The sequence below is a fragment of the Ovis aries genome, chromosome 6, assembly GCF_016772045.2.
Source record: "Ovis aries strain OAR_USU_Benz2616 breed Rambouillet chromosome 6, ARS-UI_Ramb_v3.0, whole genome shotgun sequence".
Taxonomy (NCBI): Eukaryota; Metazoa; Chordata; class Mammalia; order Artiodactyla; family Bovidae; genus Ovis; species Ovis aries.
In genome coordinates this window covers 37,986,048-38,274,405 of record NC_056059.1, presented here as the reverse complement: position 1 = coordinate 38,274,405, position 288,358 = coordinate 37,986,048, and the positions used below count along the sequence as shown (strand labels likewise).

Genomic DNA, 288,358 nt, shown 5'->3' with positions numbered 1-288,358 from the left:
CTTCTCTTGCTTTTTCTAACTCCTCTTAAAGACACCGTTTTTATTCTCTCAGTGTTATCAGTCAAGGTTGCACAAGCAAAATGGAACCAAAAGTATATATATTTAGAGGTTTAGTATATATATTTAGAAAAGTATATATATTTAGAGGTTTATGTTTTATATAAAATACTATTTATGTATATATAATTATATATATTTATATATATATTGGAGAAGGAAATGGCAACCCACTTCAGTACTCTTGCCTAGAGAATCCCGTGGACAGAGGAACCTGATGGGGTGCTATCCATTGTGTCACATGGATTTGGACACGACTGAAGCAACTTAGCATGCATCGATGCATTGGAGAAGGAAATGGCAACCCACTCCAGTATCGTTGCCTGCGGAATCCCAGGGACAGAGGAGCCTGGTGGGCTGCCATCTATGGGGTTGCACAGAGTCAGACATGACTGACGTGACTTAGCAGCAGCAGCAAATATATCTATATTGATATATATAGATAAAAAGAAAGAGACAGAAATTGACTGAAAGGAATTGGCTTACACAATTGTAGGAGGTGGCTAAGCTAGATATTTGAGTTCAGTCACTCAGTCTTGTCTGAGTTTTTGCACCCCCATGAACCTCAGCACACCAGGCCTCCGTGTCCATCACCAACTCCCAGAGTTTACGCAAACTTGTGTCCATTGAGTCGGTGATGCCATCCAATCATCTGATTCTCTATTGTCCCCTTCTCCTCCTGCCCTCAATCTTTCTAGCATCAAGGTCTTTTAAAATGTGTCAGCTCTTTGCATCAGGTGGCCAAAGTATTGGAGTTTCAGCTTCAACATCAGTCTTTCCAATGAACACCCAGGACTGATCTCCTTTAGGATGGACTGGAAGGACCTCCTTGCAATCCAAGGGACTCTCAAGAGCCTTTTCCAACACCACTGTTCAAAAGCATCAATTCTTTGGCACTCAGCTTTCTTTATAGTCCAAGCCTCACATCCATACATGACTACTGGAAAAACGATAGCCTTGACTAGATGGACCTTTGTTGACAAAGTAATGTCTCTGCTTTTTAATATACTGTCTAGATTGACCATAACTTTACTTCCAAGGAGTAGGCATTTTTTAATTTCATGGCTGCAATCACTATTTGCAGTGACTTTGGAACCCAAAAAAATAAAGTCAGCCACTGTTTCCACTGTTTCACCATCTATTTGCCATGAAGTGATGGAACTGGATGACATGATCTTAGTTTTCTGAATGTTGAGTTTTAAGCCAACTTTTTCACTCTCCTCTTTCACTTTCATCAAGAGGCTCTTTAGTTCTTCTTCACTTTCCACAATTCTATGAAGACCTACCTGAACTTTTAGAACTAACACCCAAAAAAGATGTCCTTTTCATTATAGGGGACTGGAATGCAAAAGTAGGATGGCAAGAAACACCTGGAGTAACAGGCAAATTTGGCCTTGGAGTACAGAATGAAGCAGGGCAAAGGCTAATAGAGTTTTGCTAAGGGAACGCACTGGTCATACCAAACACCCTTTTCCAGCAACACAATGGAAGACTCTATACATGGACATCACCAGATGGTCAACACTGAAATCAGATTGATTATATTCTTTGCAGCCAAGGATGGAGAAGCTCTATATAGTCAGCAAAAACAAGATCAGGAGCTGATGTGGCTCAGATCATGAACTCCTTATTGCCAAATTCAGACTTAAATTGAAGAAACTGGGGGAAACCACTAGACCATTCAGGTATGACCTAAATCAAATCCCTTATGATTATACAGTGGAGGTGAGCAAGAGATTTAAGGGACTAGATCTGACAGGAGACAGGGATCAAGACCATCCCCAAGAAAAAGAAATGCAAAAAAGCAAAGTGGCTGTCTGAGGAGACCTTACAAATAGCTGTGAAATGAAGAGAAGTGAAAAGCAAAGGAGAAAAGGAAAGATATACCCATCTGAATGTGGAGTTCCAAAAAATAGCAAGGAGAGATAATAAAATCTTCCTCAGTGATCAGTGCAAAGAAATAGAGGAAAACAATAGAATGGGAAAGACTAGAGATCTCTTCAAGAAAATTAGAGATACCAAGGGAACATTTCATGCAAAGATGGGCTCAATAAAGGACAGAAATGGCATGGACCTAAAAGAAACAGAAGATATTAAGAAGTGGCAAGAATACACAGAAGTAAGTAAGCAAGTAAAGTCGCTCAGTCGTGTCTGACTCTTTGCAACCCCGTGGACTATAGCCCACCAGGCTCCTCCATCCATGGGATTCTCCATGCAAGAATACTGGAGTAGGTTGCCATTTCCTTCTCCAGGGGATCTTCCCGACCCAGGGATCGAACCCAGGCCTCCCGCATTGCAGGCAGACGCTTTAACCTCTGAGCCACCAGGGAAGCCCACAGAAGAACTGTACAAAAACGATCTTCAGGACCAAGATAATCACGATGGTGTGATCAGTCACCTAGACCCAGATATCCTGGAAGTGAAGTCAAGTGGGCCTTGGGAAACATCACTATGAACAAAGCTAGTGAAGGTGATGGAATTTCAGTGGAGCTATTTCAAATCCTAAATGATGATGCTGTGAAAGCGCTGCACTCAATATGCCAGCACATTTGGAAAACTCAGCAGTGGCCACAGGACTGGAAAAGGTCAGTTTTCATTCCAATCCCAAAGAAGGGCAATGTCAAAGAATGCTCAAACTACTGCACAATTGCACTCATCTCACATGCTAGTAAAGTAATTCTCAAAATTCTCCAAGCCAGGCTTCAGCAATATGTGAACCATGAATTTCCAGATGTTCAAGTTGGTTTTAGAAAAGGCAGAAGAACCAGAGATCAAATTGCCAACATCCACTGGATCATGGAAAAAGCAAGAGAGTTGCAGAAAAACATCTATTTCTGCTGTATTGACTATGCCAAAGCCTTTGACTGTGTGGATCACAATAAACTGTGGAAAATTCTGAAAGAGATGGGCATACCAGACCACCTGACCTGCCTCTTGAGAAACCTATATGCAGGTCAGGAAGCAACAGTTAGAACTGGACATGGAACAACAGACTCATTCCAAATAGAAAAGGAGTATGTCAAGGCTGTGTATTGTCACCCTGCTTATTTAACTTATATGCAGAATACATCATGAGAAACACTGGGCTGGAAGAAGCACAAGCTGGAATCAAGATTGCCGGGAGAAATATCAATAACCTCAGATATGCAGATGACACCACCCTTATGGCAGAAAGTGAAGAACTAAAGAGCCTCTTGATGAAAGTGAAAGAGGCTAGATATATCAATATCTATATTGATATATACATTTTTATATATGTATTATGTTTATATATTGTATTATACTTATTTTTATATATCAATATAATAATATAATGATTATATTATATAAAATAATAAAATTATTTATGTGTATATAATTATATATTTTTATATATCTATATAGATAGATATATAGACATATCTATATTGATATATATAAATAAAAAGAAAGAGACAGAGACTGACTGCACAGAATTGGCTTACACCATTGTAGCAGGTGGCTAGACAGGTCTCAAATCCTAAGGGCAGGCTGCCAGGAAGGGCAGGCTGGAAACTCTCCCACAGGAGCTGACACTGCAGTCCACAGGTGAACTTTCTTCTTCCTCAGGGAGACTTCAATTCTGTTCTCAAAGCCTTTCAACTGATTGGATCTGGCCCACCCAGATTTTTCAGGGTAATCTCCTTTTACTTAGAGACCCGATTTTTCAGGATAATCTCCTCTTACTAGAGATTGTCAATGTTAAACAGATCTATAAATTGCCTTCACAGCAATACCTACATGAATATTTGATTGATTAACTGGGGGATTACAGCCTAACCAAGCGGACACATACAGCTGACCACAGCACTCACCCACCTCTTTCTGCCACCTGCCCTCAGCGCACCATTCACATGAGATCACAATGAGATTAATTCTTCCAGGACTTGTACAATGCAGTAGCCCTGCTTCCTCACTGATTCCCCTGTCTCCTGGCCCACCACACCTGACCACTCAAAGCTTTTGCCTAGACTCGGGCCTGGCTACAGCTGTGTGTCTGGGTGTGCCCAGTGCACAGATCATACTGAACATTTCCTGGGCGAACAAACAGGACGATTGCAATACAGGTGAAAGGGGAAAGGATGCCACGTAACTGTTTAGAAAAATGGTATGTAAGGCAGAACCATTTAGAAATTAATGAAAGTTGAAAATATGAGAGTTTGGGACCCTAGGAAAAAAACTTCTATTCCTAAACCTGCCTTCCTTTCTCCTTTAAGTGTACAAAACAGAAATTAAGTACTCAAGCCGCAAAATCAACTGGATTTGAAATCTAGATTATATAACCTATTTGAAATCTAGCGGAAGTTTCATAACCACTGTGAACCTCAGTTTCTTCATCTTTGGCATGGGAAAATAATAAACCTTACGTCAGAAAGTTGTTATGAGGATGAAATGAGAAAATACATCAACACTTAGCACAAAGACAAGCATCCTATAGAGTTTTAAAAGTAGCTATTATTATCATTTTGCTGTTTGCTGTTTAGTCACTAAGTCATGTCTGACTTCTTTGCAACCCCATGGAGTGTGGCCATGCCAGGTTCCTCTCTCCACAGGGTTTCCCAAGCAAGACTATTGGAGCAGGTTGCCATTTCCTTCTCCAGGGACTCTTCCCAACCTAGGGATAAAACCTGTGTCTCCTGCATTGACAGGCGGATTCTTTACCATGGAGCCTCAGGGAATATTATCAGTAAGTACCTACTATGTGCCAGGCACAGTAAGGGATAATGAGATAAGTAAGAAGCTTGAAAGTCCATTGAGGAATGTCAGACATTTCAATACAATACATAAATTCAACAGGAGAGGGAGAAGCACATAAAGCAATTTAAGTTTCCCAGCCTAGGGATCAGGAAGACTTCACAGTGGGAATTCCACATGAATTGAGCTTCCAAGGACCAGTGGTGCCTTCCTGAGCACAAAAATGGCAAAGGGCATTACAAGCATGAGGAACAGCATGTGTCAATGCAGAGGCATAGAAGAGCATAGTGTGTCTAGAGGAGAGCTGAAGTCCAGTGTCAATGGAGCATAGGTGTTGTGAGGTAGGGGGAGAGGATGGGGGAAGATGGAGGACGTGGAGAGTAGGAGGATGGCAAGGAATATAAAGACATCTGATGAAGGCTGATATGGCATGCTAAGGAGTTTGGCCTCTATCCTGAAGGCAGTTGGAGGCAGACTTCCAATTCTGCTTTTGGCCACAGAGCAATTGCACTGTAAATTGATAAAGCAGCATTTGTATTTACTTGTCTACAAGCCAGACATAGCAAATGCACACATCCCCATGGAAATGTTCCTCGCCAGGATCATCAGTAATCTGGGCAGAAGAGGGACAGGGGGATTACACACACCAAAAACAAGTCAACCATGGCGCCCAACCCAGTCCATTGCCTTACATCACCACATGGCTGGACTTACAGAGAATTTGGGGAGGAAGAAAACTTTCTTAGTTGAAACAAAAGGACATAGCCACAGATATATTTCTCTCTTCTCTCCCTTTTGCACACCCCGGTTCTGAACCATTTTACACACTTGAGTGTTCCCTCCTCCTTTCAGCACTTGCTTCTCTTGGCTTCTAGGACATCCTCATTCTCCTGAGTGTCTTTCTACCTCACAGGTTGCCCCTTCTCAGTCTCCTTCACTGGTTCCTAATGTTGGAGCCCGAGATTTCAGTCTTTGGATGTGTCCCTTATCTTCCCTCACTCCCTAGCTCCTTTCATGCAGATGTATTACTTTAAATATGATCAATGTGCTAACAATTTCCAAATTTATATTATCGGCTCAGACCTCTCCTTTGAATTCCAAACTCTACATTCAACTGCCTGCTCCATCTTTCTAGTCGGTGTGTCAGGCATCTCAGACTTCAGATAGAGAAAACTAAACTTTTGGTCTTCCAAGCCAAATCTGTTCAATAAATATAAATCACAAGATTATTTTAAAACATAGATTATCACCTCACTTCACTGCTCAAAATTGTCCGGCATCTCCTTGTTTCCTTCACAGTAAAAACCAAAGTCCTACAAAATCCCAGCTATTGAATTCCCTCCCCTTTGCCTGTCTGACACTGATCTTCTACCGCTCTCCACCATGGCCACTCCACGCTGATCACACTAGCTTCTTCCTTTTCCTCATATACACAAGACCACAGGTGCCTCGGAGCCTTTACACTTCCTCCCCTTCCTGAGGATGCTCTTCCCCCAGAATACTGTAGATTACATGTCACTTTCTCAGTTAAATCTTCCCTAAGCAGCTTATTTAAGATATTAACTCGACCACTGTCAACACCTCTTCCAGGATACCATTATCTCCTTCTCTGCTTCATTTTCTCCTTAGTACCAGTCACCATCTAATCAGGCATCTCATATACTTTTTATTTGTCACTTTGTTGTAGTTTTTCTCTCTTGCCACCACCCCTAGAATATGCCAAAACATGAGGACTTTTTTCGTTTTATTCAACATTGTATACCCTCCTGCAAAAAAAAAAAAAAAAAAGGAACCTGACACATAGCAACTACTCAAAAAACATTTTAAAATTAATTAATCAATCTATGAAAAAAACACTGCACTTAGAGTTTGAAGATTTGGGGTTGAATTCAAACTGTGACTTATTCCTTTGTACCTTTGGTCAAATGATTTATCTTCTTTGGCCTCAGCTTTCTCCTTTGAAAATTGAGGATAGTAATCTCTGTTTAGCATGTAGCAATGATTAACTAGGATTATAAAACACGATACAGTGGGCACTCAACAAATGATTATATACTCATTTATCTTATTTAATGTTTCTGGCAAATAAAAAAGTCAATCCTGTAATAGAATAAGAGCTTCTTCCACTGCCAGCAGTTCTTAGACAAAATATGATTTGTAAAAACCAAGTTTAAACATCTACACTTTGAAGCATTATTATTTCCATACTCCATATTAACTCCTCAAACTTCAGCAGGAATTTAGGGTTCAGATATGTTTTGTTAAGTTAAACACAAAACAAAATGACAGCTTGCCTGTTTTATGTCAGATATGCATTCACAAAGTTATTTATTTAACAAACATTTATTAGGTACCCACTATTTGCCAAACACTGTTCTAGGTTCTGAAGATAAATCAGTGAACAAGACAAAGTTTCTGCTTTCATGGTGTTCATACTGTAGTGGAGAAAGACATGAATGAATACCTTATGGCAGTAATGATTTACAAAGAAAAAGCAGTATAAAGGACCAGAGAGAGTTGCTATTTTTTACAGGATAGACTGATAAAGTAAAATTAGATCAGAAGCCTGAATGAAATCATGGATAAAGCCATGGGAATATTTGGTAAGATAATGTTCCATAAATATAAAAGAGAGAAAAAAAGAAAGAAAAAAGGCCCTGAAGTTTGATGTGCTAAAAGAATAAAAAAGAAGAGGTCAGTTTGGCTGTAGCTGAGAGAGCAAGGAAGAAAATATTCTGAAATCTGTAGTAACAGATTACCTAGGGACCATAGCATGTAAGAAGTTACAGGCACTGGCTTAACCACTAGCCACTAACCTTCAAATAATAGGACATGTATTTTTAAATTACATGACTAATGTTTGATAAATAAACATTTTGGCATATCCATCACGTTTTTTCCTAATAATTTAGTAATGCTTTCTTTTGCACATTTTATGATCATACCATAAATACAGTCTTAAATCTTGCCTTTTATACTTAATATATTGCATGCACTTTGCATAGACTTCAGCATTCTTTAAGCATATATATTTAATGGCTGTATGATGTATCACTATGTTGGTGTACTGCAGATTAATTAACAATTCTCATTTTAGTTATTTCTTACATTTCACTATTATACATAGTTCTCAGACTTGAATTAAGATGGGGAACTAGGCCAATTTCTTCTCCTATCTGCTGCAACCTCTAGAAATGACAGAAGAAATATGTAAGAAGCAGAGAGTAAAAGGAAGATGAGAAGGTGGGGATAAAGAAGAGGAGAAAGATGAAATGGGAAAATAAAAATAAATAAAAGATACCCAGGCTGGAAAAAAAGAAGTGAATTTATCTCTATTCGTGGATGACATGGTCTCAAGTATAGAAAGTCCTAAGGAATACACATGCACACACACAAACTATTAGAACTAATAAGCATATTCAGCAAGGTTGCCAAGACACAATGGTGTATAAAATTCACTTATATTCTAACCTGCGTGAAATGCAGGAGACACAAGAGACTCGGGTTCAGTCCCTGGGTTCGGAAGATCCCCTGGAGAAGGAAATGACAACCCACTCGAATATTCTCGGAATACATGGAAAATCCCATGGAGAGAGGAGCCTGGTGGGCTATAATCCATGGGGTCACAAAAGGATCAGACACGACTTAGCAACTAAACCACAATCAGCAATGAACAATTCAAAAATGAAATTAAGAAAATAATCCCATTTATAAAAGAATTCAAACAAGCAGAATACTTAAATTTAACAAAAATAATGTAAAATGTATATACTTAAGACCATAAAATATCACTGAAAGCAATTAAAGAAGATCTAAACAAATGGAAAGACATCCCAGATTCATGGACCTGAAAGCCTCGGTATTGCTAACATTGCAATACACCTTACGTTGATTACAGATTCAATACAATTTCTATCAAAATCCCACCAGTCATTTTTGCAAAAATTGACAAGTTGATTCTAAATTCATAGGGAAATGCAAGGGACCCAGAAAAGTCAAATCAATCTTGAAAAAGAACAAAGTTGGAGACCTTGCTGAATTAAAAATTTAATATAAAGCTACAATAATCAAGGCAGTGCAATATTGACATAAAACTAGACATATAGATCAGTGGAGTAAAATTGACATTTCAGAAAGAAACCCTTGCATTTATAGAGAACTGATTTTCAACAAGGCAAGAGAATCCAATGTGGAAACAATAATCCTTTTAACAAATGGATTGCTTGTTTGTTACTTAAACAACTTGATACCCACATGCAAAAGAATGAGTTTGTACCCTATCCCTCATACTGTATATAAAAATTAACTCAAAATGAATATATTTGTAAGTTTTTCTCTAAAATTCAACTCATGGATTGAATTGTATAATGGACATGACTGCAGATAAATATTTGAGTTAGAAATCTAAGCCAGCCTATGCTCCCAGGACACAGTAGGAAAGGACAATGTGTTAAACGTCTAAAAGCAACTTAAAAAAAGATGTCATCTAGCTTCAGATATTTAGAACTCAATAAGATTTCTGTAGTAATAGAGAGACTGGAGGAAGACAGAACCAATGAAATAACCAATAAAGAAAATTTCCCAGAACTGTAGAAAGATATAAATGTTTCCATTTTAAAAGTCCAAATGCATATGAATTTTCATTTTTCCAAGGAAAAGAAAAAAATTCTACAAGCTTTCAAAGAAGGCACAGAGGGGAGGAATTAACAGGTACACTACAGAGGACTGAAATTTAGATTGGCATCACAATTTTTATCAATTTTAGATGTCAGAGATAATAGAGCAATGTTTTCCAAGTTCCAGAGGGAAACAGTTATGAGTCTATTCAAGCAAGCAATCATATTACTCTAAAATGTTCACCTGTACAAAATTAGTATACCACAAATCAGAGTAAGACAACTGGGATTCCTTTAAAAATTAAGGGAAATCGGTTGTTCACCATATATATTGAGCTCCTCATGCCAGGCAGCATTGTAGTTAGCCGTGACATAAAGGTGAACAGTATACAGTACATTCTCATCATTCGCGTGTCCTGTATTTGCCTCCTCACTAACCCTTACTCTTTGCTCTTTTGTAGGCTTGCACAGATTGGAAGATTGAGTTGCCTTGCTTGCACGTCCTTACTGAGGTCAAACAAGGAGAAGCTCTGCCTTCTTATGTCAGCTCTCATACTGTAAACAAGTGTCAATGTTTCAAGATCTATTTCACATTTTTCTCATTTTTCTGCCCTTGTTTGGAAAGGAGATTTCACTATTTAAAGTGATCCTCAAGCATAATGGAGTAGTGCTGTCTAGGCACAAGAAGGCCTTGTGGAGAAAATACATGTGTTAGATAAACTTGGTTCAGCCATGAGTTATAGTACCACTGGGCATGAGTTCAATGTTAATGAATCAACAGCATATATTAAATAAGGTGTATTTAAATAGAAACAAGATTGCATACTGATCAGCTGATAAAAATGTTGTGACCAGAGGTTCACTAACTTGACTCTATATTTGCCCTGGGAGTGGAGATTCAATATTCAGCACTAATTCATTAATTCAGTGTTTCTATCACAGTGACGTGATAGAAAGAATCACCATGAATAATGGGAGTTGGCTAACAAATTGCAAGTAGAGCAAAAAATTTTTAAAAATATGTAATCTTGCATAAATAAAAACAACTTAAACCATCTAAAGCCTGAAAAAAAATTCCAACCATATTCTTTAAAATTTATGAGCTGCCTTCTCTCTCCTTATAATATCAAAAAGCTTCTAAACATAACCTTCTAGTACTAGTCTCCTTAAATTCCTGGAAAGATGATAAGAATATTTATATGACTACATCAGTCATCTTTTCTGGGTATTAAAGCACATTGTGTGTGTGTGTGTTTTAAATAACCATGAGTTATTTTCTTGAATTTCTTGGAAATATTTTCTTTCAGAATTTCTGTAGGAGTCTAAGCACATCATCCACGTTAGGAGGGGGAGAAATCTGCTTTTTTAATCTTTAAAATAGTCAACTAGTATCATCTTTTCTAAAATAAATTAGCCAATTAATCGGTAGGAAGTGGCAACACACAAACAAATCAAATGGAACAAAAAGTAGAATACAAGAAATGGTGAACTGAATGAGGCAAAATGCGAAAATATGTTAAAAACTTTGAAATTTTATATTCATATTAATTCTTAGAAAAAACATCTTTTTGGATTGAATTTCTCTTTTACTTCCTTAAAAAATAGAACACATTCATTTTTAAGTAGAAATATTGAAATTACTCTCCTTTATTTGCATATTTGGCAAGACTTGCTTCTATCAACCACTTAGTAGTACTAAGATTTATGAAAGAACTAAAATACAAGATTAATGGGAGTATTACTCAAATATACTTCGAAGAGAAATTTATTCTTGCTTTCTTTGAATAATAAAGCAACTAAGTTTGCATACCACTTTGTTGAACAGGGAGTCGAAGATCAAGTGTGAGAGAGTAGAAATTCTAAAATTTTTCAAATGTTTCAAGACATACTTTACTAAAGCTGATTCCTACTTGTTTGGCTCCATTGCGATAAGCAAACAGACCCTGATTCCCAGCTGGTAGGGGCAGACTTTTTGTCCAGTACTTAACTGCATGATTATTAATATCATTTCCTTTCACCATCAGAAGTGTTCAAGCAACGAGGGACATATGGAGAGGGGGATTGAAAGAGCGAGCTGACATGATTCTCTTTCCTATTTCATTATTCCCTCAGGCAATTTTCTTTTCTGTGGTCTGCCTTTGTCCTTTTCCAGGTCTAAGAAAACACTTTTTTTTTTAAATTCCAATTTAAAAGCTCCTTCTTTTAATTGAGGACTTAATTGGAAAGATTTTATCATTTCATATAACAATAGCAGAACCAGTTTTTTATTTTGTTTATAATATGATATAAAATCAGAAGATAATTTTTTTGTTGTTTCCAGGGCCACCTAATTATAACTATTTTAAGAATATCTCATGAGATTTTAAGAGGAATTGCTAAACTAAAGTTAGTAAACAGGCTTCTGTATCCTGTCTCATCAATAGCTTGGTTAAGAGGAATATTTGACCATGTGGGTCAATATGAGAATTCCAGGCCTTTGGGTACAGACTAAAAATAGCACTTTGGACTACAAAGAAACCACAGGCTTCCAAAGCATTGACCAGTAGGAATTTTTTTTTTTTTTTCAAAAAAAGAAAAGGAAGGAAGAAAAGAAGAGGAAAGGAAGAAAAAGCTTTCTCTGCAATGTTGTTTTCAATTGCTTGATTTGCATTTTATTTAAATAGTTGATAATTTTTCTTCTAGAGGAGTAGGCATCAGGGATTCCTTTTCCATGTTATTAGTAATAATAATAAATGCTCATATTGTGATAGTTGAAGAAAATGCATAACAACAAAAAAGTATGAATTAATTACATTCTTCATGAATCTTATCATCTTATCATCTCTGGGAGTTGGTGATGGACAGGGAAGCCTGGCGTGCTGCAGTCCATGGAGTTGCAAAGTGTCAAATATGACTGAGCGACTGAACTGAACTGAACTGATCATCTTAATTACATGGAGAGCATAGTCTTTAGACTATAGTTAATTTTTGATATATATTTGAATTCACTAATCTTTTGGATAAATTTGAAGCTTGTCTAAGACTCTGAAGCCTGAAGGCTGGGAAACCACAGTCTGTAAGAAAGAATGTAGAAATTGGAACCAGTTAACTGTGGTTTTTTTTCCAACTCTACCTCAGTTGCTAGACTTGGGTAAATCACTGAATGATCTTGAACCTCAGTTTCCTCATCTGACGAAAGGAAGTCCTAGTACCAGGGAACACTGCTTAATGTTATGTTGCAGCCTGGATAGGAGGGGAGTTTAGGGAAGAATGATTACATGTACGTGTATGGATGAGCCCCTTTGCTGTCCACCTGAAACTATCATAACACTGTTAATTTGCTATACTCCAATATAAAATAAAAAGTTTGAAACAAAATTTTTTAACTTTTAATTTAGAAAAAGAAGTGCTAGTGTCTTTCATACAACATCTAATTGTTATAAGGAACACATGAGAAAATAGAGGTAAAGAGGTTGATGCTTAGAAACTACTATGCAATTTATTCAAATTGTTTATGAGTAAAAATAGCATTATCTGTTTAACTAACGCCTAATTTTAACAAATAAAAACAAAACTTGCTAGAAACAGGCAAGTAGAAATATGTGTGATTTTTATGTGTCTGGCAACAAAGTATTCTTTCTTAAAAATTAGATTCAGTATGATACAGTCCTCAGATGCAAATGAGAGCCTCTTATTATATCCAAGGAAGGAAATTGTAAACTGAAAATATAGGGGTGAATAGTGCTATATAACCTCTCATGATCCTTATTCATTTCCTACCTATGTCATGGGTAAAAGTACATTCCTTATCTCCCATTCAAATTATAAGGTATTTGAGGATAAAGTTCCTGTTTGTTTCATCTTTGTTGCCTTCACAGAGCCTTTGCACGTAATTGAGAGCGTAATTATTATGTCACAGGCACCTAATAAGAAATGAAGAAGCTCAGTTTCAAATCCAGTTCTTTCTAACAGTGAAAGCCTTCTCCTTTCCAGATACCATCTCAGTGCTATAAACTAGTTATTTTGTAAAACAATGCTGAGAGTCCCATGGACAGCAGGTGTTACATATTTATATGTAAAATCATATATATAAGTATAAGATCTGCTGTCCATGGAACCCTCAACACTTTTGCAATGTGACCAGTTTATAGTACTGATTAGAAATGACTTTAGGTCCCCAACTTGTGCTCCTTATTCGTGTCCTTATCCACTCACCACCTTTGCTCTCACTATCTCAAACCTTTACCTCCTTGGTTCCTTTCCACAAAGAAAAGCTATCCAGAGCTCTTTAATTCTCTGAGCACAAAGTAACCTCTTGGAGGCATCTCCCCACCACTAGGCAGGAAAGAAGGTAATATACCCTCTGATTAGAATTCAAATTGATATTTTGAAAAATTCAAAAATAAATGTTGTCTATCAGCATCCCTCTTGATATTAAACCATTGAAAAATTTCACTACTTCAAAATACTTGAGTCCCAACCTCAGTGGTTGGGTGCACTTAGGGAATCTAAGTGTGTAAAGTCTTCAGTTAGGTCTCCTTCATTGCTTGCATCTCCTGGCCTTGTTCTCCAGCTTCTGGACCTCTTAGGGAAAAGTCATATCAAGGCAATCTAATAGTAAATGCAGCCCTACGTTTTCTCAAAGCATGCCCCTCAGAAAGACAGTCCCTAGATGCTCCACCAAAAAAAAAGAAAAGAAAAGATTCTCCTGGTTAAAAAAGCAAAAGAGAAACTGTGTGCCATACATTTGCTTGCAGAATGACAGGAAATTCTCACCAGCCCTTACTTTACTAACGGCAAGCCTCTACTATGCCCCCAGTGCTTACAGTGTCTGGCCCTGGAAGGTGTTGAACAAGTATTTGTCAATCAAAAAATTAAATGCATTTCCAATACTAAATACTCTTAGAAGAATTACAATTTAAAGCATCTTTTTCAGTTTTATTTCACTCAGAGTTACCCAAAATACACCTGAACAAAGAATCCTTTTCTCAAAGAAATTGTAGGAATAGTTTATAGGCACAGTAAATCAAACCAAAGAAAACCTATTTTGCTCTAAAGATTAGAGAATACTTTGTTTTAATTCTCTAGAATCTTGACTAGCCCTAAAAATACTCATACTCTTATCCAGTGGTCTGAATAATTCCCATTAGAGAGTGGAGTTTGTAGAGAACTTAGAATTTTTTTTAATTTGCTTAGTTTCCTATCATTATGGGAAAATTGAACAGTTCAGTTGTAGGAGATGGGCTAGTTCTGGATTCTCTAATGGTTTGCTTACCTCAAACTGTGTAAACACTAGTTTACTATCTTTATCAGATTTTTTTAGATAAAAATACAACTCTATCCCAATGTCAACATAATTTCTTAAAGGTTAAGAGCAAAAAGAAATCTTACGTATTAATTGATCTAGTTCTACAAGAATAGAAAGAAATATTATTCCCAAATAATGCTAAATTCAAATGTCTGAGTTAAATATTTTTTGAAAACTTTCTGAAAAAAATTTTAAATGAATTTTACTCTTTCAAAAATGTTGATAACTTCCCCTTGAACTTCTCTCCTTCTTTGACCTGTATGATTGAACTGCATTGTCTTTCCATCCAACTCTCTGATTGCTGCAACTTATTTCTTTCTTCTCTTATTCTCTCGCTGTTGTATAGTCCAAAGATTTGCCCTGGACATTCTTTTCTCTCTTCATACTTTCTCTCCCCAACAAATCCATCCACTGTCATAACTGCCTTAACTACATCTGGGTAGATAACAACCAACTCTACCTCCATTATTGACTCCTTGCACGCACTCCTTGCCCTTATCCAGCTGAGTCCAAACATTTCTGTATGATTGTCACACTATTTGTTTTCACTCATCATAACTAAAATGCCAGTCATTGTCATCCCTGCTGTGGCCTCTGTACATCAACATCCATCTTTCCGAACAAAAAGAACAATCTCTCCCCTTAAGTAGAAAATGAATTGTTTTGGTAGTCTATAAGGACTGTCTCACAAGATCGATGGAAGAGGCTGGAGAACCAGCCTCAAAAATAAGCAGAAACCAACACACAGCTACACCCCACCATACATGCAGTCTGCTGAGGATACTGCCTTTATGTCATCACCACTTAATTATCTTGTGCTACTGGACTCGCAACTGTGCCACAAGAGGGAAAAAAAAAAACAAACAAATCTGACCATCTACTGCCTTATTTCATTACTCCCTCAAGAACTTTAAGCTCCAGATGGGTGTATCTGATGTTTCCAGCCTAGGTGACATTCCTACACTTAAGTTACTGTATGAAGAAGCTTGGAGGGAGATTATCTGCTCTTGCACATAAACTTTTGGTTCCCATGATAGAAGGTAGGATTCTGCCTTCTTACTTTGCAATCCTTCCAAAGTATGTAGAATGTTTAGATACTGGGCAATGAAAAAAGTACAAGTGTTTCTATACCTTCCTATAAAACCAGCTTTCCCTCCTGATCACACTGCTTTTGTTATCACCTTCAAGTCATTATGAGCAAATCCCACCTGATCATCAATCAATTTGGCAGTAGCATCAAACTTTCTTCATAGGACTCCTTCACCCCAGTCCATTATTTCATCACCTCATATGGTGCTTTTGAAATGATCTTCTCATTGGATCCCTGCCTCTAGCTTCTTTCCTTATATATTTGCTGTGGACATTTGTTCTTTAGTAGCAGTGCTCCAGTTTTCTTTTGGATAATTACCTCTCTTTCATTGTATCTCGGACTGTTAAGCAAGGTGACTTGACCTACAACTCCTAATAGCAGATGTGTGACCCAGGGTAGACCATGAATACAAATATTGACCTGATATAATACAAAGCTTATTTAACTTATATGCAGAGTACATCATGAGAAACACTGGGCTGGAAGAAGCACAAGCTGGAATCAAGATTGCCGGGAGAAATATCAATAACCTCAGATATGCAGATGAGACCACCCTTATGGCAGAAAGTGAAGAGGAACTAAAGAGCCTCTTGATGAGTGACAGAGGAGAGTGAAAAAGTTGGCTTAACATTCAGAAAAAGAAGATCATGGCATTTGGTCCTATCACTTCATGGGAAATAGATGGAGAAACAGTAGAAACAGTGTCAGACTTTATTTTGGGGGGCTCCAAAATGACTGCAGATGGTGACTGCACCCATGAAATTAAAAGACGCTTACTCCTTGGAAGGAAAGTTATGACCAACCTAGATAGCATATTCAAAAGCAGAGACATTACTTTGCCAACTAAGGTCCATCTAGTCAAGGCTATGGTTTTTCCAGTAGTCATGTACGGATGTGAGAATTGGACTGTGAAGAAAGCTGAGCACCGAAGAAGAACTTTTGAACTGTGGTGTTGGAGAAGACTCTTGAGAGTCCCTTGGACTTCAAGGAGATCCAACCAGTCCATTCTAAAGGAGATCAGTTCTGGGTGTTCTTTGGAGGGAATGATGCTAAAGCTGAAACTCCAGTACTTTGGCCACCTCATGCGAAGAGTTGACTCATTGGAAAAGACTCTGATGCTGGGAGGGATTGGGGGCAGGAGGAGAAGGGGACGACAAAGGATGAGATGGCTGGATGGCATCACCAACTCGATGGACGTGAGTGAGTGAACTCCTGGAGTTGGTGATGGACAGGGAGACCTGGTGCACTGCAATTCATGGGCTCACAAAGAATCGGACATGACTGAGTGACTGAACTGAACTGAACTGATAATACAAAGACTGAAAATGGTCAGATCTAATTTATTTCAGTCAAGGCATCATGACAGTGTCATAGAGCAGTTCCTTCTAAGCTGACCCTTGAAGTAAACTTGGTCCTAAGTTTTTTCAAGTCTAATTCTCTAGGTTTCCCATCTGTGAGTTCCCATACAATGTCCCACCCATAAAATGACTTTTTGAGCTTAAGTTAATTTTCAACCATAACTCTGTTAAAACATTGCAGTCAAATCAGTTTTTTCAGAAATACCTCTGTAATCATAGTACTGCTCTGTTCATAAACGTCAAAAGCTTCCCACAGGACGAATGTGATGCCTTTTCAAATGCTCTCCAAGACCTTTCACATTGTGGTTTCAAGCTATCCGATTTAGGTTGAATTATGTCCCCCTCAAAATTCACACATTGAAGTCCTAACCAGTCTCCAACCTAGGACTTCAGAATGTGACCTTATTTGGAAATAGGGTCATTGTGATGTCATTAGTTAAGATGAGGTTATACTGGAGTAGGGTAGGCCTCTGATATTGTCCTTAAGAAAAGAATATCATGTGAAGAAAGACATGCATAGATGATGTGAGGAAGCAGGGAGAACACTATCCACAACGAGTGCAAAAGATTGCCAGCAACCAGGAGCTAGGAGAAAGGCATGGAGCCGACTGCCTTCAGAGGGACAGCCCTACAAGCACCTTGAGCTCAGACACCTCGCCTCCAGGTCTTCGAGGCAATTTATTTCTGTTGTTTAAGCCACCCAAGTTCGTGGTACTTTGTTTCAGCAGCCCTAGTAATTTAATATACCATCTTACATCATGAGAAATGCTGGGCTGGAAGAAGCACAAGCTGGAATCAAGACTGCCGGGAGAATATCAATAACCTCAGATATGCAGATGACACCACCCTTATGGCAGAAAGTGAAGAGGAACTAAAAAGCCTCCTGATGAGTGACAGAGGAGAGTGAAAAAGTTGGCTTAAAGCTCAACATTCAGAAAACGAAGATCATGGCATCCGGTCCCATCACTTCATGGGAAATAGATGAGGAAACAGTGGAAACAGTGTCAGACTTTGTTTTTTTGGGCTCCAAAATCACTGCAGATGGTGATTGCAGCCATGAAATTAAAAAACGCTTACTCCTTGGAAGGAAAGTTATGACCAACCTAGATAGCATATTCAAAAGCAGAGACAATACTTTGCCAACAAAGGTCTTTCTAGTCAAGGCTATAGTTTTCCAGTGGTCATGTATGGATGTGAGAGTTGGACTGTGAAGAAAGCTGAGTGCCGAAGAATTGATGCTTTTGAACTGTGGTGCTGGAGAAGACTCTTGAGAGTCCCTTGGACTGCAAGGAGATCCAACCAGTCCATTCTGAAGGAGATCAGCCCTGGGATTTCTTTGGAAGGAATGATGCTGAAGCTGAAACTCCAATACTTTGGCCACCTCATGCGAAGGGTTGACTCATTGAAAAAGACTCTGATGCTGGGAGGGATTGGGGGCAGGAGGAGAAGGGGACGACCGAGGATGAGATGGCTGGATGGCATCACTGACTCGATGGACATGAGTCTGAGTGAACTCTGGGAGATGGTGATGGACAGGGAGGCCTGGTGTGCTGCGATTCATGGGGTCGCAAAGAGTCAGACATGACTGAGCGACTGAACTGAACTTACTTCTGGATTTAACTGCCGTGCAGCTGCTGCTGCTGCTGCTAAGTCGCCTCAGTCTTGCCCAACTCTGTATGACCCCATAGACAGCAGCCCTCCGGGCTCCCCCATCCCTGGGATTCTCCAGTCAAGAACACTGGAGTGGGTTGCCATTTCCTTCTCCAATGCATGAAAGTGAAAAGTCAAAGTGAAGTCACTCAGTTGTGCCCGACTCTTAGCGACCCCATGGACTGCAGCCTACCAGGCTCCTCCGTCCATGGGATTTTCCAGGCAAGAGTACTGGAGTGGGGTGCCATTGCCTTCTCCATTAACTGCCATACTACCTCACAAAAATGATTTTCTCACATGAAATAATGAATCATTATAGCATTCTCCTTATTTTTATATACACTTGAAATTTTTGTGACAAAAAGTTTTTTTTCTAAATCCCAACAGATTTCTCCTAGGAACAACAAACTGATTTTAAAATTTACATGGCCAAACAAAGATCTAAACTGCCTGGAAAATAAAATAAAATGTAGGAAATCACCCTATCAGATATCAGACTTACTATGAATTTATTTTAATTAATATAGCATCTTCTAAACACAGAGATAAAGGAATTAACCAATTACACTGCCAAAAAAAGAGAGTTACATATTACAACATCTTGATCCCTAGCAGAGACAACTCTATAGGTAACTAGGAGAAAAACAACTTATTTAAATGATGCTGAAACAACCGACTATCCACATGGAAAAAAAAAAGTAAATTGAAATCACAACTTATGTCATACATAAAAAATAAATTCTAATGGATTACAAAACAAAACGTGATGGTAAAACTGTAAAATTTTCAGAACGAAATCTAAAAAACTATCCTATGGCCTTGGGATAGCAAAGTATTTCTTGCTGCTACTGCTGCTGCTAAGTCACTTCAGTCGTGTCCAACTCTGTGTGACCCCATCGACAGGAGCCCACCAGGCTCCCCCGTCCCTGGGATTCTCCAGGCAAGAACATTGGAGTGGGTTGCCATTTCCTTCTCCAATGCATGAAAGTGAAAAGTGACAGGGAAGTTGCTCTGTCCTGTCCGACCCTTAGCAACCCCATGGACTGCAGCCTACTAGGTTCCTCCATCCACAGAATTTTCCAGGCAAGAGTACTGGAGTAGGGTGCCATTGCCTTCTCCAAAAGTATTTCTTAGATGAGATCTATTACAGAAAAGACATAAATTCTACTGTAATAAGATTAAAGACTTCTTTTTATCAAAAGACACCATAATGAAAGTGAAAAGACAAGCCAGAAACTATTAAGAAAAACTGCAACAAAATGAGTGACAAAGAATTAGTTTCCAGAATACACTAAGAACTTCTGTGAATCAATAATAAAACGTCAAATAACAGCAGGAAAATGCCCAAAAGATGTGGACGATAATTGCATTAAAAATAAAGCAAACAGCCCAATAAACATGAAAATGCCCTCAGTTCCATTAATAACATAGAAATGTAAACTAGGCACATGAAATAGCCACTAGATTGGCAGAGATTAGGAAATATAACAATAATAAATATTGACAAGACCACTGCTAGTAATATTATCAGTTCAGTCGCTCAGTCGTGTCCAACTCTTTGCAACCCCATGAATCGCAGCACGTCAGGCCTCCCTGTCCATCACCAACTTCCGGAGTTCACTCAGACTCACGTCCATCGAGTTGGTGATGCCATCCAGCCATCTCATCCTCGGTCGTCCCCTTTTCCTCCTGCCCCCAATCCCTCCCAGCATCAGAGTCTTTTTCAATGAGTCAACCCTTCGCATGAGGTGGCCAAAGTATTGGAGTTTCAGCTTCAGCATCATTCCTTCCAAAGAAATCCCAGGGCTGATCTCCTTCAGAATGGACTGGTTGGATCTCCTTGCAGTCCAAGGGACTCTCAAGAGTCTTCTCCAACACCACAGTTCAAAAGCATCAATTCCTCAGTGCTCAGCCTTCTTCACAGTCCAACTCTCACATCCATACATGACCACTGGAAAACCATAGCCTTGACTGCTGCTGCTGCTGCTAAGTCACTTCAGTCGGACCTTAGTCGGCAAAGTAATAGCTTGATACAATTACTTTAGGAAAGAATTTGGCACTATCTTCTGAAGTTGAAAATGTACACAGTTAGAATCCAACAATATAACTCCTAAGTATACATCCCACAGAAACCAAGAAACATGCTAAAGAATAGTCATGATTCTAATAGCAAAAATAAAGAGTATAACCAAAATATACAATAACAGGAGGTTGAATAAATTATAATATGTTGATATATTGGGTTATTACTGAATGAACCAAAACCATATGCAACAATAGGAATAAATAGTAATAATATAACCATGAGCAGAAAAAATACAGGCCATAGAGGACTACATTGAGTATGATATTTTATAAAGCTCTTAAACAAGACTGGATAATACATTGTCTAAGGATATATACATATATTGAATTTATTGCTAATTTGAACACAAGCAAAGGAACGATAAATATAAATTTCAAGATAGTTTTATCTGGTTGGAATAGAGAAGGGGAGACCCAGAAAAAGAAGGGAAGAATCCTAACATAACACCAATAGCTTCATCAGCATTGGTAATATTCTATTTCTTAAATTGAATGGTGGGCTCAAAGACGTCCACTCTAGAATTATACATCAAATCTCATATATATAGTGCATGTATCCTTTTCTGCACCTAGTATTACATAATTAAAAATTGAGGAATATGTCACACTATGAGATAGGTTTGTTTTATGTTTCGTTGTTTCATTCCTTTCATTGAAAGCATTAATACTTACAGGGTTTATTGTGACGTATTATGAAGAGGTGATTCTCTCTGTTTATTTACCTCACCCCAATAAGGTAAATAATGAGTTTTCTATTGATGTATAACACTTTACAACAAACTTAGCAGCCTAAAGCAATGTCAGTTTATTAGCTCGTAGTCCTGTAGGCCAGAAGTTCAGTTATGACATGACTGAGGTCTCTGCTCAGGGGCTCATGGAGCTGAAAAATCAAGGTATTGGCTGAGCTCTCTTTCTGTAAAGTATGGGGAAGAATCTGCTTCCAAGTTCATTCCAATTATTGGCTGAATTGCAGCCCTTGTGACTGCGGAACTGAGGTGCACATGAACTGTCAGGGTGACTAAGCTCTTCCAGAGACTTCCCACATATTCAAAGTCAGTAAAGGAGACTCTTTCTCATATGGAATCTTTCTCACACTTCACATCTCCTTCCAGAAAGAGCTTATCCTTTTTAAGGGTTCATCTGATAAGAGGATCCATCTGGCTCTTCTCTGTATTTTTAAGGATCAGTGATCTGGGACCTTAATTATATCTGCAAAATTCCTTCACAGAAATACATAGGAGTATATGTGTCTGCACCAGGAGCCATACATCTTGGGGGTCATTTTAGAATTATACTCATCACAATTATCAAGCTTGAGTTCATAATTTCTCCCATTGCCAGTTAGTTCTTTTATGCCACTTGTATCATATTAAAAATGTTTGTACTATATATTAGACAAGATCCTGTTTTCAGGTTATCTATATTTTAATATTGATTAGTTCATCTATTCTGATAGTATTTCCATGCAATAATCTTTAATTACAATATTTATAAAGTATTTTAATATTTTACATGACAAGTTTTCCCCCATTATTGTTCTTCTCCATATTTTGGTCTGGTTTTATATCGCATGTTACCCCAAATTTTTAAAAGTTAAAAATAAAGTGAAACAAATAATTCCTTTGGAAATTTTATCACAGTTAAATACTTTGTAGACTTTGGGACTTAAATCTGACAAAACTGGAAATTTGATTGGAACTGTATTTGAGAACAATTGACATTTGCATTCATCTGAACTCTTACCATTGCTGGTAAAAGAAAGTCAGTGTAAACTGTCAATATTTGTAAATCATATTAAACAGGATCTGACATAAAGTCAAAGTGTCAGTTAAATACATAAACAAACTATTATTTTGTTTTCAGCTTAAATATTTTCTCATCAGAAAGGCTTTTCCTGGCATTCCACAATAAAGTAGTCCTTCCACCATTTTCCATTCCATCCATTAAAATTTTGCAAATTGTAAAGTTCAGGTGACTGTAAAGAAATTAAACTTACTTTCTAAAACAAACATTCAAGAACTTATACTTTAAATATATGGACTTTCCTCATAGCTCAGTCGGTAAAGAATCTGCCTGCAATGCAGGAGACCTGAGTTCGATTCCTGGGTTGGGAAGATCCCCTGGAGAAGGAAATGGCAATCCACTTCAGCATTCTTGCCTGGAAAATCCCATGGACAGAGGAGCCTGGTGGGCTACATTCCATGGGGTCTCAAGAGTCAGACACGACTTAGCAACTAAACCACCACCATACTTTAAATAAGTGGACTATCTCCCTCGAGGTTGTAACCTTGAAATTTATAGAAAACACCTCTGGGACATATTCCCCGTTTCTGCTTCCCTTATCTGAGGACTTCCCCAGGTAGATCAAATGGTAAAGAATCTGCCTGCAATGCAGTAGATCTAGGTTTGATCCCTGGGCACAGGGAGATCCCCTGGAGAAGGAAATGGCAACCCATTCCTGTATTTTTGCCTGGAGAATCCCATGGACAGAGGAGCCTGGTGGGCTATAGTCCATGGGGTCGCAAGAGTCAGACACGACTTAGCAACCAACACTTTGAGGACTTCTCCCAAGCCCATGTCACTTTGCCCAAGGTCTTAAGCCTTTGTATTGGGTCAGTTCTGTTGCCCAACCACAGTCAAATAGGCACTGAGACAACTTGGACTACTGAGCTCTCTCTACTGGGAATTTGTAAATGAGAACTTGAGATACAACAACCTTACGCAAATGCTAAGTTTGTGTATAAGAGATCAGTCATCTTCTGCCCTCCTCCCTGTCGCCATGTGCACAGAAAAATGGAAAAACTAAAGAGGGAGGAGGAATGATAATTAATTATACAGATATGCAAATTTTAATGGACCTTGTGGCTTTACAGGAAGAAAGATAAAGAAAAAGTAGATTTTGATTACTTGTCAAATCCCACTTTTAGCTATATAAAACATGGTACTATTTCTTGTATTTGGATTTCTCCAGAATATCCTTTCTTCAGATAAGTTGCCCCTTATGCTAAGCTGTTTTGTGTGGGCTTCTGCTACTTGCAAATAAAGAAACTCCAATTAAGAAAAGTTACTATATCCCTTTCTAATTATTCTTTGAAATGCAAGGCACGTTTGAAACATTACTCTAGAATTGCCTTCTGAACCTGGATCATTATCTTTCATTTGATGACATATCTTAATCTTTAAAAAAAACAATTTAACAATCAAAAATCTTTCAAAGACACACAGCTTAAAAATGTGAAGAACACTCACTGAAAATTCATGTTTTAAATAATTGGCTTAATTGTTTTACAGTAACAAATTTTTCCTGCAGAGTTAGAATGTGATTGAGGCTAAGATGATAGGTTCAGGAATTAGATTTCCTTGGTTCAAATTCTGGCTCTGTCACTTATTAACTGAGTAAGTGAGAAAGTTACAGGGTTACAATGAGATACACATAAGACATCCATAAAACACATAAAACAGTGTCATGTAGTAAGTGTTCAATAAATATTAGCTAATATTACTACTATTCTTATTATGTGCAATATGCAAAGCAATGTAATATATACTACAGAGGAATGCCAACTGAATATTAGAAGGAATTTCTACCCTCATGAATAAACAACCTATAAATAATAGCTTGAACTCAAGAGAACTAGAGGTATAGTATCCTTAATGGTTTCAGTTCAGTTGCTCAGTCATGTCTGACTCTTTGTGACGCCATGAACCACAGCATGCCAGGCCTCCCTGTCCATCACCAACTCTCAGAGTCCACCCAAACCCATATCCATCAAGTCAGTGATGCCATCCAACTTTCTCATCTTCTGTCGTCTCCTTCTCCTTCTGCCCTCAATCTTTCCCAGCATCAGGGTCTTTTCCAAAAGGCTTAGTTGTGTGAATTCATACACAACAATGTTTTAAATGAATTAGTTAAATATAAATTACATACATAATGTGATAGCTTTCATAGAAGAAGCATTTAATGCTAAAAACATTTGACCACCTTTGAGTAAATAAGTTTTTAGTGCTTTTGTCAGTAGAAATGTTTCTCTATACCTGAATTTCATTCATTCCTACACATTCTCAAATATTTATTATGTATTTACTGTATGCTGTTTTAAGTGCTATGGATACAGCTGTGAAGAAGAGAAGATCTAGCTGGAATTTTACAGTATGAAGTCAGGCAATAAGCAAATAATTAATGTAGTGACTTTAGATATTGATAAATGCTGTGAAGGAAAGGAAACAGGAGAGTGATTGGGATGACATGGTACTCGGTGAGTTCCAGGTCTCTGGGGAAGGGACACCAAGAGAAGCTTATACAGCTACAGTACCCACCTAGAGATGGACCCACCTAGAGTACCATATGCATTTCTCAGCCATGAAATTCCTTTTGGCCATAAAGGACCAAAGTTTATGTTTAATTCTTTATTTTTGTATTGCTGATATTTCAGATCCAATTTTTTTGAGAACAGAAAAAAAATCTAAATATGTAAAGCTTGTGACTAGTTTAACCTGACTATTTTAAAAGAAGTCTATTTTCCTTGTTCTACTTTAAACCTCACATGTAATGGTACAGAACTGGAAGGAACTGGTGATCAGAAAATGCAAATTTCATTTAAACTATTTCAGTACCCAGTATCCTTCCTAGAATGACTGGACCTGTCTGGATGCCCAAGATGTAGGGAACTTTGTATGAACATTTCAAGCACAAATCCATCTTCAGTTTTGCTTTCAGAGATTTTGGCAGCTGATCCCAGTTCTGGGAGAATTGTTGGGCCTCATAGGAAACCTGGATGGCTCCAGTTCTGTGAGGAAATAAAATTCTTGGATAATAACACATACATTTCACAATTGCTGCAAATTTTGAACAACTGATAAAATTGAGTTGTATTTACAAAATTATTTCCAATGGGAGAGTACAAAAATCTCTCAACAAAATAATGAATTCTATCAATAATAGAAAAGATAAGTAAAAAGGCTAAATTGAAAAAGATACCAAGATCTAAAATCAGCAAGACCAAGAATTTTTAGGTTAGGTATCTTATCTCTCATCCCACTAGATCCAGCTTTAACCAATGTCACCCTTAAGTCTTATCCGTTAGGTCTAAATATCTTTTTAATGTGTTGTTTTCTGATCACTCTATCCGAAAAAGGTTATCTACTCTATTCCTCTATTTTCTTCTCTCATTATATGCTCTTTATTTTTTTCAGAACACTTTCCATGATTTATGATAATGTGCTTGCTGTTTGCTTATTCATTATTTGCCTACACTAGATAGATAATGTAAGTTCTTAAGGGCAGAGAAGAGGACTCCTCCATTCTGTTCTGTGCTACATATCAGACACCACCAGAGCACCTAGCATGAAGTAGATACTCCATAAACACGGGTGAGGTCAGACATTGAACGCCATCCACCCTCCCTACTTTGTTCCATCTCCATCAAAATATTCCATTTTCATCAACTTGTTCTTGTCAACATTCTTGCTATCAACACGTTATCATCATCTGCTTCAAGTCTCAGGATCATGTTAGTTTGGGCTGTTGGTGCTCTATACAAAGACACTATGCTGATGGGATAAGAGGGGCTGAAATCCAGCTTGTGCTCTCTCTCCAGCTGTGAGCCCTGGCGTGGTGACTGCATCCACCCTGAGGGACCATTTTTCCTAATTCATACAGTCTCCATTACAGGCTAACAGCGGTCCCTTTCTGACTATTCACTTCAGAGTCTGAGTTCTCTCTCTGCTTTATATTCTGTGATGGGTTGATTTATGCCCTCCACAAAAACAAACAAACAAAAAAATATGTTGAAGTCCTAACCCCAAGCTACTCCAGAATGTGACTGTATTTGGAACTAGGGTCATTGCAGATGTGAATAGTCGAGTTAAAGTGAAGTCATACTGAAGTAGGGTGGGCCTATAATCCAGAATGACTGGTATCCTTATAAGGCAGACATGTGAAGACAGAGACACACAGGGAGAACATCAAGAGTCAATAATGGCAGAGATTGGAGCGATGCAGCTGCAAGCGAGAACCTCCAAAGATTTCCAACAAATCATCAGAAGCTAGGAAGAGGCAAAGGAGAATTCTCCTACCGGTTCCAGGGAAAAGTGGCCTTATCAAGACCTTGATTTCTGACTTTTGGCCTCCAGAACTGTGTGATGATACACTTAGTTTGTTTTAAGCCACTCAGTTTGTGGTGTTTTTTACAACAGCCCTAGAAAACTGATATGCATCCCTATATCTTTTCACTTTGTTAGGCTGATTAAATATAGACACACACACCCCAACACACACACACACACACACACACACACACACACACACACACACAATAAATACCCTGCTTACTGAGGACTTAGCAGATTCTTTACCCCCTGTTTCATTCTTTTTGAACCCTAGCTGGATAGAAGCCTATTAGACCGAGGTAGAAGCTGTAGTGAATTTAAGGAGATCTTCTTTACACAACCAGCAATAGATGACTTGGCACCTAAACTTGCACAAAAAAATCATAGATTGTGGAAACATTTTTCTAAGCTTAGAAATTTGACTTTGCAGTTTCCTTGCTACCTACTCTTATTTATTTTGAAACTTGCCTTTTCAAAATAAATTCAGAGATTAGACACTAATAGCTGTCACTAACATGATTTGCAAGCTGTGAATAGAAAGCTTGTTCCTGAGATTTAAACTCTCAAGAATAGAAGCTTCCTAAACCTGAAACATTCCATGACAACAAAAACTTTCTTCACACATCTGTATGATCTTTCTGCATCTCTATCATAGGCACTCTGGGAGGAAAAACACCTGGTTGAAATACAAAGATATTAATGGTCAAGGGGACAATGAGGTATATTCAGACCAAGATGTGAGTATAGATCTCATTAATAGTCTTCAATAATAGTCTCTCATCTGCAGGCAGAGCAAAGTTTTTAAGTAAATAAACAATATGGTAAAGTCAAACTGTGCACTTTAGAACAGATATGCTACCACCAATACAAACTTGCATTCCATTAACATTACAGAGATTACTAAATTACCAGATTCTCTACTTTCAAAAGAAATCAGACCTAGGTTACCAGAGAAGCCATTCAATTGGCCTCATTTCATGAATAAAATCCATGGTGTTGATCCAAATAGCTTTTTTATTTTTTATCTTTGCAAAAGAGCTTGATTAGATATTTTAAACAAAACTTACCAGTTAGTAATAATTATTTTAAAACTTTTTAGAGAAGAAAATCATTGTGAGAAAACTTTCTAATTCATGAATGTTTGCAAATCCAGGCTTAAATTGAAGCTAAATGTAGTCCCACAAAACAGGAAAAAGTCACCCTTGTGGCTGAACTTTTTCATATATTTCAGGCCAATTCATTTACTTTTAAAGTGAGGTAGTTGATAAAAATTGTTTAGAAACTTAACAATATGAAATATTTTCCATTTAAATTCTAAAGCAGCTACACTATGAAATCCTAAATTTTTCAAGTAAATTATCCTTCAGGGTAGATATTGTTAATGCAACAAAAAATTAAAATTAGCCTTGTATGTATTTTAAGGATGAAAATTAAATATAGTCACTGAACCACTTCGGTTAACAGGAGAACAAACCCAGGACAGATAAGTACATTTTCATGTATAACTCTGAAACTGTCTCAATTATCTGGAAGAAAAATAGACATTTTTGAAACTTTCTGATCTGAATAATCCATTTTGAAAAACTAGTTTCTTTTTATTCACACATTCATTTACTTTGTTTAATCAAATATTTACTGAGTGTTTGCTTTGTATAAGGTCCTGCTAAATATTATCACTTTACTATTCTATCACATGGACTTTTTTCTTAAATGTATGTGATCTCAACAAAAGTCAGGTATTTGTCTGAAAAACAAACAAAAGCAAATAATTTAGGGAAAATAACAGTGGTTTTCAGTAACCATTGGAACCTGTGGTAGATACTGTGACGGGTTTACAATTCATTCTCCCCCTTCCCCACAGTCTTGTTGTGGTTCATCGTGTCCAAAATATATATCCCTTCCATTGACATTGGACTTAACTGTGTGACTCGATTTAACCAATGGAATGGCAGCTAATGTGATATGAAGAAAGGCTTTAAATGTTTCGTGTTGTCTTGCTTACCCTCATGGCTATCTGTCATCTTATGATAAGAGCATGCCCTGAGTAGCCAGATCCCAAAATAAGGCATGGGCATAAAAATTTGACCCACAACCTGGAACTAAACCTACCCAAACCCAGATAGCCCACAGACTCATCAAATTGAGGAGGGGGGCAGAGTGAAAAAAAAAAAAAACTTCAGAAAATGAAAATTAAATTGCTTGGTTGTTGAGGAAAGAGTCATAGCACGTAGACAACATTTACATGCACACCAGCTCAGTCATGTCCAACTCTGTGACCCCATGGGCCATAGCCCCCTGCGCTGTTCAGTCCATGTGATGTTTCAGGCAAGAATATTGGAATGAGTTGCCATATCCTACTCAGGGGACCTTCATGACCCTAGGATCAAACCTGGGTCTCTTTCATTTCCTGCATTGGCAGGTGGATTCTTTACCACTGAGCCACCTGGGAAGACATTTACTGATGATCAATTTTTAGGATCAACCCAGAGACGAAACATATAACACTTAAATATGGTTGCAGAGTAGATTGTAAATATTATCAAACTTGATGCAAAACTGCAGATGATGAAAAGTGAAAACTGAAAGGGAAAGAGAGCAAATGGAAAGGTAAGGGTGCTAAAAACCTTCAACTGGAAAAGTGGAGAATCAAATACACTGGCTACTGTTGATGAAACAAGCAATAACAATATACTAAATAATTTAAGTTTTTTTATTTTATTCATTATTAGTTGCTATGGCTGCCCTAGGAAAATACAACAGACTGTGTGGCTTAGCAATACATTTATTTTCTTATATTTCTGGAGGTTGGAAGTCTGATCAAGGTGGCTTACAAATGGCTGCCTTCTTGTGTCCTCACATGATCATTTCTCTGTGTACACATTCCTGGTGTCTCTTTGTGTCCAAATTTCCTCTTCTTGTAAGCGTACCAGTCAGAATGAATTAGTATCTGACCTTATCATCTCATTTTAACTTAATCACCTTTTTTTAGGGTCCTGTCTCCAAATGCTGTCACTGTCTGAAGTAGTGTGGGTAGGGTTTCAATATATGAATTTTCATCCAACATATCCAAGCATATAGCAAGCACCCACATGTTTAAAAACGTGTATTCAAGACTTATCTGGTGGTCCAGTGGATAAGAATCTGATTGTCAGTGCAAGGGATGTGGGTTCGATCCCTGGTCTGGAAGATCCCATATGCCTCAGAGTAACTAAGGCTGTGTGCTGCAACTACTGAACCCCAGATGTTGCAACTACTAAAGCCCATGTGCCTAGAGCATGTGCTCCGCAACAAGAGAAGCTACCACAGTGAGAAGCCTGCTCGCCACAAGAAAGAAGAGCCCCCACTTGCTATAACAAGAGAAAGCTCACACAACGAAGACGCAGTACAGCCAAAAAGAAACAAAATTAATTTTTTTTAATGTGACGGGCTAAATACATCTATTAAAACACTAAAATTGTCGTTAAAATATATTCAAATAGTGATTCAACTATATTGAAAGGTAGGAAAAAGGAAAATAGATTGATAAGGTCAAAAATTGAAGTCAAGAACTAGCTGTAAACACATACTATTCAAAGATATGGAGCTATTTTAGGGCTGCCACATTTGTACAACTGAATACAGAGGTTCTGAGCAACCACAAGAATAAATTTCAACATAAACAATTAAGAAGTTAAAATAGTTAGCTGTGGAGAACAGGACTGGATTGAGGAAGGGCAAGTCAGACATGTGTTTTCATTAAAAATCACTCAGTACTGGTTTATTCTTAAATCATGTGTACATGTTAGTTTGATTTAAAATTTTAACTCTAATAAAATTAATGAATTAATGAACTAATATTTCATTACTTCTTTGCCTTTTCTCCACCACTCCTCTATTTCCAAACGTTATTAACTCTTGAATGGACTATGGTAAAGTCTTCTAAATGTTTTCCTTGCCTTTAGTACCCTCCAACCCATCCTGCAATGCCTCTAGAGGGTTCTGTCTCAAATAAAAGCATGATTATGCCGCCTTAAAAAACTGATTCTAAATCAAGGAAACTATATGGGAAAAAATTCTAGAAATGTTCTTGTTGCCATTGTCATATAAGAATATACTTCTAGAGTATTGAATCATATGTAAATTTTTATAAGTCAGACACATTGAAATATCAGCAGTTTTGTATAGTTCAATACAATAGATCAGAGATTGAATTTGATATGGTGCAAATGACTGTCTTCCATGAGTTCACAATCCGTGTATGTGTGTGCTAAGTCGCTTCAGTCATGTCCAACTCTTTGCAACCCTATGAAATGTAGCCCACCAGGCTCCTCTGTCCATGGGATTCTCCAGGCAAGAATACTGAAGTGGGTTGCCATGACCTTCTCCAAGGGATCTTCCCAACCCACAGGCAGAACCTGTGTCTCTTATGTCTCCTGGCAGGCAGGTTCTTTACCACAAGCACTACCTGGGAAGCCCAAGTTCACAATCTAACACTTGTTAAAATGTGTCCTCACATATTCAATTTCTTATTGCAGCTTTTTTTCTAATTCATTGAGTGCTTGCTTAAATAAAGCACTCTTTAAATGATTTTTACAAAACCAATATGACCATGTCACTCCTCTGCTTAAAATACGTTAGTGATCCTGCCATCCTCTGTGTAATGGTCCTTAACCTTGAGGACAAGATCTTTGATTAATTCCTTGTCTCTTTCTCTGGTCTTTTCTCTGATCATTCTATTATTGTCATTTTATATTTTCTCAAAACTGCTGCTCAGTCGCTTCAGTCGTGTCCGACTCTGTGCAACCCCATAGACGGCAGCCCACCAGGCTCCCCTGTCCCTGGGATTCTCCAGGCAAGAACACTGGAGTGGGTTGCCATTTCCTTCTCCAACGAGTGAACGTGAAAAGTGAAAGTGAAGTCCCTCAGTCGTGTTGTCCAACTCTTAGCGACCCCATGGACGGAAGCCTACCAGGCTCCTCCATTCATAAGATGGAGTCAATTCCATAGGAAGCAGATAAACAGAGAACAGGAGAGGACATGGTCCTTAGGGGAAAATTAACATCTATTTTCTAAAACGAAGGTCTACAAACTGTGTAAAAAACACTAAAGGCATATGCCGTGATCAACAGAATAAATTTTGTGAAACTTACCCTTCATGTCCAGTGTTGCACTTGAAAAATATTAAATGGCAAAATGCTTATTGAATTTTTATGTGCAGAGTACTGTTTTCTGGCTAAAAGGTAGATTTTTATGATAAAGTATGTATCTTAAGTAATGACATTTTAAAATTAACTCACTCATATACAAATGCAAGTTGTTTAAGATATTTCTGTGAAAATGAACAGTATTTTATAGCAGCATATAAATTCTAATCATATTAAATTTGCAGAATAAAATTCTGTCACATGCTTATATATACTGCAGTTTTGTTTGAATTGAGAAAATAAGACAAAATTCATCCCAAGGTAGTTGACATTTTGGAGGGCTTTTTATTTTATTTTTCATCTTTCTTAAAGAGTCCTTAAAAACCAACTCTTTAAAAGAAAATGCTGCTTCAGCAATAAGTTCTACATAATCCTCAAGGTGCCAAAATAAACCCTTGGATCAAGGGATTCATAACAGAAAAAGAGCCTGCTTTTTAAACGCACAAAAAAGTACATGTGAAGATTTATCCCCAAAAGCATGAGCAAAGCAGACTTCTTTAAGGAAGAAAGGTGCACTAGCAGACATTCTACCTTAGCAGGTGAGATTCCCCCAACAACATGGTGCAATTATTTCATTAGCTGTGTGGGGGTAATTTGATTCTTCTCACTCTTTGTATTCCTTGTAGAACCTATCTGGGCAGCTATTTAATAGTACCAGGCCAAATTCCTTCATTTTTTTCCTGCCAAGTAGTACCATAATTGTCATCAAGATGTGATCATCTGTTTCCCATTGCTTTAACTCATGCTGAATAAAAGCACCAGAGTGATTTGCCATTTTATTTCAGCTCTCATTCCTGAAAAGTATAAAATATGTGAACATTTCTTTTTATCCCTTCTTCAACATCGTAAGACTGTGAATTAGTTAACATTGTCCTATTTGATTAGAGGGAAAAAGATGATGAGAATGGAAATAGAAGTTTTTTTAAGAGAGGAAATTGGTTGGGAGGTGGGTAAGGATAAAGCCTTCACTTAATAGAATATAAAAGCTTTCACAGTCCATAAATGCTTTGTCCAATATGGTAGTCTTCATCCATATGTGGCTAATCTGCATTGAAATGTGCTGCAAGTGTAAAATACATACACATGGAATTTCAAAGAATATAGAAAAAGTAATATAAAATAGTTCATTGAAACTTATTTTACATTGATTATATGTTGAAGTGGTAATGTTTTAAATGTATTGGATTAAATAAAATATATTTTAAAAATGAATTTCACTTTTACTTTTTAAATATGACTACTAGAAAATTTAAAATTGGAAATGTGGCTTACATTTATGTCTCACATTATACTTCTATTGAACAGAGCTGGTGTACCATCTACGTGTCGAGAAGTTAGAAAGACTGGAGATGAGATATAAGAAGATATAGAAGTCATATTTAACAAGAAATCTCAAATGCTATTTTCTGTTTTAAAAGACTTATTTGGAGGAATATGCATGTCTCTAATAGAGGTCAGGGTAAACTAAGTGATTTTTTTTCAGTAAAGTGCTATTTGGCGTTGCCTGTCTAGATATCTACATTTCCTTTTTCTGGTAATAGTGCCCTTTGAGGATCTCTCTGATTTTGAGTCTATCTGGTTTGGATGAGGCTGACCCACAGGTCTAGGGTTGGTCGTGTGACCCAGGCCTACCTAATCAGAATATTCTATTCCCCTGGCCAAAATAATTAGCTCAAGAAGTCAATAAAAGTTGATCAACTTTTAATAAGCTGTATATGTTGGAGCAGATAATAAAAAAGAGGTGTTGTTAATCTTGGGGAGGGGCTCGTAACAACCTAGAGGGGTGGGATGGGGAAGGAGATGGGACATATGTATACCTATGACTAATTCAGGTTGATGTTTAGCAGAAACCAACAAAATTCTAAATAAAGCAATTACCCTTCAACTAAAAAATAAATAAATTTAATTTAAAATAAAGGATTAAGTCTATAACTACTAATTGTTACTTTGGCCAAGCACTTGTGGAGATCTGACCTAAGAATCAACCTCTTAGAAACAACCAAGAAGAAAGCAATGGTAGGAGACAGAGAAACAGATTACTTTTGAGTACCTGGATTCTTTCAATGACTAAAGGTTACCACCTGGAATTTTTCAGAATCTTAATAAATTTCCTACTTTAAACAAATTTAAATTTAATTTCTGTTTTTCAAAACTAAGAAATCTGATTAAGTAAACAATATGCAATCACAAAATTCAATAAACATTCACAGAGTTTTGTCTATGTACAAGAAACTGTCAGGTGGAGGAAGGCACAAAGTCATTATTATTATTATTACATTATTAATTCATCCATTCATTTACCCATCCATTTATTCACACAGTAAACACTCACCGAGATCCTTTTCCACTCCAGGCACTATCACAGATACTGGAGGAGCAAAGATAAAAACTCAAAATCACGTACACTGAAGGATCATTCATTTTCTAGGTTATCTATGTACCTATTACTAGTTCTTTTTGCTCTCGCCAACATTCTTTAAATTTTCAGTTTTGCACAGGTCAAGTTCAGTTCAGTTCAGTTGCTCAGTCAAGTCCAAATCTTTGGACCCCATGGATTGCAGCACGCCTGACTTCCCCGTTCATCACCAACTCCTGGAGCATACTCAAACTCATGTCCATAGAGTCGGTGATACCATCCAACCATCTTATCCTCCATTGTCCCCTTCTCCTCCTGCCTTCAATCTTTCCCAGCATCAGGGTCTTTTCAAATGAGTCAGTTCTTCACATCAGGTGGCCAAAGTACTGGAGTTTCAGCTTCAACATATTCCACTGAATATTCAGTACTGATTTTCTTTAGGATGGACTGGTTGGATCTCCTTGCAGTCCAAGGGATTCTTAAGAGTCTTCTCCAATACCACAGTTCAAAAGCATCTTCTTCAGTGCCCAGCTTTCTTTATAGTCCAACTCTCACACCCACACATGACCACTGGAAAAACCATAGCTTTGACTAGACAGAACTTTGTTGGTAAAATAATGTCTCCACTTTTTAATATGCTGTCTAGGTTGGTCATAGCTTTTCTTCCAAGGAGCACGCTTTTTTTAATTTCATGGCTACAGTCACCATCTGCAGTGATTTTGGAGCCCCCCAAAATAAAGCCTGTCACTGTTTCCATTGTCTCCCCATCTATTTGTCATGAAGTGATGGGACTGGATGCCATGATCTTAATTTTCTGAATGTTGAGCTTCAAGCCAACTTTTTCACTCTCCTCCTTCACTTTCATCAAGAGGCTCTTTAGTTCTTCACTTTCTGCCATAAGGGTGGTGTCATCTGCGTGTCTGAGTTTATTGATATTTATCCTAGCAATCTTGATTTCAGCTTGTGCTTCATCCAGCCCAGCATTTTGTATGATATGCACTCTGCATAGAAGTTAAATAAGCAGGGTGAAAATATTCAGTCTTGACATTCCTTTCCCAATTTGTAACCAGTCTGTTGTTCCATGTCCAGTTCTAACTGTTACTTCTTGAACTGAATACAGATTTCTCAGGAGGCAGGTAAGGTGGTCTGGTATTCCCATCTTTTTAAGATTTTTGCACAGTTTGTTGTGATTCACACAGTCAAAGGCTTTGGTGTAGCCAATAAAGCAGAAGTAGATGCTTTTCTGATGATCCAACAAATGTCGGCATTTTGATCTCTGGTTCCTCTGCCTTTTCTAAATCCAGCTTGAACATCTGGAATTTCTTAGTGTATGTACTGTTGAAGCCTTGCTTGGAGAATTTTGAGCATTACTTTGCCTGCATGTGAGATGAGTGCAATTGTGCAGTAGTTTGAGTATTCTTTGGCATTGCTCTTCTTTAGGATTGGAATGAAAACGGACCTTTTTCAGTCTTGCGGCCACTGCTGAGTTTTCCAAATTTTCTAGCATATTGAGTGCAGCACTTTCACAGCATCATCTTTTAAGACTTGAAATAGCTCAGCTAGAATTCCATCACCTAGACTAGCTTTGTTCGTAGTGCTCCTTCCTAAGGCCCACATGATTTTGGAATCCAGGATGTCTGGCTCTAGGTGAGTAACCAAACCATCGTGGTTATCTGGGTCATAAAGATGTTTTTTTGTATAGTTCTTCTGTGTATTCTTGCCATTTTTTCTTAATATCTTCTGCTTCTCTTAGATCCATACTGTTTCTGTCCTTTATTGTGCCTGTTGTTGCATGAATTGTTCCCTTGGTATCTCTAATTTTCTTGAAGAGATCTCTAGTCTTTCCCATTCTATTACCCATCTGAATGCAGAGTTCCAAAGAATGTCAAGAAGAGATAAGAAAGCCTTCCCAGTGAATAATGCAAAGAAATAGAGGAAAATACGAGTCAAAATTGTGTATAATTTCTGTTTCATTTTGTCCCAAGAAACTCTTGGATTCTTCCACCATCCTACTTGCATTTGGACTTGCTTTTGAAATCTTCTGCTAAATCTCTTTTATAAGTGCCCTCTACTTCCTCATCTTAAGAATCCCTCTGATCTCTTTTATGGTGGATTCCCGGTTTCCGTGATTACTTCTCTCCTTACTTATAATAAAAGCACATTCTCCAGTAGCATATGAAAAAAAAATACGTGGGAAGTAGATGTTTTGAGACTTTGCAAGCCAGAAAATATATACTCTGGTCCCATAATTGACTGATAGATTGAAAATCATTCTAATTTTAATTCTGAAGATGTTTTCCATAGTCCTCTGCTGAGAAATCTGATACTATTCTGACTCTATTCACTGTATACATGGTCTACCTTTTCTGTCTAGAAGTTTTTAGAATTGTCTCATTGTTCCTGGGATTGTGAAATTTCATGATTGTATGACTTGGAGTGAAGCCACTTAATCTAGAGGTTCATTTCCCCAGGTTCTGGGAATTTATATTATTTCTTTGAAAACCTTCCCCTCAGTTTGTCTATAATCTCTTTTTGGAACTCAGGTTGGTCAGATATTGGACTCCCCAGATTGATCTTGAAATTTTCACATCTTCTATTGTCTGTCTCTACATCTTTTTGGTTTTTTGATGCTACTTCAAAGAAATTTTCTGTCTTAATCTCTCAACATTTCTATGGAATTTTGTCTTTAATTTCCAAGAGATCTTTTTTGATTCCTTGTTGTTCTCTGCTCTCACAGCATCTTGTTTCAAAGTATTTTATTTTAATGATGCAGTATCTTCTTTTACCTCCCTGAAGATTCTAATTATAATTACTTGGAAGCTTTCTTGTATTCCCTGCATTGTCTCTGTTTTAATTTGGATTACATTTATCTGTTTGTTTTGTTTCTGTCTTTCAAATTGGATATTTTACTCATATGTCTAAGGACTCTTAGCAGCCAATGCACATTTATGAGTGAAACCCTTAAACACTGTTTGGATGCTCTGTGTAAATGGTGGACCTTATGACTGGTGGGCTTTACTGAAGTGTGATAAAGCAGAAGACCAGCTTTTTGTTAACGAGATATTCAAATATCAGCATCTATAAGTCTTTTCTATAGCATATATAGGTCTTCCTTGTAGCTCAAATGGTAAGGAATCTGCCTGCAATGCAGGAGACCCAGGTTCGATCCACAGGTCAGGAAGATCCCTTGGAGAAGGAAATTGCAACCCACTCCAGTATTCTTGCCTGGGAAATCCCATGGACAGAGAAGCCTGGCAGGCAATAGTCTATGGGGATGCAAAGAGCCATACGTGACTGAACGATTAACTCTGTAAGTCTTTTCTGTGAGACTTATGAGTTTCTCTTAAGAAAGATCTCCAATTTCCTGTTGAATTGGAAGAAAGTAATGAGATATAACTCTGGTTATGTGTATTCTAGGAGCAAGTTGGGGGAAATTTACCAAACTTTTACTTAATAATCTGTGTTCAGTCTGCAACTTTAGCCCCGCCCCATGCAATACTTGGTGTCCTCAAATTCATAATCTCTCCAGTTCAATTTCTCCAAAGAGTGAATATCCAGTCTCTTGTAGGAGTCAGGATAAAAAGGCCTGGCTGAACATACATGGTCAAGAAGGAGTCTGGAGGAGGAGGTGATTCTCAGCTCTTTGTACACATCCTTTAAACTTCTCCCTTCTACCTTCTGTCTTAGGACTTTTGTATTTCCTGAGAACAATGGAGAAACAGAGATTCAGGGAAACCAATGATATTCAAAAGAGTTGCTGAGTTTTATATTTAGATCTCTTTTTCTTTCAAGTTTCTGGTTTAGAGCTTAAGAGCTTAATGACTTTAGAGTATATTAATAAGATTAGGTGATTTCACCTACTAAATCTGAAAATCTACAATAGAGTAATACGCTACTCTTTACCTTCTACTTTGCATTAGTGATTGTTAATTATAATTTAAATCTTATTATAGTTTACATCATCAGATGTTATATAACTTTGAGATATTGACTATTAAGTTAAAAGTTACTAAAGTTACATCAAATTTATTTTCATTCATATCCCTTCTTTATATGGGTAAACAATAGTAAAATTTAATTGCTTTTTTCTTTTCTGTATTTTACAGGTATTCTCTAGATGGTGTTAATATGCACCACTACCATATTTCACTGGTTAAATAAACATTTTTATAGCAATATTTAAAAATATACATTCAATCCACTAGATTTTACTTCAGAGTTTTATTGCTGAGACTGTTTACCATGAAATGTTAATATTCTGTACAATTTTGTATTAAAATACATAAATATTTTCTATATGTTGAGACTGAGGACCCAATCCTAGCTATTGTCAACAGCATGGAAAAAAATTTTCAAATTCATAAATTTTTCCTATTTCTGTTCCCTAAGTCATTTTAGTAGGTAAAGAGATTTGCTTTATTCATACAAGACATTGTGGTTTATTTTGTACGAGGAATTTCAACATGCTGAAAGGCCAATGACTATTTTTTGGTTTGAAATATAACCTCTGTAAAATGCAAATATGCCACTTCCTTTTGTCACTGTCTTGACATCAAGGATGAGAAATGAATTTGGATTTATGAGTAGGTTTGAGAACATTGGTGGGGGTTGGAGTGAAAGAATCCTATATTTTTCATGTTTTCTTTTAAAAATCTCCATTTGTTACCTTTTTGCTTGAACTTAACAAAAGTTCCATTGGTATCAACTAGACTCTACACATGGACATCACCAGATGGTCAACACCGAAATCAGATTGATTATATTCTTTGCAGCCAAAGATGGACAAGCTTTATACAGTCAGCAAAAACAAGACCAGGAGCTGACTGTGACTCAGATCATGAGCTCCTTATTGCCAAATTCAGACTTAAATTGAAGAAAGTAGGGAAAAGCACTAGACCATTGAGGTGTGACCTAAATCAAATCTCCTATGATTATACAGTGGAAGTGAAAATAGATTTAAGGGACTAGATCTGACGGACAGAGTGCCTGATGAACTATGGAATGAGGTTTGTGACATTGTACAGGAGACAGGGATCAAGACCATCCCCATGGAAAAGAAATGCATAAAAGCAAAACGGCTGTCTGAGGAGGCCTTACAAATAGCTGTGAAAAGAAGACAAGTGAAAAGCAAAGGAGAAAAGGAAACATATAAGTATCTGAATGCAGAGTTCCAAAGAATTGCAAGAAGAGATAAGAAAGCCTTCTTCAGGGATCAATGCAAAGAAATAGAGGAAAACGACAGAATGATCTCTTCAAGAAAATCAGAGATACCAAGGGAACATTTCATGCAAAGATGGGCTCGATTAAGGACAGAAATGGTATGGACCTAACAGAAGCAGAAGATATTAAGAGGAGGTGACAAGAATATACAGAAGAACTATATAAAAAAGATCTTCACAACCAAGATAATCACGATGGTATGATCACTCACTTAGAGCCAGATATCCTAGAAGGTGAAGTCAAATGGGCTTTAGGAAGCATCACTACAAACAAAGTTAGTGGAGGTGATGGAATTCCAGTGGAGCTATTTCAAATCATAATGATGATGCTGTGAAAGTGCTGCACTCAATATGCCAGCAAGTTTGGAAAACTCAGCAGTGGCCACAGGACTGGAAAAGGTCAGTTTTCATTCCAATTCCAAAGAAAGGCAATGCCAAAGAATGCTCAAACGACCGCACAATTGCACTCATCTCACACGCTAGTAAAGTCATGCTCAACATTCTCCAAGCCAGGCTTCAGCAATACGTGAACCGTGAACTCCCTGATGTTCAAGCTGGTTTTAGAAAAGGCAGAGGAACCAGAGATCAAATTGCCAACATCAGCTGGATCATGGAAAAAGGAAGAGAGTTCAAATAAAACACCTATTTCTGCTTTACTGACTATGCCAAAGCCTTTGATGTGTGGATCACAATGAACTGTGGACAATTCTGAAAGAGATAGGAATACCAGACCACCTGACTTGCCTCTTGAGAAATCTGTATGCAGGTCAGGAAGCAACAGTTAGAACTGGACATGGAACAACAGACTGGTTCCAAATAGGAAAAGGAGTATGTCAAGCCTGTATATTGTTACCCTGCTTATTTAACTCATATGCAGAGTACATCATGAGAAACGCTGGGCTGGAAGAAGCACAAGCTGGAATCAAGATTGCCGCGAGAAATATCAATAACCTCAGATATGCAGATGACACCACCCTTATGGCAGAAAGTGAAGAGAAACTAAAAAGCTTCTTGATGAAAGTGAAAGAGAAGAGTGAACAAGTTGGCTTAAAGCTCAACATTCAGGAAACTAAGATCATGGCATCTGGTCCCATCACTTCATGGGAAATAGATGGGGAAACAGTGGAAACAGTGTCAGACTTTATTTTTTGGGGCTCCAAAATCACTGCAGATGGTGACTGCAGCCATGAAATTAAAAGATGCTTACTCCTTGGAAGGAAAGTTATGACCAACCTAGATAACATATTCAAAAGCAGAGACATTACTTTGCCAACAAAGGCCCGTCTAGTCAAGGGTGTGGTTTTTCCTGTGGTCATGTATGGATGTGAGAGTTGGACTAAGAAAGCTGAGTGCCGAAGAATTGATGCTTTTGAACTGTGGTGTTGGAGAAGAGTCTTGAGATTTCCTTGGACTGCAAGGAAATCCAACCAGTCTATCCTAAAGGAAATCAGTCCTGAATATTCATTGGAAGGAGCTGAAACTCTGATACTTTGGCCCCCTGATGCAAAGAGCTGACTCATTTGAAAAGCCCCTGATGCTGGAAAAGATTGAAGGCGGGAGGAGAGGATGAGATGGTTGGATGGCATCACCGACTCAATGGACATGAGTTCGAGTAAACTCCAGAAGTTGGTGATGGACAGGGAGGCCTGGTATGCTGCAGTCCATGGGGCTGCAAAGAGTTGGACACGACTGAGCGACTGAACTGAATGAACTGAACTGATACATTCTCAACAAATCATGGCTATTATTAAACTAAAGAAAGTCAAGACTAGGAAACAGGAAATCTGATCTTTAGCTTGTATACTGCTGCTTATAAGCTGTGTAACCTACATAAATTGCTTATTCTCTCTTGGTCTCAATATGCCCATCTGAAAAAGTAAGGGATTGACCTAGACAACCCATACTCTCGCTAAACTGTAATAGTCTAGGTGCTATAGATGACATTTTTATTTGACTTTGATACTGAACTATGCAATTGGATTAAATTGGATGAAATTGCCATCATTAAGCTATAATACATTGAAATTTTAATAAAAGGCTGAAAATGAAAGTGATGATAATGAGTTAGGCTGGGGAAGTAATTTCAAGTGCACACACAAAAAAGTAGTGATAGATCAGATCCTATCAACATCTATCTGGATGTAAGAGAAAATAGATGGTAAATTTATTCCATTCAGATGCCAAGCTCAAAAGTGTGTGATTTTGTAAAAAGGAAAAAAAGAGAGAGAACAAGAAAAGAAAACATGCTCACCCTAATTTCAGTATTGGTTATCCTTCCAGTTTAGGGCCTGAAATCCTCCTAATACAGCAAAGCTTGTATCTAACTATAAGATAGTTAATATGAAGAGGTTACAGGTTATAACAGCAATCTTTTAAAAATGGTTGAACTAAACAGAGAACATTGAGAACAAAAATCTGAGATACGCCCCTGAGATGAGTGACAATACTGAATAAACTATTATGCCCATTTTAAGGTACACTGATTTTTGGAATAGGAAATAGACATTGTACTCTAAGAAAGGAAATCCATGATCATTATTTTTCTGCTTCTTCAATTTTTAGTCCATCCTTTGAAATCTTATCATTATTCCCTACAAAATGTACAAAAAAGATGTTGACAATATTTAGAAATATATCAAGAAGATAAAACTGGTCATCTACTTAACTAATTATTTAACTACAGTATTGAAATTAAATGCATCAGCGTGTGTATCTGAAGCAAGTGTCCTTAGAGTCCAAACTCCCAGAATAAAAAAAATACTGAAAATCTTTGGCTCATAAACCTGGATGAATCTAAGATGCTTGCATAACATTTAGCATAATATGGTTGTGTGGCTGATTAGAAATATTTTGTAAGGGGCTATGTCCATGTCCTAATAATTCATTGATCAAATTTGTCTTTGATTTTTATCTTTCTGATCAAGGCATTATAGCTCAGAACTAAATGAAATATATAGTAAAGTATGATATTTTTAAAGCAGTTAATAAAGTTTACTTAAAAAAATGGCTTCTCAGAATTATGAGCAATTTTATAGTTAATTAAGGCATCTAATGCCTTATACTTCCAAAATCTAATTCACACAAAAATATTTATATTTTATTAAATTATAAAATGTATGTTATTTTATATTTCATGTTGATAATTCATAATTAAATAGGCATTTTATACTCATATTTGTATACTGGGTTGTTTATTTTTGTTGCATAATAAAAGAATAGCTTTCACTTTTGGTTAGTATATCAAAAAACATCTCTTGTCATGTACCTCTGTAATTTCATATTTCTCATCTATGGAAACATGGGTATTTCAAACTACTCCAATTTATTTGTATGTCATATTATAAAATGTACCCCAGCTTAAGAATTGACCAGCAAATGATCACATAAATCAAGAAATGCGATTTTTCTAGCAGTTCATATGTATACTTGATACTCTATGGATTGTTCATAAGATTTAGGTGGATAATCGTGAGCTTGGATAGATATTTATGGTGGTTTGATTAAAGTAATTTGTTGATCTTTTCTGAATCCATGCCATTTATTAGTTCTCTTGCTCTCAGATGTTGAGCTTGGTCATATGATTTGCCTTGTTTAATAGAACAGCAAGCAAATATGATGCAAGCGAAGACTTGAAAAGCACTTACGCTGCTTACCCTCTTATTGTGCTTTATATCCTGCAACTAAATAAATAAGCTTTAGCTCAGTTCAGTTCAGTCTCTCAGTCGTGTCCAACTCTTTGCGATCCCATGGACTATAGCACACCAGGCCTCCCTGTCCATAGTCAACTCCCGGAGTTTACTCAAACTCATGTCCATAGAGTCCATGCTGCCAACCAACCATCTCATCCTCTGTCGTCCCCTTCTCCTTCGGCCTTCAATCTTTTGCAGCATCAGGGTCTTTTCCAATGAGACAGTTCTTTGCATCAGGTGGCCAAGGTATTGGAGCTCTAGCTAGTCTCTCAATAATGAGATGCTTGGCTCAGTCATTCCTTTTACTGCAGCAAATGGGGAGCCAAACTCCAGACCAGAGAGAGGCCACTGTAGATCAAGCAGCTTCTAGCATTAGCAGTCCCAGTCAAAACCAGCAGTGCTCACCAGGTAAGCAGAACCACCGATTTAATCTGTAGACTTTTCGCGTGATAACAAATGGTTATTCTTTTTCAGTTCAGTTCAGTTCAGTCGCTCAGTCGTGTCTGACTCTTTGCGACCTCATGAATTGCAAAACGCCAGGCCTCCCTGTCCGTCACCAACTCCCGGAGTTCACTCAGACTCACGTCCATCGAGTCCGTGATGCCATCCAGCCATCTCATCCTTGGTCGTCCCCTTCTCCTCTTGCCCCCAATCCCTTCCAGCATCAGAGTCTTTTCCAATGAGTCAACTCTTTGCATGAGGTGGCCAAAGTACTGGAGCTTCAGCTTTAGCATCATTCTTCCAAAGAAATCCCAGGGTTGATCTCCTTCAGAATGGACTGGTTGGATCTCCTTGCAGTTCAAGGGACTCTCAAGAGCCTTCTCCAACACCACAGTTCAAAAGCATCAATTCTTCGGCACTCAGCTTTCTTCACAGTCCAACTCTCACATCCATACATGACCACAGGAAAAACCATAGCCTTGACTAGACAGACCTTAGTTGGCAAAGTAATGTCTCTGTTTTTGAATATACTATCTAGGTTGGTCATAACTTTTCTTCCAAGGAGTAAGCATCTTTTAATTTCATGGCTGCAGTCACCATCTGCAGTGATTTTGGAGCCCCAAAAAATAAAGTCTGACACTGTTTCTACTGTTTCCCATCTATTTCCCATGAAGTGATGGGACCAGATGCCATGATCTTAGTTTCCTGAATGTTGAGCTTTAAGCCAACTTTTTCACTCTCCTCTTTCACTTTCATCAGGCGGCTTTTTAGCTCCTCTTCACTTTCTGCCATAAGGGTGGTGTCATCTGCATATCTGAGGTTATTGATATTTCTCGCGGCAATCTTGATTCCAGCTTATGCTTCTTCCAGCCCAGGGTTTCTCATGATGTACTCTGCATAGAAGTTAAATAAGCAGGGTGACAATATACAGCCTTGACGTACTCCTTTTCCTATTTGGACCCAGTCTGTTGTTCCATGTCCAGTTCTAACTGTTGCTTCCTGACCTGCATACAGATTTCTCAAGAGGCAGGTCAGGTGGTCTGGTATTCCCATCTCTTTCAGAATTTTCCACAGTTTATTGTGATCCACACAGTCAAAGGCTTTGGCATAGTCAGTAAAGCAGAAATAGATGTTTTATTTGAACTCTCTTCCTTTTTCCATGATCCAGCGGATGTTGGCAATTTGATCTCTGGTTCCTCTGCCTTTTCTAAAACCAGCTTGAACATCAGGGAGTTCACGGTTCACGTATTGCTGAAGTCTGGCTTGGAGAATTTTGAGCATGACTTTACTAGCATGTGAGATGAGTGCAATTGTGCGGTAGTTTGAGCATTCTTTGGCATTGTCTTTCTTTGGAATTGGAATGAAAACTGACCTTTTCCAGTCCTGTGGCCACTGCTGAGTTTTCCAAATGTGCTGGCATATTGAGTGCAGCACTTTCACAGCATCATCTTTCAGGATTTGAAACAGCTCAACTGGAATTCCATCACCTCCTCTAGCTTTGTTCGTAGTGATGCTTTCTAAGGCCCACTTGACTTCACATTCCAAGATGTCTGGCTCTAGATTAGTGATCACATCACCATGATTATCTGGGTCGTGAAGATCTTTTTTGTAAGTTCTTCCGTGTATTCTTGCCACCTCTTCTTAATATCTTCTGCTTCTGTTAGGTCCATACCATTTCTGTCCTTTATCGAGCCCATTTTTGCATGAAATGTTCCCTTGGTATCTCTAATTTTCTTGAAGAGATCTCTACTCTTTCCCATTCTGTTGTTTTCCTCTATTTCTTTGCATTGATAGCTGAAGAAGGCTTTCTTATCTCTTCTTGCTATTCTTTGGAACTCTGCATTCAGATGCTTATATCTTTGCTTTTCTCCTTTGCTTTTCGCCTCTCTTCCTTTCACAGCTATTTGTAAGGCCTCCCCAGACAGCCATTTTGCTTTTTTGCATTTCTTTTCCATGGGGATGGTCTTGATCCCTGTCTCCTGTACAATGTCACGAACCTCAGTCCATAGTTCATCAGGCACTCTATCAGATCTAGACCCTTAAATCTATTTCTCACTTCCACTGTATAATCATAAGGGATTTGATTTAGGTTATACCTGAATGGTCTTGCGGTTTTCCCTACTTTCTTCAATTTAAGTCTGAATTTAGCAATAAGGAGTTCATGATCTGAGCCACAGTCAGCTCCTGGTCTTGTGTTTGTTGACTGTATAGAGCTTCTCCATCTTTGGCTGCATAGAATATAATCAATCTGATTTCAGTGTTGACCATCTGGTGATGTCTATGTGTAGAGTCTTCTCTTGTGTTGTTGGAAGAGGGTGTTTGCTGTGACCAGTGCATTTTCTTGGCAAAACTCTATTAGTCTTTGCCCTGCTTCATTCCGCATTCCAAGGCCAAATTTGCCTGTTACTCCAGGTGTTTCTTGACTTCCTACTTTTGCATTCCAGTCCCCTATAATGAAAAGGACATCTTTTTGGGGTGTTAGTTCTAAAAGATCTTGTAGGTCTTCATAAAACTGTTCAAATTCAGTTTCTTCAGCGTTACTGGTTGGGGCATAGACTTGGATAACTGTGATATTGAATGGTTTGCCTTGGAGACGAACAGAGATCATTCTGTCATTTTTGAGATTTCGTCCAAGTACTGCATTTCGAACTCTTTTGTTGACCATGATGGCTACTCCATTTCTTCTGAGGGATTCCTGCCCACAGTCGTAGATGTAATGGTCATCTGAGTTAAATTCACCCATTCCAGTCCATTTTAGTTCGCTGATTCCTAAAATGTCAACGTTCACTCTTGCCATCTTTTGTTTGACCACTTCCAATTTGCCTTGATTCATGGACCTGACATTTCAGGTTCCTATGCAATATTGCTCTTTACAGCATCGGATCTTGCTTCTATCACCAGTCACATCCACTACTGGGTATTGTTTTTGCGCTGGCTCCATCCCTTCATTCTTTCTGGATTTATTTCTCCACTGATCTCCAGTAGCATATTGGGCACCTAATGACCTGGGGAGTTCCTCTTTGGTATCCTATCATTTTGCCTTTTCATACTGTTCATGGGTTCTCAAGGCAAGAATACTGAAGTGGTTTGTCATTCCCTTCTCTAGTGGACCACATTCTGTCAGGCCTCTCCACCATGACCCGCCCGTCTTGGGTTGCCCCATAGGCATGGCTTGGTTTCATTGAGTTAGACAAGGTTATTCTTTTTAGCTACTAAGTTATAGATTGGTTTGTTACACAGTAATAAACAATGATACAATATGTACTGGAAATAGCAGAACAAAACATCTTTCTAAAGACCATTAACATTTTGTTAATTAAAATAACATTAATACAGTTATAATATTATATTATTAACATAATTTTGCTACATTAAAAAATCTTTCGTGAGTAGCCAGATTTTCAGAGTAGGAGACAATCTTGGATATGACTCCTTCTCTATCCTTGGCTCTATAGATATCCCTGCTGCTGCTGCTGCTAAGTCGCTTCAGTCGTTCGTGCCCGACTCTGTGCGACCCCATAGATGGCCTCCTACCAGGCTCCTCTGTCCCTGGGATTCTCCAGGCAAGAACACTGGAGTGGGTTACCATTTCCTTCTCCAACGCATGAAAGTGAAAAGTGAAAAGTTAAAGTGAAGTCGCTCAGTTGTGTCCAACTCTTAGCGACCTCATGGACTGCAGCCTACCAGGCTCCTCCGTCCATGGGATTTTCCAGGCAAGAGTACTGGAGTGGGGTGCCATTGCCTTCTCCGACAGATATCCCTAACAATTACCAAATCAATCAATAAACAATGGGCATCAACTAAGTGCCTGGAACAGCACTAGATGCTGAAAATCCAAAAGTGAATCAAATAGACTTCTATCATTATGTTCATTGAACTCACACAAAAATCAAGTTATTGGATTGTTATAACATACTCTGTGATACTGGAAAAATCTTTGCTCTCCAAAGTCAAGCTGAATTCTAGTCCATGGGGTCACAAAATAGTTGGACACTACTTAGCAAGTAAACAACAGCAAAAGTTAACTCAATGTGTGTATTTCATTGCATATGGCCATTACTTTCCTCTTCTCCCAGAAGTTCTATAGATATGATATTTATTAGTTCTGTTCATTAATACTTATTTCCCCTACTTTGGAGGAACACGGTAGCATTGCACATTCCCTCAGGCAGTAGACTGAAAAGTGGGCACAAATTGTTTCCTTCCCTCTTTCCATGCCCTTTTACAACATGTCTTCCTGTTAAGAGGTAGGATCTATGTCCCCATTTTGACACTGGGCTTGGCCATATGATTTGCTTTAGCCAATAGACATGGAGTAAATGTGACCCAAGGTGAAATTTTAAAAGTGCTTGTGCATTGAGGCTTGCTCTCTTGCTGCTCTTAGAACCCTGTGACTACCACCAAGAGAACAATCCAAGGCTAGCCTCCTGTCGATGAGGGATACCTGAACTGATTGCTCTGTTGTCCCAGCTGACAGTTCACCCTCAGAAACAGGGCTGCCTTGTTGACAGGTAGCTTTCCACAAACACCCGAGTGAGCCCAGGCTGGGCAAGCAGAACTGTCTGGCTGAGCCTAATGAAAATTGCTATTCCACAGATTCATGAACTAAACGAAGTTGATGTCACAAACTTTTAAGTTTTGAGGCGGTTTGTAATGCTCTATCTGATGTATCAGCTCCTCTGAAGTTAGGCATAGCCACACGATTTGCTTCACCCAGTGAAATACTTTACTTCTGGCAGAAGTCTTTTAGAGCTGGAATATGCTTTGGTTATCTTTTTTCTCTTGTTATGCTGACTGAGGAACTTTCAGATTGGGGGGCGTCCCATAAACATGGGTTCCTGAGTAGACACAGAACAGTTCCCACTACCCTCCCCAATACCGAGTTTTGGAGAACATATAGTTTAAGTAAGAAATAAATTTTTATATTAAACCTCTGAGATTTTGGGTTTCTATTATTGGAACATTACCCAGCCCATCTGACTAACATAGAATTTGGTGCCCAGGAGGAAGTACAGTTATGATAGAAAATCTAAAATATATTCTATGACTTAAAAGCTCAGTGAGGGGTGGCGAAGAAACTGTTGTTAGAGGCTGGGAAGTAGGCAATCCATGTTAGCTGTGGTAAAATATTTTGCTAATACTATTCATGCATGCCACCCATTCATCCCCGTTCTAAATAGTTATTCTGTTCCTGTCCCACCACTGTATGTTAAGTGCACGTGTGTGTGTGTGTGTGTGTGTGTGTGTGTGTGTGTGTAAGCAGAGAAGATAGATACTTTGTCATTTCAGGTCTCTATAACAAGAGACTTTTTTTTTTTTTTTTCTGTTCTAATACAGGAACTACCAAGCATCACCCAGAGATGCTGGACTTTGAGATTAATGCCAGTACTGAATAGAATTTTTGGAGTTTTACTTTTGATAGGAATGAATATATTTTGCAGCATAAGGAGAGTGATATGTAAATTGGTGATCAGAAGGATGGATTCAGTAATCATTGGTACTGTTCACTAGTAAATTTTGGGTAATTTTCCTTCTGGGCAAATGATAGAATTACACTTTCCTGCTTCCTTCAAGGTAGCATGCCCACATAATTTGCTTTTGTCAATGAAATATGAGTGAAATTTACTTGGATCACTTTTAGAAAGAGCCTGTTTGACATTCATCTTCCTTGAGCCTATCATGCAAGTGGGGAAGCTCCAGAGATTGGTTGGAGCCTCCTTAAGCCAACTGGTTGGTTGGTGACAATCTCATGAGTGAAGTCCTCCCACCCTCTCCCTTTTTACTACCAGAAATGAACATACAAATGAACAGGAAATAACTGTTTTGCTGTTATTTTTAAGTCACTAAAACTTTTGGATCCTTTGTTACTGCACCAGTAACTTGCTGCTACTGCTTAGTCGCTTCAGTCTTGTCTGACTCTGTGCCACCCTAAGGACTGCAGCCTTACCAGGCTCCTCTGTCCTTGGGATTCTCTAGGCAAGAGTATTAGAGTGGGTTGCCATGCCCTCCACCACAGGATCTTCCTGACCCAGGAGGGATTGAACCTGAGTCTCCTGCATTGCAGGCAGATTCTTCACCGCTGAGCCAACAGGGAAGCCCTGGTAACCTAGGCTATCCTAACCAATGTAGAGTACTGTAAAAGAAATCAGGAAAGCTACAGACATTAATAATTTTGGCGATTACAGTTCCAGTAGAATCCATAACTGAAACCATCCACTGATACCTCCAAAACATCTTCATTCATGATTTCACTTGCTTCAATTGTGTTCATTCTAAAAACGATGATTATGAGATTTTGAATTTCACTTTTTTTTTTAATTTTTGAAAATTTAAAACTGCATCTTTCACTACTGAGGAAGAAGTGATGAGCAGGACTACTTTCTCCTGGGGGCAGAGGTGGGAAGAGAGGTAGAAAAGGAATGATAACCCACAAAATAGGGAGGGTAGAACTGAAGTTAGAATTCACAGGCGTTTCCAATAAGAATTAAAACGTGTTTTCCACAGACTTGTGCATAAATTCCCAGTAATACACGGTACTTCTCAGCAACCTTTGGGGTCTTAGTTTCGGTTCAGCACCTTGCATATGTACAGAAACACATGCACAATCACTGTGGTGCAAAAGTAAAAACTGTCATTGGAGTTCATATTTAATTAAAAGCTTTCTCTGTGTGTGAAGAAATATTTTCTCTAGAGCAGCGCAGAATTTATTCCAAACGTTTAAGTGCTAAATCCCGTACCGCGCACTGTACCAGGATTAGGCAAGTGAAAGATGACACGGAACACAAGACTCAATGGGTTGCTGTCCAGGAGCTTACATTTTGCCGAGCATGTTTCTCCTGTTGGAGTTTTAACCCAGCCACATCTAATCTCCTGCCTCATAAACGATTTCCGGCGAAGTCCCATTTCTTTTCCCTAATTTTGCTTTCTGAGATGTCATCGCCCTGGAAACTGAAGTCACTGTGGGCTCTGTCTTTGGACATTTGGCAGATCTCGGATGCAGCTGAATTACCGGCTTGTTCTTTTCCTACAGTGGCGAGATGACAGTGACCCCAAAAGTTTCCAGCACTTAGAACATAAAGCAGCCCGAACCTTCAAGGGACCCACAACTCTAGCGTCTTCCGCTGCCCTTCTATCACGGATCCTAAGGAAGTTCAGGCGGTTGGGTCAGACCCTGCAACACTCGCAGCCCATTGTTCTAGGCGCTAAACCCATAAGCAGCGCAGAACTGAGAGATCTAAGGCCCAGCCGTTATCCCAAGTGTGCAAAGACCGAAAAAGTGCCCATCTCTGCTGGACTCCAAGAACCGGCATGCATCGCGCCGAAACGGCAATCTCCGCTTCGGAATCCCAGCGCAAAGGGGCCTGGGAAGTGAAGTCTCCGGGCGTCCGGAGTCGCGGTGCGAAGGCAGAAGGAAGGCATTGCTAGTCTGCTCCATTAGCGCGCCGGTTCCTGGCCAAGCTCCGAGCTTCTCGCTGCTGCTCAGGGTTTTCGCGGGCGGCGGGAGCAGGATGGCTTGCTTGAGTAAACTCCGGGGGGAGGGGAGAGAGGGGAGTGGATCGGGAGGCGGGGTCAGCGGAAGCGGCAGGTTGCTTCCTTCTCCTCACTCTCCCTCCCCGCCTCTCCCAGAGGGAGCGATGGGAGGGGGAGGGAAGGGCAGAGGGAAGGTAGTGTGACACGTGTCAATCAACCCCCCTCCGGGGGGCGCGCGCTCCGGGGCTCGCGCCGAGGGCTCGCGCCCCTGCCTCGTGCCTGCGCCGCTCGTATGTAAATGAGGGCGCGTGACGCGGGACGCAGATGGACAAGGGAAGAGAGAGAATGGCCGCTGCCGCCGCCGCTGCTGCCGCCGCCGCCGCCGCCGCCGCTCAGTGCCGGAGCCCTCGGTGCGCGGCGGAGAGGAGAGGATTCCGGCGGGAACTCGACTCTTGGCGCCACCGCCTCATGCACTGTGTAGGTAAGAGAGACACGGGCCGGAGCCCCGGCTCCGCGCGGCGACGAGTGCCGCAGCCCGAGGAGTTTGTGGCTGAGGGGTTTAGTTGAATCTTCCGTTCGGGTCAGTTCAATGGGGGAGCGAGATGGGAGCGGCGGCGGCGCGGCGGCTCCGGCGCTCGCCTTTTGTCTGGGGGCTCCTCGCCCGGCGCGGTCCGTGCTCATTCTCCTTCTTAGCTCTTGGGCTCCCCTGGAACTGTTAGTTCGGACCCGCTTGCTGAGCCCCCGAGGAAGCGGCTTGCTTGCGCTCTCCCCGAAACTCGTCGGCGCCCCTCGCCGCTCACCGTCAGCCCTGTCAATAGGGAGGAAGCGGGTCGGCACCCGGGCGGAGGGGAGCCGGCGGGCAGAGCCGACGGGAGGAAGGCGGGCAGGTCCGCGCCCCCGCCGGGCGCACACACACCCCCTTCTGCCGCCGTGGGCCGGGCGGGCGGGCGGACGCGGCCGGGCTCCGGGGACAGGGACCTGAGCAACCCTCGGGCGCTCGCGGGGCTGGGGTCTAGGGTGGGCCCGCTGGGGGCGAGGGGCGGCGGGGGCGTCGCCCGAGGGGCGGGGGCGCCCAACTCTGCCCTCTCGTGCTCGGCGGCGGCGGCGCGGTGTGTACCCCTTTAAGAAGGAGCCGCTCGAGCGCTGACGGTTGGGATTTGAAGTTCTTCCTCCCTCTTTGGAAGTCTGGACTGAGAGGGGGTGTTGCCATGGCGACGGCAACCCCCCCCCCCCACTTCTCCTCACTGACGCCCCGACGACTCGGGTCCTCTTTTACTGTCATGTGATGGACCCTTCCCTGCACAACATGCACATCGCTCTCCCCATCGCTCTCCCCACCTCGCATCCCCTTCTGCAATTTCTTCCCTTTTGGTTTGGTGGGAATCGTTTTGCTTCAAACTTCTGGGCTCCGGACTGTCATTCTGCGGGTTCCTCGGGGGTGGCGTGAAGTGGTGGGATCTCGCCGCCTTGCTGCCGTGGCTTTTTTGTCTGAGTGAGACGTGTACGTGGAGCGGTTATCCAGCAGGTTGGTTGAGTGGGCACCGAGGGGATAACGCGGGTTGTGGGATGGGGTGTGTTGTGTTTGTTTTGGAAGGGGTTGATGGGTAGGAGAGTATGAGAAGAGGTGAAGGGAAGGTTGCATTGTCTAAGGAGTGGATAGTGGCAAGCAGCTTGCTCAACTGGCGATTAAACCTTGGCTTTGGGAGTTGAGGAAGAAACCTTAGTGCCCTAAGAAAACAACTGCCTTGTTTCCATCTGTTCTTGCGCCACCTCGCGCCCCTTTTCCTCCCCCCCCCCCCACTCCCCTCAGATTTGTTTAATTAGCGCTTGAAGATCTTTCTTGTTTTTCAGTAGTGGAGAGGAGATCGTGGTAAGAAACTAATACAACTTAACTCAAAAATGTGCACTGCAGAGTACAGTGGGTATAGGAAAACATACGAGAAGGAAGGTTGCTCTGATTAGGGACATTTATGTTTAAACAAGTCACAGTTTTTCCCTTTATATGTTTTGTTCTTATCTAAGGAAACGTTCTAGGAAATAGCTTTAGTCAAGTAGTCATAAGTGATTTTGCTTTAAAAAATTTGAAAAAGAACCTCATCGTATTTTTATGTAAAATTTTAAGCGAAGTGTTGCTAATGCCTCCCGAATACAAAATGGACCCTGTTTTTATAATTGCTTATGTAAAGATCTCTTCCACTGACAACCTGTTTGAGTTGTTCAGTTAGAGTCAGGCAGGATGATAGCATAGTAATACTGGCTCGAGATAACTGTGCTAAGTTTTGCCGAGGCACACAGTTAGTTGACGATGTTTTGTTTTTTCTCATCTTGCTTGTTTAGTTGCATTGTCACTTTGTCTCACAAAAATATGTTTTTGAAAAATAGTCGAATTTTTGTTAAACGCAAAATTAATTGGATTTGATGGAAAAGGGAAACAGGATATCTTTCTGTCTTACCTACTTGAATACTCTAGTAGAATTAGAAGACGTTGAAAATTGAGTTAATGCTGTGTGTTTAATATGCAGTCACTATATTCACTTGTACGATATTTGAAAGAAATTTTTTCCCCCTTAAGCCCTAACTATATTTGAGAATTACTTCCCACATCTCAGTCCTACTCAGGAGACCTAAGAAGATCCTTCTCCTACTTATAAACAATAAAACTCTTAAGTAGGGTAAACACTGGTTGATTGGGTTTTTTCAGTAGTCTCTGTGTGAAGCACCTATTCATAGTATGAATTGAGATTGAATGTATTTGTGTAACTTTTAAAGTTGCGTTTTGCTATTTGTAAACATGTTTGCAAAGAAACTGTATTCTTTTTACTGTGCCTGTGTGTGTGTGAATATATGTGTACTTCCATATTGAATATTTAGTGCTCTTATTGACATTTTATAAAATATTTTGTCTGCCTTTGGGGAAGAAAATGATCTACAAGTCTTTTTTTAAAATGAGGTATGAAAATTGTAAGCAGTGTTTCAAGGCTGTACAGCAAATTAGTATTGAATTAATAGTGAAATTTTAAAATCTCAGTTCTTAGCCTAAATCTTTAAAATAATCTTTTTCATTTTTTAAATAACATATTAATGTTCTAATTTTATGGGCAAAAAGTCCATTTTACTTGTCATAACTGCTTGTAGTTAGCTAAGATGTTTAATTCTTGATATGGAAAATATTGTTTACCTTTCTCTATTTGTGGAGCTCATCTCTTTATGTTAGATTTATGGCTACTCTGGGATTTAATCCTAGTATTTCTTTTTTTAGAATTGAGGAGTTGTTCTGTAAGCTCTGTGTCACAATATCATTATTTACAATGTGGTGCTTTTTACAATTTGATTTGTTTTTTTTCCTGCAATCCTATACTATACTAACTTTTGAGTAGGTTCATCTAACAAATGTTTGAGGGCTTGTTGAATATAATTCGTAGTATCCTAGTGCTCAGCATGATATTGAGTAATAACAGATATCATCCTGGATTGTATGAGATATGTAATTGGTATCTGATAAGTTATAAAATTTAAAGCAAAGTCAAGTCTAGGATAAAAGAAATGCATTAATATATTTTTAAACTTGTATGGTCTATTAGGATATTTGATCTGGGAAAAGAGGCAAGTTTTTTGTTTTAACTTTTAATTTTGATATAATCTCAAATTTACAAGAAAAGTTGGAAGAATAGTACAAGGGACTCCTCTATATCCTTCCTCACATTCAGCAATTGTATTACATTTTGCAGTATTTGATTTATCATTCTTGCCCTGTATCTATCTATATCTGTTTTTTTCTGGACCAATCAAAGGTGATTTGGAGACATGATGCCTCTTTATCCCTAAATTCTTCAGTTATACTTCCTAAAACCAAGGACATTGTCTTGCCTAACCATAGTATAGTTACTAAAACCAAGAAATATAACATTGACATACTTTAATAATACTATTACTGAATTCATAATTTATGTTCATGTTTTATCAATTTTATTTTATAGCTTTTCCTCTCAGCCAGGATCATACATTGCATTTGGTTGTCATATTTCTTTGGTCTCTTTAAATCTGGAACATTTCCTCAGCCTTTCTTATATTTCTTGACCTTGACATTTTTGAAAAGTACAGGACAGTTATTTTGTCTAATGTCCCTCAATTTGAATCTGTCTGTTGTTTCCTCATGATTAGATTGGTTATGCGTTTTTAGCAGGAATATCTTCTGTTCTTCTTAATACCTTGTATATTAAGATTCATGATGTTGGTTTGTCCCAGCGTTGGTGATGGTACCTTTGAAAGTTTGGCTGATGTGGTATTCTCTGTATTTCTCCCTAAAAGTTATTGTTTGTCCTTTTGTAATTAATGTGTAATTGATGGGAAAATACCTTGAAAAATAGGATACTTACATAGTCTCATAAAACTTACCCACAAGTTTTAACATCCATTCATGATTTTTTGTTCTGTGGCTAGTAGTTGATTCTCTGTCATAAAGTAGTCTTTCCCCTCTCTTCCTTTACTTTGTTATTTTCATCAGAATGAACTCATTGATTCTTACTTTATTCAATGGTTAAATCCATTGCTGTCATTGTTTTGATTTCCAGGTTGTCCTAGGTTTGGCCAGTGGGAGCCTCATCAAGCTGGTTCCAGTGTTTTTTGACAAACCATGTGTTTCCCCATTCCCTCCCTGCCCAGTGATTATTTTTGAGTGCTTCTTTCTTCCCAAAGTATTCCAGGTTTATCTTGTATTTTACCTGTCCCAGCCCTGACATCAGCCATAGTTCCAAGGAGTCTTAGATTCTTTTTAGTGGAAAATAGATTTAGATACCAAAATGTTAACAGGAGGTGTCAGGACTGTTGTTAAGCCCTATTTATTGATACAGAAGTTAATGATCAGTGTAACTGATTTCCTTAAGGTTACAACAGTAAAACAATGAAGATTTGATTAGAATTATTCTATAAACTCCAGCATATTGCCAACATAGCATCATTGTCCCAGTAGAAATAGTTTTCTAGTAGCCACATTTAAAAGGCATGTTTGATTTAGCCCAGTATATTAAAAATATTTTAAATTAACCCATATAAAATTGTTGAATTAGTTTACATTCTTTTTAAAATATTAAGTCTTTGAAATCAGTTATTATATCTCAAGTTGGACGGGCTACATTTCAGATGCTTAGTAGCCTCTTGCAGCAAATAGCTACCACATTAGACAGTGCAGTTTTATAATGAGAGACTCCAGCAAAGTCTTGATTACCTGAATACCACACTTATTCACTTCTGTTGATACTAACCAAACTGATAGCTTTCCCCAAATCTTTTATTCCCCATGTCTTTTATTTGAATACTGTAATATAGCAAATGGGAATATAGATTCTGGAGCTAGACTATCTTGTGTTTGAATTCTAACTGTTAACCACCTACCGGTTATCACCTACAAGTTACTTAATCTCTCTGTACTTCAGTCCCTTACCTATAAATTGAAGATAATAAAAGTTGTTTGGAAATTAATTGTGTTGATATCTGTTAATATGTCTTCCATAGAAAGCATGCCCTAACCTCCCTGTCCATCACCGTCTCCCGGAATTCACTCAGACTCATGTCCATCGAGTCCGTGATGCCATCCAGCCATCTTATCCTGGGTCGTCTCCTTCTCCTCCTGCCCCCAATCTCTCCCAGCATCAGAGTCTTTTCCAATGAGTCAACTTTTCGCATGAGGTGTCCAAAGTACTGGAGCTTCAGCTTTAACATCGCTGCAATTCATGGGGTCGCAAAGAGTTGGACACAACTGAGCAACTGAGCTGAACTGAACTGAAACTGCCTATTATTGTTATTGAATTATACAGGTTATTAGCAGCTTTGAGCTTTATGTTTTTGCTAATAGATTCTTTCTGGTGGGAGTGCCAATGAACAATGAAAAGATCCTGAGTCATGTTAAAGAAGAAGATAGCAAGGGCTTAAAAGATCTATATTCCATGATATTCTTGAGCCATAGTCATGGAGTTTAAGAATCACAGTGTAGTCACTTGGCTTGGTCTTTGCTTTTTATATGTAAGGAGAGCAAAAGACGTTTCATGCCATTCTACATTCCGAGGGATATTTTGGCTTCGTAGTAACTGAATACAAGAAATTAGTGTAAATTCATTTTAAAAAGCCTGTATCGTACTAGATCATCTTGAACTTACTCTTTGTTGATACCTACTCTCTGTACTTTTCCTGTTAGCCGTGTCACTGTCTTTGAGCTCTGCACTCAGCAAGTGTTTGCAGAGTAAACTTTCTTCCAAACTACCTGCTCCCAACCATAATCAGGGTCAGAAGATACTATCTTCCTCTACTTTTAACCTCTGAAGAAGTTACTGGAGCATTTCATAGAGCTGTAACACTTAAAGATGGGATAATCCAGGGAAATATAGTTCTACGTAATCAGCTTGACACTTCTTTCTCAATGCTTCTTGTCTCCTACTCTATTTTTCCACTAACTTCTGCTTCATCTTGTCACTATTGCTGTGTAAATCCCAGAAGAGAAGATTTATGTAGAAATCTAGATTTGATGAGAACTGATATGAATGGGTCAACTACCCAAAAACTTAGACCCTAAAACTATTGTTTCAAATAGCATTTATTTTATTCATTAAAAAAGATGTGAATTATACCACTATCTAATATGTATCAGGCAAGTGGAATCTGTGATGAACATGAGTAGTTGGGTGGTAAAGATACATATCCAAATTTCTCTGTAAAATAGGCTTAATATGAATTTTGCATGTAAAGTTTGAAATTCTGTATACTTTTCAATTATTGTATACCTGGAAGTTCTGCCATCCTTGGGTTCAAACAATATATGAATTTTCTGTATTTGCAGATGTTAGAAACAGGCTGTGTGCCAGTGTGAGCATGCCGTACACATCCTCCTTTCTCTGTGGGCTTGCTGTCTCTTCCTGCCCATGCTACTTCCCTTAGCTGGCTACATGTGTGTACCCGCCTCCCTGTTTGGCTGGGTACTGTGGTAAGTTCCTATTATGTCACCATAAGTAGCTATTATGTATTCTCCATGCTCCTCTGACTTGTCTTTCAATCCTGGTCTTTATATTTTCTACCACAGTGCAGTCTTGGCAGGAGTAACAAAGGCATGTAGATTTTTGGATATACAATTTTTTTCTTTCTTTTTGGTTATTCCAGTTTTTCCAATTATAATATATGTTATTGAGGTTTAAAGTTCCTTTTTCCTTTGGGTAATATTCCTTCTTTGTGTGTGTTTGTGTGTTTTATTCACCACAGAATATAGGAAAGACAATGTGAATAGGCCCAGACCAACGTACTACTGCCATTAGGAAACTAATTAAGGTAACAAAATAATGCCATATTTGTATTTGAAGAATGCTGTTTTGCTCTTAATTAAAGCTAAATAAAAATTTGTTTTGAGACTTCTTATGTTTTCTAGAAAACAACTTACAAGTTACTTTTCTGTATCTTCTTGCCTTTCATATAGTTTTCCCACTCATTGGCAACAGTCCTATTCTGCTTACTTATATTTGCTTCTTTGTTTTTCTTTGTTCTTTACCTTAATCTATTACTAAATTATTGCTATTTTCTTTACAATATCCTTTTGGATTTTGTTTTTTCTGGTGAAGTCAAACACTTGAGCAGGTTCAGATGAATCTAGTTTATGCCAGTAGCTGCATAGCTGATCTACTGTCCTTCACCTTAGCTTACAGCCTATATTAAATCATTATTTGGAATAACTACTTTGATTTTTGTAGTTTACAAAGCAGTGGTATCTCCCATGTGTCTTTTTTCATCAAATACAAGTTAGCTGATCATAGTCCGTCAGACTTCTTTCCTGTTTGGCTCACTTCTTCTTTACACAGCCCAGCCACTTTCATCGATTTTTACTTCTGGTTTGTATACATTGCCCCAAATTCTTGAGTATATTATTAATCATAACAGCCACTCTGCATCCTCAGTCACCTTTAAAAATTCAATTGTATCCTAGAGTCTTTTCTAAAGCATTTAGAAAAACAAGTTTGAGACCTTTCTCTCTTAATTTCAAACTGACTAGTTCATTTCTGATGGCTGTATGTAAGGTGTGTATGTAGGAAAATAACTTTGTCCAGTAGTCTTCATATTTAAATAGTAAACTAGGAAACAGTTTAGGGACAAAGGGCTAAGTCTGCAAATGGTCAAAAGGATTAAGAATTGAAAAAACAGAATTTCTTTTTAGCCTCTACCACTGGTTCCAGATAGGAAAAGGAGTCCGTCAAGGCTGTATATTGTCACCCTGCTTATTTAACTTAGATGCAGAATACATCATGAGAAACGCTGGGCTGAAAGAAGCACAAGCTGGAATCAAGACGCCGGGAGAAATATCAGTAACCTCAGATATGCAGATGACACGACCCTTATGGCAGAAAGTGAAGAGGAACTAAAAAGAGCCTCTTGATGAAAGTGAAAGAGGACAGTGAAAAAGTTGGCTTAAAGCTCAACATTCAGGAAACTAAGATCATGGCATCTGGTCCCATCACTTCATGGGAAATAGATGGGGAAACAGTGTCAGACTTTATTTTTGGGGGCTCCAAAATCAGTGCAGATGGTGACAGCAGCCATGAAATTAAAAGACACTTGCTCCTTGGAAGGAAAGTTATGACCAACCTAGACAGCATTGTAAAAAGCAGAGACATTACTTTGTCAGCAAAGGTCCGTCTAGTCAAGGCTATGGTTTTTCCAGTAGTCATGTATGAATGTGAGAGTTGGACTGTAAAGACAGCTGAGCACTGAAAAATTGATGCTTTTGAACTGTGGTGTTGGAGAATACTCTTGAGAGTCCCTCGGACTGCAAGGAGATCCACCCAGTCCAACCTAAAGGAGATCAGTCCTGAGTGTTCATTCAAAGGACTGATGTTGAAGCTGAAACGCCAGTACTTTGGCCAGCAAAGAGCTGACTCATTTGAAAAGACCCTGATGCTGGGAAAGAATGAGGGCAGGAGGAGAAGGGGATGATAGAAGATGAGATGATTGGATGGCATCACTGACTCAGTGGACATGTTTGGGTAAACTCTGCGAGTTGGTGATGGACAGGGAAGTCTGGCGTGCTGCAGTTCATGGGGTTGCAAAGAGTTGGCCATGACTGAGCAACTGAACTGAACTGAGCTGTAGCTAAAGCTTCAATATTTTGGCCACCTGATGGGAAGAGCCAATTCATTGGGAAAGATTGAGGGCAGGAGAAGAGAAGGGCGACAGAGGATGAGATGGTTGGATGGCATCATTGACTAAAATGAACATGAGTTTGAGCAAAGTCCGGGAGATAGTGAAGGACAGGGAATCCTGGCGTACTGCAGTCATGTCGTTGCAAAGAGTTGGATGCGACTGAGTGACTGAACAACGTTAGGCACAAGTCATTTTACTTTTCACAGATAGAAATCTGTGAAACTAGGATAGTATCTGTCCTTAAAGTTTCTCTATTTCTGGTTTTTATGAAAAGTGATTACTATTACTGCTGTAATACTTATGTAGTAGTGGTTTCTGGACTAATTGATATAAATTAAGGAATTATCAGCATAAAGATGACATGTAAATCTGTGGAAATGAATGAGACCACCTAAGGGCAAGAGATAGTATTACTAGACAGGAGTAGAGTACTTGGTACCACATCTTAAGGAATCTTAACAGTCTGGATGGAGGAAGAGCAGTCTCAAAGTAAGACCGCTGGACTTTTACACTGTAAAGTAAAACTGTTGGCTGAGTACAGAAACCAGGAGAGATAGTATTACCAAATCTAAGGAGAGAAGAGTGTTAGGATAAGGAGAGATTGTTATATATTGATGAGATGTCAAGTACCATTAAACAGGGATGTGTACGTTGTTTTTGGCAGCATGGAAGTTCTTGGTGACCTTGACTGGATAAATTTAAGCAGAGTGGTGGGAATGGAAGCTGTATTGTAATAGGTTAGAATGTATTTAAGATGTATGTAAGAGGAGAAAACATTTGAGAAGGGACATTTTGAGGGAGAACATATGAATGGAGCAATAATTGGAAGGGAGTTGCTGATGGGCAGGGAAACACAGCGTGTTGCATTCCATGGGGTTGCAAAGAGTCAGACACGACTAAGCTACTGATCTGAACTGGGCTTAAGGGATGTTTGTTTCATAGATAGATAATAAGATGGAGAATACTCTTCTGAATTGATGATATCCATGATTGCTTTATATGTTAATTAAGCTGAGATTTGATAGCTACAAAATATTGACAGATAATTAAATAGATTTGGTTTGAATCATTGAATGTGAACTCTCATTTTTCCTTCAAAACATATTTTCCTAAGTAAGTTCATCAACTTAATATATGTACTATTAGTGTGTTACACATTTTAAAAGAAAGATTTTTTTTCCCAGTTAATTTACTATTGTCAGTCATCGAATATCTCGAGTCCTACTGTGTGTCAGTTAATTGGAGTGTAATTCTGTGATTCTTCCTAAACTAGGTTCTGAATTGGAAATAGACTGAAGAATTAGGAATCGAAATGTTAGCTTTTCAGATGGTAAGGTTGTATTAAAGAACCTAGCTTGTAACTGAGGCCAAAATAAAGACAGTATCACTCTGAATTGAACTTGGCAACCTATCAAAGACAAAGCAGCTGGAGCTGCAGGCCTCTTCTAATAAACAAGGAAACTTTACTACCTATTACTGTGGTTTGTTATTGATACATTGGACCATCTAGGCAGGATGAGTGGTAGGCTTGGACATGCGTGAAAAATGACCTTTAAAACATTCATCTGTTCTGCTAGGAACAACTATCAGGATGCTGCCAATACTGGTCATTCTTCTTTCCTTTGGTAGGATGAATAAGGTGTAGAAAAAAGGGCAAAAGCTCCTTCAAGAATACTTCTCCTAGAGTATTGGGAGAGGTGGGAATTATGAGTTGGATAAAAAGACTTAATTACTACACTAGGAATTATTTGCCTTTAAAGATTCACAGTTATGAGGGATGTAAAGTATTAGAGTTGGCATAGAGTAGAGAGCAATTATTTGAAGAATCTGCAATGACTAGACTTGAAAGGATTGAGTGAAAGTAGGGGTTGCAGACTTCCTTTGTAAAGGGCTAGATGTTAACATTTTAGGCCTGGTGGGCCATGTGGTCTTTATTGCAACTGCTCAACTCTTCTGTTCTAGTGAAAAGTTCAGTTCAGTCGCTCAGTCAAATCTGACTCTTTGCGACCCCATGGACTGCAGCACTCCAGGCCTCCCTGTCCATCACCAACTCCTGGAGTTTACTCAAACTCATGTCTGGTTGATGCCATCCAACCATCTCATCCTCTGTTGTCCCCTTCTCTTCCTGCCTTCAATCTTTCCCCAGAATCAGGGTCTTTTCAAATGAGTCAGCTGTTCATATCAGGTGGCCAAAGTATTGGCATTTCAGCTCCAACATCAGTCCTTCGAATGAACACTCAGGACTGATCTCCTTTAGGGTGGACTGGTTGAATCTCCTTGCAGTCCAAGGGACTCTCAAGAGTCTTCTCCAACACCACAATTCAAAAGTTTATAGTCCAACTCTCACATTCATACATGACTACCGATAAAACCATAACCTTGATGAGACAGAGCTTTGTCGACAAAGTAATGTCTCTGCTTTTTACAATGCTGTCTAAGTTGGTCATAACTTTCCTTCCAAGGAGCAGGTGTCTTTTAATTTCATGGCTGCAGTCACCATCCACAATGAATTTGGAGACCCCAAAAATAAAGTCTGACACTGTTTCCCTATCTATTTGCTGTGAAGTGATGAGACTGTATACCATGATCTTAGTTTTCTGAATGTTGAGCTTTAAGCCAACTTTTTCACTGTCCTCTTTCACTTTCATCAAGAGGCTCTTTAGTTTTTCTTCACTTTCTGCCATAAGGGTAGTGTCATCTGCATATCTGAGGTTATTGATATTTCTCCTGGCAATCTTGATTCCAGCTTGTGCTTCTTCCAGCCCAGCGTTTCTCAAGAAGTACTCTGTATCTAAGTTAAATAAGCAGGTTGACAATATATAGCCTTGATGTACTCCTTTTCCTATTTGGAACCAGTCTGTTGTTCCATGTCCAGTTCTAACTGTTGCTTCCTGACCTGCATACAGATTTCTCAAGAGGCAGGTCAGGTGGTCTGGTATTCCCATCTCTTTCAGAATTGTCCACAGTTCATTGTGATCCACACAGTCAAAGGCTTTGGCACAGTCAATAAAGCAGAAATAGATGTTTTTCTGCAACTCTCTTGCTTTTTCAGTGATCCAGCGGATGTTGGCAATTTGATCTCTGGTTCCTCTGCCTTTTCTAAAACCAGCTTGAATATATGGAACTTCACAGTTCATGTATTGCTGAAGCCCGGCTTGGAGAATTTTGAGCATTACTTTACTAGCGTGTGAAATGAATACAATTGTGTGGTAGTTTGAGCATTGTTTGGCATTGTCTTTCTTTGGGATTGGAATGAAAACTGACCTTTTCCAGTCCTGTGGCCACTGCTGAGTTTTCCAAATGTGCTGGCATATTGAGTGCAGCACTTTCACAGCATCATCATTCAGGATTTGAAATAGCTCGACTGGAATTCCATCACCTCCACTAGCTTTGTTCGTAGTGATGCTTCCTGAGGCCCACTTGACTTTGGACTCTAAGATGTCTGGCTCTAGGTGAGTTATCACACCATCATGATTATCTGGGTTGTGAAGATCCTTTTTGTATAGTTCTTCTGTGTATTCTTGCCATCCCTTCTTAGTATCTTTTGCTTCTGTTAGGTCCATACCATTTCTGTCTTTTATTGAGCCCATCTTTGCATGAAATGTTCCCTTGGTATTAATTTTCTTGAAGAGATCTCTAGTCTTTCCCATTCTGTTGTTTTCCTCTATTTCTTTGCACTGATCACTGAGGAAGGCTTTCTTATCTCTCCTTGCTATTCTTTGGAAATCCACATTCAAATGGATATAGCTTTCCTTTTCTCCTTTGCTTTTTGCTTCTCTTCTTTTCACAGCTATTTGTAAGGTCTCCTCAGAAAACCAATTTGCTTTTTTGCATTTCTTTTCCATGGGGATGGTCTTGATCCCTGTTTCCTGTACAATGTCACGAACCTCCGTCCATGGTTCATCAGGCACCCTATCAGATCTAGTCCCTTAAATCTATTTCTCACTTCCACTGTATAATCCTAAGGGATTTGATTTAGGTCATACCTCAATGGTTAGTGATTTCCCTTACTTTTTTCAATTTAAGTCTGAATTTGGCAATAAGGAGCTCATGATCTGAGCCACAGTCAGCTCCTGGTCTTGTTTTTGCTGACTGTATGTATAGAGCTTCTCCATCTTTGGCTGCAAAGAATATAGTCAGTCTAATTTCGGAGTTGGCCATCTGGTGATGTCCATATGTAGGATCTTCTCTTGTGTTGTTGGAAGAGGGTGTTTGCTATGACCAGTGCGATCTCTTGGCAAAACTGTATTAGCCTTTGCCCGGCTTCATTCTGTACTCCCAAGGCCAAATTTGCCTGTTACTCCAGGTGTTTCTTGACTTCCTACTTTTGCATTCTAGTCCGCTATAATGAAAAGGATATCTGTTTTGGATGTTAGTTCTAGAACGTCTTGTAGGTCTTCATAGAACTGTTCAACTTCAGCTTCTTCAGCGTTACTGGTTGGGGCATAGACTTGGATTACCGTGATATTGAATGGTTTGCCTTGTAAACGGACAGAGATCATTCTGTCGTTTTTGAGATTGCATCCAAGTACTGCATTTCAGACTCTTTTGTTGACTATGATGGCTACTCCTTTTCTTCTAAGGGATTCTTGCCCACAGTAGTAGATATAATGGTCATCTGAGTTAAATTCACCCATTCCAGTCCATTTTACGTTGCTGATTTCTGAAATGTCGATGTTCACTCTTGCCATCTCCTGGTTGACCATTTCCAATTTGCCTTGCTTCATGGACTAACATTCCAGGTTCCTATGCAATATTGTGCTTTACAGCATCGGACCTTGCTTTTATCACTAGTCACATCCACAACTGGCTATTGTTTTCGCTTTGGCTCTGTCTCTTTATTCTTTCTGGAGCTATTTTTCCACTCTTCTCCAGTAGCATATTGGGCACTTAGCAACCTGGGGAGTTCATCTTTCAGTGTCCTATCTTTTGCCTTTTCATACTGTTCATGGGGTTCTCAAGGCAAGAATACTGAAGTGGTTTGCTATTCCCTTCTCCAGTGAACCACATTTTGTCAGAACTCTCCACCATGACCCATCCATCTTGGGTGACCCTACACAGCATGGTTTAGATTCATTGAGTTAGACAAGGCTGTGGTCCATGTGATTAGATTGGTTAGTTTTCTGTGATTGTGGTTTCAGTCTGTCTGCCCTCTGATGCCCTCTCAGTGCCTACTGTCTTGCTGGGGTTTCTCTTACCTTGGACATGGATATCTCTTCTAGTGCAAAAGCAATGTGTAACTAACTGAGCATGGTGTGGTCCAAAAATAAAATTACTTAGAAAAGTAGGCAGATTTGACATACTGGCTATAGTTTGCTGATCCTTAAGTTAGATGATCCAGCTGGAAAGTTGGGTGGAAGGAACAGGTTGAGGGATAGTGTAAGCAAAGATACAAAAATCTAAACAGTGTATATTCTGAAAATATTCAGCACTCTAGTAATCATTGGAGTACAGGATGGAAGTTGGAAATAGGATTGAAAGTATAAATTATGGTGTCTATAAGGAGGAAATTATGAGCATTTGAGGTGTTTTTTTTTTTTTTTTAATGGGTGATAAACATGGTCATATAAATCAACTGATTTTCAGTTTGGACATCTATTGGTTCAGGTTTGAGGGGTTTTTTGTTTGTAATAGTTTTAAGAAGCTCAAATCGAAGCAGCCCATTTAAGTCAAAGCTGGGAAAATGAGCAGTTTTCATTGAAGATATTGGATTGCTGAAATACTCTCAAATAGCACCCTTTTTTTTGGCCTGGGTTCTTAACAACTTGAAAATTAAAACAAGGAGAAAGATGGAAGCAGAATATCACTTTTATTAATGATAGAAGGCAGATGAGAGAGATAACTTGGTGGAAAATTTGGGTTCTGGCATAGGGCTTTCCTTGTAATTCAGATGACTAAGAATCTGCCTGCAGTGCAGGCGACCCTGGTTTGATTCCTGGGTCAGGAAGATCCCCTGGAGACGGGAGTGGCAACCCACTCCAGTATTCTTGCCTGGAGAATTCCATGGACAGACCACAGGTTTGCAAAGAGTCGGACAGAACTGAGCAGCAAACACATAAATATGCCTATTTATCTACCGAGTCCTAGGCATACCAGGGATGCAGATAGAATATGAGCTCTTTGCAGGTATTTTCTCTCAATAGCTGCATCCAAGGGTCTACTCAGTTATTCTTTATAAATCACCAATGAGATTAGTCACTTTATTTCCCTACGAGTAAAGAAAGTCTGAGATTGTGCAGATGCCACATCCTTCCTCATAGAAGTAGGGAGCAAGGAAAGGGTATTACTCCTGTAACTATTGAGGCTGGTTTTTGCAGAGTTGTATCTGGGCATAAGTGTACTGAAAACAGTACAATTGTCATTATACTGAACACACATCAAACTTATATATTCAAAATACTTTTTAAAAAATATTTATAAAGTTGGTAGAGTTTTATTTATTTAATGAACTAGCTTTTGCTACAAGCTTTTGTAAGATATTTAAATAGAATGTATATTTGTCTAGAGATAATACTGTCTTATTTATCAATTTTCAATTGACTTTTCAAATTTAGGAGGAATTAATGTAAAGGAATAGACCATTGTTTCTTTAAGAAAATTTGGATACTTTGACAAATAGATTACCCTTTTATTTAGCTTGATTTATGGGTGCTTATGCAGTTTATTTACTGGTATCACTTTTTGTTTTTAAAATGTCATCAGTTATTCTTCCTTTTTCCCTTCTTGTCCTTTTCTGAACATTTTAGTACTGAAACCGTCAGGTGGAACCAAACAAAGGTAGGTGTCCACTCTGGTTAAGATATGTCTGGGGCAGGGGCAGGGGCACGTCCTCTTGAAAGGTGGGATGTCAGAGCCTGCCAGGGATAAGAAGGGTCCCCATGTGCGATAATGGAACTGGAGGCATGAGGAGCAATCTGCATAGGAGGGCACACCAGTGTAAGGTTTTGGAGCTAAGCAGGGTCAAATTGGTATTTGTGAAGGAGAGTAGCCTGGTACAGGGTAAGAGGGTGAGGAGGGCATCTACTTGGAGGTGATGGGGGCCAGTGGGGGCAGCAGACAGGCATCTGTGTAGGAGGGTAGCCTAGTATGGGTGTATTGTGCCTCAAGTTGGGTGAGATGGGAGTCTGTGTTTGCAGGCATCCCAGTGCAAGATCAGAGCCTGAGGGTGGGGAGAGGAAGACATCCTAGTGGAGGGTCAGCTGTGTATGGGATGTTAGTAGCTAAGCAAGATGAGCATATTCTTTTAGGAGTGCCAAGCACGAGGAATAGCAGCCTGAGCAAGGTGGAGAGGTTTTACTCATGGAGGAGGCGTGCGGGTATTGTGGCAAAAAGGGGTGAAGAGAGCATCTGTGTGGGGATGGAGAAGCAGCCACAGTGGGAGACTGGTAACACAGGGAGACTGGTCCAGAAAGTAACGTTAAGGATAATGGGAGCCAGGCATCTCAGGGTCTGAGAACAGAGTTACTGTTACGGAAGCTGGGAAATACTAGAGTGCTTTCCATATTGTTAAACTGGAAAAGAGATGTTGGTGTGAATTCATGGTTTGTATTATATATAGATATAGGATATAGAAATACATACTTATGCCCTAAATTGTTCTCTGAGAAGGGGCCTAGGAGCAGTGACACCTCAGTAGCAATGAGCATGATGTTTCATTGTTAATTTCCTGGTTTTATAACAAATGGCTATATTTGTAAGAGAATGCCTTCCTAGAAATAGTTATTAAAGAATTCAAGAGTGATGGGTTATCATGTGGGCCATTTACTCTCAAATAGTTGGAAAAGTAACAGTTTTTACCATACTTCAAACATTTAATTGTTACAAATAAAAATAAATACTTAAAAGCAATGCCATTCATCTAAATACTACATTCTCTTAAGTAAGTCACTTTTAGTGTTTGAAACTTGTCTAAGACTTTTCATTTAGAAAATAATGAAGACAGAATTAGCAAATCTAATCCTTCCTGCTTCCTGATGCATTTAAAACATTAGTACTAGAACTGTGTTCTTTATTTCAAAACTTTGAGTTCAGAAGTAGGGAGAAATATTCTGGGTTTAGACATTCTTGTCCCTTTGTTCTTAGCTCTGGAATAAGAGAGAACCAGGAGCTTCTGTATTTGAATGTACATATCAAAGTTAAGGGTTCTCTTAGAATGGGTTAGTTTTAATATCCCCAGATTCCTTTCTTGGCTTTAACATTGGGAATAGGGGAGACAAGAGCATGGAGTTAGTGGGGCAAGGGTTTTCCCTAGCATAGATTGTCAATATATAAGTTTTAGTCTTGATGTTAAACAGTTAACCCTCTATCCCAATTCCAAGAATGATGGCCATCCTCTTTCCATCTCTTTTGAACTTTTCCCAAGAATGGCAAATGATCAAATAGAAATAGCTGATGACAATTTATTATTTCATTTTAACTTATGTTCCCCTATACCTGTTTAGAGTATAGGAAAGTCATGCCCTAGTAAAATATATGTTTGGGTTTTTCTGTTTTGTTTTTTTTTTAAACACACTCATAGTATGGCATCAGTCTGGTCTTTACTTATTTTTTTCCTTTGCCCTATTATTTAACCTTTTAACATTTCTAGCATAGATATAACTTATATGTTTCCCTATGACTGCATATTAGCTTGCTTACTTTGCTTATCTTACTGAACTAACCTTTCTTCTCAGTCAGAACCCTCAGGTGCTTTCATCTTCTTTCACAGAGTGAGTTTTTGCTGACTCTCTCATTCTTTAGACCTGTTCTAAAATTGTTCTTTTATTTTTTATCAAGAGTAATTAGATTTTCAGTGTTGAAAGAAGCATAGCCATATGCTGTAATCTTTTCATACATTCCTTTTCTCTTCATAACTTTTTTCAGTAAATATTTATGGGCCAGACATTGTGCTCAATGACTCAGATATGTTAGATTGTCTTCGCATAGTCTTGCAGTGAAAACAAGTCTCTCCTACTCTAAAGAATGGTAAATACTATAATAGAAGTTTATACAATATTAAAGTTGTGGTATAGAGGAGAAGAGAAATTAAATTTCTTTGTATGTGTCGAGGAATGATTGTGGGACTTGAGAAGGGAACTAGAAGCTAAATCACGGAGAAATACCTAAGCAGTATATGACAGTAATTATTGTTATTTTAAATAGTTTTACTGTTCATTAGGCATTAAATGCTTAATTACACTACAATTCATTTGATTTTCACAACATAAGTAGGAACTATTTTTATTATCCCCACTTTACAGATAAAGAAGTTAAGTAACTCTTAGGTAGTAGAAAACCATTGCAAGATTTTAAAGCATGGGAGTGATGTAGTTTAATTTGTGGTTTTGATGGCTCAGATGATAAAGAATCTGCCTGCAGTGAGGGAGACCTGGGTTCGATCCCTGGGTTGGGAAGATCCCCTGGATGAGGGCATGGCAACCCACTCTAGTGTTCTTGCCAGGAGAATCCCTTGGACAGAGGAGCCTGGTGGGCTACAGTCCATGGAGTCACAAAGAGTTGGACACAACTGAGCGACTCAGCACAACACAGCTGCCAGTAGAAGATCAATCAGAGGAATGTCGGGATAGCCCAACCAAGAAATTATGAGGGTCTGAAATAAGAGTAGTGGTAGAAAGAGAGAAGGAAGAAGAATTCAAAAGATATGAAGCATTAAAATCAGTAGATTTTAGTCATAGATGAGCTGTGGGCATATAGAAAGAGGAAGATTAAGGAATCATTTCCAGGCTTGTGTTTAAAAGGTTTAATTGGATCGTGAGACCATTATCCAGATGGAACATAGAGCAGTTTTCATATTTGCGATAGCAGAGTCAGTATATAGGTGTATCGGTTTCTAGGATCAACCATTAGGATGTGCTAGTTTGCCTTAAGCCAGTAGTTGCAAAAGTATTTACAACAAGAACTCTAAGGAAACCAGTCATACAGTGGAATATAGTAGAGTATAAATTCTGATCTTTCTTAGCTCAGAACTTCTGCTGTAGGAATGATGTGGCACCTCTGCATTCTTGTGTTCTTAACATTTGTAGGTCCAGGGGTAGCTTTGGACCTTGATTATTATTGGGTGTGGTGTTTTGTCCCCCCCTCACCCCCTGCAACTTTATCCCTTATTGTGTGTCAGGAAAATAAGGAATAGACTTAACCTAGATAGACTTACTCATTTTAAGGTTTTGTTGTTGTTGTTAGGCACATATCTGTATAATAAGTACAAGTAATTTGGAAAGACTACCTCAAGTCAGTTTTCACAAATTGTGTCAAATAGAGCAGAGTAAATGTAACATGGTTCACTGTAGGTTTTAGACTTCCATAGCTGAAATATATAATGATTACTTCTTTAAACAAAATCCTACACATTTTCTTGTGACCCTCACTTTCTCTCTTCCCAGTCACTCGCCTGTCTCAATATTTGATTTCTTTCTCCACTTGTATGTCTTTCAGGTATCATAAATAAGACACAGTCTAAAACTGAACTATTGATCTCCCTCTACCAAATACCAAAGCGGTTCCTTTGTTTTTTTTTTATTATACCTAGTTTCATAAGTCAGAAAGTCATCTTTCACCTACTCTACATCTCCACTCTTATACCCAGTTATTATTTATTATGCTTCCAAATACATCTTAAGTCCATTCTTTTCCCTCTCTTTCCATTCCAGTCTAAGTCATCCTTGCTTTTGTTTGCCTGGATTACTGCACAAAGTCTTAGTTTCCCCTCTTCTGTTGTGAATCTTTTTAGTTTAACCTTCTACCCTACAAACAACAATCTGATGAAATATTTGCTCTATTTTCAACCCAGTGATGCCTTCCTTTTTCATCAGAGGCAAAAGCAAAAGGTTTGCTTTTGTGGAAGTTTGATATATTCTGTTTTTTTTTTAAATATTTATTTATTTGTTTGTGCCAGCTCTTAGTTATAGTATGTGGCATCTTTAGTTGCAGCATGGAAACTCTCAGTTGCAGCATGTGGGATCCAGCTCCCTGACCAGGGATGAACCTGGTCCCCCTACATCGGGACCACAGAGTCTTGGCCGCTGGGCCATCAGGCAAGTCCTGTGTTGTGTTTTTTGAAAATTATAGCATGCCCCGAAGTCCCAGGTTGGCAGAAACCATGAGAGTATAGAAATTGACCTGAAGCTGGATTGTGAATGTTTTTCTCCCCAAGGATTTAGTCCTCATTCTGATGTTTCATTGGGTGTTAATTGACATTTTTGTTAGTTAGCTTTTAAGTGGTAAAGTTCACAGGAATGCCACTTTCCACATTCCATCTGGGCTTCTCTGGTAGCTCCACTGGTAAAGAATCCGCCAGCAATGCAGGAGACCCCAGTTCAGTTCCTGGATTGGGAAGATCCCCTGGAGAAGGGATGGGCTACCCACTCCATATTCTTGAGCTTCCCTGGTGGCTCAGATGGTGAAGAATCCTTCTGCAGTGTGGGAGACCTGGGTTCGATCCCTGGGTTGGGAAGATCCCCTGGAGGAGAGCATGGCAACCTACTGTAGTATCCTTGCCTGGAGAATCCCCGTGGACAGAGGAGCCTGGTGGCCTACAGTCCATGGGGTCGAAAAGAATTGAACATGACTGAGTGACTAAGCACAGCACAGCAGCACTGTTGCAGATCTCTGTTTTATACCAAACCTCTGCAAATACTGATTACTCTTTCTTTGGGGAAATAAAAGTAGCTTTCCCAGGAGAATATTTGAAATCTTCGGTATAATCTATAAGAATCATTATGGGAAATTTTAAATATATAGAAAAGAAAGCATAATGAATCCCCATACTTCTGTGACCCAGCTTTAACAATAGTATTGTTAAAATTTTCATTAGGACAAAACATTTTGTATATTGGTTATTGACCCTGTAGATGGTAGCCCTCCAGGATCCTCTGTCCATGGAATCTTCCAGGCAAGAATACTGGAGCAGGTTGTCATTTCCTGCTCCAGGGGATCTTCCTGACCCAGGGATGGAATCCACAGGGGTCTCCTCCTCTCCTGCACTGTCAGACAGATTCTTTATCACTGAGTCACCAGGGAAGCCCCATGCTTAAAGTTAGAATTGTAGGAAAAATATTAAATTGAGACTTTTGTAGTAAATTATGAATTTTATTCTGTCACTTACTAATTTTGTAACCTTTATAAAGTTATAAGCTATTCTTTTCAAAATAGCTTGTGTATTGATTTTCAGTCAGTCAGTTCAGTCGCTCAGTCATCTCCAACTCTGCGACCACATGAATTGCAGCTCGCCAGGCCTCCCTGTCCATCACCAACTCCCAGAGTTCACTCAGACTCACGACCATCGAGTTGGTGATGCCATCCAGCCATCTCATCCTCTGTCGTCCCCTTCTCCACCTGCCCCCAATCCCTCCTCAGTGTCAGAGTCTTTTCCAATGAGTCAACTCTTCGCATGAGGTGGTCAAAGTATTGGAGTTTCAGTTTCAGCATCGTTCCTTCCAAAGAATACCCAGGACTGATCTCCTTTAGAATGGACTGGTTGGATCTCCTTGCAGTCAAGGGAGCTCTGAAGAGTCTTCTCCAACACCACAGTTCAAAAGCATCAATTCTTCGGCACTCAGCTTTCTTCACAGTCCAACTCTCACATCCATACGTGACTACTGGAAAAACCATAGCCTTGACTAGACGGACCTTTGTTGGCAAAGTAATGTCTCTGCTTTTCAATATGCCATCTAGGTTGGTCAAGTCAGTGCTTTTTTCTTCCTTTCTGTTTGCTGGACCTTTCTGTATGATTTGTTGATAGCCTTTTCTTAACATCTTATTTTAAGCTTCACATCTTCTTTCCTTAGACAGTTTTCATAAACTCAAATGTGATCATTTTACCCTCTGTGTAAAATTCCTCATTGGTTCCCCACCACCTTAGGATAAAGTAAAATATTTTAGGAAACCCTGTCATAACCTGCTGTCTCTTTTCTTTAGCCTTTTTGTCATTACACCTTTATCACTACAGTCAAAGAACTGCATCAGTAGCACAGTTACAATAGTATAGTAATAGTTAACATTTATTAAACATCTATTAATATTTGTGCCAGATATGTGCTTTACACATATTCTGTCCTTTAATCCTATAGTAATCCTGAGTATAAGTTTCATACTTAAAATTTTACAGAAGGATGATGTTGAACCCTTTTTGGATCAAGCACTGTGCCTTCAGGCTTTAGCATTTTTCCTCCTGGATTACCAATAACTGCTATTTTTTCTTTTTGTAAACTTTTGAAAGTATAACTATATAGAGAAAAGTATATGAATTATAAATTTAGAGTTCAGTGAACAAAGTGAATGTACTCTTGTAACCACCACCAGATGAAGAAATAAACACCCCAAAGTGGCCTGATAATCCCTCCCAATCATTAATCTATCCATCCTCAAACATGAGTAGTATTCTGACTTCTTAATGCCATAAATTATATTTGTCTATTTTGGGAAACTCTGCCTGCACTGCGGGAGACCTGGGTTCATTTCCTGGATTGGGAAGATCCTCTGGAAAAGGGAAAGGCTACCCACTCCAGTATTCTGGCCTGGAGAATTCCATTGACTGTATAGTCCATGTGGGTCACAAAGAGCTGGATACGACTCAGTGACTTTCACTTTCACTTGCTTAGATGGAATTATACAGCATGTATTCTTTGTGTATAGCTTCTTTAACTTACTATCATTGTCAGATTCATTCTTTTGGCCTCCTATAGATATATTCATTTTCTTTGCTCTGTAATATTCCAATGTGTAAATCTGTGATAACATTCATCTATCATGAATATCACTGAAGAATTTTGGACTGTTTCCAGTTTACATTATTATAAACAGTATGGTTGACATTCTTAAACATTATACATTTTTAATTTTGATTCTACTCCTGGATTATTTTTGTTACATTTTAGCTAATTATATTTCATTTTTTCCAGGAAACGTTTCTTATTCTTTGCAAGTTTGTATTTGGAACCGTTTTGTATGCATTGATAATCACTCTCTCTCTGTCTTATAAACATTTATGCTATCTTTCCCAGCAAATAAAAAGTGTTTGTGTATGTGTGTCTGTGCATAAAGGAAAAAATAAGTTTTCTCCCTGCTTTCTTGGCACCCACTAAGTACGTAAATAATTGTAGAGAGTGAGTTTTTCCAGTACATTCACCCTTTCATTGCTAAAAAATAAACATAAATTTAATGGAAATTGAGTAACATTACTGTGGTTTAGTCGCTAAGTCATGATAGACTCTTTTGTGACCCCATGAACTGTAACCTGCCAGGCTCTTCTGTCCATGGGATTTCCCAGGCAAGAGTACTAGAGTGGGTTGCCATTTCCTTCTCAAAGGGATCTTCTGGACCCAGAGATTGAACCCATGTCTCCTGCATGTCCTGCATTGCAAGCAGATTCTTTACTACTGAGCCATCAGGGAAGCCCGGTTTGATGTGTGAAGTGAAGTGAAGTGAAGTGAAGTGAAGTGAAGTGAAGTCACTCAGTCGTGTCCTATTCTCTGCGACCCCATGGATGGTAGCCTACCAGGCTCCACGATCCATGGGATTTTCCAGGCAAGAGTACTGGAGTGGGCTGCCATTTCCTTCTCCAGGGGATCTTCCCAACCCAGGGATCGGACCCGGGTCTCCTGTGTTGCAGACAGACACTTTACCGTCTGAGCCACTAGGGAAGTTTGATGTATAGATTTAACTTAAAACTGATTATTATCAAGTTGTGTTGAAATTTTTTCATTTGTCAGGCATTTGTGGTGTCCCTTTTGTAATTTTTATACCGTACAGCTATCATGCAATATACCTTTGGAAATTTTCTTAAAATTTGTGGCACATTTGATAATTTTATTTGTGGTGAATGAAATTATATACTCTTTGAAAGTGGTGTTGTTTTGGACATAGCCAAAGACAAATGGAGCCAAGACAGTCATTTTACAAATAATGTGTTCTATCAAAAGTGAGTTGAGACTGCAAGGAACATAGACTCTCCACTGCCCCTATCCTCTAGTGGCTTTGAAAACTTTTTTTTTTTTTTTTTTAACATAATTAAGTCTCTGAATTCAGGTAGAGTTAAGTCATTGAAGTAAGCCAGAGTTTATAGTATATTTTGCTTTTGAGTTTCTTGTGCCTTAAAAGCTGGTTACTTTTGCAAGTTACTTATCTTGTACCTAATTTATACTTGAAAGTTATTTCCTTAATTTGTAAGAGTGTTTTCTTTTTTATTTTTAGCCTTTTTCATCTTGAATTTGTTGCTTCAGAAATTAGCATTTTTATCTTTTTCTTTAACCACCATGCCATTAACACCTAACCCCCCAAGTTTAAAGATAAAGTGCCTTCTACCATCTTATTTCTCTCAGGTTCTCTTTGACTTTAGCACTCTTTTCTTGCCCATCTCAGGGATTCTATATAATGTTTATTGAGCTTGTCTACTTTTTGTTTTTCTTTCCCATTAAACTATAAGGTGTTTAACACCTTAAGGCAGGTGTTTTTATTAGGAGTGTAACAAAAATATTGACTCTATGAAGACTTTGTCATGTGTTTTAGTCATCTCTAAAACACTGTATTTGCTACAAATGCTCGTTTTTACATTTGTAATCTTTCTTATTATTTAAAAACTCTGTACTTCTTGAGAAACCTTTATGTTACACAGTGTAGATGGTCCTTCTCTCCCTTCAGTCAGATTATCTGTCAGCTGCATTTTAGGTGAATTCAACTACCATTTATTAGGTGAATCACTATGATAGATCCTAGGATTAATAAAAAGGCAGTAATGTCTCTGTTGTCAAGTTGCTAACCATTCTCAATCAAGAAGAAAGAAGTCTCAAGTTAGTATGTGAACATACTTGGGAGAATGTGGTGCTAGTAACAGTGAATTCTGTCAAGTAAGATTAGAAGAGTCTTGATGGTACTGTTTGGACAGTATTTCTTGTATGCCAGATCTTTTGCACATGAACAAACTGCTGCTTAATGTGGTTAATTACTCAGTTAGTTACAAAGTTGGAAGAAAATGTCTTAGGTTAGTTTGGAAGAATACTTGACAGATCCACAAAGTTGGGGGAAAAGCATTTCAGAAAGACAAGGAGAAGCTCAGATTTGTAAATAACTAATAGATTAGTTGTTTCTTATAAGTGGTGTATTAATTATAATGGAGTTGTATGAAATGAGGTTGGCTAATTGGCAGGGGCAGATCAGGGAAGGTCAATAATTTATCCTAGAATAGTTAGAATTCATAAGCAGTAGAGACCCATTGAAAAGTTTTAAGCAGAATTAGTATAGTTGTCTATTCTTTTAAATGGTGAAAGTTGATTAGAACAGTGACTTGTGTGTCTATTATTAAAGAGCATTGGTAATCGTAGATACTCCAGTAAATTTCACATTTTTTGTACTGCTAAGAGTAATGTTCAATAGAAATGAGTCTATAACACATTTACTGTTTGAAACCATAAAACTTTTTTCAATTGATAAATTATATCAGGGCTGCAAAAACTTAAAGTAATGTATATTCATGTACCTTCTATATTGGAGTTTCCAGGTGGCTAAGTGATAAAAGAATCCATGTGCTAGTGCAGGAGATGCAGGAGGCCTGGGTTTGATCCCTGGGTTGGGAAGATCCCCTGGAGGAGGAAGTGGCAACCCACTCCAGTATTCTTGCCTGGAGAATCCCATGGACAGAGGAGCCTGGTGGGCTGCAGTCCATGGGGTCACAGAGTCAGACATGACTACCCACATGCACCACACGCCTTCTACCTGAAGAAATAAAACATGGCAGATGAAGTTGAAATTCTTACCTGTCTTTTACCCATCCCATTCCCTTTCCTCCATTCTGGAGGTATGTATTTTTCTTTTGCTGTCAGTTTTCTATAAAGCCTTCATAGTCTACTTTCTATAAGTTATTTCAGTGTAAGAGTCAGATGTGCCTTCTGAGTCAGGTGTCTTTCATAAAGGTTGCACCTTGAGTTTTTTTGTGTTTGTTTTAAATGCTCAGCAAACCTTCTATTTAAAATTATCGTTTCTTCCTAAAGCATATTATTGTCCCATATATTCATTTGTATATGAACTTAAGTCGTTTTACCTATTAGGTTTGCTTAAAATGAAACATTATTGTGCTATAAAATATGAATTTTTTTATTATAACTTAATAAGAGTAACTTACAAACTTAGTAAAAGATAAAGGGAAATAATATGAATAAAGCCCGGTCAGAATGTTTCCTGATTTGTGCCTGTGTACTCAGGTAAGGGTAAAATCTAGTTCAGGTAACTGAATTGTATATTCCTAGTTTCTGATTTGTTCAGCATTTATTTATTGATTTATTGCATTTTATTAAGAAATTCAATTAATGCTGGATCGCATCATTGACCCAATGGACATGAGTTTGAGCAAACTCTGGGAGATGGTGAAGGACAGGGAAGCCTGGCATGTTGCAGTCCATGGAGTCACAAAGAGTAGGACATAACTTAGCAACTGAACTCAACACATTAAGAAATTCTGTACAAATTAACTCTGTACCTAAAATGTATTGTTTTATTAAATGTTGAAAACAATAATAAAATCTTCAACATTTAAAATGTTGATGACATTCCAAATCTTAGAGAGGAAGGATTAGTGACTCAGAGAGGTTATATCATATGTCCAAGATCACATGGCTGGTATGGTGGCAAATTGAAGACTCCAGTGTGAATCTTAATTCCATTATCATTCTGCATTCTATGAGAGGGCAAAACAGACTCAGATATAAAAATCAGGGAATGCTAATAGCTTTTAATGAGAGGATGAGACCTTTTTTTTCCAACAATGACTAAGAAGCATTTAGATACAGTAAAATAATTATTCTCATGTCAAATCAGTTATGTTTAAGTCTCGAACAAGGTAGCTATTTATCTTATACATGTGGTTATTCTTAAGCAATGCTCAAAATTCTCCAAGCCAGGTTTCAATAGTACGTGAACCGTGAACTTCCAGATGTTCAAGCTGGTTTTAGAAAAGGCAGAGGAACCAGAGATCAAATTGCCAACATCCGCTGGATCATTGAAAAAGCAAGAGAGTTGCAGAAAAACATCTCTTTCTGCTTTACTGACTATGCCAAAGCCTTTGACTGTGTGGATCACAATAAATTGTGGAAAATTCTGAAAGAGATGGGAATACAGACCACCTGACCTGCCTCTTGAGAAACCTATATGCAGGTCAGGAAGCAACAATTAGGACTAGACATGGAACAACAGACTGTATATTGTCACCCTGCTTATTTAACTTAGATAGAGAGTACTTCATGAGAAACGCTGGGCTGGAAGAAACACAAGCTGGAATCAAGATTGCTAGGAGAAATATCAATAACCTCAGATATGCAGATGACACCACCCTTATGGCAGAAAGTGAAGGGGAACTAAAAAGCCTCTTGATGAAAGTGAAAGAGGACAGTGAAAAAGTTGGCTTAAAGCTCAACATTCAGAAAACGAAGATCATGGCATCCGGTCCCATCACTTCGTGGCAAATAGATGGGGAAAGAGTGGAAACAGTATCAGACTTTATTTTTGGGGCCTCCAAAATCGCTGCAGATGGTGATTGCAGCCATGAAATTAAAAGACACTTACTCCTTGGAAGGAAAGTTATGACCAACCTAGATAGCATATTGAAAAGCAGAGACATTTACTTTGCCAACAGAGGCCCGTCTAGTCAAGGTTTTTCCAGTAGTCATGTATGGATGTGAGGGTTGGACTGTGAAGAAAGCTGAGTGCCGAAGAATTGATGCTTTTGAACTGTGGTGTTGGAGAAGACTCTTGAGAGTCTCTTGGACTGCAAGGAGATCCAACCAGTCCATTCTAAAGGAGATCAGTCCTGGGTGTTCATTGGAAGGACTGATGTTGAAGCTGAAACTCCAATACTTTGGCCACCTCATGCGAAGATTTGACTCATTGGAAAAGACTCTCATGCTGGAAGGGGTTGGGGGCAGGACAAGAGGAGGATGACAGAGGATGAGATGGCTGGATGGCATCACCGACTTGATGGACGTGAGTCTGAGTGAACTCCGGGAGTTGGTGATGGACAGGGAGGCCTGGCATGCTGCGATTCGTGGGGTCTCAAAGAGTCGGACACGACTGAGCAACTGACCTGAACTGAACTGATTCTTCATTAATTCCATTTGACTGTTTTTTTCCATTTGTTGCGTAAATGTAAATTAGAGAATAATTAAGACATTCTTTGAGTTTTTCTCTTCTAGTGGTGGCTCAGACCGTAAAGAATTTGTCTGCAATGCGGGAAACCTGGGTTCCATCCCTGGATATGGAAGATCCCCTGGAGAAGGGAACAGGGTTCTTGCCTGGAGAATTTCATGGACAGAGGAGCCTGGCAGGCTACAGTCTGTGGGGTCACAAAGAGTCGGACAGGAGCAAACAGCTTTCACTGACTCAGATTTTTCTCTTCTAATGTCTATTCAGACATGTTGAACCTAGTTCCCTTAATGCTGACTTTCAAACCAGCCTTGGCACTATTTTTGGACTAGACAGTTATTTATTGTGTGGAAGTGTCCTGTGTATTGTAGGGTGTTTAGCAGCATCCTTAAAACCAGTAGATACCAGTAGTTCCATTTATTTGCATGTTTGGGGATTAGGAATACTGTAGGACCTTGTAATGGAGACACTTTTATTACTTGAGTTACATCGAGTTAGCACAGTCCTTAAGTCGGAGAAGAAAATATTTCAGAAAGAACAAAATAGTAAGAAAGTGCTTAAGAAAGAAGTGGAAGGGTTAGTCGTATCTGACTCTTTGTGACACCATGGACTGTAGTCCGCCATGCTCCTCTGTCCATGGAATTCTCCAAACAAGAATACTGGGAGCCATTGCCTCCTCCAGGAGATCTTCCTGACCCAGGGATGGAACCCAGGTCTCCTGCATTGCAGGGAGATTATTTTCCATCTGAGCCACCAGGGCAGACACTAACAAAGAAGCAGATAGTTACATTGAAGCTAAAGTGTCTTTGAGTCCAAGAAATAGAAAAAGCACTAAGTTAAGCAAGACATACTATGGGTTCCTCTTAGAACAAGATAGATGTAAATAAATGGTTGTGAATTCCAGAAAAATACTTAATGGGACAAGATAATTATTATTAAGTTTTTAACTTATAGGTTGGGCTGTGTTTTAAAAATTGTTTGAGAATAAATGCCTTTGGTCTCAGAGTGTAATTTTTCTCTCAAACATGTATTCAACAAATATATGAGTGCCTTACATGGGCCAGATTCTAGCGCTGTCATAGCAAGCAAAATGACACGGTCCCTTCCTTTTTGGAGCTTATACAATTTTGTGGCATTTGTCAAATAAAAATATCAAGATTTATTTGTGTGTGTGTGTGTGTGTGTGTGTGTGTGTGTGTGTGTGTTTTCTTTATTTTCCTGTTAGTCTTCTTCCACAGGTTTGAGCTTAGAGCAGAATTCTTATCTCTTTTTACTCACTGATGTCACCTTGTAGAATACCTGGTAGACATGCAAATATTTGTTAAATGAATAATTGATTAGTTGGGAAGCTACATTAAAAATTATACATGACTAACGAGAATTGTGATAGTGCTCCAAGGAAAGTACTATATAATATAAAGCATGTAACAATGGGTCTGGTCTAAGCTAAAGTCAGATTAGATTATATGAACTTTAAATCTGAGGCAGTGATTCTCTCCCCCCACCCCAAATTTATTGTGGTATAATTGACAAATGTATATATTTAAAGTATACAGTGTGATGACTGGACATATGTATAGTTTGTGTAGTGATTACAGCAGTCAGGTTAATTAACACATCTGTTACCTCACATAGTTAACTTTTTTGGTGTGTGTAATGAGAAAGCTTAAAATCTACTTTCTTAGCAAATTTTAAGTATGCCACACAATACTACTAACTGTAGTCATGATGCTGTTCATTAGATCCCCAGTTATTCATCTTACAATGTAATGTGTATACTCTTTGATTAACAGTGCTCCATCTCCACTTACACTCCCGTCCCTGGTAACCACTGTTCCACCCTCTGTTTCTCTGAGTTAGACTTTCTTTTTTTTTTTTTTTTCAGATTCCGCATATAAGGGAGATCATCCAGTTTGTTTTTGTCTAGCTAATTTTACTTAGCATAATGTCCTTAGATTCATCCATGTCACTGCGGAATTTCCTTCTTTTCATGACTGAATAATATTCCATTGTCAATCCGTGTCATGTCACATCTTCTTTATCTGTTCATCCACTGATGGACACATAGATTGTTTCCTTAGTACATTTGGCCGCTGTAAACAATGCTGCAATGAACACACTGGTTCACATATTTTCTTGAGATAGTGATTTTTTTTTTCCTTTCGATGTATACCCAGAAGTGGAACTGCTGGATCATGTGTTCTATTTTTAATTTTTTGAGGCCCCCTCCATCCTGTTTTCCACAGTGGATGCACCGGTTTACATTCCCACCAATAGTACACAAGGGTTCCCTTTTTTCCACACTCTTCCCAACATGTTGTCTCTTTGATGACAGCCATCTTAACAGGAGGCTTCTCAGGTGGTGCTAGTGCTAAAGAACCTGCCTGCCAGTGCAGGAGATGCAAGAGACATAGATTCGATCTCTGGGTTGGGAAGATCCCCTGGAGGAGAGCATGGCAGCCCACTCCAGTATTTTTTCCTGGAGAATCCCATGGACAGAGGAGCCTGGTGGGCTACAGTCCATGGTGTCGCACAGAGTCAGACATGACTGAAGTGGCTTAGCACATCCTAACACATGTGAGGTGATATCTCATTGTGATTTTGATTTACATTTCCCTGATGATTATTGGTGTTTAGTACCTTTCATGGTCATGTAGTCATTTGTGTATATCTTCTTTGGAGAAATGTCTATTCAGTTCTTCTGTCCACTTTTTAATCAGACTGTTTTTTGCAATTGAATTATGTGAGTTCTCTATGTATTTTGGATATTAACCTCTTCTCAGATACATGGTTTGTGAATATTTTTATAGATTGCTTGGTCATTGTTGGTTTTCATTGCTGTGCAGAAGCAAGGTTTGATGTAGTCCCACTTGTTTATTTTTACATTTGTGTTCCTGTGCTTTTGGTATTATATCTAAAAAAAATTGCTGCCAACACCAATGTCAAGGAGCTTTTCCACTGTGTTTTCTTCTAGGAGTTTTAGGGTTTCAGTGATTTTTTTTTTTTAAACCAAGATTTTAGGAATATGTAGGCGTATCTAGACATATTTTGGAGGCAAGAATGGGGGGTTGGAATGTGTTGTAGGCTGAATTCCTGAGTTGGGATACAGTATGGCTTTTTTTAGGGTTTGAGTGTTGGCAGGCTTGGAGAGGGGATTGTGGGTAGCATGGTACCAGATGACATACTAACTTTTTCTTCAATTATGTACTGAAATACTGAAATTTGTAGTAAAAACAATAATATCATTATAATATTAGCAACTACAATAGAAAAACTTTTAAGTGATAATTTTAAAATATTTTGATTCTGATACTTGATGAAAAGTGGTTTCAATTAATTAGAAAATGAAACTCCATCTTCCATCTCCGTACTGATATTCTCTGTCTCTGATATTCTGTAACATATCCAAGTTAGAATATCCGAAAGTGAACTTCGTTTATAGTTACCAATCATATAAGACAAAATTGAAAAATAAAAAAACACTTCATGGATTTTCCATCTCAGTGAATGTTTGTTCGCTCAATTTCTCAAGCCAGAAATCCCACCTTAAAATGATGAAATTCTGTCACCATTTAATTATTTTTTTCCATTTGATTGTATTACATGACTCAAAAGCATTCTTTTTTTTTTTTTTCCTTAGATATACTTCTTCCTAAACTTACATTCTCGTTTTCTCTGCTGTATTTTTGCTGGTTTTCTGACCATTCTAAGCCTTATTCATTTTTCCTCATGTTAGTCTGTGTGCCACTTGCTGCTTGAGTGATCTTTTCTGAATGCAAAGCTAATCCTGTCCCTTGACTACTTAAATGCCTGCCGTGGCTCATTTGGCTTTCAGGATAAAAACTAACTACTTGGCAGAATGTGGTAGGCCCTTCAATATCCATGTCATGTGCATCTCTCCAGGCTTTTCTATAACCCTTACAAATCACATCCTTATTTTTATCATACCTTTTTAACTTCTAGACATGCTGTTTGAATTAATTGAAACTTAATAAAATTTAAAAATCAGTTTTTCATCACCTGTTTGGATAGCACAAACACAGAACATTTTCAGTCATTATACAAAGTTTCGTTGGATAGTACTGTATTCAAGCATACAGTATTAAGCTTTCTTTTCCATATCTATGCATGCTGCTCTCCTTTGCTAAATGTGTAATATGCCTTTCCTTGTTTTGCCTAGCTAATTCCCATTCTTCTATTAAGACTCAATTTGGATGTCCTCATTTCTGGAAAACCTTCTCTGACACCACCTTTCCCTGTCTCTTTCACCTCCAAAGTCTGAATTCTTGCTTTTTGCTTGAATGTTTATTACATTTGAATTCAGGAGTCAGTATTTGAAAGCAGGATTCTAGCAGATACAAAGTATTGAAATTTTGTATAAACTATGGTTTTAGTCAGTACAGTTTTATACTGAATGTAGTGCATGAATTTACCACCATGGAAGTAAAGAAAGAAAGAAAAGAAAGTGAAGTCGTTCAGTCGTGTCCAACTCTTTGGGACCCCATGGACTGTAGCCTACCAGGCTTCTCCATCCATGGGATACTGGAGTGGGTTACCATTTCCTTCTCCAGGGGATCTTCCCGATCCAGGGATCGAACCCAGGTCTCCCGAGTTGGAGGCAGGCACTTTAACCTCTGAGCCACCAGGAAAGCCCATGGAAGTAAGTGAGTGAAGTTGCTCAGTCGTGTCTGACTCTGTGTAACCCCATGGACTGTAGCCTACTACGCTCCTCCATCCATGGGATTTTCCAGGCAAGAGTACTGGAGTGGCTTGCCATTTCCTTCTCCAGAGGATCTTCCTGACCCAGGGATCAAACCCAGGTCTCCTGCACTGTAGGCAGATGCTTTACCATCTGAGCCACCATGGAAGTAAAGATACACTTAAATAGATTTATCACCCAGTACTTACTAAGACGCACTTCATTAAATACTTGTGATCTTAGGAAAAGATAGTCAGTTGGCATGTTACATAGGTCAGAGTTTTCTCTACTTGACTGAGAATTACATACATTTAATTAAATCTGTAAAACATAGAATTGAATCTAGCAACTCAAGAATTTGCAGATATATTTACAAATAGAAAAGCATTGTATCAGATGTATTTCATTATAGAAATACAGTATTAAATTTTTAGGTATCAGGTCGACTTTAATAACTAGCATTATGATAAGCAGAGTCAGGAATGCAGAAAGCATCAGTATGGGTACCTACCCTCATTCAAGTTTACAATATTGTTACTTATCAGCAAGTTTTATCGCCGCTCTACTTTAGTTACCCACTACTGCTCACCATCACTTAGTATGCTTCTTCTGTAATCATTAGTTCAGGTATACCTCTGTTTCACCAGGATGAGGAAGGATTAGTTTCAGCACAGTTCTAGACCTTCAGAAACGGTATTAGTGAGCCAAAGAGAATATAGGAGAGGGAAGTGTGACCTTTTGTGGGGAGACTTCAAATTTTTGCCCAGAGCTTGTCTTTTGTTCTAGGAGTGGGACAAAATACTAATTCTTCTTACTTATATAGATTACTTATAGATTTGGTGACTGTATTTTCCAAACCAGAGTATCTTCTAAAGAGAGATGGGTTTTTTGTTTTGGTTTCTGTTTGCTTGAGTTTTGTTAATCTATTCAGAAATATGAGACCATCATGGAATAAGTTCGCATGCCAAATATTAGAATGTCACTATATGGCTTATGGAGACAATAGATGTCTCAAGATATTTCTGAATTCAAATATTCAAATTTAAAAGATTAAACTATCCGAACCCCAGTTACCGCAACTCATTTTAGTTACTTACACCTGAGTTTGGAAAGACTTCATTGATAAAACTTAGTGAAGTGAAGTCACTCGGTCGTGTCCGACTCTGCAACCCCATGGACTGTAGCCTATCGAGCTCTTCCGTCCATGGGATTTTCCAGGCAAGAGTGCTGGAGTGGATTGCCATTTCCTTCTCCAGGGGATCTTCCCTACCCAGGAATCAAACCTGGGTCTCTGGCATTGCAAGCATACGCTTTACTGTCTGAGCCACCAGGGAAGACCTGGTCTTTAAATTGTGTGGCTCAGATAAGTAAAACAGACATTTAAAGATGAACAGATAATTAATGAGGAATGGTTTGATTAGGGATACTTTCTTAGACGACCTGGGCTTTAGTAGACAAAAGAAGGAATGAAAAATGAAAGTAGAGGTCTTTAGAGGAAAAGAAAAAGGAATAAAGATTGTTTGTGAAATAGTGCTGAGACAGGGTAAGAACACCTGACCAGAATAGAAGATGAGGATTGAATATATATAGAGAAAGAGATGGTGATTTCACCTATCAGAGAAGGGATTGAGATCATGTGATGAACTCTCCTATAAAATCTCATTCATCCGAACATACCACATTATCCCTACTTATGTTAATATTTGACTTCTCATACTTTTAGTCTCAAAATTTTTTTTTGAAAATAGTTTTTTTCTGTATGTATTTGTATCATACTTTTGCTTTCAAATCTTTGTTCTATTTCTGTTCAAAAGGGTTTTTATTTTTGAAGTTCATGTATCAAATTTAGTATTCCACTGGTATGCAGAAAGCTGTTATCTTTCTACATCCATTGATTACTGTGACATCTGACTTTCAGTCTTCTGTATTTGCTCTAAACCCTAAAATCATTCATGTTGACTTTATTTTTGATGAGGATAATCTATCAAGCTGTATAACCTCACAGATCATCTAGTTCTTAATAATGATTCCCACCTTTCTCTGCTTCAGAAATCGGCTATGGCATATTCAACATTTTTTGGTGAGGTTTCTTTTTTTGGCTGCCCCAGACAGCTTGCATATATACTCACTCAGTCATGTCTGACTCTTTGTGACTTCATGGACTGTAGCCCACCAGGCTCTTCTGTCCATGGGGTTTTCCAGGCAGGAATACTGGAGTGGGTTCCCATTTCCTCCTCTAGGGGATCTTCCTGACCCAGGCATTGAACCCGAGTCTCTGGCGTCTTCTGCATTGGCAAGAACATTCTTTACTACTGTGCCGTCTGGGAAGCCCTGTGCCATGTGGCTTGCAGAATATTAATTCTTTGATAGGGAATTGAACCCATACCCCCTGCAGTGAAAGTGCTGAGTCCTAACCATTGGGCTGCCAGGGAAGTCCCACTGGCCAGGTTTATTAAGGTATAATTTACAGAGTATAGTTCTGACACACTAAGAGTTGGCTAACCAACTCCTCAGCATTCAGTATATACAACAGTTCCACCATACTCAAAAGTTATTTTATGCCCTCTGATAGTTATCTCCTTACCCACTCCCAGGCACTAGGAACCATTGATCTGGTTTTGACCCTATAGTTTTGCTATTTCCAGTGTGTTATATAAATAGAATCATATAGTATGTACTTTTGATTCTAGCTTCCTTCACATAATGATATACATTTGAGATATGTTCATGTTGATGCATGTATCAATAGTTTATTCCTTTTGCTTCATAGTGTTCTTTTATATCAGTTTATCCATTCAGCAGTGGAAGGACACTGGGTAGCTGTGAATGAAACTCTACAAAACTTGTGTACAGGTTTTTGTATGAACATAGTTTTCATTTCTGTTGGTTAAATATCTAGCAGTAAGATTGTTGGATCATGTGGTGGTGTGTGTTTAGCTTATTAGCAACTGTCAATTTGTTTTCCAAAGTAGTTGTGCCACTTGGCATTCCATCCTGTAGTTTTATGAGAAATCCAGTTGCTGTGCATCCTTACTAGCATGTGATACTAGCCACATGATACCTACATTCTAGTAGGTATGTAGTGATGTTTTGTTGGGTTTTTAATTTGCATATCAATGATAAATGTAAGTACTTTTCATATGCTAATTTGCCATGCCTTTGTCTGCTATGGTGATGTGTCACCCTTTTTAAAAAAATTTGAGGGGTTTTTTCAAGAGTTTTTATACTTTCTATATATAAATTTTTTATCAAATATGTTACTTGCAAAAATTTTACATGTGCTGTTAACCAGTATTGCTACTGTTTTTACTTTGGTCAGTTATCTTTTAGAGCAATCAAAACTGGGAAACTACGTTTTTAAAGATTAAAGTATAGTTGATTTGCATTATGGTGCTGATTTCAGGTCTACAGCAAAGTGATTCAGATGCGTGCATATGTGTGTTTATGCATATATTCAGATTCTTTCCATTATAGAGTATTCCAAGATACTGAATATGGCTCCCTGTACTATACAGGAAATCCTTGTTGTTTATTTTATACATAGTAGTGTGTTTCTCTTTATCTCATACTCCTGATATATCCCTCCCCCTTTCCCCTTACCATAAGTTTGTTTTCTATGTCTTTGAGTCTCTTTCTGTTTTGTAAATAAACTTATTTGTATTATTTTAAAGATTTCATACTTAAAATGACACCATGTGATATTTATCTTTCTCATCTGACTTGCTTATGATTGTCTCGAGGTCCATCCGTGTACTGCAAATGGCAGTATTTTATTCTTTATTCCTCTGTGTGTGTGTGTGTGTGTGTGTGTGTGTTTACCACATCTTTACCCATTCATCTGTTGATAGACACATAAGTTGCTTGCCTTGTCTTGGGTGTTTTAAATAGTACTGCTATGAACATCGGGGTGCATGTATCTTTTCAAACTGAGTTCTCATCTTACCTGGATATATGTCCAGGAGTAGGATTGCTGGATCATATGGTTGCTCTACTTGTAGTTTTTTAAGGAACCTCCGTACTGTTTTCCATGTGTGTGTGTTTTTTTTTTTTGAACTGAAATTCTTTCATCTAATATGCATTTGGTATTATAGGATGAAAAATGTTTATGTATTGAAAAAGAGGAGAAATTCTGACAGAACACCATATAAGGTTTAGCCCCAAAGGGGAAACATGGTTTAAATAATTAAAATGGCCACTTAATTTTTGTTTTTTCCTCCCAGAAATGTAAGTAGTTAAGAGTTTGGATTATGGAAATATTACTTCCTTTACTTGATCTCTTTTTTAGCAAAGATTATTTTTAGTATTGCTCTATCTTAACACTAATCAGGAAGATCAGTTGACTTGGAACTATAAACCAAACAATACATTTATGAACCTCACTGAATCAGCCTAGAAAAACTGACTTTTGAAGGTGCTAAAGCACCTGCCAAGATGCAGCATACACAGCTTTCCAGGTTGTGTTGGCCATTTGTAGAATTATCAGTTTAGGTCTCCTGCTCATTTTTTGATAGGGTTTTAGTTTTTTTGTTATTAAATTGTGTGAGTTGTTTTTATACTTTGGAAATTAAGCCCGAGAAGTCACAGGATTTGCAAATATTTTCTTTCACTCTGTAGGTTGTCTTTGCATTTTGTTTGTGGTTTGCTATGCAAAAGCTTTCAAGTTTGACTTGGTCCCCTCAAATGGGAAATTTTCTTTTACATTTCTTTTTATCTTTATCCTTTTGGGGGAATCTTCATTTCTTTCTGTAGATCTAAATGTCTGGGTTGTAATATATTCTTCTGCCTGAAGAATTTTCTTTCACATTTCCTGTAGTGCAGGTCTTCTGGTAATCTCTCAGTTTTTGTCAGTCTGAAATGTTTTTATTTCACCTTTATTTTTGAAGGATATTTTTGTTATGTACAAAATTCTGGGTTGATAGTTTCAGCACTTGCAAGGTGTCATTCCATTGTCTTCTGTGTTGCAGAGTTTTGGATGTGAAGCATGCTGTAATTCTCATCTTTATTCTTGTGTATGTAGGGTGTATCCAGTTCTGTTTAACATTTAGTGGAGGCCTTAGGCAAAATAATAAAATTAAAGAGCGGAGAAGCACAGTGATTTGAAAGGACTTACAGTTGTAGTTTTCCATAGGCATTTGTATATAATAATATAAGAGAATCCACAGGTATATTATTAAAACAATCAGAAGAGTATAATAAGTTTACTGGATATAATTTGGCTACATCCATATGGAAAAGCAGAGATATTACTTTGCCAACAAAGGTCCGTTTAGTCAAGGCTGTGGTTTTTCCAGTGGTCATGTATGGATACGAGAGTAGGACTGTGAAGAAAGCTGAGCGCCGAAGAATTGATGCTTTTGAGCTGTGGTGTTGGAGAAGACTCTTGAGAGTCCCTTGGACTACAAGGAGGTCCAACCAGTCCATTCTAAAGGAGATCAGCCCTGGGTGTTCTTTGGAAGGAATGATGCTAAAGCTGAAACTCCTGTACTTTGGCAACCCCATGGGAAGGGTTCACTTGTAGGAAAAGACTCTGATGCTGGGAGGGACTGGGGTCAGGAGGAGAAGGGGACGACAGAGAATGAGATGGCTGGATGGGATGACCGACTCGATGGACATGAGTTTGAGTGAACTCCAGGAGATGGTGATGGACAGAGGGGCCTGGCATGCTGCGATTCATGGGGTCGCAAAGAGTCGGACACGACTGAGCGACTGAACTGAACTGATATACCAAAAAGAAACAAGTTTTTTTTTTTCTTTTGAGTTGACCTTTTTAGTTGTTAATAGAAACTATAAGCAAGAGTAGCTCTAATAAATGATGTGTTGAACCTTTGTTAAGAAAGTCATTGAGTGATACCAAGAATATTTTTTAAAATCATCAAATGGTAATGTGAGCGCTGAAGAATTGATGCTTTTGAACTGTGGTGTTGGAGAAGACTCTTGAGAGTCCCTTGGACTGCAAGGAGATCCAACCAGTCCATTCTAAAGGAGATCAGCCCTGGGTGTTTTTAACACATTGTGGTATTCACTTAGGAGTAGACAAATAAAGAACCTAAAAACAGATACAACAAAGATTGATAAATTGTAACTAAAAAAAGTTACAAACCTTTGTGCTTCAGAAGACATCATTATGAAAGTGAAAAGACAACCCACTGACTTGTAGAAAATATTTGCAGATAGATTATATATCTGATAAGGACCCTATATCCATATGAGCTTTGTAGCTCAATAATGAAAAGGCAAATGACCCCAACTAAAAAATAAGCAGGTACTTCTCTGGTCCAGTGGTTGAGACTCTATACTTCAAATGCGGGGGACATGGATCCAATCCCTGGTCTGGGTACTAGAATCTGAAACTAAATAAATACTTAAAAAAAAAAAAATAAGCAAAGGATTTCAATAGACATTTTACTGAAGAACATATGTGAATTACCAATAATACAGTGTGCATGCTCAGTTGTGTCTCCCTCTTTGTGACCTTGTGGACTGTAGCCCACCAGGCTCCTCTGTCCGTGGAATTTTCCAGGCAAAAATACTGGGGTGGGTTGCCATTTCCTACTCCAATAAGCACATAATAAGATGTTCAATATCATTAGTCACTAGGAAAATGAGATACTACTTCATATTCACCAAAATGGCTATAATTGAAAAAACAAGTGATAAGACTGGAGAAATACTAGTGTAAGTATAAAATGGTCTAGGTACTTTGCAAAACAGTTTGGTGGTTTCCTAAAATGTTAAACATAAAAATACCGTATAGCCTAGAAATTTCATTTCTATGTGTACCTACCCAATAGAAATGAAAATATATGTCCACAAATGTACATAGTAGCATTATTGACAATAAGCCAAAAAAGTAAAAACAGTCCATCAGCTATCACATGGATGTATAAATGTAGTGAAAAGTAATAATATGTGCTACAACATAAATGAACATCACAGACGCTGAGATGATACCTGATGGTAGTTTAGTTTGTATTTCTCTAGTAATGAGCTATGTTGAGCATTGTTTCATGTGTTTATTGACCATCTATATGTCTGCTTTGAAGAAATGTCTATTTAGGTCTTCTACCCATTTTTTGATTGGTTGTTTTTCTTTTTTATATTGAGTTGCATGAGCTGCTTGTATACTTTGGAGATTAATCCTTTGTCAGTTGCTTTGTTTGCAAATATTTTCTCCCATTTTGAGGGTTGTCTTTTAGTATGCTTTATGGTTTTCTTTGGTGTGCAAAAGCTCTTACAGGACTTTAGGACAAGGATAAAGAGGACCATTTTATAATGATAATGAAATCAGTTCACAAAGGAGACATAATGTTAAAAAAATATGCATCTAATATCAGAGATTCAAAATATATGACATAAAAACTGATAAAACTTAAAGGAGAAAGATTAGAAAACCAATAGAAGTAAAGAAGACTTAAAGAACATTTTGTCAGCTGAGCCTAAATGACATTTATAGTACATTCCCCTCAACAACTGCAAATACACATTCTTTTCAAGTGTTCATGGAATATTCACCAACATAGTGTATCATATGCTACCTGGAAATCAAGTGTCAATAAATTTAAAATGATTGTAACCTAACAAAGCATGTTTTATGAACACAAGAAAATCAGTTGGGATTCAGTAACAGATTTCTGTAAAATTCCCAAATATTTAGAAATAAAACAGTACATGATATAACCTGGGCACATAAGGCACCATAAGCGAAATTACATTTTTAACTTAATGAAAATGAAAAGATAATTTATCAGAGTTTATGAGATTGATCTAAATTAGTGAGTAAGGAGAAATGTGTAGTTTCAGATGCTTTTATTAGAAAAGGACAAAAGTCACTTATCAGTGTTCTAAGTTTTTACCTTAATAACCTAGAAAGATAAGTGCAAAGAAACGCTGGACTGGAAGAAATACAGCTGGAATCAAGAGTGCCGGGAGAAATATCAATAACCTCAGATATGCAGATGATACCACCCTTATGGCAGAAAGTGAAGAGGAACTAAAAAGCCTCCTGATGAAAGTGAAAGAGGAGAGTGAACAAGTTGGCTTAAAGCTCAACATTCAGAAAACTAAGATCATGGCATCTGGTCCCATCACTTCATGGCAAATAGATGGGGAAACAGTGGTAACGGTGTCAGACTTTATTTTTCAGGGCTCCAAAATCACTGCAGATGGTGATTGCAGCCATGAAATTAAAAGACACTTACTCCTTGGAAGAAAAGTTATGACCAACCTAGATAGCATATTGAAAAGCAGAGACATTACTTTGCCAACTAAGGTCTTTCTAGTCAAGGCTATGGTTTTTCCTGTGGTCATGTATGGATATGAGAGTTGGACTGTGAAGAAAGCTGAGTACCAAAGAATTGATGCTCTTGAGAGTCCCTTGGACTGCAAGGAGATCCAACCAGTCCATTCTGAAGGAGATCAGCCCTGGGATTTCTTTGGAAGGAATGATGCTAAAGCTGAAACTCCTGTACTTTGGCAACCTCATGCGAAGAGTTGACTCATTGGAAAAGACTTTGATGCTGGGAGGGATTGGGGGCAGGAGAAGGGGACAGCAGAGTATGAGATGGCTGGATGGCATCACTGACTGGATGGATGTGAGTCTGAGTGAACTTCGGGAGTTGGTGATGGACAGGGATGCCTGGCGTGCTGCGGTTCATGGGGTCGCAAAGAGTCGGTCATGACTGAGCGACTGAACTGAACTGAGGGCAGAATAAAGTGACATAGAAAAAGATGGACAATAGAATTACTGAAACCACAAGTGGTATTTTGAAAACATCAGTAAAACTGCTATAATTTTGGCCAGGGTGATCAATAAAAAAGTAGAGCAGGTAATTAAACTGATACAGAGAATGAAAGAGGGATATCACTGCAGATTGTACAGACAAGAAAAGGGTAGTATGAAAATCTTTTGAACAATTTTAGATGAATAAATTATAAGATACAAACAGCCAAAACTGATCAATTAAGAAATACCTGGCTTGAATAGGTTTCTGTTGAATTAAAAAGCAGCATTCATAATGTAAAACTTTGCTGAAAAGAAACCCAGGTCTGGTTTCCGGTTAGTGAATAGATACTACTCCATACAAACTCAGAAAATAGAAAAGGATGGTTCATTTCCCAGTTTGCTTTATGAAGCAAGTATAACTCTGTTGCCGTAACAAAATAAAGATATTTTTATAGAAAGAATGCTTAAAATCATTATTCATTAAGAAATTCCAAATTGCTACAATTATACGCCCATACATATTTATTAGAGTGGCTAAAGTTAGAAAGATTGACAATGCTAAATGTTGATAAGGATGTGGTGCAACTGACTCTCTCTCATATTACTGGTGGGAATGTCAAAGAATACAGCTGTTTTGCAAAACAGCTGTTCAGTTCCTTAAAGTATTAACAACCAAAAAAATCTTACCACTCAGCCCAGAAATAACATTTTATTCAAGAGAAATGATAATGTTTATTCACAAAGACTTTCAAACACTCAAATGTCCATCAACATGAGATTTAATAAACAAGTTGTCCTATATCCATAGAAAGTAAAAAGTACTGTTAATACATGCAACAGTGTGGATAAATCTCATTAACAGGTTGCTGAGCAAAGGAAGCTAGACTCAAAACAATGTATGCTCTGATTCCATTTATATGCAGTTATAGAAAAGACAGGTCTAATGTATAATGACAGAAAATAGATTAGTGTTTCTTTGGGCTTTGGGTTGTTTCAGAAAATTTACTCAGATGGCACAAAGATACTATTTGAGTTGATAGAAATAGTCTGTGCTTCATTATGTTTTTAATTAAATGAGAGTATGCATTTATCAACATTTATTGAACTTTATTTTAAAAAATCGGTCCATAGTATTTTATGACAATTTTATATTTATAAAATTGACTGTAAAAAAATCAGAGGATGTGTTTGTCAATTGATTGTGCAATAGATGGAATTTGTGAAGTGGAATATATATATATAGGAGAAGAAATTAACCAAATACAGTTGAGAAAAGTAAAATACAGGAGGGAGAGAGAGCAGCATGAAAGTATATTGAAATATATTGTGAGAACAACTTAGATACTTTTGATGGGAGTCTTAGGAAAGGTGTTAACAACAGGTATTCAATAAAGGAGGTACTTAAGGCAGAGGGAAAATATTCCTAGATCAGTACTCTGAGATATGATAAGTAATGAAGAGCAGAGACAGTGATAAATGTGTGTGCAAGCGTAAAAGAACATAATGTTTGGTGAAATATATAGAGCAATAGCATAAATTGGAAGGAAGTCTAAGTCATGAGACGATGAATAAGGATCGGATTAATGTTAGACCTATATCCTAATTTCTCGGATCACATCGAAAAGAATAAAAATAGAAGGCATAATTTTCATACTGATTGATAGAGGAAAAATAAAATTAAGTGTTAAATATTCAATAAATTCCAAAGTTTACAAGAAAGATGAAAAATAGAAGCTTGATACAGTAGAACAAAAACAGATAAGGAATTTAAACTCAAATATAAACTCTTTAAATTACTGAATTTTGGCAAAATTTCATAGTATTTTTTAAAAAATAGAAGTTACATGTTACTTAATGGTATAGAAAGATTGTAAAGAAATAATTGAAAAAGACATTAGGCAGACAAAAATGTTTCATAAGTGTACAGAAAGGCCATTTAGTCAAATGCAAAAATCACTACTAGAAATAAAAAAGTTTGCTTCATAATTATATAAAGTTCTGTTCACCAGGATGATATAACAATTATAAAATTATAAGCACTTTATAACGTAGCATCAAAAACTTGTAAAGCAGAATTTTGAAGAAATACAAAAGAAATAGACAAAGCCACAATTTCATAGAAGATTGTACTAACTTTTCTCAACAATTGATAGGAAAAAACAGGCATGAAAACCCAAAACCAAATAAGGTGGATTAAAGAGCACAATGCTGCATCCAACAGTTTTAGAGTACACATTCTTTTCAAGCATATGTAGAGAATTTTCAGAAATTATGTGTTGACCATAAAAACAATCTCAGAAAATTTCAAAGGATTGAAATCATGTTGGACATTTTCTTTTACTACAGTATAATTAAGTTATATGTCTATGAAAAGGGTACACTGTATATTTGGAAATCTAAAAAGAAGTCATAATGGAAATTAGGAAATATTTAGATTGAATGATGAGAAAATATGACATACTGAAAGTTGTGGAATGCAATTTATTAGATGGAAATGAACAATTTTAAATGCATATGTTAGAGAAAAAGGCTGAAAGTTAGTGAGCTAAAATCCATTTCAAGAAGAAAAGTAAGAGCAAAATAAAGGGGAGGAGGAACTAAAAACAGAAACAGGAATTAATGGGTAAGAAAACAAACATGCAATAGAGAAGATCAAGGAGTCAAAAAAGAATTCTTTTTAAATATTAAAAAAGAGAAACTTTTAACGAGCTCAGCTGAAGAAAAAGAAAAATAAGTACCCAATATGTGGAATGAGAAGTAAAAAGGACATGACTGCCAATACTGTTGACATTAAGATAGAAACACAGAAATATCTTTTGCAAATAAATTGGAAAATGTAGTTGAAATGGGCAAGTTCCCAGAAAACTATGACTAATGTAAGATAGAATTTGTGAATAGTCCTTTATCATAGCCTGTCCCCAACCTTTCTGGCACCAGGGACCCATTTCATGGAAGACAGTTTTTCTGTGGATGAGGCTGGGGTGGAGTGAATGGTTTCAGAATGAATAAGTGAATTATATTCATTGTGTACTTTATTTCTGTTATTGTTGCATTGTGCTATATAATGAAATAATTATACAGCTCACCATAATGCAGAATCAGTGGGAGCCCTGAGCTTGTTTTCCTGAGCTCAGCTGATAATGTGAGTGAGTGATGGGTAACCGCTATAAATACAGATGAAGCTTTGCTCACTCACCCACCCGGCCACTCACCTCCTGCTGTGTGGCCTGGTTCCTAACAGGCCATGAACTGGTAGAGGTCCATTGCCCAGGGGTTGGGGACCCCTGCTTTAATGGTGAAATAAATTTGATCAGTGGTAAGTGCTTCAGAAAGACCTTATTCCCAGTTAACATCCCTGGCATATTACATGTTCAAGCAAGGCATCCTATATTTCTTAATATTTTCTCAGAGAAGAGGGAAAGAAAGGACATTGCCACCCATTTTATGAGGGCAGTATAGCATTCATATAAATACTTGATCAAGTACAAAGGAAATTTACAGACCAGGCTCATTAGTGACCACAGATGCCAAAATTTGAAAAGGCTAATCAAGAAACTCAGCAAATATATCTCATGATAATGTTGGATTTTCCCAGGAATGGGAGTTTTATTCAATGTAATTCACTGTATCACTATGTTAAGAGATTTAAGAAAGAATGACATGGTTATTTCAATAAATTCAAAATAAATTTGGTGAAAAGTGAAAGTGTTATTTATTCAGTCATGTCCAACTCTTTGCGACCCCATGGACTGTAGCCTACAAGGCTACTTTGTCCATGAAATTCTTCAGGCAAGAATACTGGAGTGGGTTGCTATTCACTTCTCCAGGGGATCTTCCTGACCTAGGAATCAAACCCAGATCTCATGCATTGCAGGTAGATTCTTTACTATCTGAGCTACCAGGGAAGTCATAGATTTTAAGAATTTAATTTGGAAAGTGAAAGTGTTAGTTTCCCAGTCATGTCCAACTCTTTGCAACCCTATGGACTGTAGCCCACCAGGTTCCTCTGTTCATCAAATTCTTAAGGCAAGAACACTGGAGTGGGTTGCCATTCCCTTTGCAGGGGATCTTCCTGATCAAGGGATCAAACCTGGGTCTCCTGCATTGTAGGCAGATTCTTTACCATCTATCAGTTCAGTTTAGTTCAGTTCAGTCGCTCAGTCGTGTCTGACACTTTGTGACCCCATGAATTGGAGCACGCCAGGCCTCCTTGTCCATCACCATCTCCTGGAGTTCACTCAAACTCATGTCCATCGAGTCCGTGATGCCATCCAGCCATCTCATCCCGGATCGTCCCCTTTTCTTCCTGCCCCCAACCTCTCCCAGCATCAGAGTCTTTTCCAATGAGTCAACTCTTCGCATGAGGTGTCCAAAGTACTGGAGCTTCAGCTTCAGCATCATTCCTTCCAAAGAAATCCCAGGGCTGATTTCCTTCAGAATGGACTGGTTGGATCTCCTTGCAGTCCAAAGGACCCTCAAGAGTCTTCTCCAACACCACAGTTCAAATGCATCAGTTCTTCGGCGCTCAGCCTTCTTCACAGTCCGACTCTCACATCCATACATGACCACAGGAAAAACCATAGCCTTGACTAGGCGGACCTTAGTCGGCAAAGTAATGTCTCTGCTTTTGAATATACTATCTAGGTTGGTCATAACTTTTCTTCCAAGGAGTAAGTGTCTTTTAATTTCATGGCTGCAATCACCATCAGCAGTGATTTTGGAGCCCTGAAAAATAAAGTCTGATACTGTTTCCACTGTTTCCCCATCTATTTGCCATGAAGTGATGGGACCAGGTGCCATGATCTTCGTTTTCTGAATGTTGAGCTTTAAGGCAACTTTTTCACTCTCCTGTTTCACTTTCATCAGGCGGCTTTTTAGCTCCTCTTCACTTTCTGCCATAAGGGTGGTGTCATCTGCATATCTGCCGTTATTGATATTTCTCGCAGCAATCTTGATTCCAGCTTATGTTTCTTCCAGTCCAGTGTTTCTCATGATGTACTCTGCATAGAAGTTAAATAAGCAGGGTGACAATATACAGCCTTGACGTACTCCTTTTCCTATTTGGACCCAGTCTGTTGTTCCATGTCCAGTTCTAACTGTTGCTTCCTGACCTGCATACAGATTTCTCAAGAGGCAGGTCAGGTGGTCTGGTATTCCCATCTCTTTCAGGATTGTCCACAGTTTATTGTGATCCACACAGTCAAAGGCTTTGGCATAGTCAAGAAAGCAGAAATAGATATTTTTCTGGAACTCTGTTGTTTTTTCCATGATCCAGCTGATGTTGGCAATTTGATCTCTGGTTCCTCTGCCTTTTCTAAAACCAGCTTGAACATCAGGGAGTTCACGGTTCACGTATTGCTGAAGCCTGGCTTGGAGAATGTTGAGCATTACTTTATTAGCGTGTGAGATGAGTGCAATTGTGCGGTCGTTTGAGCATTCTTTGGCATTGCCTTTCTTTGGAATTGGAATGAAAACTGACCTTTTCCAGTCCTGTGGCCACTGCTGAGTTTTCCAAACTTGCTGGTATATTGAGTGCAGCACTTTCACAGCATCATCTTTCAGGATTTGAAACAGCTCAACTGGAATTCCATCACCTCCACTAGCTTTGTTCGTAGTGATGCTTTCTAAGAACCACTTGACTTCGCATTCCAAGATGTCTGTTCTAGGTTAGTGATCACATCATCATGATTATCTGGGTCGTGAAGATCTTTTTTGTACAGTTCTTCTGTGTATTCTTGCCACCTCTTCTTAATATCTTCTGCTTCTGTTAGGTCCCTACAATTTCTGTCCTTTATCGAGCCCATCTTTGCATGAAATGTTCCCTTGGTATCTCTAATTTTCTTGAAGAGATTTCTAGTCTTTCCCATTCTGTTGTTTTCCTCTATTTCTTTGCATTGACCTCTGAGGAGGGCTTTCTTATCTCTTCTTGCTATTCTTTGGAACTCTGCATTCAGATGCTTATATCTTTGCTTTTCGCCTCTCTTCTTTTCACAGCTATTTGTAAGGCCTCCCCAGACAGCCATTTTGCTTTTTTGCATTTCTTTTCCATGGGGATGGTCTTGATCCCTGTTTCCTATACAATGTCACGAACCTCATTCCATAGTTCATCAGGCCCTCTACCTATCAGATCTAGACCCTTAAATCTATTTCTCACTTCCACTGTATAATCATAAGGGGTTTGATTTAGGTCATACCTGAATGGTCTAGCAGTTTTCCCTACTTTCTTCAGTTTAAGTCTGAATTTGGCAATAAGGAGTTCATGATCTGAGCCACAGTCCGCTCCTGGTCTTGTGTTTGTTGATTGTGTAGAGCTTCTCCATCTTTGGCTGCAAAGAATATAATCAGTCTGATTTCGGTGTTGACCATCTGATGATGTCCATGTGTAGAGTCCTCTTGTGTTGTTGGAAGAGGGTGTTTGCTATGACCAGTGCATTTTCTTGGCAAAACTCTATTAGTCTTTGCCCTGCTTCATTCTGCATTCCAAGGCCAAATTTGCCTGTTACTCCAAGAGATGGCAAGGGTGAACGTCGACATTTTAGGAATCAGTGAACTAAAATGGACTGGAATGGGTGAATTTAAGTCAGATGACCATTACATCTACTACTGTGGGCAGGAATCCCTCAGAAGAAATGGAGTAGCCATCATGGTCAACAAAAGAGTCCAAAATGCAGTACTTGGATGCAATCTCAAAAACGACAGAATGATCTCTGTTCATCTCCAAGGCAAACCATTCAGTATCACAGTTATCCAAGTCTATGCCCCAACCAGTAATGCCAAAGAAACTGAAGTTGAATGGTTTTATGAAGACCTACAAAATCTTTTAGAACTAACACCCAAAAAAGATGTCCTTTTCATTATAGGGGACTGGAATGCAAAAGTAGGAAGTCAAGAAACACCTGGAGTAACAGGCAAATTTACCATCTATAGGTAAAGTCAAATTTGGTACTCAACTGTAAAAAATGAGAAAGAAAGAAATTTTGTCATTTGTGACAAGGTGGATGGACCTAGAAGGTATTGTGGTTTGTGAAATGAATCAGACAGAGCAAGACAAATACTGTATCTTTTCACTTATAAATGAAATCTAAAAACTAAAACCAGTCTAATTGATCACTGACAAATATAGAAAAACAGAAACAGACTTACAGATAGAACAAACTAGTAGTTACTGGGAGAAGAGGTGTGAAAGATTGGGCAAAGTATGTGAAAGAGATTGAGAGGGACAAACTACTAGGTATGAAATAAATAAGTTATAGGATTGTAATCTACAGCACAAGGAATATAGTTAGTATTTTATAATAGCTTTATATGGAGTATAGCCTATAAAAATATTGAATTACTGAGTTATATACCTGGAATACAATATTGTAAATCAAATATAAACTGATTGATTGAGTTGATAAAATTCAGTATTTTTGCATGGCAGGAAAACCCTCCTAGCAAGCTAGACATAGAATGAACTTCCTTAGTGTGATAAGCAGTATTTCTATTAAAACAACAAAGATACTTATTAATAATAAAATCTGGAATGCTTTCCCATTTAGATTGGGTATAAGTCAACAATGCTCACTGCCACCACCAATTTTCAACATTATATTGAGGTCCTAGATAAAACAGTGAAGCAAGAGTCAGAAACAAAAAATCTGTAAGGATTAAAAAAGGAAAAAAAAAAACAACCTACCATTGTCTATAGATGATATATTTGTGTATGTAGAGCAGTAGTCATGTATGGATGGGAGAGTTGGACTATAAAGAAAGCTGAGCACCGAAGAATTGATGCTTTTGAACTGTGGTGTTGGAGAAGACTCTTGAGAGTCCCTTGGACTGCAAGGAGCTCAAACCAGTCAATCCTAAAGGTAATCAGTCCTGAATATTCATTGGAAGGACTGATGTTGAAGCTGAAACTCCAATACTTTGGCCACCTCATGTGAAGAAGTGACTCATTGGGAAAGACCCTGATGCTGGGAATGGTTGAAGGCAGAAGGAGGAGGAGACGGCAGAGGATAAAATGGCTGGATGGCATCACCAACTCGATGGACATGAGTCTGAGTAAACTCTGGGAGTTGGTGATGGACAGGGAAGCGTGGCGTGCTGCAGTCCATGGGGTCGCAAAGAGTCAGACACAACTAAGCTAAACTGAAGAGCATTTCCAGATAAATTATTGTAATTAGAGTTTAGCAATGTCTTCAGATACAAAGTCAATATACAAACATCAATTGTGTTTCTGTAAGCCCACAAAAAAGAAAACTTTTTAACTAAAGGTATCATTTAATTTAGCACCAATGCTATGCAATATGAATAAATATTAGCAAGCTATATTTAAGACCTTGATCTTATTTTTTGAAAAGTTGAGAAACCCAGTAGAACAAGAATGTAAGTCCCTGTTTGCTTTCTTTACAGACTTAAATCTAGGAAATAGTCATTGTTTAAATTCAGTATGCTTATCCAGGGAGGGCCTATACGGTTTGTCCAAATATCACAGAATAGTATCCTAAAGTAGTTGTTTGCAGTATTACTTTTGGAGTAAATTGATCACAGAAAATGAATATGGTGTTAATAGAGATTTGGGGCTTGTTTCATCTGATTCTTTGTCTAATAGTAAGTATTTTCTGTAAGCATTCTTGAAAGCATTCTCGGGAGTTCATTCACTTTTCTACCTGAACTTTCCACTGTGGGAACTAGCTCTGAATCATTTCACAGAAATTTTGTTAAAGTACGTATTTACCAAGTAACATGGTAGCTACCTAGGTTGGTAAAATTTAAGACATTAGTTCTAAGATGCATTGTTTCTTCATAATCTACTAAATTAAACAATGTTATCTCTTTTTGACTGACATCATTGATTTTAATATGCATCTTGATTATAGAGGTTTTTGTTTTTTAAAAATATTTTATGATTTATGAAATGTTCCTATAGAAATATTTCTACTGTTTTATAGTTTAAAAATAACTGCATAGGAAATCTACTTTATAGTTCATTTTTCAGGTCTATCATGCTGCAATTCAGTTTTTTTCCTTCATAATTTAACCATCCTTAAAGTAGTTACTTTTCTTGTTTTCCCAGTTATTTTACCATCCTGGCTATTTTCTTCTGCATGTCTTATAGTTTGTCAGTAACCTTCCTAATACTGAATATGATACAGACTTCAAAAAGAAAATTTTAAAACCTTAGTATATCCAGAAAGTAGTATACTCTGTGAATTCATGAACTAGAGTTTTGTTAATAAGATTTTCAGTAATTTTTTCCTTAAAACAAGGCAAGATTGTTTTTTAATTTTTGCAAGTAGGTTTAAATTGTAAGAATTTAAATAGTAGGTTTAAACTTTTCCCTTAAGGCAGAATTGTTTTATTTTTCGTAAGTAGGTTTAAATTGTAAGAAATTACAAGAATTTCTCCCTATTGACACTCATTTACTCACTTTTAAAATTGAAGTTAAAGATGCTACTTTTTAAAAAGTTAACATTTTTTCGTAACCAGTATAAACAGGATTGTAATACATGTATTTTCCAATTATTCTTTTCCTCTCTACAAAGTCGTTGCAAAACAAACCTGCCCATTATTTTAACCTGGGAATGTTTCAAAATGACAAGAAGTTTGTTTGTTTTAGAAGTGAATATTTACATTTGAATATTTATATATATATATATATATATATATATATATTTTACAGTCATAATTCCTGGTAGTCATTGTGTGACTTTTTACTATGTTTTACATATTCCCAGTTCAGCTTAATTCATCTAAAGGGAAAATGACCCCTCATAGTATTTTAAAATTAGCAGATTCATGTCGAGTGTGGCTTCCCAGGTGGCACAGTGGTAAAGAATCCACCTGCCAGTGCAGGAGACGCAAGAGACATGGGTTTGATTCCTAGGTTGGGAAGATCGCCCTAGAGTAGGAAATGGCAACTCACTCTAGTATTCTTGCCTGGAAAATTCCATGGACAGAGGAGCATGGTGGGCTACTGTCCATGAAGTCACAGAATCAGATGCAACTGAGCGTGTGCATGTTCACACACACACACACACTCTCACTCACTCATAGAGTGTATGGGTAAGCTTTTTTAGTAGCTAATAAACTTTTCTCTCTTTAATAACACAGGTTTTGAGAGTATTTTAGAAGGGCTTTATGGACCACGGCTACGAAGAGACCTCAGTTTATTTGAAGGTAATACTTCTTAAATTTTATTTAAAAATTTTAATCTTCAGTTCATTTTACAAGTGAAAAATAGTTGTTTTGTACTAGCCTTATATTAAAATGAATTTGTGATCTTGTTTAATTAGAAAATACTTTTAAAATAAATGAGCCAAATATTATTTCTGTTATTATATAATGTTATTAATATTGTAACTTTAGTACACTATTTTAGTACAAAATAGAAAACAAAGCCTGGTTTTTAGCTTAATGATAAAATTTAACTTTTGTTATTTTAAACATTATGTTCCCTGACTTATTCTTAAAGAGAACTCAAAGGAGTTCAATTAGATAAATACCTCTTATTACTTACGATATAGGCAGCCTGGAACTCAGATTTTTATTCTGAGGTATCCTGCTGTGTGTGTTCAGAGTTTTAATACTGTTTGTTGTTTATTATAGCCTCCTCTTCCAAACACTTTAGCATAAATCCTGGTAGAAAATTTTGATCTATGCTATAATTGCTGTGATATAGTTTAGGTTTTTTAATTCTTGCCTGGAAACAGAGCATTATGAGAGGACATTTTTGTAGACATTGAAATTTTATAGTATAGCTCATTCACAAAATGGGCAATGTTAGTGTAGACTTTCTTGTTTGGTTTTGATGTAATTCTTTCTCAATGTCTTACCTGTTCAGTTTTATATGCTGACTCTGTTACCTTCTGTTCTCCTGGTACTTCCTACAAAGACCGAAGGTATTTTGTGCAAATAAATCTTTTGAGTTGAGGGAGAGATAGTGATGTTAGGAGCAATCAAAAGTTTCCACTCGTCCTCTATATCTCTCTCTCATTTTTTAATGTTGAGCAGAATAATTGAGTTATGAACCATGGAGCTGAAATCTGTATCAAAGACCATTTGTGCCAACCACCCATGTTGAGTAGATGAATGATACCCATGCAGAACATGACTTTTAGGACGAAGACTCAAAACTGTTTTTGTTCTAGTGTTTTTTGTTGTTGTTGTTGTTGTGCTAGTGTTTTATCATTGTTATGGCTAAAATCTTTTTCTGTCTTTATTCATTTCTTATTTCATTTATCATAGTTTAATATAGCATTAAATATTTTTACCTGATATACTTATAAACAAAACTGGTTTTATTTTCACTTATTTTTCTGAGCATATAAATGAAGAAAGGAAAAAAATCTAAAACAACAAGTATTTAACATACGTTTGGTATTTCTTCAACCTTTCTTTTTAAACCTGCTGTCCTCGTTCAGATCAGAAACAGCATTATACTTAATTGCCTACTGATAACCCAAGATGCAACTTGTAACTTTTAAGCATCTTTAATTTATCTTTATATAATTACATAGGCGTATATTTATGTTCCTTCAGAAATTAGCTGTTTAGTATATAAAGGGCAGAATGTCCTAATGAAATAAAGTCTTGTATTTTGTTTTAGACTAGTATTTCCATAGTATACAAGTAACCCATGTTCATTTTTAGAAACTAGAAAATACAAATAAATCTTAAATATACTCTTAGTTCCACAACCACATAGATAACCTTTAATATTTTTATATAAATTTAAAGTATATGTTTGGATGTAATTATTCTTCTATTAAAGTAGTACATACTGCGTGTATAGTGTGTATAGGTTTTTGTGCTTACTGATTTTGTTCACTAGTATATCATTTAGATAAATGAAGTTCTGTATCATCACTCTTAATGGCAGAAAAATATTACATCATATATCTGTGATAATTAATTTAGTGAATTATACCATCCCATTTTTTTCTTTTAATTCTGGTAGATCTTGTACTTTATATATTCTTTGTGCTTTATTTGATGGCAGGATTTATAAAATTAACTAAGCTGTGGAACTCAGTCTTTTTCTCAAACATAGGCACATATTGATGTTGGCCTTTTTCATCCTAAATGTTCTTTCTTCCAGGTTTCTTAGGTAAAATCTTCCTTCTTTTCTTTGCATTTTTGAATTCTTTTTTTTTTTTTAAAAAAAGGCTTCTAATCAAAGTTGCAGACTTAAGAGGGATGATACTAATTACAGTAATAAATCTATATATGTGCAAGGGTAAAGAAAGATAGCCATATTATACTTGAAGGAAAGTTACAACAGTGCTATCAAAGTGTAGAAGAGCCTTTAAAAAGGTTTGTGGAAGCTATCCACTATAGACGTCTCCAGCTTTTTTCTTATCCTCTTCTTAAATATTTGCTTTCTTTGTTCTTATCATTGTTTAAAATGGCTTAATATTTAGATGTTAGGATTACCAAGTGTAGATATTTCTCGTTATACAAATCTAGATTCAGGAGACACATTAGATGAGTGTATGTTTTTGTCTAAATCATTGGAAATCTGAACCTTTGTTATTCACTATCCAAAGCTCAGGTATCAGATTAATTGGTTAGCATGGGATCCTTATATATTACTCTAAATTATTTTTTGTTATAAAATTAAGTGCATAGTATTTTTAGTTTGTAATACATTTAAGTTAAATAGACTGCATTGCCAATTTGCTACTATTTTGTGGAAAAATACGTTCTAAATTTCATACTGCTACCTTAAAAGTCAACTCTGGTATACAGTGTGTTTTTAATGTAAAGGTTTTTATCATATATATTTTGTATTTTGAGGAGTTCATATTTTATTTCTTGAAATCTGTTTAGAGTCGCCTCCAAATTTAATGGTTTTGAAAGAAACTTTTGAGTGTTCCTAATTTTTAATTTGTTGGAAACAGAAGTTCTAACTTTGTCTTCTTTGATCTCTTCTCACAACTTTTTGTCCTTCTGAGGAAAACATAACTGTTACTGCTTTTTGGAGTCAAGTCTCGAAAGAAACTTTGAATATTGTGAATTTTGTTGTACCCCCTGAAAAGCTCCCTATACTCTATGCCTCTTTTCTGCCAACCCAAAACTCACTTGTTCTGCCATGACACAACTTCTAAGCAGAAATTCACCCTTGTTTTCTGCCTTAGTCAGTCCTTTCTCATGTCTTACTGGGAAACTAGTTTCTTTCATATGTAAGATTGTCTGATTTACTTGCCCTGACTATGGATATTTACTAATATGATGAGAGTACGGTAGGCATGTGTAAATTGGCTTATAGATCCCGTTGATTTTTCTCTGGCTATGCCCAGATTTCAAAGAGAAATTATGTCAGAGGGGTGCAAGTAATTGCATGTTGGCCGGATGCAGCCTATTGACTATTTTTGAATGGCCTGTGAGCTAAGAACGGTTTTTATGTTTCTAAATAATTGAAAAAAATCAAAAGAAGATTTAATGTTTTGTGACATGTGGAAGCTATATGAAGTTCAAATTGAATGTCCAGTTAGTACAGTTTTATTGGAAACAGCCCCTCTCATTTGTTGATATATTGTCTGTGGCTACTTTTATACCTCAACAGTAGTTAAATGGTTCAACTCTATGACCTCCACAACCTAAAATATATATTCTCTGGCTGTTTATAGTAAAGGTTTGGTAATCCATGACTAACACTGATCAGCATATAATATTTTTGGCTTAATATCGTTTTCTCCCCCTAACTATTAGCACTATGATGATTGAACAAACAAAACTACCTTTTAGATTTATTGGGTAACATATTTTGAATGCTTATTTTGTGTTAGAAACCATGATGAGCAGTGAGGAAAGAAAAGTGAATACATAGGATCTCTGCCTACTAGGACCTCATAGCCTAGTATTAACTAAAAAATGAATAGTTTTTTAATATGAATTGATGATTATTTATATTAAACCAGAGAACCTAATACTATTTTATAGTTAGTTATATAAGCTATAGTAGCTTTTCTCAGTGTGTTAGCAAAGACTTATCCAAGTGTACAGGCATACCTCAGAGGTATTGCCAGTTCAGTTCCAGACCACTGCAATAAAGAGAGTAACAATTAGAGTGAGTCTCATGAAATTTTGGTTTCCCAGTGCATGTAAACTTTTTGTTTTTTACAGTTGTGTTTACACTATACTGTAGTCTATTGGATGCAATAACATTATGTCTAAAAAGACAGTGTGACTTTGTTAAAAAATACTTTATTGCTAAAATATGCTAACCGTCTCTTGAACCTTTTGCAAGTCATAATTGTTTTGCTGGTAGAGGGTCTTGCGTTGATGTTTATGGCTGCTGACTGATCAAGGTGGTGGTTGCTGTGGTGATTTCTTAAAATAAGACAACAATGAAGTCTGCCACACTGATTGTCTCTTCCTTTCACAATTTGTATCATTCATTGCTATTTGATAGCCTATTACTCACAATAGAACTTCTTTCAAAATTGGAGTCAGTCCTCTCAAAACCTTCCATTGCTATATCAGCTAAGTTTATATGATGTTCTAAATCCTTTGTTGTCATTTCAACAATCTTCTGAGCATCTTCACCAGTAAATGCCATCTCAGGAAACCACTTTCTTTCCTCATTCATGAGAAGCACCTTTTTCTTATGCTAAAGAAGTTTTATCATGAGTTTGTAATAACTCAGTCACATTTTCACATTTCACTTCTAATTCCAGTTCTCTTGCTGTTGCCACCACGTCTGCAGCTGCTTTCTCCACTGAAGTGTGGAACCCTTCAAAGTCATCCATGAGGGTTGGAATCAGCTGTTTCAAAACTCCTGTTTATGTTGATATTTTGACCTCTCCCCTTGAATCATTGATGTTTTTCATGGTGAATGGTGATTCCTTTTCAAAAATTTTTGGTTTACTTTGCCCAGATCCATCAGAGGAATCACTGTCTATGGCAACTGTATGAAATATTTTTCTTAAATAATAAGAATTGAAAGTGGAAATGATTCCCGATCCATGGGCTGCAGAATGGTTATTGTATTAGCAGATGAGAACAACATAACTCTCATTGTACACCTCCATTGGAGCTCTTGCGTGATCAGACGCATTATCAATGAGCAGTCACGTTTACATTTTGAAAGGAATTTTTTTATTCTGAGTAGTAGATCTCAACAGTGAGCTTAAAATATCCAGTAAACCATGTTGTCAACATCCAAGCTTTGTTGTCCCATTTATAGAGCACAGTTTGGCTTTCGGGTACTTAGTGTTTTGGGGATGGTAAATGAGCATTGGCTTCAACTTTGGGTTATCTGCATCATTAGACCCTAACAAAAGAGTCAGTCTGTCCTTTGAAGCTTTGAAGTCATGCATTGACTTCCCTGTTTAGCTATGAAAGTCATAGATGGCATCTTCTTCCAATATGAGGCTGTTTTGTCTATATTTAAAATCTATTGTTTACTGTGACCATCTTCATTCATTGTCTTAGGTAGATTTTCTGGTAAGCTTGCTGTTTGATGTTACGCAGATGGCTGCCTTCCTTAAACGTTGTGAACCAATCTCTGCTGCTTCAGATTTCTGTGTCTTCTTCACCTCTCTCAGTCTTCATTGAATTGAAGGGAATTAGGTCCTTGCTCTGGATTAGGCTTTGGCTTAAGGGAATTTTTGGTTTTGGCTTAAGTCTTTGGTTTTGGCTTAAGAATACCCACTCTAGTATTGGGCTTCCCTTGTGGCTGAGCTGATAAAGGATCCGCCTGCAACGTGGGAGACCTGGGTTTGATCCCTGGGTTGAGAAGATCCCCTGGAGAAGGGAAAGGCTACCCACTCCAGTATTCTGGCGTGGAGAATTCCATGGACTATACCGTCCAAGGGGCACAAAGAATCGGACACGACGGAGCGACTTTACTTCCCTAAGGGAATATTGTGGCAGGCTACCCAGACCGCTAGAATTTTCTTCATATCAGAAATAAGACTGTTCTGGTTTCTTATCATTTATATGTTTACTTTTATTTTCCTTTAAGAACTTTTTCTTTGCATTCACAAATTGGCTGTTTGTTATACGTGGCCTAGCCTTTAGCTATCTCAACTTTATGCCTTCCTCACTAAGCTTAATCATTTCTAGTTCTTGATTTTAAAGTGAGAGACTTGCTATTCCTCGTTTCACTTGAACTTTTAGAGGTCATTGTAGGGTTATTAACTGGTCTGATTTCAATATTGTTGTGTTTCAGGGAATAAGGCCCAATGAGAGGGAGACAGATTGGGGACAGGCTATTTGGTGGTATAGTCAGAACACTCATGTGAAGAATATACAGTGGAAAAAAAGACAGTCTCTTCTGCAAGTGGTAATGGGAAAGTTGAACAGCTGCATGTAAATCAGTGAAGTTAGAACATATCCTTACACCATACACAAAAATAAAGTCAGCTTGGCTTAAATACTTAAATATGAGAAATAATACCATAAAACTCCTAGAAAAGAACATACAGAAAACATTCTCTGACATAAATCGTACTAATGTTTTCTTAGGCCAGTCTCCCAAGGCAATAGAAATAAAAGCAAAAATAAACAAATGGGGCCTAATCAAACTTAAAAACTTTTGTACAGCAAAAGAAACCATAAGCAAAATGAAAAAGACACCCTACAGAGTGGGAGAAAATATTTGCAATTATGTGACCAACAGTTAAACCCAACAAGGGTTTAATTTCCAAAATATACACACATCTCATACAACTCAACAACAACAAAAAACCAGATAACCCAATTGAAAAATGGGTAGTAGACCTAAATAGACATTTCTACAGAGAAGACATGCAGATGGCCAAAAGGCACATGAGAAGATGCAAGTCTGCAAATAACAACTGCTAGAGACGGAGTGGAGAAAAGAGAACCTTGTTCCAGTGTTGGTGGGAATGTAAGCTGATACAACCACTATGGAGAAGAGTATGGAAGTTCCTCAAAAAAATAAAAATAAAGTTACCAAATGAGCCTGTATCCTACTTCTGAGCATACATTTAGACAAAATTGTAATTTAAAAGGATACACTAAACTGTGTGTTCATAGTGGCACTATTCACAATAGCCAAAACATGGAAGCAACCTAAGTGTCCATTGACAGATGAATGAATAAAGAAGATGTGGTATATATACACAATGGAATAGTACTTAAGTTATAAAAAGAATGAAATAATGCCATTGCAACAACATGGATGTGCTTAGAGATTACCCTAAGTGAAGTAAAGAGAAAAACAAATACAAATACTTAAGTGAAGTAAATCAGAAAGAGAAAAACAAATGCAGTGTGATATCATTTATATGTGGAATCTCAAATATGATACAAATGAGCTCATATATGAAACAGAAACAGACTCACAGACATAGGGAACAGACTTGTGGTTGCCAAGAGGAAGTGGGTGGGGAGGGATAGATTGGGAGTTTGAGGTTAGCAGATACAAACCACTATGTATAGAATGGATAAATAGCAAGATCCTATTGTATAGCACAATATATAAAATATCTTGTGATTGTGATTAAATCATAATGGAAAAGAATATAAACAATATGTGTGTATATATATAGCTGAATAACTTTGTTGTACAACAGAAGTTAACAGAACATTGTAAGTTAACTATACTTCAATAAAATAAAGAACACACATAGAACATTGATTGATTAAATTTGCCATTTTATATCAGCTCAGTTCTTGGCACCCCAAAGCAATTATAATAGTTAAAAGATCACTGATCACAGATGACCATAGCAAATATATTAATGAAAAAGTTTGAAATGTGAGAATTACAAAAATGTGTGACACAGAGACTCAAAGTGAATAAATGCTCTTGGAAAAAATGGTGCTGATAGACTTGCTCAGCACAGTGTTGCCACAAATCTTCAGTTTGTTTTAAAAAAAAAAAAAAACAAAAAAAACAAAGTGTAGTATCTGTGAAGTACAATAAAACAAAGTAGAACAAAATAATAAAACTGCCTTGTCCAGATGTGCCACAGTTTGCTTATCCATTCACCTATTTGAAAGACTTCCTTATTACTTCCTAGGTTTGGCAATCATGATTAAGCCTGTTCTCAACATGTGTGTGCAAGTTTTTGTGTGGACATACATTTTCAACTCATTTGGATAAATACCTAGGAGCATGATCACTAGATCCTTTGGACAGAGTATGTCAGACTATCTTCAAGAATGGCTGTACTGTTTTGTGTTCCCACCAGCAGTGAATTTAGGTTCCTTTTGCTCTACATCCTGACCAGCATTTCGTGTCGTCAGTGTTTTGGACTTAACAGTTTTAATAGGTGTGTAGTGGTATCTTGATGTAATTTGCATTTCTCATGGCATTTCCTATGCTTTTTTGCTGTCTGCATATCTTCTTGAGTGAGGTATCCAGACAGATTTTTGAAGTCAAGAATGAGGAAATATTTCCTCTGCTTCTGTTTTATGGAACAGATTATGGAGAAGCCATTTGGGCTGGTGCTTTCTGTTTGGGGAGGCTATTAATTATTGATTTAGTTCCTTTAATTGATAAGTGCCTTTTGAGGTTTTGTATTTTTTTGTGAGATTTGATAGATTGTGTCTTTCAAGAAATTTGTCCATTTTACCCAAATTGGTGGGGAAATAATGTTGTCCATAATACTCTTTTGTTATTCTTTTAATGTTCATAGGATCAATAGTGATGGCCCATCTTTCATTTCTATTGTTTTCTTGTTTCCCTCATTTAACTTGGCTAGAGGTTTATCATTTTATTGATCTTTTAAAAAAATCAACTGATCCTAATTTTTTAGAAGGCATAAAATATAAACTGGAAGGATATATTGCAAAATGTTAATCATTATTCTCTAGAAGATGAGATCATAGTTTTTCTCTTCTCTGTAATTTCAGTTTAGTTAATATATAGTTCATAATTAAAGATTATCTTTTAATTATATTGCCTGCTGTTCAGTATCTTTTATCAAAATTAACGAAGTTATAATCACTATCTTGTGATCTTAATGAAAAATCTAGTTTCAGTATTCTCTTTAATCATTTTTCATTGAGCTTTGTCTTTAGGAACTCCAGATTTATTTTTTATGGTTAGAGGGTACTGAAGATAATAAAAACATTCAAAAGAAGTGTGATTAGTTAAAAGAAAATGAAAGTAACATTTTCTGGACTTAATGTGTTTTGCATATGTTCTTATTTAATTTTTACTACAGCCTTAAGATGCCATTATTACCCTCATTTTACAGATGAGGAAATTGATGTTCAGAGAAGGTAATTTGCCCAAGACCACATCTGGTATGTGGAAAGACCATGATTCAGTACAAGGCTCTCTAATTTCAAAGTCTGTTACCTTCCCAGATAGATTAGGTAAATGATTGGAGCCAGACTTTGACCACAAGAATATATATACATGGTGGAAAGGTTGATTTTGATCATTCATTTACTATCAGTTTTCATATATGACATTGCCTTTATTAATAAGGCTAGTTGTATAAGGTACATAATTTGACCTTTTTCAGCTTATAACTTCAGGTATTTAAATTTCAAAATGAGAGACAACTTATTTTAGAGATGACTATCTGATTCATTGTCAAATTTTGTTTGAGAGATAAAATGAATGTGTTTTGTTGTAGTGCTTATTTAATTTTTATGACCTGAAAGGACAACCTGGACAGAGGGAGAAGTCTGGCCTCCAGGTGATTTTTCAAAATCGCTTTTCCTATATATAAAAAATGTATACCACCAGCATTTATTTGGATTGAAAATTAAAAGTTGCTATATAAAGAGTAAATATTTTAAAGTAAATTCATATATTTCCAAACATAGTAACATTTAATGGCATTTATGTAATTATTGAATATTCAGTGCCATTTATTTAACTATTTAGGCATTTATTTTAATTAAATTTCCTTGAAGAACTCACCTAAAGTGACTAAAATAAATAAGGATTATCTCAGCATGCCCAATTTTATTTTACAACTGGTAATTGTCTGAATTAACCCAAAGTTGTCCCTTGAGTCAACGTATTTTTCACTTAAGCTTTATGAAACCTTTCAATGACTTTTTTTTTCTTTCTTTCTTTACAATATCAATGACTTTCCAAAAACACCTTTTCCAGACCTACTAGCTGTTTTTCAAAAATCCTAATCTTAGCCAGTGGCTAAGACTTTGCACTCCCAAGGCAGGGGGCCCAGGTTCTATCCCTGATCAGGGAACTAGATCCCACATGCCGAAACTAAGAGCCCAAATGCTGCAACTGAAGATCCTGAATACTGCAGCTAAGACTGGCACAGCCAAACAAATATTAAAAAAAAAAAAAAAATCCCAGTGCTTGGAGTCCTTTCATATTTCTGGTTCTTGAGGCCATAATTTTTAAAGCTTTAAGATTTCCTTGATCTATCAAAATTATGCTTGGCATATGAGTCAAGTTTTAGTACAGTAATGCTGCATAACAAACAGCTTCAAAATCTATTTCATGCTTATGGGTGACTATTCATTGGAGTCTAGGCTGTGGATGGGGTTTACATCTCCTCATGACCCCACGTTCCAGACTGAATGGATAATGGCTTTATGGGGCAAGTTCTTCTGATGTTGGATGGTGAAAGTTCAAGATAATTGCCATGGGGAATTTGCCATGTCTTTTAAAGCCTCTGTTTAGAGTGGTATACTGTCACTTCTTATATATTCATTTCATTGGTCGGAAAGCTTTGCCTCACTCTCTATAAGAGACACTGCATAGTCTTACATTCAAGAGGATGAGTCTGTGATTCTGATATAATGACAGGGTAAAAGTTGGAAAAAATTATGAACCTGCATAACTACAGTTCTGGGTTTTTAATTGTATAGATTATGTAAACCTTTTGATTGTCAGATTGTTTACACAAATTGATCAGTTTTCTTAAGCAAATATTCAATTAAAGTTATCTGTCTTCTGCAAACTAACTTTATTAAATACATGTGTCAGTACAGAATTTAAAAAATAATGACTAGTGACTCTACCTGATTAATAATTAGCCTTTGCATGATGTTTTGTAGTTTATAAAATATTTTAATATTTTAAAAATTGGTCATAAATAAGTTAGGTGACAGAATCCTTATTTTACATATGTGGAAATTAAAAGCCTGGCTTGGCAAGGCTATAACTAGTAGGTTCCATTCCAGATTTTTGGAGACTTCAAATCCAGTCATCTTTCCATTACTCATCCTGGATCTTATGTTCCCATTCCCTATTCTTTCCCAGTTTAAATAAATAATGGGAATATTTCTGGACCACTGCCAGAAATGAAAGGAATCTATCACTGCACTCTTTATATTCCAACAAATTATATATCTTCTATTCTGACCTGTGTATCTGAATTAATGCAAGAGGCTGAACCTATCTAGTATTTATTCATTATCATTCCAGAAAGATGAATGTTTATTTCCTTTGTAGTTTAGCAGAAAACAAGTATTTAATTTCATTAAACATTTCAAAAGTATAAGAGAAATTACTGTGGTACACCAGTGCTTTTCCAATTAGTTCTAATGTAGCTGCCTCAGATGATGATGGTTTCTGTATTTGAGGTTCTGTGTATTAAATTATTTGGGAAAAGAAATTGGAGGGAGTTTCTGTTGCAAGGAGTAAGTTTGAAAAATCTCTGTCTATACCAAGTATAGTTAGGATAGAAATGTTATTATTTCTTCATAAAATTCCTTCATTTGAAAATGTTTTCCACGAACTCTCTAATATATTCCAGTAGTTGGATTATAAGGAACATTCTTGTGAAAAAAATCCATGTTTTGTATTGAATAACATAACTTGTTTACTTGTTTTTTACCCTAACTTTTATAACAAATCCTTTAGCAATGTAATAAAAAAATCTGATCTGACTTTTTAGTAGTGGATTTCTATTCAATTTTCTTGGACAGCATTCCATGTTCTCAAATTTGTAGGTTTTTCTGGTGCTTTATTCCATTTTTGTTTTATATTGTCATTTGTGCCAAATTTATTCCCTTATCCCATATCTCCCTGTCTGTTTTGATTTCTTTCATAGTGAAAATAAAAATTAGTAGACAATAATAAATTGAGTATTTCAGAAGGTTAAATGATACTTAACACATTATTAACCAGTGACATATTAATGCTACAGGTTTAGTTACTGCAGAAATCCCCTGGTCAAATAATGTGTTGAAACTCTATTGTTGGATAATGAATTTATAGCCAGCTCATTGTTCTTGCTACTTTGTCCAATAATAGTGCAAAATTACTCTCCATATTTCTTTTTAAATGTCACCAGTTTAATTTTTTTTTTAGGCCTTTCCCCCTTACTTTTAGTAGTTAGCTTTTTTATATGACCCATTGCTGTGGAGAGTGGTAATTTTATTTGTTTTATATAAAGTTAGTGTATTTAATCAATATTTTTCCCTCTTTTGAAGACTGTGAACCAGAAGAGCTGACTGACTGGTCTATGGATGAAAAATGTTCATTTTGTAACCTACAAAGAGAAGCAGTCAGTGTAAGTTTTAGTGCTATGAAATTATTTCTAAACTAATTGCACAGTTGTAACACAAATTTTTTAAACTTAATTTGTTCTGAGAATTTGGGACTTAGAGTGAAATTTAAATACTTGATTTTGGTAATAAGAATATTTTGAAGCCTCATGTTAGAAGTCTAACATTTAGCTTAACTTGCAGGTGAAAATCCCAATATACTCATCTTTTTTGCTTATTTCACATTTGTTTCTTAAAACTCCTGACTCATAAAGTTCAGTTCAGTTCTCTTTCATATTTAGGTTGACAAAGGTGAGCCTAGTTTGATCTGAGACTACCTTACAGTCTGATTTCTTAGGAATCAGTGGTTGGAAGATAATGTAGTACTATTTTTTAGATTTTTACTTTTTCTTGAAGTCTTTTGGATATCATAATTGTCTCCTGTGAAATAATTATTAGTTTTTATTGTAAATAGGGCATAAACTAGACAAGTAGAATCATCTTGTATGGTAGGAAGTCCTAATTCTTTTAATATTGTTGTGAGAATGGCGGAAAAGAAATGGGAACTTGGAGAACTTGCACCCATTTTGGTCATGTTAGTGGGTAAACATCTGCTTTGTTCTTCAAACTCTCATTGCTGGCATGCTATATAGTGAATTTATTTAACAATATATTTTATCTTTTCTCCCTCTTCCTCTTGTTTGACAGTAGTTTTGCTAAGAAATAAGGCTAGTTTGGCCCTCTATCAAAGATAAATTTCTTTTTTCCTGATTCCTTCCCCAAATTTTATATTTTGTATATAATTTCATATATTTAAAAGACAGAACAAATGACCATTTAGAGAATTTCTTTTTGCCATTTTAATGAAGTCCCATGTTTAAATAAAAAGTGATTTTTTTATGATGTTTTCTTCTAATTTTAGGATTGTATACCATCTCTTGATTCTTCACAGTCAACACCAACAGAGGAGCTATCATCTCAGGGCCAGTCCAACACTGAAAAGATTGAATGCCAAGCAGAAAATTACCTAAATGCACTCTTTCGAAAGAAAGGTAATATTGATATACTTTGTCATTTAAAATTTGTAGTAGAGACCTAAAATGTATGAATTTTTCTCGCATACGAGTTTTTAATATGTCAGTCTCTACTCCATTCTTGATTATTTCCTTCTTTGTCCTTAGTTTTTCTCCATGTTTTTAAGGCATTAGGATTTGCAGTCACAGGGCTAGCCTTCTGCTAGGCTCTCCTTTTCACCATTCTGAAATCTCTCCTTGACTTTATGTTGTTAATTACTGTAGGCAGAATAAAATTTTGTATGCTTTTGGTCTTCCTTATTTTGTTGCTTTTCTCAAGACTGCAAAAGTTCTTTTGTGTTCAATAAGTGATAGATATATTGCAAAACTGTTTATAGAAATGTAACAGTTAAATCATTTATCAGCCAGGTTGGTAGTATATTTGCTGGCTTGAGATTTCAGTGTTTCTTTGATAGCTTGAATGTGCTATTAGAATGTCACTGTTCTTCTTTGCTTCCTGTCTATCTAAACATTTAATCAAAATGAGGGTTGTTTCATGTGTTTCCTTGCTTGATACATATGTATCAGGCAGAATTTGTTTTTATATCTTAAGCTACTTGAGAAAACTAGAGAAATATAGACCCTTCCATTTTTTTTCTTGGCCATTTCTGCAATAGTAGAATGTCTTTAATTTTTACCATATAGACCTTGGGAATAAGTGATGGTTTAGGGGGAATGCAGGGTGGTAGTGGGAAGATCATCTTACCTCCCAGCTTCCAGAGATGAGGAAAATGATACTGTATTTTCATCTAAGTATTGATAGTGCTTTTAATACTCTTTTGAATTAGGTAACATCAGATATTTTCTGTTAAATAGGTACCTTTCAAGTTTTAATCTGTAATGTTGAATATTGTCCTTACCTTTGAGAAAGGAGGCTTTTGTTCAGTCTTAGTGTTATGAGTTCTTTTATGTGTTGAAATATGAAAATCCTCTGATTAGAAGAATAATTAGCATATTAAAAGGCCTAAAGTTAAGAACTATATATATTTTTAAGTGTAAAGGACTGAAAATCTTTCCCTGTGTGTAATTAAAGTAACTCATATTGAGAAATTGTCATTGTCTTTAAAAAACAAAATTTTAAAAAAATTTTCTACATGAACTAATATAAAAATACTTTACATGCTTTAAGGATTTTGTATTAATTTAGAAAATTTTATTCTGCCTGTATATTTACACTTATGAGAAGAATTACAGTCTCAGATTTACATCACAAAGAGAGCTGGAGGAAATGTATGCATTTACACGCATGCATGCAGAAAGTTTCACTCATCTTAGAACTCATTACTCAGTCTCCTTCTCCTTTGAGTAATTTGTAATGGTAGTAGGTAGAAATTAATAATAGTAACTTTTAATATTTGATAGTATGGAGTTAACCTGTGCTCCATTGCCCTATTAAGAGTAATCAGTAAAAAATTGGTACTATTTCAGCTGATTCAAGCATCTGGGTCTTCAAGAGGTCTCCTACCAGTGGTTGGGTGAGTGTTCATGGATATTTAGTGACCTCTCCATTTGGGGATTTTTGTTTTTCTTCGAGATCTTTGAAGGATCACAGAGTTTTTAAATAAAAGGTTCTTATTAGTAGTATTTTTGCCTTACCTTAGGTCTTTAGTATTTTTGTCTTTGTTAATTTCTTTATTTGTGGTCCATCATCACCTTCCAGATTTAATTAAACATAAGGACTTTTCTACTTGTTTACTTGGCTTTGTTTCTGTTGTTTGTTTTTAATTTCTATGAATGAAATAGTTTTCGAGATTTCCAGTATGGTCTGACCAGGATGTGGCTGGAAGATAGTAACAGTATCTTTTAAATGGTCTTAATTCCTTTATGCATTTATTTCTTTAGTAAGTTCTTTAACTTTGAAACAAAAGGCAAAAAAAACAAAATGTGTTTTTAAAGATAGGAAATATTTCCGAGTCTTTGGAAGCAAATAAAATGCTAATAGAAGCCTGTTGTTGGTTGGTGAAGTTTTTATTTGATTCCTGAACATTTCACAAAGTCAGTCATTTTTAGGAATTCTGGATATTAGTAACATTAGTATTAATGATACTTTGAATCTGTTGCTTAGTTTGAGGAACATAAGCATGTGATCATCTTGCCAAAACACAGAGAAATCTTTTAATATTCTTATTATAGCTTGTTTATTATCTTTCCTAACTATAGTTTTATGGACTTCGATGATATATTACCTTTATTGAGAACTCACACTTAGGATAATTATTATGGTTGATGTCACCAATTATGATGTCATCAATCATGATTGAACACTAAGCCCGTTTAATAGCAAAACATTGTTGAGAGATGGATACTCTTGTTATCATCTTAACAGATAAAGATAATAAAGCTCAGAGAAGTTAAGTTTTGTGTTGTGAACATTTGAACCCTGGGAAGAAATTTTTAAAAGGTCAAAGATGTTTTATGTGAAGAGCACTTAGATTCTAAGTATTAAGTAGAAAAGTCTTCCTGTTTTCTACTGCTTAACAGCCTAGAATTAGGATTATTTTAATTGAATTGGGAAGGCTAGAGAGGACCTATGAGAAATACAAAGCATTCCATCTTGCCTTCGTATGAAGAGCTTTAATGATTAGTTCCCTTACAGTATTTAGTAATTGGAAAAGCTTATTACTTAATCTAAATACAGTTTGGACAATCCCTTATAATAGAAGCTAGTCAAAAATACTCTTTGCGGGTTGAATAAGTATAGTCAGGGAGAGGGGATATTTTAGTGTAGAAGTGAATTTTCAACTAATTTTGTATATTCTTTAGACATGTTTCAGAATTGAGTTCCTTGTAGAGATTAACCTGCACATTTATGTAGAGTGCTAGAGTAGAATGAAACCTCCATGATAGCAGGGACTTTGTTTTGTTAATTGCAGAATCCTCAGTATATGGAATAGTACTTGTCACATCTTGTATCTTCAATAAATATTTCTTGAATGGATGAATGAGCACTAAGATAAACTAATATATGTTCCAGTTTTTCCACATACTTATGGTATGATATTTGTTCCATTTGAAGGATAAAATTGTTTTGCATGTATATATAGTTTATCTTCTTCTTTGTACTTAAATTTATTACTATGTATGTTTAGCATGAATATGTTTATTTTGAAATGTGGATAAACATAGGCATATAAATATAAAATGCCTTTTCTGAAGCTATCCTCATAGGATGTAAACTAAATTATTTTGACTTTAGGCTTCATATTCTCTGATCACCTGAAGCAGTGTAAATCACTAGCTTACAATTCAAGAAGATATCTCATCTTTTATTTTTCAATTAAAGAAGCCTACTTAACTAAATTGGACAGATAGTATACACATTGTAGCTGAATTAATCATACTGCTAAGTATATAATAAAATAAAGCCTTCCTTCATCAAAATATGATGTTTTTCCTACTTTATCCTCCACCCCCCTACCCCCCCCATCTCCCCCAACAACACATATTTAACATTCATTTAACTATTATTCTGGCCATTTCTTTTCGAAGCCCTTCTTGATATATAGTTGAAAGCTGCTATTAACCAATCTTTTCCCCTGAAATTAATTGATAGCCAGGTTTTATATAAAGTTTTTCATGCCTTTTCTGAACACAAATCTTTTTCCCTTTAAACTTTTAATTTTTAAGCTTTATAATATTGCATGAAATAAATATTAATACTTCTCATTAATTAATTGGATTATGTCTGATACTAAAACATTTGACTTCTTAGAAACAGGAGTATTAAATCTTTTAGATTGCTTTTCTCTAAATGCAGGTATCTTTGAATGGCTATGTAAATTTGACCTGATTCATTCATACCCTAGGTATTTATTATACAAATGCACCTTTCTGATACCATGTGGTCATATATTGAAAAAGTGAATTTAAAGTGTTATATTCTCTGCAACCTCATAGACTGTAGCCCACCAGACTCCTCTGTCCATGGAATTCTCCAGGCAAGAATACTGGAGGGGGTAGCCATCCCCTTCTCCCGGGGAATCTTCCTGACCCAGGGATCGAACCCAGGTCTCCCACATTGCAATCAGATTCTTTACCAGCTGAGCCACCAGGGAAGGCCCCTTGGCTTTCTCTTTATATGTGGGTTGCCTTTTTGGAACTCTCAGGGAACTGTATGTTGCTGCTGCTGCCGCCAAGTCGCTTCAGTTGTGTCCAACTCCTAGCAACACCATGGACTGCAACCTACCAGACTCCTCCACCCATGGGATTTTCCAGGCAAGAGTACTGAAGTGGGTTGCTATTGCCTTCTCCGAACTGTATGTTAGTGTGGTAAAATAATCCATATATCATTATGAGTCATAATCCAAAGGTGTTCATGAAAAAAAATTTTTTTTTTGCCATATACATAGATGATATGAATGAAATTCTAAGAACACACTAAAAGTTATAACTGGATTTAAGATCTTAGGCATTTTTAGTCACCTTTCTGCCTGTGACACCATCCATAGTAGGAATTAAAGACAGACTGTTGGATTATTCATTTACCATTACCTGGATTCTTTTATCTCCTTTTGTCTTCTTTAATCTCTAATTTGACTAGTCAGTTACACCTTTACAAGCACCCATATTTTTTTCCACTGTGTTTTCTGAAACTTATGATCTTTCATCAACAATCCCCTATATCCTCAGTCTTTTCTCTTAATGTTCCCTTTACTTTATTACTTTAGGTGAAACCTGTATATTCATAAAAGATGCTTTTGTAGCCCTTTCTCTTGCTAAATGTTTTTAATTGCTTGCTTTATGTAATACAGGAGTGATAAAATTGACAAGTTCTGAGATCTTTATAGCTGCTTTCCAATCATTTATTTACTTTCCTCACTCAAAACCCTGAGCTTCTATGAAGCACCTGACATCTACCTGTTCCATCCACATCATCATGTTACATACCTCTACTAACTTTTTTCACTTTCTTCCTCCTGTCTTAGTTCTTGGTGACTTCAAGTACTATGCAGCTGATTCATTCAACATTCTGGCTTCTCAGTTACTTGACCTCTCCATTTTAATGATCTTTTCCTCCATTCAACTCCAGCCACCTTTCTGATGATCATCCCTAGACCTTTGCCACCTCCCAAATATAATTTCAACCTTTCCTATTTCTGACTACCATTTTATTTTAATAGTCATCCTAATATTTTTTAACCTTTTTGCAACCCCCAATCTATTGACCATACCACTTCTCACTAGTCATTATTTCATGATTTCACTTTTCTCCTTACTCATTTCAGATATTGCACTTGATTGCTGTAATCATCTTTCTATAAAATCTTAACTTCCTTGCCTCTCTTTTCCTTTCTCATACTTGCATGCCAGAACCTCATCTGGATTTTGACCCTGTACCCCATATATTATACACTTGCCCTGGAACAGCTGAACTTGACTAAAGTTAAATACCTAGGTAGTTATTTTATATCCCTCTCCTCAAATTCTTCACAACTAAAAACCACCACTCCTTTTTGTAGTGCAGTTACCTTCTAACATTATATAATTTGCTTATTTTTTAAATGTATTATTCATTGTCTTTTTCCATCTGCTAGTATTAAACACCATGAAGAATTGGATTTTTGTATTTTTTCCTTCTGAGATATCTCTAGCATCTGACACACAGTAGGTACTTATTTTCTGTGCTTTTACCATCTTCACTTTGTTCTCCTTTTCTTTTCAACTCATCCTGATTAGACTTTCTTTTCTACTACCCTGCTGAAAGTGTTTTATCATTTTCATTGGCAATTCCATTTTGTACTCTTTAGAGGAAAGTTAATCAATTCTCACCTTATTCAGATTTTCACCATTCATCAGTGATAGGGTTGATCACTTCCTTAATCCTGGTTTCTAGGATATTATATTCTTTTAATTCTTTTCCCCCTGTCTTGCAAATTACTTCTTTCACATGCTTCTTGCTGGTTTTTGTGTTCTTTACCTTTAAATATTGAAGAGCCCAAGAGTTAGTCCTCAGTGTCTTTTCTTCTTAAATGGCTTCTCTTACTTGATAACTTCATTTCATCCAGTCAGTATGTCTTGGTGACATCTGAATATTGTAGGATTATATCTAATCCTAATCTTTTCTCTAGCTTTTCTCTCTTATATCTCTCTACTTGGTATTCATTAGAATATCTAATCGGTACTTCACATGGCCTCTCTAAAACAGAATTCTTGATTTTACTTTCCCAAACTTCTCCTGTCCCAACCTTTCCTATCTTGTGAAACGTGTCACTCTTGACCCTAGTTGGTTGCTAGTCCCCAAAACAAGAAACTTATCTTGATTCCTCAGTATCCTCTATACACACATGCAATCTATCATCAACTCCCATTTGTTGTTCTACCTTCAAAATCTATTCTAAATGTGACCGTGTCTCACCATTTCCATTGCTGCCACTCTAATCCAAGATGCTTCATCTCTGGCATGTACTACTTGATATTGACCAGAGACATATTAACACCACAAGCATTAGTTTCTGCAAAAATCCCCTTGTCAATATGTGTTAAAGAGCCTCCGAACTGTTTCTCTTTCTACTTTTCTCTTTCCGACCAGTTCATTTTTCTACACAAAATGATATTTCTGAAGCCCAAACCAGTACATCATTCCTCTGCCCAAAAGTTTCCAGTGGCTTTGCATGTCACTTAGAGTAAAATCTATCAGATGTTTGATCTACATGGCCTAGTTTAGCCTCCTTTTCAGCCAAATCTCTTATTGCTCATTCTTTTGCAGACTCTGGCTTTTTGCTCATCCTCTGATGTGCTAACCTTATTGCCATCTCAGGGTCTTCTCACTTGCTGTTGCTGTTACCTCTGTCTAGAATCCTTGTTTGCACCTGAGCATTGCACTCCATTGTATTACCAAACATTACCCTTGGCCCTGATCACTTGTTGCTCCAGCCACCCTGTTTATGATAATTCTTTCAGACAGTCTTTCCTACCATTCTGCTTTTTGTTTGTTTGTTTTTCTAACTAACTCCTCTTTTAATGTGTTTGTTGTCTCTGCTACTTCTACAATATAAGAACAGTAAGACGGGATTTTTATTATGCTATATCCCTAGCACTTAGAATTGTATATGATGCAGTCAAAACTCAATAACTTAATTGAGTGATATAGAAAAGGAATATTTTAAAGCTCAGCAGTAATGCTTTAAAATCATGATTTAAAAGATCATGTTTGTTTTAAAAGCATGACTTACAGTATACTAGATCTTTTAGCAGTCTTTAATGAGTCCCTGTATGTGATAAGAAAGTCTTCTAGGAATCAGCCTAAATAATGAAAATAAAAGTGATTCCAGATTTCTTTCAGAAATGTTTGGTCATTGAATTATTCTTTTCAGTAGTTTTATACAACCCTGATAACCTTTTAAGGACATAATTTAAATTTTGAGGAAGCAGTGGTTCTTCCATTTCTCTTTATATAAGGAGTTCTGTCTAAATTATTTCTTTGCACATTCTAATTAAGTTTTAAAAATGTAGTCTGTTAGGTGAGAGGGAAGACCTAATTCTCAGAAGAGTATAATTTTATTTGGGGCCCTTTTTTTTTGTATCACCATCTGTCCCTGGGTAATATTTCTTCCCTGTACTTTGTCTCTAGTATGGCAGATAATGGAATTGGCCTGTGTATAAATAAATGTAATAATCTATATATGCTATTCAAAATAATCAGAGTTCTGAACTGGAAAAAGCACTTTTATGTAAAAGTAACAGTTACTGTAATTACTATGTACTATTTAGCTGTTTTGTATTAACTTAGTAATATCATTTAAGAATCTTCTTAGAATATTTTTCTGATTTTCTTGAGTAACTCATAAATTCACCAGATATATCATCACCCATGTGTTCTTTCATAAAATGCTACTAATTTAGTTCTTTCTTTCCTTGAGTGTGACTTCCCCCAAAGTAAAACTAGCAAGTTGGCCTTTATAAAACATATTTCCCATCCATGATTAGAGAAGTTAATTCATTCAAGAAAGTTCCACTAATCTTCCTTCTATATACTAGGTACCATATTAGTGAAAAGAAAAAACACAAAAACATCTCTGTCTGCATGAACTTTTGTGTGGTAGTAAGGGGAAGCAACCAGTAAATAAGTAAATTATGTTTGTGGTTCAGTGTGCATGTATGCACATGCATACACACACACACAGTCCCCTGCCTTACACACATGCTGGATATAAATATATATTTAAGTGTTGGAGACAAAGGAGGAAGAGGAGCATTGGGAATACCAGGGCAGAGGTGGTATTCAAGTAACATTTGAGCAACCATTTAAAAAAAAAAAAAAGGGTATCAAACTACAGAAAACCTGGGGAAAATACATTTCAAGAGTTAAAGATAATATTGATTTTGAAAATTTATGTATCAGGCATGTGGGAAGTGATTGCCACCCCATTCCTCAGTTTTACAGACTACTTATTTTCCTTTTAAGACCACGCTAAAACTACAGCATTTTAAAGCAGATACGGGATTTAGAGATTATTTGATTCTACCGTTCCTTTCAGTTCAGTTCAGTTCAGTTCAGTTGCTCAGCCGTGTCCGACTCTTTGCGACCCCATGAATCGCAGCACGCCAGGCCTGCCTGTCTATCACCAACTCCCAGAGTTCACTCAGACTCACGTCCATCGAGTCATAATTTAAGTAACTTAACCAAGGAACATATATTATTTAACATGTATTAAATAACATAGTGATTATCAATAATACTTAGTAAAATAATCAAAAAGCCATTTTACAAAATGTTTAATAAAAGTTGCTTACATGAAGTGTGATGGTAATAAAAGAGATGAAGGCTTAGTTTTTGTTGCTGTTTGGTGATGAGTAATATTAAGCCAGAGTGAGCTGGGGAAGTAGTGAACAGATGAATGTCTGAATCCGTGGAGCTAACTCTGAACCATCAGCTGAAGTCAGAGGAAAGGCAGTGGGATTTTTAAGAAACTAAAAATGGATGAACTACTCAATTCACTTGTAGTTTTTCAGCCCCTGGTCACCCGTTAATGTGTGGAGTCTTCTGATCATGATCAAACTCAACTTGTATCAACCAAAATTTTATATGCATGATGTGAAATTTCTTTTGAAGATTTGGTGTCAAGTATTTGTGACTCCTTTATCTTTGCCTGAATAATGATGAACATCAAGTTGAAAGATTTTCTCAATCATAATGTAATGTTAACAGTTATCATTTTCATGGTCTACTTCATTAAATCTAGTCTCCTTAACAAGTAAGACATTTTGCTTTACAGTCAACATTTCTTTTAACACCTGAAGGTTAACAGAAAATATGCTAGGATTGTGCATATTCCAGTCATTGTTTATTGAGATACTTTTCCCAAAGCCTGATTGGCTGAGAGTATCTTTTTATCAAAACACTTTAATAAATCCATGGTCCCCTATAGGGACCATGAGATGGGAGGTAAGTAAATTTACTGTTCTTTTAATAGGTCTTTAATAGTTTCCACACACCTCCTGTACTTTAAAGCATCTCTGCAAATAGAGTGTGATTTTCATATTTAAAAGATGTGTGTTTCGTGATACATAATAATGTATGAGACTGTAGACCTTAAGTGATGTATATGCTGTATGGGTGTATTTAAGAGACTTCAAAGGATACTTTTGATTCTATAAAATGATTTCTAACTTCTTTGTCAATTTTAAATATTATTCTGTCATATCCCCCTAATAGTATTTAGTAGATTTTGAACTTCTTGGAGGCAAAGAATATTTTAATAATTTTTTTCTTCCCAATTCATTATAAAACATGTCTTAGTTTCTTAAATAGAGTTCTGGTCAAGGACATCAATCATAAATATAGAAGATACTCTTCAACATGTAATAGGTATTTGCTGTTCAATTTATGTATAATTATTCATTTTAGGGATAAAGTGATGAAAAATCATTTAAAGGTGAATTTTCCTGAACATACATACATGTGTGTGGTAAAATAACATGGCTCAGCTGCCAAACAGTTTTTAGGAAACCATACAGCAGCATGGTTCAGGAGCATTGGCAGGTGACCAAGCAAATAACAGGAGAAGCCTGCTCAAAAGATTATGCAAACGCAGTTTCCTCCTTTCAGTCGCTATATATTCGGGTGTCTTAAAATTTTGCTCTATGAAATAATATGTTTCTAAAATGAGAGGGTTTCTTGTTTTTTTTTTTTGGTTTTTTTTTTTTATGAGAACTGATGTTTACAGGTTTTATTCAATCCCTTGGTCACAGGTTGTGTGTGTTTGTTCAGTGCTGTGAAAATAAGGGTGTTTGTTTGTTTTTTAACTTCTTGGAAAATCTACATTTCTTAGAGATCTGATTTTCTCTGCTTTTTTATTTTCTTTTTAAATTTTGTCTTCAGCAGCTTCGTATTATTTTAAATTGTTTTAATTAAACACATCGTTTATTTAATATGCTTTTAAAACAGTGCTTATCTCTGTTATTATATACCTAAAAACAGCAGATGGTTAGATGACTTTACAGTAAAAACCACTATGATAATTCTTTCGCTTATTTTCTTTTTAAGATATACTTTAACACATATGTGTAGAACGTTTTCATTGTCCTTGTAAATAATACATCTAAAACTCTAATCCACAATTCTTAGAACTGTGGTTCCTCTTGTTATTTTAGCTATAAGACTTAATTAAACCTGGCTATGGTCTGCCTCCAAATTTTAGACAGCACATTGTGTTGAATTGGGTGGTATTAGAATCTCAAGATCAGGACCTTTTAAGGAAAAAAAGAAAACTTAATAGCCAAGGTAAATTTAGCTAAAGACTGAAATAGTTCATATGTCCTGAGTTGAAATAAGAAGGAAGAGGAAGGGTGTGTTAGTCAGCTGGACTTTTTGTCATTGTTGTTAGATAATTTTTTTCATATACTGTAGTTTTATGGATGATAAAATACAATGTAAAAAATCACCTGAGTTATCAGGCAGACAGTGAATCAATCTATCACCTTAACTGTTTTATAAGTCCAAGTTCCATCTTGCCATAATTTTGAGTCCGATATTTTCAGTTTTTTACTCTCACATAAAGTTCTTTTTTTGATGGAATTTTTATAGAAATAGCACTTCGTAAATATCCTCTTAACATGAGAGCTCTCCTGTCTATCTCATTTAATATGATATAGTTATAATGCTCTTTTAATAATTACTTATTCTCGGCACTTCAGTGGCTGATTAATTCTTTCTGAATATCTCTTACTGAGATATAAGGAGTCTAGGACTAGCAGAGGGTTTGATCAAATACTGTACTTGTGAAATGTAATGAATTAGCTTTATAAATTACTGTTTCATCATTTTTAATTATAAGTGTAAACTGTCAGTTATAGTTTACTATTTGCTGTTGGCTAGTTGTACATTATATTGACAGTCTGCTCAGACTGTTCTATTGATTAGAACTTACTGATTTGTTATTACTACGTGGCAGTCATCCCCTGCCTTTTCTCCATATGGACTCGTGTGTGTGTGTGTTCTCCCTTAAGTGTTTTGAATGAAGTCTTTAAAATGTTTCTATCATCAATGGAAAGGGAAAAACATAAGTTTTACCATCAAACAGGGATTAAAATCTTACCCTACCATTTATTCACTATGTAGTTCTGGTAAACTACTTACCATTTTGTGTGGCTTAGTTTCCTCATGTACACAAGAGGCATAATAATTGTGGATGCTTGTATTCTGTTGTCTGCCCTCACCCACTAAAAAATAGTTTTATTAAAGATATTAGTTTAGAATTTAGTGTTTTAACATTGATAGGTGTGGTGTGTGTTCAATAGTAGCTTCTTGTAGAAAAAAGAACATGGACTATGGAATCAAATCTAGATGGGTTGCTTCCTGTTTGTTTTGTTTCTTTTTCATTAAATAACTGTGATATTGAGCCAGTTACTTACCTTGGTGATACTATATCATTGTGCCCATTTGTTGTTGTTCAGGTACTAAGTCATGTCCAATTCTTTGCGGCTCCATGGAGCGTAGCCTACCAGGCTTCCCTGTCCTTCACTATCTCCCAGAGTTTGCTCAAACTCATGTCCATTGAGTCGGTGATGCCATCCAACCATCCCATTCTCTGTCATCCCCTTCTTCTCTTGCCCTCAATCTTTGCCAGCATAAGGGTCTTTTCCAACAAGTTGTCTCTTCATGTCAGGTGGCCAAAGCCTTGGAGCTTCAGCTTTAGCATCAGTCCTCCCAGTGAATATTCAGTGTTGATTTCCTTTAGTATTGTGCAAATTAATATAATGTAAATGAAACATCCAGCTTGTGCCATGTTTATAATAGCCATCCAGGGAAGAGTAGCCCTATGGCAGATTGCACTGTTTTTGTTTGTTTAAGTGTATAAGAAAAGGAGGCACTGGCATCTAAATGACTCTCTCTAATCATACTATGGCACAGTAGTTGAGGTCAAATTTGGGGTTAGACCTGGATTCTAGAGTTGGTTCTACTACTTACTCAGCCTTGTGTGACATTAGGCAAACTTTTTAACCTCCTTAAGACTAGTTTCCATTTCTCTAGTGAAAATTGCTCAGTTGCTTCGGACTCTTTGCAACCCCATGGACTTCACAGTTCATGGAATTCTCCAGGCCAGAATACTGGAGTGGGTCGCTGTTCCCTTCTCCAGAGTATTTTCCCAACCCAGGATTCAACCCAGGTCTCCCACCTTGCAGGCAGATTCTTTACCAGCTGAGCCACCAGGAAAGCCCCCATTTCTATATAATGGGAATAATTCTGGCATTCTTAAGAGGATTATTGTGATGACTTGAAGAGATAAGGCATCAAAACTCATCAAATTTTAGATGTTATTTATGTGTAGTTTTTCTTGTATACCAGTTATACCGCAACAAATTTGGGGAAGAGTGGGAGGAAAAATTAATGTAAGGACTCAATAATCTAAAACTACTGCTGCTCTTTAGTATTATTTATTATCAGTATCATCAATTACTTGGAATTACACTAAATCAAAAAAGGAAGATGACAAAGGATTTAGTTCTCAAGTTTTGTAATCATGAAGAAAATTGCCCTTAGAGCCGATGAATTAATAACTTAACATCAAAGTATAAGGTATCAATCATAGTCTCAAAAGTGAGTGGTAATACTTAAGAACTGTCAGCAGTAAATGTAGTACTCTTTGGATACTTTAGGGGAGTAGAATGGTTAGGTAAATAAAATACAAATTATAACGTTTATTTTATACAAAAAAAGTCACTTTCGTGCTTCAGTTTCTTATTTGATAAAATGGAAAGTTTTTGCTAAAGTGTGTTGATATATTTTGTTAGCCTATGTGGCATTAAGGAAGTGAAACAAAGTTAAAGGAATGTTTGAGAGAAATTATTTTACAGGCATATATACCAACCAGTCTTAATAATCATTTGAGACACTTTGAAGTAAAATTTCAGTCTGGATAGTTTGAAAAGTTGTCTATTCTTGTTAGCCATTTTTCTTATTCCCTCTATGTTCTGATTGGTTAGAGGACCAAAGCTGATTTGAAAATATATACTAATAACTGAAAATATTGTATGAATATATTTGTGTAATGATAGGTCACATTTTCTAGAGAAAAATATAAATTATTTGGGAACTACTTATTATTTTAGGTTACTTTTTACTTCTTTAGATCCATATGGGCATGGCAACTCGAGTATTCTTGCCTGGAGAATCCCACGGAGAGAGGAGCCTGGTGGGCTACAGTCCTTAGGGTTGCAAAGAGTTAGACACGACTGAAACGACTTAGCATACACAATCAAGAGTATACATTATAGTAACTAGAAATGTTAAAATACTTTTATGTGTATATAAGAAAATTTATTTTATATTTAAGCCAGCAACATGTTAAAGTGGACCCTCATAGGGTTGCTCCTGTCTTATACATACTAAGTTAGGCTACCAGTGTTTCTGATGACCACCTGGAACAATATACTAGCCAAATATGCTTGTGAGTCTGATCACATGCTCTAATAGTCTGGTATTATTTGAACTTCTGGTATTATTTGGGCATATTATAGCCCAATGGCCCCTGATTTACTCTGTATATATTTCACTTTTCAATTTAAAATACTCTTAAAGTTCTGCAAAGCCATCTGTGAGCCTGTAGTAAATGTTGGCTATTTTTTTACTTTATCTATGTTTGTTTTTCTAAAAAGCATACTTATTATTCTGGCAGTAGTGGTTGTTGTTGCTGAGGTTTATTTGTAAAAGAAGCACTCACTCTTTGGTGGAGTAATGCTCAGTGTCTACCTAGATTAGGGTATATTTATGTACCTCTGGCATTGTCATTTGTTGGAGTTACTGAAGTTCCAGGGTTTCAGGCCTTACATGTGTCTGGAAGGTTATAGAAATAAAACTATAACAAGTCTGATTTTTGCAGTTGCATCCATTTCTTTGACGCAGTCCTTGTTAACTCTGGAAGTGTTTTAGACTATTAGTAGAAGGCATTCCTTTATTGTTGTTGAATGTTTTGTTAGATCAACCACCAAAAAAAAAAATAAAACCATATTGGAGCAGTGCTGTAAAATGGTGCTGTCCAAAATCATCTGTGCATGTAGTCAGGGGTTAAGTAAGATGATCCCCTGAAGTGTAGGAATTCTATTTACATTGATATAAGTCCTTAATATAATAAGACTTTTTCAGTCAAGAGAACCAAAGCTCCTTGGAGAAGTGGTTGCTTCCATGGCTGGGGTTGGCAAAATATAAAATGAATTTGCAGCATCTTGTGGTACCAGAATTCCAGACATCCTGGAATCTGAAGTCAAGTGGAGGTGATGGAATTCCAGTTGAGCTATTTCAAATTCTAAAAGATGATGCTGTGAAAGTGCTGCACTCAATATGCTAGCAAATTTGGAAAACTCAGCAGTGGCCACAGGACTGGAAAATGTCAGTTTTCATTCCACTCCCTAAGAAAGGCAATGCCAAAGAATGCTCAAACTACTGCACAATCGCACTCATCTCACACGCTAGCAAAGTAATGCTCAAAGTTCTCCAAGCCAGGCTTCAACAATACGTGAACCGTGAACTGCCAGGTGTTCAAGCTGGTTTTAGAAAAGGAAGAGGAACCAGAGATCAAATTGCCAACATCCGCTGGATCATTGAAAAAGCAAGAGAGTTCCAGAAAAACATCTGCTTCTGCTTTATTGACTATGCCAAAGCCTTTGACTGTGTGGATCACAATAAACTGTGGAAAATTCTGAAAGAGATGGGAATACCAGACCACCTGACCTACCTTGAGAAATCTCTATGCAGGTCACGAAGCCACAGTTAGAAGTGGACATGGAGCAACAGACTGGTTCCAAATAGGAAAAGGAGTACGTCAAGGCTGTATATTGTCACCCTGCTTATTTAACTTCTGTGCAGATTACATCATGAGAAATGCTGGGCTGGATGAAGCACAAGCTGGAATCAAGATTGCCGGGAGAAATATCAATCACCTCAGATATGCAGATGACACCACCCTAATGGGAGAAAGTGAAGAAGAACTAAAGAGCCTCTTGATGAAAGTGAAAGAGGAGAGTAAGGAAGTTGGCTTAAAGCTCAACATTCAGAAAACTAAGATTATGGCATCCAGTCCCATCACTTCATAGCAAATAGATGGGGAAACAGTGGAAACAGTGGCAGACTTTATTTTGGGGGCCTCCAAAATCACTGCAGATGGTGACTGCAGCCATGAAATTAAAAGACGTTTACTGCTTGGAAGAAAAGTTATGACCAACCTAGACAGCATATTAAAAAGCAGAGACATTACTTTGCCAACAAAGGTCCATCTAGTCAAGAGTATGGTTTATCCATTAGTCATGTATGGATGTGTGAATTGGACTATAAAGAAAGCTGAGCGCTGAAGAATTGATGCTTTTGAACTGTGGTGTTGGAGAAGACTCTTGAGAGTCCCTTGGACTGCAAGGAGATCCAACCAGTCCATCCTAAAGGAGATCAGTCCTGGGAGTTCATTGGAAGGACTGATGTTGTAGCTGAAACTCCAATACTTTGGCTACCTGATGTGAAGAGCTGACTCATTTGAAAAGACCCTGATACTTGGAAAGATTGAGGGCAGGATTAGGAGGGGATGACAGAGGATGAGATGGTTGGATGGCATCACTGACTCAATGGACATGAGTTTGAGTAAACTCCAGGAGTTGGTGATGGACAGAGAGGCCTGTCGTGTAGCAGTCCATGGGTCACAAAGAATCAGACATGACTGAGCGACTGAACTGAACTGAACTGTAGTACCAGAAATTAAAAGTGTGTTTAGTCACTCAGTCATGTCTGACTCTGTGACACCATGAACTATAGCCTACCAGGTTCCTCTGTCCATGGAATTCTCCAGGCCAGAATACTAGAGTGAATATCCTTTCCCTTCTCCGGGGGATCATCTTGACCCAGGGATTGAACTTGGGTCTCCTGCATTGCAGGCAGATTCTTTACCATCTGAGCCACCCAAGAAGCCAGAAAGTAAGGAAGTCTCGATAAAAAGTAAGTTGGTAGGACACAGGTGCCAGCCAACCTGAAAGAGCTGCTAATGGTCAAAACTGGAACAACTTGAGGAAAAAAATAAATAAGAGTATAATCCATAGAGTAAAATCAGTATTCAGTTTTTCACATTGAGATAAATGAAGAAGGGACAGCTCTATCTTACAAAAGAATTCCAATTTAAAATGTAAAGAATGCAGGAACTTAAAATCACCCTTAGAACGCCACAGTGACAATCATTGCATCTAGCAATGAGTGCTGAAATCAGTGGGCAAGATTTTGATGAGAAACAGAATATCATTCTAACAGCATCTCCCCCAGGGTATTAATTATGAAGAGAGGAGGAGAAGCATTGCAATACAGAAACCCAGCAGATTTCCAGGGTAGCATCATCAGTCTTAAAACACATCCAGTCTTATTGGTGCACTGATTCGATGCACTGAGAAATGCACATCCTTTCTGTAGTATTGCCAAAGATGCATAACTGAACTGAACGTGAGAAAGCGTCAGCTGTATTGAGGAACATTCTTCCAAATAACTGACCATTCAGTTCAGTTCAGTCGCTCAGTCGTGTCCAACTCTTTGCGACCTCATGAATTGCAGCACGCCAGGCCTCCCTGTCCATCACCATCTCCCGGAGTTCACCCAGACTCACATCCATCGAGTCCGTGATGTCATCCAGCCATTACTCATCCAAAATGTGTAATATCATGAAAGACAAGGAAAGTACAAAACTTTTCACTGATTAGAGGAGACTAAGGGAACATCATAATTAAATGCATTGTGGAATCCTGGATTGGATTTTGGAATAGAAAGGGGATTCTCTTGGGAAAACTGATGAATTCCAAATAAAATCTACAGTTAATAATATTGTACTGATACTAACTTCTGTGTTTTGATGGTTATGTAGGATGTTAACATTAAGAAAAAGCTGGGGAAAGAATTTACAGGGCATTTTTTTTTTATTGCTTTTGAAGCTTTTTTGTAGTCTAAAACTATTTTTAAAGTTTAAAATATTTTTAAAAAGCATAATGAAAATAAATAAGTTGACCTTTACTAATTTTTGATGGATGGACTAACAGTGACACCCTTATTTGAGCTTTGTATCAGAAGTCCCTTGCCATATAAAGGAGACCTAGTGTTTTGGGAGAAGAGTGAGAGCTCAGTCCTTCAGATGAGAGATTGATAATGGAACCCTTATTCTTTGGTTTTTCATTCTGAGTGTTGTGATATATTGTAGTTTGTATGGCCCAGTTAAATGGATGTACATATTCTACTGTGTAATTTTATCTGAATTAGCTTTGAAAAATAGATAAGTGGCATTTAAAGATTCTATCATTGATGAACCCTCCTCTAAGTATATGCTGTGCTTTGTGATGTTTGGCGTGTAATAATGTGACAGTGTAATTTATAAATAATATACATATTTTAAGGTGCATTCTCAGTTTAGTTAATTGATGAGTGAATATCAAACAAAATGTGAACAACTCTGCTCTAATGGTATATTTTAGATATTAACTGATTCTTCCAAAGTCCAAAAGTGGTGAGCTGAATGTAACAAAGCACATTTAATTGCTAAAAAGTCTCATAGGTAAAATTGTAGGCACAGGGGAGTTGGACTTTCACTTTAAAGACGCTAAGAGATTCACAGATACTGTGGTCAGACCACAGCTTTAAAGAGGCAAAAAGTAGGAGGAGCAGGAAGAGTAAGGAGGGGCAAAAGGATTAAATGTCTACATTAAGCTGTGGTAGGCCATGACTTTTACTAATGCCTCATGTAGTCTTTAAGAATTGAAACTTGGAAGTATAACTGGGATACAGTGAGACTTTCCTCTTATGATAATAGCATGAATTCTGTGATAACATGTTTCTATCTTCCTTACCCACCCACCCACCCCCACCCCTCCAAAAACCTTGGAACGTTAAAAAAGGCAGAAGTGCTATGGTTATGTATTCTCAATGTTCCTCTGGCCTGGTGGATTCCCATTTTATGTGTGAAGTTGAGACCATCAAATCTGTTGAATAAAGAGAAGCTTCAGGAAGCCCATCCCATGTCCACTTACCTGACCCTTCATTTTATATTTATCCTTTGCAGTGCGTGTTCAGTCGTGACATAGTAAACCAGAATGAAAACAGCATAAGCAATGTCTAAATCTGCATTCTTGCCTGTCTTTGAACCAGCTAACTCATAAGACTTCTAGGGGGGAAAATGTCATTTATTTCTATTATTTCCTTTCAGTGACTCTTCAGAAACCTTTGTGTTACATGTAAGAGAGTAAACAAATGTTTTTCTTGTTTTTCTGTGCCCTGTAAAAAATTATAACAAAAATATTAGCTTAAAATGTGAAAATCACTTACTTATGAAATTTATTGAGTTACCTTGTTGTGGTACCATTGTAGATCCTTGAATAGGTAAATGAGTAAGATACAGTTCTTAGTCTCAGGGAGTAAAATGGCATGTTATATAGTAGGATACAGTGGATATAATACTAGTTCAGGGTAATAAAAGAGACACAGAGAAAGAATATTTTCTGCTCTCTAGGAGTTAGTGATCCAGTATGGAAGGATACAATGTAAAGATAGTATATTTCTTCAAAGAATATCTTGAGACTTATTTGGCCGTCAATTTCAACACTCATGAGTAGAGTACAGGAGGTTAAAGTGGAGAAGAGAATCAAGAGCATATGAACTGTTCTTCTTATTCTGTCTCCACTGTATCCTACTTTATGATCTTGTCACGTCCAGAAAAGAATACATTTAAATCCTACAGTAACCCTTATCAAACTTAACTCAATAAGAATAGAATTTTTATAGCTTTATTTGGACTTCACTATGTTGTTCAAGTATTAGAGTTTCTTTGGTAGGGAGTCTGATTTTCAAGACCTTTGTTTCTGTTTGTTAGCAGACCTAAAAGCTTTTTTGAAAATTTTTGTATCTTTCTGAATGCCACCTTGGTTATAGTGGGTATTTTCTACAACTGGATATGTTCTACAAACACTTGTGGAGCACTAGCCATAATTCTTATACAGTAATATCCTCTAGACAGTAACTTCTAAACTCTGTTGAAAGTACCTGTGATAGGAATAAGATATTATCTGAACAATTATCAATACTTTGTTGAGTCAGAGATTAATAGTACTTAATAGCAAGTGCTATAGCTGTTGCTGCTGCTACTGCTAAGTTGCTTCAGTCATGTCCGACTCTGTGCAACCCCATAGACGGAAGCCCACCAGGCTCCCCCGTCCCTGGGATTCTCCAGGCAAGAATACTGGAGTGGGTTGCCATTTCCTTCTCCAATGCGTGAAAGTGAAAAGTCAAAGGGAAGTCGCTCAGTCGTGTCCGACTCTTAGCAACCCCATGGGCTGCAGCCTACCCGGCTCCTCTGTCCATGGGATATTCTAGGCAGGAGTACTGGAGTGGGGTGCCATTGCGAAAAGTCTGTCATAGAAATTACTAAGCATTCCAAATAATTTCAAATTTTCACCACAACACAGACTTTTGTGTAGAGATATAAGCATTAAGATAATGTATCTAGGGTAGCCTGACTGCATCCCTCTAAGAGGAAAATGGTTTACCCTTCATGTCAATATAATGCTCTCTCTAGGGTAGCAGTTAGGCCAACTAAAAGCGTTGTACCATTATTGTTCATCTGTTCTGATCCTGGCTTTCATTGCAGAGTGTATCAGTAGATGGTGTAAGAAGTAGAATCTGGATGAAGCAGGTTGGGAATGGAATGTGAAAGATAGAGTGAACATTGTACTGGCAATCTGTGGTTATCAACTGATTCCTGTTGGGGATAAATTTTTAAAAATTAGTTTAAGTGCAGTTATGAGTTCTTTTCGTTCTCTGAAAATATTCAGAAACCTCTGAATCTGTTCTACCTTACTTTGCTTAAACATCCTGTTCTTTAGTCTTTCTCTCTTGATCCACTCGCAGTGGTAAGAAATGAAGCAGAGGATATAGTATTTTATCATTGCAGTTTAAAACTAGCATATACTGTTTTGCTGCTGTAATTTCCCTGATACTGGAAAACTTTTATGTCTCTTTAATTTTACTTTCTAGTTTATGGATTCTTAACCAGGGATTACCCCAAGAAGTTCATGGATAGGACTTCATGGGTTCATAAACTTGAATGGGGGGGAAAATGACATCTTTATTTTCACTAACTCCTGCTAAAGTTTAGGGCTTCCCTAGTAGCTCAGATGTTAAAGAATCTGCCCACAGTACAGGAGACCTGGGTTCATTCCCTGGGTTGGGATGATCCCCTGCCGGAGGATATGACAACCCACTCCAGTATTCTTGCCTGGAGAATCCCCATGGACAATGGAGCCTGGTGGTATAAAGTCCATGGGGTTGCAAAGAGTTGAGTGACTAAGTGTAGCACAGCATAGCTGAAATTTAGCATTTCCTTCAAAGATAGATGTTGGTAACAAACAACAGTAGTAGTAATAATATCTGTTCTAGGAATAAAAATCATATATTTTCATATCACATAAAATTGTTGTTTATATTCTTGCTACTTTGAAATTATGGTAAACGTTAGACTTAACTACCAGATCTTATATTTTAATACATTGTTGCTGTCCAGTCACTAAGTCATATTCAACTCTTTTGAGAGCCCATGGACTGTAGCCCACCAGTCTCCTCAGTCCATGGGATTTTGCAGGTAAGAATATTGGAGTGGGTTGCCATTTCCTTCTCCAGGGGATCTTCCTGACCCAGAGATTAAACTTGTGTCTCCTGCATTGGCAGGAGGATTCTTTACCACTGAGCCGCAAGGCAAGCCCATTTTAATGCATTAAGAAGGGGAAAATATATTATTGTATCTCAACTTAAAAATTTTCTAAATTATATTTAGTATAGTTGGTTTCTTTTGTAATCCTACAAATTTGTGCTTTTAAAATATGATTCTGTGATTAAGTGAGGGGAAGAAAAATGATCATAATATCTACCTCTTTACTGTTTGATTTTCTTGATGCCCCCAGAAGGTTATACCTTAAGGACTATGTCCTTAGAGTTCATATATACATTCATATGTGTATTTATGTATATACATGTATTTCCTTGACTACTCCCGTCCCCCAAAATAACTCTTCCACTCTCCTGGCTTCAACTCTTAACTTCTGTTTATGTGAGCCACAGCCTCCAAGGTTCATGCTGTTTTCTAGACATCTCCACATATTTATTATGGGAGGAATTATAAATTTAGTAGATCTAAACTTATTTTCCTTTGTTAGTTTGCTCATTTTCTTATGTGCTCCATTAATTAGTGCCATTTAAACCTTCCCACTCACTCTGGATTAAAATACAAGAATCATTTTTGATTCTTTGTTCTTTCTTATGACTTCCTCTGAAAGCAGTTATTAATAAATCACTAGGAATTATTAATAAGGCTGTTGTGAACATTCTTATACTTTTTGGACATCTGTTTGATTTCTCTTGGGAAAAGCTGTGAGAGTAAAATTGCTGGGTCATAGCATCAATATGTATTTAAAATATATTAGAAAGCGACAAATCATTCTCCCAAATTTGTCCTTTTGCAAACTCATTAGAAATGCATGGGAGTTCTAGTTGCTCCACATCTCTGTCAGCAACTTACTGTTACCCGTCTTTGTTACTAGCTAATCTAGTAGGCGTGAAATGGTATCTCATTTTGCTTTAAATTGCATTTTCCTAATAATAATGTTGAGTGCTTTTTCAAGTTCTTATAGGCAGTTGGTCGATCTTTTTGAGAGATCTGTTCAATTTTTGCCTTTTAGTTGGGTTGTTTGCTTTCTACTGCTGATTTGTATGTATTTATAAATTCTGTATAAAAGTCTTTTATATGATCATTAGTAATGTTTTGTGTTTGTTTAATAGGACTTTCACCTTGTTGGAGTGCCTTTATGCCTCCTAATTTGTTCAGCCATGTGAGGAAGAAGCCATAGTTTGGATATCCTCCATGTGTGTATGCTAAGTTGTTTCAGTCATGTCCAAGTCCTTGTGACCCTATGGACTGCACTCTGCCGGGTTCGTCCATCCATGCAATTCTCCATCAAGAATACTGAAGTGGGTTGCCATTCCCTTCTCCAGGGGATCTTCCTGACCCAAGGATTGAACCTGTGTCTCTTATGTCTCCTTCATTGCCAGGCAGGTTCTTTACCACTATCGCCATGTGGAAAGCCCATCCTCCATGTGATCACTAAATTAACTAGACACATATGTGAAACTACATTAAGACTAAGAAAACTATGAATAATAAAAGAGGATCTCTGAAAACTTAAGATTGGCAATTTACATTTTTAAAGTGGGCTTTACAAACTGTTGTATACTTTAAATGTTTTGTGTAACAAATTAAGCTCTGAATGCATTTACAAAATGAAATAAAATTGTATTCACAAGGTCATTAATAGATATACAAAAGGTATTAATTTGTGATATCCAGGAAGTCTACTACAGCAGTGGAAATTTGAAGTTGTAGGACTTTTATTTTTTAAATTCTGTCACATATGAATATATAACCTCATTTGAAGATGATACTAAAATCATAAATACGTAGGAAATTTGCAAATGTGAGGCACAGGCCAAGTGACTCTCCTGGCTGCTTCTGTGTTGGATATAAAACTGGACCGGATTCAGAAGAGTTGGCAAGAATACACAGAACAACTACAAAAAAAATCTTCACGACCCAGATAATCACAATGGTGTGATCACTCACCTAGAACCAGACATCCTGGAATGTGAAGTCAAGTGGGCCTTAGGGGGCATCACTACGAACAAAGCTAGTGGAGGTGATGGAATTTCCAGTGGAGGTATTTCAAGTCCTAAAAGATGATGCTGCGAAAGTGCTGCACTTGATATGTCAGCAAATTTGGAAAACTCAGCAGTGGCCACAGGACTAGAAAAGGTCAGTTTCATTCCACTCCCAAAGAATGGCAATGCTGAAGAATGTTCATACTACCGCAAAATTGCACTTACAACACATGCTAGCAAAGTACTGCTGAGAATTTTCCAAGCCAGGCTTCCAACAGTACGTGAACTGTGAACTTCCAGGTGTTCAAGCTGGTTTTAGAAAAGGCAGAGAAACTAGAGATCAAATTGCCAATATCCATTGGATCATCAAGAAAGCAAGATAATTCCAGAGAAACATCTACTTCCGCTTTATTAATTATGCCAAAGCCTTTGACTGTGTAGATCACAACAAACTGTGGAAAATTCTTCAAGAGATAGGAATACCAGACCACTTTACCTGCCTCTTGAGAAATCTGTATGCAGGTCAAGAAGCAACAGTTAGAACCGGGCATGGAACAACAGACTGGTTCCAGATTGAGCAAGGGGTACGTCAAGGCTGTATATTGTCACCCTGCTTATTTAACTTCTATGCAGATTACATCATGCGAAATGCCAGTCTGGATGGAAGCATAAGCTGGAATCAAGATTGCTGGGAGAAATATCAATAGCCTCAGATATGCAGATGACACCACCCTTAGTGAGAAAGTGAAGAGGAACTAAAGAGCCTCTTGATGAAAGTGAAAGAGGAGAGTAAAAAAGCTGGCTTGAAACTCATATTCCAAAAACGAAGATTAATGGCATAGGGTCCCATCACTTCACGGCAAATAGATGGGGAAACAATGGAAGCAGTGACTTTATTTTGGGGGGCTTCAAAATCATTGCAGATGGTGACTGCAGCCATGAAATTAATACATTTGCTCCTTGGAACAAAAGCTATGACTAACCTAGACAGTATATTAAAAAGCAGACACATTACTTTGCCAACAAAGGTCTGTCTAGTCAAGGCTATGGTTTTTCCAGTGGTCATGTATGGATGTGAGAGTTGGACTGTAGAGAAAATTGAGCACAGAAGAATAGATGCTTTTAAACTGTGGTGTTGGAAAAGACTCTTGAGAGTCCCTTGGACTGCAAGGAAATCCAACCAGTCAATCCTAAAGAGAATCAGTCCTGAATAGTACTTTGCCACCTGATGTGAAAAACTGACTCATTGGAAAAGACCCAGATGCTGGGAAAGATTGAGGGCAGGAGGAGAAGGGGACCACAGAGGAAAAGATGGTTGGATGGCATCACTTAACTCGATGGACATGAGTTTGAGCAGGCTCCAGGAATTGGTGCTGGACAGGGAAGCCTGGCGTGCTGCAGTCCATGGGGTCACAAAAGTTGGACACAACTGACTGACTGAACTGAACTGGACTGTGACTTTGTTCTACTTTTGCACTCTTTATTTCCTCTTTTTATTTAAAAAAATGTGACTAGTTTTATCAGTTAATAATTATTATAATGACTTAGGAATTTTCTTTTATATAGCTTTTAACTACCTCTTAATTGTGGAGGTGAGTGTATATGCTGCTGTTTTTCTACTAATGTTCTAGGTGTCATACTTGCTAAGTGTGATAACTGGAGAGTGATGAGGAAAAGGAAAAATCTAAGTCTGTAACATAATTCCATTTATTGCCTCTTATGATAGATTTTCAGTAAAGTAAGGATTAAATTATTAATGAAAATCAGGTGTTTTATAAAAAAATTGAGCAGTTCAGTTAGCCCATGTTCTTCTTAAATTCTTTTCTTACAAATGCTTTAAAAAGTTAGATATGTTAATACTATTATTTATATTAAGGAATTATTTTTCCTAATAATATGTTAATAGTTCAGTGATTGCAGAAGATAACATTTCTTATTAACAGACCCCTCTTCTAAAAGGTTTTTTCCAGTTGTTATATAGTATGGATGCTAGAACTTGTTTTGTTGAACTACGTCAACAGTGGCAGTGTTAACAGCCTGTGATAAAAAGTTGCAATAGAGTGTTGGCAAAATTTCCCTGGAAACTTTAAAATGGTTAGAATGTTATCCCAGAACAGTGTTTGTTTGGTACTAAGGAATAGGTGCAAGGAATTGGATACCCAGCATAAAAGGAGGATGAATACTCTAAATTGTTCAGAGGGATTAAAAGTCATACAGAATGTGTCATTTTATAAATTCTTAACCCTATATATAAATTATGGACTATTACAAAATTTATATAATGGATTATGAAATGATGAAAAATAACATTAAAAATTTGCTCTCTTCTCTGTGAAATTATGTGGTTGGATTAGATTTTGTCTCATCTGGTGTCAATAGATCCTGAAGTCTAGTAGTCCTGAAAGTTGGCAAAATATACAGAAGCTGTTTTTGACATTTTAAAAAGTCATAAAAGTCATATATTTACTTGAAATGAGACTGTAAACTAAAGAAAAAATTCCTTTGTATTTGTTTCAAATTGATACTACTTTCTCTTCATAAAATTTGGGAGAGCACCTTACCTCTTATTTGCATATCTTTTAAATAAATTGGTAATTACAATATGAAAGTGTGGAAATCACTATGCTATATATTGTCCAATGTTTCCCAGGAGATTAACACATATATTTTATGGACAAATCAGAGATCCATCAGTGGCCATGCTTTTATATTACCTAGTAGTATATAATGGACTTTCAGGGGATTCACTTCCAAGATTGGTTTTCATTTACTCTCTGTATGTGTATGTGTGTGTGGGGGGTTGTGTGTGTGTGTATACCTAAATTTAATTTCATTCCATTAAGAATGAACTGTTGTTCTGCAACTACAGTTACATTCTAACATTTTATTTGTTCAGGACACTGAGTAGATTTTTTTTTTTATTGGAAATAAATGTTAAATAACAATTCTCTATTGTGCAGAACTCTATAATGATAATTAAAAGTTAATATATTTGGTTTTATTACTATTTTAGCCACATGCTGCCTAGTTGATAATTTGTTTTCCGAGAATTGAGTTCTTAATTTGGAAAAATAATGCATTTTACTCTTCTTTTCAGATACCTCTTTGATTTTCTTCTTTATTCTATCCCTTCTCTCCTATCTCCACCAAAACGGCAGTATATGGTATTTGGTCTCCATTAATAGGTGGCTCAGACAGTAAAGAATCTGTCTGCAGTGTGGGAGACCTGGTTTGGATCCCTGGATTAGGAAGATCTCCTGGAGGCGGGCATGACAATCCACTCCAGTATTCTTGCCTGGAGAATCCCCATGGACAAAGGATCCTGGTGGGCTACAGTCCACGAGGTCGCAAAGAGTCGGACACGACTGAGCCACTAAGCAGCAGTAGGTAAAATACATAATTCCCTAGCACCTGTATAGGACCACTTTAATGTGATATAAATTAAGAAGATAAGGGAGGAGATTATTTTTTAGAAGTCAGGGCTACATCATTTGTTCTCTGTAAAACTGCAATTTGAGTATGTCAGGTTGAATCCCAGAGGGGTGGACAGCAGTAGTTCTTTGGTAGGTAGTTAACATGTTTTCATCCTCTGCATTTTAGGAAGACACAGTAGAATAGTTTTTTCTGTCCCAGGTTGAGGAGAAAATGAATTTTTAAGAGCCTTGATGGATGTTTAGTGTGACAGCTTTTTCTACAGAGAAAATTTCCCAGTTAGGCACTTGCTCTTAGTAGTCAAGAAGTGCCAAATGGACATGCTGTGTAGTTGTCAAAATGTGAATTTGAATTTGGTTTTTAAATGGCTTAATATAGCACTTTTAAAAATCTGCCTACAGTGTAGGACTACTATTGTTCCTTAATTTGTCAGATCTGCATTCCTGGATTTTCATGATTACTTACCTACTTATGGAATAATATGATTTGAGTTTAAATTTAGTTGTCTGTAACGTTTTTCAAAAGCATAAGTCATAATATTCATTAATAAATAAATGCAACCTCAAAGCATGTATTAACATTAGAACTAAGCATTATAAGTAGTACCTCTGTAATTCCTTATTCTAAAGGGCGTCTGGTGCCATCTACTGAATAGTTTTTTAAAGTAAGAGAAATGTGAAATTAAATGACCTATTTTGAGTTCACTTTTGTGAAAAATGAAAAGTCGGTTTCTAGATTCTTTCCTTGCATGTGGTTGTTCAGTTCTGCTATCAAAGATAGTTCTTTCTACATTTGATTACTTTTGTTTCATTATCAAAGATGAGTTGACTTTTGTTTGTGTGGGCCTATTTCTGGGTGATCTATTCTGTTCGACTGATCTGTCTATTTGTGTTCATTATCATACTGTCTTGTTGTTGTAGCTTTATAGTAATTCTTGAGGTTGGTAGTATCAGTTCTCCAATTTTTTTTTTTTTTTAACTACTGGATTGGCTAATCAGTGTCCTTTACTTTCTATATAAACTTAAGAATCAGTTTATCAATACCCATGAGATATTGTGGGATTTTGATTAGGATTACAATCTAGGATTAGGATTGAATCTGTAAAGTTGGAAAGAACTGACAGGTTAACAATATTGAGTTTCTGTCTGTGGACATGGGATCTCTCTCCATTTATTCAGTTGTTTGATTTCTTTCATCAGTTTTGTGGTTTTCTTTATATAGTTCTTGTACATATTTGTTACTGTCAATTTATCCCTTTGTGTGTGACTTAATATTTTATGTATATAGATGGCTTCTATGTTTGATACATATATATATTTATAATTACTGTATATTCTTCTTGGATTGATCCCTTGATTATTGTGTGATGTCCTTCTTTGTCTCTTGCTACAGTCTTTGTTTTAAAATTTATTTTGTCTGATACAAGTATTGCTACTCCAGCTTTCTTTTGGTTTCTATTTGCGTGAAGTACCTTTTTCATCCTCTCACTTTGACTCAGTGTGTACCAACTAATTGTTGACAGAAATTATTTATTTCCATTTTGTTAGTTGTTTGGAGTTGTTCTTATAGTTCTTTACTGTTACCTTCTTTGTTTCTCTTTGTGATGTGATGACTATCTTTGTGTTTGGATTATTTTCTCTTTTTTTTAATGTATCTTTTGATATGTGATTATCATGAGGTGTGTGTATATATGCCTGGTTATTTTAAGTTGCTGATCTCTTAATTTCAAATTCATTTTTAATACCTCAGCATTTTTGCTCCCCTCCCCCCACAGTTACTGTTTTGAATCATATTTTGCATCATTTTGTTTTGTGTACCTTAATTACTTATTAGGGATATAGATGATTTGACTACTTTTATCTTTTTTATCCTTCTACCTTTGTATATGGTTCATTTCTTTACTGTATATTTGCCTTTACCAGTGAGATTTTCCTCTTATAGTTTTCATGTTTCCAGTTGTGGCCTCTTCTTTTTTTACTTAGAGAAGTACCTTAAACATTTCTTATAATGCTGGTTTGATGATGCTGAACTTAGCTTTTGCTTGTCTTTAAAGTTTTTGATCTTTCCGTCAAATCTAAATGAAAGCCTTGGTGGGTAGAATACTCTTGGCTCTAGGTTTTTCTCTTTCATTACTCATAGTTATATCATTCCATTGTCTTCTAGCCGGTAGAATTTCTGCTGAAAAGTCAGCTGGTTGCTGAATGGGTGTTCCCTTGAATGCAATTTGTTGCTTTTCCCTTGTTGCTTTTAATATTCTCTCTTTATTTCTCATTTTTGTCATTTTAATTACAGTGTGTCTTGGTGTGGTCCTCTTTAGTGAAGTAGTGAAGTAGCTCAGTCGTGTCTGACTCTTGCAACCCTGTGGATTGTAGCCTACCAGGCTCCTCCCTCCATGGGAGTCTCCAGGCAAGAATACTGGAGTGGCTGCCATTTCCTTCTCCAGGGGATCTTCCCAACTCAGGGATTGAACCTGGGTCTCCTGCATTGCAGGCAGACGCTTTAACCTCTGAGCCACCAGGGAAGCCCTGTGGTCCTCTTTGGGTTGATCTTATATGGGTCTCTCTTCTGCTTATTGGACCTTTCCCAGGTTAGGGAAATTTTTAGATATTATGTCTTCAAATAACCTGAAAATATGATATAGAATTATCAAAAGTACAAGGAGGATATCAGAATTTAAGATCTTAGTTAAGTCAAACAGGCCTAAAGTTAATGAGAAGGAAGAAGATTTGAACAACATAGTTAATAATTTTGAGATAAAGGACATACTTAGAAACCTGAACCCAACCATTACAAATTTATAAATGTTGTAAACATGTTTTTAAGTATACTCAAAAACTGACTGCATTCTGTACCATTAAGTTATCAGCAAGTGAAAACTGGTATCATACAACCATATTTCTTGGTACAGTTCAGTTAAGATAGTAATCAGTAACAAAAAGATGTTTTAAATGAAGAAGTTTATGTGTATGGAAATTTTCAACATTTCCAAGAAATTTATGGGATAAAGAAGAAATCCTAATGATTTTCAGAATATATTTGGCACTAAATGGTGTTAAAAATACATTTTAAAACTTATAGGGCTTATAGGATTTAGTAGAAGATAATTTACAGCCTTAAATTTTTATTTTACTTAAGAAAAGGATTGGAATTTTAATAGTGAGTGGAGCATCTAACTGAAGTTTTTTTTTTCTAAGTTACCCTAAATAAGTAGGAGAAAGGCAAAGAATATTGAATAAAACTTGTGAAACAAAATGCAAAGATAAAATAGAGAAGATAGACAAAGTTAAAAGGTCTGTTTTGAAAAAAAAAGACTACTAAAATTAAAATGTCACAATATGCTGATATCTGAAATTACACATTCTAAAATTCTAGAAATTAGTACTTCAAGGATATTGCTCATTTTTAGAGATTTTGTTCTAAAAAAATTTCTCAGATTATTGTCTTTGATATTTTTCTCCTGATAGGGATTGTAGCAAATAGCTACATTATATAAAACTTATATAATTAGGCCATTACTCTTTGAGGATTATGTAATAGGCATTGGGTAAGTGCTGTCTATATATTAGTTCATTTAATCCTGGAAGCAACTCCTTTAGAGAGTATGTGGAGAATCACTTTACAGAGAAAGAAATTATGGTTTACAAAGTAACTTATACAATGCTATATAGCCTGTATTCAGCAGAGCTGGAATTTGATTCCAGGTGTATCTTACTACAGTGATATACTTCCAGCAATTCTTCTATATTGCCTTCTAGCAAATGGCAACGCACTCCAGTATCCTTGCCTGGGAAATCTCATGGATGGAGGAGCTTGGCAGGCTACAGTCCTTAGGGTCGCAGAGAGTCAGACATGACTTAGTGACTAAACTAAAAATACTGTTTTTATGGGATAAAAATATATTAGGTTTGGTGGTTCTCCAAGTGTGATACATGGGACTCTTGGGTCTCTAAGACTCATTCATGGAATCTGCAAGGTCAGAACTTAAAAAAAAAAAAAGAATTCTAAGGTGTTATTTGCCACTTTTGCTGTGTTGACATTTACACTAATGGTACAAAAGCAATGTTGGGGAAAATTACTGGTACCCTAGTGTAAATCAAGCCAGGGACAATAAACTGTACCTAGTAGTCCTTGTGTTCTTCAGCATCACACACAGTGTGTTAAAAAAAGAGGGGGAGCTATTAAGAATGCCCTTGATGAAGGAATAAAATTGTTTTCATTTATGAAAATTTAACCTTTAGGTTAGACATTTTAAAAAATAATTCTGTACAATTAAAGCTGAAGTACTCAAATATTTCTCTTGCATACCAAATTACATCCTCATGATTGTTTTGAGGACAAAAGGCTTGGTTAAGGGCCTTAACTCATAATATTGACATAGCATTTATTAATGTCTATGTACCAAATAATATAGCAACCACCTTCATAAAGCAGAAACTTGAGCATATTCAGGGTAAAGGACAAACACTCAGAGAGTATTAACATGTCACTAATTGGTAAAGTGGATCTAAAGTAAGTAAGGATGCAAAAGACCTAAAATGATAGTAAATAAGTTGTTATATATTAAATAATAGTAAATAATAAATAATAGTTTATGGATACAATTTTAACTGTGTCCTCAGATAATACTGTTTCTTCTTAAGTGCATCTGGAACATTCACAGAAAATTTATATACTATATCATAAAGAAATTCTGAATGAGTGCATAAAGTAGAAACATTACAAAATTAATTTTTCATCATAATACAGTAAAGACAGAAATGAATAATAGCAGCAAAAACCAGTCATGTTCACCTACAATGTAAATATTGTTTTAAGAAGCTTTAGGATAAAGAAGTGGCATCCCTGGTAGCTCAAGCAGTAAGAATCTGCCTGCAATGCTGGAGACCTGGGTTCAGTCCCTGGGTTGGCAAGACCACCTGGAGAAGGGAATGGCTACCCACTCCAGTATTCCTGCTTGGAGAATTCCATGGACAGAGGAACCTGGTGGGCTACAGTCCATGGGGTTGCAAAGAGTCAGGACTGAATGACTAAGACTTTGATTTTTTCAAGGTAAAGAATCCACCTGACAATGCAGGAGACACAGGTTCCATCCCTGTTCTAGGAGGACCCAACATGCCATGGAGTAGCTAGGCCCGTGTGCCACAACTATTGAGCCTGTGCTCTGGAGCCTGCAAGCCGCAACTGCTGAGCTTGTGTGCCACAGCAACTGAAGCCTGAGTACCCTAAAGCCCATGCTCTGCAACAAGAGAAGCCACCACAGTGAGAAGCCCACTCACCTCAACTAGAGAAAAGCCTGCACAGCAACAAAGACCCAGCACAGCCAAACATAAATAAATAAAATTATTTTTAAAAAAACAAAAACTTTAATGTGAGAGGGAAGAAAAAGAGTATAGGATCTCTTTAAACTATACTGATGATGAAAAAGCTACATGTAGGAATCTAGGGGATATAGTTAAAATAGTGACTTTAAAAACATTTGGCCTTTAATATTTTTATCAGTAAAGGTGAAAGAATGAGAAGTTGAATTATCATCAGAAAAGCAAGGAAAAAAATCACAAAGTGGGAATTCCTTGGCAATCCAGTGGTTAGGGCTCCATGCCTCCGCTGCAGGGAACTAAGATCCTGCAAGCTGCATGGTGCATCCCCCACCCTAAAAGAAAAATCACAAAATAAATCAGAATAATGATCAAGGAAGGACATAATAGAGATGAAAGCAAAAATTATTAAGGTAGGGGACAGAAAAACATTGACTAAAAAATAAATAGAAAAAAAGTTTGTTCTTTAGAAAAGGCCACAGAATAGAAAAGTACTAGTAATGGAACATAGAGTTTAGCTGACCTTAGAAAATTTGGTAAATTTTGGCAGGGTAGTAACAGGAGAGAGGTTAGTACAGAGGGGGAAAGGAGAGATACAGAAGACATGACAAGGGAGAAATAATCATTTAAGCAGAAAGTTTAAAAAGTCATAGATTCTGTTCTGTATAACTTAGGTGAGATGGATAATTAATAGGAAAATCCAGTTTACCAACATTGTCTCTGAAAAACTAGAAGACTTAAACAGGCCTTTTTTTCCCTTTTTTTTTAAAAGAAATAGGAATAAGTATCAAGAACCCTCAACAAAAGCACTAACTCAGAAAATTTAAAAGTTATATTTTACCAAATTTTCTAAGATCAGCTAATCTCTATGTTTCATGAAATTTTTCAGACCATAAAAATTTAAGGTCCCGAGGGAACCCTCATACACTGTTGTTGGGGATGTAAATTGGCACAGCCACTATGGAGAACAGTATGAAGGTTCCTTAAAAAACTAAAAATAAAACTAGCATATGACGCAAGAATTCCACCCAGGAATTTCTCCTGGGCATATACCTGGAGATCCATGCACCACACTCATGTTCATTGCAGCACTGTTTACAATAGCCAGGATATGGAAGCAACCTAAGTATACATCAGCAAAGGGATGGATAAAGATTTAGTTTAAGTGAAAGTGTTAGTCACTGAGTCATGTCCAACTGTTTGTGACCCCATGGTCTGTAGCCTGCCAGGTTCCTCTGTCCATGGAATTCTCCAGGCAAGAATACTGGAGTGGGTTGCCATTCCCTTCTCCAGGGGATCTTCCCAACCAGGAACTGAACCCAGGTCTCCTGCATTACAGGCAGATTCCTTATCACCTGATCCACCAGAGAATCAGATAAAGATGTAGTACATATATACAATGAAATACTACTCAGCAATAAAAAAGAATGGAATAATGCCATTTGCAGAAAAATGGATGGACCTACAGATTGTCATACTGAGTAAAGACACAAAGACAAATATGTAATATTGCTTATATGTGAAATCTAAATTTAAAGGGTACAAATGAATTTATTTACAAAACAGAAGTAGAGTCACAGATGTAGAAACAAACTGATGGTTACCAGGGGATAAGGGAGGGGAAGCGATAAATTGGGAGATTAGGACTGACATATACACTGCTGGACTTGCCCTGGTGGCTCAGATAGTAGAGAATCTGTCTGCAGCACAGAGACCCAGATCTAATTCCTGGGTCAAGAAGACCCCCTGCAAAAGGAAATGACTACCCACTCTAGTATTCTTGCATTGAGAATTCCACGGACAGAGGAGTCTGGCAGGCTGCAGTTCATGGGGTTGCAAAGAGTTGGACAGGACTGACTGTCACTTTCACTTTTTCATACACACTGCTATATATAAAATAGATAACTTAATAAGAACCTGTTGTATAGCATAGGGAACTCTACTCCATATAGGCCATTACATTATATTGTCACCCTGCTTATTTAACTTAGATACAGAGTACCTCATGAGAAACGCTGGGCTGGAAGAAACACAAGCTGGAATCAAGATTGCCGGGAGAAATATCAATAACCTCAGATATGCAGATGACACCATGCTTACGGCAGAAAGCAAAAAGGAACTGAGGAGCTTCTTGATGAAAATGAAAGGAGAGTGAAAAAGCTGGCTTAAAACTCTGCATTCAGGGAGGGAGGTTCAAAAGAGGGCATATATGTATACCTATGGCTGATTCATGTTGAGCTTTGACAGAAAACAGCAAAATTCTGTAAAGCAATTATCCTTCAAAAAAAAAAAAACACTAAAAAACTCAACATTCAAAAAACTAAGATCATGGCATCCAGTCCTCTCACTTCATGACAAATAGATGGGCAGACAATGGAGACAATGGCAGACTTTATTTTGATTGGCTCCAAAATCAGTGCAGATGGTGACTGCAGCCATGAAATTAAAAGACATTTTCTCCTTGGAAGAAAAGCTATGACCAACCTAGACAGCATATTAAAAATAGAGAGATTACCTTGCTGACAAAGCGCATCTAGTCAAAGCTATGGTTTTTCCAGTAGTCATGTATGGATGTGATAGTTGGACCATGAAGAAGGCTGAACGCCAAAGAATTGATGCTTTTGAACTGTTGTGTTGGAGAAGACTCTTGAGAGTCCCTTGGACTGCAAGAAGATCCAACCAGTCCATCCTGAAGGAAATCAGTCCTGAATATTCATTGGAAGAACTGATGCTGAAGCTGAAACTCCAATCCTTTGGTCAGCTGATACGAAGAACTGACTCCTTGGAAAAGACCCAGATGTTGGGCAAGATTGAAGGGTGGAGGAGAAGGGGATGACAGAGGATGAGATGGTTGGATGGCATCACTGACTTGATGGACATGGGTTTGACCAGGCTCTGGGAGTTGATAATGGGAAGCCTGGCGTGCTGCAGTCCATGGGGTCGCAGAGTCAGACATGACTGACCAAGTGAACTAAACTGAACTGATTAATAATCTTTTAGACAGAAGAGGAAAGAATATATGAGCATTTTCTTATTTTTATACAAGAAACACAAAAGGATAAACTAGAAACTGAAGAAATTTGGTTACTTTGGGAGTGGTGGAAAATAGTGAACCTTTTTGGAGACTTGTATATTTTTGAGTTTTGAGACGTTAATTTTGTGCATTTAAAAAAAATAAAATCAAGAAGGATGCGATTCGGCAAAACAAAAAAGCAAATGAACCTAACTGTATTTCATATTGATAATACAAAAAATTAACTCAGATTACTAATATAGTACTCTGTGTTCTCAGTGAGATATATTTTAAGGATAAACATATTTTAGTCATTGTATTGGTGTGGTAATTTTGTGAGTTTTTACTGTTAAGAGAATAAAACTATGGAATGGGGAAAGAGAAGAACTCCATGGTTATAGAGGTAACAATATGAACTAATGATTTGAATATATATATTTTAGGATTTATTAACTTTGCCTACTATAAAACTCTAAAAGCAGTGACACTGCAGTAGCAATGACCACACTTACGCCAGTCCCTACCACAAGTAGGCTTCCTTGCTAGCTCAGTTGGCTAAGAATCCCCCTGCAAGGCAGGAGACCCCAGTTTGGTCCTTGGTCAGGAAGATCCACTGGAGAAGAAATAGGCTACCCAGTCCAATATTCTTGGACTTCCCTTGTGGCTTAGCTGGTAGAGAATCCGCCTGCAATGTGGGAGACCTGGGTTTGATCCCTGGGTTGGGAAGATCCCCTGGAGAAGGGAAGGGCTATCCACTCCAGTATTCTAGCCTGGAGAATTCCATGGACTGTATAGTTCAAAGAGTCAGGCGCAACTAAACAACTTTCACTTACCACAAATAGCAAAAATAGGACATGTGGTTGATTCCAAGTCAGGGACAGGAAAAGTAGAAAACGGACAAGGAACATTTTTATATGCTAAGAAAAAGGAAGTCCTCAAGATACATCAAAAATATATAAGGCCCAGTATGAAGGGCTTTCCACTGGCCAGATTTGGAATCATTTGTGCATTAAAGTGAGTAATGAAGTCCTAGATAACATATTAGATAATAAGAAACAATCTGTGTTTCTTTCTCGTTGTGATAAAAAGAAACAAAACCAAAAAAGGTGTGGGGGTCACAGAAGAGAAGGCATTTCTTTTTTTCCTTTTTTCTTTTTTTTAAAGAATGCTACAGAAAAATAGAGAATGAATCAGTTGAGTTCAGTCAGTTCAGTTGCTCAGTCGGGCCGACTCTTTGCAACCCCATGAATCACAGCACGCCAGGCCTCCCTGTCCATCACCAACTCCAGGAGTTCACTCAGACTCACATCCATCGAGTCAATGATGCCATCCAGCCATCTCATCCTCGGTCGTCCCCTTCTCCTCCTGCCCCCAATCCCTCCCAGCATCAGAGTCTTTTCCAGTGAGTCAGCTCTTCGTATGAGGTGGCCAAAGTACTGGAGTTTCAGCTTTAGCATCATTCCTTCCAAAGAAATCCCAGGGCTGATCTCCTTCAGAATGGACTGGGTGGATCTCCTTGCAGTCCAAGGGACTCTCAAAATCATCAATTCTTCTGTGCTCAGATTTCTTCACAGTCCAACTCTCATATCCATACATGACAACTGGAAAAACCATAGCCTTGACTAGATGGACCTTTGTTGGCAAAGTAATGTCTCTGCTTTTCAATATGCTTTCTAGGTTGGTCATAACTTTTCTCCCAGGGAGTAAGTGTCTTTTAATTTCATGGCTGCAGTCACCATCTGCAGTGATTTTGGAGCCCCCATAAATAAAGTCTAACACGGTTTCCACTGTTTCCCCATCTTTTTCCATGAAGTGATGGGACCAGATGCCATGATCTTCTTTTTCTGAATGTTGAGCTTTAAGCCAACTTTTCACTCTCCACTTTCATCAAGAGGCTTTTTAGTTCCTCTTCACTTTCTGCCATAAGGGTGGTGTCATCTGCATATTTGAGGTTATTGATGTTTCTCCCGGCAGTCTTGATTCCAGCTTGTGCTTCTTCCAGTGTTTCTCATGATGTTCTCTGCATAGAAGTTAAAGAAGCTAGCAAAGAAGTACAGCCTTGACATACTTCCTGTTCCTATTTGGAACCAGTCTGTAGTTCCATGTCCAGTCCTAACTGTTGTTGAATAGTGGACTTAAAAAAGTTACTGGTTTGTAACCACTATATACCAGTTGGTTCTGGCAGAGATTACCAGTTGATACAAAAACCATTTAGCAAATACCAGATTGTTGGGGAAGAGGATAATTATCAATACATTAAAATATTACTCCATAGATTACTAATTACAAAGGTGAAAATATAACTCTACAATGGAAATATTTATTGGATAACCACCTTAAAGCTAGTGATCAACATTACTAATGCTGGGATGAACTGGTATGATACATTAAGCGTACCATCTGTGTACTGCCTGTCAAAAATGATTAACCTGAATTGAAATCTTAATGGAGCTAATCCAAACTTTAGGACAATACTACAAGATAAATGGTGTCTTAAAAAACAGGAAAGAAAGCTAGGGAGACGTGACAGTCAAATACAATATGGAACCCTAGATTGCAGCCTGAGGTTGGGGAAGAAAAAGCTGTAAAGGAGATATGGGGGAGAATTAGGGACAATATTGTTCATGTTAATTTTTTTGAAAGGGATGATGGCATTATAGTTATGTTCCATAATGTTGTTGTTTATTACTCAATTAGAGTTAAAGCTTCATGGTATCTACAGGTTTCAAATCCTTCACCCATAAATAACTTCTGTGTGTGAGTTTATATGTAAATCAAATGAAACAAAAGGTCAGTAGTTGAATCTATAGAGGTAAGATTTTGTGGAAGTACATTGTATTCTTCATTCAACTTTTCTAAAGATTGAAATTTTTAAAAATAAAATAACTGGGGAAGAATAAAAGGCAAGGGCAAGAACTGTACACTGTCAGTAGTGCTGTAAGACATCCCTTCTTACCTTTCACTGTATCATTTTCTGATCTAATATATTTGTCATTAAGTGATATCAATGTATGTTAGAGCTCTTCATATTATATAAAGTGCTATATCACTGTTAATTGTTGTTAATATATATCAAACATAGAAGGGAAATGGAGATGGAGAAAGAGAAGATAACAGAAACCATCATCCTGGCCTTTAAAATTTTTGTTGAATTAGTGACCAACATTTTCCACATTGACAGTCTCATAATTGAGACAACCTACACAGATATTCTTAGATTGATCCTAAGAGCAGCTCTCTCTCTTGGTAAATAATAGCATTATCTTTCAGTGTAGAAGAATACTTAACAAAGGAGTGAATACAAGGAAGCTGGAGTCAGTTGGTTCTGGTGATTCATGTGTCTTCCATATGTAAAATATACTCACCCCTGACCAAGACTTCCAGAAGTCTTTCTATAGTATCATCTCAAAAATCATGCTCTTTACTCCATTGTATATTCTTGCCTCCTTTGTCAAAGATAAGGTGTCCATATGTGTGTGGATTTATCTCTGGGCTTTCTATTTTGTTCCATTGATCTATATGTCTGTCTTTGTGCCAGTACCATACTGTCTTGATGACTGTGGCTTTGTAGTAGAGCCTGAAGTCAGGCAAGTTGATTCCTCCAGTTCCATTCTTCTTTCTCAAGATTGCTTTGGCTATTCGAGGTTTTTTGTATTTCCATACAAATCTTGAAATTATTTGTTCTAGTTCTGTGAAAAATGTGGCTGGCAGCTTGATAGGGATTGCATTGAATTTGTAAATTGCTTTGGGTAGTATACTCATTTTCACTATATTGATTCTTCTGATCCATGAACATGGTATATTTCTCCATCTATTAGTGTCCTCTTTGATTTCTTTCATCAGTGTTTTATAGTTTTCTATATATAGGTCTTTAGTTTCTTTAGGTAGATATATTCCTAAGTATTTTATTCTTTTCGTTGCAATGGTGAATGGAATTGTTTCCTTAATTTCTTTTTCTACTTTCTCATTATTCGTGTATAGGAATGCAAGGGATTTCTGTGTGTTGATTTTATATCCTGCATCTTTACTATATTCATTGATTAGCTCTAGTAATTTTCTGGTGGAGTCTTTAGGGTTTTCTATGTAGAGGATCATGTCATCTGCAAACAGTGAGAGTTTTACTTCTTCTTTTCCAATTTGGATTCCTTTTATTTCTTTTTCTGCTCTGATTGCTGTGGCCAAAACTTCCAGAACTATGTTGAATAGTAGTGGTGAAAGTGGACACCCTTGTCTTGTTCCTGACTTTAGGGGAAATGCTTTGGGAAAACTGGTCAACCACTTGTAAAAGAATGAAACTAGATCACTTTCTAACACCATACACAAAAATAAACTCAAAATGGATTAAAGATCTAAATGTAAGATCAGAAACTATAAAACTCCTAGAGGAGAACATAGGCAAAACACTCTCAGACATAAATCACAGCAGGATCCTCTATGATCCACCTCCCAGAATTCTGGAAATAAAAGCAAAAATAAACGGGATCTAATTAAAATTAAAAGCTTCTGCACAACAAAGGAAAATATAAGCAAGGTGAAAAGACAGCCTTCTGAATGGGAGAAAATAATAGCAAATGAAGCAACTGACAAACAACTAATCTCAAAAATATACAAGCAACTTATGCAGCTCAATTCCAGAAAAATAAACGACCCAATCAAAAAATGGGCCAAAGAACTAAATAGACATTTCTCCAAAGAAGACATACGGATGGCTAACAAACACATGAAAAGATGCTCAACATCACTCATTATTAGAGAAATGCAAATCAAAACCACAATGAGGTACCACTTCACACCAGTCAGAATGTCTGCGATCCAAAAATCTGCAAGCAATAAATGCTGGAGAGGGTGTGGAGAAAAGGGAACCCTCCTACACTGTTGGTGGGAATGCAAACTAGTACAGCCACTATGGAGAACAGTGTGGAGATTCCTTAAAAAATTGCAAATAGAACTACCTTATGACCCAGCAATCCCACCGCTGGGCATACACACTGAGGAAACCAGAATTGAAAGAGACACATGTACCCCAATGTTCATCGCAGCACTGTTTATAATAGCCAGGACATGGAAACAACCTAGATGTCCATCAGCAGATGAATGGATAAGAAAGCTGTGGTACATATACACAATGGAGTATTACTCAGCCGTTAAAAAGAATTCATTTGAATCAGTTCTGATGAGATGGATGAAACTGGAGCCGATTATACAGAGTGAAGTAAGCCAGAAAGAAAAACACCAGTACAGTATACTAACACATATATATGGAATTTAGGTAGATGGCAATGACGACCCTGTATGCAAGACAGGAAAAAAGACACAGATGTGTATAACGGACTTTTGGACTCAGAGGGAGAGGGAGAGGGTGGGATGATTTGGGAGAATGGCATTCTAACATGTATACTATCATGTAAGAATTAAATCGCCAGTCTATGTCTGACACAGGATACAGCATGCTTGGGGCTGGTGCATGGGGATGACCCAGAGAGACGTTATGGGGAGGGAGGTGGGAGGGGGGTTCATGTCTGGGAACACATGTAAGAATTAAAGATTTTAAAATTTAAAAAATAAAAAACTAAAAAAAAAAATCATGCTCTTGTTATCTAATTTAGTTTATATACAAATGAAGTTCCTTGGGTGTAGTTCCTTTGGTATAGTTTCTCTTGGTCTGTAGCCCTTTAAAAGTGAAAAGACAAATTACTTGCCCATACACACCCAACATACAGTGTTAGGACAGGCATAGGCTAACCTTTGTAAACAATCCTGTTTGAAGTGGGGAAATTGGGTGCACACAGGGATCACTGTTCCATAGCAATTCTGAAATCCAGCTGGGCAGATGTTGGAAGTTATTTGATTAGATATTAAAGAATAATTCTTTATGGCTCATGAATCTGCCCTTTAGGCACGAAGTTCCACTCTAATTTATCCTTTTTTCCTATTTTTCTTTTTTTTATTCAGATATAATTTGCATTCTATAAAATTTACTTGTTAAAGTATAAAATTCAGTGGTTTTTTGTATACTCATTCACAAAGTTTTGTGACCATTACCACTCTCTGTAGAATATATTCTTCATCCTTAAAAAACCCATTATTAGATTAGCACCCATTCCTTATCCTTCTCCTACTCTTCTTCAGGCTCTGGCAATCACTAACAAATCTCTCTAGACTTGCCTGTTTTAAACATTTCATATAAATGCAGTTGTACTATGCGCAACCTTCATTTAGCATGCTTTTGAGGTTCATTCTTCTGGTACATGTCAGTTCTTTGTTTCCTTTTATGACTGAATAATACTCTATTGTATAAATATACTACATTTATATATTCACCGGTTGATGTTCATTTGGGTTGTTTCTAATTTGTGGTTGTTACGAATAATGCTGCTGTGAACATTCATACACATTTTTGACTGAACGTGTTTTCAGTCTTCTTGGTTATATACCTGGAGGTGGAATTTACTGGGTCATATGATAATCCTTTGTTTACATTTTTTAATGTGTTATCAAGGGCTTCCCTCATAGCTCAGTTGGTAAAGAATCTGCCTGAAATGCAGGAGACCTGGGTTCGATCCCTGGGTCAGGAAGATCCCCTGGAGAAGCAAATGGCAACCCACTCTAGTATTCTCGCCTGGAAAATCCCACGGACAGAGGACCTGGTGGGCTACAGTCCACAGGATCGCAACACAACTTAGTGACTAAACCACCACCAGCATTCTGTTATCAAAGTGTATTTTCCAAAAGACTGCACCATTTTGCATTCCCACCCGCAGTGTATGAGGACTCAAATTTCTTCACATCCTCAGTTGCTCTTGTTATCTGCATTTATTATAATTCTCCTTCTAGGTGTGAAGTAATATCTCATTCTGGTTTTGATTTGCATTTCTCTAAAGACTAATGTGCTTTAGGGAAATGCATCTTGTCATGTGCTTACTGGTCATTAGTAATATCTTATTTGGAGAAATGCCTGCTCAAATCATTTTCTCTTTAATTGGACATTTATTTCTTTATTATTGGGTTATAAAAGTTCTTTATATACTTGGAGAGTAGACCCTTAACAGACATGTGATTTGTAAATATTTACTCCTGTTCTGTGGACTGTATTCATTTGTTGATAATTTCCTTTGAAGTACAAACGTTTTAAATTTTAATCAAGTTGTTTATATCTGTTTCATTGCTTGTGTTTTAGTGTCAGATCTAAGGAATCACTGATTTAATCTAAGGTCTTTATACTTGTTTATAAGCAAATTTATACTTATGTTTTCTTTCAGATTTTTATAGTTTTAGGTCCTGTGTTTAGATCATTAATCCATTTTGGAGCTAATTATTCTATGTGGTATGAGGTAGAGGTCCAGCTTCATTATTTTGCATATAAATATCCAGTTGTCTTAAGCAAGACTTATTGAAAAGACAATTATTTTCTTCCTTGAATTTTCTTGGTACTCTTAACAAAAATAGATTAAGATATGTGATCTTCGCATGAGCGCTGAGACTGTCTATTTTGTTCATCCTGAATTCCTGGAAAATAGCTTAGTTCCTGGCATATAATAAGTTCTCAGGGATTTTGTTGAATGAATTATTGTTGTAGATCTCCTTCTGTTCTTTTAGGAAAATAGTTTGGAAGAAGGCAATCCTGGGAGGAAGGAATGAAGGGAGGAAAAAAAATTTTTTTTAATAAATTAAGGGTTTATCTTGGGGCTCAGTTCTGCTCTATTGATCTATATGTCTCTCCTTATGCCCTTAACACCTAGGCTTGATTATCACACTGTTAATAAGTTTTGATATCAGGAATTGCTAGTCTTCCAATTTATTTCTTTTTCAAGATTGTTTTGGCTATTCTGGATTCCTTGCATCTTGATATGCATTTTAGAATCAGCTTGTCAGTTTCTATAAAAATGCCAGCTAGGGCTCTGATAGAGATTGTGTTAAATTTGTTGATCAATTTGGGAAATATTATCATGTTAACAATATTAAATCTTCCAGTCCATGAACACAGGATGTATTTCTGTTTATTTAGGTTCTCTTTATGCTTTGTCAGACTTATGTTTCTTCTTTGTAATATGTTGTATATGGAATTATTTTCCTAATTATTTCATTTTGGAATTGCTTAGTGCCATTGTATAGAAATAAAATTGATTTTTGTATATTGACATGGCATCCTGTAACCTTGCTGAACTTAACTAGTTCTAAAATTTTGTGTGTGTGGATTCCTTAGAAATTCCTATATACAACATTGCGTTATGGTGAGAAATGGTAAGAGCATATGTCCTTTTCTTGTTCTGATATTTTTGGGGAAACTTTCCCTCTTTCACCATTAAGTATGATGTTATCTGTAGATTTTTCATAGATGCCCTTTCTTAGATGGAGGTAATTTCCTTCTATTCCTAGTTTGTTCAGTGTTTTTATCATGAAAAGGTTATAAAGTGCTTTTCTACGTCCATGGAGATTATTATGTGGCTTTTGTCCTTAACATGTTATATTATATTGCTTGACTGGTTTTTATATGTTAAACTAACCTTGCACCTTGGGGATAAATCCCACTTGGTATTGATGTATAATCTTTTTTATTGTGTGTTGCTAGGTTCTGTTTGATAGGAGAGTTGAAGGATTAGTTTTAATTCTTCTTAAATGTCTGATAGAATTCACCAGTAAATCTATCTGTTCCTGGGCTCTTTGTGACAAGAGTTTTGACTACTAATTCAGTCTCTTTACTTGTATGTCTGTTCAAGCCTTTTATTACTTCTTGAGTGAGTGTGATAGTTTTTGTCTTTCTAAGAATTTGGCCTTTTCATCTAGGATATCTAATTTGTTGATGTGTAGCTTTTTTTCCTGTAGTATTTCTATATTACTTTTTTGTGTTTCTTTAATGTTAATTGTGATAGCTCTTCCTTCATTTCTAATTTTACAAATTTAAATCTTTATTTTTATTCTTGGTCAATTTTTTTAATCTTTTCAAAGAATCAATTTTTGGTTTTATTGATCTTCTTTTTATCTTACCTTGTCTTGCCTTTCCCTTCTCCTATTTAATATTTTCTGCTCTAACTTTTTATTTATTTCTTCCTCTATTCTTGCTTTGGGTTTAATTTTCAAATCATTTTCTCTTAAGGAGGGCTAGGTTGAGTTGAATTTTTTAATGTCTCTATTTATTGCCGTAAGTTGCTCTCTAATCACTGTTTTAGCTTCATCACATACTTTCGGTATGTTGTTTCCCTTTTCAGTCATTTGGGAGTTGATTGCTGTTGAGCATCTTTTTCCATATTCAGTCATTCTGCTGTTTGCAGGATACTTCAGTTCCTCTCTTGTGAGCAGTGCCACTCACAGTACAACTCTCTCCAGAGTGAGTGATGAGAGAGCAAGAGGGCAGAATAGAAGGGAGTGATAATGAACATCAGTGTTCAGAGTATCCAGGATAGACGCCATATTCTCTTATAACCTAATCTTGGAAGTGACGTACACTTTTGCAATATGTTATTTTAATCTCACATTTCACCCTTCATACAACGTGGAAGGGACTCTGCAACACTGGAGACCAGGAGGTGGAAGTGGGAATCATTAAGAATCATCTTGAAACTGGGCACCGCAAAGAACTTGCTAAATTCTTGAATTTGTTAAATTTAAAATAAAGAGATGGGGCAAAAATAAATTATTTCTGTCTTCTTAGGGGCATACCATTTCCATGTGGCAACCCAGTGTTTATTAGTTGCCTAACTTTTGAAACCATTTGAGCGTATATCCCTGACCAAGATCTTTAGTTAATTCATTTTTTTGTAATTGTGACCACTTGTGCAAGAAATCTAGAAGGCTCACTAACTAATTAGCAACTGAGCAGCATTTTAACTCTTTATCTTTTTAAATCGTATTTGTTTTTTTGCTGTTTGCCAAGTCTTTTGGTTTTACACATAGATGTATTCCTAATATAAACAAGCAAAAACTGAGTAGATGAATGAGCTCTAAACTCAACTCTAAAGTGTAGCTCTAGTCATATGATATGAATGTGATCATATTTCTGTCCCTTTTTTATAAATTTAATCATTTTGAATTTATAAAGTGACATTAGCCAGTAAATTACAGGTCAGTTAACCGAAATACATAGAAGTAAATCCAGTATCTCCTTTTAACACATAATGCAAAGCAAGATTAGATTTGAAAAATGATGGAGAAATGGTTTGCCGAACACCTTCAAGGATTCCTGAAGGAAGTCATTGAGAAATAACATTAATTAGGAATCTTTCTGTGTAACATAGAAATCTCTTGCTTTGTTATAAATCACTTTAGCTAGGTTACATATGCTAATACTGTCTGTTCAGAATCAGAATATATCACATGGGCTTAGAAATTATGTCCTTTGTATTTTCCACGTTAGTTAATACTGTACGTATATTAACCTAGTTAATACTTCAACTTAGTTGACATTTTATGATTAACTGCTCAGCCTGAATCTTCTTAACTGCTCAGCCTGAATCTTGTTTCTCTTCTTATGTTCACTGCAATCTAAGATAACAGTGTAGTTAATGTCAGTTATTAAAAATGCCAAGTATAAGAACTCAGTATTTTATCTACAATCTCATATAATCTTAAAATACCCTGTGAGCAAGCCCTATTATGATTTCCAAAGTTCTGTTATTTCCATTTTATGAACAAAGAAACTAAAATATGGAGTGGTGTGTAACTAACCTAAATTTATAAAGATGGCTAAGATTTCAATCTGTGAGTCTTTTTTCATTAAAATTTAATTGATGTACAATATTATTTTAATTTCAGGTATACTATGGGATGATTTGACATACATGGTGAAATGATCACCACAATAAATTTAGTAACAGTCTGTCCCCATACAAAGTTATTTCAATACCATGGGCCATATACCTTGTATTATATATTCTCACTTACATGTGGAACCTAAAAAACAAAACAAAGTGAAACAGACTCACAGTTACAGAGAACAAACAAGTGGTTGCCAGAGGAGAGAAGGGTGTTGGAGGATGAATAAGTGAGGAGGGGGAAATGAAGAGGTACAAACCTCTAGTTTTAAAATAAATATGCCATGGGGATATAATATATACAACTGACCCTTGAACAACATGGAAGTTCAGAGCACTGACCCTCTGCATAGTCAAAACTCTTAACTTTATAGTGGGCCCTTTGTATTTGGGGTTCCACATCTACAGATTGAACCAACTATGGATTGTGTAGTACTGTAGTGCATATTTATTGGGAAAAAAATTCATGTCTGTGTGCACTTCTACAGTTCAAACTCATGTTGTTTAAGGGTCAAGTGTATAGGCAAGTCTTTCTTTTTAGTACCCTAGAACAACTAGTGCCTCTCTTCCCTACTCGGTTCTAAACAAAGAATAAATATGAGAATTAAATATTACCTTTTTTTATAAGCCCATAATCCCTCCTCAAATGTTTTCTTCAGAATTCAAAATTGTTTTGAAAGAGCTAATATTAAGGAGATGTTTATTGTGTAATATCTCTGCTGCTGCTGCTGCTAAGTCACTTCAGTCATGTCCAACATCTTTAGCAGATCCAAAAAAGCACCCTATAATCAAATATATTGGTACTTCAGCAAGACCGTAAACAGATTGATGTCGGTTTAGGTCACATTTTGCTAATCAGATATGATTGTGGTCATGGTGGAGGTAGTTTGTTGCCTTTCCTCACCTTTATAAAAATAGTTGCTGGTTGGAAGATTTGCCTTCAGATCTCTTAGGCGCTCCAGCTAAGACGACATAAGCCTTCAGTCTCAGACAGCTCAGGATCAAGGCAGGTCTGTTCACACAACACTGATTTGTCTGGGTAAGAGTTGAGGTGGTAATGAGCAGCGAATTAATAACTCTAGAAGTAGGCCCACTTCCGAAGAGGAAGTACAGAGCCTAACCAGATAAGCTTAGTCATCCTTCCCATTTCACCAGTCATTCTACCTCTGAAGGAGCAGGGTAAATAAAAGGATTGGGGTGAAACCAGTAGTGTGTCTGTGGAAAAACCACCACCACTACCACCCAATATCAGTACTCTTTTTTATTTATTATATACTGTGTTTATAAATTATTTATTCTATACTTCTTACTATAAAATAATTTAGTTGTCTTTACCTCTTGTACAGGTTTTAAGCAGAAATGTATATGACTACCTTTATTTTGGTTATAGATGACCAACATGTTTTGGGATCAAGGACTGATTAAGACTCTCAATAATGGTATTACTGTTTCTATAGGGGAATCTTAGTGGATGAGTACTGAAATATTTAGGAGTGAAATGCCATAATTTTGCAATTTACTTTTCAGTAGTTCTACAAACCAGAAGGTAAAAAGAAAGTGAATATGGCAGCATACTAACAATTCTTGAATCTTGGTTGAGGCTGTCTGTGTCATTGTAGGATTAATTTTTTCTTTATGACTGAAATTTCTTGATATGAAAAGTTGAGAAAGAAAAAATCCTTGACGACATTCAGGCCCTATACGAAGTCCATATTTGACAGGATTAATGGTAATAAACAACAGAGTTTAGACGTTTTCTTTAATAGTTAATTTGTATACCTAGTCTACTATATTAAAAATTGCTTGATTACTTATATATACAATTTATGTTCACATACTAAGTTCTAATATCTTTTGCAGTTCATTTGAATTAAAACTCTGAAAATAAGCTGTCTCCTTTTATGTCTAGTTCTTTATATTTTAATTTGGGACCAAAAATGTTTATTTTCAAGAAATAAATAGCCAAGTTAAGGGTTAATATATTCTCGTAATACTAATTAAATCTACAAGGTTTTTGTTGCTAAGTTCCAGAAACCATTCACAATTATGGACTTCCTCTGAGACTTCTGAAATCATTAATTTGTAGTTAAGATAAATTTAAACATTGGTATTTTGTATTCTCTTTTTAATTCTTACTGTATTTATTTCTTCCCTAGATCTTCCTCAGAACTGTGATCCTAACATTCCCCTAGTTGCTCAGGAATTAATGAAAAAGATGATACGTCAGTTTGCAATTGAGTATATTTCAAAAAGTGGTAAAATTCAAGAGAATAGAAATGGTTCAATTGGACCAAGTCTGATATGTAAAAGTATCCAAATGAATCAAGCAGAAAACTCCCTTCAGGAAGAGCAGGAAGGCCCCTTAGACCTCACTGTGAATCGAATGCAAGAACAAAATACTCAGCAAGGTAAGATTTATGTGTGTGTGTATGTGATGTTTGATTTTATGTTTTAATATTCTTTAGTATATATATAACCATATATTCACAGAGAAATTTAAAAGTAATACTACTTGAATTAGTCTGTAACATGGACTAGAGAGAAGTGTTAAATTAAAACTTTTGTATTACATTTGTCTTTGTTTATAAATGGAGAAGTGAAAGTTTCTCTACCCTCTTTTCACAATAAAGTGTATGGTGAGAGAATCCTAAAAGCAACCTAGAAGGAAAGTATATGAATAAAAAGATGTATATGATAAAAATGAATTTTTATAATGTACAGCTGAGAACATTCATTAAGCACTTTTGTTGTTCAGTTTGTCACACTTAGGTCAAAAATAAAACATTGATGGATAATAGTCAATTGTTTATGATGTCACTAGGGAAAGAGAAAAGTTAATACCTTGATAAACATAATGTAAATAATTATATAGAGAGACACATTTTTCAAAAGCATGAATGATGAAGCTGTGCTGATCTTATCTGATCATTATTTAAAGGAAGAATTGTGATTCTCAGAGGAAAAGAAGGAAGAGCCTTAAAGTGCTTGTTCAGTTCAGTTCAGTCGCTCAGTGGAGGATGCCAAATAAGTGTTTGCCTAGAGAAGAAAGAACAAATAGCTTTTGTTAATACAAATTAGGTATAGTGTTGTCAGGCCTCGAAACCAGAAAAATGTTAGCATTAAGTTTGATTGCAGAAGGCAATGTGGTGTTTGAGGCTCTAGAGAAGAGTACATTGTACATTACTGATTATTTAAAGAAGATCATCTATTCAATGTGTAAAACAGATTAAAATTGAGAGAGGCTGAAATATGGAAATACTTTTTTTCTCTTTGCTTCCTTAATTTTAGGTTGTATGAGTTTATTTATGTAGAAAGATATGAGAAATTTGAGATATTAAGACAGGTTGGTTATAAGACAGAAAGGAATGCTGAAGATGATTTGAATAGAAAGCTTAAGGGCAAAATATATCAATACATTGAATTTTGAAAGTTAGAAAGTATGGAAATTTTAGTATTGATGCTTATTTGTGTTACATTTCCATGTTTCACCTTCTCTTAAATCTTTCTCCTTTGTGGGAAGCAGTTCAGTGTTCTAAACAGACTTAAACATAGGCTTTGGTGTCTGTGACAGACTTGTGGTTGAAATCCCTGCTCTGCTACTTAAATTACATGAAGTGTTAACTTTCTGTTGGTTTTAATTTCCTCACTTGTTACTTGGCAATAATATAACAAACTCATTGGGGCAATATGAAAGTTAAATATAAAATAACCACCTCATAAAAGATACTCAAACATTAGTCCCTCCATACTCTATTTCTTGTTCCATACTACCACAGAAGAGAAACCTTGGAAGTCTCTAAAATGTATATTGTTATTCACTAGAGTAGGACTGAACTTTCTCTGAATGGCCCAATGAGTAGACTTAGGATCACTACGTAGAGATTAGGTGGAAATAGATTTTAGATCCATATAAGAAAGAATATTTCTAAGGATCAGACTTTTTTTTTAAAGGGGAATGAGAAAAATGATTCCCTGCTTGCCTTATCATTAGAGGCATTCAGAAGCATCAGCTGATTGGTTGGAATAGATGACATTTTTAAAGTAAATTTCTAGTTCTTATATTCTGTGATTCAGTGAATTCAAGTGATAAGGCATGTCCAAGTGTATGTATGTAGGAAATAATTAATGTAGTTACTACAGGTGAGACTAAAAAAATATAAGATTATGAGAAAAACATATAGGAAATATTAAGGATTTTTTCTTTTCTTACAACCATGGAAAGCTGCTATATTTCTTTAAGCAGAGAGTAAGAAAATTAGATCCTCTTTTATAAAACTATTCTACTGTGGTAGAAATTGGTAAGCTCTAACTTTGCCTACTTGCATACCAATTTTTTTTAATAGATCACATAACCTCTGATGCATTTGTGTGTGCATGCCCATCAGTGTGTGTATGTATGCACATCAGTACTTTATATGTACTAATATTTTCACAAATTAATATTTTTAAGGTTGAAATAAAGATATTATAAACCATTTTCACATGTCTTGCTAATCATGGCAACTTCACTCTCAGTGTCACACAGTATAGGCTTTGGAGTGTTTCATTAGTAATAATACAAGGTATAAATCCTTACTTCATATGGTTTCTTAAGACCTAAAAAAATGTTTGGACTGACTTCACTGTCCATACCTTATGATATAATTAATAAAATGGTCATATTAGTAGTAGCAGGATTAGTTCTGCCTTTGTTTGTCTGTTTTTTGCTAGTACTTACTTTTTTTACATTATTCTTACTCTGTAATTTTGCAACAATACACATTTAAGTCATCTGTTCATTTTGTCAGTTATTTTATTCAAATTAGATGCTATAATCTGTAAATCCCATATAATGTAGCCATAACTAATGTGGACAATTTGTGGATTGTCTAACCTATACATCTGTAAAATTACTATCTCAAATGGTGTTGCAGGTAACTTAAAGCAACAGATAATTCTTATCTTTTAAAGACTATTTAAAAAAAAAAGAAAAGAGAAATATTACTACCATCTTGATATCAAAATGAGGCACAGATAACAAAAGAAAGAAAAATTGCCAACTAGGCTTATTTACAAATGTAGGTGCAAAAATTCTAAACATTAGCAAATTGAATATAGTAAAGTATAAAAACATTATAAATAATGACTAGGGAAGCACAAATAATTCTGCTCTTGAAACACTTTTTTGTTTTCCACATTACAAAAAAATAAAGAGAAAACTATCATCCTAATAAATACAGAAAATATTTACAAAGTCTGACATTTATTATAAAAATTGCTTATAACACCAAGAATAGATGAGCACATCTCCTGCCAGGGACATCATAATGAAATGATTTAAAGTAATAGATATGACAAAAGTACATACTATCACCAATTTTCAACATTTTATGAGCGGTCTTGACTCATGTAATGTGAAGAGAAAAAAAGAAATATGAAAGTAAACAATAATAAGTAGTAGGTTATAAGGAAAGAATGAGCAGAATTGTGGTTGCTTGCAAACAGTATAATTGTGTATATAGAAAATATGAAGGAATGTCTATGTAAAGTTTTCAAACTGGTGAAAACGTTTGGCAAGATTAGTATGTATTATAATATCCAATTAGAAAATCCAGCTTTTAAAAAATCTCTTCTACAGTAGCAACAAAGGCAGGAAAAACATTAAAACACCTAAGAATGAAACTAATAAAGTATGAACTTATGGAGAACATTATAAAATTTTATTGCAGGATATAAAAGAAGACTCCCAAAATAAGTAATTATATTTTAAGTGAATGGGAAGACTCTAAAAGATAGCGGTTCATCTTTAATATACTTAAAAATTGAGCTTCAGGTCTTCCCTGGTGGCTCAGTTGTAAAGAATCCAGCTGCCAATGCTAGAGATGCAGGTTCAATCCCTGGTCTGGGAAGATCCCACATGCTGAGGAGCAACTAAGCCTACGTGCTACAACTATTGAGTCTGTGGTCTAGAGCCTGGGACCACAACCATTGAGCCCATGAGCCACAACTACTGAAGCCCATGTGCTCTAGAGCTGTGCTCTACAACAAGAGAAGCCACCACAATGAGAAGCCTGCTCACCACAGTGAAGATAGCTCCCACTTGCTGCAACTAGAGAAAAGCCAACATGAAGCAACAAAGTCCCAGCACAGCCAAAAATAAATAAAAATTTTTTAAATTCAGCATCAGTCCATTTAAAATTCTGATAGGGTTTATTGTGAAAAATGACTTTCTAATCATAAAATTTATGTGTAAAACTTAAAAGAGCCAAGAATTACCAAGACAATGTGGTGAGGGACTTCTCTAAAACATATCAAGACTTAGTAAAATAATTCAAACAGGGTCCTGTAGCCCTTATAGAAATCACTGGGACCGATTAGCAATCCCAGAAATTCTCCAGACATTAGTGGAATCTTGGTACAAGAGTGAGAGATATCATTAAACAGTTCCAAGGCAATTGGTTATGTGCATGGAGTGGGTGGGGATATGGATCCCTACCTTATATCATTCACAAAAGTGATTTCATTTGGGTTTAAAGGCTAAATGTTAAAAGCAAAACTAAAAGAAAAGATAAAAGATTGTATCTTAATGAACTTAAAATAAGGAAGAAATTCATAAGATGCAGAAATAACAATCCATAAAATAATTGTGTAAATTTGACTGCACTAAAATGTAAAACTTAAGTATTGCAAAAGTCATTATACTGTTGCTGCTGCTAAGTCGCTTCAGCCGTGTCTGACTCTGTCCGACCCCATAGACGGCGGCCTACCAGGTTCCCCCGTCCCTGGGATTCTCCAGGCAAGAACACTGGAGTGGGTTGCCATTTCCTTCTCCAATGCATGAAAGTGAAAAGTGAAAGTGAAGTCGCTCAGTCTTGTCTGACCCTCAGCAACCCCATGGACTGCAGCCCATCCGGCTCCTCCATCTATGGGATTTGCCAGGCTAGAGTACTGGAGTGGGTTGCCATTGCCTTCTCCAGTAAAAGTCATTATGAATAGTGAAAATTCAAATCTCAAATTAGGAGACAGTAATTACAACTGATGTAACTAAACCATTCAGTTAAACAAACCTATAGCCAATGAGGAAAACATGACAGCATAGAAAAATAGACTAGTTATCAGAAGATAACAGAATAGCCAAATAAAGTAAAAGATGCACAAAAGAATATCCTGCTCATCTTTCAGTGGTAATTCAACCTTTGATTGACAATTAAGTACTCGCAAAAGATATTTGACAGCTCCGACAGTTAAGCTCATATCTTTGAAATATCCACCCTTCATTTTGCATTTTTTTTCCATCTGCAATAGCATTTTGCTCAATAGTTCTATAAATACTTGTAGAAATCATTGTATCTCCGAGACTTCTCTTTTCTATGCTAACCTTTAGGGTGTTGGGTTTTCTTTACCATCTGCAGCAGTATGACAGAATTTATTCCTTTTGCTTTTTATTGGTGCTGCAAATATTTGTTGGAACTATTTTGTCTGTCTAAACCTCTCCAGCAAATCTTCATAGGTTCTCTAATTGTTCTTCATAAATCAGTTTTCGTACTTTTCATTTTCCTTGTCTTCTCTTTGAAAAACCCTAGACTGACTTAAAATATTCTTACCATGAGAGAAACATTCCTATTTAGCTCCTCCATGTACTTTCTAACCAAGTATTCAAATATTAGAGATATTTTTTTGTGCACTTTCATTTCTACAGATTTGTATTTATATACTTTGTATATATTTACACTTTGTATATATTTATACTTTGTATATAAATACAAATATATAAATATACTTTGTATACTTTGTATTTATATACTTTGAGCCTCAGAAACTGGGACAAAGTAAGTTATGCATTTTTTTTTTTTTTCCTGGAGCAGTAAATTTAAAACCGGATAAGAAATAACATTAGCATAACCAGAAAAAAAAATTTTTTTTCTATTCTAATCTGGACCCAAAGTAAAAGCTTCTTTGAATTCCAGAGTACAGGAAGAAATTTGAAACTTACGAACCTTTATCATTATTGTGACCACCTTGAAGAATTTACCAGTTCTGTGTATATACAAAACAAGATCAAATGTGGGCAGAGATGAACCAGCAGCACTTTGTTGCCCTTGTTGGTGGTGTTTTCTGCCTTGAGGCTTGAGTGAATATTCTGGTAGAATTTTCAATATAGTAAATTTCTCACTTCATTGACATTATTTCTGTGTATATCTCCCCAGTTTGGGAGCAGGAACCTGTCTGTTTGCTTCTGCATCCCCAGTGTGTGTAAATGACGTACTGGATTTACCAGATTAAAAATCTTCACTATTTTCAAATACTATTGACAGATAAACTAAGTAAGAATTATTCCTTGTTCATTGGATTTATGATTTTAACAGTGAAATTTCTTGTTTTAAACTTATTGGATGGAAATTATCCTGCAGTATCTTTAAATAACATGGAACTAAGTGTCATGATGAACATTAATTATTGCAGTAACCTCTAATGACTGGACATTTTTTGAATTATTTTCCCTACAGCTACCTGCCAACAGATTACGTTAAAAAAATTTTTTTAAGAAGTTATTTCACATTGCTGTTAGTAGGCTAAACTTTGGAAATATCTCCTAGTTAAATAATATTTTTTAATAAATTATAAATGAGAATATAAACTAGGCTTCAGGTGAACATTTGAGAGATTGCATTGAATGAGATATATAAATTTCAGTGATATGTTTAATTGTCATTAAGTATCCTTTGTTGGTGGTGCTGCCACCTCCTCTAATCTGGTTTCTTGGCTGAGATTAAGGTAGGTGACATTGACAGCTGAGATGTTAAAATATAATTAAAAGGGCAGTGTATTATTTTATGATACTATGTACTTTAAATTACTCTGTTTATAAATGAAGTCTGTTGTTACTCTGTTAGGAAAATACTGAATAGTTTTTAAGTTCAGTTCAGAAGATATTTCTGTATGTACTAATGAATGCAATAAAATATACATCTTGTTTTTCTGTAATAAACTTTTATTTTCCAAGGCTAAAGACATGGAAGAAAATGTTATGTTCCATCCTTGAGAAGATACCATATTTTAGTAAACCTGAAGAATAAAACCTATCTAGATGATCCATGTCCCTTCTGATCTCACCTTCTCTGACTAGGGATATAGGAAACAGGTGATATTTAAAAATTCTGAATCAAGTCATACCACTCATTTGTTTAAAACTCTTTAATGGCTGTGAAGTGTTCTTAGGTCTAAAATCCTAAACTGACCAAGATCCAGACCCTGCCTACCTATTCACTCTCACCTTGTACCTTTCTTTAGTCTTCATATTGAAATTCTGTGTTTCTTGAATGTCACATACTCTAGCCTCAAAACATTTGTACATGCTCTTGCCTCTCAGTAGAAGCCACTCCCTACTTCCACCAATTTTTTCTAAATAAATCTTACTTGGTTTTTCTTCAGGTCTCCTTTTAAATATCACTTCTCTAAGAAAAACTTCCTCTATACCTCCTAAATTGGATGCACACAGACATACACATGCAATCTTATTATCACCAAAATTGAGGTTGGGTAATTTATGCTTTTGAACTGTGGTGTTGGAGAAGACTCTTGAGAGTCCCTTGGACTGCAAAGAGATCCAACCAGGCCATTCTAAAGGAGATCAGTCCTGGGTGTTCATTGGAAGGACTGATGCTGAAGCTGAAACTGCAGTACTTTGGCCACCTCATGCGAAGAGTTGACTCATTAGAAAAGACTGATGCTGGGAGGGATTGGGGGCAGGAGGAGAAGGAGACGACAGAAGGTGAGATGGCTGGATGGCCTCACCAACTCGATGGACGTGAGTCTGAGTGAACTCCGGGAGTTGGTGATGGACAGGGAGGCCTGGCGTGCTGTGATTCATGCAGTCGCAAAGAGTCAGACACGACTGAGCAACTGAACTGAAATGAACTGATCTTATTATATTTTCCCATAGCATCCTGTATTCTATAGTCTCATCAACCAAATTAACTTGTCTAACACAAAATAGCACCATCTTATTTTGTACTTTGTTTGTCCCATTTAAGTTTTTTTGTTCCTTTGTTATTTTCTTTTAGGTTGTATTTTTTTTCTCTTGTTTGACTCTTCTCTGTTTGCTGATTTTGAAGTAATATACTCTACTGCTGTTCTGTTAGTGGTTGCCCTTGTTGTTGTGTTAGTTGCTCAGTCGTGTCCGACTCCTTCCAGTCCCATGGACTGTAGCCTGCCAGCGGGCTCCTCTATGCATGGAATTCTCCAGGCAAGAATATTGGAGTGGGTAGCCATTTCCTTCTCCAACAGATCTTCCTAGAAATTTTTTAATGCTTAGTTAACTCAACAGTTTATTTAAGGAATATTTTAACTTGTTACCTGTCCTGACACAATAGCCATTTCATCAGTTCTTTAGTTCTCTTTTAAAGACATCCCAATGAAAACATTGTAACTATTTGTTTTTATATAATTAATTTTTGTTTACATTTACAAACATGATTATCTTTTTCCTTTGCTCATTATTCATTCTTGTAGCTTGAATTTTCTTCTGGAATCAGAGAGTCTTTTAATAAAGGTCTACTGGTAGTAAACTCTTAGATTTTTCTCTTTTTCTAGTGTCTTGCTCTTTTTTAAAAAAATAACCTTGTTCTTAAAAGAGATTTTCTTCTTCTGGGTACACAAGTCTAGGCTGACAATTACTATTTTCTTAGCACAGCTACTACATCTGTGTCTTGGCTTCTGTTTCTGTATAATTTCACAACGAATAGTCTTTTCATTGTAGGTAATCTTCATACACTGTATCTACTTTTAGCACCTATCTCTCAATTTCTGTTTTGTTTATGCTGTTTTGCAGGTTGTCCTGGATATGTTTGGGTATAGATTTCTTTTATTCATTCTGCTTGGAAGTCATCATTTCTAAAACTGAGGACAAATTTCTTTATCTATTATGGTTTTCCAGCCATTATCTTTTTCAGTATATTGCATTTCCCAGTTTATCTCTTGTCAAAAATTTTTGAGGCATATTTTGGATATCCTCTCATTCTGTCCTTCTTATCTCTTTTCTTTTGTATCTTCCACCTCTTTGTCTCTTTGTGTTAATTTAGATTACTTAATTTAGAACTGTCTCTAGATACACTGATTCTCTCTTGAGCTGTTCTAATCACTGTTTAAACCTTTGTGTTGAGTTTCTAATTTGTTTTTATTTTTTCATTTCCAGAAGTTATTTGTTACTTTTTGGAAATATGCCTGTCAGCATGCCCCTAATCTTACAAAAGAATCAATAAGCAAGATACCAAGAGTGACTTGAGAGGATTATCTTAGGTAAGGTGGTCAGGAAAGCCTCCCTGAAGAAGTGAGTTTGAACAGAGAATTGAATAATTAGAAGTTGTTCTCCACAGGAAGATCTGAGGGCAGGTCATTCCAGACAGAAGTATCAAAAACAGAGACAAAATATCAGAAATCAAAGAAGGCAGGAACAAATCAGGTATGTTTGAGGAATTGTATGAAGATTATCTCAGTCACTTAAAAATCAGGAGACTAGTCAAGGCTTTTTCTGTAAAGTCAGATTATAGTGTCAAGAAATATAATTGTTACCTTTATTTAACTTGGGCAAACTCCGAGAGATGGTGAGGACAGGGAGGCCTGCCATGCTTCAGTCCATGGGGTCGCAGAGTCAGAGATGACTGGGTGACTGAAAAACAACCACAGTATATTTAAACTGGATTTTTCTTTTTTTTCTGTTTTGTAAAGAATATCGCATAAAACCATGCACTTTAAATTTAGAACCTCCATAAACAAATGTAAGTATAAAAAGAAAGAAAAAGAAGTCAGTTTTTCAATAGCTGTTAAATTTTTCCTGAATATTTTTTAAGTTTGGTATAAAGTTGGTCACTCTGTTACCATGTGGTTTCCAAGTGACAGTTCGTTGAGTTATTTCCTTTATAATTTTTTCATGTATTTTCCTTCCAAATACAGCTTTCATAAGATGTACCTTAACATAATTCTTAAGTTATCAGTGTGCCAAAATGGGGTTCAAAATATCTGCTTGAATAAAGTAAAGCTTGTATTACTTCTATATTAAATCTTTCTGTTATTACCAGAGCTAAATCTTCCTTTCTATTACTGGAAGAATAAAATCTGTTTTCTTCTCATGGTTTACATGGTTTTGACAAGATCTTGTCCCTGTCTACCCCTCTGATTCCTTTTCCTCTCTTCCTGGCTTAGTATGTGCACTTCACACTATCTGCGTATTTCTGCTAAGCTCATTTCACTTCTGAACCTTCACTTTTGCCAGTTGCTTTTCCTGGATTATTCTGCCTTTAAGCCTTCTTATTTCTCTGGCTTGTCCCCTTCATCGTTTATATCTCAACTAGAACGTCACCTTAACAATAAGAGAGTGATAAATTCCAGTGTGTAAAAATAACTTTGGGTGATAAAGAAGAAAGCACTATTAGAAAAATCCAAAGAGAAATAGTAGTCTGTGAAAAATATTTATAATCTAAATTATAAAATAAAGGGCTACTAATTAATGCATTAACAGTTTCAAAAAATTGAGTACTGAAAGAAAAACCACCTGCTAGGTAAATGAGCATTGTTTTACTGTCAGTTCATATAAGAAACTTTAAAAGTTTTTAAACATAGGAAAACACACTTATAAACTCATAGGAAATGCAGTCATTATATGGTTCACACCTATCGGACTAATAAGAATTCAAGTTGAACAACATAATCTTTCTCATGAGGCTGTAAGAAACAGGCACTCTCATGCATTCCTAAGGGAATACAAACTAGTAGAATCTTTATGGAGGGAAATTGGCAATGCATTTAACTCTTTGACTCAGCAATCTCATTTCAAAGAATTGAGCTTATAATTATACAAATATCAATGATACATATTCAAAGTTAATTCATCAGGGGTATTTATAATAGCAAGGAATTAGAAGTAACCCAAATGGATAACCAAATTATTATACATCCATACAGTAGAAAATTTGAGTATTTGGAAAAGAGTGTGAGAAAGATCCCTTTATAGTGACATTTTCAGGTTTTATTGTTAGGAGGTAAGAGCAAGATACAGAATTGTGTGTGTATATATATATATTTTATATACACAGATATATATATATATACATATATATATGTATTGTTTTGTATAAACAAAGCAGGAAAGATAAAACCTATAAGGGAATGAAGTAAATGAGATGGAGAGGGCTGAATAGAAGTGTTGTGGATGGACCTTTATATAGCTTTATATAAATGCTCAACAAACCCCAAAGGTTTTTAATTTTAAAAAATTAAAGCAGTCCCTAAAATATGAAAAAGAAAGTAACAAATGAGCATAGTTGCATCATGTTTTTAACAGTAATGTATTAACACTGAGAAAAGGATTCTGTCAGGTGACTTTACCCAATATTTTGACTGTACATTTTTGGTGGAATATATTTTAAACATAAATGAGTACTTCAAAGAAATCCTAAACTTCTTTTAGTAATGTTAGTAATGATATTGCCATTGTGTGTTATTTTGGATCTATAGGATAAATCAAATATATAATTACATTATTATTTTAGGAAGCCAAGATTTTCAGGGTAAGAGTAGAAACAAACAAATTTAAAAATCAAAGAATTAAAAACCCTGTAAATTGCATACATGTATACTGAAAAGCGCTTCCCTGGTGGTTCAGACAGTAAAGAGTCCATCTGCAGTGCAGGAGACCCAGGTTCAATCCTTGGGTCGGGAAGATCACTGGAGAAGGACATGGCAACCCATTCCAATATTCTTGCCTGGAGAATTCCAAGGACAGAGCAGCCTGTTGGGCTACAGTTCCTGGGGTCACACAGAATGAGACAAGACTGAGTGACTAATACACACAGATTGGAAATGTCATTGCAAACTCATGATTTTTTTTTTTCATTTCAAAAATCTGTACTCTTATGTATATGAATATTTCAGTACTGAAATAATTGCTTGACAGTTCAGTGACACTGAACTTGGGCCTAGATTGTGGTCTCTAAACATTATTTTCCTTTAAAGGAAAGTAGACCTCCTTGGGGAGAAGGCAGTGGCACCCCACTCCAGTACTCTTGCCTGGAAAATCCCATGGATGGAGGAGCCTGGTGGGCTGCCGTCTGTGGGGTCACACAGAGTCAGACACGACTGAAGTGACTTAGCAGTAGCAGTAGCAGACCTCCTTGGAATCCAGATCTGGATCAGAAAATGTATAAGGTGATCCTGGAACATCTTGTGCCAACAAGCAAGAATATACCAAAGACCAATTTGTTAACCAAATACTGGAGGCAATGTTAATGGTTCCCCATTGGCCAAATATGAGAACATTTAAGCCTCAAGAGGGAAAAACATTTTTAGCTGAAACATGTTGAATGTTTTAAAATCCACTAGATCTTGATAATGATTCCTCAAAGTCATTAGTCTACACAGAGGAACATAGCATACCAGCTTATTACTTTGAAAATGAGCAGTTGCAGGAAAGAGTTTAGCATTTATTTTGCTTTTCTTTTACAAATTGTATTTCAGGATAACCAAATTGCCTTCTTTTGAGAAGGATTCTTAAGAATTTCAGTTAATAAATATGAAGACATGATAGACTTAAAATATTATTTTACAACTCCTAATAAGAAAACTGAATCAAAAGTATCATCAGAAGATAAAATTATTAGAGGAAAGATTCCTTGGGTAACTTTACAGTGGAGGGGTCAAGCTATTGTCATCAGAATACAGTGATCACTTAAGCATCTTGGAAATACACTTAATATATCACTTGTGAAGTATTCTTGACAGAAGCGTCGAACATGACTCTAAGCAATTTTTTAGGTCAGTGGTTCTCAATGAAACTCTTTCTAGAGTACAGCAAGTCAAAATTAATATATTATTATTTGCCCTTTTCACTCTCATTTTCTCCCAGTATATAGTAGAGTAGGTAATCGAGTCAATCAGAGGCTGATTGATGTATGATTTCTGAACACAGTTTATACAGAAACATATGAGAATCCAACTGTATTCTATAAAGCTAGACATTTAAAAGATTTACAAAATTATTTTTTAAACTTCTCACTTTATATCTAAAAATGTTTTTTCATTAAAATGTTATTATAATATTAGCATTTATGGTTATCAATTACAGATATTTTAAAACATCTCAGTTTAACTTATAAATGTTAAGAAATAAAGTTTCTTAACCGAAACAGAGGTTCTTTGAGATCCACAGAGATTTTTAATGCTAAAGAGATTGTGAGATCCAAAAGTTTGAGAACCATTTGCTTTAAAACTTCAGGTTTGTCAGAATTATTAGGAAATAAAGTGAAAACAAATGACAATATAGAAAAGGAGAAAGAACAAACCATATTGTAAGATATTCTCTAGTAGAACTGATAACCTGGCTTCTAAAAGTCAGTATCATTATGTTTAAAAATGAGGCAAAGGGCTGCTATAAATTTTAAGAGACATAGCGTCAAGCATAACATAGCTCCTACTTTGAACATAGCGATTGTAAAAAGACACTTTGGCTTGCCTAGAGAATATTCAGTACAAACTAAGTATAAGGTGATATCAAGGAATTGTTATGTAAGAAAATGTTCATATGTTTAAAGATGCTTCAGTTCAGTTCAGTCGCTCAGTCGTGTCCGACTCTTTGCCTCCCCATGAATCAAAGATGCTTAAGAATATAGAAATGATGTGACAACTGAATTAACTCTAAAATACTTAAGTAGATAGTATAAATAGAGCAAGCATAGCAAAAATCTAGGTAATTGTGTAAAGAGTGGATAGAAGGAATCATTCTATATTTTGCATGGTTAATGTGTATCAGTGAAATTTCTCTTTTGAAAAAGAGCAAATCTTCTTCTCTAGACTTTTCCTAATCATTTATTCCAACATGATAGCCTCTTCCCACCTGCCATTGTTGTTGTTCTTTCCTGTTACTGTCTTTTATTTTCGTTATAGGCCTTATCATCTTGTGAATTTATTTTTTTAATTAATTGGAGGGTAATTGCAATATTATTTTATTGATTTATCTTTTCTTTGTCTGCTCTACTAGAATGTAAATTCTGTGAGAGCAGAAACATTTTCTATTGTACTCCCTACTGTTTCCTTTGTGCCATTTAGAAAACTGACTGGCATATTATAACCATTCAATAAATATTAATAAAATGAATGAATTGTAAAGCTATGCATTGATCTTTTATTCATCCACCCAGAGTTAACTGCTGTGATTTTCAATCCTTCCAAATCATTTTCTGGAAAAAAACACTCATATTTACACACTCTTACTCTCACTGTCTCCTCTCAGAGCTTATTCCCACAAATCATTCATTATATAATCCTCTGTAACTTGTATTTTTAAAATATTTTAAAACATCAATATATTTTAGCTGAATAGTATTCTGTTTCATGGAAGGATTACATTATACTTATCTTCAGATATACATGCTCAAGCTGAAATTGTGCACTGAATCTTAATTTTTACTTAGGACATACTCCTAGAAGTGAAATTGCTACTTAAAAGAGCATGCATAAAGCTGTTAGAAGTCAAGATAGTGGAGGTAGGTGTAAGTTAGAGACCAGAGGAGATATGATGGGGAGGGCTTCAGGTTGACTGTGGTGATCTAGTTGCTATTTACAGTGAAATGTTCAGAATTCATTGGACTGTGTACTTAGGTTCATTCTTGTTGTGAATGTAATATTTCAGTAAAAATATTTTTAAAACTCCTAGATCACCTTTGGATGAGCATGATAAGGACTAGCAAATCTAAAGTTTTCCAGTATAATATTATTGTAATAAGTATACATGCCACATCTTTTAAAGTTTGGTTGAAGGTTAAACTTACAGAGTACACACTGTAACACTTGGTATAAACAAACAATGTGTTTTACAAAATATTTTTCAAGGTGTTGACTTTGAAGCCTTTTGACTTTGGTTTGATACTTAAAGGAATAAGTGAAGAAAGAAAAAAGAACTGCAATGAAATTCTAAAATGGCTTAGGGTGGAGGTGCTGAAACCTTGTTTAATTTTACCAGTAATATTTCCTAATTAAGGTTAGTAGTAGTATTTTTCACATCCTGTGCCAGGGTCTAGCCCCAGTGGATCCAGGGTGATTCGAAGGTGGGGACGGAGTCGGCGTCTTTGGAAAAATACATATTTAATCACAGATATAGAGAGATTAGAAACGGATAGTGTAGTAGGAAGATTAGTGGAGAAAAAGAGGCTGAATAACTTGGATTATGTGGAATAGCATCCATGCTCCAGATGGGAATTCAGCCAGAAAAACGGGAGCAAGAAAGAAGCGACATGGGGGAATCAGTCTTTCCGGAAACTGATCCGATTTCTTTATTTTTGGGTTTGCTTATATACCTTTTGTTACACATAGGGATGAATACAGAGTCTCGCGGGGGTCAGCAGTCCTGACCTTTATCGAAATCAGGTGCTTCACATAAATGTATAAAAAAAGGTACATCATCTTCTGGCCATGAGTGAGACCTGCTGACATTTTATGATCCTTTCTTTCTGATAACCAAAAACTTATTTCTTCCAAGGGTGTTTTTTCTTAAACCAGGCACCACCCTCCAAATAAAGTTACATTCTTATAGGGTGAGGGTGTAGTGAGTTACAATCAAGAAAGGAATTTATTTAACCCAAGGTTAACAAGATTAATCTTAAAGGTTAATACTTATTTCTCCTATATGCTTAAGGGTTAATACTTATTTCTCCTATATGTTAGTTATATTCATTATAAGGGTAGGGAACATGGAGATTTAGCAGCAAACATCAGCCCAACAAATGAAAATCTTCACCAATGCTCCCCTTAAGATCTATTTAGTCTTAAGATATGATAAAGTTACATTTTTACATAGCAAGGACACAGTGATTTATAACAAAGTACAGTGATCTATTACAAAAGAGAAAATCCATTAACTCAAAAAGTCTAGTATTGCTAACATCAAAAACTACCATATTTCCTTTGCTATATTCCAAATACATTGATTAATATATTCCCAGGTGCCTAAGAATATGGAGGCCTGGCAGCAATCATTGACTCAACAAGAAGAAAAAGCCCTATGCTAATTAAGACTCTCAAATACTCCAAAACTCTGTGCTGTTTATGGTTAAGAGGTAGTAAACAATCATGTGGCAGGAGTATGGATAATCCTATCACACAAGCTAGTCTGTCAGCAGAGAGGTTTGACCTGAGACATCCTTGTCCCACCCAGAGCAGGGAATTAGCAGCAATTATTGACACAACAAATGAAAAACCCTTCACCAATATAATTCCTAACCAACCCATCATACTAATAATTTCTAACTCCCCAAAAGAATTTGCCTTTAGTAAGTCTAAAACATCTCATGCCTCTCAGGTTGGGAGGCTGTAAACAATCACACGTGGCCGGACAAACCTATACAGGTGGGCTAGATAACCTTCAGAGGAGTCCGTAAGCTGAAACACTCTTGTCACGCCCAAGAATTTTTATTGCCTTGGAGCTGCACGTTTACTCCTCCGAGAGAAACGGTTATGGGGGAGAGCCCCCGTAAAGTCAGAGGTGTAGGTGAGAGCATAAAACAGACCCTGGTTTTGGGGTTAGATGCTCGGGAACAGGGGATTTCCTGAGGCTTGATCACGCCTTTGCGTATGCCAAGCCTCGTTCCTCATGACCTTTGCCGTGGGCGGAGTTCCTCACGCTGGCCCCCGGCAATCCTAAATTTATTACAAGAACTTTTTCCTGATTTATTTTGTCCTTTGTCATATTAGTAAATAGTAGGTGAATGAATTCTATGAGATTTCAGCTGTGTAGGCATTAAATAAAACACATCAAAAAAGCAGTAACTCTTCCCTTTAAAAAGTGTGTTTGATGTGCAGAAGAAGGCAAATGAAGGATGGAAAAACCAATATTAAAGTTTAATTGATATCCTGCCCTAATGCTATCTTGATCATTTCTCCTATGACTCTGAAACTTTAACTCAATGGTTAAACAAGTAACAAAAACAATTTTAAAATAAAATTTGGATAAACTCAACTGATTGCTTTTATAGTTTGGTATTTTATTGATAAGTTTGTGGAGTTTCTTCCTTAATATATATGCTCATTATTGTAAACTTGGGGAAAAGAGAAAATTAGCAAAATTATATTGTGTGAATATTTATATATATAATAGTGCACATATTTTGGGATTCCCTGGTGGCTCAGACAGTAAAGTGTCTGCCTGCAATGCGGGAGACCCAGGTTCAATCCCTGGGTCGGGAAGATCCCCTGGAGAAGGAAATGGCAACCCACTCCAGTACTCTTGCCTAGAAAATTCCATGGATTGGAGGACCCTGGTGGGCTACAGTCCATGGGGTTGCAAAGAGTCGAACACGACTGAGCGACTTCACTTCAGTGCAAATATTTATATATATTTGAGCTTATGTATATTTGAGATTTTTGGTATACCTTTGTACATAAAAGCATTTTCTTGTTAAATGCTATTTTCTTAAGATAGATGTTTAGAGGAGTGTGAACATTTTTAAGATTTTTGATAGCATATTACTAGATTATTTCCAAAAGTGTTGTGCATTTTAACTGGTTATATGTGATGGTAGCAAATTTATTACATCATTACCATTGTAACTTGACTTTTTGAAACATTACACAGGTTAGATATTGTAGTTTAATAGAGTAATCAGAATCTGGAATAACTACCTGAGTTTGAATGACAGTAAGTGTAAGTGTGTGACCCTGGGCAAGATAATTAACCTCTATTTCACTTTCAGTTTTATCATTAAAAATTGCAAATTAAAAAAACTTGTTTGTATATTGGGACGTGTGAGCCCTATGTGGGGTTAAGACATATAATGCTCTTAGAGTAACACTCGAAAAATATTATAGTTTTGTATATGTAGATTTTTGTAAGTTCTATTTTCTAGAAACCAGTTAAATATAAATTATTTATGTTTGAAATCAGGGGAATCTTCTAGAGAGTACAGTAGGGAAAAACAAGAAAGATCTGAAGGCTGACTAGAACAGTACATCAAGGGGCTAAAAGGATGACCTATTTAAGGAGAGATAAGAAATGATCAAAGATATAAAGTAGAAATAGTGTTCAGATATTTATTAAAACTATTAACATAGATTTGCATCAAACATCTTAAAATGTTAAATAGCATTGATTTGGAAGAAAGTTTTGTGCTGGTGATTAGTGTTATTATGAAATTTAATTTGGAATATTTTTCCCTTGTTCAAACAGCATAAAATGTGCATGATAGTTTGTCATTAAAATTCATTTGCCTTCATATACTAAATTTGATTCATACTTATATCTTTAATATTGATGATACATAATGTATTATTGAAGGTCTTTTAAACTCATGTTCATTCTCAGTATGGCAACTGGAGATCAGTAGTGTCATGATGAGTTGATAAATACGTTTTTAACATACTTAATATTCATATTAAGTGGTTAATGATCAACAGTCTTAAGATTTCTGAAGAAAAATCTGTTATTGTTAGAACCTAATGAATATAGAAATGGATTATTAAAAATCATTCTGAACCTCTAACTGAATGGAGTTTCTCTGTGTGTAAAACTAACTTCTCTCCCATATAAGATATCAGCTTCTTGACTGTGCTGTCATTTTCGATTGGCTGAACAAAGTTCTTTGATTTCATGATAATTTTGTCAGTTTTGTCAGTCAGGGTCTGCTATATGCAGGATTGATGTGACAGAACTGGGTAAGCCATTTCTGAGTCAGTGAATTGGTGTTTGCTGAGGTACTATTCATTTCAGGCCTTGCTTAGAAGTAAGTTTAGTGAGAAAATCAGCCAAATAAATACACTTAATTAGATATAAATTATAAATAGATCCTAAAAATAGTTAACTAATTCCCCACAGTACTATTGAAGTTCAGATGCTAAACTTGGCAAGTTATAACAACACATTATAAATACATAAATACAAATAGAAGCATACAAAGAATACTATGGGAATATGAAAGAAGGTGGGGGGTAAATTAGGAAAATCTTCTTTGAGGGGATGATGCTGAAGTTATATGTAGCCTGGCCAAGAGAGCATAGTTTACTTAGACGAATGGACAGAGGGCAGGTAAGAATAGTGCCCTTGGAGGAGTGAAAGATCTGTATTATGTGGATCGCATTTATCTTCTTTTTACAGATTATTTGTCAGGTATTTGTAGGAGAATACAGATCTGAGAACAGTTTGTAAACAGAAATCCAAACCTTGGTTTTGGAATGTGAATTCTAAAAAAATTAACCCAATAAAATGTTAATACACAAGAAGTAGGTTAATTTGTTCATGGTTTCAATTTTTCAAATGCTAATTTATTTTTAAAGTTATCTGGTAGTGTCATGTATGTAACAATTACCTGACCTTACACCAGCCGCTCTCTAATTCTGTATCTTTAGCATTAATGTTTGATGAGAAATAGTTAATCGTGTTAATGTTCAGACTACAACCAGTAAATGGAAATAATTTGTTTATTATTTGGAAAATGTTCATACATAGAGCAAAATGCAGTATAATAATCATGTTCCTGTCACCCAGAACTAATAAATGTGTTACTTGATCATATTTACTTCTAGTATGTTTTCTCTTAAGGAACTGTTCATCCTTTTGTTTATCCTTGAGAGCTACCTCTGATAATATGTACTTGTGCTTTTTTAAGCAAAACAGTTGTGTGTCCTTTAGATATCCACATAAACACATATATCAAATGTACTCTTATTAATTTACTCCTGCAACTTGCTTTTCTTACTTATCAGATTAGCAAAAATTAAAAATCTCAACACCAAGTGTTGTCAGGGTTGTGGAAAAAAATTTTAGTAATATTTACAGAAGTTCAAAATGTATACTGTCCAGCACTGGCATTCCTAGATGTGCATCTGAGAAAAATTCTTACACATGAATACTAGAAAACATTTAGTAGTATTTTCACTTCAGAATTATTTGTAACAGTGAAAAACTGAAGCAACCTAAGAACCTACCAATAGGTGAATGGTTAAATAAATTTCAGTCTCTTTCTGTGCTCTACTTACTTCATATTGCCTTGCAGCATTTAGCATAATAGATGTTTAGTTTTTATCCATCAAGTTATTTATTAGTACTTTGAATGTGTACACACAAAACAGTCTAGTTATGACGTGACATCTTCATTATGAAGGAGTGATACTGATAAATGTAAATCAGCAGCAGGAGCAAGAAAATGCCCTTTTTGCCATTCCTGATTTTTTTTTTCTCAGTCCTGGTTCCCAAGCTGTTTTTCCCCTTCTCTTTTTGTTTTTCAAACAATCCTGGGGGTATTTATCATTTTTCTAGCTCTTGATCTGCAGCCTTTATGATGGAAAAAGGAATTGATACCAGCAAAATACTTGAGGTGACAAACTGCTAATAAAAAATGAGATCTTTTTTATAAGTAACATGGGCAGCCTAGTTATGGAAGAAGGGGTTAAGGAAAAAAAAAATGTTTCTTATCTGCGTCACTGTTTAGAGTTTCTAAAGAAAGTGAATCAGATATATAGTCCTGATTTGAATAGTTTCTCTTAAAGATGAAACAGATCTTAAATCTAGTTCCTCCTCAAGACTGAAATCAGCTACCAAACCAGCAGTCAAGGAGCAGTCCAGAAAGAACAAGAATACCTTTTTGCCCTAGCTTGGGAGCTACCTGTGACTCAAGCAGTTAAGATTCAGCGTGCAGTGCAAGAGACTCCAGTTCAATCCCTGGGTCAGAAAGATAACCCAGAGAAGGAAATGAGAGCCCACTCCAGTATTCTTGCCTGGAAAAGTCCTATGGACGGAGGAGCCTGGTGGGCTCTAGTCTATGGGGTCAAAAAGAGTCAGACACGACTGAGTGGCTAACAGTTTCAGTTACAGGGAGCTACAGCCTAGTTAGCACAGTTAATGTAAAGGAGAGAGAGGAAGAGTTCTCAGCACCTCCCTTTCTTATTTATAGTTAGTGGAATAATTAACCTTAATCATATCAAAAGTGTAGAACTTACAATTGGAGAAATTCATTAATTTATTCTGGAACATTGACAAGGGATAACACTTATGAAGACTGTGTTTTATATGCTATAACTTACATAAATCTATTTTTGTTTATGAAATATGTCAGAATTCCTGACCTTGAGTAATTCAGTCTTTTGGGAAAAAAAGATTCGTAACTCAAAAATTGCATGAGTGTGCCATTAAGTTTTATAGGATGCTCTTGACAAGGGTGACATTAAACTTCTACTTGGCTGGGGTGGGGGTGGGTCTGAATCTTTCAAGAAGAGTGGAAAGAGCATTCTAGGCAGAGGGAACCATGCACTGGATGTTTTAGAGACCCGACACCACATAGCATTTTTGATTAATTGCGCATGGCTCAATTGCTCAGGAAGTATGAACATTGAGATGAGTTGTTGACTAAGCATAAGATTGAGCTGAATGGATAAACTGGGGCATTTATTAGGTAAAGAGATCAAAAGATACTTCACTTAATAATTTTTAAGGTAGCATGTACCATATACTTGTCTGCCCAGTCTTTTTATCTCAATCTAGGCTTTGTAACCTCTAGCAATAACTGAATTTCTACTTCTGAATTCTTTTCAGCAAGTACCTAACCAAACACTTACTGTGTATCAGCCACTGTTGTAGGGAATGGGCCTACATCAGTAAGTAGACAGATTTTCTGCCTTCATGTAGCATATTGTCTGGTGGCTAATACTAGTAAGTAAATAAAGAACTAAATTATGGCCTGCCAACTGCTAAATAATATAGGTAAGTGTTGCAAGTATAGGAACCTACAATAATGACAACAAAGTTCAAGTTGTGTCTTGAATGATGAGTAAGATTTGGTGCTTCCGAGGTGGCACTAGTGATTAAAAAAAAACTTGCTTGCTTGCCTGCCAATGTAAGAGACCTGGTTTGATCCTGGCTCAGGAAGATCTGGTTTGATCCTTCCTGGAGAAGGAAATGGCAACCCAACTCCAGAATTCTTGCCTGGAGAATCCCACGGACAGAAGAACCTGGTGGGCTACAAGCTATAGGGTCGCACAGAGTTGGACATGACTAAAGCAGCTTAGCCCGCACGCACAGGGTGAAAGTGAGGATAGAAGGAGAGGATTAGGAGGTTTCTAGGCAGAGGAAACTAATTGAAAGTGTGAAAACCCAAAGGTGAGAAATAGCATATCAATTTCCCAACAGGTTTCTCTGTTCCCCCCACAGCAGATTAATCCTTTAAAAAAATTAAAATTGTCAGTCTTATGTTTAGAATCCTCCGGTGGTTTATTGTGTCTTTCAAAATAAAATTCAAATTTCTTGCCATTGTCTACAAAGCGCTATATGATCTGCCTGGTTTTTGATCTTAGCTCACTGAGTCTGGCTTATTCCATTGCAGTCATCCTGGCCTCTTTGCTATTCCTCAAATTCCAGATATGATTCTATATCATAGCCTTTGCACAAACTGATCCTTCTATAAGCTTTCCCCCAGATAATCTGCTTGGTTGTTACCTTCACTTTGTTCAGGACAGTGTTCAAGTCAAAGGAGGCCTGAATTGATAATACTCAATAAAACAGCAGCTGCCTTAAGCCTACTCTCATTACTTTTATCAGCTCACTCTGCTTTATTTTTCCTAAGTAGCACATATCATCAGCCTGAAATATGGTTATGGTGGTGGTGGTGTATGAATTATCTAACTAGATTGTTAAGAACCATGAGGAGGTACTTTATGCATTTTTAATTACTGCTTTCCAAATTCCAGCAGTGCTTTGCACATAATTGAATTATTTTTAAACATAGATGAATTTTTTGGTATAATTTGTAAAACGTGAATTTTTCTTAAAACGATTTCTTACAGCTTTTTCAGTTTTTTAGGTATCAGAAACATTCACCATATGTATTGATGTATTTTAAATTCAGTTTATTTTTATTCTTGATTTTGAAGTTTATCAGATTAACAACATATCTGAGTCACTTGAAGTTTTGTCTATGTAAATCAGTATTATAATAATAATAACTACATTTTAGTAAGAAATACATAGGCAGTTGTTTTCTAACAAGCTACTTTTTCCTAAAATGTTATTTTATTGTATCATCATCTAATCACAGATATAACCACAATATGTTACATAGTCAGTGATTCAACTGTTGTACATTTTAGTTATTTAAAACAGTAAAATTTTATACTGTGAGCTCTGAAAAATATATTGGTTGAGCGTAGAATCATAGATTACCTAAAGTATGTTTTCCACATATTAATAGTCCTAGTAAATGCTAATTATCGTTCTCTTATTCATCCTCATATTTCCTATGCTCTCGGTTTTGTTAAACATACATTATTCCCACTTTCTCAAAGCATCATCTGGGCAGCCTTGAATAGAAAACAGTCATGTTTTTTATTGAATAAGCAATCAAGTGACTCTTCACTGCAGAAGAGAAAGGTGAACAAGGGTGGATTTTAAACAATTTTTATCTAATTTCTTCATATCACGGCAATGCCAGCTCTTCCTCTGTTCTTTTTTCCTATGTAGTGCCTTCCCAGTCATGTTCTGTTGCTAAAACCACAAGATGAGTTGGTAATGGCCACATATTAAATACCAGTGTTAATTTTTAGGTCATTAATTAGTAGATCATCAAAATATGAAATGTTATGATGTGAGGATTACCTATCTGTCACAAATATAAAGTTTTTTCTCTTGCAAAAATTATAGGGGATGGAGTGTTAGATCTCTCTACAAAGAAAACCAGCATAAAATCTGAAGAGTCATCCATATGTGATCCTTCTTCTGAAAATTCAGTGGCTGGGTAAGCAATATCTAGGAAATATAATTTAGTATTAATATAAAATTATACAGAGAACTCTTCATACTACTCTGAATAGACTGACATAAATAGTTTTCTTCCAGAATTTTTGTCACTCATAAATGTGTGTCTTTCATACCTTTCATTTGTCCTTTCTCTTTCTTTTTTATTCTTTCTGTTAAAGAAAAGTTATCAGAACAATCACCAAACTTTAGTTCATGTTACTAAAATGAACTACCAACTTAATCATAGAATACAAACTAAGAAGCAGGACGAGTAGAGAATTTTAAATTCAGTATTTAGGAGGCAGTTTTAAGGAAAATATGTAATTTCACTATTTAATTTTTTAAACAATCAACTAGTTTTAAAAGTACTATACTTACTAATTCTTATAACTAATTTACAGTGCTTAGCGTTTTTTCATTGTGTTTTAGGTGTGGTGGCAGACTTAATATATCTAGTAATCACCACAGAAAGTCCTTTCATGCTTTGAAAGCTGTTTAATTAATTAAATCATTAATAGTGAAGTGCTGTTCTGTTGGATTTTTGGAATTTAAGGGGGGTAACTTTTGCATCTTCCATTAACAATTTGCATAGGAAGCTTTTTAGTAACATTTAAATCTCAGATACAGAGTGTAATTTTTTTCAACTAAGGCTGTAATAGCTTTTTGAGTCATAAGGTATAAAGAACTTTCTGTTAAAGAAACTTTGAAAGTTATAATGATACATTCAAAATAGAAATAACATGTATAAAATCTAAAAGTATTTTACCCAATATAACATATCTACTTGGTTCAAATTTTAAGTTTTTATCTAGAGAAAAATATGGGGTGTTTGTGTTTGGAAATATTCTTACTGCTACAAATTTCCTTAAAGGGGTTGACTCTTTTATTACTTGTTTAGCGGTAACGTCACATTTCTACTAACAAAAACTCCTTTAGGATTTGGGTATTTTATATAATGGAACTCTAATTGTAAAAAAATTATGTGTTGCTCTACAAGCATCTGTCAGAGGAATAGCAACATCATGAGAATATTTTTACAAATACTGAGTTAGGATTTTATGTTCTTGGAAGGTCTGCCCCTTGAGGCCACCGTATGATTGACACATTGTCCTACCAGGACTGTAGCGTTTGCTTTGATAAGGAGTAACTACTACATCTCACAGACTTAAAAAGTGATGTTACCTAAGCAAGGAGTATAATAAAGGAGTGGACCCTCCCCTTCCATAGCTGTGTGAGAGTCTCTCATGCATCAGTTTACCATCGTTTCATTCCATCCATCCAGGAGACTACACAGAAACAGAGAGGACTATGTGGAAAGAAGTGCTGAGTTTGCAGATGGTTTGCTCTCAAAAGCTTTGAAAGACATTCAGTCTGGAGCACTGGACATAAATAAAGCAGGCATACTTTATGGCATACCTCAAAAAACTTTACTTCTCCACTTAGAAGCCTTACCAGCAGGGAAGCCTGCATCTTTTAAAAACAAAACTCGAGATTTCAATGATAGTTACTCATATAAAGACAGTAAAGAAACTTGTGCAGTGCTGCAAAAAGTAGCCTTGTGGGCAAGAGCTCAAGCAGAGCGCACAGAAAAAAGTAAACTCAATCTACTTGAAACCTCAGAATTAAAATTCCCAACAGCTTCCAGTTACCTCCATCAGTTAACTCTACAGAAAATGGTTACTCAATTTAAAGAAAAAAATGAAAGCCTACAATATGAAACACATCCTACTGTACAGTTAAAAATTCCTCAGCTACGAGTAAGTTCTGTTTCAAAACCACAACCTGATGGTCCTGGTCTGCTGGATGTTATGTATCAAGTTTCCAAAACCTCTCCAGTCCTTGAAGGATCAGCCCTCCAAAAACTGAAAAATATACTCCCTAAACAGAACAAAATAGAATGTTCTGGGCCTGTAACTCACTCAAGTGTTGACTCTTACTTTCTACATGGGGACCTCTCTCCTTTGTGTCTTAATTCTAAAAATGGAACAGTTGATGGAACCTCTGAAAATACTGAAGATGGATTGGATCGAAAAGATAATAAGCAGCCCAGGAAAAAACGTGGCCGTTATCGGCAATATGATCATGAAATAATGGAAGAGGCTATTGCAATGGTAATGAGCGGAAAAATGAGTGTTTCCAAAGCACAAGGAATTTATGGGGTACCTCACAGCACTTTAGAATACAAGGTAAAAGAAAGATCTGGAACACTGAAGACTCCTCCGAAGAAGAAACTCCGATTACCAGACACTGGGTTATATAATATGACAGATTCAGGGACTGGCAGCTGCAAAAACAGCAGCAAGCCTGTGTAGATTACTTGTTAGGAAAACGTTTGTATGTGTGTATATGCGTGAGTGCGTGTATGTGTGTTTGCGTGTGTATGTGCACAGGTGTGTTTTTGTGTGTCTATATACACACATGTGGGAATTACAGATGCTCACTCTGACAGGAGACATGAAATTTTACAGTTCAAAAACCACTTACATGCCTTTTGAAAAAAAGTTTTATTCAGGGTTTTCACTGTGGACAGAATTATATAGTTGCTTACTTAATTCTGATAGTTTGTATTTAATCCTTGTATAAATAGGTGAAAAAGATTCAGGTTTTCTTTAGTAGTCAATAGCATAAAGCATTGTGGGAAAACAAGTAACTGTCAAGTGAAATATTTTTATTGGTGAAAGACCACTCCAGCCATTCAGTTGAACCATCTTCTAATGGAAATATGATATTACTAGTTTGTAAGCATTTTTGCATAACATACTTACATTTATTGTAAGTATATGAAACAACCAATCAAAGTTTAAACAGACAGCTATCTCCACACTAATAAAAATTAATATATACAGTATTAGTACACTACAGTGCATTCTATGAAATATGAAATGCACTCAAGTGCATCCATCAGAAATAGAAAACCTTAAATGATATGTATAATGAAATTTAATATTTATCCTTTAATAGTTGATTTAGCAGGAAGTTGGGGTTTATAAGGTATATACTTTTAAAAAAACTGACACATAGTTAACCCCAGCAGCTATAGAATCCTTTAATGTAAGATGGAATACTAAGAACAAAAAGTAATTTAAATTTAATTATTAAAATAATTTAATTTTGTTTTTCATTTGAAAAATAAGCTAATGTGTAAGGCTAGAAAAGAAAGTTGGAATGCAACTTAGAGCATGTTTATAATGTGCACAGAAAAGCTTGAGAATGATAATTTTGGTTTAAATGTGCTGGTTAGTTGATGTTATGACTACTTTAAATTTTAAGGATTGTGACACACTCCTACTATTGAAAAACCTCAGTGTAACTTTAATATATTTGCTGCTGTGACATTTCAAAACATTTTCAGTTTATCAAAATGAATTACAGATTTCATTTTGGTGGGCGATACATTATCATTTTGCTAATAACCAAATTTGCAGTTTGTTCAGGGTCTTGAATAGATTTACAAATATTTAACACTGAAGCTGTTTTGAACTTTCAGTAATGTAAACTCTCTACTAATTAGGTAGTTAGAAGCTGGGCAGTGCATTTTAACTTTTACTAGACTCATGAGAAAGACCAGTAATTTTGTATAGCAGTTTTAAAATGTGTTTCAGAGTATCCATGTTGGATTTATGGAGTATGCAGTTTTAGTGGTAAAATGTTATAAAGCATGTGCCTCCATAGAAAGAATGGGGATTTGCTTCATAAATACAAAATTCTTCGAGTGCCCCTTTTCTCTGTTAAAATTCAGGTTCTGATCATTTTTTCTAAGCCAGTTTTCCTAAGTCCAAAAGGAATACTTAAAGCTGAATTTAAAAAATAAGTGCACCTTGTCAAATACATGTGTTTTTACACTTGTGTTTGTGTGTATCTAATAATCATATATACATATAATACTAAAGAGATTTTCAGCTATTACATTTAAAAACTGCTTACATATGTTTAAAGAAACTGAAGAGTAGGAAACTACACAACCAAGTAGTTATTTGGTCTCTCAGATCTATACTGAACCCTCTTCAGTTATTAAAGTTACTTGCATACTAGGATATGAATCCTCTTGCTCTTTTTTCCCCCCCAAGAAATTATACATGATAGATTGCAAAACAGCAGATGTCAGGGTCATCTTTCTTTTTAAAGAATTAAGCCATATTTTGTGAGGGCCAGAACTTGGATTATTTAATATATTTCCCCTCCCCCCCATTGAAAAACGAAGTTAAAGTAAATGTTTCAACACAATTTTATTGACCTCTTTATACAGAACTTTACCTGCAAAAATTGGGGGGTTTGAATGCATTACATAATATTTATATTGTATTGAGCTTTTTTATTCCTCACACTATATTTACATTAATAAATTGATTGAGAAGTTTATAGTAAAGGGATACTTACAGAACACTTTTATATCATTTAAAAGATGACCTGACCAAAAACTTTACAGGATTCATAAAATCAGGGATCATTTTGCTATTGACTTCACAGTGATCAGTAGTTTTATAGGTAATATTATAGTTAATTTGCAGCATTTTAGTACTCGTATTATTTATTTTTGGTCAGAAATAGTAAATTAAATATTTTTTGATAGTTTATAGGTAATGATCAACCCATAACTTTTAAAAGAAACAAAATGTTTCTAATTATTGAGTTAACTTTTGATTATACAAACTAGGAAAGGCAGGGAAATTTATGGGTTCCCCTTCTCCCCAATGATTCTATTAAGGTATTCTTTATGTTTAACTTTCAAAGTACTTTATAAATTTAGTTACCAGTTACTACTTGTTAATTGACAATTTTCTGAAAAATCCAGTTTCAGCAGACTTTTAGTGAAGGTGAAAGCAATCCTTATGTGCTTTCTACTTATTTGAATGTTCCTCAAGTATTTTATATTAAAAAAAAAAGAAGGAAAAGAAAAAACAGTGCCTCTGTTTTTAGAAAACTACTGCTCAGTAAAGTTGTTTAAACCATTTCTGGTAGCTAATGACAATTTTATATTAAATTGTATACTAACTTTAGTGAGACTGATTTTTTTAGTTGTTTACAGTACAAATACTTGTATTTGTTCTTTAATTACAGTATTTTCATTGTCGCAGTAATTTAGTAAAACTCTGTGGCTGCCTTGATTTTGACAGATTTTGTTAATATAAACTGATTGTTAGGCAATTAGTTATATTTATGCATAAATCAATTGCACTATAATTCATGAATTATTTATTACAATATTTTCTAATGAATTCATGTATCTGTCTTGTGTTGTAAATGTACTGTAATTCTGTTTCTACTTTGTGTTGTTATATATCTAAATCTGATTGTATGAATTTTAATTGTTCAGTTAACGTGTTTCTAGGTTGTAATTTGTAGTAAAGCACTTCAATGCTTTTGCACTTAAATTTACAACACTGTTGGTGTGTGATTGATTTACTCATTCATTCAGTAAAAGAAAAAAAGAAAAGAAAAGAAAAAACTTGACTACACTGACTTATTTGATTCACTCTAGGAAGCAATTTTTTTAATATCAGTAATAGAAATTGACTTTTTCTACAGACAACTCTCAGCAACAAAGCTTATAATGGGAAAAATGGATAGAAACTTACCAAAAAATAAGCAGGATGCGTTTGTTTATAAATCAAACAAAAATTAGAAAAAATTTTAGCACGAAAAGCAGTGGAGCTGTGAAACATACAATTTTAGAATCTTTATGTAGTTAAGTGAGTAAATTCTAGATTGGAGGCTTATGTGTATTCAACCATTTATTCATACATTCGGTTTTTCTTTGAGATTCTAACATACAAAAAATACAGAAATGAAAATAATTAAAGCCAAATAAGTATATTATGGAATTTTCTAATTTGAGAACTTAGTTATCTAATATCTGAGAGAGATGTATAAAATCCTAATATCTGAATATCTAATTAGTAACTTTTTGAAGCTGTTCTTCCTATGACATTAGAACAAAATTATTGGCCCCTATGATATTGTTGAGATTTTTGAAGTTCCACTATTAAAAATAATCAATTGAATAAGAAATTCTTAAAGTATAGACTTCTTGGAATGTCAAAAGAAAGCCATAAAAATCTTTCAATGATTTTCAAAATAACACTAATCATTAATTTTGATTAGTTCTGCTCTAGACTACTAATGGAAAAGATTATTTGAGCATTTCAGGAACTGTTACGAGAGCATAGTAATGTTTAAAAAATAGATAATCTTTTTCTAAATTTGCAAAATTTGCTTTGGTGTTTTTGCTGCTACTCAAACAACAGAGTTTTATAAAATGTAGATACAACATTGCCTGCTTATCTGTGAAACAGGTTAAACCAGTTTTAGGCAGGTATTTTTATGAGAAACATGTAAAATCTCTCTTTAGTCACAGATAGTTTAATAGGCCATAATATAACTTTTAAACAAACGTGTTGGAAATGGATCTGTCAGAACTTTTGGGATTTTCTTTTGCTTGTGTGAAAATTTTAGTTTTTTATTTGCTGGGAAAGAATATAATACCACTTATATCCTCTTATTGATAGTTAACATTTACTTGTGCCTTTATTCTCTATATATGTTTTCTGAGTTATACAGTAGTGAATCTTTGGAGTTAGTTCAATCATTTTATACTCTAACCATGAAAAAATTTACAAAAAATTATTTTCCAAAGGGAAGGGATACCGAGGTCATGTCCTGTCTTCATCTGTCTAGAGATGACAGTAGACTTAAAAATTTTTATTGTAATTTCATCTCTTCTCTCTGTTTGATAACTTCTTTATGTTAAATCCCATGCTAGTTTTACTAGCAAAACATTGGTTGAATCTAGTAAAATTATCTTTTTTCTAGAAGAATTTTTATCTAATCTGAAACATTTGCTTTGATGTTTTTGCTACTCAACAGAAATTTTATAAAATGTAGATAACATATTGCCTACTTATCTGTGAAACAGTTTAAACTGGTTTTAGGGAGGAACTTTTTAAAATCAGTTTCACGTTCATTTTAAAAATTATTTAATTTTTAATATTGGTGAACATAATAACCCTTTATTTAAATAATATACAGTCTTCTTTCACAGTTCATATCAGCACATTTCAGTTCCAACCCTAAATAAAATTTGTACAAACCAGTAACTAACAACAACAAATATAAGAAATCACAAGTGGGAGGCTGTTTTCATGTACAGAGTTTGGTGATATGTTTAATTTAAAGATACTTTTCTGAAACAGAATTCTTTTAATATATTTTATTCTTCTTGCTGCTGGTATTGGATTAGAAAGATTTTTTTTTTATATAGACTTATACATTGGTTGCTAAGTAATCCTGGGTTTTAGTTTCCATTAGATTTATGTTAGTTTCTGCAGTGGGATATTTTCCAGCATTTGAAATTAAATAATTAGGTAAGTAATGCCTTTAGTTTTGCTATAATTAATTTAGTATTTAAAATAAATTAAAAATAGATTATATTTTTAAATAGCTTAAATTTTTATTTTATTACTAGGTTAAAACGCCTGTTATTTATATGAAATCTAAATCCCTTAACTTTCCTTTTGACTATACAAAACTTTTTATTAGTAATTTTATTTTCACTACCTTGAAAAATATTTTATCTTTTTTTTAAATAAAGGTATTAAAAGAAAGATTTTCTCCTACATCTTATTTACCTTATTTGTACTAATATGGACTGATAACTACCAAATAACTTATAAAATGTCTACTTTACAAAAATTTTAACTCCTTCTGAAGCACTTTCCATTAAATATTCTTAATATAGCCAAAGCACTAAACATTAGCAATCTGTAAATATAACTATATCTATCAGTAGCAGCCTTTATATTACACCAAACGTAGGGTTTTGCTTTGACTCATATTTTGTCATAGGAAATTATCATAAGTGCTTCATTATATTTTTGGTAAACAATAATCAATATATCACTTTCACAGCTCTCCATAGGAATTAGGAGTCCAGCAATATAAAAATATCTATTTCAAGCTCTGTTAAAATTAAAATTCCTTATGATATTAGTATTTTTGCTGTAATTCATTTTTTGTTTGATTTTTATTTTTAGTTCAACTGTTGATGCAAAATCAGAGGAAGCTACTAAAATGGAAAAAGGAAAATCAGCATTAAGCAAAGTTTTGGAATCTTTGTGCATACATCACCAAGAACAAGTTTTGGCTATGTTGAAATTTCTAGTCCAAGAGCAGAATGCTGCTTCTCTTTGCTGTTGTAATTCATCCTATACTGTGTCTTCAGAGTCTCAGAATCCCCTAATTGAAGATGATGTAGATGGTCTGTTGTGTAGCTGTGAATATAGGCTGGCAGAAGGAGGGTGTTTACACAATGAAAGACAAAGCCCTGGTTTTGTGCCTCTGCCAGTCTGTATTAAAGATTTACATTGTTTATCTTGTCAAACTGTAACTATTGAACACATTAAGAAGGTAGTGAATAGAGGAATTGCAGACAGTTACAATTCTCACAGGTTCTGTTCTGGACTGTTAGCAGACATTCATTCCACAAAATCAGGCTTTCAGAGTCCTCGTTCATCAAGGGAAATATGTGATGTTTCGGTAAATCTTCAAGATGTTTGTAGATCTCGAAGTCCCTCACCCCCACCATTATCACCTGTGCAGGCTGAAGGATTTGAAAAATTGAAAGATGTCATCTTGGAGTGTTCAGCCTTAGAAAATAATAGACTTGAAACAAGTATTAACCAGCCTCCATCTCTGACACCAGCAGAAATAAGCAATGATGAAGATGGTCATGAAGGTAAAATGCCTAAAACTAAAAAATCCAGTAACTCTGATTCTTTGCTCTTAGAAGACAGCAATAATTGTACTACAAATCATGAAAAGGGTGAAACTACTATAATTTTTCAAGATTTAATGGATCGTATTAATGAAAAATTAAAGTCAATAGAAACAATAGATATGACAAACCTTATAAAATTATCTAGCAGTGATTGCAATACAGATAATGATTTAAAATTGAGAGATTTAATAACCTCTCTTTTGCATAATGCAAAGGCCAGTGATTACAGTTTTATGGAATTGCTGAGTCAACATGATAAAAAGATAGAAAATAAAATTATTCAGACAAGATTTCGAAAGCGTCAAGAAACCTTATTTGCAATGCACAGCTCTCCTGACTCACCCATATTCAGAAGGCAGTCATTACAGATAAAAAGAGAACTTGCTAGTCTTGATGAAAACTTTATGAGAAAAAAATACACCGAAAAAAATCCAAGGAAGTTTTTGCGCAATGATGAACTCTTTTCAGCAGACAAAGAGCAATTCTATCATTGCCAAAGACCTTTACAGAATTCTAAAAGCCTGCAAGATAATAATCATGTGGAAACATCATTTTTACCAGATTATGGATTACAGTCATTGCAACTACCTCTAAATAATTTAGAAACTAACTTGGCTTTTGATGCATTTTCAGAAAGCTTTAAAACAGCTTCTCCTGAGAAAATGAACATAAGGAGATCACAGGAGATATCTGTGGCTAGGAAAAAGTTTTTGCAAAATCATAAAGAGAATCCAAAATTAGAGAATACTCAAACTCCTTTGAAAAGTGATATCCCTGGACTTTTGAGCAGAACCAAACGAAATATTGGTGGTATTCTATATATGTAACAAATAATTATGTTTTCAAAAAATCCCCTAAGGCCAAAAAAGTTTCTGACTCTACCAAAGGAAAAGATGAAGTAAAAAATATTCAGGTTGAAAGCTCACATAGTATAGATTTAAACAAAATTGCAATGAATTCTAATTTACAAGTTGTTGTGGAACGTTTGGAAGATACAATAAATATGGCCAAAAAGTCTTGGGATAGTCAGTCATTATCAGAAGGGTATAAAGCATCCAAGAAATTGATAGAAGTTGATGGTAAAGATCAACCTGCTGGTAGAAATATGACTCTGACTGTAAGTAGAATGACATGTAAAGAGAAAAGTTTATCAAAATCCATAGTAGCATCCACCAATATTAAAACCAATCATATACCTACAATAGATTTGAATAGCAAACGACTTAACCAGAAAAAGTCATCTGCTTTAAACACAAGTAGCTTGATTTCCAGTGTTGAAAATGTACCAACAAAATATGAAGCCATTGAAAGCTCTTCTTTTGCCACCTATTCTAGTCCTATCAAACTCATGTTTTTATCTGAGGTTAAAAGCAGTGAAGGAGTCAAATATACTTTAACTTCAGTTGGTAATTCCGAATCAAATCGTGATTTTTCTTCTGAAAAGCAACCAACTCAAGTAACTGAAAATAGAAAAGAAACAAATGAGACTATCCCAAATGCTAACTCTGCAAATTATAGTTCTAATCTTAATGATAGTGACACTTTCCAAAAAGAACTAAACAAATTTAATTGTGCAAAAGAAACTGCAGAATCCTCTGCAGTGTTTACAGATGATATAAAGAATGATAAGCCACAAGAGTTACCTAAAGAGTATTCAAGCAGTATGATTGATTCATCTTTTAAAAGAAAACCAGGTAGACCTAAAAAAATAGGTCCCCAGGTTGTGAAACAGATAAAGCGACCAATTGGAAGACCACCTAAACCTAAAACTGACCAAACCGACATCGCCATTTGCCAAAATGAGTCCATTAGTGCTGAAAAGAAAAGCCCAGAGTCTCTCATATCAGAAGTAAAAGAAGGTATACATCAGAAGAGTATTATAGTAACTGTTATTTATGGAAGGTCAAGAAGAACTAAAAGGCATGTTTCTGAAGGAAGCATAAACAAAAGCAACTGTATATCTTTTAAAAATACTGTTACTGATTTTCCAACAGAATATAATAGTCTCAGAAATATTAGAGAATATGACACTGACTTGGGTGAAAGAATAAGTGCTATTTCAAGTTTGACTACTGAAAGTGAAATCTTGGGGTCTGGCTTTGAATATGTTAGACCTTTCAAGAACAAGCCTGTGATACCTCAACCTTCCAAGAACATTATTCGACCGAATCAGAAGCCTTTGGCAATAATTAGGAAGCCTGGTAGACCTGCAAAAGTGAAAATCTCTGGCATATCTGTGACTATCAGTAGAATTTCACCTCAGGAGAGAGAAGTGAGTATTAGCAGCTGCTTACCTCCTTTAGAACAAGAGAATATATTCCAGAAAAATCTGCCTGAAGAAAATCACCAGTGCACCATGGAAACAAGGCACACTGAAGCTGACAAATTCAAGAATGAATCGAAAAGTATGGTTGCTGCTGTACCTTTGAGACATTCCATTAGGGATCGAAAACCATCTCTGCATTTCTTACATTCATTAGCATCTTCTAGTTCACTTATTTATAGAAATTCCCTGCTCCATAAGTCATATAAGCTCCATTTGCAGAAAGGTAAAAGTCAGGAGGACAAACATAAGCAGTCAAGGATTAAAATAGCTTCCAAAGGTACCCCAGGAGCTAGAAATTCAAGGAATGCAAAAAAGCATTTGGAAGATAAATTAATACCCATTTCTGAAGTATCCTTGGACCCTATAATTTCATCAAACCCTTTGCTCAGGTGGTGGGCTGCTTCTACTTCAAACGATTCCTTATTAGAGGAATTAAACAATAGATTTGAACAAATAACAAATGCTTGGGTGCCTGTGAGTGGAGATGAAGCTGAAAATTCTGTTCATAAAAAAAGAGAACCCATTGAAAACGATAACTTCAAAATAGCAAGCCCTTTGGAGACCTGTCTTTTAGAACTTGAGGTTTCACCCGTAAAAATGCTTTTTCAGAAAAAGTATGATTTGAATGAACTCTGTACCTGGTTTATGCAAACAACAGAAACACAGTCTCTTTCATTAGTTAGAAAAGCAAATGCACGGAACCCTTTGGAAGTATTAAACACCAGAGAAATTAAATTAGGGACCAAATATTCTGATTTTAATACCAGCCCTTTCAGAAAGCACTTTAAAAAATTTGCACTATCTTCACCTTCAAAGTCAGCAGGGAAGTTGCATATACTGCATAAAATGGTTAGCTCCCCACTCTTAAATGTGAAAAGTAATTTAACACTAACTAGATTAAAAAGAACTGAGTTTAAGAGGTTGCATCATGAAAGGTGGAGAAGAGAGGGAAAGCTGCACAGCCATGGGACAGGTGCTTGGATATCTAAGAGGAGGAACTTGAGATTTTTTTGCCAGAACCAACTTTTGAGTAAGACTGAGGGAGTAACAAATACTGACGTCCCACTCCAAGGAAAAAACAGAGTAGATAATCAGTTTATTTTCCCACCTGAGATCAGAGATAACTTTTTGCCACAGAGGTTGGCCATGTCTGATTTCAAAACACATGCTAGTTTAGAGAATAAATTTAACTCAGAAGCAAAGGAGAATGGAACAAACTGCAGCCAAAAAGATTTTGAAAAGGGACCAAGACTAGGCAATGTATGTTCAAATAACTGGAGGTCAAAAACCTTGAAAGACTGTAGAATATTTTTGAGGAAGATCAACTATCTTGAACACAGAAATACTTTTAAGTTAAATACCATCATTTACTCTCCTGAATCTGTTAACTGTGGAAGTAATCATCAAACTCACATAGAAGAATCAAAGCGCTTTACCTTAAGATCCCAGTCTGCTAGGCAAAATTCTTTTAAAAAGCAATCTAAAGAAATAGAAAATGCTAAAGCAAATAGTCCTTCAAGTGATAAATTTACTGCCCAACTTGAAAATAGTAAATTAAATAAATATGTTAACTATGACAAGAATCCTTCTGATAATTGTGAAGTTCTTAGCAAATTGAACAAAAGAAAAAGACCACCGTGGAAGACCACAGAAATGTCAACAAAAAGACATAAACGACAGTCTTGCAACAGTGGACAAATGGCAAACTATTATTCAAAATACCAACTAGGTAAGTTTTTCTCTACTTAATTTTAGTTTCATTGTAGGTGCCTTGAGTGAAATATCAGATGATGGCTAGAAAAGGAACAGTTGATTTAGTTTTGTTTCTAAAATATTTGGACAATCTAATTTCTTGGCACCTAGTATGAAACTCATAAAATTAGGTGCTGCTAAATGTCCCAGTGCACTTCCCCACATCTAAATATGTCCAGGATTTCAAGAAAAGTATATTTGAGACATAGAAAGCTTCTAAAATATTAATGTAAATACTGTCTTCTTTTGCATCTGATCTAATATAAAATATAGAGAACAGTATGCCCAATATGCCCAAGTAGCTATCTAAAAATTTACTACTATACTACAAGCTAATATATATTTATTGTCTAATGATAAATTAGTAACTTTGAGACCATCTGGAAAGTAAAAACTATCTCATGGTTAACTTGATGAAGACTATAACATATATAATAATCCTAGAGTATCAATCTCGCATTCACCATTAAGTTGTTAGGCCCTTTGATACTGCTTTGGGAACCACTTTTAGAGTCTATTTATTTAAAAGTGTCAAGATCTTTTTCCAATACGTCAGCAACTTATTAAATAGTTTTTTCATATGTGATGTTGATTCCATGGATATAAAGATGAAGATTTCTTTGTAGAGATAATGCATCACCTACCAAAGGAGAAAATCATATACAGGTAATTTTAAGATAATGTTAAATTCAGAATCAGCAAGTAATTATGAGCTTTACTCAGCTATTCTAACCTGACATTGGTGCCTCAGGGAGACCGTTACCCCTTGAACCTAGCAAAAATGGGATGTAAACACTAGTTGCCATCAAACCAGTTCCAATTCTCTTCTTGATAGGTGCTAGACAATTTAGGATATGTAAGAGTGTGGCAGTGTTTGTTGATTTCTTTCCTGACATGAAAGAGTGAAGGAATGCAGGGTTACTGGGTTACATTTGGATATTTAAGGATATTTTATCATATGGTTGCATTGTTACATTGTATATTTTAGGGGAGTCTTTTGTGTGGCCCGAGAGGTATTAGTGGCTTAATTTTTATTATGTTTTTTAAAAACGTTATTAAAAGATAAAAAAACATTTTCAGGTCTTAAATTGAAACATTAAAAGCAGTAATTAAACTCATTTTAATAGGTTAGATTATTATGAACCCAAAAATTCAATTATTTAACTGAATAACTTTTATAATACTTATTTCAGTATATCTCACTTGCAGTGATTAAAATTTTTAACATAAATAATTTAAATTTTAAAGATGGTCAAATTAGAGTCTCCATTATTAAAAATGTATCAAATCTAAAAGTGACGTCCTTTGTTCCTTGGCCTAAGGGTAACTAAAAATAACACAACAAATAGTATGTCAGGAAAAAAGTGGGAAGAAGTCTAATAGTTATTTTTTTCAAAAGAGCTTATAATTCACCTAAAAATACCTTCACATATTTTTAAAAGATTGCCATGAATGGAGAATAAAGTGTAATGTTTCATTTTTAATTCTTTACACCATCCTCATTTCATACTAAAGATAGTTTGTATTGTCATTTCTCAACAAAACTGTATTTTGTTACTTCCAGCTTAACCATTGTATCTTTCTAAGGTATAAATGTAAATGTATTTTAATATGATTCTTCATCTCACTAAATATGATATCACCCTAGAAAAATAAGATGGAAGATGCCTATTGTTACTTTTTCAAATTAATTTCAGATCCTTTTGTAACATTTAAAAAAACTTTAGTATCATAATAGGAGTTGTTTTTCACCTTTTCTCATTTTAAAAATTCATAGTAGTAGTTCCTGTTCTGCTCAAAGTTTTATTTATCTTTTACTGATAACTTTCCTTCTTTGTTTTAACATTCTTTTTTTTCCCACTCAATCAACAAGGACATTATTTTTATAAAGTTGTATTTATAGCAATATTTGTTATATTATCTGATTTTTAAATGTTTCTTAAGGTGTTTTTTTTTAATCATTATTCTTGATACTCATTTTCTTTTTGCCTTTTTGGAAATGACACTAAAATTCATTATTTTATATGTGTTTTTCTTCTTCATTGAATACATAGTAACTGGAAGTTTGAGACTTTTAACAATAGGACTTTTCTAGGAAAATTCATTTGGCAATGTAATAATGAATTAATGGAATATTTCTGTTGATGAAGAGTTTTGCTTTTACTTACAAATGTCTTGTTTTTAAACTTTTCAAGATTAACCATACAGATATAGTTTAGTACACAGAAATTTGAAAACTTATACTTGATGACATTTGTACTGCTTATATCAATTGTAAACATGGAAAGGAAGAAGAAGAAGTGCAATTCTATTGTATTCTTGTTTTAACAAATACTTAATGAATGCCTACAATATGCTCTTAGGCACGATAGAAGATTCAAAAAGCTTTTTTCCTTCTAAGTAAGAAAATAAGATCTATATTGCTTATTTATTCAAAATATAGAGTGTATTTTATGTTTTAAGTGCGATATTATATGTTTTAAGGGGATAGAATGGTAAAAGTCATGTTTTGTACTCTCGAGCTTACCATCTTATGCAGGATAGTGAATAGGCAATTCATGGAAAGAGGAGTGCTATGATGGGAGAGAGAGATGGACTATAGGAGCACATAGGGAAATTGAACCCAGGGTCAGAGAATTACACAAGGATACTTGCTTCTAAGCTGGAATTTGAAGAATGACAAAGTATTAGAAGTCCAGAGTATTTCAGGCAGAAGCAAATTGCATGGGGAAAATGTGGTTGACTGAAGAGAGCAAGGTTGTCTGGAACACTGATTAATTTAGTTCATATAGCTAAGACACAAAATAGGAATTTAGGAAGGGGCAGGGGGTAGTTGAAAAAACGGCAAAAGATAAAGCTGCTGATGGAGGCATAGCACAAATTGTGAGGTCAGCATCAGTTAGTGAAAAAAAAAATCTGGAGCCCTGATAGTGGCAGTATTGGGGAAGAATGGACATATTTGAGAGACATCCATGAAGTAGAATCAGTCTTAGAGAACAGAAGAATAAAGTTTAACATCAGGTTTTTGGCTTGGACATCTGGGTAGGTGATTGTAATATCACTCTAGGTGTTCAGTTTTAGACAGATAAAGTTTGAGATATCTAGTGGGGTATCCAAGAAGAGATAGCTTAGGATGAGTTATGAGTGTTTGCTCAGGAGAGAGATCTCAGCTAGAGATAAAGATTTGGGGGCCAGCAAATAGTTGAAGCCCTGAGAGTGGAAGAGACTGTTCAGTGTAAAATGTGAAGAACAGAGGGTCTCAGAGCCCCAGAGATAGGAGAAAATAAAAGATGTGTACAAAAGGAGACTAGTGAGAGTAGCCTGGAGAGAAGAGGAAAGCCAGCACAGAATGGTGACACGAAATGTGTTTTAAGAAGGGAAAAAAACAACAGTGTAAAGTGTTAATAAGAGGTCAGTTAGGTCTTGAAATCTTCTGTGTAGCACAGGAGGTTATTTTAGAGTCAGAACTCTTATGATTGAGTAAATGCAGGAAAAAGAAATGAAAATTAGCACAGAAAAATGTAAATGGCAGATTGGCGAGGAAATAGGGAAGTAGTGAGAGGAAGCCCAGTTGAAGGATGTTTAGATGCCAATGGGAAGAAACCACTGGAAAATGAACGACTGAAGTAGAAAAATGAGATGGCAAACAGGGGAAATGGAGTGAAGCCCCTGACTTGATAGTGGGGTATCATGAGAATCATTAGAGAGATTGGTTTTGGCCAGAAGAGTCCTTTCTCTCCTAAGACATGAGAATGCATGTGTGCATGCCAAGTTGCTACAGCCATGTCCAACTCTGCGGCAGTCTGGGCCACAGCCCGCCAGTCTCCTCTGTCCATGGCATTCTCCAGGCGAGAATACTGGAGTGGGTTGCCATGCCCTCCTCCAGGGTATCTTCCCCACCCAGGGAGAAAAGCCTCATCAATTACGTCTCCTGCATTGCAGGCAGGTTCTTTTACCATTAGTGCCACCTGGGAAGCCGAAAACATGAGAATAGTGGGAGTGATTTTTAGGAGGATCCAAATCCTCCTAAAGTTTATAATTTATGGGGACAATGTTTAGGATAGTAGACTATTTTCTATGAATCAAGAGGTAATCTAAGAGTTTTATGGTAAGTATTGAGCTCTGGATAATGTTTGAAATACTGTCTCAATAAGTAACAGGATTGAACAGTTTGTGATTTTTATCTTAGTTGCCAGAATGTAAAGCTTGGGAGAAAGATGGGCCATTATACTTAATAGTAACTGTGTTCACCAAGTGGATGTAACAGAAGGAAAAGAGATCAAACTAAGAATTTATTCTTTGAGTTGTGATAAATTACATGATCAAACTACTTCTAAGAAGTCTTTTTCTAATAGCTGCACACAATATAGATTAGAAGAGAGGGCAGAATGGGGTGTGTGAAGGACCAGTTGTAAGAGACGATTTTTGTGGTGATAATGGTCTAAAATTATGTGTGACTATTGAAAATAATAACATAGACTCTTTAATGTCAGTGTTGTTTGAGTTCCTAAAGGAAATGTGTGCCTTTTCCTAATTGATACACAGCTGGATATAATAAATGGACTTTGGACACCTCTGAAATTTCAGGCCAGAGTAACCTAATATGTACTTAAAGCTACTATCCTCATATTATTTTTCCTAAAATGTTAAAGTTTTCCATAAAAATTCAAAACTCAGGTTTACACTTTCAGTTGGATTCTGAGATGACTGAAAATAGTTCAGTTTGTCAGTTTCTCTGGTTTTGTCATCTGTCCTCAAAAATGACTAGATATTTATTTCCACTCAGAATTCTGTTTTTCACTGAGATATGTAAGTGATGGGTGATTTGAAATTAATGGTATACTCTTTTAATTACCTAAAACTGAAACTAACCGTGCATCCTTCTCTGGTCCTGCTAATGAACATTTTACCATATTTTTCTGAGTCCTAACTCAAGATATTCTTTTAAATTTGTATGGTTGAGGCAACCTCAACACAGAATATCCTTTAACAGTTAAAAATAAAATTTAGAGTTACTTCATGTAACATTCAGCATCATGTTACCTAATGGAAATTATGAAGTACTAGAGATGATTTTCTGAATTTCATTTTGATAGAAAAATGTTTCCAGATGATTCAGTCACTTTAATCTGGTTTGCTACACAAGCATTCCAAAGTTACATTCCAGGAAAAACTGGTCCACCAAGATGTTCTGTGTTCAAAGTGTTCTGTAGTCCAGTAACATTGTGAAATGCTCAGTTATCTTTCTTGTGCTTACTGAATCATAGAGCCCCATTAGTATGTTAAAACACGTTCTCCAAACTTTATGTCCCATAGAACATAGTTTGCATGCTAAGTCGCTTCAGTCTTTGCAACCCCATGGCTCGTCTGTCCATGGGATTCTCCAGGCATGAATACTGGGATGGGTTGCCATTTCCTTCTCCAGGGGATTTTCCTGACCCCGGGATCAAACCAGTGTCTCTTAAACCTCCTGCATTGGCAGGTGCCACTAGCGCCACCTGGGAGGCCCCGGAGCATAGTGTTGGAAACGCTGCTCTACAGAGTTTCCTGCTAGGCTTTCTCTGTACTTACTGTGATGCTACCAGAAAGAATGTAGTGACTATAATTATGTACGTTAATTTATGTACTGGACTTGCTCTTGTACATAGATTGTTAAAGTAATCAAAATTAAATTATAAGTGCTTTACTAAGATTCACCATGAAAAGATGACTCTAGTAAATAACATTCAGGCCAAAATAGTCACATTTTGATAAGTCTGATTTATTTTTGTATAGATTTTATTTCATAATGAATCAAGAAAGGAAATAGCAGTCAGTTCAGGTGGCTTGCCTCTCTGTATTAAAAATCATAAGAAAATACCTTACGAGTTTAGGAAAACATACGAGATCAGAGTCCCCTTGAGTCTTAATTAAACCACACTCTTATTTTGGTCAGAACTGGATAAAAAAGACATATTTTAATGTAAAAAATAATAAATATATCGACCTGTTCTTTTTTACATGAGCTTTATATTACCATCTTGTTACTTGCCAGTGTCATCAGTAAAAATATTAAAACTGTGACCCAGTAATTTAAAGCATTCTAATGAAATAAAAAAGGCTTTAATAAAATGCATTCTGTTTACAATTAAATATTTTCCCCATTATTGTAATTTTCATAGAGACTGACTAAAGAGAAGAGTTAACGTTTTAAAGAGTTTTAATATAGTAATATTTGCGTTATGAAACAGCTACTTTGGTAATTCCTTATCTTTTTTTTCCTAGAATTTCTCTCACATATCTTATATCTCATTGCTTTGTCAACCATTACAGAATATTCTACTTTACTAATTGCCCCATATCTTTCATGGAAAACTATTCCATTTGTTCAACAAATATTGTATATTTTTCTTTTGATCTCCTGGGCACTGTTAGGTAGAGTTACAAAGTAACTCAGGGAACTTAGCAAAAAATATTTCAAGTTGTTTTTTCAGTTTAACAACATAATTAGTAAAATTTGAAGAAAGATAATTTGGTTGATTCACCCTATTAATGGATATGAAGTACAACACTATTTTCAAACCAGATTAACTTTCCAAATTGAGGTGTCTGGCCCCCAGCCTGCCTTGTAAGTAGTTTTTTTGGAACATTGCCATGATCATTCACTTATGTGTTTTGTCTATTGCTGTTTTATGCTGCAAAAGCTGAATTGAGTAGTTGCAACAGAGATCCTAAAGCCCACAAAGCCTAAAATATCCTGACCCTTTGCAGAAAAAGTTGGCTGACCCATTTTTATTGGTAGAATTTTGATATGATGTGACTAGAAAAAAAATTTATTGTCTTTTCTTTTTGTTTTTAGTAAGTTAAGATTATTATATCCAGTTCTTTCCCAAAACCTATCCACTCCCTCCCTATTGTCCACTTCCTCTTGCCACACAATCCAGTACATTTCTGACTTGTAGTTATTTTATTTTGTTTTATCTCCCTGGGACAAGACCTGTCTGTATCCAGCAGAGTGGTGCTGGGGGAGCCATCAGTGCCAGTTTTGTTCTGTTTTGTAAATCTTCATTCTCTCCCTGCAGCCTCCAGACCTGCTTTGTCTATCTGAGGTAAGTGGTTCAAGGGTCACCCTTCTCTTCCTTAACCAGGTGCTATGACCTGTTAGAGATTTATTTCAGTGTTTCACACCTTAAATTCCTGCCTCACATGTTCTCTTCTCCCCTTTTCTCTTCTCTATTCATTTAGTAATTCAAATTTTTTAGTTCAGCCCTCATGGCTATCATATTTTTCTCCTCATTTTTCCTATAGTGAGCTGAGTAGTCTGTGATTATCATAATAAACAGCCTACTGAATTCACCTATTGTTGAACAACAACAACAAAAACAAGCAGAGCAGGTATCTGAATGATTTCATCCTGCCATGTTTTTCTTCCTTGTTTTTGTTAATTTTAAGCAAGACCTTGGCTTCATTTTTTTCCCCTCCAATTCCATTTCTAGGCAACCTGGAAAATTCATTTGTTTGCTTCTTTGTGTGTAATATAAATGTATAGAATGCTAGACTTTAGAAGCCAGTATCTATAGACACCATTAATTTATTCTTTCAAAAATTTTTGTCTCCTGTGTTCTAGGCAGTATGGTAGTCATATGGAACGTGATGGGGGACAAAACCAGATGTCACTCCATTCATGGTCAGCTTTGTTTGGAGAGGCAGACATTTGAGAAAAATTATACAAATTTTACAAGTTCTTAATTTGTAGGTGGTACTATGATTATTCCTTATAGGGAGATCTTTTCAAGTCAGCAAAGTAAAGGAAGACTTCTCTGAAAAAGTGTCCATTGAACTGAGCTGTGAAGAATGAGTAGCCATCAACTAGGCCAAGCAACAGAGCATGGGGAGGGGAGGAATGACTTTCCAGGAAGAAAGAAGTGACTATGAAATAAAACATGAGGCTTGGTATTCCTCGTGGAGTTAGATAAGAGGTGACTGGTGTGTCTTGAGTCAAAAGAGAGAAGGAGGAGCATGACGTCCCGTGAACATTGAAGAGTAAGTCAAGGGTAGACCACGCAGGTTCTCAGAAGCCATATTTACGTCCTTTCAGTGGCTGATTTTACTCCACTAGTCAGGCAGCACCAGCACCTATCTGGGGACTCTACTTACCCAAGTTCTAGGAGGACGTTCCATTTTTTGGTGGCAACACCAGTCATATCCAGTCCTATATGGCCTCTAGGTATTTTCCATCTGGTCCTTCTCAATGGTCTTTTTCACAGCCTTGGGAAACATTTATGTCTGATCAGTATTGATCTGCAGACTTGCAGGGAGTCTAGTCACCTTGGACTCTTCTACATCTAAACTCTGTCTTCCCTTTTCAGGAAGATTCCCAAGCTCTGTTTGGGTTCCTCCTTTATTGCAGTCTGGAAACTCTCTAAGCAGTAAACCATAGCAAATTTTAGGACTTACCACCTTTTATTTACCTTTTTTCAGGAATCACTGTCATCTGTACTTCTGTCATCCTTTATCTTAGAAACATTATTTCATGTATTTAGTGTGCTGTTTATAAAGTGAGAGGGCAGATTCATCTTGTTACCTCATCATGGTTAGAAAAATAACCCAGATTCATTTTTTAACAATTATTTATCCAGCTGCAATATGCTAGGAGATGAGAATAATATACTGAGCAAGACCAACAGGGATTTATACTTTCTTCAAGCTTGTATTTTATTGGAGGGTGTAAAACAGAAAACATAAGGCAGTGGTAAAATCTGTGTTATGAAATTAGGTGATACAAGGAGATTTTTTGTAAAGCCGCTTTAGGTTGAGTACTCAGAAAAATTGAGATAGCTAGAATATCATTGATAACTGAAACTGAATATGGATGAGAGCTGACAGTATAAAAAAAGGAAGGAAAGCCTGGGACTCAAACTTGAGAAGTAGCAACATGCATTAGCCAGGTAGAGTGGGATGACTACTTGAATTGACAGGAAGAGGCAGAGGAAAACCAGTACTGAGTTTCAAAAAGAGAGAGTATGTTACTCTGCTCAGGCTGCCATAACAAAACAACATGGACTGCATGACTTAAACAATAGAGATTTATTGTCTCAGTTCTGGAGACTGCAAAGTCTAAGATCTGGAGGGTTCTGTTTCTGGTGAGAGCTCTCTTCCTGGCTTGCAGGACACTCTCCCATTCTTTGGTGTCTCCTCTATAGGAACATCAGTCCTATTGGATTATTGTTGTTGATGTTCAGTCATGTCTGACTCTTTGCAAACCCCATGGAGTGCAGCACACCAGGCTTCCCTGTTCTTCACCATCTCCCAGAGCTTGCTCAAACCCATGTCCATCGAGTCAGTGATGCCATCCAACCATCTTGTCTTCCGTCATCCCCTTCTGTTCCTGCCTTCAATCTTTCCCAGCATCAGGGTCTTTTCTAATGTGTTGGCTCTTTGCATAAGGTGGCCAAAGTATTGGAGCTTCAGCTTCAGTATCAGTCCTTCCAATGAATATTCAGGATTGATTTCCCTTTAGGATTGACTGGTTTGATCTTCTTGCTGTCCAAGGGACTCTCTAGAGTCTTCTCCAGCACCACAGTTCAAAAGCATCAATACTTCAGCACTCAGCCTTCTTTATGATCCAACTCTCACAACCATACATGACTACTGGAAAAACCATAGCTTTGACTAGACAAACGTTTGTCAGCAAAGTAATGTCTCTGCTTTTAAATATGCTTTCTAGGTTGGCCATAGCTCTTCTTCCCAGGAGCAAGTGTCTTTTAACTTCATGGCTGCATCACCACCTGCCGTGAATTTGGAGCCCCCAAAAATAAAGTCTGACACTGTTTTCCCATCAATTTCCCATGAAGTGATGGGACAGGATGCCATGATCTTCGTTTTTTCAATGTTGAGTTTTAAGCCAGCTTTTTCACTCTCCTCTTTCACTTTCATCGAGTTTCTTTAGTTCCTCTTCACTTTCTCCCATAAGGGTAGTGTCATCTGCATATCTGAGGTTATTGATAACGTCTCCTGGCAATCTTGATTCCAGCTTGTGCTTCATCCAGCCTGGCATTTCACATGTTGGACTCTGCATAGATGTTAAATAAGCAGGCTGACAATATACAGCCTTGACCTACTGCTTTCCCAATTTGGAACCAGTCCATTGTTCCATGTCTGGTTGTAACTGTTGCTTCTTGACCTGCATACAGGCTTCTCAAGAGGCAGGTAAGGTGGTCTGGTATTCCATCTCTTAAAAAATTTTCCACAGTTTGTTGCAATTCACAGTCGAAAATTTTGGCATAGTCAGTGAAGTAGATTTTTTCTGGAATTCTCTTGCTTTTCAATGATCCAGCAGATGTTGGCAATTTGACTTCTGGTTCCTCTCCCTTTTTTAAATCCAGCTGGAACATCTGGAAGTTCGCGATTCACGTATTGTTGAAGCCTCGCTTGGAGAATTTTGAGCATTACTTTACTAGCATGTGAAATGAGTGCAATTTTGCGGTAGTTTGAACATTCTTTGGCGTTGCCCTTCTTTGGGATTGGGATGAAAACCTTTTCCAGTCCTGTGGCCACTGCTGTGTTTTCCAAATGTGCTGGCATATTGAGTGCAGCACTTTCACAGAATAATCTTTTAGAATTTGATATACCTCAGCTGGAATTCCATCACCTCCACTAACTTTGTTATAGTGATGCTTCCTAAGGCCCACTTGACTTTGCACTCCAGGATGTTTGGCTCCAGATGAATGATCACACCATTGTGATTATCTGGATCATCTATGGGGTTGCACAGAGTCAGACATGACTGAAGTGACTTAGCAGAAGATCTTTTTTGTATAGTTCTTCTGTATATTCTTGCCACCTCTTCTTAATATCTTTTGCTTCTGTTAAGTCCATACTGTTTCTGTCCTTTATTGTGCCCATCTTTGCATGCAATGTTCCTTTGGTATCTAATTTTCTTGAAGAGATCTCTAGTCTTTCCCATTCTATTGTTTTCCTCTATTTCTTTGCATTGTTTACTTGGAAAGGCTTTCTTATGACTCCTTTCTTATCTTCGGAACTTTGCATTCAGATGGATATATCTTTCTTTCTCTCCTTTGCCTTTCACTTCTTTTCACAGCTATTTGTAAGTCCTCCTCAGACAACCAGTTTGCACTGGTGAATTTCTTTTTCTTTGGAATGGTTTTGATCATCACCTCCTGTACAGTGTCATGAACCTCCGTCCATAGTTCTTCAGGCATTCTATCAGGTCTAATCCCTTGAATCTATTTGTCACTTCCACTGTATAGTCATAAGGAATTTGATTTAGGTCATATCTGAATGGCCTAATGATTTTCCCTACTTTCTTCAATTTGAGTCTGAATTTGGCAATAAGGAGTTCATGATCTGAGCCACAGTCAGCTCCCCCAGTCTTGTTTTTGCAGACTGTATAGAGCTTCTCCATCTTCAGCTGCAAATAATCAATCTGATTTCAGTATTGACCATCTGGTGATGTCCATGTGTAGAGTCATCTCTTGTGGTTTTGGAAGAGGTGCTTGGTATGACCAGTGCGTTCTCTTGGAAAAAGTCTCTTAGCCTTTGCCCTGCTTCATTTTCTAGTCCAAAGCCAAACTTGTCTGTTACTCCAGGTATGTCTTGGCTTCCTAATTTTGCATTCTAGTCCCCTATGATGAAAAGGACATCTTTATTTGGTGTTCATTCTAGAAGGTCTTGTAGGTCCTCATAGAACCATTCAACTTCAGCTTCTTTGGCATTAATGGTTGGGGCATAGACTTGGATTACTGTTACTTGAATGGTTTGCCTTGGAAATGAACAGAGGTCATTCTGTTGTTTTTGAGATTGCACCCAAGTACTGCATTTAGGACTCTTGTTGACTATGAGGGCTACTACATTTCTTCTAAGGGATTATTGGATTATGGCCCTACCCTATGACTTCATTTCACCTTAATTACTCCTAAAGGCCCCATATCTCTTAATAATAGAAATCTGAGGATGGGGGATTGGAGGGGTGGTGGGAAGGGAGGGGTACATAATCCAGTCCCTAGCAGAAGAAACAGCCGAAAGTGTTGAATGTTGTTAAGAAGCCAAAAAGTCAAAAACTAAAGATCCTTTGTTAGATTTATTACATTGGTGACTATAGTAAGTGCTGGTTTCCTGGAGTAAAAGGCCTGAAAGCTAGGTTAGAGAAGGTTAAAGAAGAAGAGGTATAGAAAATGGTGATAGCAAATATAGGAAAGCTTATTAAAGTAATCTAACTAAAAATATTCAGTTCAATTCACTTAGTCATGTCCGACTCTTTGCGACCCCATGGACTTCAGCACACCAGGCCTGCCTGTCCATCACCAACTCCTGGAGTTTACTCAAACTCATGTCCACTGGGGAGACGGCAACGTCACCCCATTCCAGGACTCTTGCCTGGAAAATCCCATGGATGGAGGAGCCTGGTGGGCTGCAGTCCAAAGGGTCACACACAGTTGGACACGACTGAAGTGACTTAGCAGCAGCAGTATGTCCATTGAGTCGGTGATGCCATACAGCCACCTCATCCTCTGTTGTCCCCTTCTACTCCCACCTTCAATCTTTCCCAGCATCAGGGTCTTTTCAAATGAATCAGTTCTTCGCAGGTGGCCAAAGTATTGGAGTTTCAGCTTCAGCATCAGTCTTTCCAGTGAATATTCAGGACTGATTTCCTTTAGCATGGACTGGTTGGATCTCCTTGCAGTCCAAGGGACTCTCAAGAGCCTTCTCCAACACCACAGTTCAAGAGCATCAGCTCTTTGGCACTCAGCTTTCTTTATAGTCCAACTCTCACACCCATACATGACTACTGGAAAAACCATAGTTTTGACTGTTGGAAAAGTAATGTCTCTGCTTTTTAATATGCTGTCTAGGTTGGTCAAAAGATTGAGTGAAGCCATGGTTTTTTGTTTTTTTTTTAAATAATGAGGGACCTTGCACTTGTTTAAACATGATGGTGAGGATCCAAAATAGGAGAGATGGTCTATTATTTATTTCCACAACAATGCTACATTTTACAAACCACACCAAAACTCATTAGCTCAAAGTAATTAAGTATTTATTTCACTCGTGTCAGTGATTGGCAAGTGTGACTGGAGGTTCTTTGGATATTGGCTGGGCTCCCTCCAGTGTGTTGGGGTTAGCTGGCAATTGAGTGGAACAGCTTAGCCCTGCTCCTTGTGTCTCTCATAGTCATCCAGCAAGCCAGCCAGGCATGTTCTTAGGGCAGAAGCAGAGGTGTAAAAGTGAACATAAATGTGTAGTCTCTCAACTTCAGCTAGCATCATGTTTGCTGTTTATAAATAGCATGTTTGCTATTATCCCATTAAGCCAGTGCACATCACATAGGTGAGTCAGGATGGGAGGGCCTGGTCGAATAGATAGGGCAGAGTGAATACAGTGATGGATGAAGAACTGAAGTCATTAATTAATCTGCCACAGATGGTATATTTAAGAAAAAGGATTGGAACCATTGATGATAATCATTGAGAAGTTCCTGAGAAGGTCTATGGGAACAGGGTTAAAAAACATTTACGTCATACCAGGTTCTGTGATCTTCTACAGTTAATTGGCATTGTTTTAGATAAACAGCTTCCTAATTGCTTTTACTTTCATATTAGTACTGACATTTTCTAGTTTATTTATAAAGGTATCTGAATCATGTAGTTTCTAGATATTTGAATGCTTATTTAATATACTGCTTTAGGTACAGTTGTACTAATATGCAAGTTCACTAAGAAATTCAGGGATCCCTACAAGACTGAGAATCACTTCTAAATCACATAGCAATGCAAACTGTTCATTGAATCCTGAAGAGAATTTGTTTTGTACCTTTGATATGACTACAGTTTCCTTCATTTCGTTTAGCTAAAAATTCAGGTAGATATCTCACTTCTTAGTGAAGTGATTAAATTCTAAATGTCTTCTTTTCAATTTTTTATTATTTCGGTTTGCTCTTTACTAATCATGGTAGCGCTAAGTAAGCATGTACTGTGCATACCATGTGTTGATCTTTTATTGAAAATGTAATTTTTCTAAAATTGGTACCAGTAAGTTGCAACTCTAGGATTCTATTCTAAGACTATTGACTTTCAAGGTCTTGCTCTTAAACACCTGGTTCTTCCCCTCCTTCAGATAACCATATCAAAAAACCAAAAGCAAATCCAGAAAAATGGCTGACTTATTCCCACTTTAACAATCTGCCGAAGTATTTAAATTCATCAGTATCTTACCAAAAGCAAATTTTACTCTTCAGATAAATTACAGCTTTTAAAAACAAACAAATCAACAGCTGTACAACCTAACACTCAGAGAGTTTTCCAACAAGAGAAAGGATTTATTTGGTCACGTTAAACCTCATGGTTCACTAGTGCACCATGTTTACCTGGCTACACTCTATGGCTTTTTTACATTTGATCCTCTTTAAGCCCAGAGATTCAAAATTAACCTGTTGCATACAAATTACTTGTTTAGTCGCTAAGTCATGTCTGACTCTTTTGCAGCCCCATGGACTGTAGCCCATCAGGCTTCTCTGTCCATGGAATTTTCCAGGAAAGAATCCTGAAGTGGGTTGTCATTTCCTTCTCCAGGGGTGTCTTCCTGACCCAGGGATCGAACCCAAGTCTCCTGAACTGCAGGCAGGTTCTTTACTGCTAAATTACCGGGGAAACTAATACAGTAAAAATTGTAAAAACAGATTATACATGTATCTGCCATAGTTTATCCCCACACATGTAATTTTTTATTTTGATTTTTGTTATCAGTACTAATATTCACATTTATTGACTCCTTACTGTGTGTCCAATCAGGCATATTACATGCATTCCCTATACCAGGTGCTTTATTTACATCAATTCATTTAATAATCACATTACCCTTAAGATGTGGTATTCTATCTTCACTATCCAGTTAAATTGAAACTTAGAGGCTAAGGAGTGTACACTCAGCAGGTGAGTGATTTGATTTAGGATCAGAACTCAGGATCTAAAATCTCCCTCTGTCCCAATTTCCTAAAATTCTCATCCCTAAAGACCTATTTCAAATGTTAATCCATTTCTAGGATTACTCTTTCCCTTCTCTGTAATCCCTTTGTCCTTAGTTACTCCTTTTACTTTTACTACTTTTAATTCTGGTAATTTATGAATACTCCCTCCTCCCTGCCCCCCACCCACCCACCACCTCCTTACCAAGCTGCAAAACCCTTTAAAACAGATACTAGCACACACTTTTATATTCCTAATATATTAGGTAGATATTGTTAAGGATTTAACTTTACTTACCAGCAGACCTGGATGGTGAACAATGCCAGAGCCATATAGAACTGAAACATTTCTCTCTGTGGCAGGGTCTTATATTGACCTTGTAGAACCTAAGAACCATCAAATTTAGGTTCCAGTAGACCAGTCACTTCATTTTTGTAACTTACTACTCAAAAACTTGGAAATATACTTGTCTACTTCATGAAGGTTCTCTGCTCTAGTTCTGCCCTTTCATGTTATTTGGACAGATTTGTGAAGATACCAGACTCAAAGATAGTGCTGAGCTGTAACAACTATCAGTGATTTTTTTTTTTTTTTTTTTTTTTACTGAATAAACAATGGAGGACACAATTTCCAGAAGGAAATAAACCAGTCACCCACTGGCATTAAATAAATTCAAATTTGGTGGTTTCCGGGACAGTATAGTAACTATTCAAATTCCAAATCCTATGTCAGGGTTGCCTATCCATGCATATGGCTAGACTTCTTTCTTCCTTTGAAAAGGTAACTTGTGTTCCCTGAAACTCAACCTAAAGAACACTCATGGTGGCTCTCATGTCAGTCTGTGCCCTGACATTTTCCTCTGACACTGAGAAATTAAAAGATATGACTAGCAGCTCCCTCTGTAAAGAAAATTCATGCTGTAAACATATAGGTCTCTTGGATAAGGTTATGGCTGTAGACCTGACATGGAAATTAAGTATTCTAAAGAAACAGATAAGTAGGTAGTAACATGAAGGGAGAATCATGACAGAATCACAACCCAAGAGTCAGCATGCAGGCATCAGATCATAGGCCCTGAAGACTCACTCAGTTTCGTGACCTTGGGTCAGTCATCTTACTTCTTTGAGCCTCAGTGGATGATTGTTAGAACTGAATGAGGTCAGTGTAAGAAAGACTTGTAGCATAATGCCTGGCATATAGCAACTGCTTTATAAGTGATGTTTTTAGACTTGTCTCAATTACACTGTTTTCTACAATGTGACTGGCTTATTGTCTGTATGACGGAAATGAACCATCACATACCTCCAGTAATAAGTAAAACAAGTTTATTAGAGTTGTATATATGAAAAAAATATTTTAGAATTATCTGTAATCATTAATCATTAAACACAATAACTATTTGGATTCCCATAACTTAAAAAATTATTTTTTCCTTTTATACTTTCCAAATGCACATGTTCTGTAAACTGTTATGCAGATGGTGGAGAGGGGCTCTGTCTTAGGGTGAGTGAAATTACTGAAGTATTGAAAATAGGCTGAGCTGTCTACATAATCATCGCAGGCAACCTTTGCCCTTATTCGGGCCTGTTTCTGACTATCTAATGAGAGTCAGTCAACATGCTTTAAAAACTATAGGGAGCTATAGACAAATGTAAAGGTTTAGTTTAACACTACACACTTTGGTGAAAGCGGGAGGAAGCTAGAAGAGAGGTACTTATCCAAAGTAAGGCCCTGTCCATATCAAATAAGGAATCCAGATGTTACTTGTGGCCTGAGTAAGGGCTGTGTTCTGTTCTTAGTATTCTGTAGACCACAGGTGCCCAAATTTTGAATGTTACTTTTTTGATAGGTATGTATTAATTAAACATGTCAATCTGTATGTGGGTACTAACATTTAGTTCTTTTTCTTGACTGATATTTTCTTCCCATGCATTTGTATAGTTTTGTGCACCTCTAGAGTTTGTGTTCCCAAATTTGGAGTTTACTCTCTAAAAAAGTAACTTTAAAAAATTGTCTTTAAGTATTGAAAAGGACAATAATATAGTTATTGAGTATTACTCTGTGATGAATACTGTTAAATAGCAAAAAGAAAAAAAAATTTTGACCATGATTTGTTGATCCATGCCATTGTTTTCTTATTTGGGAGTTTGATACCTGATATACATACCTACCAAGATACCTCAATTAATATCATTGTGTTTGTATAGCTTCCTTTAGTTTCTCAAAGAGGCATACATCAAATTTTGTTTTGAAAATACAAATAAATATGAAGACTGGCAGTCGTTGGAGGAAGGAAAAACATTACTGTCATTAATCATATCTCTGTTTTGTTTTTAAAAAGTGATTTACTGTTTTTGATTGGTAGTCTTTTAGGCTGTCATTTTGTTTCATATCTATTTATAAAAATTGAAATCATGTCATTCAGTGAAACAAACAATGTGGGGGAAATTCAGTGAAAATATGATAGTTGTTAAAATACTATTTAACAGGTAAATCTCTGGTTTATGGAATGACAAATGAGTCAGTTGTTTGAAGTTGCAAGGAGGGATCAGGAAATTGCTAGCGAAGTCTGGATGCTGCTGCCATTTACCAATTCTAATAAGCCACTACACTACACAGCTCAGCCTCCTCTTTACTGATGGGCAGAATCATTGACATGCAGTTAGAGGAAGCTTAGGAATGATGTAGCCCAGTTGAACTCATCAGTCGTGTCAAATGAGCTAATGTATATCAAGCTGTTTCTAAACATAAGGACTCACATCTGAAGATGTGAATTGACTTTCGTTAATATTACGTAAGACTTGGGATTACATGTGTGTCACGTGTGGAGTGGCTAGCTACCTTTGGACTGTTATGTCTGTGATTTTAGAGAAGATTCTCATCAGAGAGCTAGTAGACGGGCATAAAGAGCAAGGACTGTATTTCAGCTCCAGCCTTGCAACTCGATTTTATTTGTACTGTAACTCTGTGACTCACTTTTATCATCTCTTATGGGCTTACAGTATACCAGCCTTGCTTGGTTGTTAATGAAATGTGAGATAATGCATGTGAATGTGCCTAGAATATGGTAGGCATTCAACAGAGGTTAATTCCTTCTTGTGTCAAAGTGTCTGTGATCCTTGGTTAAGTTAAAGGAAAAGTTAAAAGGGTTGAATGCCAAGCTCAGTAGGTCAAATATCCTGAGGGATACTGATGAAATCCATATATGCTATTTTTTGTCCAGGGGTATCTGAGTCAGAATTACTTATGTTGCATTCAGTTCATTAAGGCAGCAGGAGCTAAAAAAAAAAAAAAAAAAAAAATGCTGTTTAGAGGTCCAAACAGTAATACTGAGTTTTCTAAGGTTGATCGTTTCTTTGAAATGAAAGCAAAACTAAAGTGCTTTACCCTTTTCTTTTCCAGCATGCTACAAGTGAAAACTGATGAGAAACTGAATTTGTCTGATGGGAATACAGCAAGTTGCCCTCTGAGCCCCATTAAGATGTGCCTTAATCATCCCATTGAGTGGAATCTGAAGTTGACAGCAGCATCTCTAGCAAGCTGTACAGTTCATAACCAAAATCTCAAAAGTGAAGAGAAATAGATTGCAGTTCTTCTTGCACTATCTTTATTTTGTATATCAACATTCTTTCTGCCAATAGCATTTATTGATTTTGAAATATTTCTGGTCTTGTGATTTGTCTATAAAATCATTATTAATCATTTTGATTATATTCTTTGTATTTTTTACGTTTTATGCCAGACCATTGTGGAATTTTGCAGTACAAATGGATTTTGATGTTTCTCTTTTTAATGGTATTTTGTGAATTTTTTACACCCTAAATATATAATTGTCCCATTTTATTTCTGTACACAAAGTCTTAATATATAATGCATTGTGAAATTTAGAAGGCTAGTGCTGTAAAGACTTCTGATGACCTGACCCATGAACAGTTGTCTAACAGGTGGATACCAACTACCTCGAAGCAAATTGGTAAAAGGCAAAAGGTATCTCTTATAAGTATCTCTTTCAAAGTTATATATGTATAGGAAATTGATCATAGTTTATCATCAAGTGTTTCATTCACAGGGAGAGTCTGAACTGATCAGTTATTTCTCTGTACTTTTAAACCTATGAAGTCTGTGGGCTTTAAGAGCAATGGCACAACTGCATGTTTACTCTTCAGCATATCATCTGTGCCTCTTGCAGATAAGAATACTGTTTGGTTTTTTGTAAGTTATCAGTTTTGAATGAAAAATGGTCAATGGATTTACATCTATTGATTTTATTGTATTCTAGCCCTTTATTTTAAAGTGTAAAGGGATGTCCTAAAATGAGGATAATATTCCTTTAGTAGTGCAAAGCATAGCTTCATCATTGGCTTATGTGATTGTGTCTAAAACTTGAATAGTAAGAATACTCAAAGTTTGATGCTTATTTTTCCCATGCCAGAGAAAGCAAGCTGTGGTATGGTGGTCCATGTAAGTATGTAAGAATATGGCTGCTTCCCTTTGGATAGCTATGGATTAAAAGGGATTTCATTTATTGAGATTCTGAAGACTTTTACTTATGGCATACCTTTTAAGACCTTATTTATCCCTACCTAGCCCACCCCCCCCCAAATTTTTTAAATGACAGGGATCTAACAATAAAGGCTTACATAAAGAATTTGAAGCACAGGAAGACAGCCAACAGAATGAAAAACAATCATCTGTTTTTCACTGTTTTTATATCACCACCATATCTTCATTTTCCTTTTAGCTTAATAAGCATTCTTTGCAACTTCTGGGCTCCTTTTATATTTCTAAGTTGTATAAAGCATATATACATATGTAACGTAGCAATCTGGCCCAAAAAAGCACAGCAGTCTTAACTTCAGCTCCATCAGAGAACATCACCTTAAAGAAATGGCCTCTCAGAAATAAACCTTAACAAAAGCACACTTATTAAAATAGATCCAATGTTAGGTTATTTCTATTCTGAATAATAGGATTATCAGAGGGTAGAAGATGTTTTGTTGGGTATTAACACAAGGAAAGAGGACTGATTTGACAGAGTAAGTTTCTTAAGTCAGGCACGTGCCAATTTTATTCAGTAAATAAATTTACAGTTGAAGAAATAGTGCTCATAAGTTAGTATGTAGTGAACTTCCTGTCACATTCTTTTCCTACTAGTATTTTTTAATCACTCACAATAAATATTTTGTTATATCCCAAACACAGAAAACCCCATCATTAATACATATATGTGAACATCTCCCTAACCAAGGAACCATCATAACATAAGCAAACTTGGGCTCTCATATGCAAACACTTTGGGGGAAAAAAAAAATCACCCATACAAGTAGCATTATCAAAAGATTTTAAAGTGTAAGGATCACAAAGTTATCAAAATGTAACTGTTGAACTTGGATGCTGGGGACTCTGGTTCATCATACTAGTCTTCCCTGGAACTAAGCTTGTTTCTGGCTAGTTTGTGGTGTTTTTATTTTTCCTTACGATGTCATTTTTAACATGTGTTCTGAGGTGTTATTATCTATCTTGGATATGCCACAGCTAAGTCAAGTTTCTCAAAGCAAGCAGCCAGCGAGTTGTTACACTTAGATGTTGCCCATATGCCATGATTTTAAACATGAAAATTCGGGAGACTTGTTAAAAGGTAGGTTCCCAGTCCCACCTTATTTTCTTATTAAATCCATGATTGATTGATAGCAGATGGCGTAGTAAGCACCCTTATAGATTCAACACAGGATAAAACAATGTGAAATCGCACACCGGAATTTCTACAAGAATCAGACTTTAATTTTCATACAAGGGTAACTTTATTAAAGCAAAGAACTGAACATAATTTTAAAGGCCATTTTTCAAAGGACTCCACCTCCATCATTTCTTCTTCTAACTTGTATCTTCATTGAGAAATTGTGCAAGGTTAAGTTTCGTTTTTTCTAGTGCTGCTGTTTTGGCTCGTCTTGGTAATCTCATCTTCATTTCTGATTCTGGTTCTGGAACTTCATGATCACTAAACAGATGTTGAAATACAGCAATTTAAATATAAGCTTTAAAACCAGTTTATTTATAAATAAAACTTTGTTTCTGTCATTTTATTAGTGTGTGATTGATATCCTGATTCCACTGAGCTTAAAACTAAAATCTCAAAACCAAGAAACACTGACCTGGTATTATACAGAATAAAGCAAAAAACAAAAACTTCAATTTCTATAATGAAGCTTGTAATTAAACAGGAGCCACAGCAACTGCCCAAGAATTTTATGGGATACTCAAGTAGTGAAAAAAATAAGTTCTATTTATTTAGGCAAATAATTCCTAAAACACTAAATAGCAAGTATCCCCGAAAGATACTTGTTCAATTTAATCAAACCTTTAAAGTTATATACTGAAAATATATACATTTTACCTATGAATGAATGAATGAATGAATGAACACAAGACAGCTGTAAACATTCAGCTTCCAACAGCGGCTTATTGGCAGAAATCAAAAATAAATTATACCACTAACACCATCTAAATTACAGGCAGAATTATTCTAACATTATAAATGTAGAGAACCCAAATCTGAATCTCAGTAGTTTGCCAATTCAAATTCAGAGATGTCATATATATGTGATCTTTTAATTAGATGAATAAATGGAAATATAACTTGAAAGAACATAAAAATAATTACATAGTACTAAAAGTCATGTCAACCAATAGGAAAAGCACACAAACCAGAGGAAGTCAAATACTCCTGGATAATCTAAAAAGCTATACATTTTCAGATTATCCTGTTATATATTCACAGTATAAGCAAACTACAATTTTTTTAACTTCTAGATAATTTTTTTAATGAAGATGGGCTTCTTGACATATTCTAGATGTACATGGCATACCTTTCAGAGTTAGCCTCAGCTTCAACAGTCTGACGTCTTCTGTTCGTTCTAGCTGAAGCTATCACTTTTCTCCGTCCTTAAAGACAGTATATAACTCATTATCAATTGCTCATTTTAAACCTATTTTCTCAACTACCCATCCTTTATTTTCCCCTCTTCAACACCCTTCCCTCCTGGTTCCCAGACACCTTGATACAAAGTACCAATACCACAGAGAAATGGAACCCAAGTAAGATTAAAATTTTACTAATGTAAGCTCTGACAATAGGCAAGGGAAAAGATGGAAACTGAGTTATACGGAGGCAAATTCTGTTAAATTCATTTGGGGAAAAGAAGCATGTGAAAAATGCTACATAAAGAGTGTACCCTTTATGGCACAAGGTATATGTAGACCTAATGATAAGGTCAGAAGTATAGATTAAGCCCATAAAACAGGTCCTAAAGAAATAGAACTTTAATCAGTAAGATATGGTTTCTTGTAAAATATTTAAATTTCACAAGAAAATATTCAAAATATTCAAATTTGAATATTAAAATATTCAAACTACAAGGTCAATTCAAATGTGTGCCCTAAAACATTTTGGAATAAAATTAAAGCCTTTATATGCTGGAGGAGGTTACAAAAATTCTACCTGATAGAAATTTACAAAGTTACAAAGTAAAGTGGCCTCTGATGATCCTCATTTATGATAATAAAATACCATACATAAATGAAATTGGAGCTATTAAAAAAAATAGGTGGAATTCTTGTAGTATATCTGACTAAAAGCAATCTGATCAAAGCCAAATTATTCAGTATGGTCATCTGATTGAAATTTATATACCATACTTATTTAAGTGAGACTTTTTCTTTTGTTTTCTTCCAACATTACGTATTTGTTTGTAAACTTCTAACGCAGTTATCCCCAAGAAAACATCCAACAATATGGGACTAATATGGAACAATATCTAGCAATCAGCATTCAAATAACTGGCTCCAAAACAATATCATGGCCAGATTTCATTTAGAAATAATTAAATCTTAATAGAAAAGGGCTTCAAAAAAAAAATTTTTTTTTAAATGGTTGACTCATGAATGGAATTATTAGCATTCTTTAGTTTGCTTGGATGTGTTTTCTGATTCTTCTGTAACAAGCATGCATTGCTTTTGTAATAAGAAAATAATAAAAGATTAAAAAGACCTTGATTTTCAGATTTTTTTTCTAAGTGACCCCTAAACAGTCAACATTTACTTTATTCCAACAAAACCCTTATTGTTGGATATCCCTTGGAAAATAAATTATGTTGGGAAAATATGAAATAAAAGGAAAATAGAAGCCCAGAAAAATACTAGGAGGATAAAAAGGACAAAAATGCTTTATCATGTAAAGGACAGACAACAAACTGATAATATAAATAAATCTTAGTTTAACCCAAACAGCCCTTTGCAACAGATCTTTTGCATCATACTTCTTTCAATCAAGAGCACTTGAAGCAACAGATATTACTTTTAGACACAAAGTAAAACCTAATATAAGCTGAAACAAATCAAAAAGATATTTAAGGATATGTAAGACACTGAAAAATCTTTACACTTAACTAAGGAAACAAAGTATTTCATTTGATAACAAAACTGAAAAGTTGTAAAGTTAGACAATCCATGTTATTACCTCTGTTGGTCTTTTGCTGAGTGGATTTCACTCCAGTTGCTTTTACTTCCTTGACAGGAGTTATGTATACATCTTTATTCTTTTCTATTAAAGGAAATAATACAATTATTAAAAAAAAGCCTCATAAAATATGAGCAAGTCAGTGACAATCAGTCCCCACAGCAGCTACTGAAAAATGTACCATAAATAAATGTTCTAAGTGTGAACACTGGAAAATAACCAAGCAAAACTCTTAGGAACATAGCAGGCATGGTATTATGGTGAGAAATGTACACAAAAAATCTATGCAAGTACAATAAACACTTATCAGTAATATTAATACACTTTCCCCAGTGAATTTAATTAGAAAAACTTCCATTTCTGACATCTATCACTTAGATGTTAGAGGAGGAGAATCTTAATACTCAGGTTACTATATCGTTACCATCTTCACTCTGAAGAACAGTCACAGCTGTGATGTCATCCTGTGCTGCTACAGCTTGGTCACTATGTTCTTTCATTCCTTTTTCTAACTGAATCTTGATTTTCTCCAAAGCTCTTAGACATGTTCTATCTTTTACTTGCTATAATAGAAAAAAAAATTTTTATACAGCATTTTTTTATGCAGCATATTTTTTAATGCAGCATTTTCTAACCTTTTAAAAAACTATATAATGATAAAATTAATAAAGCATTCTAAAAATTCTATTAAATTTTGAAGGAAATATTTACTTCAAGAAATGAGCACCAAATACTAATGTGTGTATAAATTTAATAGAATGTAAATTCTACTTTGATTTAAAAAAATATATACACATTAAGAGTGACTAGAAACTACTTACCTCCAGAATCTCATTCAACACAACCAGAAGATCTTTAGCAAGTTCGCTGCTGAGTTCTAAAGAACTCAAAGCTTTCGTATAGACCCGAACTTCTGGTGAATATGGACATGTTAGGATCTCATTGCAAATTTTCATAGCCAGATTGTCATGAACTGTTAAGGCCTGGCAAATCAAGAGAAAAATACTGGTAAATTGAAATGGTATCTTTATAATACAGTCCTACATATCATTTCCAGCTAATGATCTTGTCATAATCCCAAAATGCCTAAAACAAAATTAACATAGTCCTCCCCACGTGAGCTCCCCTTCTTATAGCAGATGCTGTGGTACAATGCGTACTGAACCATTCACTCTCCAGGCTACCATGACTTTTAAAGGTTAAAGGTTCCCAGGGTAGACTGAACCAGGCTGAAGACAATGGGCTTTGCTTAAGGTCACACTGCCTCCCCAAGGGCTAATCCACATTCAGTAACTGGTAGATGTGTAGGTACAACAGCCCAGCCTTATCTCAATTTCGGACAAACCAAAGAACAATGCCAATTCTGGAACTTCCTGTGAGATCGGCTGAGGCCCTCAGACTGCATGACAGTTCCATCTCTCCCTCTGCCCAATCTATTCCCTTCACTCCTCCAGGATGCTGCTCATCAGAGTGCACCCTGACGTCAACAGGCTCTTGAGGTCTTCTGTCACCCATACCGAGGACCTCAGAGTTACCTTGGACTCTTCCAACTCCCCCGCCTCAAACAAAGCTCTTTCTGCTAGGCTTCTGTACCAGCAACTTTTTTTCTATATCAATTTCTACTACTTTTCACTATTACTTTCTATTCTCTTTCTATAAGCATTTATTTCCTAAAACTAATTTTTTAACTGCTCTCTTTATTCTCTATTCCTCTTACCAACTCACCATACCTAATGAAATTGACAATCAAATTAATCTTCCCAATAATGACTGTTATCCCATTAAGCCTTTCATTATACTCCCTGCAAATAGAGTCAACTCCAAATTCCCTATCCTAATGTTCTCCCCTAAAAGGCCTATTCAGGATCCTTAGCTGTAAAGATTTTTCCACAGTTCCCCAACATGACTTGTAAAACCAGCTACATTTGATCACCTGCACTGAGTCTTTTTCTCTATCCAAATCACTCCTCAAATCCAAACAAAGCCTAAGTGAATTTTATTCAGTCAGATTTAAAACCAGTAATGCTGAACTTATCATCCAAACCACATGAAACCCGCCATCTTCTAAAGCACTTAGCTATATCACTGACCCTTACTATATTTTGTCTTAATTTTTGTAATCTTCTTTCTAATAACATGTAACTTAGTAACTCAAATGAGGTATGCTGTCACTAAATATCAAAAACTAAAATATCAATTAAAACAGAAGACCAATACCTTCAACTTAATACGCTGACATCTGAAATAATTCATAACACATTAACTTTCAATATGGTGAATGTTTGATCAAATGATATTAAAGGGTTAAAAACCAGCTTACATTTAATTTGTGGGAGAGTATGCACTAACTGTATCTTCTCTAAATTAAAAACAAAACTAAGCTTCAGGTGAGTTTCATCCTTTGAATTCCTCTTCCTTGTATCAGAAACATAGCAGGTAAATCAATAATTGAGCACTCAGTGAGCTCTACATACAGGTCATTATTCAGAATGAGTAACAGCCAGCACGAGGTGGGGAGGGGATGGTAAAAATGATGAATTGTTGGAAATTTCCATTCAGTAGCAAAACTGTTAGCACTTTTATTTTTATATGGTATCTCCCCATTTCCCAAAAGGCCTTTTTTAATTAAAATGTAGTGAATTTGCAACATTATATTAGTTTTAGGTGCATGACAGTTATTCATTATTTTTATAGATCATACTCCATTTCAAATTATTTTCAAATAATGGCTACATTTCCCTGTGCTGTACACTATATCCTGGTAGTTATTTTATAAATAGTAGTCTGTGTCTCTTAATCCCTTATCTCTATTTTATCCCTTCCCTCTCCTCTCTGATAACCACTAGTCTCTACTTTATATCCGTTTGTTTTGTCATATTCGTTCTTTTTGTTAGATTCCACAAATAAGTAATTAACAGAGTATTTGTCTTTGTCCGAATTATTTCAGACAAATTATTTAAGACAAAATACCCTCTAGGTCCACCGACACAGTTGCAAAAGACATTTTTCTTTTCTTAGTGTTATGTACTACCACATACACCAGAAATCTTAAGATCAATATGCAGCCTCTCTATTTTAAAGAAACTATCAGAAGGATTATTTTACCAAAACAACAGTGACCTGCATGCTAGTTACTACCCTTACCATCCATAGGCTAATATACTCACCCACCTGATAATCTTGGGAATTCTTGGCCTGAGGATTTAACCCACTTGGTCTTGTCAAATCTACAAGTAACTCAGCAACATTAGTGATATCTATTTCAGCTAGAGGAGAAGATGCAGGGGCATTGGCCAGTGTTTGCAGAGTTGGAAGAAAGGCTTCTTCAAAACATTCCTGGTTAGTCCTATTGAAAAACAATTCAAGGTAAGTTAGCAAAGAAAAAGCAAATGATTCTTTAAAAACAACATTATATGCAAAATTCACCCTATCAAGATATAGTACATGTTTATCTAGGACAGTGCCAAATAATTCAGGTAGATAGAATCTAGGTAAATTCTTCTCATTTACCACTGAAGAAAAAGAAAACTAACAGCAAAATACTATAAATACGACTCATGAGGAGCCTGGATTCAATTTCAAGCTAGACTTTGGTTTATCAATATGACTAAATACCTGCTTGCATAAGCAAACATGGGGAAGAACACGCCTAGGCAATGTCGAAGTCGAACATCCTCTTCAGTCACAGGATTGTACCATAACAAGACAAGATGAGAAAGAATCCTGCTGCTGACCAAGAGTCCAGAGAACATCAGCTTGGCTAGTCCTTCTGCAGCTCCTGTCCTGAGTTCAGACACCTATTAAAAATGACTTTCATTAGAAGAAAATTTTTATTTGTATTAATACTTCCCTTTTAGGCCTTACATTGTAGCCCATCCTACAGTACTTTTATATAAATTTATCCAAAAGTATTCACGTTATTATGATTATTTAAAGGTACATAAGAGGATTTTATTTCTTCTTTTTAGGTTAAGGCTATGTGACGAACTATTAGTCTAGCTATAAATTCCCTTTCAACTCTTCAGAAGAACAAAAAGAACCAAAAGGTAATACTGTGAAACCAGAAACCAAAACCATATGTATTAAACAATTATCATGGTGCTAAGATGTAGAAAACTTTCAACAACAGTCTCTACCATCAGAGACGGTATCTATAAATGAAAGTTCCACAGGCAGGAGTGGCAATATGTGTGAATAACAGGTAAAATGTGAATAGAAAGTACACAAAAAGAAAAAGGCATTGCTTAAAAAGGGTAACCAAAACAAAACTAGAGAAAAAAATGAAAAAGAGGTAGTGGTATTCAAACAGAGATACGGGTATGAAAGAGTAGTAGTTTAAAATACTGGCTATTGAGCCTGAATTAGATTCAAGCCTCTGATACTTCCTAGTTGCATGATCTGATCTTATGCGTATTACTTAACTTCTTTGTGCCTCACTTTTTTCATATATAAAAAATGGGATAACAGAAGTACTTACAACAAAAAACAAAGAATATATGTAAAACTCTTAGAAGTGCCATCCACACAGTAAACCCTTAACAAATGTCAGTGATTATTTTTACTACAGATAGAAAGTAAGTTTTCTTAGCAATCAGATTAGAGAGACCTTGAAAGTTAGGTAAAGAAATTCACCCTCAATGAGGTAGGATATCGTTGAAGATTTTTGAAAGAGTACTTAGACAAATGAGATTTCAAAAAAATAATGTTGACAGGTCATAGATTATTTAACTAGATTCTGTGACGTATATGCAGACTACATCATACAAAATGTTGGGCTGGATGAAGCACAAGCTGGGATCAAGACTGCCGGGAGAAATATCAAAAACCTCAGATACACAGATGACACCACCTTTATGCCAAAAAAAAACAAAAAACAAAAAACAGAGGAACTAAAGAGCCACTTGATGAAAGAGAAAGAGGACAATGAAAAAGCTGACTTAAAACTCAACATTCAAAAAATGAATATCATGGCATCCAGTCCCAACACCTCATGGCAAATAAATGGGGAAACAATGGGAACAGTGACAGACTTTATCTTTTTGGGCTTCAAAATCATTATAGGTGTGACTACAGCCATAATATTAAAAAGACAATTGCTCCTTGGAAGAAAAGCTATGACCAACCTAGACAGCATATTAAAAAGCAGACACATTTCTTTGCCTACAAAGGTCCATATAGTCAAAGCTATGATTTTTCCAGTAGTTGTGTGGATTTAAGAGTAGGACCATAAAGAAAGCTGAGCACTGAAGAATTGACACTTTTGAGCTGTGGTGTTAGAGAAGACGCTTGAGAGTCCCTTAACTGCAAGGAGATCAAACCAGTCAATCCAAAAGGAATTCAATCCTGAATATTCCCTGGAAGGACTGAAGCTGAAGCTCCAATAGTTTGCCCAACTGATGCAAAGACCTGACTCACTGGAAAAGACCCTGATGCTGGGAAAGACTGAAAGCCGGAGGAGAAGAGGATAACAGAGGATGAGATGGTTGGATGGCATCACTGATTCAATGGACATGAGCTTGAGCAAGCTCCAGGAGTCGGTGATGGACAGGGAAGCCTGGTGTGCTGCAGTCCCATAGGGTCACAAAGAGTCAGACACGACAGAGCAACTGAACAACAACGTTGACAGGCCATAATCCGGGAATGAAAGACAAGTCTAAACTAGAAGGGACAGAAGGGAAAACAGTGGAATGAGAAAATACAGAAATTATTTCAGAAATTTTTTCAAAACTCAAAAATGAAGAGAAAAATATAGAGGTTGATAAGATTAATAAGTGCCAGAGTACTGGCAGGTTCTTTCCACACACAAACTCATTTAGGGCTCAAAACAACCATGAGGGCAGATACTTTGTTCCACCCAGCACTGTATTCTCAAGACCGTATAGTTACTGGCACATAAATAGCTGTGAAATACTTGTTGACTAAATTAAAGAACCAGCCTGAATAAACATCATTTTCCCCATTTCCAAGATAAAGAAACAGTCCAGAGACAATAAATATCTTATTGAAGATTCAAAGATGTTACCAGAACACAAGTCTGTAAGTCTCCAATTCCAAAGGCTGCATGCCTTTCATCTTTTTAAAATTTCTAACATAGGAATTTGAATTGGGACAAGACTGCAGGTCTTTAAAGCATGTAAAGAAAACTTGTATATGGCCCAGAGGACAATTAAGAAAGTCAAGATTTTTTAGTGGTTATGACAAAAATAAAATCAAAGTCACAGAATCTAGTGAAGCCAGAAAGAGATTAATGAACCTGTGCTATTTAAAAAAAAAAAAACCCAAAAAACAAAACTCATTCATCTACAGTTAAACAGTGTTCCTGTTCAATAGTTTTCCATCTACACAATGTCAGCAAACCCACAGCACTGGATAAGTCCCAACAAGAAGTCAGTCTTATCACTTGGCTAGTAACTTAAAACTTAAGAAAATACTAATAAGGACTTATTTCCACCAACTTATAGTCAAAATGTGATGTCAAAAACTGTTACATTAAATATTAATTTTAAAAAGGTCAACTCATCAAAAAGATACTTATAAACATAAAACAGAGCCCCAAAACATCTGGAATACATTGATGGAACTGTAGGCAGAAGACAGCTCGAAAATAATAACTGAAGACGTTAATATGCCACTTTCCATAATGAATAGAACAGCTGGAAAGACCAATAAGGAAGTAGAGGACTTAACACCATAAACCTACCAAACATACAAAACACTCCCCCCAACAACAGTAGACTACACAGTCTTCTGAAGTGCACTGGAACATTCTCAAGAATAGAGCCTGTATTAGACTCAAAACCAGTCTCAACAAACTCATAAAGAATGACATCAAACAAAGTATCTTCTCCAACTACAATGGAAAACACTGAAAAGCGTAACAAAAGAAAACTGTAAAATTCACAAGTATGTAAATTAAACAATATATTCTTCTTACACACCAACAGGTCAAAGTAGTCATCAAAATGAAAATTAGAAACTACTTAAATAGATGAATAAAAATAAAAAACACAGAAACTTTTGATATGCACCAAAGTGTTCAGAGGAAAATTTATAGCAGTAAATGTCTACATTAAAAAAAAAAAATCTAAAACCAATAAGCTAACTTTACATCTTAGAGAACTAAAAAAAAGAGACAGAAAATTAGAGGGAAAAACAAACTCAATGAAACTGGAAGTTGGTTCTTTGAAAAGATCAACACACTTGAAAAACCTTTAGTTATATTGACAAAAAAAAGACGCAAGTAACTAAAATCAGAAATGAAAGCAGAACATTACAACTGGCCTTACAGAAATAAAAAGGATTATAAACATAATACTAAGAACTGAATATCAACAAATTAAACAACCTAGAGGAAATGAACCACATCCTAGAAACACACAAATTGCCAAAGGGGCTTAAAAAATAGAAAATCTGAATACACCAGTAAAAAAATACATAGATTGAATAAGTAAATCAGAAACTTCTCCAAAAGAAAACTCTAAGACTAGATGTGTTCACTGATAAATTTTACCAAATATTTAAAGAACTGACAGCAATCTTTCTCAGTCTTCCTAAAAAAAAGAAGAGGAGAAAACAATTCCTATCTCAATTTATGAGGTCAATATCACCCTGACACCCGGCACACAAAGACAATGCAAGGAAACTATAGATTAATTTCCCTTATGAATACCAATGTAAAAAATCTTTACCAAATTACTAGCAAATCAAAACAAACAACATATTAAAAAGATTATACAACATAACTCAGTGAGATTTATCCAAAGAATGCAAGGGTGGTTCAATATAAGAAAATGAAGCATTATAATGTACCACAGCAATTAAAAAAAAAAAATCACATGAACGTTTCAACTCACAGAGAAAAATCATTTGACAAAATTAGACATGCTTTTATGGTTAGGGGAAAAAACCTCAGAGAAATAAAAATAGAATTTCTTTAAAACGATAAAGGGCATTTATGAAGAATCCACATTATAGTCAACAAAGACTGAAAACTTTCCCCCTGAGATCAGAAACAGGATAAGGATGCCTTTTTTAACCACTGCTATTCAAGACTGTACAGCAAGTTCTAGCCAGAACAATTAGACCAGAAAAAGAAAGAAAAGATATTCAAATTGAAAAGGAAGAATTAAAGCTGTCTCTTCACAGATAACTTGATCTTAGAGAGGAAATGCCAAAGAATAAACACACAGAGAAACTACAAGAGTTAGCAAATGAATGCAGCAAAGTTGCATGATACAAACTTAAATCAATCCACACACAAAGATACAGCTGAGTTTCTATACAACATGAATGAACAATCCAAACAAGAAATTAAGAAAATAATTCCATTTACAATAGCACCCAAAATAAAATATACAGGAATAAATTTAACCAAGGAAGTAAAAAACATGGACCCAGACACCTATATACTAACATTTTTGAAAGAAATCAAAGACAACCTAAATAGAAGTAAAGACATTTGAATTAATGGATTGGAAAACATTAAGATAGCAATACTGCCCCAATGCAATCTACATATATTCAATACAATCACTATCAGAATTCCAACAGACTTTTTTGCAGAAATGAAAAAGTCAATCCTCAAATTCATAAGAACTTTAAGGTACTTCAAATAGCCAAAACAATACTGAAAATAATGAGCTGAAGTTGGAAAACTCAACTCCCTGGTTTCAAAACTTACTGTGAAGTTACATGAATCAAGAGAGTTTGGTACTGGCTCAGGATGGACAGACAATGAAAAAGAACGGAGAATCCAGAAATAAACCCATATACTGATGATCAATTGACTCTCTGATCCTCCACAATGGTGCTAAAACAATTCAGTAGGAAAAGAATAATCTCTTCAACTAATGGTGCTGAGACAACTGGATGCCCACAGTTAAACCAATGAAACTGGACTTCTACCTCACACCACCTACTGAGATATTACCTGAAAATGCACCAATACATCTAAATCAAAAGCTAAAGAAGTAAAACTTTTAGAAGAAAATAAAAGGATAAACTTTCATGGCTTCTGATTAGACAGTGTAGTCTTAGACAAAACACCAAAAGCACAAGCAACAAAAGATGAATTAGTCTTCATGGAAACCTAAAACTTCATAAAAATCTAAGAACATTATTAACAATGTAAAAAGCCCAATCTAAAAATGGGCAAAGGATGTGAATAGATATTTCTCTAAACAAGGCATACAAATAGCCAAAAGGCACAGGGAGATACTCATCACTAGTCATAGGGTAATTTAATTCAAAACTACAGTGAGGTGCCAATCCAATCTACTAAAATAGCTGAAAATTACAATAACAATTTTCTCATATTAATTTTAATAACAAACAATAAAATTGTTTAAAATAACAAGTGTTGATAAGGATGGAACCCCTGTTCATTGTTGGACACTGGGAATGTAAAGTAGTTCAGCTGCTATGAAAAACAGTTTGGCAGGTCCTCAAAAAATTAAAGAAATTACCATATGAAACCATGAAATTCCTACAGAAAAAACAGAGGGTAGTAAGCTCCTTAATATAGGCGACAAAAGCAAAAATAAACAAGTGGGACTATATCAAACTGAAAATCATCTCCACAGCAAAGGAAATCATCAACAAAATTAAAAGACAGCCTATGGAATGGGAGAAAATATTCACAAATCATATATCTGATAAAGGATTAATATCCAAAATTATATGTAAAGAACTCTACTACAACTCAATAGCAAAACCAACAATTTGATTAATTGTTGTTCCCTGGTGGTCCGCCTTCCCGGCGGCTAAGTCCAGTTGTCAAGACTCCACCTTCTACTGCAGGGGGCGTTGGTTCAACCTTTCTGACTTCAGATTATACTACAAAGCTATAGTCATCAAGACCGTACTGGCACAAAAAAAAGAAATACAAACAAATGGAACAAGACGGAGAGCCCAGAGGTAATCCCATGCACCTATGGATTCCTTATTTTTGACAAAGGAGGAAAGAATATACAATGCGGCAAAGAGAGTCTCTTCAGTAAGTGATGCTGGGAAAACTGGACAGCTACTTTAAAAAAAATGAAATTAGAACAGTTCCTAACACCATACACAAAGATAAGACTCAAAATGGATTAAAGACCTAAATGTAAGACCAGAAACTATAAAATTCCTAGAGGAAAACACAGGCACAACACTGACATAAATCACAGCAAGATCTTCTATGACCCACCAGAGTAATGGAAATTAAAAAAAAATAAACACGTAGGACCTAATTAAATTTAAAAGCTTTTGCACAGCAAAGGAAACTATAAACAAAGTGAAAAGACAACCTTGAGAATGGGGAATAAATAACAGTAAATGAAAGAACTGACAAAGGATTAATCTCAAAAATATACAAGCAGCTCATACAAATCAATAACAACCAAAACAATCAATCAAAAAATGGGCAAAAGACCTAAACAGACATTTCTCCAAAGACATGCAGATGTCTAACAAATACATGAAAAGATGTTTAACATCATTCATTATTGGAGAAATGCAAATCAGGACTACAATGAGATATTACCTCATAGCGGTCAGGAATGGCCATCATCAAAAAATCTACAAACAATAAATGCTACAGAGGGTGTGGAGAAAAGGGAACCTTCCTGCACTGTTGGTGGGAATATAAATTGATACAGCCACTATGGAGAAAAGTATGGAGACTCCTTAAAAAACTAGGAATAAAATCACCATATGACTCAGCAATCCCATTACTAGGCATATATCCTGAGGAAACCAAAAGTGAAAGACACATGTAACCCAATGTTTACTGCAGCTCTATATGCAATAGCTAGGACATGGAAGAAACCTAGATGTCCATCGACAGATGAATGGATAAAGAATCTGTGCTCTCGCACGCACACGCATGCGCTCTCTCTCTCTCTCTCTATATATATATATATAAAATATATATATAAGTATATGATGGAATATTACTGAGCCATAAAAAGGAACATACTTGAGTCAGTCCTAATGAGGTGGATGAAGCTAGAGCCTATTATACAAAGTGAAGTAAGTCAAAAAGAGAAAAACAATTATCGAATACTAATGCATATATATGGAATCTAGAAAGATGGCACTGATGAACCTATTTGCAGAGCAGCAGTGGAGACACAGACATTAAGAACAGACTTATGCACACGGCTAGGTGGGGAGAAGGAGAGGGTAGGAGGTGTGGTGAGAGTAACATGGACACATACATCACCATATATAAAATAGTCAATGGGAATTTGCTGTATGACTCAGGGAACTCAAACTAGGGTTCAGTAACAATCTAGAGGGGTGGGATAGGGTGGGAGGTGGGAGGGAAATTCAAGTGGGATGGGACATGGGTATATCTGGCAGATTCACGTTGATGTTCGGCAGAAACCAATGCAATACTGTAAAGCAATTATCCTTCAATTAAAAATAAAATTTTAAAAAAATGAGCAGAGGAATTGATAAACATTTTTTGAAAGAAGATATACAAATGGCTGACAGGCACATGAAAAGGTGCTCAATACCACTAATCACCAGGAAAATACAAAACAAAAGTAAAATGAGGGAATTCCCTGGTGATCCAGTGGTTAAGATTCCACCTTCCAACGCAGGGGGCATGGATTTGATCCCTGCTCGGGGTAACTAAGATCCCACATGCTGTATGGTGCTAGAAGAAACCTGAATACTTCTATGCAAAAAAAAAAAAAAAAAACCAGCAACAACTGATCATACCTTGTACCACAAGCAAAAGATTAACTCAAAAATGAATAAAAACCAAAATGCAAAAACCTAAAAAGAATTTAAGGGAAAAAAAAAAAAACCCCACCACAATGAGATATCACCTCACACTGTTAAAATGGTTTTATCAAAAAGACATTTGGCAAGGATGTGAAGAAAAAAGAACCTAAGCACAGTCTTGGTGGGAATGTAAACTGGTGTAGTCATTATGAAAAGTAGAATGAAATTCTTCAAAACAGTAAAAACACAAGTACTACATGATTCAGCAATCCCATTTTGGGGTGTACATCCAAAGGAAATGAAAAGAGACTCTTGAAGACATATCTGCACTCCCATGTTCACTGTAGCATTATTTACAAGAGCTAAGATATGGAAACAACTTATGTGTCCATTAGTGAATGAACAGAGAAGATGTGAGATATATAGTACAATATTATTCAGCCATAAAAAAGGAAGGAAATCCTACAATTTGCAACAACAGGACTAGACCCCGAGGACAATATACTAAGTGAAACAGCCCAATAAATACTTTCTTGGTATCACTTATATGTAGAAATCTTTCAAAAAGTTAAACTCAGAGAAACAGTAGAATGAATAGTAGTTACCACAGATTGGTGGGTGGGGGCAAATATAGAGAGGCTGGTAAAAGGGTGTATTTTCAGCTATAAGAAGTTCTATTATACCTTAAAAAAAAAAAGATAAATAAGTTCTCAAGACCAAATATAAAATATGGTGGCAAATGATAACACTATAATATTACTAAAATTCGCTGAGAGAACATAAATGTTCTAACTTTAAAGCGAAAGAAAGGTTGAGGATATATTAAGCAATTAGTTGGGATGAGGAGCAGAAGCAAAATCCTAAAACAGCAAAGAAGAATTAATATATGACCTGGTAACCCTACTTCCAGAAATATACTCAAAAGAACTGAAAATAGCTACTCAGCCATACATATCTTCATAGCAGCACTATTCACAACAACCAAAGGTGGAAACAGTCCAAATATCCTTCAGTGGATGAATGGCTAAGCAAATTGTGGTATACACATAAAACAGGATATTATTCTGCCATAAGAAGGCTTGTGACACAAGTCACAACATAGATAAATCCTGAAAAAAAGCTAAGTGAAAGAAAGTAGACAGGAAGTCACATATTCTATGATTCCATTTATAGGAAATATCCAGAAGAGTTATATCCATAGAGACAAAATGCAAATTGATGGTTGTTACAGGCTGTTAGGAGGAGACACTGGGAGCAACTACTTAATCTTTGGGGATATAAAAATGTTTTAAAAATTAGAGGCAGTGGTTGCACTACACTAACTGTCAATTAATTGTTCACTCTAAAATTGTTACTCTATATCAATTTCATCTCAATAAAAATTAAAAATTTTATAATTTAAATGTTTATAGATGCTTTAAAAATGTAGTTAATGAGTACCTTAAGGAAAGAGATCTAAGCCCATACCATATCTTAGAACTTGTACCCACTCAATATAAGATTATTTTAAATTATTTCTTAAGACTCTTTGGGAGGGCCTCCCTGGCAGTCCAGTGGTTAAGACTCCGTGTTTTCAGTGCAGGGGGTGGAGTTCAATTCCTGGTCGAGGAACTAAAATCCCCATGACATAGTAGAAAAAACAAAAACAAAAACTCCTGGGTAAGAAATTTGTAAGTCATAGACCATAAGACAGAGAAAAAAGATGAAAAACAACAACCTCCCAATAGTCATTTCATTTTTGTTTACACTTCAATTCTCTAAACATGTAATTTGATAGTGGGAAATTAGGTATATTCCAAGTGAAAGAATTATGATATTCAAAAGGCAAAAATTTTAAAAATGCCAGCCAAGTTTAAACTTCAGCTTAAAAAACTAAAAAGAACATAAACATATACATGCTAAAAATGACCTTGCACACTAACAGGGCCATGATTATTTCTTACCTCACTATCTAAGAAATCAGAAAGTAGTTTCAGAACATTCTTGGCTATAGCTGTCTCTTCTTCAGATTCTTTTGACTCTTGCTCTTCATTGGAATTTACTTCTGCACCTTCCTTCTGAGTAGCTTTGATTTTTTTAGTTTTAAATGGTTCAAATCCAAATGTCATCAGTTGATCAAAGATTGCCTTTAAAGCACTTATTTTTATTGTCACATCATCAATTTGCAAAACCTAAATTGAAACAACATCCCCCACCAAAAATAAATGAGGTACACTTTCATTCTGTTCACACAACATAAAATTAACATATATCTTAGTCTAATTTCAACAACAGTGTCTACATATAATATTTTTAAAAACTTAATTAAAATTTATTCTAAAGTTATTGTTATTTATACCATGACACTTAAAAGAGTTACGTTTCTTTCAGAAAAAGTTCGTCAGTAAAAATTTCCTGAACTAGAATCAAGCAGAATTATTTGTTCCTTTTATATATAAAAATGTGTATGAGTATATGTTCAATGAGTATATGTTCACCTATGATTTTATTATGTTTTTAAGATCTAGAAAAACTGTTCTATTATATTGTAATTGTTTAGGGCCATTTATAAAGACAAAAGTATTACATCCTAACTAATGAAAAGCATTTACTGGAACATCAGTATTCCTCTAAGCTATGAAGCTTCATTAAAGATAACTTTTTTTTCTTATTAGTGCGATAAATTCAGATTTCATTAATCATCAATTAATTTTCATCGAACTGGAAGGAAGTAAATCACAAAACCCAGCAGTTTGTACGAGTATCTTAAGTTAAGAAAACTGAATTCCTATAAACTAAATTTAAAAGCCATGAAAAAAATAGAGTTGAATATTTCTACTATGAAGAAATTTACTATTGGTATGTTCTCTAATGTACTTAAATTTTGGTCATTGATATGCTTGATTGATTGATAAGCTATACAGCTTAGCCCATAGAATGAAAAAAAAAAAAAAAAATCACCAGCAGGTTTGTCAAATAAATGAATTGAGAAAAATGGCTCAGAATTACAAAACTTAATTTCAAGATACATCTATTACATTTTCTTATGTCAAGACTTGCAAATTTGCCAAATCCAAATGCTTATTTCTAAGAATGTACTGTCATGACCATCCTCTACAAATTTTAAACACACTACTCTCTCAACAGCATCTTGGCTTTCCTTGCCCTTTTCAGTCCTTTACTGGCTAGCAACAGCTCTCTAAATTGGATATTTTTTAAAGAAAGATTTTAAAATTAAGTAATTTCCCTCTTCTGCCTTTCTAACAAGTGTGGATATATTTCTTAAATCAGTTTCTGCTAGTCAAACTTGATTAAAAAAAAAAAAACGATTTCTTACTTTCCCAAAATATAGCTCTTTCCCCTTAATCTAAAATCTTCCAATGATAGCTCTGAAAATACCTTAATAAACAACTGAATCTGCTGTGGTTAAATTCTTTTGATTGCAAATCCTTTTGAAGATCTAATAAAAGTCCACCCCAGAATAACATTCAAAACAGAGGCAAAATTCCATATACAATTTATTTTACTGCATTTGTATCTGGTATCACTCACATTTTTAATGTACAAAAAATTATATTGTTATTTTTCAGACAAACATTAATAGCCAGTCCCTGAAAAAAGTTCAGAGATCAAAGTTAAAAGTTAAAAAAAAAGGTCAATTTTAATTCCACGACAAGGCTACTATTAAGTATTTTGATTTGATATTAAGGTAAAATTATGAAATGGTCTTGATAGGGAACATTCATTTATTTTTCACATGAACTTGCTTTTGGCAATTCTTTTCACAGAAAATTATACAGGAGAAAACAACACTCCTATAGCTCTGTCAAATGGGGGATAAGTTTAGTATTAAATAACTTCCTAATGCTCCAGGACACTCTTAAGCATTAAATTCATATTACATTTCTTCTAAGATGACCAAAACACTTATTATTCATGTTGTCACACTGTGTTAGTCACTCAATTGTGCCCTACTCCTTGTGACCCCATGGACTGTAGCCCCTTAGGCTCTTCTGTCCATGGTATTCTCCAGGCAAGAATACTACAGCTGGGTTTCCATTTCCTTCTCTATATTGTTCATGTTATATTAACAAAATTTAAAAAGATCAAAATTCACATTTCAAATTTGAAAGTGCATGACTATACCTTTGGAATGAGTTCTAGGTTTTTTTTTTTTTTTTTTTTTTTTGCTGCAGTACTAGAAATTTTATATAATTGTCTAACTTTAATCTCCTCTATCAGCATTCCAATTTGAAAACAACTTGTAAATTTTCAGAAGTACTCATAATGGTATATAGGGCATCTTGATAAATGTTTTACCTCATTTTTAGAGTCAGAAAGCACTGTACTTAGTAAGCTAGACATAAATGAATCCTTCACTATCAAATGTTCTAGTAAGATTTTTCTTCCACTTAAAAAAAAAAGTAATGACTAGGGGTCAATCTCGGAGAAGGCAATGGCACCCCACTCCAGTACTCTTGCCTGGAAAATCTCACGGACGGAGGAGCCTGGTGGGCTGCAATCCATGGGGTCATGAAGAGTCGGACACAACTGAGCGACTTCACTTTCACTTTTTCACTTTCCTGCACTGGAGAAGGAAATGGCAACCCACTCCAGTGTTCTTGCCTGGGAATCCCAGGGACAGGGGAGCCTGGTGGGCTGCCGTCTATGGGGTCGCACAGAGTTGGACATGACTGAAATGGGATTTCTTTGGAAATAATGATGCTAAAGCTGAAACTCCAGTACTTTGGCCACCTCATGCGAAGAGTTGACTCATTGGAAAAGACTCTGATGCTGGGAGGGATTGGGGGCAGGAGGAGAAGGGGACGACAGAGGATGAAATGGCTGGATGGCATCACTGACTCGATGGACCTGAGTCTGAGTGATTCCGGGAGTTGGTGATGGACAGGGAGGCCTGGCGTGCTGCGATTCATGGGGTCGCAAAGAGCTGGACACAACTGAGCAACTGAACTGAACTGAACTGAAATGACTTAGCAGCAGGGGTCAATCTACACTTCACTACCCTTCCTCTACAAAGCCAAGAAACTGAAGTTGAGAACTTACTTGTTTAATTTCTTAGCAAAATCTCTTTGAAAATGTAGGATTTTATTTCCTGGGTATCTATAAAGCCAATAAAATTCACAATAGTAGATGGGACTCCTTTTAGAATTACTAGTAGAATCACTGACGCCAATACCTGCTGATTTAAATAGTAATGGGAGATTTATTCTACATCTTGGAGCAAAACCAAATATATGGCTAAGTGCTATAAATGATTCATCTGGACAAAGTACAAAATCTTTCCTCCAGTTTGAAAAAAAACTATACACCATTTTAAAGATAATACGTGACATTCCAAGTTTCCAAAAGAATCTCACATAATAAAAATTTTACTCTGATAACAAGCATGGGCTGATAAATATAAACAAAACAACATTAGGAATTTAATCCTTGTACATTAAATGAACTGATTAGATGCGAAGTACTCCAAAAAAGGAAATTATAACCAAACACTGAAATTTCTGAGATCTTTTAAAAAAAAAAGTATGGTTTAAAATTTTTTTCCTTTGATATAAGTCACAAACAGTTTGATCATTTCCAGAACACACGACTTACCCATGTCTTCCCTAACTGTATGCTTTCTTTTTCTTAGCAATATCATATGCAACATTAAAGGAAGTTTCATTTGGGCCTAGCTTTACTTGGAAAATACACTTCCCTCCATCTCCCCACATTGTCACAAAAGGACAGTGTCATTCATGTAGCACTTGGTATTGTCAAATGTAGTGGAATAAAAAAGCTGCAAGGTATTTTTGTGCAAATTGCTTGCCAACAGGAAAATGGGAGCACTTTTCGTGTTAACTTGAAAATAACATGTGAGATATCTTTTAGGAAGATTATTTTAAAAGACTCAACTCAATCAATAGTTGAAAATAACATGTGACATAATCTTTCAGGAAGATTATTTTAAAAGACTCAACCCAATCAATAGCTGAATTTCCCCCAAGATCAAAAATTCCTTGCTGCTTTTTTATCCCACTACATTTGACAAGAGATGGAGGAAGTATATTTTCCAGTAAAGCTAGGACCAAATGTTAAAAACAGATGTCCAAAGGAGCTAAAAAGTCAAATACATTCCACTAATACACTAGACTTAATCCCCTCTTGTCTACTCAATAGCACTCAAGCAGCTGAGCACCCTCTCTTCCCTCTATTTTCACTTTTTTTGTTTCATGTGGGTCATTCTCATTAGGGTAAACAGGCTTTAATTTTCTCCATCTTAAAAAAAATTCAAACCAAAAAAACTTTTTTTTACCCCATATCCTCTCTTGCTACCCCTCCATTTCTGTTACTCCTAACAAAGTATAATCTTGAAAGAATAGTCTACACTGGCTATCTCCAATCCTTCTCCCAGAAGGACTGGAGATAAAAATCCTCTACTCAGTAATTCTCTCTTTGGATCACTCCAATAGACTTTGACCTTCACACAAACTACTTTCATGAAAGTCACCAAACACTGCCTCACTTGCCAAAAATGGTCAACCATGAAGTCTTACACCAACCTGTCACAAGCATTAGACAGTTGGGTCATCTTGGCCTCATTAAAATATCATCTTCACTTGCTTTCTAGGACATCACACTCTTCCCTAACTATCTACTTCACCTTGGTCTTAACTGGTTCCTCCTCATCTCCCTTACCTTAAATGTTGCCTGAGCCCTAGGGAACTACAAAGTTGAGATCTCTTCTCAAACTACATGCATTTGTCAGGTAACATCCAAACTCTAGGCATCAGATACTATTATAGAATAAAGACTCCCAGATCCATGTGCTCAGTCTAGGCCTGTCTACTAGCTCCAAACCCACATCCAAATGTCTATCCAATACACACCCACTTGTATGTGATGGACAGGGAGGCCTGGCATGCTGTGATTCATGGGGTCGCAAAGAGTCAGACACGACTGAGTGACTGAACTGAACTGTACCTCCAATTTCAAACTTACCATGTCTAAAATTGAACTCCTTGTCTCACTTACCTGCCATAAAACCTGTTATTCTGTTTTCCTTATCACAGGAAAGGGTAACTCCCTTTCCATCTATTCTGGCCAAATTCCTGTTTCCTTCCACTTCTTTTTCTCACATGACACATCAGATTCATCAGCAAATTCTACAGACATCGTCCTTCAGACTTAAACTACCATCACTTCTCATGACCCCAAAAATCATAACACTGGTCCAGGTCATCAATATCTCTTTCCAGGATTATTACAATACCTTATGAGTACCCGTGCTTCCACACTTATATCCCTGTAATTACTACTAGGGATCTGCAAACTATGACTCATGGACCAAATCCAGTTTGCTGCCTGCTTTTAAACAGACTCTAAGTCAAGAATAAAATTGTACATTTTTAAATGGTTAAAAACTAATATCTCATTATGTGCTAAAATTATATGAAATTTAAATTTCAAATTCCATAAGTGTAAGTTTTATTGATCTACAACTACACCTAATAATATATCTCATCTATGGATGTTTTCAACCACTACAGCAGGGCAAGAGTTCAGACAGACCATAAGCCCTGCGAAGTCTACAATATTTACTCTCTAGACCTTTATAGAAAATATTTGCCAATCCATGGTCAAACTAACACTATACCCAGTCAGAGCATAACAATTCTCTACTCAAAATCTTCCAGTTCCTTCCCATCTCATTCACTGTGAAGCTACATCTTTATAGACTAGACATCCCTAAAGACATGGATGTCAGCTACCTACAAACTCTTTTTTCTACTATTCTTCCCTTTGTTCGGTCTGCCCTAGCCATATGAGGTCCTGCTCCTTGAACATGTAAAGCAAAATCCTACTGCAGGGCCCCCCCGCTGCTCTTCCCTCTCTTTGGAAACTTCTTAACCCAAATCTACATGGTTCATTCTCACTCCTCTCTGGTAATGGCCCAAATTTCGACTTATTAGTGAGGTCTTTCTCGATCAAACTGCTCCCACTCCCTATTCCCAGTCTTGATTTCCTTCCTCTGCTTTTTCTCCATCTGACATACTATTTACTGTCTATTTTCCACAGTGTATTTCCTCTGCAACGTTTATCTTGTGTTTTTCATTACCTATTTTATTTTTTCCTAAGTTAGAATAATGCAGGGCATATTATATGCACTCAATATAATTTGCTATACGATTAATTTTAAAATAACCTTAAATAATTGAATTTCATCTTCTACAAAAAAATTTTAATAATAGAAAAATCAAAAGATTAAAAACTGAGTTCCGAAAAGTCATCCATCATCATCAACATCAATAAGCCATGGAATAGATTAAACTTATAATACTAACACATTCAGACATATTGAGTATTTATTTCAGTAAGTATAATCATGATTTTAATCACATGATAAATCTTACCTGCAGTAGTAATACAAAGTGTTTACTTGCAAAATCCTGATTCTGCAGTCCACAGCATCCCAAACACAATACAGCCAAATTTCTTACTACAGGATGAACATTTATTATTCCAGGAAGAATCTAAAATGAATTAGAAATTAAAATAATTTTGACTAGAGGAAGAAATTTAAAACAGTATATTAAAAAGGTGGTCAAAATGAAAATTTCTGTAAGACCTCATAGATCTATTTTTTCCTCATAGATCTGCATTTCCATATATAGTCTATTAACTCAAAAAAGTAAATTGTTAAAACATAAGAATACAGTCAGAGCAAAATACAGTCCTTATATTCCCTCCACCTCCCCACACTGACTCAGTGGCTTCCCAGTGCTCAAAGAGAAGATACATCTCCATATTGTGTAGTCTTTCCCAGTACCATCTCATACCACACTATCCCTTGCTCTTGTTTATTCAATTGATCTGATTTCAATGTCTCCCAATTGGTGCTATCCACTAGGGACATAATGCAAGTCACATATGTCATTTTAAATTTTCTAATAGCCACATTACATTTTATTCCAAAATAAAATATTATCAATACATGTAATCAATATTTAAAAATCGAGATAATATTTTTAGCTGTGGTTTCAAAAAAATTTTATAAAAAAGTGATATAACATGTTGTTTGTACTAAGTCTTTGAAACCCAATGTATTTTTACATTTATAAATATATATATATATTTACAATAGTTTTTAATAGTCATAGGTTTTTAATATCCACATGTTGCTGGTGGCTACAGTATTCACAAGAGTAAATCTATACCATTCTTCCCTTCCTTTTTCACATATTTAATATGCCCACTCAAATGTCACCTCAAGATCACCCTCCATGAACAGATGAAACTCATTATCTTAAGTTAACATATGACCATAAAGCTTTTCTTCATAGCAATTATCAATGGCATAAGCTTTCACTTGTTTATTTGATTCATGTCCCCTCTCACTTGACCAAAAGATCTACCAAGGGCAGTCTACATGTGTTTTGTAAATCATGTATACTCTATCCTCAATACTGAGTGTATAGTACACAATACACTATAATAAACAATATTATTTATATTTATTATAAAATTATTAATATTTATTCACTTTCATTTTTAAAGCACAGTAATTCCATTAAAATATTATTACTCCTATATCTAAATACCTTATTCTAAAGGTCTGGAATCTTTAGACAGATTACTTTTATATATTTAAAATCATTATGACCATTCAATTTTGTATTCTTTATTTCCTCACTATTGTATGTGTTTTCCCACATATATATGTCTTTGTAATTGCTGTTTTAATTGTGTAGTTAATTATATCATAATTTATCATTCTCCTGCAACAGAACCAGACATAAAGCACACAGCAGAATTTTAAAATACCACTTTTCACTAGAGACATCTTCTTCCTTAAAATTAAAACTAAATTCTAGAGATTTAATAGATCTAGTTTTAATCAGCTCTGGACTGTTGTAAATAATAATCGGATTTCTTTACTATATTGACAAACTCATGACAATCCAAGGAACTAGATTTTAGATCACAATTGTTGGCTGTTTCTCACTAATCCCAAGTGAAAAAACCTTGGGGAAAATCCTGGAAGAGCTTGGATACATTTAAAATTTGCTTTGGATAAGCAGCGATATTAAAAAAATACTCTAAGGCTGCATGTCTAATACCGTCACCATTAACCACATGTGGCTACTGAATATTTGAAATTTGATTTGTCCAGATTGAGATGTGCTTTAAGACTTAGTATGAAGAAAAGAACATAATTTTTATGTTGACTAACTGATGAAATTATAATATTTGGGGTATACTGAGTTAAATAAATTAAAATTAATTTCACATGTTTCTTTTTAATTTTTAAATGCAGCCACTAGAAAAGTTAAAGTTAACAGGTGGTTTGCATTATATTTCTATCAGACAATGTTGTTCTAGGGCTTGCAGAATTTATATCCCTCTCCTGAGTAAAATGGAGATTACCTATGAAGGGTTACTTTAGTAAAAAGTCTCTTAAATATGCAGTAATAAACAAATTCCTTTCACAAGGCTTACAATGTAACTTTCTCAGTCTTTCTACACAGTAAGATTCTGGTACTTTAAATATTACAGTTGTATCTCAGTATTCCTCTTACTATTCAAAAAATGAAGATATTCTGCATCTCTTACCAGTATAAAATAATTTTTTTAAACTTTCTAAAAGAATAATTATAACTTATATACCAGGTCCTTTACATGTATTATCTTAATTCTCACAATATAAAGCAGCTACTACATTATTTCTTTCAACATACCAAAGATTCAATGATGCCATCCATGGTTGCACCTATACCTGTTGAAGTGAACATCTGCTTCAATAGTTCATAGCATAAAATAAGACACTTCTGTAGGGTTTCAGCATCATTCTAAAACAAAACACAAGATATTCTGCGTTAGTAAGAATATAGTCTGCCCACCTCTCAAATATTTACTTTCATAGTTTTTTTGTCTAAGACATGTTGTCTCTATACACATTCCCTGAACAACTTTAACCATTCACATAATTTACCATTTATGAGCTAGTTCAACTGTTTTCTAAAGTTTCATATTCATATAGAAAACTGCCATATGACATTTCCTCTTATACGTCCAACAGGCTTTTTAAACTCAAAATGGCCAAAAGGGAACTAATTATTACCCAAATCCTTCCTCCTGTCCAACATCCATCAATACTGCTGCCATCTACCCAGGCATCCAAACCAAAAGACCTAGGGTACACTCCTGACTCACTGTTCTCCCTGTTACTATTTCCAAAACATGTTTCAAATCCAGAACTTCTTTCCATATCCCCCATCATCATGTTCAGATCACAATCATCTCAATCCTACATTACTCTAAGTCTTCAAACTAGTGTGTCTGCATGAAATTAATTTCCTGAGTAACAGTGATCCTCATAAGACATAAATCTCATTTTTAGTTCTACACCATGATCTTTAAAAGGTCAACATGGTCAAACAGATGCCAAGAGTAAACATCGACATTTTAAGAATCACTGAGCTAAAATGGACAGGAATGGGTGAATTTAATTCAGATGACCATTGTATCTACTACTGTGGACAAGACTCCCTTAGAAGAAATGGAGAAGCCCTCATAGTCAACAAAAGAATCTGAAATGCAGTACTTGGGTGCAATCTCAAAAATGACAGCATGATCTTGGTTTGTTTCCAAGTAATCCAAGGCTATGCCCTAACCACTAACGTTGAAGAAGCTTAAGTCGAATGGTTCTATGAAGACCTACAAGACGTTCTAGAATGAACACCAAAAAAAGATGTCCTTTTCTTCATAGGGGATGGGAATGCAAAAGTAGGAAGTCAAGACATACCTGGAGTAACAGGCAAGTTTGGCCTTTGACTAGAAAATGAAGCAGGGAAAAGGCGAAGAGTTTTTCCAAGAGAACGCACTATCATAGTAAACACCCTCTTTCAAAAACACAAGAGACAACTCTACATATAGACATCATCAGATGGTTGATACCAAAATCAGATTGATTGTATTCTTTGCAGCTGAAGATGGAGAAGCTCTACAGTCAGCAAAAACAAGACCAGGGGAGCTGACTGTGGCTCAGATCATAAACTCCTTACTGCAAAATTCAGACTTCACTTAAAGAAAGTAGGGGAAACCACTAGGCCATTCAGGTATGACCCAAATCAAACGCCTTATGATTACACAGTGGAAGTGACAAGTAGATTCAAGGGGTTAGATCTGATACAGAGTGTCTAAAGAACTATAGGTGGACGTTTGTTAACACTGTACAGAAGGCAGTGATGAAAACCATCCCAAAGGAGAAGAAAAGCAACAAGGCAAACCGGTTGTCTGAGGCGGCCTTACAAATAGCTGAGAAAAGAAGAGAAGCGAAAGGCAAAGAAAGGGAAAGACATAACCAACTGAATGCAGAGTTCCAAAGAATAGCAAGGAGAAATAAAAGAGCCTTGTTCAGTGAACAATGCAAAGAAACAGAACAAAAGGACAGAAAACACTAGAGATCTCTTCAAGAAAACTGGAGATTCAAGGGAACATTTCATGCAAAGATGGGTACAATAAAGGACAGAATTGGCAAGGACATAACAGAAGCAGAAGAGATTAAGAAGAGGTGGCAAGAATAAACAGAACTATATAAAAAAGGTCTTAATGACTGGGATAACCACAATGGTGTGGTCACTCACCTAGAGCCAAACATCCTGGAGTGTGAAGTCAAGTGGGCCTTAGGAAGCATTACTACGAGGAAAGCTAGTGGAGGTGATGGAATTTCAGCTGACCTATTTAAAAATCCTAAAAGATGACACTGTTAAAGTGCTGCACCAATGTTAGCAAATCAGGAAAACTCAGCAGTGGCCACAGAACTGGAAAAGGTCAGTTTTCATTCCAATCCCAAAGAAGGGCATTGCCAAAGAATGCTCAAACTACCGCACAACTGTGCTCATTTCATAAGGTAGCAAGGTAATGCTCAAAATCCTTCAAGATAACCTTCAACAGTACATGAAGCAAGAACTTCCAGATGTACAAGCTGGATCTAGAAAAGGCAGAAGAATCAGAGATCAAATGGCCATTATCCACTGGATCACAGAAAAAGCAAGAGAATTCTGGAAAAACACCTACTTCTGCTTATCTGACTACGCTAAAACCTTTGACTGTGTGGAGTATAACAAAGTCTGGAAAATTCTTAGAGAGATGGGAATACCAGACCACCTTACCTACCTCCTGAGAAACCTGTATGGTCATGAAGCAATAGTTACAACCAGACATGGAACAACGAACTGATTCAAAATTGGGGAAGGAGTACATCTAGGCTGTATATTGTCACCCTGCTTATTTAACTTCTACGCAGAGTACATATTTTGAAATACTGGGCCAGATGAAGCACAAGCTGGAATCAAGACTGCCAGAAGAAATATCAACAACCTCAGATATACACGATACCACCCTAATGGCAGAAAGTGAAGAGGAACTCAAAAGCCTCTTGATGAAGGTGAAAGAGAATGAAAAAGCTGGCTTAAAACTCAATATTCAAAAAGCAAAGATCATGGCATCCCATCTCATCGCTTCATGGCAAATAGATGGGGGGAAAATGGAAACAGTGACAGACTTCTATTTTCTTGGACTCCAAAATCACTGCGAATAGTGACTGCAGTCATGAAATTAAAAGACACTTGCTCCTTGGAAGAAAAGCTATGAACAACCTACACAGTGTATTAAAAAGCAGACATCACTTTGCCAAATCAATAAGGTCCACCTAGTCAAAGCTATGGTTTTTCCAATAGTTATGTATGGATGTGAGAGTTGGACCATAAAGAAGGCAGAGCACTGAAGAACTGATGCTTTCAAACTGTGGTGCTGGAGAAGACTCTTGAGAGCCCTTTGGACTGCAAGGAGATCAAACCAGTCAATCATAAAGGAAATCAACCCTGAATATGGAAGGACTTCTTTGGAAGGACTGATGCTGAAGCTGAAGATCCAATATTTGGCCACCTGATGTGCAAAGCCGACTCACTGGAAAAGACTCATGCTGGGAAAGATTGAAGGCAGGAAGAGAAGGGGATGAGAGAGGATGAGATGGTTGGATGGCATCACCAACTCAATGGACTGAGTTTGAGGAAACTCTAGGACATAGTGAAGGACAGGGAAGCCTGGCATGCTGCAATCCATGGGGTTACAAAGAGTTGGATACAATTTAGCAACAGAACAACAACATGATCTTAGGGTAAGGCACAATTTTTAAAAGATTGCTTATACAAGGCCTTACATGAATTGGCCCTTAAAATTTTTCCCCCAGGTTTATCTTTCACCTCTTCCCGTCAATTCTATAGTCACATGGACCTTAAGTTTTTTTTTAATATAACAGGCACTCTTTAACTTCTAGGCCTTCACACATGTCACTCCATCTGCCTATAACATTTCTCTAACAACTCATTGCAGAAAGATGACACAGAGTTCAGTAAAAGCACAACAAAATCCACATGCCTGGGTCTGAATCCTGCCTCCACCATTTACTATCTATATAACTTTAGGCAAGTTACTTGCCTTCTATAAAATTAGGATAATTGTACTAATTCCACTAGGTCACAGTGAGAATCAAATGAATTCACACTCATGAATATCTCCCCCGCTCCGACACACACACAAAAGAATCCTGTAACTACTAGCTTAAAAATTATTTTTCAAATCTCAAGTTAAACATTATTCTTCTAGCGAAGTCAACACCACACTATGTGGTTTAGATGCCTCTCCTACCCTTACCTGGCTATAGCATTTATTACACTATTCTATGATTATACTGTAACAGATTCATAACCCTTAGATAGGACAAATGAACACATAAACAGTCAAATCAAGTAAAGTTAAACAGATAATATTAATCATGACAGATCACCTTAGTTAAAATGTCTCTAATTCAGATCTGCAGTTTATATCATTTTTTCAGTTTCCATTTTCAATTTTTGCTTTAAATTTTCTCCTCAAATTTAAAAGCCCACTGAATTTGTCAAACAAAAGAAATAGCTACTAACTATGAAAATACAATTCAGGCATATCCATTGGGAAGGTGGGGTATTAGAGCAAGGAAGTCTATGGCTACAGAACTCAATCATATAACTCACAAAACTCCCCTGTACAGTAAACTCTTCTCCATCCAGCTTTCTCTTCATGAGAATAATCAGAGACCATTACAGAGTACTGAGAAGAGTTGCCCATGCTATACAGCAGGTTTTTATTAGTTACCTAGTTTATATAGTATCTCATTTAAGATAACAAAGTGACTTAGCTTTTTCTAAAACCAAAGAGTAATTAAACTTTAAAACATATGTGTAACAGTAGACATTCTATAGTTACATGTGTAACTATAGACATTCTTCTCCTAGCACTGGAAAGATCATGAGTCTTCCACTTTCAAATAAGGAAAACACATTTTCCTTTTCTAAATCATTTAAGACAAAATAAAACAAAAAACAAAGAGAAGGAAACCACTGGAAGGTAATTTTCCTTGGCAAGCAAGAAAGACTCTGGATCCTGCTGCTGCTGCTAAGTCATTTCAGTCGTGTCCGACTCTGCGCAACCCCACAGACAGTAGCCCACCAGGCTCCCCCATCCCTGGGATTCCCCAGGCAAGAACACTGGAGTGGGTTACCATTTCCTTCTCCAATGCATGAAAGTGAAAAGTGAAAGTGAAGTCACTTTAGATCCTAGGGATTAGCATGACAAGGGAGCAAATCAAATAAAGTCCTAGCTATAATATTTAAAGTTCATTAAAGCTTTCTGAAGTCCAAAACAGAAAGGAACTGGCAGAAAAATATAATTTTCATATTATTTCATGGTACTGTTAAAAATCCCTCCAAAGGGAATATATTCTGGCAACTGAATTAGGCAAACAAGGTTGAATTATGATGATTAATAGCAGCTGAAATTTACTGTAAAAAGTTACCTATACCTTCTCTATCTGGACTTCCTTCATTTCATGTTGCTCTGTCTCTTTCAATAGGTTTATTTTGGCATCCTCTAATGCTTTTATTTCTTCTTTTAATTCTGATGCTCGATGAAAATCCTGTAAGGTAATGCAATTTTCCAAAGAGTCTTTTGCCTCAATAAGTTTAACTTTTATTTCAGCCATCTAAGAAAAGATATAAATTGTATAAACACCAAACAAAAACAATTAATACAAAATCTGTAGCAAACTAAACAGTATTATTAACATCTCAACCATCTACAAGTTTAATTAGTCAGGCACATATAGAAAAAGTTGTAGTCTTCCTGAAACAGACTGGAAAATCTTTCAACTCACATAATCTGAGAACATTTTGACACTCTTACAGTTTAATAGTTAATCTATAATTTAACTTTGTGAGAGAAATTTTGAAAATGTACAAGAAATAAAAGACTTGCACACCTACATTCTAGTCAAGCATTTCTTTAATTTAGAAGAGAGTTACCTTAAGCTCTTTCTTTCTTGCATCAGCTGGATCATTATTAACACCAACAGTAACAATGGGTGCCCGAATCTCTGAGATAATTTCTGTAACCTGATAAGTTATAATTCAGAATAAATGTTTTAATATATGTTATACAACAGAAAATGACATTCACTTGTTACACAAAACTTCAAACAGTATCCACAATCTTTTGAAAAACAGAGTAAAACATATAAGCAAAAATGGTACACATTCTATTTCCTAGACAATTTTAGAAAAAAGTGACCAAACAATACATCTGACTAAAAACTCTTAATATTATGGGAAGGTAAATAGGCATATAGACACTGAAGATAAATTCTCTTTCATACAGTGCTTAGAAACAGGAAAAAAATGAAAAAAGCCTGTAATCTTAGGTACCATAAAACTAAAATTTTCTGCCTCTAATCCTCAACTCCCTCTCTTATTAAGCTACAATGGGAGTGGAACACAGAAATTAAGAATACTCTTTAATTCTTCCTTTCGGTGCACAAGGCAGAATGGCAGCAAACTAAACACTTTCCTTTCAGAGACACTAGGCACTGGAGTTGTCAGATTCAGGAAAAAGTTGCATCCCTAATGAAGGTACATTAAACAGGTCCTGTATAACCACTAATTGTCAATGTTGTAGGAGGAATTTATATATTATCTGTATAAGGAAGGGCTAGAAAAGACAACCTTTGAAGTAACTTGTGATTTACAATTTTACAAAAATCAATGATACAAGTCTGTTTTTTAGAATACCCTAGAGAAAAATGACAGTACTTGAAAATAGTAATATAATTTAAAAAAAAATCTTTTATTTATCTAAAAAAAAAAAAGGATACTTATTTACCAAGCACTTTACCAAAAATAAAGATACTTATTTACCAAGCACTTTATGAAAATTATTTCATGGAACAATAAAAAATAAATATTGTTATTCTTATTTTGCAAACAAATAAAAATTCTAAATTACATAATTTGCGTAAAGTCACAAATTCAGAAAGTGTCCAATGGGAAATGAACCCAAAGTGAAGAGGAACTTAAGAGCCTCTTAATGAGGGTGAAGGAGGAGAGTGAAAGCTGGCTTAAAATCAACATTAAGAAAAACAAGATCATGGCATCTGGTCCCATCACTTCATGGCTAATAGAAAGGGAAAAGGTGGAAGCAGTGACAGATTTCCCTTTCTTGGTCTCTAAAATCACAGGGGATGGTGACTATAGCCATGAAATTAGAAGACAACTACTTGGCAGGAAAGCCATGAAAACCTAGACAGTATGTTAAAAAGCAAAGACATCACTTTGCCAACAAAGGTCCACATAGCTGAAGCTATCGTTTTTCCAATAGTCATGTATGGATGTAAGAGCTGGACAATAAAGACGGCAGCGAGCCGAAGAATTGATGCTTTCAAACTGCGGTGCTGGAAAAGACTCTTGAGAGTCCCTTGGAAAGCAAGGAGATCAAACCAGTCCATCCTAAATGAAATCAGTCCAGAATATATATTGGAAGGACTGATGCTGAAGCTGAAGTTCCAATACTTTGGCCACCTGACAGGAAGAATCGACTCATTGGAAAAGACCCTGATGCTGGTAAAGATTGAAGACAGAAGAAGAGGGCAACAGAGGATGAGATGGTTGGATGTCCAGAGTTGGGCAAACTCTGGGAGGTGGTGAGGGACAAGGAAGCCTGGTGTGCTGCATGCAGTCCATGGGGTCACAAACAGTCAGAAACAACTTGGCCACTGAACAACACAAATGTATAAATTCAGCAGGCTCTCAAACCTAGCAACCACTGCCTATGTCATGCCTTCCCTAAACTGCTCCATTTCAAACTGAATCAACACAATGATAGGCACAGTAAGAGAAGAAAAGAAATATTTTTTAAAATGTGTGTGTGAGAGAGACTGGGTTTTAAGAAGTTCAAAAGCTACACAAAGAGACAAAACTAAAACAAAAGCAATTAAAGACAAAGCCAAAAGCACTGAAAAGACAATTAACATTCAGTGTTATTGACCAAAATCTTTTATTTCTATCAACAATGAAGAAAATTACTTACAATTTGTATTCTCTTATTATCATCTATAATGATGTGGAGCAGTCTCTCAACAAGAAAAGAAACTAGGGATATTGGGACAGTAGGTAGAGTAAGAATCTCCTGTAAGATACTCAGCAATCGTTTCCTAAATTCAAGAAGAACTATTTTAATTTCAATACAAAAAGAGAAACACATTATATTTTAACCTATTCTGCAAACTTAATTTGCCTTCTTTTTTTAATTTCTCTCTATAGGTACAAAAATATATGTACAGACTTTAAGCCAAAAATTCACATTCTGAAAAAAAAATATTTATAAATGACCCTAATAATCTTTCATAAATCAACATGATGAAATGACAAAATACCATAAGTGATTCAAATAATTTATACCATATTTATTATAGAGAGGACTAATAATACCAACAGAAAATTGTAAGCAAAAACCTGCAACTTTATTGTTTATTCTGATGAAACTGAATTAGAAACTCATATTTCCATATACATGTAACAGAGAAGAGAAACAGAGACAGTGCGTATTTTCGCTTACATACTCCATATATGTATTATATACATGAGAGGAAAGAAAAAACGTTATATAATACTTTAGAGACCTAGGTTAAATACACTTAATCATATGGTAATGACTGTATTTTAACAAAGACTATTAGGAGAGCAAGTTAGAACATTTAATTTAAATGTACCTTCCTCCTTCTTCATTGGTATCCAAAGACTTGATAATTAGAATCAATTGTTGACCTATGAATTCTTTTGTCATCAAATTGCCAATATAGGAAAAATCACCTCTCTGTTCTTCATTAACAACTGGAATGCTTTGAATATAACTAAAACAAGCACAATTAATAAAATGTAGAATTTGTTACAAAACATTGAACAGCTCCCCATTAAGTGAGAAAAGGGTCATTTTATGCCCTTATCAGTCCCAAGATTTATATATGGACATTTTATACCATGTGATACTAATGAGATTTAGAAACTAAATTCTGTGTTATTGTCATGAACTTTCATGAACTTAATGGCTTGATTCAAAAGAACTTGGAAATATATTTTCATTAAAAATACACATTTCCTATGGGAAATTTTCAAAAGGTACATATTTATATCTCTTAATATAACTAATTACTTCAACATCACTAGTATTCTCAATTATAAAGTTCTAAATCTATTCTCCAAAAATACAATTATTCAGAAAGAGCCTGTCTTCCCTCATCATCCTTAATCATTATTTTGTTTAAAAGAATAATAGTATAAATAAAAATTGCATCGTTACCCATGAGGGCTTCCCTTGTGGCTCAGCCAGTAAAGAATCTGCCTGCAATGCGGGAAACCTGGGTTAAATCCCTGGGTTGGGAAGATCCCCTGGAGAAGGGAAAGGCTACCCACTCCAGAATTTTGGCCTGGAGAATTCCATGGACTATATAGTCTATGGGGTCGTAAAGAGTAACAATGACCTTTTAAAAAAATTAGAAAAAAACAGATAGCTTTGTGAATTTGTATTACCTTGCTTAAGGGCTTTCCTGGTGGTTCAGATGGTAAAGAATCTGCCTATAATGCTGGAGACCTGGGTTGGATCCCTGGGTCAGGAATATCCCCTAGAGAGGGAAATAGCTATCCACTCCAGTATTCTTGACTGGAGAATTCCATGGACAGAGGAGCCTGGTGGGCTACAGTCCTTGCTTAGGGTCCTATTAATCACTATACTGTTCTTATTCTAGGATAATTGCTACCAAGCAAGCACTGTCAACCACACTTTTACTTTTACTGTGTGTGTGTGTCTGTGTGTGCTCAGTTGCTCAGTGGTTTCTGACTTTGTGACCCTATGGACTGTAGCCTGCCAGGTTCCTCTGTCCACGGGATTTTCCCAGCAAGAATACTGGAGTGGGTTGCCATTTCCTCCTCCAAGGACTTCCTGACCCAGGGATTAAATCCGCATCTCCTGCGGCTTCTGCATTAGCAGGCAGATTCTTAACCACTGAGCCACCAGGGAATCCCTTTAATTTTTTACTATCACTGCCTAAATTAGTCATTTACAACCCACACCTAGATAACATTCAAGAGCTTACCAGAAGTTCTTTTTTTTTCCTGTGGAACAAAAAAAGCTATTTAAAAGCAAAATAAAGAAAGAGTTTAAATAGATTATGAGTTTAAACTTACACAAGAATTTATGAAATGACTCATTAGAAAAGACCCTGATGCTGGGAAAGACTGAAGGCAGGAGAAGGGGACGACAGAGGACAATACAGTTGGATGGCATCACAGACTCAATGGACCTGAGTTTGAGCAAGTGCCAGAAGATGGTAAAGGACAGGAAGCCTGGTGGGCTGCAGTTCATTGGGCCGCAAAGAGTCAGAAACAACTGAACAACAACAATATAGATGAAAAATGTGTCATTTTAAACTGTCAACAGAAATCAAGTTATAGATACTGCAGAATTCTACATGATGAATAAATGAAATGACTCATAAAACGACAGCCAAGAGTAAATAAACGCTCCTCAATCTACATCAATATTAGGAACTTCAAACGTACCAGCCACCTTTTGGAATCTGGCAGGAAACTAAGCAAAATCTACAAAACTGATAATTATCAAAATCTATAAATCAGTAGAGTTGCTGATTTCTGACAAGCTAAAAAACCTTCACTCAACTTTGGATCCCTCCCTACTTTTCCATCCCAGCTTCAGCATAGCATTAAGACTTTGGGTATCGGCAAAAATAAATTCAGAGTAGTTATTTCATTAGTAATTACAAATCCTGAACTGCATAAATAGAACTTAAAATAGACCCAGCAATTTTAATTACCATGAAATCATCTATTCTCAACCATTTTTACAGGTAATCATTATAATGAAGAGACCACTCAAGAAAGTCTTTTTTAAAATTCTCTAAGAATTTATATTTAAGCTTTCTGAAAACTGTATGTGTCCCTTTTCCTTACTCAAATTTAATAAGCCTCATTTAACATCCCCAGTTTCTCTTTATGTGAACACCTCAATTAACAGGAAATTGCTTCCTATTAGCAATTGTTTCCTATTAGTGACTCCCATTAGAGTCACTGACTCTTCCTGTTACAAAATGTTATAAAATGCCTGAAAATTTGAGATTATCAAGAACCAATTTTTCCATCTCATTTTGCTTCTGTTCCTGAGAAAACTATTCCTATCTAATGACATTGCTCTAAAAAGAAAATCATCCTGTTTAAGTATTATTTCAATAATTAAATATAATCTTTAAATCTTTTCATAAGTGAAAAAACAATTCAAGTAAATTAATTAAAAACTTACAAAGCAACAAAGGATATATAAAAATCACTGTTCTCTCAAAGTCAGAAGAACTGAACTCTTCACAAGAATTAATCTGTGAAGCAGTCTTTCAGGAGATGTTTTCTCTTTGTTATTTAAATATTTAACATAACCTCATACTTTCTTGTATTTTCTCAATCTATGAGCATTTATTACTTTTGTGTAAACATGTGTTATTAAACACTGCATCAAAAACCTATTCCTTTTGGCCCTTTGCTGTTCACCTGAGCTATCACAACATTGTTAATCGGCTATTTGTTGTTGTTCGGTTGTTCGTTGTGTCTGACTCTTTGCGACCCCATGGACTGCAGCACACCAGGCTTGCCCTGTCCTTCACCATCCATATCCCAATACGAAATAAAAAGTTTAAAAAAAAAATCATTTCTTTTTGGAACATTTCAACATGGCCCAAACTGCATTATAATGAATATTCCAATTAAAGCCTGAGGTAGTTATCATTAAAACTCTAAGTAGATTCCCACATTTCTCGTGTTACTATGACCTCAAGCTCTAAGTCTCCATATTGGCTCACATTTGAGATATTTTTAAGTTCAATGTTTTGCATACAAAACTCAAACACATTCTTAGCTTTGCTCTCTAACTTATATGTGGAGCCACTATAAGCAAAAGCTTTCCTGGTGGCTCAAATGGTAAAGAATCTGCCTGCGATGTGGAAGACCTGAGTTCGATCCCTGGGTCTAGAAGATCCCCTGGAGAAAGGAATGGCTACCTATTCCAGTATTCTGGCCTGGAGAATTCCATGGACAGAGGAGCCTGGTGGGTTCCAGTTCATGGGGTTGCAAACAGTCAGAGAGGACTGAATGACTAACACTTTCACTTTCACAAGCAAAAGCATAATTCTATATTTCCAAAAAAAAGAATTCATGCCCATAATTCATATTGTATGAAAAGCTTTTTTTAAAAAAATGCATCTAAACCAGGACTTCCTGGTGGTCCAATGGTTAAGACTCTCCGCTTCCACTGTAGGGGCACAGGTCCACTCCCTGGTTGGGGAACTAAGATCCCCACAAGGTCCAGTCAAACAAAAAGGGGCACCAAAATCATGAAGTTAAAAAATCTACACACCAATATCCATAAAAAATATATATATATAACCTTTGGCCCAGCAATTCCACCTCTTGGAATCAACTCTACAAAATCCCAAACAAACATAAAAATGTAAAGAAAGTTTAAGACACCTTTATCAGTGAAAACTGAGAACATCCTAAATGTCCATCAACCATCAAGAGAAGAGCAAATTAAATATTACCACCATACTATGAAGTGACATGCTGTTAAAACTGTGATAGACTTGTATGTACCAATATATAATGATCTCATGTATCAGCGATTGAAAAAAAAGCAAAAATATGTATAGTCTGTGTTATAGTTTCAAAATTATGCATTTAATGTGTGTCTCTAAATGCAGAGAAAGAGGGTTTGGAACTGTATGCCCCAAAATGTTTAGATATCAACTCTATGGAGATTGAGGAATTAGGAGATAAGAGGAAACATTTATTCTATGTACTTCTGTATTTGAATTTTTGACAATGCATTCATGTTTTACTTGTATAATTGTAAAGTGATCTAAGTAGAAATCAGGGCAATTCAAATAAATAAAAGATATTTTGAAAAAGCTTTTTAACAAACAAAAAGCCAAACAGTAACAATTTTAATAAATACTAAAACTGGCCACAGGGATCCACCCAGTCAATTGGAAAACCATTGCTTGCCCATGCACCAGATCCAGTCTGTTCCTTGTTTTTGTACAGCATGAAAGCTAAGATTTTTACATCTTTAAATGACATACATATAAATACATAAGTAAAAATATGTACATGTGAAAATTACATGAAATTCAAATTTTAGTGTCCATAAAAGTTAATGAAAGTTTTATCAGAAAACAGCCAGATCTATTCATAATGTATTTTGTGGCTGCTTTTGCAGAGCCACAGCAAACTGAGTCACTGCGAGAGAGACAGTATGGCCCACAGAAATATTTACTAAATATATTTACTACCTGGCAGTTAGAAAAGGTTTGCCAACAAATTTCAAAAGGGAGCACACCATTATCAACATTACAAAAAATGTTCATCATCATGTCCGAACAATTTTAAGAAAATGTCCCAAAACATACTGACTTTGGTCTTTTAGTATACTGAGCAGCACAGGATATTCTCTAGAAAGTCTCAGTGTGCATACCTATTTTTCCTTGACTGTCCAAAAACCTGGATTTTAACTTATTCTTAATCAAGCATGGCTCTGAGGGAGGGAGCTAGAAAGTTAACACACAACACAAATACAACACAAGCACAGTCCAAAGCAAAGGAAAAAATTTTACCTCAGTAAATACTCTGCATATACTACAGGCTCTGGCAAAATCTGCTCTAAAAATTCTTCACCTTCTTCTCCTTTTGATTTCAAATGTTCACAAAGGACACGCCAATACAAAGCAAATTCAGGAGTTAATGTATCTGCTGGAATCAATTTCCTTCATTTAAAAAGCAAAGAATAAAAGATATCTTAATATCCAGTAAAAATCTGAACACACAAAAAATTTGAACCAAGTAGATAACTGGGAATAAGCAGCCTTGATTTATAACCATCACCTCTTTAATTGCAAAGTCATTAATTTATCCACCCCCAAAAAATGAAGATATTTAGACAAATAGGAAAAAGACAGACTCAAATAAGCAAATATAACAGGTATGCATGCTGTTGGACTTTTCATGGTAGGCCTAATGCAAACATAAAAGTAATAAAACAAAAAATGCAAAGTAGTCTAAGGGGTGAGTTCTTATAAAAAGAGGAAAAAAAGGGAAAAAAGACATTCACCAGAGCAAAGAAAACCTAAGACGTCTCAGTAAAAGATATCGATACAATCTTAAGTAATGGTAAAAGGGACTACTTTTAAGCACAGAAGTTCATCAATTATCGTATTTCAAATAATGAACACTTTATATACCTGCCATCACTATTTTTACAGATTTCTGTCAGTTCATTAAGAGGAGTCACGGAAAACAAGGCATTGAGAACAGAGACTGCTACTTCAGAAGAATTTTCCACATCCAATCGATGAAGAAACTCTAATATATTTCCTTCAGTAAAATGTAACCAGCCTTGGAGAAGGTGCTTCTGTATTGCTTGTTTCACAGCATCTGTTAAGTCATTGGAACATAGGTGAACAAAGTCCCCCTCTAGCTTCTATCTCCTATATTTTTTGTGCTTTAATTAATTTTTATCAGATCAATGTTAACATTAAGTCAACATTTACTACAAAAATGAAACCAGACAAAGACAAAACAAAGCATATTAAAGAAAAAATTAAAAGAACAATGATATTACAAGTTACTATGATCCTTACTTTCAAGTGAAAATGGAAAAGGTCAGAACCAAATATAGAATCAAATACATAACCACTACCACAGCCTTCTCTCATTGAGTTCACTGGGCTTCAGATGTTAGTTTAGACTATATATAATACCTATTATTTCACTTGTTGCCTGACTTCATGTATTATATGACTGATATTTGCAGTAGTGAATTATACAAGCAATATCACTGAAAAACCTTATTCTTAGTTTTTAAAGTCATCCTAGTTATTAGTCCTTCAAACTCAGGTTTTCTTGCTGTGGCAAAATTAAGCCATTGGAGACTTCTCATGGGGTTTGGAAATTTAAAATGTATCATTCCTCATATCATTGCTGTAAGTCAATTCTCCAATTATAAAAGAGAAAAGGTGGGAAGCAGGGAAATTACACTGGACTGACCATTTCTACTTGTTTTAGATGTACAGAACACATTCATAGCAGGATATTCACAAAAGGGATAAGACAGCAGTTTTTTTTAAAGAGAGAGGGCTGAAAAAGAGATTCTGCCCTACTGCTGATGTAAGATATCTTTATAGCCTTAAACTCTAGTTTCTCCATACACCAAACACAGAAAAAAACAAACCATGCTACTTCTAAGTACCAAGATCTTGAAAAATGTCTTCTATACAATACACCTACATAAACTTTGACAGGCTGTGGAAATGATAGATTTACCTGATCTAATTTATTAATAGGACACTCTTTCCTAAAACTTTTAGTTTGACCTCAAAATCTACTAAAGTTTTATGTATAAAGATGTTTAAATTACCTGATCGGTCATTGAGACCTTGTTGAAGGAGCATTACTCTCTGAGCAATGGACAGAGCTCTCATGTGAACCTTTTCAGCTAAAACCTATGAGAGATAATAAAAAATAGCTATTAAACTCAATATAATTTATGGATTTTACAACTAGTAATATCTCCTTCACCTAACAAAATTATCTACAATGTCCAAAAAATTAATACCTGGCAACACATTAATGCAACAGCATTCTACCTAAATTATTTATACTCTGTCCATAAAAATCTCAATTGAAGAAATTACTGCATGCCAAATATTTTTCAAAGGTATTTTAAGAATATGGGTTCTTGTCTTTTTAAGAACAGGTCCACACAAGACACTGGACCATTTACCTGATAAGCCAGCTTTCTGACAGTTTCTTTCACATCCTTGGTGCGCCCAACAATTTTTGGCAAAGTCTTTGCTGATGGCGCAATACACGATAACACTGCCCGCCTAACTTCTGGATTTGAATCATTTTCAATCAAAGTAGCATATGCTAAAAATAGAGTAATACATTTTAGTACAGCAACAAAATATTCATTTAGCCATAGTCATAAGATAACCCATATTTCATAATCTTTATAATGATAAAAATGCTATATTTTAGTCTTACACATTTAATTTTAGCTGAAGATTCTTTTCTGCCAACATCCTTTGAAAAGGACAGAATGAGAAAGCAGTCAATGAAAACAAATAATCCTAAAAATCATGGAAAATCCATCATTCAGATTATGTCTTTGCTACTCAAGATTTAGAAAAAAGTCTAAGCTGGAAGGAAGTTTATTTTAAACTAATATGACTTTTATAAAGAGGTCAGTATTTTACTTTTTAATGAACCTAAAAAGAGAGAACTTCGGGTTTTGCTGAACAAAATTTTCATTTCCTGTATTTAAATACTTACCTCTATTTCCTCTGCTTTATAATCAAGTATACATTAACTATTAAACATACATATTTTACACATTATTATGTCCTTCATTTAATACCAAAAAATACCAACTACCAAGAGTTATTAAAATTATAAAGCTAGTAACAGAGACAAAGAGAAAAACAAATCAGAAGAGTTCCCAAAAAAAGCCTAGGCATACATAGAAAAGTAGAATATGACTCTCTTTGCAAGCAGAGGTAGAGAAAGATTTCTTAAATAAAACAAAGTACAAACCATAAGAGATTGGTAATTTTGACATTAGGAATTTTTCCAACAAAAGACATAGTGAAGCGAGTGAAATAATCCATCTAAAGTAGGAAGATCTATAATCCATATAACCCAATGGCTTCCCCTCAGAATATATAAAGAACTCCAATTAATAAGATAAGTCAAGAGGAAAATGAGCAGAACACATTAACAGGCAGTACACAGAAAAAATAAAATTGGTTGCTAAACATTTGAAAAGATGCATAACAATGACATATGATACATATAACCAGATAAACAGAAATTTTAAAATAAGACAATACCAAACATTGGAAAGGATAGGGCTCAGTGAACACTTTTATACAGTTATTGGAAATATAAATTGATAAACTGTTTTGTAGAACACCTGCACCTTATCCAATAAAGCTCATGACATACACCAACAAGTCAACCCTTAGGTATACATCCCAGAAAGATTGTGCACCAGAACCCATGTATAAGAAAGTTCATAGCAACAACACTATTTTAACAAGGAAAAAAAAAAATGCAAACAACTAGAAGGTCCATCAATATCAGAAACAATATAATTGTCTTATACTCATATAGCAGAATGTTATAAGTCAGCAAATAAATATATCAACATGGATGAATGTTAGAAATAATGTTGAGAGCACAGAAAAATATAGTATGATTCACAAAACATACAGAATGATAGCCAAAACTTAACATTATTCAGAGGTTTATACATGTGGTTGGGCTTCCTAGGTGGTAGTAAAGAATCTGTCTGCCAACACAGGAGATGATCCCTGGATCAGGAGATCCCCTGGAGGAGGGCATGGCAACCCACTCCAGGATTCCTGCCTGAAAAATCCCATGGACAGAGGAGCCTGGTGGGCTACAGTCCATGGGGTCGCAAAGAATTAGACACGACTGAGTGACTGAGAACATACACACGTGTTTAACTGTTCAAACAAACAAAAGGCAAGAGAATAATTAAACCAAAATTCAAGATAATCATTAATTCAGAGGGAGAGTGACAGAACTGGAGTGGGACCTAAGATAGGCTTCAAAGGTACTGATGATATTCTTTTTTTTTTTTAAGTTGGATGGTGGCTACTTGAGTATAAGATTTTTCTTAATATAAGTTTCAAAATCATATTATATATGTGTACATATATATGAACTATACTCTTCCATAACATCATAATAAGAAAATTCATCTGCTGAGAATTTAACATTATCAACGAAACTGAAAAAGGATTTAGGGAGCTATACATACCATTAACCACTGGGCATTCATCATCTTTGGGATCCTGAAGGCGTGAAAGAGCAAGAACTGCCTGTATCCTTACATTTGGAACTTTATCTTTCAATCTAATAAGCATGGCTTCATTAATTTTATCAAACAAATCATCATCAATCTGGGCATTTTCTGGCAAATTTCCCAAGAGCTTGTTTATGAGCTGGCACGCTCTAAATCTAACTGCATTGCTGTTTGCTTCATGAGACTGAAACAGAAACAAATCAAAATTTATTCCAAGTTACATACCATTATTAACTTGCAAAAAAACCTTGATCCATAGGCATACTAAACACACATTACACACCACAAAGACTCAAAATATACATTGTCTAAAGTATTCACTAAATTACAAAAGCATATTCCTCTTTGTAGGAACTCTCACTTCTAAAATAGAGAACCCATTTAAAACAAATGTTTATGAGAATTGGCTTAGAATGGTCATTAAAAATTTAATGCAGATTTATTTTTAAAAGTCCACATTTTAATCTTAATGACAGTCCTAATATTTCCATTTTCTCAATTATCAGATATTTCATTCTCTAAGATGCACAAACTCCTATGGCCCTTTTAAAATAGCAAAATTTTCTATACTATTCTCCTGAAATTCTAGTTTTCCTATACCTTTAATAGAAAAGTAAGCAAATAATTTAAAATGCCACCATCCTCCTCCTCTTCATCATTTTCCATATCTGATTGGTGAAATGAAGTAACAAACTTTGCGGCAAATTCTATTACTCTTTCCACAGCTGGTTCTCGTTTATAGACCACCATAGCATATTTAAGGTAATGAACAAACTCTTCATGAAAACCTGTTTTGTCATCCACCTGAAAGAGAAAAGAAACCCTTCAAAAACTTCATGGATTAAATCCTTTTTTCTCAACATTACTCTAAAACGCTGAAAACACCAGCCCTACCACAAACTAAAATCATTATTTAGTAAACTCTCAACTATCCAAACCACCAAAGAGGAAATAAATCTGCACAAATCTCTCTCTAGAGAAATGTACTTCTCGCAGGAAGAAAACAAACGTGAATCTTGACAGTGAAAAGAATTCCTCCGATATTTTTTTCAACACTCCTTAATTCTCCATATGATGCCTTGGTACCAGTTTAGTAAAAATCTGCTTCTTTATGAACAATCCAAAATCAATAACAGCATCTGCATTTTACCGAGTTACCTTTAATGTGCGTGGGCGAGTAGTCGCTGCAGTTGCGTCTGACTTTTCGACCCTATGGACTGTAGCCTGCCAAGTTCCTCTGTCCATCGAATTCTCCAGGCCAAGAATACTGGAGTGGGTTGCCATGCCCTCCTCCAGGGGATCTTCCCGACTCAGGGATTGAACCCGAGTCTCCTGAGGCTCCTGAACTGCAAGCGGATTCTTTACCGCTGAGCCACCGGAGAAGCCCATTACCCTTAGTATTACACAGCAATTCCTTTCCGATAACAACTTTCACATCCTGTCTCATATCCTCAAGCCCTATTATTCTGACATAATTTTTCTAGCACCTCAAGATAATTTATTTTCCCGAAATCCATTGTCCTATTCGTCTCAAGGCTTCATTCAAAAGAAGCAAACAGTATTTACGTGACTAGGAAGAGTCTGGTGCTAATAATTAATTTGCTAATTGGTGATTTGATGCAATTTCACTGCGGCGCGAGGTTTAAGTAATTAGATGTGGGCGGTGACCAGAAGGACAACAACCGTTGAGCCACCGCGTTCAGGACCCAAGATACAGCCAGCCCTACACTAGGTCGACCCGGTGCGCGCAAACATTTCTCTTAGATTCGCCGCCAGAGAATTAACGGTCCACGCCGTAGGCCTCTTCGAACCGGGTCTGGAAGGCTGAAGAGCCTGGAGTCGTGGTGAGATTAGTCGGGAGGGTAGCGGGAAGCCCCTGGGAGAGAGGCCGGGGAGGGGAGAGGCGGGTCCCGGACCGCGGGCGGCCGCGCTTACCGAGCCGTAGGTGCGGTTCAGCGCCACCACCAGCTTCGCCTGGTTCTGGTGAGGCTGCTGCGCCAGCTGGAAGGCCTCCTTAATCGGCAGCAGTCTCTTCTCCTTCCCCATGGCGCCAGTACCCGGCCGAGACGAAGCCTGTTCACGTTCGCCTACAGCTGGCCAAACTGACCAAGGTCCTCATCTCCACTGGGAAGCCGACAGTCGAGGGCGTGGTTACCGCCAAAGCTTTCAAACAACTCCCGCGGGAGAAGGAAATACCGCGAGACTACCGCGAGACTACCGCGAACGCGTAGAGCGGCGAGAGCTGGAAGAGACGAATCCACCGCCTTCAACCTCACGGTTTGGGCGCATGCGCTGGGTGTCTTTTAAGCCGTTTTCTGAGGGGGATTTGGCGTTTCTAAGAGAAAGGGTCATTGGCTCCCCCGGAAGAGATATCCGCCGGGAGTGAGTACCCTGTGGAGATTCGCCTGTTGGAGCCGAGCTGGTGGCGCTAGGCCTAGTCGGGTCTTGCGGCTGGGGGTGAGGCGAGGAAGAAGAATCCTCCATGGGTGAGAACAGGGACTCTGCCGAGGGGAAGAATCCCTGCTCCCCCTTTAGGAGAGGAGTTCCTTTGGAGATGCGTGGAGGAGGGAAGGCTGGGGCGTCTGGGAGCGCTGGGAGCGCCCCGGCTTCTACTGAGAAGGGAAATGTCCCTAGGTCTTCTGATTGAGGCGAGCCGCTTTTTAATTCTGAGCGGTTGTTGTCCTTCTGGTCAATGCCCACATCTAATTACTTAAACCTCTCCCCACAGTGAAATTGCTGGTGAAGAGTCTGCAGACGTGGGAGGCAGTTGGGGAAGAGAGGCACGAGTAAATTTAGATAAAGCTTGTTGTTTTGAAGGCCTGGTTTACAAACGTGCATGTTGTTTAGTCGCTAAGTCGTGTCCAACTCTTCGCGATCCCAGAGACTGTGGCCCGCCAGGCTGCTCTGTCCGTGGGATTTCCCAGGCAAGAATACTGAAGTGGGTTGCCATTTCCTCCTCCACGGGATCTTCCCCACCCTGGGATCTAACCCGCATCTCCTGCTTTGGCTGGAGGGAGCAACTGAGCCACCAGGGAAGCCCCACAAAGGTACCTGAGGGCAATGTTTTCAACAAAGGAGAACACAGATTGGAAAAGGGTATAGAGATTAAGATAAATTGCCTTCCGAATTTTTTTTAATGGAGTTATTTCAGGTAGAAATCAACATCTCCATAATTACAGCCAACTAAAGAATTAAATTACAGTGCTTCATGTATGCGTTTTTCCTATCAAACTATCTTCCCTCCCCAGCAGTAATAGATTTTCTTCTCTTTTTTTTGTGGGGGGGGGAAGGAATTTTCTTAATTTACTGGTAACTTTTATGTGTTAATGACATATGAATAAATCTATGAATAAGTATACTGTATTGTTTTCATGTTCTAAGGTTATATGAATAATCATGGAAGCTGCTTTTTCCCATAACTGTTATTTTTGAAGTTTATTCATATTGATACTTTCATAACAGTAACTGAACACCTCATGGACCCTTTTTCTAGGAAAAAGTAATCAGTGTTTGATCTAGGAAGGAAAAGGAAAATTTTACTCAGGCCAACCTGAGGATTATAACCCATGAGATAGTCTTTCAGAAAGTTCTGAGGACTGTTCTGCCCTATAGAGGTCTAAGCACGATTATATATGTTTTTGAGACGAAGGGTGTCTGTCAACGCATTATTGACAGTTTACACAATCCAGACCTATGGGTGTGAAGAGAATAGTAGGTCATAGAAGACCCCATACAAGATTAAGAAGGAAGGTTATCTCCTAGGAGTTCTTAATAGTGCAGCTACACAACACACACTAAAGGGGAGGGAGGAGGCCCAAATAGCCAGAGGAAAAATTTTATATTTTAATTTTTCTTTTCTTGTCATAAAATTGTATTTTATTTCATTACCTTTTATGCCAAGACAGTGTTCTAAGCACTTTACTTCATTTAATCCTCAGATGCAACCCTTGAAACTACTTCTCCTTTTTAAGAAGAGGAAACTGAGGTACAGATAGGTTTCTCTAATAGTCTATTGTTTGAGTATGCCATAATTTGTTCATCCATTCCCTTGCTTCATAGTCCTAATTCCTGAAATATTGTAGGTATTCAAATGCTAGTTAATAAATATGGTAGCAGTTGGAGTTCCCATAATTTCAAAATTATCAAAATGTCTAATTTCTGAAAAGGCAAGATGTGTGGGTACTTTAGGTTAATCAGCTGAGGAAAATCATAGAGGTTTAAGAGTACATGAAATATGCTTGATAACAATTTTAACCTCACTGTAGATTAAAATGTAGAGTATCTAGACAGCCGTGGTGAAAGAAACGTAGAAAGGGCTTTTTTTTTTAACCAAATATATCCAAAATAGCATCTCAACATGTATTCAACATAAATTGAGAATTATTTTACATTAGCCACATTTCAAATGCTAAATGGAGCTAGTGGCTGCAGTATTAGTGTAAAACTATTCTTACTTTGGGAACCACTGAACTTACCATTTGTTTTTCATCTAAAATCAATTGGTGAGCTAAAAGTTTGAGCAAACTAATATTTGGAGGCATTTTTCCTATTTTGGAGCCTTTTATTGCTCAGGCTTCCCTTATGCTTTGGGTGTCTGCTACCTTTGTTGCTTTTTTAACTGTGCAGTTCTGTTACTTCCTTTACCTTATTTTATTGGACTATCTCACCACAAATTCTTACCATTTTGTAAGTTACTGAAGGGTGAGGCATTGGCCACCAGAGGTCAGCCTAACTATCTTGATTAGCTCTGTGGAGGTGAGGTTTAATAATATGTCTTTGTTCAGTATTTTTTTAACATTATAATCTGAAAACTTTTTTAAAAAGATACTGGATTACAAAAATGTCAGTTTTGGAATGGTAGAAGATAGTTGCAAACCATATATCTCATAATAAGTTAATAGAAAAAATATAGAAGAACTCATACAATTCAATAGTGAATTAATAATAACCTAATTAAAAATGAGCAAAGGACCTGAATAGACAAATTTTCCAAAGAACACATGCAAATGGCCAACCAGTATATGAAAAGGTGGTCAACATCATGAATCATCAGGGAAATTCAAATGAAAACCACAGTAAAGTATCACTTCACATCTGTCAGAATGACTATTAAAAAGTCTAAAGATAACAAGTGTTGATGAGGATGTACAGAAAAAGGAACACTGATACATGTTCAGTTCAGTCGCTCAGTCGTGTCCGACTCTTTGCGATCCCATGAATCGCAGCATGCCAGGCCTCCCTGTCCATCACCAACTCCCGGAGTTCACTCAGACTCACATCCTAGTCAGTGATGCCATCCAGCCATCATCCTCTGTCGTCCCCGTCTCCTGCCCCCAATCCCTCCCAGCATTAGAGGTGGGCAGCAATATGAAAGTTCCTCAAAAAAGTAAAAATAGAACTGTCATATGATCCAGGAATCCCCCTTCTTGGTATATATTCAAAGGAAATAAAATTACTATCTCAAAGATGTATCTGCACTCCCATGTTTATTGCAGCATTATTCACAGTAGCCAAGGTGTGGAAATAAGTGTCCATCAATGAGTAAATGGATAAAGAATCTGTAACATTTATATACAGACATGATTCAATCTTTTAAAAAAAAGGAAATTCTACAATTTACAGCAACATGGGTCAACCTGGAGGACATTCTGCCATATAAAACAAACCAAACACAAAGACAAATCCTATATGATCCTATTTACATGTGGAATCTCAAACAGTTGAACTCACAGTAACAGAGTAGAAAGGGAGTTATCAGTGGCTAGCGACGGAGGAGCCTGGTAGGCTACAGTCCATGGGGGTTGCTAAGAGTCAGGCACGACAGCGACTTCACTTTCACTTTTCACTTTCATGCATTGGAGAAGGAAATGGCAACCCACTCCAGTGTTCTTGCCAGGAGAATCCCAGGGATGGGGGAGCCTGGTGGGCTGCCATCTCTGGGGTCGCACAGAGTCGGACACAACTGAAGCAACTTAGCAGCAGCAGCTGGTTAAGGAAATAGGAAGAACTCCTGGAATTGGTGATGGACAGGGAGGCCTGGCGTGCTGCGATTCATGGAGTCACAGAGTTGGATACAACTGAGCGACTGAACTGAAATGAAAACATACAAACTTTCTGGAGACCTAATGTACGTTGTGGTGACGATAGTTAATTATGTATACTTGAAGTTTACTGGGAGTAGATCCTAAGTGTTCTCATCACATCACATGCAGGAAAAAAAAAACCTGTGAGGTGATGGATATTTTCATTAGCTTGATTGTGGTAATCATTTCACAGTGAATACATATCTCAGGATATCATGTACCTGTTAAATATATACAATTTGTCAATCGTACCTCAATAAAACTGGCTTTATTTTTAAAAAGATACTATGTTAAACTCACTGCCTTTCATTTATCTGTGTCTTGACTTTTAATGCTATTGGGGAAAAGAAATTGTAGCAATTAAACTAAGCAAACTAAAGAATTTGTATAGTAAGGCTATTTCTGAAATTACAGAAAAATCATTCTTTCAAGGTAAATTTTACATGGGAGTACCTAGAGTGATTAATTCAGTTTTTATGTTTTTTGTTCAATTACTTCATCATCATATACGTATACATGTTGTTGCTAAGTCGTATCCAACTCTGTGACCCTGTGAGTGTAGCCTGCCTGGCTCTCTGTCCATGGGATTTCCCAGTAATTCAGTTTTGATATGCCTATAACTGCTTCTGCAATGGCTGAGACAGTAAAGAATCTGCCTGCAATACAGGATACCTGGGTTTGATCCCTGAGTTGGGAAGATCCCCTGGAGAAGGAAATGGCAACCCTCTCCAGTATTCTTGCCTGGAAAATCCCATGAACAGAGGAGCCTGGCAGGCTACAGTTCATGCGGTTGCAGAGAGTGGGACAACTAACACACTATAGTGCCTGTGGAATGTAAGAGGTTAACAGGATGAGTTCACTCTAGATTTTATAGATGCCTTCAAAGAAACTTTGTCTTATTTCTGCTATAGTAGAATGACCCTTTTAAAGAATGCTTTGAATAGCACAATAACTAAAGTATAGCCAATTATTAGTCTTGCAGATGAAATCTGGTTGAATGAAAATAGTAAAACTATGAGGACAGAAGAATTAAAAGCTAAAACCTCCTATCTCAATAAAATACTTATAATACATTTATAGTTTTCTTTTTGTTTTCAGATTGAAGTAGGTAATATAAACTTTTTAAAGTATTCTTAAAGATGAAGTTTAAGTTACAAGCAATTCCCTTTGTGTGGCTTTAATAGTATCTTTGTTGATCATGTTTTTAAATATTATTTCATATGTCTATATATCTTTCTCATACATGTATATTAAAATTTTCATATTTTTGTCTCCCTAAAATAAAGGTAAAACGTGCTTGTGTAGTTATAACAGGCCTCTACCATTCTCTCATTAATTTTTTTTTAAAAACTTGCTAAGCCCCTAATATGTGCCATTGCTGAGAACTAAATTAGATAAAATGAGTAGAAGCCAGAGAAATATTCTCTTATTTTAGTTGGCCATGCTGCACAGCATGTGGAATCTTAGTTCCCAGAGCAGGTATCTAACCTGTGTCCCCTGCATTGGGAGCATGGCATCTTTACCACTGAACTACCAGGAAGTCCCAGAGAAATGTTCTTTAGATGAACATTACTGACAGGAAGCCAGCCCTTATCACCTCTATGTATTTGACCCTAGAGATGTTACAGACTTTCATTTTGAAAATCATTCTTACAGAATGGCATAAATGGGATGTTGATAATTTGGTTTTGCTTATTTCATTTGTTATTGTTCAGTTGCTAAGTCCCGGCCAACTCTGCAATTTAACCTATGCTTGTAGTCCATCTGTGTTGCTATGTATACTTCTAATGTGCTTTCATCACATGTTGCCTATCCATTCCTCTAGGGATGGAAACTTTGAATGCTTCTAATTCTTTAACATCAGAGATGAAGCTTCAGAATACATGTTGGTTTTCCGGAGATTTTCTCTGTTATATAAACCCAAGAGTAGAATTGCTGGATCCTGAGATGTGCAGATAGTCTAGCTAAGTAGGGCTGCCAGATTGCTCTTCAGAAAGGTTAGCCCAGTCTATAATACCACCAATAGTGCTGGTTTCTAAAGGAATTCCTTTAGTCCCCTCACTAACACCTGGCCTTATCCATCTTCCTAATTTTTACCAAAATAATAGAATAATGTGATATCTCTTTACTCACGTAGAGTTAATGGCCTGTGGATTGTTTCTTCTGTAAAGTGGGTATTGTCCTTTGCCCATTTCTTTATTGAGATTGCTACCTTTGTTGTTGATTTGTAATTAACTTCTTTCTTGATGTCTTTACTTCATTCCAAAAAAGATTAATTTTGATGTGATTGAACTCATCATAGTTTGGTCTTGTGCTTTATGGTTTGTTTTTTTTTTTTTTTAAGAAGTCCTCTGCTCCTAAATCACAAAGATATTCTCCTGCATTATATTCTAGTGACTATATAGTCTTATACTTCTCACTTAGATCTTTAATCTGTCATGAGTCCTCCTTTGTATGTGGCATTATATAGGTAACTTTTATTTTTCTTCATATGAGCCAGATTTACCAATATTATGTGCTAGATGGATTCATCCCCCTTTGATTTATGTGCTAACTTTATATTACATTCTAAAATTTTATGTGGTTCTATTTCTGAGCTTTGTTCCATTGGACTATTTGTTCTTATATTCTACCAGAGAAGCCCTGTTCTTGTACTAACTCTACCTTATTTTAATTTCTGTAGCTTCTCTAATATGTGTTACTATCCTGTAGGCCAAGAACCTCCTTTAGGCTTCTGTTTAAATAGTTGGTGTAGCTATATATGGAATTTTATTCTTAACATATGAGGATTGTATAAATTGGAAAAACGTTAACTTTATAGTATTCATTTGTTCCATCCAAGAGCATGGAGTGTCTGTTTATTTTAAATTATGTGTCCTTGATTAGAATTTTACAGTCTTCTTTATAGAGGTCTTGAATATTATTGATTAGTTCTTAAATCCTTCATAGGTTTAGTCTGAGTTTTTTTTTTTTTTTCCTTTTCTTTATTGTGAAAGTGTTTCTGTAATATATTTTATGGTCCATATTGCTGGTATAGAAGTTAAGAGTGCCTGTGGTCAAATCCTATCATTTTGTAGATATAGGACCCTGGACAAGTAGCTTAAACCTCATGTATAAAATGGGGACAATAAAAGTACCTATCTTACAGGATCATTAGAATTTCAATGAGTAGTGTTTGTACAATTCCTAGAATAGTATTTGGCAAATAGTAAGTGCTATATAAACAAGTTAATGAATATTCATAGGTTAATCTGTGAATTAGAAAAAAGATTCAGGAACCGTATTGAGCTTTTTTGGTAGCTCTAATAGTTTATATTTTAGGTTTTGTTTTTTTTTAATTTGGATGACTATATCATCTGTAAAATAGTTTTATCTCTTTACAGTTCTTACCCTTTTTAAAAAAATAGTGTTGACTAGGACTTTGGTACTTTGTTACACAGTATCAGTCATCAGGATCACCCTACGTGATTCATTTTTAAAGAGAATATATCTAAATTTCTCATTTAGGATAATATTTGCTGAAAGTTTTTGGTAGATAAGTTTTACCATGATGAGAAAGTAGCTTTCTCTTCCAATCTGGTAAAAGTGTTTTGGTTTTTTAAGTCATAAATAGGCATTGGTCAAAAACTAAGACTTAAATTTCCACAATTGATAAAATTATCTGATTTTTTCTGTTTTATTACTATAGTGATTTATATTTATAAATTTATGAAACTGAGATGTTCTTGCTTTCAAGTTCTACATGATTATGACATTCTTTTTTTCTTTATTACACTATTACATTTCGTTAGGTAGTATTTTAAATTTTTGCTAGTAAAATGAGCCTGTATCTTTCTTACATGCTTCATCTCTAGATTTAATTAATGTTTTATTATCTTCATGAAAGAAGCTAATCAGTTTTATGCTTTTTTGCTTTTTTCTGGAACAGTTAATATAAAATATGTATTAATTTTCTTGGAAGTTTAATGGAACTGTCTTATGAGAGTGGTGTTTTTAATAGGCGGTTATTACCTTTTCACTTTCTTTAATACTGGTCTGTTTTATTCCAGTTATCGATTTATTCCTATATGAATTTTAGTATTTTATATTCTTCTAGAATTTAGCCAGCTTATCTAGGTTTTCACATGTTAGCATATATTATGTTTTTACTTTTAATCTTTTTTGGAGTATTTTTAAATCTCTTTCTTGATAAGTATCACTAGTTTTGTTTTTCTTATTCATATTTTCAGAAAACTGTCTTTTAGTTTTATCAACCTATTTTTCCATTATATATACTATTTAATTTCTGCCTTTATTATTTCTTTTCTGCTTATTTTGCTGTTGCTTTTTTCCTGTTATCTTGAATGCCTAACTTGTGGGTATTTAAACTTCCTTATTTCCTCACAAGTGTTTTCAAAGCTATGAATTTCTTCTAAGTACTGGTTTGGCCATGCTCCACAAATTTTGCCTTGTATGGTTATGATATCTTTTGGGGGGGTATTAAGATTGCTATCTGAGCATTATTCTGGTCCACAGTTACCTGATAACATCTTTTTTCATATTTCTGGTTTTGACCTTTTTGGATCTTTTTGCTTTAAAGTATGTTATTGAATCTTATTTTGTTTTGTTAATTCATTCTGAGTGTCTGTCTTTTAATTATGAATTTAAGCTGTTTATAGTCATTGTAATTCCTGCTATATTAAGATTTATGCCTGCCATAATCTGTAGAGTATAGTCATAGGACCACAACCTTTGGGTCCCAGCAAGAGTTCTGACATCTAGAAACTACAATGAGGACAGGTCTCCTAAAACTAATGCCAAGAAGCACCTCTAAAGATAAAAATGGTACCTTTTACAGCTCCCTATTTGGAGTTCGAAGCATAAGGGATCTGATTTGGCAGAGAATTATCTGGTATAGAACTCCATAATAAAAAACAAACTAGCCCAGGTATGTACCAACAAAGGATTAAAGTGGCCCCAGGCTTTCCTTCCCAATTTTGTCATGGTAGGAGCCAGTCCCAGTTGGAGAATCTGCCTAAGTTTATGTGCTGAAGATGGGAAAGCCAGTAAGGCTTTTTGCTTAGCATCAGTGTGCTTGGATACTCTATGAAGTTAGATGGATAATAATGTTACCCAGTGCTTTCAAACTTTAATATCATGTCTCAAGTCTTCTCATTCACAGGTTAAGGCTACCTTTGCAGATGGTCCAGCAACTAAGTCGCCAGTTTCCAAGGGCATTTGCACCATCTATGGAAAACATCGGATCCTTGCACACCAGACAGATCCTTGGCAACTCATCCTACCATCCCCCTGCACAAAAGTTACTGCACCAGCTGACAAAGAAGGCAATCACTGAGTTTCTTTTCATTACCAAATAAATACAATATCTCTGCCAACAAAAAAGAGTACACAAAGTGTCTCTTCATGAAATCGCAACCAGTTGAGACCATGCTAAGCAAATCAGCTTGTCTATACAGTGACCTCTTCTTTTCTTCAATAGCCGGGATTTGAAGGAGAGACTCTGACCTGTGCCACTGGTAAGTGACTAACTTTTACACACTGAACTGGTGCTGAGAACTGAGCTGTCGTCTTTGTAAGTGAAGAATATACAACATAATCTTGAAGAACTGTACAGTGTTGCAAGCCAGAGTCATACTATGTGTGTATAACAGACTGAGAAACAAGTGAATCTTATTGAAACAATTTCTCATCTTTTGCTTTATTTGCCAGTGTCAGTGTTTTGCTGGCTTAGATTGTTACCTTTTTCTGGTATCTTTTTTCCTACACTGTTGGTCTATTTTAATGGGTCCTAGAAATCCCTCTCCTGATCCCTTATCAGAATCAGAAAGTGAGGAAGAAGAAAACACTAACTACCTAAATGAGAGTTCTGGGGAAGAGTGGGATTCCTCTGAAGAAGAGGACCCTGTGGTGCCCAACCTAACACCTCTTGAGAGTCTTGCCTGGCAGGTTAAGTGCCTTTTAAAATATTCTACAACTTGGAAACCTTTAAATCCTAATTCCTGGTTATATCATGCTAAACTCCTGGATGCTAGCACACCAGTCCATATACTTCGAGAGATAGGTCTGAGACTCTCTCATTGCTCCCATTGTGTACCCAAACTGGAACCAATTCCTGAATGGCCTCCTCTGGCTTCTTGTGGAGTACCACCTTTTCAAAAGCCCCTTCTAAGTCCCAGCCGGCTTTCTAGAGAGCATGCCACTCTAAATGGAGCACTGCAGTTTGCCACCAAACAGTTAAGTCGAACATTGAGTAGAGCCACCCCCATACCTGAATACCTAAAACAGGTTCCTAATTCCTGTGTTTCTGGTTGTTGCTGTGGCTGGTTAACTAAAACAGTTAAGGAAACAACCCGCACTGAACCCATCAACACTACTTATTCCTACACTGACTTCCAAAAGGCAGTTAACAAACTCCTAACTGCATCACTATAAAAAACCCACCCACCATTCATTCTCATCTCACGTTCCCAGTTGAGAAAGGAACACAGTTACACAGCCCACAGTTGAGAAACAAATGTCTTCTCAGACAAACTATCCCATCTTCAGAAGCCAAAGTACCGTCCAGTACTAAATACATACCCTAAGAGTCCTGTAACTCAACTACAGAAGATGTGCAGTGCAAGCATTCCCTTTGAAAGACTCTGTGGATGAGAAGAGAACTTCAATAGAGAATTAGTTAAAAGGGACTTTTTTACAAAAAATTGTTGACTATTCTCCTCACTCGGGTCTCCCAACAGTTTACTCTGCATGTCTAATAGACTTAACTAGATACCTAATTATCAATGGGAAGGAAAAGTAGGCCACTGTCCCACTGGTTACCCAACCTTCAGAATAGCCATTGTGGAAACTGGTAAATTAGCTACTGCTAATAACACCTTTCTGAGCATACTTTTCTCTAATACTCATTTTCAGAGAGGTTTTTGATTTAAATAGAATAACTGGACAAAAGAAAATGGTAGGACTATGGATTTAACTCCCAGTTTTATATTGATAGTCCTGCATAGGGCATCCTTTAGGGGTTCCTATTTGTGGGGAGGGAGTGCAGCGCAGCAGTGCATAGTCACTTAGTTGTGTCTGATTCTTTGCAACCCCGTGGACTGTAACCCACCAATGTAGTAGCAGCCTACACTACTTCAGACGTATTATGGGACCTACAGTTACAGCATACACATTTTATAGGTTCCCACCAGGCTGTCTCTAGATAAACTGGCTTGTAAGATCATGTGTGTGTGTGTGCTCAGTCTTGTTTGACTCTTTGCAACCCCATGGACTATAGCCTGCAAGGTTCTGCTATCCATGGAATTTTCCAGGCAAGAATATTGGGGTGGGTTGCCATTTCCTCCTCCAGGGAATCTTTCTGACCCAGAGATGAACCTGCGTCTCTTGCATCTCCTGCATTGGCAGGCAGATTCTTTACCACTGTGTCATGTGAGAAGCCTTGTAAGATCATACATAGAGTTTAAACAGACACTTGCTCTGTAGGGAATATATTTCCTGCATCCTGGCATCTAGACTTTAGTTGGTAGCAAATAAAACACATTCTAAAAGAACAATGGGAAAGAAAAGCATTTATGCTAGTGGATGAAAGTATTTTATCTGTCTGTTTCCTGGAGCAGTATTCATGCACTTTCAGAATCTATTGCAAACTTTTAGGAACCCTTCTAACTTTAAAGAACTTGACTGCAGTAAATCTCAGCCTAATACAATCTGAAGTGTTTCTGTGTGTGACTTTAGATTTTTTTCTGGTTGAATAGAAAGCATACACAGCCTTGCAAATGAGTCTTGCTGTGTCAAAACATAGAAGTCAACATACATAAAATGTATGAGGCCAGTAAGTCTTTTTACACACCTATAATAAAGAGGAAATCTGTATGTGATCCTGGTTGGCTGGGCATCTAAAGGGAATCAGAAAATAGATTGTTAAAGGTGTATGTATGTGGAGATATATATATATATATATATATATATACTTCCTTATTTTAGTTTTGCTTTTTCTTGTTCTCCATAATTAAGTGCTGTATACAAGGTGGCATCAAAAAATGGAAGCATTAATGGAATCATAAATTCTATAAAATGTATAGCAACTTTGAGAAAGAAGAATGTTTCTAACCTAATGAGAAATTTCTACTGAGCCTTAGTTGTTTCATCTTAAGGAAAAGGAGGGAATTATAGTGGGTAGAAAAAAAATATTTGTGAATGGAAAATTACTAAATTGAAACCATATAATGTTAGTGTAACTGAATGTAACAGTAACTGCTCCTATGTAGATATTCTATTAAATTGTGTTTTTTTTTTTATGTTAGAAAAACATGTTTCTTTTTTTCAAAGGGGGAGGTGGGAAGAAGTAGGGAGATCTGAAAATTAAAATATGTTGATGTTTATGTAACCGTAATATGTTCCTTTTTCTGTGTGTGTGCATGCGTGTGTGTGTATAAAAGTGCCTTGAACACATGAACACATCTTTGCTGTTCATTCCAAAAGGAAGCCTTTTCCCAGCTTCCCAGCTGAATAAAGCAATAGCTTTGTACATGCTGAACAGAGTATGGTTATTTGTTCCTAACAAAATGAAATAGATTCTACTTTGCTTAAGGCATAGTCAACATTCACTAAGTGCTAAATAGAGTCCATAGAGATACAGTGGATCTCATAGGAGGTGACTTGGCTGTCCTAGGAAAGAAACATAATTGAAGAAAGTGTTAGATATTCAGTCCAAACCTAGGTTTGAACCCATTTGTTTGTATATATTAAGTAGTTTCAGATTGCACAAAATGATAGGTACCCGAATAAGCCTTAAGACTACTACTTTTTGTGTGTCGTGTGTGGGGCTGGGGGTCAATTAACTACTTTCACACTCTCTCTCTCCATGGGCCTTGGTTAAATTCAGTCACCATAATTAGGATTAAAAAGGATGAGTTTATTCTCTATCAAAATATTTATCAAAGAGGTGGGAAAAAGGATTTCTAAACCAACAGACATCAGTGTTATTTAAAGGTGTTATTTTTTCTTGGTGCAAATAGTCTTTTTGTTGAAGCAGTCCAGGAAACTTGAGCCCAGAAGACCATAATCATGTTTTTTAAGCCAGTCAGCTTCCTAACAGAAGGAAGAAATCTAGACATGGCAGGAAGAGGGTAGATGTTAGGTCACCTTTAAGGAATTATCTTGTTGGGACTCCTATCACAACTATCCATCTAAAATTTTTTCTCTATGATGAAAATAGTGTTTTGATACTAGAGTAGATTCCTAAAGCAATTAGGACTTTAGTTCAAGTCAGTTGGGTTGTTTGCTTACTGATAACATAAATTCTGTTACATCTCTTAACAAATGATTTTCTTCTTTTGGCTCCATTGTTAGAGAACCCAGCATCTTTTGGAGCAGCCCATTAGTTTTAAATAGAGATACAGTTGTTCATCTAATAACATTATGGAGTGCCTACTATAATTGAAGATACTCACTGAGAGTACAAAATTAAGATATATAAGAAGTTAGTTTCAAAATGTGTTGAACCAATGTGAATTATCCCAAGGCTTTTGGCTATTAGTGCTTATTTACTGTGGGCTAGAGTCAGGCTCACAGTAAATAAGCTTACTCCTTACACTGGCTGGTAATTATTTGAAAATGAGACAGCCATCCAAGCATAGTGGATATTCAAATGGAGAGCACACCCCAACAATTAAACCCCACAAGAGGTAGTCAGATAAGGGAATACATAAAATAAATAGGTATCTTATACACAGATTTAAATTGTATATACTAAATTCACAAGGCAGTCGCACACAAAAATCAAGACCCGAAGTGTTTTGCTCATATGACTGATGTATATATAAAGGCCCAGAAAGTCTGGACCTCTCAGATTTCATGAGACAACTCTATACAAGCCGCTGCCTTAATATAAGTCTACAAATGACCAGTATCCATTGTACGGAGGGAAATCAAAGGCGCTACACTAACTGACCAACCACCAGGTATTGTGTCTACTTGGCTGTTATCAAAGGAAAGTATCTTTGTGTATCTTTGCCAGTTTTGAAACAAGTTTAGTTAATGGCTACATGTTTGAGTCTGATCCTTGTATACAGTCTTCTAATCTGTTTCTATTGGTGGCAGCAGTGGGATTATGTTCTGTAAAATTTTTAGAAGTGAGACTAAGGAATATCACAGTGATGTGATATTCCCAGCTCTTCTTGGCTGTAAGAGCTATGACCAGCCCTGAATTTTCAATAAGATACTGGAAAAGGATGACTTGATTTTAAAATAATAGTAGAGTTCCCTGGTAGTCTGGTGGTTAGGATTTGGTGCTTTCACTACTGTGACCCAGGTTCAATCCCTGGAGAACTGAGATCTCACAAGCTTTAGGGTGTGGCCAAGATAAAAAATAATAATAATAATTTAAAATAACAGTGTAGCAGGCAGACAGTACTAGATTTGTTTCTTCTAAACTGTGGAGTCAGTTTAAAATGTTAACCTCACCAGTGAAGACCCACTGTCAGATGGAATGGAAATAAACATTTCATTTTAAACATCAATTCTGAACTTAATCACTTTTCTCCAGTCCACACATGATATGAAATAATCCATTTAGTTCCAAGAGAATTTTGTTAATATTCTAAAATATTCAAAAATGAACTATTTTGTGGCATAGTATAAAAATCCTCCCTTTCTACTCACATCTTCACTAAAGTAAAAACCCCTTAATATTATGCATAAATACAAAAATGATACCTTACCCTATCTCATCAACTGTGTTCAGGGCTTAGGTTGAATCCAAACAGGGCTACAGCAATGAGCATCAGAACTGAGGCAGAAGGGCATTGATAAAACCAGTCCTCTACCTCCTCTAAAACCTAAAGACTGGCTTTTGCCTTTTTTTTTCCTACATGTTGAGCATAGACCACTGTGAAGAACCTCTCCCCACATCCCCTGCAGCTTCTGCCTGTGGTTGATCATTGCTTACTTCTCATCATCACCAGCTCATAAACCTGGAAGTAACCTTCAACAGCCAGGCAATATTTACCAAATTCATAACTTTATGATTTTGACTATTAATAAAATGTTTGTTTTCTTCTTTTTAAATCCTATAGCACCCATTGAAATGACACTATGGAAAGATACTTTGAGATAATTTCCAGAGATGAGAAATCTGAAGATGAGAAAAATTAAATGACTTGTCCAATTCCATACAAAATGTTTAAATATTTAATAATGCACTTAAAACAGTGTGTATAAAATTATACAATAAACAATTCAAACTCTCAAAAAAAATGTTAACAACAGCTTAGTGTTGGAGCATAAAGCAGTAAGTTGTCTGGGATTCAGGAAGTTTATTTGGGAAAAAATATGCACCTGAAACATGATATGAAAATTCTTGAAAATATTTGGAAAGTTATGCTCTGTTTCTTAGAGTGGAACATAACCAGTATTCATCAAGGAGATAGGATCCCAGTCAGCCTAACAAGGTTGTTAACTGAGTTCCTAGTATACACAGAAACTGAGCTGGTGTGGTATCAAATTAGGTATCAACAGAAACCAGATGACATCTTAAAATGAGTTGCAGCTTATAAATTAAAGAGCTGATAACATTTTAGTTAGGGGTAAGTTATTATATTTGGGTTAACTACTAAACCCATGTTTCATGCTACTTTTCCACCGTGGTGTCAGCTTATGAGACCTGACACTCCAGGACATCAGCTAATGTCTTGCCATGTATCATCTAGGCAGTGGTCTGGTTGGGGGGATTTCGTTTGAAAGATACACAAATAATTGAAACAGTCCAAGAGTATGGCCATCTTCCATCAGAAAAGACTCTTAATTGGCTTTGTGATGATACCCTGAGGAACCAGACTGGCTTGATAGAAGGAGAGCTCTAGTGACACGAATAAGGGGCTAACCATGCTACCTAGATAATCTGAGTTCCTATAGTAGCTGAAAGCATTAATTTTTGTCACAGCCAAGGCAGTCTGTATTGCAAAGTAGGTATGTATGGGGTTGTCCATGGCTACCAGCTTGGTAGTAATGTAGATTTTTTAAATATTATTTGCCCACATCGGGTCTTAGTTGCTGCATTCAGGATATTTAGTGTATCATGTGGGATCTTTCCTTGTGTCGTGCAGACTCAGTAATAATAGTGCTGCTGCTGCTAAGTCACTTCAGTCGTGTCCGACTCTGTGACCCCATAGACGGCAGCCCACCAGGCTCCCCCATCCCTGGGATTCTCCAGGCAAGAACACTGGAGTGGGTTGCTATTTCCTTCTCCAGTGCATGAAAGTGAAAGTGAAGTCACTCAGTCGTGTCTGACTCTTAGTGACCCCATGGACTGCAGCATACCAGGCTCCTCTGTCCATGGGATTTTCCAGGCAAGAGTACTGGAGTGGGGTGCCATTGCCTTCTCCAATGCACAGGCTTAGTTTCTCCATGGCATGTGGGATCTTACTTCCCCCACCAGGGGTCGAACCCTCGTTCCCTGCATTGCAAGGCAGATTCCTAACCACTGGACCAGCAGGGAAATCCCAGGAATGTAGATTTTCCCCAGTGAATAGTTTTGGTTCAGATCCCCAGTTTCCTTCTATATATCCAGCTTTTCTATGGTGGTCATTTTCTACTTATGATACATTCTTTCTTTAAATATCTTGGATTGGCAGTCTTAGCAAATAAAAATACAGGATGCCCAAATAAATTTGAATTTCAGAAAAAAAGAAATAGGGATCATACTTATTTTAGAAAAAAAGTTATCTGAAATTCACATTTATGTGGCATCCCATATTTTATCTGGCAACCCTATAAATGTGTTAGTAACACTGGTTAAGTTTGGATTGTAGTCATGTATTTGTTCCCAGGAAACACACTGGTCCTTTCCATTACGTACTGGTTTTTTACCTGCTAATACTTGATATGGGAAGAGGAAGGCTAACACATAGTTGACCCAAAGCTTATTTTTAAGAGATAAAAGAGGAAGCCTAATTGCAGATATGAGTTTTGAATAGGAGACACACTGTCTTTGGCTAAAATTCTCACATAGCCATTAAAACATTTCCAGATGTACAAGTTTTTGAAATAATGTCTAGATAATTGGTAGTTTAGAGGTTGTTGCTTTTTGTTTGTGTGACTTTTAAGCAGTTACTTTCTCATTCTCTTTTACCATGAAGGGAAGGATTAAGTGCACTACTCTTTTTTTTTAATACTTGATAGGTAGCACAATTCTCACAGCCACTCTTCATCTCAGAAAAGGTACACAAATGTAGAACACCTATCTTTTTCTTCCAGAACCCCCCAGGGAGTCAAGGATTTGGAGTCACTTGGTGCCCTGAAAGGTGAGGTTGAGGAGCAAAGTTGAAAACAAGGGGATTATTTGAAAGTCTATTTTTCTTCTCCCATTGTAGCCAAGCAGCTTTCTCTCTTTCTAGCAGAAGACTGGAAACTTTTTCTCTGGAGAAATTAAACCAAACAGATTAGAGCTGGGACCTGGGGGGAGAATGGTGGTCGTAGTGAGGTATCACACTGAAAACAGGATGATTGAGAGATCAGTGTTCTGAACATTATAAGCCTTCAGTGCCCTTTCACCACCTTGCTACAGAATGTGGCAGCTGGGCTTATATACACCCCATCCCAGCCCTTCTGGAGAGATGAACAATTTTAAAAAAACAGCTTGCACTTGATTATTTGTTACAGTGAAGCTCAGAGTTCACAACCCTACTCATTCATACATGACTTTCAGTCCCTTGAAATAATGCTAAGCTACTGGTATTAATATATATTTGGTTAAGGCGATGGCACCCCACTCCAGTACTCTTGCCTGGAAAATCCCATGAACAGAGGAGCCTGGTAGGCTGCAGTCCATGGGGTCGCCAAGAGTGGGACACCACTGAGCAACTTCACTTTCAGTTTTCACTTCCATGCATTGGAGAAGAAAGTGGCTACCCACTCCAGTGTTCTTGCCTGGAGAATCCCAGGGACGGGGGAGCCTGGTGGGCTGCCGTCTATGGGGTTGCACAGAGTCGGACACGACTGAAGCAACTTAGCAGACTTAGCAGTAAGTATATAAGATAATCAAAACAAACCAAAAATAAGGGGAAGAATTTCATGCTGAACTTTTTTTGTGTGGAGGCACTAAACCATAGTGGACAAAGCAATACTCAGGAAAAGAAAATGTGGTCAGTGTTGTTCAACGAAAAATAAATTTTTTCCAATACAAAAAAAGAATGCTAAGCAGATAGCCAAGAATCACTATACATATAGAAATAACTTCAACAATGAAAGATGAAGACTAAAACAAAAGTACCTGGAAAAAAAAGCAGAAAACATTAAGTTCCCAAAGATGCTATAATATTCTCAGAACAGTATATATTGCATTCATGAAAATTAAGAAAGTGCTATAAAAGATGAACAATCAGAAAAAAGTATTAGAAAAATAGGAGAGCAAAAATTAAATATGAAATGTGTTGGGGAATAAGTTGAAGAAATTTCAGAAAATAGAACAAAAAAGCAGAGGTGAAAATAGCAAAGAACCAAAAAATTAGAATGGGGCATAACATCTGATTAAGATCTCGAAAAGGAGAGAAAAGAGAAAGGAGGTGATAATAAAAAAGAATATCTCCCCAACATGTAGGACATGTGGCTCTTACTAATAAAACGATCCACAGAGCGCATGGTACAATGAATCACCCACACACACATGCAAAATCATATGATAATTCAGGATGCTAGTTGTTAAAGAAGATCCTTAAAGTTTCCACAGGGGGATAACAAGAGTTACATAAAAAGATGTTTTCAGAATGGCGTTTTAACTTTTTGGTAGCAACACTAGAAGATGCTAGAAGACTATAAATGCAGGGTCTTCCAATCTAAGAGAAAAAATTATTTCCAGTCTAATATTCTGTCTAGAATTATAGACAGTCCAATCAAGTATGGGGCTAAAATGAAGGTTAGACTGGCATGGTCTCAAAATTGTATCTTACCACGTACCCTTTCTTAGGAGGCTACTGGAGGATGTGCTTCATCAAAACAAAGGAGTAATCTAAGTAAGAAAGCATGGGATCCTGAAAATATAAGATCTGGCAAAGGAATGCAATGAAAGTCCCACGATGACTACTGTGTCAAGTAAGTAGGGTGGGGGTTTGAGGAAGTAGGTCCCTAGGAAACTTGGAACAAAGTGTTTTGAGTACATAGAAAGTATAAAAAGAAGTGCAACAGATGTCAAGAGAAAATATAAAAAGATAAGTACAAGCATAGTGATAATAATGATAAAATGAGGCAATTAGAAGTACACCAAACAAACATTTTTGAATAAATGTTTCTGTATCACAAAAATAAATTGAGATTTTATTTCTCAAAATGTAATCATTACAATTTTGATGGTCAGATTTTAGAAGTTTGACATTAAAGATACAGGAGAATTGTAGCATTGTCACTGATTAGATTGCTCCTTCAGGCATCATCCTCCACAATTGCAATAGGTGCTCACCTTCAAAAAGATGTGCCCTGCAGATTTTTTCAGAAAGAAAAAATTGTTTTCAATAACTTGTTTTCAATAACTTGTCTTGTGAAAGGAACTATGCCCCTCGCTTAGACAAATCTCAAATTTTTTTATTTAAAGAAATAATGCATAATACATAGCAATAATTTCAACAAGCTTTTTGTTTAAATTTTAGCCTCTGTAGACTCAAAAGCATAAAGAATGATTTACTTCTTTAAAAATATTTTGAAATTATATACGATTTTTCATATTCTGTACTATTTTTCTATCAAGATATAGTTATTCCCATATAATACTTTAGATTTTTTTCCTATGTATTATGATTGAGGTTTTTTTCCTGTACTTTGTTTATATTAGTATTATATAACCTAAGAATAAATTTTTATCTAATTGCAAATGATTATCTGTGGTGATGTGTTTTTTCTCTGTCATCAAATCTATTGAGTAAACCATGCCAGGACAATTTGTTCATGTGCCTTTTCTATTTTTTAAGTAAGGGGTAATCATAACTACAGTGAAGGACAGGAAGTGCAATAATCACAAGTGTGCTTGATTTTTCACATAGTGTATACTCTCATATTAAGATGTGTACACTCAGAGTAAAGTCCAAAAAATTTCTGATTACCTAGTGTCCTTTTCCCTATTTATACCTGCCCCAGAAGGTCTTCTAAAGATCAATTCATTTTGCTTTTTCTCAACTTATGTGAATGGACTCATCTAGTAGGTGCTGTTTTACACTTGGATGCTTTCATCAATGTAATATCACCGGTTCATTCAGGTGTTTGCCTGTATCCACTGTTCATTTTTTTTTATTGTTGTAGACTGTCCCATTGTATTCATATGCAATTATCTGTTAGGTGAGATTTGAGTACTTTGCAATTTGTGGCTATTACAGATAAAGCTGAAATAAATATATTTCTGTGTTTTTTATGAGTATATGCACTCATTCCTCTTGGGTCCTAGGAGCCAAACTGCTGTCTCATAGAATAAAACTGTCAAATACTTTCCAAAGTGATTGTATCATTTTATGCTCTCATTAGCAATATATGAAAGTTCCAATTACTTCACATCCTTACAAACATTTGTTATTGTCTACCCTTAATTTTACCAGTTCTGGTTCTGTATAGTAGTATCTCATTGTGACTTTAATTTACGTTTCCATGATTTGCACTATTACCTTTTCATATGCTTATCAGCCATTCAGATACCTCTTTTGAAAGTATGTATTCAAATCTTTGCCCATTTCTAAATTATACTGCAGTTATCTTTTTCTTAAGGATATGTTCTTTATATATTTGGTACACAGGTTTGTCTATCAGATATATATGTGTGTGTGTGTTACAGACATCTTTTGCCAGTCTATGCGGTTTCTTTTTACTTTCTTAGTGGTATATTATGAATGGAAAGTTTAAATTTTTATAAAATCCAGTTTATCAGGTTGTTTTTCTATTATTGTGAGTGCTTTTAACAAACCTTTGCCAACCTGAATGTTCTGAAGCTATTCTGTGTTTGTTTTTTTTTTGAAGACTTACAGTTTTAGCTTTCACTGTGATCCATCTCAAGGTAGTTTTTCATATGATCTGAGGTAGAAAGGAATTGTCTTTATTAAAATATTCCTATTACAACTATTTTGAAATTTAATTACTGGGAATAATATTTTAAGTATCTTATTTTTCTCTTTTTCTCTTATGTATTACTTTCTTCCTTTTTTCACATTCTTTATATTTTTTTAATCCAGATTACTTCCCAGGTGGCGCTACTGGTAAGGAACCTGCTCGCCAATGTGCAATGCAGGAGACATAAAAGAAGTGGGTTCCATCCCTGGGTTGAGAAGATCCCCTGGAGGAGGGCATGGCAACCCACTGCAGTAGTATTCTTGCCTGGAGAATCCCATGGACAGAGGAGCCTGGCAGGCTACAGTCCATAGAGTTGCAAAGACTCAGACATGACTGAAGTGACTTAGCAAGCGGAAATCCAGATTATGGTCATTTATCACAGGTGTAGTTTATATATCTTTGGAATTTGTTTTTTTTATGAAATTTGAAGTAGGAGAGTTGACATTCTGTTTTTCAGTTATCCTCAAAAGACTGAAGTGGAGAAGTCAATGGCAACCCACTTCAGTACTCTTGCCTGAAAAATCCCATGGACAGAGGAGCCTGGTAGGCTTCAATCCATGAGGTCGGGAAGAGTCAGACATGACTGAGTGACTTCACTTTTACTTTTCACTTTCATGCATTGGAGAAGGAAATGGCAACCCACTCCAGTGTTCTTGCCTGTTCTTTGCCAGGGACAGCAAAGCCTGGTGGGCTGCCGTCTATGGGGTCACAGAGAGTCGGACACGACTGAAGTGACTTAGCAGCAGCAGCAAAAGACTGAAGAATTCCAAAACTGGACTATTTCTTGAAAATTAATTATATAAAATGGTATAAATCACTAAAATCTAATAACTTCTTTGTTTAAAATTGTGAATTTTAGTATACCAATTCTACAGCTATTGGAATTATAAACAATTGAGTCTATTATTGTAC

The 288,358-nt window shown here is 36.2% G+C and overlaps 3 protein-coding genes across 24 annotated transcripts; 2 read left to right on the top strand and 1 right to left on the bottom strand.

The window, feature by feature from the left end:
• The first annotated feature begins 51,454 nt into the window (after positions 1-51,454).
• LCORL (ligand dependent nuclear receptor corepressor like) lies at positions 51,455-221,784 on the top strand. The gene is given in 9 exon segments (XM_042251264.2): positions 51,455-51,803; positions 103,135-103,200; positions 115,369-115,448; positions 116,345-116,474; positions 164,306-164,557; positions 187,795-187,888; positions 195,921-197,467; positions 197,470-200,718; positions 219,104-221,784. Coding segments are annotated over 9 exon segments (5,589 nt in total). The 5' UTR covers positions 51,455-51,646; the 3' UTR covers positions 219,118-221,784.
• On the bottom strand, positions 221,484-266,428 carry NCAPG (non-SMC condensin I complex subunit G). Of its 2 annotated transcripts, none has more exons than XM_027970895.3 (21): positions 266,220-266,428; positions 264,885-265,088; positions 264,240-264,468; positions 262,176-262,321; positions 261,810-261,894; positions 260,635-260,827; positions 260,011-260,160; positions 255,052-255,192; positions 254,370-254,493; positions 252,314-252,403; positions 251,815-251,994; positions 246,650-246,760; positions 244,325-244,444; positions 237,875-238,102; positions 227,832-228,013; positions 227,388-227,562; positions 225,038-225,199; positions 224,641-224,779; positions 224,217-224,300; positions 222,568-222,643; positions 221,484-221,699 (listed from the first exon to the last, which is right to left on the bottom strand). In XM_027970895.3, exons 1-21 carry the CDS (start codon positions 266,328-266,330, stop codon positions 221,576-221,578), a joined length of 3,054 nt encoding a protein of 1,017 aa, XP_027826696.1. In that variant the 5' UTR covers positions 266,331-266,428; the 3' UTR covers positions 221,484-221,575. The 2 variants fall into 2 exon arrangements, with proteins under 2 accessions (XP_027826696.1, XP_060272888.1); XM_060416905.1 differs by having other exon boundaries at positions 265,443-266,240.
• Positions 266,314-278,903, top strand: DCAF16 (DDB1 and CUL4 associated factor 16). Of its 21 annotated transcripts, none has more exons than XM_060416909.1 (4): positions 266,314-266,666; positions 267,166-267,331; positions 268,223-268,269; positions 275,514-278,903. In XM_060416909.1, exons 1-4 carry the CDS (start codon positions 266,329-266,331, stop codon positions 275,722-275,724), a joined length of 762 nt encoding a protein of 253 aa, XP_060272892.1. In that variant the 5' UTR covers positions 266,314-266,328; the 3' UTR covers positions 275,725-278,903. The 21 variants fall into 21 exon arrangements, 15 of the variants coding, with proteins under 15 accessions (XP_060272892.1, XP_060272889.1, XP_060272893.1 ...); XM_060416906.1 differs by having other exon boundaries at positions 267,013-267,331; positions 275,529-278,903; XM_060416910.1 differs by having other exon boundaries at positions 275,529-278,759.
• The last annotated feature ends 9,455 nt before the right edge of the window (positions 278,904-288,358 follow it).

Bases quoted from the DNA above. Each gene is read 5' to 3' on its own strand.
- NCAPG (XM_060416905.1), bottom strand. From the start codon at position 265,673: ATGGGCTTCTCCGGTGGCTCAGCGGTAAAGAATCCGCTTGCAGTTCAG. The intron at 264,469-264,884 runs GTATAGGAAAAC...TTTCTGTTTCAG, and splicing joins TGCTTACTTTTCTATTAAAG to TCTCATGAAGCAAACAGCAA. The intron at 254,494-255,051 runs GTACATTTAAAT...TCTTGAATTTAG, and splicing joins ACCAATGAAGAAGGAGGAAG to GAAACGATTGCTGAGTATCT.
- DCAF16 (XM_060416906.1), top strand. From the start codon at position 266,329: ATGGCGCCAGTACCCGGCCGAGACGAAGCCTGTTCACGTTCGCCTACA. The intron at 266,667-267,012 runs GTGAGTACCCTG...CTCTCCCCACAG, and splicing joins GGAAGAGATATCCGCCGGGA to TGAAATTGCTGGTGAAGAGT. The intron at 267,332-268,222 runs GTACCTGAGGGC...TTTAATCCTCAG, and splicing joins ACCAGGGAAGCCCCACAAAG to ATGCAACCCTTGAAACTACT.